A 237886-nucleotide genomic window follows, 5' to 3' on the forward strand; every position below is an offset into this window, starting at 1 on the left:
TCCATCAAGTTAGCTCCTGGGGGTTGGTACTGTGCTCCCTGTGCAGCAAGGAGGCTAAGAGGACAGGTGGGGTCCCAGCCTCCCTGGTGTGTCCCCACCCCACCCACCTACGCTTACCACAGACTGAGGTCTACGGTGACTCCCTGAACATCCCAGAGGCTCCACTATCTCAGACGCTGAGAACAGCCATCTACTAACAGGATCTAGGTGGGGATTAACATAATCAGTGAGTGCCTGTCATGTGACAAGTGCTGGGGTCACACCAGTATAAAGACATCCAAGTCCCTGCCCCCCACAGTGTCTAATGGAGGGAGGCAGACACCAATGCCATCAATATTTAATATAACAGATGGCAGAAAGTGTGATGAAGCAGATAAGGTGTGGAAGGCAGATAGAGTGTCAGTGTAGGGAGTTGTTTGCCGTAAAGATGGGCAAGGAAGGCCTCCCTGATAAAATGGTTGAAAGAACAGGGGGGATGGGTAGCATTGAGAGGCTGAGACAGGAGGATTGCCATGTGTTCAAGTTCAACTTGAGCTACATAGTTTTTCTTTTCTTTTCTCTTCATTTGGGGGTGGGGAAGGTTTGAGACAGGGTCTCTCTGTGTCACCCTGGCTGTCCTAGACTCACTTTGTAGACCAGACTGGCCTCGAACTCACAGAGATCCACCTGTCTCTGCCTCCCGAGTGCTGGGATTAAAGGTGTGCACCACCACACCCAAGTCATACTTAGTTTCAAATCATCCTGGCTGCACTGGGGGTTCCAAGTCAGCCTGAACTACAGAATGAGACCTTTTCTAAAAAAACAACAGCAGCAACAACAAACTAACAAACAAAAAAACACAACTCAAACAGAGCCAAACCAAAAATATCCTGAAACAACAGGTGTCAGTGATACCGTCTCTCAAAAGCCGATGAGGTGACAAGCCATAGAGAGAGAGCTCACCCTCTGATCTCCATTCACGCATCGCCCCCCAAAATCTGAGCTTAATAGGGAGCAATGAAAACAACATCTGGGAGTGAGCTCTGGCAGAGAACTAAGCGTATACAAAAGTCCTTAGGCCAGGGTGCACCTGGAGGCTCTGAGGAAACATAAAAGGTCTAGTGTAGCTATAGAGAAGCGATCAATTCTGTGCATACCTGAAGGAAGAGCTGGCTGGACTGACCCACTGGTGGATTGCACAGTAGAGGTGTGTGTGTGTGTGTGTGTGTGTGTGTGTGTGTGTGTGTGTACAGGGCTGACATCCTGAGTTCAATCCACAAACCCCACAAGGTGGCAGATTTAACACACATATACACCACATAAACACACACACATACACACACACACATACACACACTATACACACACATACTACACACACACCACAGACACTGCACACACACAAATAAATAAGATTTTAACTATCTGTGTAGTGATGATGGAATATTAGTGAGATCTAAGGATTACAGCAAATATGATAGGAATAAGGTGGCCATTTCCTGAGTCGGGGAAAGCAATTTATGTAAGATGTACAATGGGCTAGGATGCGACTCAGTTGGTAAGAGCTTCCCTACCAGACACATGACTCTTGGTTTGATTCTCAGCATGGAATAAATCTGGGATGGCACAACAGGGTAGGAGGAGCAAGAACATCCAATTCCCAAGTTGCCTCCATAGTGAATTTGAGGATGGCCTGGGATACTTGAGACCCTGCCTAAAACAAAATAAAAATATTAAATGCTTGGGGCTGGAGAGATGGCTCAGAGGTTAAGAGCACTGCCTGCTCCTCCAGAGGACCTGAGTTCAATTCCCAGCAACCACCTGGTGGCTCATAACCATCTATAGTGAGATCTGGTGCCCTCTTCTGGCTTTCAGGCATACATTCAGGCAGAACACTGTTATACATAAATAAATAAATCTTTAAGAAAAATTTAAATGCTTAACATAGGTTTAAGCACAAGATGAATGCTCAAAATATTACACATTCAATAACTGTGATAAATTATGCTTGTAATCCCAGCACTCAGGAGGCAGAGGCAGTTGGATTTCTGTGAGTCCAAGGCCAGCCTGGTCTATATAGTGAGTTCCAGGGCAGCCAGGGCTATACAGAGAAACTCTGTCTCAAAAACAAGACAAAACATTAAAAAAAAAAAACCCTCAAATTATTCCACATTCTTTGTACTGACAATCTTATTTTTCTTGGCTGTCTAAATTCAGTCATCCAACGCTTCGCACGTGAGGAGAGTATCTGACAGTCCCTGAACTCAAGAATTCCTGCTTAGCTTCGGACTTCCTGGCTTACAAATGAGTTGCCACATCCAGCTTTGCAGAAGGTCTTAGTCTGAGGCTCTCGGACTAGAGAGGTCTCCAGACATACTTTACAGTCACCCTCCCCCGGCATTGCCTATTAAGCCATGAACGCATTTTCAGATTTTTGTTTTGCTTTGTTTTGTTTTAAGACCAAGTCTTATTATGTTGCCTTCCCTGGCTGGCCTGGAACTTGCTTTATAGACCAAGCTGGCCTTGAACTCACAGAGATTGCCCTGCCTCTGCCTTCTGAGTGCTGGGATTAAAGAATGTGTCACCACACCCCGCAAAGTTTTTGTTTGTTTGTTTCTTCGGGGTTTGTTGTTGTTGTTGTTGGTTTTCTGAGACGGGATTTCTCTGGCTGCCCTGGAGCTTGCTCTGAAGACCAGGTTGACCTCGAACTCACAGAGATCAGCCTGCCTCTGCCTCCCTGAGTGGGATTGAAGGTGTGGGCCGCACTGCCCGGCTCTCTGCAAGTATTTTATTTTATTTTGTACACATGAGCGTTTTGCCCGAGTGTAGGTCTGCACACTATGCGTGTACAATGCTGTCGGGAGGGCAGAAGATTGCCCTGGAGCTGGGTAGGTGTAAGCTACCAAGTGGGTGCTGGGAGGGACCGAAACCTAGGACCCCTGGAAGAGCAGCCAGTGCTCTTAACCACTGAGCCATCTCTCCACCCCTGCCATGAATGTTTCTGTGTAGGTAAGGACAGTTTTTGGTTTTGCATTTTATGTTTATGGCAGTTCTAAGGCTGGAGATGGTTAAGTGGTTAAGAGCACTTACTGCTCTTGAAAAGAACTGGAATTTGGTTCCCAGCACCCACAAGGCAGCTCACAACTGGTTTAATCAGTTCCAGGGATTCCACTGCCCTCTTCTGGCCTCTATGGGTACTGCACACACATGGTGCACAAACACGCATGCGCACTGACAAACGGTTATAAACATAAAATAAACATTAAAAAAGACTGTATTCTTAAAAGGTGCCATAATTTTAAAAAGATGTTTACTAGGGCCTGGGGAGATGGCCCAGTGGTTAAGAGCCCTTGCTGCTTTTACAGAGGACCAGTTTGGTTCTCAGTACCCACATGTGGCAACTCAAATCCCTTTGTAACATCAGCTTTAGGGGATCTGGCACCTTCTGCCTCTGAGAGCCTGCACGCACGCACGCGCACATGCACATGTGTATACACACACACACACACACACACACACACACACACACACACACTCTATTTAAACAATATTTATTTTGTTGGTTTGGTTTGGTTTTCAAGACAGAGTTTCTCTACATAGCCCTGGCTGCCTTGGACCTCGTTTTGTAGACTAGGCTGGACTTCAACTCAAGAGATCTGCTTGTCTCTCCATGCCAAGTGCTGGGATTAAAGGCGTGCGCCACTACGCCTGCCATCCCAGGCTTTTAACTTTCAAAAGACTTTTAGACAAAAAAAAGGAAAAAAGAAGAAGTTAAAAAATTGTACATGAGGGGAGTAAGGGGAAAATGGGAGGGAGGGAGGAATGGGAGGATACAAGGGATGGGATAACAATTGAGATGCAATATGAATAAATTAATAATATATATATTAAAAGTTGTACTGATAAAATTTAAGATGTTTGTGGAATCTGACGGAGAGAATGGCAGCATGACCACACGATAGAAAGCCAATATCAGAGTCCAGATTTTCTGGCACCAATTCCTGGGTTCTTCCTGGTTCTAGAAGCTATTCATCGACTCATTCGTGGATTCGTATATTCATTCATTAAATTGTATTTAATGAATTTAATGTATTTAATGTAGCACCTGCTACTTGCCCGTCACGGTTCCGGGTAACTCGCAGAAAGGAGCGCTGGCATCACGGACTTTCCAGAACACAGGGATAACTGTCTTTAAGCGTGATATCGACAGTTGACAGTGACAACACTGTCTGGTGCCTTGGAAATCGCGGAATTAGAAGGCAGCGAGGAAAGAGAATGGCGTTTCCGACAACGTGGTTTGCTCTCGGCACTTCAGATCCTGGCCAGGGACTCCAAAGAAGGCATTCCCCCCCCCCTCGCCCCCCCACGGGAGGAAAAAAAACCTCACGAGTTCTGCAGAAACCCGATGCATGGGGTCACCCTCACCTCGGAGCAGGCAGGAGGGAGGCGGAGCACAGGTGCAGAGCGCATGCGCCCTCTCGCTCGGGCGCCGGGAGGGGTTGGGCCAGGAGGGACGCTGTGCGCATGCGCCGCAGTCCCCGCTAGCGTTGAGAAGGCATAGGAAACTTCGTTTGGCGTCTCTGCCCCGCCCCCTTCGCCCTTGCCCTATTTCCGCTTCCGGCGCGCCGGTGCAGTTGCAAGATGGTGGCGGCGGCGGTGTGTGCGTCTCGGATGTCTCGGCTGCTGGGCCGGGCCCCCCTCCCACGGGTGGGGCGGCCCATGTCGAGTGGCGCCCACGGCGAGGAGGGCTCAGGTATTGGGGCTCCGGTGGGAGCGGGTCCTCAGCGGCCCGCGCGGGGCGTGGCCGGGCCGTGACCTTGGCGGGGAGGCCGTGCGGGAGGGAGAGGCCGCGGGGCTGACGTTGTGGCCCCCGCCGCAGCTCGCATGTGGAGGGCCCTCACCTTCTTCGTGGCGCTGCCCGGGGTGGGAGTGAGCATGCTCAACGTTTTCCTGAAGTCGCGACACGGAGAGCACGAGAGACCCGAGTTCGTCGCCTACCCTCACCTCCGCATCAGGACCAAGGTACGCCCTGCCCCGTTGCTGCCCTCCAAGCGCCCGTTATTTCATTATGCAGTCCCCAGGCCAAACCCCTGGTGATCTAGGATCTTGCCTGCCAGTCTGCCCGCGCAAACAGAGCATTTCATTTTTATTTTTCTACAATTTTAAAAATTTCTGCCATTAGTAATAACAAGTCTGGCCATATTTCTGTCTTACAACATCAATTGTACAAACAGAACATTTTATTTTTATCTCTTTTTTCCTTAAGGGAAGCCAACTTGTGGGTCACGTGTCAATTTTCTTAAAGGTCACACAACAAATGCCTCTAGCTTTTTCATTTCCCGGTTTATGTCACCTCTTGTCTTAATGGTGCACTTCAGAAGCAGCCGATTCTTGTATGAATGAAAGCTTGGAGGTTTCCTTTTATAGCGGCAAGCTCCGAGGGTGATTTGCGATTTGGGCATTTGGCATACTAGATGATGGTGGGTGCTTAAGGACCAGACGGCGGGTTGTTCTCACAGTGTCTGTTTCTGCTGCTTTATTCCTTGACTGTTCATGTAGACAGTTACAATGATCTGTTCTCTGTCACTTTGATGTATTCTAACAAGAGTGTCTTCTTGTTCCTTACAAATGGTATCACCTAATCCACAAAAGATTGGCCTCGCAGAAACTTATTCTAGACTTGAATTGTAGAACCCCTGAAACTCCATCCCGCCCCTGACCCTAACACTCACCACTTGGGAGACAGAAGCAGGCAGATCCCTGAGTTTGAGGCCAATCTGGTCCACGTTGTGAGCTCCAGGACAGCCAAGGCTATTTAGTTTTTTTTGTTTTGTTTTGTTTTAAGATTTTTAAAAATTCATTATTTATACAGTACTCTGGCCCCATGTGTGCCTGCAGGCCAGAAGAGGGCACCAGATCTCATTATAGATGGTTGTGAGCCACATTTGGTTGCTGGGAACTGAACTCAGGACCTTTGGAAGAGCAGACAGGGCTCTTAACCTCTGAGCCATCTCTCTAGCTGCCGCCCCCCCTCCCCCATTTAGTTTTTGTTTTGTTTTGTTTTTTGAGACAGGGTTTCTTTGTGTAGCCCTGGCTGTCCTGGACTCACTTTGTAGACCAGGCTGGACTCAAACTCACAGCGACCCACCCGCCTCTGCCTCCCCGAGTGCTGGGATTAAAGATGTGCACCACCACGCCCTCTAGCCAGAGCTATTTAGTGAGACCCTGTCTCAGAAAAAGAAAAGGGGTTGGACAGCATCCTTGCCTTGGCCTTTGCACACTAGGGAGCAGTAGTACCCCCTCCTAAATGTTTCTGGGTAATGTTCCAGTATTCCCAACCCTGGGAGCCAGATGGTACTTCAGGTCTGTAACCCAGCACTTGGAATGTGAAGGCAAGAGGATCAGTAGCTCACGGTCATTCTCTGCTTGTTATAAAATCGAGGTTAACTTGGGCTAAGTGCAACTGTCTCAAAAAACTAGAAATGGTTGTGAGCCATTAACCTAAAGCAGTGTTTTCCAACACACTGAGAAGGGACTGCAGAGGTGGGTCAGCAGCCTAGCATGCTGTTCTGACTTAGTGTCCAGCTCAAAACTGCCTTAATTCCAGCTGCAGCCTCATTGTACAGCCCCACTTCTGTGCATATACCCCCACACAGAGACAAACATAATAATTTAAAAAAGAAAACTGGATGTGGTGGCGCAAGCCTTTAATCTGGCACTTGGGAGGCAGAGGCAGAGAGATCTCTGGTCTACATAGCATGTTCCAGACAGCCAGGGCCACATAGAAAGACCCTGTCTCAAAACTAAAACAAAACACATGTGATTGGCAGAGTCATTCACCCTGCAATTGCAGCACTCAGGAGGCAGAGACAGGAGGATCACTATAGTTTTTTGGCCAGCCTGTTCTATGTAGTGTTCCAGTTAGCAATATAAGGAAACTCTGTTTCAAAAAACAAATCAGGGTTCTGAAGATGCTCAGCAGGTAAAGGAACATGCTACCAAGCCGGAGGACATGAGTTCAGTCCCTGGACCCACTCTGAAGGAGAGAACCTACACATGGAAGTTGTCTTCTGACAGTGGACGCACGCACGCGCACATGCCACACACACACTGCAGTTTTCTAGCCCTTCTGCAGTAAATAAGCATCTCCATCCATCTCTCCCATTACCACTCTGATACAAGAAGGGCCACACCTTGGTAAACACAGAACTGCTTTTATCAGTCACTGGGGGGAAGCTAGGCACTCCTTTTTTAATTTTTAATTTTTAATGTACATTGGTGTTTTGCCTGCATGCATGTCTGTGAGGCTGTCATAACTCCTGAAACTGGAATAATTTGTGAGCTGCCATGTGGGTGCCAGGTCCTCTCAAGAGCAGTCAGTGCGCTTAACCTCTGAGCCGTCTCTCCAGCCCCTAGGAACTCTTTATTTCATTTGTTTGCCAGGCGTGGTGGTGCACGCCTTTAATTCCAGCACTCGGGAGGCAGAGGCAGGCGGACTGCTGTGAGTTTGAGGCCAGTTTGGTCTACATAAGCGAGTCTAGGACAGCCAAGGTTACACAGAGAAACCCTGTCTCGAAAAACCAAAACAAAAAGATTTAGATTTATTATATATATAATGTTCTGCCTGCATGTATGCCTGTACACCAGAAGAGGGCACCAGATCTTGTTATAGATGGTTATGAGCCACTATGTGGTTGCTGGAAATTGAACTCAGGACCTTTGGAAGAGTAAACAGGGCTCTTAACCGCTGAGCCATCTCTCCAGCCTGGAACTCCTTTTTTATTGTTTAAAAATATTATTGTTGCTGGGCACAGTGGTGCACAACTGTAATCTCGGCACTCTGGGAGGCAGAGGCAGGCGGATCACTGAGTTCAAGGCCAGTTTGGTTTACAAAGCAAGTCCAGGACAGCCAGGGCTACACAGAGAAGCCTTGCCTTGGAAAACCAAAATATATTATCATTAATTGTGAATAGGTATATATGTGAGCATGTGCTTATGTACATGTGAGTGCAGGCATCATTGGGGCCAAGAGGGTAAGATCCCCTGGAGGAGTTAGGAGCCATCTGACATGAACTCTGGGAACTGAACTTAGATCTTTTGGAAGAGCAGCTCTTATCCACTGAGCCATCTTTCCAACATCTTGTGTTTCTTAAGGTTTATTTTAAATTATGTGTGTGCCCATGCGGACACCCAAGGAAGCCAGAGAGGGCTTCAGAGCCCCTGGGTCTGAAATAAAGCAGTTATGAGCTGCCAGGCTGGGTACTGCAACCAAACGTGGGCACTGTTCAAGCATGTGTACGCGTTCTTAACTGCTGAGCCATCTTCCTCAAGGAGCTGCCTTGAGCTGGCTTTTCTGACCATCTACTTCAAAGGCCTCTCTGCTAGTTGATTGTTTGAGCACACTTAAGTTATGGGAAAATTGGGGGCTGGAGAGATGGCTCAACAGTTAAAAATACTGGCTTTTTTGTAAAAAATAGATTTTATTAATTTATTCATATTACATTTAAATTGTTATCCTATCCCTTGTATCCTCCCATTCCTCCCTCCCTCCCATTTTCCCCTTACTCCCTTCCCCTATGACTGTGACTGAGGGGGACCTCCTCCTCCTGTATATGCTCATAGGGTATCAAGTCTTTTCTTGGTGAGCACTGGCTTTTTTCCCAGAGGCCTTGAGTTCAATTCCTAGCACCCACATGGCAGCTCACAACCATCTATAATGGGATCTGATGCCCTCTTCTTTGTGCCTGAAGACAGTGTTGATATGTAAAATACATAAATAAATCTGGGGGCTGGGGGAAAGCTTTGGGAAAGTTGAGATTGTGCCAGAAAAGGGCGGACTTGCATTTTGATTTTACACATTATGTGTTTCAATCAGTTCCCAGCCAAGTTCTAATTGACATCTTCACTCCACAGCCCTTCCCCTGGGGAGACGGTAACCACACGCTCTTCCACAACCCTCATGTGAACCCACTTCCGACTGGCTATGAAGATGAGTAAAGAAAACTTGGACCTTCCCCTGGGGAACAAGGGACCACAGCGCTGGTTTGGACCATTACTCTACGTGTGGACCATGAAAGCATTGGATGCTAAGCTCATCTTTCCTTGTATCAAATGGTGACTACTACACCAATCTTCCATCCCTTTGCTCGTGAGAGGAGATGGCTTAAATAAATAATTTAAACTTAGATTGTTCATGAGCTGGATGGTGACATTATTTGCTATTTAAGTGTTTCAGATCTGGTGTATCCCACTGAATTCTGTTTATAACTGGCTCGCTGTTGGTTTCCTGAGCTTACGGTGGGTAGGGCTAGGTGACTAAGAGCACAGAGCTCTCCCTGACAGACACTGAATGATCAGTAAAATGGCTGTTCTTTACCATCCGTAACACAGCCTGTGGCAACTTCAAAGGCTGGGCCAAACAGCAAGTTCCAGGTCAGCCCAGGGTGCACAGACGTGCCCGCGCTCTAGGTCCCAGTGCTCTCCTGTTGCAGTATACCAAAGGAGTTGCAGTCTTACCTTTAGGGAAAGAATCATTTCTCAGTCAGGCACAGTGGCAGACATCTTTAATCCCAGCATTCGGGCGGCAGAGGCAAGCAGATTTTTGAGTTTGAGGCCAGCCAGGGCTACCCATAGAAGCCCTGCCTAGGAAAAACAAACACAGAAAACAACACAGCAGTGGTGGTAGTTACAAAACAACGCTGACATCGCCATTAATTGTCAAAACTGAAGATCGTAACATAGCTGCAGCGTTGTCTGGAGAGAATGAGGTCAGGTAGGATGGGTGGTGAATCACTTTCTTAGCAGTTCTGTTGTCAGATGTGGTATGAAGCAAGGAAACCATTAGTGGCTGCTTTTTTTTTTTTTTTAATATTTATTGTATATGAGTCTTTATCTGCAGAAGAGTGTATCAGATCACATTATAGATGGTTGTGAGCCACCAGGTGGTTGCTGGGAATTGAACTCAGGACCTCTGGAAGAGCAGGTGGTGCTCTTAACCACTGAGCCATCTCTCCAGCCTGTGGCTGCCCTTTTAAGCATCTTGAATGTCTAGGTTCCTAGCCTCACCATTGTGGGTAACTGGGTTAAGGTGTGCACCGTGCCATTATTTCAAGGGTCCTTACATCTATTCTGAAAGTTAAGGAACTCTGTCTTTCCCACCTAAGCTGAAAATGATCACCACCACCTCCCCACAAAGAAGAAAGACTCAAGAAGGCCCTGGAGTTGCATGCTTACAATCTCTAGGACTTTGGGAAGAGTAGTCTGAGGCCAAAGGTAGCCTGAGCTACAGTCTAAGAGAGAAAAACAAAAACTGCTGCCAAGCCAGTGACCTGAGTTTCCTACCCAGAACCTACATGTTAGGCGGGAGCTGGACTGGGGATGGTGGCGCACGCCTTTAATCCCACGTCCAGGACAGCCAAGGCTACACAGAAGCCCTGTGGGGCGGGGAGGAGGACCTAGTACCACATGCAAGTCATGATGTGTGTGCCCGTGAATTAATTATAAAATCTACTAGCCCAGCGTAGTGCTGTGACTGAGAATGGCCTCACTGGCAGATGTTTAGATCCTTGGCTCCTACTTGGAACTGTGTGGGAAGGATTAGGTCCTGTTACAGGGGCTGCGTCACTGCGGCAGGCAGCCCAGCTCTGCCTTGTCCTGTGATCTCAGCTGCGGCTCGTCTTCATGCTGCCATCCTCCCTGACAGGATGATCATGGACTTAAACCCTCTGGGACTGTGAGTCTCAAACTCCTATGAGTCACCTGTCACGGTGTCTCTTGATGGCAGAGAAAAGGAACTAAGAGACCAGTGTGGTGCGACATGCCATAATCCCGACACGTGGGAGGACCAAGAACTCGTCATCTCCTGGGCAAGTTTGAGGCCAGCCTGGACTAATGAAACCCCACATTAAAAATGGTCTGGAGCCGGGCGTGGTGGCGCACGCCTTTAATCCCAGCACTCGGGAGGCAGAGGCAGGCGGATCGCTGTGAGTTCGAGGCCAGCCTGGTCTACAAAGCGAGTCCAGGACAGCCAATGCTACACAGAGAGACCCTGTCTCGAAAAACCAAAAAAAAAAAAAAAAAAAATGGTCTGGAGATGTAGCTCAGTTGATAAACGCTTGACTTGTGAAATCCTGGGTTTGACCTCAGTAGTACATAGATCAGATGTGGTCTCATCTAAATCCCAGATAGTGAGTTCAGGGTCACTCACTGAAATCAAGGTCAGCCTGGACTGCATGAAAGTATATCTTAAAGGGATGGGGCTGGAGAGACGGCTCAAAGGTTAAGAGCACTGGCTGTTCTTCCAAAAGTCTTGAGTTCAATTCCCAGCAACCACATGGTGGCTCACAACCATCTATAATGGGATCTGGTGCCCTCTTCTGGAGTGCAGGCGCACATATGGGCAGAATACTGCACAAATAATAAATCTTAAATAACAAAGGGATGGAGAGGTGGCTCAGTGGTCAAGAGCAGTGGCTGCTTGTCCAGGAGACCCAAGTTCAGTTCCCAGCACCCACATGGCAGCTCACAGCTGTCTGTAACTCCTGTTCCAGAGGATCTGGCACTCTTGCACAGATACATTCAGGCAAAACATGGATGCAATTAAAATCTTTTAAAAAAAGAAGTCAGCTGTGGTGGCACACACCTGTAATCTCAGTGTTTGGGAGGCAGAGGCAGACAGATCTCTGAGTTTGCGTTCAAGGCCAGCCCGGTCTACAAAGTGAGTCCAGGACAGCCAAGGCTACACATAGAAACCCTGTCAGAAAAACCAAAAAAAGGACAAATAAAAAGGCTCAGCTAGCTAAAGCACTAAGACAGATGGCCTAAGTTAGGTTCCCAGGACTCATACAGGCCTGGAAAAATCTCTTGTGACCTTTGGACAGTGACCCATAACCCTAACCCTTGTACATGGTGGACAAGCTCCCTTGAACTAGCCTCCTAGAACCCTGCTTTATTTACTCAAAATTGCCGGGTGTGGTGGTACACGCAGAGGCAGGCAGATCGCTGTGAGTTCGAGGTCAGCCTGGTCTACAGAGCTAACTCTAGGACAGCCAGGGCCACACAGAAACCCTGTCTTTTATATCTCTCTGTGTGTGTGATTTTTTTTTTGTGGGGGAGGGTTTTGGTTTGGTTTGGTTTTTTTGAGACAGGGTTTCTCTGTGTAGCATTGGCTGTCCTGGAAATCTTTTGTAGACCAGGCTGGCTTCAAACTCAGAGATCAGCCTGTCTGTGCTTCTCAAGTGCTGGGATTAAAGGCGTGTGCCACCATGCCCAGTGGGGGAGGGTTTTTTGAGACAGGGTTTCCCTGTTATCTTGGCAGTCTTAGACTCACTTTGTAGACCAGGCTGGCCTCAGATCAACAGTGATCCACGCAAGTGCTGGGACTAAAGGCATGCGCCACCACGCCCAGCTATGTATGGATGAATTTCTTTTACATCCACAGTTTTCTAAAAATGTAAAATGCTTTGCAGTGGTATTAGGGTTGGTCCAACTAAAATGAATAATTAGTAACAGGAAACAGAATTAAGCCTTCTGCACACCAGCTTTCTTCTGTCTTCAGGGAGGCAGGCGTGAGGACTAGGTGGCATTGCTTTGGATCTACAATACATAATGTTTAAAGAAGCTCTTTATATCAGCTGGGCTGACGTGTATTCCAGCACGTTAAAGGCAGAGGCAGGATGCCAGCCTGAAAGCCAGATTTCTCACCCAGCTTAAATCAAGTTACGAAGCAAAGCTGGCTCTTAGCAACATAATGAGCTACAGGGAACAACAGGTAGTAACGCTGCACTGAGTTTGAGGAGCGAAGAGTAAAATCGGAACTTTAAGATTTATTCCATTTCATGATTACAGACTTAGGGCATGGTCGCAAACAACAATAAGGAAGCACCTTTCCCCACTTAGCCAGATACAGTTCCCCTTTTATATGATATGCACATTGACCTTAATTTCTGGAGTTGAAAGTTGGCAACAGCAAAGCTGTAATGTAGGTGACTCTTGCACAGCCACTCCAGGGGCTGGAGCTGAGAGCATGGCGATGAGCAGCTGTGAGCTCCACAGTGGTGTCATTGCTGAAGCTTTTGAAGGCCGATCCGAAGGCACCTTGTTAAGGCAGGAGCTGAGTAAAGCTGCCTTCTGTTTGGACAACCCAGGCCACCAGCAGTGACTGCTACTATAAAAATGCAATCATGTCCCCACGCACTGATTGAAATTAGTGTGTCCTGATCCCTGAGAGGAAAAAGGTCCTGACCGACTGGCACAAAGGATGACTCCCAGGCAGTGTCCCTAATCAAAAGCCGCCAGGCAGCTTATCATTATTCACATCCAAGGGCCTGTTAAAGCCGATTCCAGACCATGGTTTGCAACCAGAACCCCAAGAAGCTGTTCCGATTGTAGCTTGCAGAGCTCCTGAAAGATGCCAGCGGAAGTGAAATTGCCTCAAAGCAAGAGTGACAGCTGTTCTTTCAGAAGTGAGGAGAACACAGAGCAGGAAAACTTCTCTTAAATTCATCGAGCCCCATGGCTAGCTTCACAGCCTTAGCTGATAAAAATCCAGAGGCCCCTCAATTTACTGACTTCTTCCAAGTGGCAGGCAGGTCAGGAGGAGTTTTCAGGCTTTTCTTTGCCATGGCCCATGAATTCCAGTCCTTCAATGGGAATCTCTTTCTCCTTTATTGCTTTCTGAAGGAAGAATAAAATGTTATAAAAGTCCAGGTTAGCGTCAAGTCCATGTTTTGTAACTGCATTGTATTGACACAAAAGTGAACCAGAGTGAACTGGAAAGCCTTGAAACCCACAATTCAAGGGACACCCTTTTGTGTAGCCCTGCCTAGCCTGGAACTCAAACATTTCTGCCTGCCTTTGACTCTGGGATTAAAAGTGTGTACCTCAAGCCAGGTGTGATGGTACACACCTTTAATCCCAGCACTTGGGAGGTAGAGGCAGGCGGATCTCTGTGAGTTCAAGGCCAGCCTGGCCTACAAAGAGAGTCTAGGACAGCTAGGGCTATTACAGAGTGAAACCCTGTATCAAAAAAAACCTAGAAAAAAGCCAGGTGGTGGTGGCACACACCTTTAATCCCAGCACTTGGGAGGCAGAGGCAGGCGGATCTCCTTGAGTTTGAGGCCAGCCTGGTCTATAGAGCCAGTTCCAGGACAGCCAGAGCTGTTACACAGAGAAACCCTGTCTGTCTCGAAATACAAAACAAAACAACAAAACAAAAACAAAAAGTGTGTATCTCCGGGCTGGAGAGATGGCTCAGCTGTTAAAAGCACCATGTGCTCTTCCAGAGGTCCTGAGTTCAATTTCCAGAAACCACATGGTGGCTCACAACCATCTATAATGAGATCTGGTGCCCTCTTCTGGACTGTAGGTATATGTGCAGGCACAGCACTGCATACATATATATATATATATATATATTAAAGTGTGTACCTCTATGACCAGCATTGTTTTTAAAAAGTAGTACTGTACAGGCCGGGCATGGTGGTGTGTGCCTTTAATCCTAGCACTCGGGAGGCAGAGGCAGGCACTGTAAATTCAAGGTCAGCATGGTCCACAAAGTTAGTCCAGGACAGCCAAGGCTACACAAGAAACTGTGTCCAAAAAAAAAAAAAAAAAAAAAAGTACTACTATAAAGGTGTAGTGCCTCTTGGGAGGTGAGGCAGGAGGATCAGGTCAGGTGTCCCTACTTAGTGAGTGTTCAATCTAAATTCCAGTCTAATTGGCTATGTGACCTTGAGTCACCTTCACTGTCTGAGAATTGGCTAAAAGTAGATCCTTGAGCTGAGGGTGTCGTAGGTTAAGTTAGTGGAAGTGCATCCACTGACTGAAATCAAGCTTTCCTGGCTGCAGCTGGGAAATGGTGGAGAAAAACAGGGCAACGAAGATTTCATAACAAAACAACAGGGACCTCTGCACTGTCACAACTACCTAGAGAACAGTAAACACAACCCACTTCTAATAACAATGAAATGCCGTGCAACCAAAACACCAAGGCCACCAGACTCCAGTGCCTTTGAATCAACCACTTCCTATTTCCGAGTGGTAGTCCAAGTGTAAGATACAGATAATAGAACATCTTGTCGCCAAGCCTAGTGATATGAACTTGATCCCCCAAACCCACATAAATATGAAAGGAGAAAACTGATTCCGGGAAGTTGTCCAGTTGTCCCCACCCTCAACCACACACACACACACACAATTTGGTTTTTTTGAAACAGGGTTTCTCTGTGTAGCCTTGGCTGTCCTGGAACTCACTCTGTAGACCAGGCTGGCCTCGAACTCACAGCGATCCGCCTGCCCAGGATTAAAGTGCTGGGATTAAAGGCGTGGGCCACCACCGCCCGGCTACGCCTATTTTTTAAGACATGGAGAACTAGCCGGGCAGTGGTGGCGGGCGCCTTTAATCCCAGCACTCGGGAGGCAGAGGCAGGTGGATTGCTGTGAGTTCCAGGCCAGCCTGGTCTACAAAGTGAGTCCAGGACAGTCAAGGCTACACAGAGAGACCCTGTCTCGGAAAAAAAAAAAAAAGACATGAAGAACTATGGCTACTTACAAGTTTAGAATGAGTACCAAATAAGTCAACAACAACAACAAAACCCCAGGGGGCCGGAGAGTTGACCCAGTGGTTAAGGGCACTGACTGCTCTTCCAGAGGACCCGGGTTCAAATCCCAGCTCCCACACCGCAGCTCACACCTGTCTGTAACTCCAAGATCTGTCACTCTGACATAGACATACATGCAGGCAAAACACCAACGCAATAAAATAAGGGCAAATAAATGTAAAAAAAAAAAAAACAAACAAACCCATGTACCCCGTTAAAAGCAAAGCACCAGTGGCTGCTGCAGCCTCTGCGGCCGCCCGGGGCGAGGCTCACCTGGACACACTGTTGGTAGCGTTTGAAGAGGTCGGTGCACGGGTCCCCGGAGCCGTCCCCTTTGAGGAACTTCTCAGCAAACCAGCGGTTGAAGCATTGGTCGTACTCGCGCTTCATGTCAGTGCAAGCCTCCCCGACGCTGTTCATGGCTGTGGCAGCTGCTGTGACGGCGACGCACTCTAATGTCGTCATTCGCGCGCGCGTCGCCCCAGCCTTCGTCATTGCGGAGGCCGAGAAGCAAAACAATGTGGGCACGAGCGGCGAGGACGAGTTTTCGGGCTGTGCTGGACAGGGGCCGTGGCCTTGCTTCCAAAGCGGGTCCACGGGGACAGGTCCAGGCGGCGGGGCAGGGGACCCACGCTCCACGCCTCACCCCGCAGGGCGGCGGTCGCGTGTCCGCGGCGGTAGTCGAGCATCTGGAGCGTCTGGCGTTGGTGAACTTCGGCAGCCGCGAGGCGGTGGCCCGGCTGGAGAAAGCGGTCGCCTTCGCTGATCAGCTGCACGCGGTGGACACGGACGGGGTGGAGCCCCTGGAGTCGGTACTGGAGGACAGGTAGGCTCCCGGGTGCGGCCTCGAAGACTTGACCCTGACACCTTCCAGGCTGTTTCTAGTCCTTTCATAACTGGAAATTTGCCATCACCGCAAGTCCTGTCGCTCCCGTTTAGAATCCTCTAGCCTTCCCAGTCCCGATGTAAATAGAACAAAATCTGAGATGTTTGTTAGTCGTCGCCTTCTAATCCCCTTTTGAGAGGGCCCGTACCCGCCCCTGTTCCCTGTGTACCACCCTCCAGCCTGTACTGGCTTCTAAGCCACGCTCATTTCCTCTAAGGTGTTAGCTTGCCTACCTGAGCATCAGATTATCTGAAGGAATCAAATACTATTAAATGTATTTTGGAAACCTTCTCAAGTCAGTTCCTATGCTAATGTGGTATATAGCCAAATAACATTTTGAAACAGAATCTGGCTATATAGTGTGGACGAGCTTTGAGCCCAAGGTTTTCTTGCTGCTTCCTTAGTGCTGTTTAAAGGCCTGTGTCAACACACCCAGCATCGGTTTCATTATTTATTCACCCTGAGCCGGGGCCTCAAAAGCAAAGGTTGATCTTGAATTCCTGATCCTTATGCCTCCACCTCCAAATCCTGGGATTACAGGACTTCTGTAGCCCAGGCTGGCCTCAAATTTAGAGCAGTCCTTGCCCAGTTTCTCAAAAGCTGGGATTATATGAATGAGCCACCATTTTGTTTTGAGCATAATTTTTAAAGAATTAACTTATGTGTCTGGGTGTTTGGGCTAGATGTATGTCTGTTTATCACAAGTCTGGTTCCTTGGGACCCACTGCAACAGGAGTTACAGGCGATTGTAAACCACCATGTGGGTATTGGGAATCAAACCTGGGTCCTCTGAAGAGTGACCCGCACTAACCATCTTTCTAGTCCCATTAGTGACAACAGAGAACTGAATCTATAACCATAGCCTTTATGTGAAGTGCTTTGCAAAGTTTCTAACTTGTTAGTCTCCTGTCTTACCACTTTCCAGTCTCTGATTCCTTTGGGTCTTTGGTCCTATGCTCAAGTCCAGAGAGGTTAACACTATTTGCCTAAGATTACTCAGCATGTCCCAACAAATACCTGTGCTGCTGCTCCTGAAGCCAAAAAAAGTTTCCTCATGGCCTGCAAAGCATCATCTGTCATAGCCTCTGCCCATTTCTCCAAGCCAGCACTGTCATGTACTTTCAACTTCTTGAGTTTTCTCTCCTTGTTTCTTTTTTCTTATAATTCTCACAGTTCAAGACCAGCAGCATGGTGGCTCACGCCTTTAATTCCAGCACTTGGGAGGCAGAGACAGATTACTGTGAGTTTGAGGCCAGCCTGGTCTACAAAGTGAGTCTAGGACAGCCAAGGCTACATAGAGAAACCCTGTCTTGAAACACTGCCCCCCCCACCCCCAAAAAAAAGACCCAGCAGCACACATGAAGCCTTTCCTCTCCCTGCTGCCAAGCACTTCCTGTTTCTGGGGTAAATTACTTGTCTGCATTCTCACTGGTGGAGACAGATAGTCCACAGCCCTCCCCATTTCAACCAGGAGTCTTCATCCGAACTAGGACCCAGAAAGAATTAGTTTTCATTTCTCACAGAAAAGTACATAGTTTATGTTAGCCTGGATGCTAAGGAAAGGTGCTGGTTACGGAAATAGATGCCTTGGAGCATTAATACTCATCTTGTAGAATCCTTGTGTTGAATGGCAGGTAAGGCAGATACTTAGTCAATAATTGCCCTGAAACCAGCCATGGTGGCTCACACCCATAATTGTAGTGCTTGGCATACTAGGGCGGGACTGACACAAGTCTGAGTTCAGCCTAGGCTACTGAAGAGACCCTCTTTCAAAAAAAGCAGATTAATAGGGGCTGGAGAGATGGCTCAGCAGCTAGGAATATATGCTGCTGCTCTTGCAAAGGATCCCCCAAACTGAGTCCCAACATACATGTTAGTTGGCTCACAACCACCCTCAAGTGCAGCTCCAGGGCCTCTGGAGGCACTGGCCTTCACATACACAGACCCCACTTACATATACCTAATTAAAAATAATCTAAGGCTGGAGAGATGGCTATCTGTCCTTCCAGAGGACCCAGGTTCAATTCCCAGCAACCACATGGTGGCTAACAGCCATCTATAACTCTTAATTCCAAAGGTATCCAATGCCCTCTTCTGGCCTCTGTGGGCACACACAAACAGGCAAACACCTATACACATAAAATAAAATCTGTTGGAGAAGTTTCCTCCACTATTTCCAGATGCTGTTCTCAGTGTGCTGAGATCTGGTTGCCGCCCTGCCACAAGGCACTGTTGGGAATGTTGAGCCATCTCCCGTACCATGTGATGTAAGGAACTTTCCCCAATTATCCCTGATTGGTTAATAAAGATGCTGAAGCCTATGACAGGGGCGAAGAGAGGTAGGTGGAGTTTTAGGTCCCCAGGCTTGGGGTCACAAGGGCGAGAGGGAGCAGAAGAGGTAGCAGGAGGAGAGAAAGCCAGAGAAAAAGGAGAATGGAGCATGAGCACGTGGCCATGAGGACAGACTGATGGCGCAGAAGCTGCCAGGAGCCATCAGATTGGCAAGGGATTGGCTTTTATGTGGCTTTTAAGGGTAGTAAGATTAGAATAGCTTAGAACCTGCCCAGTATAGTATAACAGCTTAGTAATACATCCTAGCAGGGTTAAAGAAACTGTTACCTTATTATTTTCAGTATAAACCTTTTTTTTTTTTTTAATCTTCTAAACAAATAGATAATGCACCATAAGGCCAGTAAACATGAAGTCCCTGGGTAATTTCTCAGCACTACCAAAGTCAAACAAAACCAAACCATCCTCAACCTCATCTAGGCCTGTTTAATGTTTAGATTTTGGAGTTGCTGCAAGAATGCTGGCTCAGCATTGATGTCGGGCTTTGTTTCTCTTTGTGTTTTCAAGACATGGTTTCTCTGTATAGCCCTGGTTACCCTGGACTTTTTTTTTTTTTTTTAAATTTAAAGATTTATTTATTTATGTTTCCAGTGTTGTGCCTGCATGCCAGAAAAGGGCACCAGGTCTTATTATAGATGGTTATGAGCCACCATGTGGTTGCTGGGAATTGAATGCAGGACATTTAGAAGAACAGCCAGTGCTCTTAACTTCTGAGCCATCTCTCCAGCCCTATTTTACTTTAAAAGAGGATCTTGCTGCATACTTTTTGTAGAATACTGTCTTGCAGTGTGACAGAGCAGTTGCCCTCTTGAACTGTCAGCAGGTGAAATTATCTGGAGACTTGCCCACGTTGAGCTCCCCAACTTTATCTTATGGAGGGAAGAAGGAGTTCATGAGGTCCTACCGTCCCTAAGATTTACCACCAGTTAACAATTGCTGGGAGCTGGGCACAGTGGCACACACCCGTAATCCCAGCACTTGGGAACCAGAGGCAGGCAGATCTCTGTGAGTTCGAGGCCAGCCTGGTCTACAAAGCGAGTCCAGGACTCTGTCTGGAAAGCCAAAAAATAAAAAATAAGGGCCGGTCGTGGTGGCGCACACCTTTAATCCCAGCTCTTGGGAGGCAGAGGCGGGCGGATCGCTGTGAGTTTGAGGCCAGCCTGGTCTACAAAGTGAGTCCAGGACAGCCAAGGCTACACAGAGAGACCCTGTCTCGAAAAACCAAAAAAATAAAAAATAAAAAAAAAATTTTTTTTAAATTTACATTTTGAGGCCAGAGAGATGGCTCAGTGTTTAAGAGTAGGACGTGTTCATGCAGAGGACCTGACTTTAGTTCCCAGCACCCAAGCTAGGCAGCTCACAACTGCCTCTAACTACAGCTCCAGACAATCATCTGATACCTCTGGCTTCTGTGGGCACCTGTACTCAGGTGAACAGACACACACATACATAAATAATACTAAATTTTTAAATTATACTTGATGTCCCAAGCGATATTATAAAGCCCTTTAGAAGGAAGCAGGAACAGAAACAGTAGGACGTGAGATCAGCTGACTTTGGGTCTACCCTCTCAGCCATTCTCCAACATTCTCCAACCCCAAGTCCCAGGAAGACTAGTGTCCACCTTTGCATGCTACAATTGCAGGGGTTTGGGGTTGTTGGGTTTTTTTTTCTCCCTTCTGTGCTAGAAATTATTCAGGGCCTCACGCATATGAACCGATCATTGTACAACTGACCTGTAGCCCTGGCTGACCCCAAACTTTTTTTTTCTCTTCCTTTTGGTTAAAAAACAGAGGAAAGAAGCCGGGCGTGGTGGCGCACGCCTTTAATCCCAGCACTTGGGAGGCAGAGGCAGGCGGATCTCTGTGAGTTCGAGGCCAGCCTGGTCTACAAAGTGAGTCCGGGACAGCCAAGGCTACACAGAGAAACCCTGTCTCAAAAAAAAAAAAAAAAAAAAAAAAACAGAGGAAAGGCCAGGCAGTGGTGGCGCACGCCTTTAATCCCAGCACTCGGGAGGCAGAGACAGGTGGATTACTGTGAGTTTGAGGCCAGCCTGGTCTACAGAGTCCAGAATAGCCAAGGCTACACAGAGAAACCCTGTCTCAAAAAGACAAAAGAAAAACAAAAAAACAAAGGAAAGGCCAGGCATGGTGGCGCACACCATTAATCCCAGCACTCAAAAGACAGAGTCAGGCAGAGCTGTGTGAGTTGGAGGCCAGCCTGGTCTACGTCGTGCCAGGCCAGCCAAGACTATACGATGAAACCCTGTCTCAAACAATCCAACCAGCCATGAAGTGCAACCTTCATTCTTTAAAAAGAAACTTAAGGTCTAGAGAGGTTTTTCCATTTCAAGACCAGCTGACATAATCCTTTCTGCGTGCGTGTGCTGCAAGGGTACTATACTGGCATTCACCCAGGCAGCTGAGGCAGGACGAGGAAGAGTTTTGAGGTCAGCTTCCCCTACATAGGGAGAAGAATTAAAAAGCCAACCAAACAAGTGTGTATCTTGGAACCAGCTACAACCCTCATCTTACCATGAATGAGAATGTTAACTTTGTGTCGGGTGCTTTTGTTCAAGTCAGATTCCTTTTTGTTGTTGAGACAGTCCTGAATTTGGCTGTGTAGACCAGGATGACCTTGAACTCTCATTTGCCAGCCTCTGCCTCCCTGATGCACTACCATGCTCAGCTAGACTCTTACAGAGTCTTACTCTGTAGCCTTGCGTGGCCCGGAACTCACCTGCCTCTGCCTACTGAGTGCTGGAATTAGTGCAGTACACCATCACTTGACTGCTCTAAGTATGGGGGGGCGGTTTATGGAGAACACCAGAGTGTAAGTGGAGGGCAGAGGACAATGTGTGGGACACCATTCTCTTTCCATGTGGGTACCAGGGTTTTAACTCAGGCTAAGCAAGGTGGAAGCGCCTTGACCCACTAAGCACTCTCACCAGAGGCCACTATGTCTAGAGAACAGTAGGAGATTTATGGTGTTTATATCGTTTTGAGACAAAGCTTGTGTAGCTCACTGCATACACCGAGGCAGCCTACCTCAGTGTGGGTTTGCTGGCATGCACTGTTCATAGTGTATCTTGCTGAATGGCAGGCATCGTAGGGGTTCTGCTAAACCTACCTACCCCCTACAGTCATTTCCTGGCCATCCTTTGGCAGTGACATCACTGATTCTTGGGTACCTGCTTCTCACTGAAGCAGGGTTAGGGACATGTATTCATTAGTCCTGACATACTTTGCTTACTTACTTTAACATAATGTGTGTGCACACACACACACACACCAGTGAATGTGCACCACAGGTGTGCAGCGCCCTTTATAAAGAACATGTGACTCCCTGAGACTGGAGTATAGGTGGTTGTGGGGACTGAACCTGGGTCCTCCAGAAGAGCAGCCAGTATCATAATTGCCCCTTCTCCTGAGTTCACCAGAATTAACCCACTCCTGTTATCCAAAAAGCCTTGCTAGTCAAACTGGAGAAATAAGCACGGCTTACCTCAGTGGCCCAGAGAACCTACACACTGCAGAAGGTCTTTGGTCTACTTTGACCACAGCAGACCTGGGGACAGTGACCACAGCAGACTGTTCTGCTCCCCGCTAGCCTGGCATCAGGCCTGTGCGTCTGTGCTCTGGAAGCCTCTAGTCTCTCAAGCTCTAACTCTGACCTTTGGGTTCTGCAGATGTCTCTACTTGAGATCTGACAATGTAGCAGAAGGCAGCTGTGCTGAAGAACTACTACGGAATTCTCATCACGTTGTGGAGGAGTATTTTGTGGCCCCCCCAGGTATACGTTACCCAGAGTGCTTCAACAGAGTAGTTCAAACATTCTCAGGGAAAACAGATGCTGTCTGAATGCAAAAGTACAAACTGTACACAAGTGGTGTTACAATGACAATAGTCTGGGGGTGTACTAACCTTGAGGGGCTAGTTGTGATGAAAGCGCAGCACAGGACCAAGGGTGTGCGGGTACCGGGGAACACATCTCTGGGCCTGGAAGCCAGTCTATAGGAGCAGCTGGCGTTCCCTGGTGCTCTTCTGGAGCCAGAGAAACCTAAGCCTATGTGCTTGGAGACCTTTTTTTTCTTTCTGTCTCTTTCCTTTCCTTCCTTCCTTTTTTTGTTTTTTGTTTTTTCAAGACAGGGTTTCTTGTGTAGCCTTGACTGTCATAGACTTGCTTTGTAGACCAGGCTGGCCTCATCTGCCTCTGCTGGGATTAAAGGTGTGCACCACCATGCCCGGCTTGCTTGGAGACCTTAAATGTGTAATATTGTCTGATATTTCCTCAACTTGTATTGGCAACCAATTCAAATGAGGCATGTTAACACGTCACACAGGACAGCTGCACCATACCTCTAAGCCATGTATGTATCTTAGCCATTGATGTGATCCTGACATAGCGACTTGCATTTTCATCCTCACTGTTCACACTCTTGTGCGTGAGTCCTCAGAGCTGCCAGACCACTGGGCATCTGTAGTGAGACTATCTAGAGCACTCGTTCTCCACCAAGACCAGAGAGTTAGCAGTAAGTTCCTATGAAAGGCAGGATGGAAGTCTAAGCTGAAAAACCTATGGGCTGAAGCCTTCACTACACCACATTTGCCTCAGCTGGCTAAAGACATGAGCCAATGTCTCAGGACCCAGCAGCTGCTGCTATTTCATCAGATGTGTCTGCTGACTACACCACACACACAACCTGGCTCCTGACTTGTTCCTGGCGCAGAGGTTCAGCCTTAGTCTTCCCTCCTACCTGTGCGTGTCTGCCTGGCTGTGTACAGCTTGCCTCTATGCATTCAACTGCCAACTGTTCCGGATACTTGTGAGGTGGAGAACGGTGGCATCCAATGCTCACTTCCATGGACACCGGTGACCACTCAATTTAGGAGCAGCAGCTGGGGAGCAGGCTCAGGTTCACCTATATATTCGTTCTTATTTTCAAACAGGTAACATTTCTTTGCCAGACATGGTAAACAAGATTCCGGCTCCCACAACAGAGTAGCTATTCTGGGAAAGGCGCACCCTGTCAACATGGCGGACTCACAAGGGTGGTCATTGGCTACCCTCAAATCTAGTGTAAACCCAACATTTACGATGTCTCGGTAACTGATCTGAGGACAGACCTGGAGAGCACCCAGCTGACAGACCACCACATGCCTGCTTCCAAGGAACTAGATCAAGTACTCTGGCCTGTTGTGTATGGAAAACGCCCTCCTTGACCTGCCCCTAATAAGCACTACCTATCACAATTACCTATGTGAATCTTTCTGTTTATAGCTTGAGTTATTTTTATGTGCTTTCCCACTGACTGAGAGCCAACTCATCTTCCTTTGTTTCTAGGTACTGACTTCATCCTGCCTCAGGGTTCATTTCATTGAAAGGTCTGACTAGTGTCAAAGGAGACTATAACCTGGGAACTCCTAATTTAGCAAGTTATCCAACCCCCTCCTCACACAGCATACAGGAACACCAGGCCCCACCCCCCACCTCCCCCCCAGTACGACCTGTACAAACACCAACCTAACAGTTCCTTTCTGAAAAGAGAACTTGTTATAAATAGCCCTCGACTTGTTTTCATTCTTCCTCCTCCCTTTATCTGCAGTGTTCCCTCACACAGGCACAAGCACACACACCCTTTTCTTTGTTCAGATAGGGCCTCTGACTTCAGGCTGGCCTTGAGTGCACAGCTATCTTCCTGCCACAGCCTCCCAAGTACAGGGACTGGAGGCATGGACCATCTTCTTCAGGCAGTTTAATTTACAAGGGCTGACTCTGGGTTAGAGATGGCTCAGTGGTTAAGGGAACGTCTTAAAGAGAGTGGTGGTGCATGTCTGTAGTCCCTGCACTCAGGAGGCTGAGGCGGACAGTTCCCTGAGTTGAGGACAGGCTGGTCTACAGAGCCAGAGAAATCCCATCTCAGAATGAAACCAAGTACAGTACTTCCTGTTCTTCAGTCTTACCTACGCCAGATCCTGTGATTCCAGCTCCAGAGCACCTCATGCTCCTTCCTAACTTCTGGGTTTTGTTTTTGTTTTTCGAGACAGGGTTTCTCTGTGTAGCCTTGGCTGTCCTGGACTCCCTTTGTAGACCAGGCTGGCCTTGAACTCACAGCGATCCACCAGCCTCTGCCTCCTGAGTGCTGGGATTAAAGACATGCGCCACCATGCCCGGCTCCTTCCTGACTTCTGTGGGCACTAACACATGTAAATAAAAACCAATTTTAAAGATAAAGATAAAGAAAAAATAAAATAAAATAAAGAATCTGCCCTTGGTAGTGAAATGTTGAAGTCATCATTACTGCCCCGGTAATGTTTCTGCTCCTTACAAACTGGTGTGATGCTTCTTTTTGGTCAGAAACTGTCAGGTAAAGCCTATCTACATAATCAGAGACGACCATCCACACCAGTTACTAAACATTTAAAATATATTTCTAAACAAAACGGGTGTCTCAGTTGTTGTAACTGCTGCACTGATTTTTGTCCCATAATCAGGGGTGAAAAATATACAACTTGTTTCTGAGCCAAAGCCACAACTTCTATTTCTGCAGTCTAAAACATGTCACTGCTAGTATGGTGGCCCTAGCTGAACATACGGAGTTCCTTAAAAAAGAAAAAAAGAAGAAATTACAAAATTTCCTAAGACACTAGATTATCAATCTGGAATGTATATTCTGAGCACAAAGCAGCTCAGTGCATCTAAAAAAATAAAGAGAAACTTCCCACTGCCTTGCTCAGTAAGGCCTGAAAGTAGAGAAGTAGTGTGGCGAGCCCCTGCTTTGGTAAGGAGAGTCGCGGCCCCTGGACCCAGACCTCGACCGTGAGTAGCCGTAGCTGGTGCTCCTCTCAGGGTAGACTCGAATGTATGACGTTTCACCCTGAAATTCAAACAAACAGAAAAGGAGAGAGTATGAGTAACAAGCAAAGGCAACCTCCTGACCTGGCCGCCCAGCAGCCGAGTACTTCCTGCTGCCTGGCTCTGTGACGTTAAGCTTTGTGTGCCGTGGAAGCAGGTACCCTCACTCTCCCATTCCAAAAAGGAAGACAATCCCGATAAAGGAACGTGGTGTGCTTCTCTGTGCTCTGACCTTGCAGGACTTAGGCAAAGCAAACCCTTGGCTCTGTTCACTGCAGATAGAGCTTTTCCTCTCCCCCCACCCCAAGACAGGGTTCCTCTGTGTAGCCTTGGCTGCTCTGGACTCACTCTGTAGACCAGGCTGGCCTTGAACTCAGAGCGATCCGCCTGCCTCTGCCTCCCAAGTGCTGGGATTAAAGGCATGCGCCACCACGCCCAGCTTGTAGATAGGGCTTTAATGGTACTGTGAAGTCACCGAAGGGAAAAGGCAACGGTTGCTGCTCCCGCTGAATTAGACTTCCTAGAAGAGTAAGCGCCCACCTCATGAGAGCGGAACTTGGTGTCGTCCAGTTTCCTCAGCGCGTACTCCATGTCTTCTTTCCTCAGGTACTCAACCATGCCCATCCCGTCCTTTTGTACATCTGCGTAGCAGACGTCCCCAGCCTCACGCATGTGATCTTTCAGGTCCTGCCAGCTGCCTGACGGAGGGAGCCCTAGGCAGAGAATGGAAAGAGCCACCTCCTCAGCCACGGCCGCGGCCCTGTCAGGAGCCAGCAGTAGCTACGTGGGCAGTTCTCTGTGATCACTTAATTCTCAAGGGTTCCCAAGTCACACAACCTTATAAGGGGCACAAAGCCAGAGAAATAAATATACTTAAGTATATATGGTAAACCACTGTGAGAAGCTGGTCCAGGTTAACTGTCCAGACACCAATGTTTCCCAACAAAGTGTCCTGTCCTGACAGAGGCTCACTACCTCTGAGCATTTACCACTCTGTCCTTCACAATGTGGCCCTCTTAAAACTGAGTTCCAAGCTTTTTCCATTATGAAATTTATTAGTACCAAGTATTTCTTGCTGAACTTATTTTTCCAAGACATGGGAATTTTGAAATAAGCCAAGTGTAGCTGAGGGGACAGCACAACAACAAAAACCAGTTTGCTGACAGACCACAAAGTACCTCGAAAGAGATCACCAACATTCCTCACTATAGTTGGGGAAAGGTAACACTCAACGCTAGAACTAGTTGGGAGTCATACAACCCTACCTGAGTCATGAAAGGGAAATGTGCTCCTGCTCTCAAAGGCTGTGTTTACCGCTCACAGCTCAGGACTGCAGCCATTTCCTAATAGTTTTCTAAGCAGGATTTCAGAGCAGCATGGAGAGAAAAAAAGATAATGTATGACATCTTGAAGGAGGGAACAGAGTCCTAGGGTTAAAAAGTTACAAAGGGATACAAGATAGACAGATAGCATTACTCTTATGCACTGTGACTGCGGGGCAGTCATACGCTAAAAGGTGCCAGGCGCAATACATTTCACTCCACTATGGCTCCCAAACTCCCCGGCAATGTGCAGAAGGCGCCGAGTCTTAACACTGCATTGATGCTTTAAAGACACATAAACTTCTGAGCTTGTTGTTTCATCCCTCACTCATCGACAGCAGGAAGTGCTCTGTGCTTTCCAATATAATCCCCAAGGCCCTAGGCTGTTTGACTCTGGCTCCTGCGGTGTATCTAATTCCCAAAGAACACATTTCCAGAGTTCTAGATCAAAGGCTTTCCCATCATCCTGTCCTCATCAGTGAGAAACCACTTTATAAGAAACATTAGGCCTCGGTGGCACACGCCTTTAATCCCAGCACTCGGGAGGCAAAGGTGGGTGGGTCTCTTGAGTATGACACCAGCCTGGTCTACAGAGCGAAGACTACAGCCCTGCCTACATAGAGACCCTGCCTCAAAACAAAAAAGACACAGGATTCTGCCCCGCAAGGCTGATTACTTGTGCAACTTAGTGTTGCCTCCCTGAAGAATTACAGCAGAGCTTTAGGCTATCCGTGTGCACTGGCAATTGAGAAGCCAACATGCCCCGCATGCCCAGAAATAAGCTAACAGTTCCTTACAGGCCAGACTCTTTGAAGTAGTGTCCATGCACAGTCCTTCAACAGGGCAGGAACATACCTGAGACAAGAACTCGGAAATCAGATCGTCGCGTCGGGGGCCCGTTCCTTGCACCACGGGGCCACCCACCCCGACCTCCGTAAGTCCTGGGGAATTCCACACGAAGTCGACACTGGCCATAATCATAACCATTTCTTCCATAAATCGCATCCTCAGCATCTCTACAAAGGAAAGCTTGAGATTAGCGCTGGCTGATAGGCTGATGACTCCCGCAAAGAATGTAACTAACAGAGAGCCTCGGAGGATCAACACCAACACAGAACCTTGGCTTGCTCGTGAGGCCCTTTCACGTCCCAGGTGGGCCAGCCAGATGGCTCAGCCACAGCATGCACACCCTTCTCAAGGGCAAAATATGTACTCAGAAACTGAAAACATTTAAAAACTAGTTAATGAAGGGGTTTGAATATGAGCACAAGATGTGATACGTATGTATGAAGGCATCATAACAAAACCATTATAATATAAAAATTAAAGAAGAACTATAGGGCTGGAGAGATGGCTCAGAGGTTAAGAGCACTGTCTGTTCTTCCAGAGGTCCTGAGTTCAATTCCCAGCAACCACATGGTGGCTCGCAACCATCTATAATGAGATCTGGTGCCCTCTTCTGGCCTGCAAGTATACATGCAGGCAAAGCACTGTATACATAATAATAAATAAATTTTAAAAAAATCTCTCCCAAAAGGCCAAATGGCAAAAGCCTGGGGGTGGTACATTAAAAAGTTTCAAAAGAGCCGGGCGTGGTGGCGCACGCCTTTAATCCCAGCACTCGGGAGGCAGAGGCAGGCGGATCGCTGTGAGTCCAGGACAGTCAAGGCTACACAGAGAAACCATGTCTCAAAAAACCAAAAACAAGTTTCAAAAGGCCAGGTGAGGTGGTACACACCTATAATCCCAACACTGGGAAGGCTGAGGCAGTAAATTTTGAGACCATCCTAGTCTACAAAGAAAGACTGTCTCAAAAAGCCAATACAAATTTAAATTACAGATAAACAAGGGCCTGAGGATGGCTCAGCAGTTAAGAGCACTTGTTGGTCACAGCACCCACCCGGTGGCTCGCAACCATCATTAGTTCCAGCTCCAGGGGAACCAACAACCTTGTCTGACTTCCCTAGGCAACAGGCATGCATGCAGAGCAAAAGCATACAGGTAAAGCACGCACAAAATCAAATCTTTTTTAACAAGGGCTGGGTAGGCGACTCACGTCTTTAATACCAGCAATGGGAGCGGGAGGCAAGCAGAGCTCTGTGAGTTCGAGGCCAGCATGGTCTATCATAGCAATTTCTAGCCAGTCACAGCTGTAGTATAAAACCCTGTCTAAAATAAAAGAGATATCAAGGGACACATCCAGGACAGTGTTGGCTGTCACGATGCACTTCTAAGGGTTAAAAGCAGGACTTGTACACAAGAGGATTTGAGTTACCTGTTTTAAGTTTTTTATATCTCTAATTGAGGAAAAATATGCCTATCTCACAAAGATGCTAACATTTTAAGTGCTTTGTTTGAAACTTCCAAGCAGAATATAATTCCTCTGTTAAAGACTAAAGGAAAAGATGTAATCTGAATAAATTAATAAAATAAAATTTAGGGGGCTGGAGAGATGGCTCAGCAGCTAAGAGCACTGTCTGCGCTTCCCGAAGTCCTGAGTTCAATTCCCAGCAACCACATGGTGGCTCACACTATCCATAATGTGATCTGATGCCCTCTTCTGGCATGCAGATGTACATGCCAATAGAGCACTCATTTACATGAAATAAATAAATCTTTTTTTAAAAATTAACACCCCCCCAAAAAAAATGACTAAAGGAAAAGCTGGGCGTGGTGGGACAGGCCTCTGATCCCAGCACTCAGGGAGGCAGGCTTTGTGAGTTCCAAGCCAGCCTGGTCTACAAAGTGAATCCAGAACAACCAGGGTTGCACAGAGAAACCTCGTCTTGGAAAAAAAAAACAAACAAAAAACTAAAATAAAAAAGTAACGGGGTTTATATCATATCTAGACCCTCTAGGAAACACCTATCAAGTGAAATACGGTTAACAAAGCTGCAGCACGGGCTGTTGTTGAAAATGCAACGGCACTTGACGGAACCGAGTGTTCAAAATACACAATGGCACTGCTAACTAACTAGAGCCACGACTTTCTCATGTCCACACGTAAAGAATGCTTCGGTCTACTTTTGAAGCAAACTGCGAGACACTTAGGCATTAGCTCTCTTAGTCTTCAACCATCGGGGTCCGCGGTACTGCTTCTGTCAATCCGTATCTCCAACCCAGGCCGGCGGGACACCGGGTAGGGGAGCAGGGATGAAGAAGCCTTCGCCCACGGATGCTGAGGAGACAGGAACAGGTCCTTACTGACACCCCCCCCCCCCCGCCCAGTGCAGCGACTTATAAAAAGCACACTTCTCGGCCTTTTCCGGTCCGAGGGCTAACAACGTTTGCAAAGTCACAGAGACCCCTTTTGCGCGGGGTTTGGGGACCAGGCTGTTCCAAGCCCCTGGGACCTGTTAACTTCTGGCGGGGCCGCCCCATCAGAGGGGAATGAAACCATAGCCGCCGCCGCCCCCTCCCTCGCCCGCTGCCTCAACCCGGTTCTTTTCACTAGCATTAGGCTCCATGGGGCGCCCAAGCGGCGATCGGTTCCAGACACCCCCTTTACGGCCGCCAAAGGCACCCCGTTCCCTCCCCACACAGGGCGAGGGCCGGGACTCGGGGTGGGCGGCTGCCCCCTTGTGCCTCCCGCCGAGTCCCCTACAGGGCCGGCGGCTTCCAAGCCCCGGGCCGCTCCCTTTAGGGGTGCTTCCCGTTAGGGTGTCTCCCCAGCCTCGCGGGCAAGAGGCGAGTCAGGCGGGGTCAGGCCCCCCCAGAGCCCATTCGGGGCTTCTGCGTGAAACACTAACCAAGGAAGTGACCACAGGCAAACGCCGAGGAAAAGAAGCCGCCGTCGCCGCCTCCAGTGAGGGGCGCCGCGAGGGGTCGGCGGGGAGGGGGAGCGAGGGAGGGCGCCGGGGAGGGGAGGCTCCGGGGGAGGGGACGGAGGGGAGGGCAGGCCCGGCGCCAGCCCGCGGGAGGGCGAGCCGCGGGCTCCTCACCGCGGGTCCTCGAAGCGCACGAAGGCGAAGGGCACGAGGCCGTGCCGGTTCTTGAGCTCGATCTCGCGGATGCGGCCGTACTTGTAGAACAGATCCTCCAGGTCCTTCTCACGCACGTCGGTCGGAAGGTTGCCCACGTAGATGCGCCCGTCGCCCTCGCCGCCGCGCTCCTCCGCCCAGCCCGACATCCGCACCGCCCGACGCCGCGGGCCCGCCGCAGCCCGCTCCCCGCCGCCGCCGCCGCCGCCTCGGCCCGGATCCCCCGCCGCAGCTCCCCCGCGAGCTCCGAGGCGCTCACCCGCGCTGCATTGTGGGAACGCGGCGCGGAAGCCCATTGGGGGGGGCGTTGTCGGAGGATATGAAGTCTTAAAGGGGACGCGGCCGCGAGCTGCGCGTGCGCGGGGCCGGGGGGGGGGGGGGCTGTGCCCCTAGAGGTGCCAGCGGGAAGGTCCCGGCGCTGAGCGTCGCTCCGGAGCGCCGCCTAGGCTCGCAGGTCCCGGAGCACACCCACTGAGCCTGGCATGGCGTGGGGCTGTCAATCTGCGAGGAGAGCTTGAGGAGAGGCCCTCCTCAGCACCCCCACAGCTGTTACCATAGTAACATTTTGGCTCGCATCCTAAAAAGAGTATCTCCATTGACGGAAGGGATGGCTCAGCGGTTTAAGAGCTCTGGCTGCTCTTCTGGAGAACCGGGGTTCAATTCCCAGCACCTACAACCGCCTGTAACTCCAGTCCCAGGGGATCCGACTCTCTCAAACAGATATACATACAGGCAAAACACCGATGCACATAAAATAAGTAAATCCTTAAAAACAAAACAAAATTAAAAACAAAAACAGAAGAAACAACAACAGAACACCCTCAAATCGTGTATGTTTATCCTTGTATTCTGTGCAATTAAAAAACGTTCTGGATGCTGGGCAGTGAGTAGTGCATGCCCTCAATCCCAGGCAGAGGCAGGCGGGTCTGAGTTCGAAGTCGGCCCCGAGCTACAGAGGGAGCTCCAAGACAGTCAAGGATGCACAGAGAATCCCTGTCTCAAAAAACCATAAAACAAATAATAAAAAGTTCTGGGATGGAGACTTGGTTAAACAGTAAGTGCACTTACTACTCTTGCAGAAGACCTGATTTCTGCTCAGGGCCATCCTAACTCCAGGGAACCCAACACCTCCCTTTGACTGACCGACCTGGACACCAGCCAGCAGCGTGGTGTATACATTCCTACACTCAGCAAAGCACTCATACATATAAAAATAAATCCAAAAACTCTTTTTCATTAGACTCCTTGTAACAAAGAAGTGAATCAGCACAATATCATTGAATATTAGTTATTAATTCATGTTTGATGGTATTAATGCCACAATTTAGTTATAATTGAAGTATTTTTGTGTGTGCTAGGATTAAAGGTGTGTGCAAGCACCACCTAGTTAACTGAAGTAAATTTAAATGGTGTTTGGTAGACATTGTTTCACATCTTCTCTGAAGGGAATCTAGTTAAATCTCTTTTATTAATCTGTTAAAGGAATCTGTTAACTAATTACCTATAAAAATACAGCTTGGGAGCCAGGTGTGGTGGCGCACGCCTTTAATCCCAGCACTCGGGAGGCAGAGGCAGGTGGATCTCTGTGAGTTGATGCCAGCCTGGTCTACACAGTGAGTCCAGGGCAGCTAGAACTACACAGAGAAACCCTGTCTTGAGAAACCAAGCAAACAAACAACCTTGGAAACTTCATTTTTTAAAAAAGGTTTATTTATTATTACGTATACAGCTCTCTGTGTGTACTCCTGCAGGCCAAAAGAGGGCAGTAGATCTCATTATAGATGGTTGTGAGCCACTATGTGGTTGCTGGGAATTGAACTCAGGACCTCCGGAAGAGCAAGCAGTGCTCTTAGCGGCTGAGCCATCTCTCTAACCCCGGAAACTTCATTTCAAATATCCTTCATTTCTGTAGGATTAGGGCTGAGGCTTAGGATAGAGATAGAGTGCTTGCCCATCATGCCTGAGGCCCAAGGTTCACTTGCCAGTACTGTCAGAACAAACAAAAACTAAAGTCTGTACTTGATAAAATCATTTCTGTAGAATTCAAGATTATTAGCTGGGTGTGGTGGTGCACATTTTTAATCCCAACACTTCGGAGGCAGAGGCAGCTGGATATCTGTGAGTTTGAAGCCAGCCTGGTCGTAAGAGGGAGTTTCAGGACAGCCAAAGCTACATAGAGAGACCATGTCTCAGAAAAAAAAAGTTCAAAATTATAACCAATATTTTGTTTCATATACTGAATAAATAAAAATGTGTATATTTTTCCACTTCTGTGCATATGCACGGCCCGGCGTGGTGGCGCATGCCTTTAATCCCAGCACTCGGGAGGCAGAGGCAGGCGGATCGCTGTTTGTTCCAGCCCAGCCTGGTCTACAAAGTGAGTCCGGGACAGCCAAGGGCTACACAGAGGAACCCTGTCTCAAAAGACAAATAAATAAATAAATAAATAAATAAATAGAAGAATGGGATGGTAATTGTCCACCTGTGTTGCTATCACTGGGGATGTGGGTGGCAATATATTGAATTGGAGGCCAACCTAGGCTACATCAGAACCCTGACTCAAAAAACAAAACAAAACAAAACCTGACTGAATACTAAAACGTGAGAGTAAAAAAGAAAACCTTCCAAATGTATGCGGAGCTACCTTTTTGCATTTTCTTTTCCTATATTTGGACAAGGCATCTGTTGATGGCAATGATTTCTCTATTTTTATACTTTTCTATGTTTACCAAATTGTAATTAGCCTGTACTAGTTTTATAAGTAGAACGAAACGGAATAAACCATTTCTCAAATAAAACTGTGTGTTGCCTCTGGAATATATAATGCTTCTTGGTGCTCTTGTCAGGCCCAGAAGGCAAGCAGGAAAGGTCCCAGGTCAGATAGGATCTTGAATCTAAGTGTATGGGTTCTTTAGCTTTTGTTTCTTTCTTTGGTTTCTTTGTTTTGTTTTGTTTTGTTTTGTTTTGTTTTTGAGACAAGGTTTCTCTGTGTAGCCCTGGCTGTCCCTGAACTCACTATGTAGACCATGCTGTGCTCTGACCTCAGAGACCCACCTGTTCTGTCTCCTGAGTGCTGGGATTAAAGGTGTGAGCCACTGGGCCTGGCTCTAAGTGTATGTTTTAAGGCTTTCCCTGGAGGGCATGGTGACACACACCATAAATCCCAGCACCTTCGAAGTAGAGGCAGGTTGGACTGTGTGAGTTCAAGTCCAGACTGGTCTACATAGTGAGTTCAAAGCCAGCCAAGACAGAGTGAGACACTGTCACAAAACAGAAACAAAAGATTAAAATTAAAGTTAAAAAATGAAGATAAAGCATCCAAAAGCCTAGATGGCTCCTTATTTTCAGGGTGTGCATCTCAATTTTATCATTGCTATGTAGTTATTGCATGCAAAGCTATTCATTTGTTTTTGCAATTGGAGAAAACAGGACAGTATCCTAGGGCGAGAGACAAGTTGGCTAAGAGGACTCCAGATGGAAAAACTACTTAGGACTAGTTAAATTGTTAGGAGACAGTTATGACCAACAGTGGAACTTAATGGTGCAATTTATTCCTATAAAGCCAGATGCTGACCTCTGCAGATTCCTACACAAATGAGACCAAATCCCAGCTTTGTGTTCACGCTACCAAGGCACAGACTATGGTCACGGACCACATATCTCTCTAGTTGTTCAGCATCTTTTTATTCATACCATAATTTTGGGGGCTGGAGAGATGGCTCAGTGGTTAAAATCACCACCTGCTCTTTCAGAGGTCCTGAGTTCAATTCCCAGCAACCACCTGGTGGCTCACAACCAGCTATAATGTGATCTAATGCCCTCTTCTGGCATGCAAGTGTACATGCAGATAGAGCACTGTATACATAATAAATCTTTTTGTTTGGTTGGTTGGTTTTTGGTTTTTTGTTTTGTTTTTCGAGACAGGATTTCCTTGTGTACCCTTGGCTGTACTAGACTTGCTTTGTAGACCAGGCTGGCCTTAAACTCACAGTGATCCACCTGCCTCTGCCTCCCAAGTGCTGGGACTAAAGGCCTGCACCACCACACCCAGCTAAAAAATAGATCTTAAGGCCACTGAGATGGCTTAGCTGGTAGAGCTCTTGCTGTCAAGACTGACCTGTCTGATCCCCATGACCCACATGGTGGGAGGAAGGAGTCAACTCTCACCTGTCTCCTGACCTACAGATGTACACTGTGGCAAGCACACATCCACACACTAAAAAAAGAACTTAAAAGTAAGCGAAGAGCCGGGCGTGGTGGCGCACGCCTTTAATCCCAGCACTCGGGAGGCAGAGGCAGGCGGATCGCTGTGAGTTCAAGGCCAGCCTGGTCTACAAAGTGAGTCCAGGACAGCCAAGACTACACAGAGAGACCCTGTCTCGAAAAACCAAAAAAAAAAAAAGTAAGCGAAGAGGCCGGGAGGTGGTGGCACACGCCTTTAATCCCAGCACCCGGGAGGCAGAGGCAGGTGGATCACTGTGAGTTCAAGACAAGCCTGGTAACAAAATGAATCCAGGACAGCCAAGGATACACAGAGAAACTCTGTCTTGAAAAACCAAAAAATAAAAATAAATTTTAAAAAAAATTCAAAAAACAAGTAAGCTAAGAGAAAGATCCCGAAGATGTTTCCAGGAAGAGAGTCCAGCTGGAGGCCCGGAGGCCCAGTAGGAATTAACTAGGAAGTTCGGCAGGTGTGGAGGAAGGGGCAGCTGTGGCAGACTTCATAGACCAATCACAGAATGTGAGATTTGGGTTCTGGCAAGGACACTGTCATTAAAAGAGTTCATGCATGTGTGCATGTGTGTGTATGTATGCATGCATGCATGTTTGTGTGTTCAAGAGTGTGCACATGACTGCGTGTGCAGGAACATGTATATGTGTGTGCGTGTGGAGAGCAGAGGTTGGAGCCAGTCTTCAGTAGCATCCACCTTGTGTCTTCAGTAGGACCCACCTTGCGATTTCAGACAGTGTCTCACTGCACCTGGGGCTCATTGATTGGGTTGGACTAGCCAGCCAGTGACTCTAGGGCTTGGTTTCTCTGCACCCTCATCTCTCAGGGCTGGGAATCAAATCCAGGTCCTCTGTAACAGCAGCCAGTGCTCTTAAGTACTGCACCATCTCGCCAGTGCCCAAGGTTTTTATTTTGGTTTTGGTTTTGGTTTTTCAAGACAGGGTTTCTCTGTGTAGTCCTGGCTGTCCTAGCCTCACTTTGTAGACCAGGCTGGCCTTAAACTCACAGCAATCTGCCTGCCTCTGCCTCCCAAGTGCTGGGATTAAAGGTGTGCGCCACCATGCCCCGCTTGCTTTTTATTTTGAGACACTGTCTCATTAAGTTGCTCAGACTAGCCTTGAACCCTGGATCCTCCCATGTCAGTCTCCCAAGAAGCTGGAAGATGACCTGGGCCACCATGGCTGGATAAGAAATCTTAAGAACAATAAATCCTATGACTTAGAAGTGGACCAGGGGCTGGTCGTGGTGGCACACACCAGTAATCCCAGCACTGGAGGAGGCAGAGGCAGGCAGATATCTGTGAACTCAAGGCCAGCCTGGCCTACTGAGTGAGTCCAAGACGGTCAAGGCTACACAGAGAAACCCTGTCTTGAAAAACAAAACAAAAAACACAACAACAACAACAACAAAAATGGACCAGGGATGAAGGATGATGAAGTCTGGGTTGACAATCGGGTTCCTGGCTTGGAGAGTTTGTTAGACAGTGATGTTTAGCACTGCAAGATAGATACGAAAATAGAACTGGCCGGGCCGTGGTGGTGCATGCCTTTAATCCCAGCACTCGGGAGGCAGAGGCAGGCGGATCGCTGTGAGTTCGAGGCCAGCCTGGTCTACAAAGCGAGTCCAGGACAGCCAAGGCTACACAGAGAAACCCTGTCTCGAAAAATCAAAGAAAAGAAAACAGAAAATAGAACCGATATGCAGAAAATGGAGCTTGCCTGCGAGGTGTGGGTCATGTTGAATTCAGAAACATATGGAGGACATAAGAAATGAAGGATAAAAAGCAGTGCTATAGGTGACACGTGCCCTCTAGCTCAAAACAGGATTCTACGTACATGACCTAATGACAGTGAACAGGCATTCCTCAGACACTTGAGACAGACTGCCCTTCATGCAAGGAACTTATGGAAGCATCAGGTGTGATGCCACGTGCCTGTAATCCCAGCGCTCGGGAGGATCAGGGAGTCCCAGCAACTCTCAGTTATGTGTGAGTCGAGGGTAGCTTGGTTTATGTGAGAGCCTGTCTCATAAACATCAAACACAGCTGGGCGGTGGTGGCGCACACCTTTAATCCCAGCACTCAGGAGGCAGAGGCAGGTGGATCGCTGTGAGTTCGAGGCCAGCCTGGTCTACAAAGTGAGTCTAGGACAGCCAAGGCTAACACAGAGAAACCCTGTCTTGAAAAACAACAACAACAACAAAAAAAACCCACTAAACAAACATATACATGTAGGTATGTACGATTGATAAATGCTCACCCTTCCAATATTATAATGACAATAAGAGAGACAGTATGAGCCAAGGCACAAGCCTATAATCCCTGCACTCCAGATGCTGAGGCAAGAAGATCTCTAGTTTGAGGCCAACTTGGACCTAGTCTGAAAAAAAAAAACCAAATGGGTAGTGATGTAGCCACATTGGTCAAGCCCTGGCCCAGCATGCAGGAAGCCAGGTTCAGTCCTTCGTGCTGCATGAACTAGTTGTAGCAGCACACCCCTGCAATCCCAGTATGCGGCAGGATGAGCTCAGCTAAGCCTCTAGTGGGAGCCCAGCTTGGACTCCGTGAGATCCTGTCTCCAAACAAACAGGGCTGGGGAGATGACTCAAGTCAGCAATAGTGCTTGTTATCCAAAGCCCGGATGACCCGAGGTTAGCTCTCCAGCACCCGTGTGCAGGCCAGGTGTGAGCTACCTCTCCTGACCCCCAGCTGGTGGCGATGAATATCAGAGAATCCCGGAGCTGAGCTTGCTGACTTGCCAGTCCTAACCAACTGGGGGGCTCTCGTCCCAATAACTAAGGTGGAGGAGCTGGCTGAGATGGTATCGTGTATATGCAGCATATACAAGGTCCTGAGTTTAAGCCCCAGCACCACGGAAACCGGGTGTGGTGGCTAACACTGGTAATCTCTAAAGATGGGGACAGGAAGATCACGTGGGGAGCTCCAGGCGAGGCTGGCCTACGTGATACCCAGGAGAGAGGTGCACAGGTGCGCAACAGATGAACCGCGTTAGATACCAACAGCCTCAGAATCAGAGACTGCTAGGAGTTATGTACTAAGCAGGGCGTGATGCAGAATGCCCATAATCCCAGCATTTAGGAAGCTTGCGTTTGAAGCCAGCCTTACTGTAGACCCTACCTTAGTGAATGAATGAACGCCCTCCCCATAGCAAACCATTTTCTATCGGAGAGTAGGGCAGTGTCCAGTTCAAAACAAAACAAAACAAAAAAACCAAAAAGACAGATCTTCAAACCTGTTCATCTGGTTCCCCCCCCCCCCCACTTCTGTGACATCAGTCCCTGCTGGCATCTCCGTGAAATGTTTCCTTCTGTGTGAAGCTCAGTCATGCACTTCTCCCAGCAGGCAGGAGGGGGAGTGATAAGGAGGAGACAGGAGGTAGGAAAATGAGTCATCTTGGAGAAATGGCCCAGAGTCGTGGGCTGGGTCACTGGAATGTGTTGGTCATCGCAGCAGGGGCGCTTGCTGTCTGTCATGTTCTAGTCTGCTTGGGAGGCAGGTCTGTGACTGTCGCTCGGGGCTGGGGCGCCTGCCTAGTGTGCATGAAGTCCAGGGTGTGACTAAGGAGGGAGGAGGGAGAGGTGGAAGTGTTGATTTCTGGAGAGCTACATACGGATGAGCCATGAACCATGCAAGGGGAGCTGGAAAGAACGGGCGGCTAAATTAGGAGACGTAGAGAGAGTTAGGGATGGGGGAGCAGAGAGTTTGAGGAACCCAAGTGCCAAGTGTGGGAGGATGAAGACAGAAGGGAAAGAAAATTCAAGAAGGTTTTCAGTCTGTTGTGAACATAATTCTCCTCTAGTGTTTTCTAAAGAGACAGCAGGGGGAAAAATTAACATAGTTTGCGATTATTACGGGATAACGGAGGGACGGCTGTTGCTTTGGATGGTGGCCGGACAGGTGCGAAGAGGAGAGCCTGGTTTTGTATGAGGTTGTTTAACGCAAGGAGCATATGGAATTCGTGGCAGCTGTGCGCCTCGTTTAGGCTAATTCGTTACAAGTATATTTATTGTTGGGCCAGCAGTGGTGGCGCACACCTTTAATCCCAGCACTTGGGAGACAGAGGCAGGCGGGATCTCTGTGAGTTCTAGGCCAGCCTGGTCTACAAAGTGAATCCATGACAGCCAAGGCTACATCTCAAAAAACAAATATATATATATATATAGTTTTTTTTTTTTCATTTGAGATAGGGTCTCACCATGTAGCTAGCCCTGGCTGTCCTGAAATTATATATGCACTCACAAACATACAACATGGGAACACACACACACACACACACAGGTTAAGGTGGGGAGTTAATACTGGGACTGATTGGCTCTCTTCTGAAAGCAGGACATGTGTGTCCAGGGCTCCTGTGAACATCAACCTGACAAGCATTCCTTGGAGTCCGGCAACTAGGGACCTTAGGGTTTTTTTGTTTTGTTTTGTTTTTTATTCTTTTATTCTGTCTTCCGCGGTTTTAAAGTTTCTCCTGCTATGGCAACATTGTGTGAAGGTGTATCAGATGCAGGCTTTTCTCCGCCCCGCAGCGCGTATGATTATGGCGTCTGGGACCTGAGGGGCTTCCCCGTCGGCTGCCATTCAACACTTGTTCATTCACACAACATGTATTGTGCCAAGGCATCACCTGCCTGGCTGACGGGGGCTGGGGACACAGCAGTGACTAAGCCCTGATGTCTGTCCTCACCCTCTTCACGGACAACTACAACAATCAGAGCAAACAGTCATTACAAGAAACACAGGTATGTAGATCTTCAGCCTGGCTCCAGGGGAAGTGTCCGGGAAGACTTCTTCTTGAAGGGCGTGGCTTCTCGGTGGGCGTGGCTTCTCAGTGGAGACCAGAACAACCAGATGGTGTCAGGCGGGAAAGGAGGGGGAAGGGGAAAGCTTTCCAGGCAGAAAGAAAAATGCACAAAGAAAGCTGAGACGTGGAAGACAGCCTGATGCTGTCCAGTTTGTCGGGTGGAGGTCGGGAAATGGACCTTTCGTAGAGAGACGTACTTTATGGTGAAATGCCCTGGTGTAAAGAGACCCCAGAGGGGCTAGAATATATGTAAGTCCTAAGTATTTCAGCTACTCAGTAGAAGTCAGCCTGAGTTGCCTTTACCACACAAATGTTTATTGTGTGTCTCTGAATAGGATGATTGTAAAGGGGACTTGATCCCCAGGCTGGAGGTGTGGGGGTGGGAGGAGCCTGAATGCAGTCTGGTCTCAGCGTCTGCAAAGGGAGCAGTGGGGAGCAAAGGGGCACTTGTTTGGAAGCCAGAGGAGAGCCAAGTCAGACTGGCCAAGAGGGCAGCACGAGCTCATCAGAGATGCACCCTGGTCCCTGTGACCCACTCCAAGCTGGAAGAAGCCTTAGGATCCATCTAGAGAGGGCTTGGTAAAAGGGCAGTGTGCGGTCCTCAGGAAGACCAAGGCCACAGCATGCACAGCTGGGAAGACGTCCCATATCTTTATGGATGTTTCTTGTGCCCTGTGCTGGCTGCTAGGGACCCAGCAGAGGAGAGGGAGAGCCCCATCTATCCCCACACCCTTGCCTTGGCATCCAGGAGTTGCCTCCAGCAGTTGCTTCCCCACTGCCTGCCCCTCCCTGGCTGTGCCTTTCTTCCCAGCCTCTGCACCAGCCGCTTTCTCACTCTGCACTCTGTCTCCCTCACACTGGCCTGACCAAGCTCTCCTTGGTCCTAGTGAGATTAGAGGTGACCAGCCCTGTATGGTCCACTCAGACATTTTCCTCCAAGCTTGTTCCTGGGTATTTTTGCCTATTGATTTTTCTAATAGTATTCTATCTATCCTAACAGGGTCTTTTTAAAAATCCAGCTCCTTGTGCCATTTTGTTGATATTAAATTGTGTTAGACATGCAAATTGGGAGCTGGGCACAGAGTGGTAGAGGGGAGTAATTCTGCCACTTTGGAGGCTATGGCAGGAGGATGGTGAATTCAAGGCACAACCCTGTCTCTAAAACGAGAACCGAAGTCGCCGGGTGCAGTGGCACACACCTGTAATCCCAGCACTTGTGAGGCAGAGGCAGGCGGATCTCTGTGATTTCAAGGCCAACCAGGTCTACAGAGCAAGTCTAGGACAACCAGGACTACACAGAGAAATCCTGCCTTGAAAACCAAGAAAGAAAAAAAAAATAACTTTAGCAACTTTTCTTTGCAATATTTGGCCTTCCAACCCAGAAACTTGGAATTGTGTATCGTTGTGTTCTCAAAAGAAAAAAAAGTGGCTAGGTGGTGGTGGCACAAGCCTTTGACTCCAGCACTTGGAAGAACCCTGTCTCAATACCCACCCACCCCCAATTTTAACAATTTAACAGACTTTTAAACAATCCCTGTTTTAGTTGATTTTTGTGTGTATGAGTGTTTTGCCTGCATTTTTGTCTATACTTTTGTCTGTGTGTGTACTTAGTGCCACAGAGGGCATCAAATTCCCCAGAACTACAGTTAGGAATGGTTTTGAGGCACATGTGGGTGCTGGGCACTGATCCCCAATCATCTGCAAGAGCAGCTCCGCGCTTAGCTGCTGAGACGGGCCTCCAGCCCTCGGTTTAACAGTCTTAACCAACAGTAGGTTGGTTCTGTCAAACTGCTTCCCTTCTTAAAGGTCTAGGGCTTCGGGAGGGTGGCTGGGTCAGTCGAGTACCTGCTTAGCATGCGTGGAACCCTGCACTGTGTAAGAAAGGAGGTTTCACCCCCAGCACTGTGCACACCCAGAGTCCTAGTCAACACCAGCTTTCAGCTTAACACAGCCTAGAACCATAGGAAAAAGTCTTGAGTAATCATCTTCATCGGGTTGGTCTGTAGACATGTCTCTAAGGGATTGTGCTCTTTTAAGAAACTATTTGTTGGACTGCAAACGTGGCTCGGCAGTTAAAAGCACTGACTGCTCTTGCAGAAGATCCGGGTTCAATTCCCAGCACCCGCATGGCAGCTCACACAGACATATGTGCAGGCAAAACACCAATGCACAATACAAAAGCAAAGTAAAAAGGGAATTTTTGTTAATTTGATATTACATGTGCCTGCATTCACACGTATGCATTATGAGAGTGCAAGGGCCTGCAGAGGCCAGAAGACATCAGATGTCCTGGAACTGAACTTGGAGCCTCTTGTGGGCTACAGAATCAAGCCCAAGACCATGCTCTTAACCATGGGACCTTCCTGTTAGCCCCAGGCATGTCATCTGCCCACTGGTGGTGGCACCATCTCCTGGGCAGGTGGTCCCGGGTCATATATGAACGTTAGCTAAGCAGTTTTCTTCCACGGTGTCTACTCCACTTTCCTAACTAAAGGTTCTTGCCTTGAGATCCTGGCCTTCCTTGCCTCCATGATAGCCCTGACCTGTAAGATGAAACGAACTCCTTTCCTCTTGAGTCACTTTGGGCAGGGTGTCTCAGCACTGCCACAGAAAGGAGACCACAGTGCCAGAACCAGTGGAACACGCCTGTAGGCAGCCCTCATCCTCAACCACAGAGAGATGTAGGGGCCAGCCTAGGCTACCTGAGAGCATGTCATCCATGGCAAGCTAATGGATCAAATAAAAATTGTATCAAAATAAAAAATTACAAAATGGCTGCAGCTACAGCTCAGAGAGAGGGTGTCTGCCTCAGTACTACTACTAACAAGGGAAGACTTATTTTTTAAGGCTTTGTGTGTGTGACTGCCTTTGCCTGAATGCATGTCACTGCACCATGTACCCGATGGTGCCAGAGGAGAAGGAAACAGGGCATCAGGTCTCTTGGAACTGGTCTTACACTTGGGAGCTACTGGGAATCACACCCAGGTCCTCAGCAGGAGCTTCTGGTGCTTTTAACTGCTGAGTGGTCTCTCCAGACTTTAGTAATCTTTACATGTCAGGAAAGAAAACTGGTTTAAAACCCAATAAATGGGGCTGGAGAGATGGCTCAGAGGGTAAGAGCACTGACTGCTCTTTCAAAGGTCCTGAGTTCAATTCCCAGCAACCACAAGTTGGCTCACAACCATCTATAATGAAATCTGTATACATAATAAATCTTTTTTAAAAACCAATAAATATTACATATATAGAATGACCATTGACATTGAATCTGAGGATAACTCCAGCTGGCTGCACTAATTACATTATTTTACTTTATAGCCTGGTGGTGGAAGGCCCATAAATCCTGGGAGGCTGATTTATATAAACTCAGAGCATGGCCGCAGAGCTCTGCCTCAAACAGCCTGGTACCTGCTGATGATAACACTGCATCTTGGCCTATTCAGAGGGGCAGGCAGTTGCCAGAAATGTGAGATTGCTCTGGCTTTTTGTTTTGTTTTGTTTTGTTTTTCAGGACAAGGTTTCTCTGTGTAGCCCTGGCTGTCCTGGACTTACTTGTAGACCAGGCTGGCCTTGAACTCAGGGATCCACCTGCTTCTGCCTCCCAAGTGCTGGGATTACAGGCGTGCGCCACTGAGCCCGGCAAGGAGGTCCACTCTTGTTTAAACGGACAAACTAACTGGATGTGGCAGCAGGAATTTGTAATGCCAGCACTGGGGGGGCTGCAGCAGAAGGCTCTCAGGTTAGAGGTGATGTGTGTCACTCCTGCCGAGGACATGTGAGCAAACCTCAGCTGGCCTCAGAGGGAATCAAACACAGAAGTGAGAACGCCACCAGAATCCAACTTGGTGACTCAATGAGCTTCTTTTCCCCTGAGACAGGGTCTCTCTGTGTAACCTTGGCTGACCTGGAACTCTCTCTGTAGACCAGGCTGGCTTCGAACTCAGAGGTCCATCTGGCGTACACCACCACAGCCCAGTAACCCAGTGAGTTTTATTGTTGTTACTTACAGGAATATGGGTGAGGGGCTACTTACAGGAGCAGAAACGACTCACAGACAGCTGCATCACCAAGGCCCCTCCCAGCAGGGCTGAGGTCCTGGCTTGCACACACAGCCTGCAGGCAGCTTAGCAATTGAAAAGTGTCCTTTTTCCAGGTAGCCCAGTTGGTCTCTGCCTGTTTGTTATACCCAGCTGAGCTCAACTGTGTGGAGAGTATCTCTCAGTGGTCCTTATAGGTTTTTATTTTGTTTTTTTGAGACTAGCTTTCTCTGTGTAGCCTTAGCTGTTCTAGAATTCACTCTGTAGACCAGTCTGGCCTCAAACTCAGAGATCTGTCTGCTTCTGCCACCCAGAGTGCTGAGATTACAGGTGTCCACCACCACACCCAGTAACATCCTTATTTTTTTTTTCTGAGACAGCGTTTCTCTGTGTAGCCCTGGCTGTCCTGGACTTGCTTTATAGAGCAGGCTGGCCTTGAGCTCACAGTAATCTGCCTGCCTCTGCCTCTTAAGTGCTGAGACTAAAGGCATGTGCCACCACACCTGGTTTAACATACTGTTTTTTGGTTTTTTGGGTGGGTTTTTTTTTTGGTGTTTTTTGTTTTGTTTTGTTTTTTGTTTTTTTCGAGACAGGGTTTCTCTGTGTATCCTTGGCTGTCCTAGACTCATGTTGTAGACCAGACTGGCCTCGAATTCATAGCAATCCATCTGCCTCTGCCTCCCAAGTGCTGGGATTAAAGGCCTGCTCCACCACACCTGGCCATACTGTCTTAAAGGGTAGCCCAGGCCAGATAGCAAGGCTGTTTCAGAATAAAATTCTTTAAGTAAAAAGAAACACAATGAAGGAAGTGAATGAGACAAGAACCTTCCCGGCAGAGTGGCTGCCCTCTTGGACTCTGATAGCCCACTCTCCTCTTCCGAGCTGCTCACAGGAGCGGCCTTTTAGGATGGTTGGTAGTTTGGGATGGAGGTCACATACCTAACTGAGGCTCACAAGACCCCCGGAGTCTCAGTGATACCCACCGCTCTGCCCCTCCTTTCCCCTTCAGGCCTTTCTGTAGGTTGCTCCATCCAGAAGGTGCCCTGCGCTCCCCCTCAGCCTGCTTCCCTGCTCTGATTAATTCTCCAGAGTGGCTTCCTGGAACAATGTTCCTTACCTCCCAGGGTGGAGCCCTCACTCTAGCCTGTCCTCTCCTTCCTGCCTCCCTCAATAACAACCACTTCCTGTGCACACCCGGGTTCAGTGGCTGCTCCCTCCCTAAGGAAGAAACTGTCCTGTCTTGTCCTTTCACGTTCTGGACGCCTAGGTGGGAAGCTTATACCAAATAGGTGCTTAAGAGATGCTGAAGAGAATGCAGCTGGGTGTGGTGTCCCATGCGTGTAATTGCAGCAGGTAGGAGGTGGTGGAGGCAGGAAGATGGAGTCGGCCAGGGGCTGGTGAGATGCCTCCTCAGCTGTCAGGGTGCTCGCTGCTAGGCCTGAGGACTTGGGTTTCATCCCCAGGTCCCACATGGTGGAAAGAGAGAATCAGATCACCAAAGTCATCTACCCGTGTTGCACGCTGTGTGTGTTGCGCACACCGCCTGCATGAAGGGCTGCGAGGAGAGACAGTGGTTCAACACTAGTCTACCATGCATGAAGCCCTGCGTGCAATTTCCAGAACCGCTGCCGGGAAGGAAAGGAGTGGATGGACTAGGTGGAGGGCAGCCTCTGGAGGCCCGTGGAGGCCTGTTGTCTGAGTACCACCCACACTCAGACAGGGAGGGAAAAAATCAGAAAGGAATGGAGCTCCCTTCGGATGGCTGCCAAATGCCGTTCGGCTGTGCCTTGTCTGAGATACCAGGGATGCTGTGAGCTGTTGAGTCAGCATAACGTCCTCAGTCTACACTTAGCCCTCCCTTGGTGGTGACCTCATCCAAGCCCATGGCTTTAAATGTCGCCTATAAGCTGGTGACTCCCCAGATGATAGCCCAGGCCTGGACTTCTTCCCAGGACATCCGACTGCACACTTGACACTAACTGTGGAACTCCAAGAGGCATCTCAGACTAATCATGGCAAAACTGAACTTGCCTCCTCTGCTAGCCTTCCTCATCGAGGTGCCTTCTTTTTGTTCAGGCCACGTAGCTGAAGCCCTCTTTTCTATTTATTTATTTTGAGGTCGGATTTTACTGTTACCCAGGCTAGTCTCAGACTCATCCTTGGCACAAGTGATCCTGCTGCCCTCTGGTTAGCAGCTGGGATTACAGGTTTGAACCACCATGCCCACCTAGAATGGGCTATCTCTGTTTCCCTTATGTTCTGCACACAGTACAGCTTGTCAGCAACCAGAGCGAATATAACCAACCACCTCTCATCCCACTGTTACTGCTGCCCTGGTCCAAGCCACCATCACCTCTTGTTTTGTTAGCTCAGGCTAGCCCAAGAGCTGTGCTGCTGACCTTGAGCTCCTGTCTCCATCTCTTGTGTACTAGAATTACAAGCATGCCCTCACAGGGAGTGTTCAGTTTTTCTACTTTATTTTTCTTCTTCGGGTTTTTGAGACAGGGTCTCTCTGTGTAGTCCTGGCTGTCCTGGACTCACATTGTAGACCAGGTTGGCCTCGAACTCACATGGATCCACCTGCCTCCTGAGTGCTGGGATTAAAGGCGTGCGCCACCACGCCCAGCTCTACTTCATTTGTATTGGTTATATTTACTCAAGTCTGTTTATTATTTAAGTTTTTTTCTTTTCTTTTTTTGAGATAATGTTTCTCTGTGTAGCCTTGGCTGACCTAGACTTACTTTATAGACCAGGCTGACCTTGAACTCACAGTGATCCACCTGCCTCTGCCTCCCGAGTGCTGTGCTGGGATTAAAGGCGTGTGCCACCACCGCCCAGCTTATTTAAGTTTTTGAAATTATATACACAGCTGTTTGGGTGGGGTGTGCACATGTACAGGTGCCTGGGGGCCACAAGAGAGCATCAGAGCTCCTGAAGCTGGCGAGCTGGGTGGTTGAGAGCTGCCTAGCAGTGCTGGGAGGAGAGCTCAGATCCTCCGCAAGACAGCTGTGTGCTTTTAACCACTGAGCCATCTCTCCAGCTCTGCATCTGTATATATATATATATATATATATTTTTTTTTTTTGGTTTTTCGAGACAGGGTTTCTCTGTGTAGCCTTGGCCATCCTGGACTCACTTTGTAGACCAGGCTGGCCTCGAACTCACAGCGATCCACCTGCCTCTGCCTCCCGAGTGCTGGGATCAAAGGCGTGCGCCACCACCGCCCGGCTTGCATCTGTATATTTTTATTATCTACTATTTTCTGCTAGAGTACAAGTTGGAGGAAAGAATTTTGCTTCCTACAGCTCACACATGTGCGCTACAATGGTAATGCCCTAGCCTTAGATTTATTTCCCTTTTGTTGTTTTAAGGCTCTACTCAGTAGCCAAAGCTTACCTCAAATTTATGGATACTCTTCCTGCCTCAGCTTTCCAGCCACCATGTCCAGCAGCCCTTTTGCATTCTGTAGCACAGAGAATAGATAGTGTCTGGTACCAAGTCCTCTGGACACCTCCCAGTCATCCTAATAGAAGGTGTTAGGAACTATTACCTTCTAGAATCAGATTTTCTCTCAGTGAATCAGAATAGAGATGCCAGAATCAGACTCCAAGTCTATCCCTTTGTTTAGAGTCCTAGAATAATTAGGTTTACTGAGGACCACTTTCATGTAATTACAGAGTGATAGTGAGGTCACCTATTAAGTCATCCGGCCCCGGGCTCCTAGGGCTGACTACAGGTCCTTCCCATAGTCAGTCCTGGCGTTAATGTGATGCGTGGGTGGGCATTGTCTTAGCCATGACGTGAGAAGGCCCAGCCTACTCTGGGCAACACCATCCCCTATACAGCCGGCAGGTCCTGAGCTGAGAGTGGAGGGGTGGAACTGAAACAGTCAAGCAAACCAGCGTGCACACACATTTCTCTGCTCTTGGCTGCAGATGTGATGTGGCCACTTCAATTCTGCCTTGAGTTCCCTGGAATTGGATGATCGACCCTTTTTCTGATAACTTGTTACTTTATCACAGTGACTGAAAGGAAAGTAGAGCAGCTAAGACCTTTTTCCTAGCAGGGCAAAGTGGTGCACACCTGTAATCTCAGCACTAGGGCAGCAGAGGCAGGTGGATCTCTGTGAGTTCAAGGCCAGCCTGGTCTACACAGTGAGACCCAGGACGGCCAGGGCTACATAGTGAGACCCTTTTTTCTATTTGTGTGTGCATGTATTTGTGGAAGTCAGAGGGCAGTTTGCAGGAGTTGACTTTGTCACTCCATTTTTTTTTTTTCTTAAAGCTGAGGATCAAATGCAGGGCCTTGCACTTGCTAGGCGAGTGCTCTACCATTGAGCCAAAGCCTGTCTCCACTGAACTTGGCTCCAAAGCTCAGTTCCGTGCCAGCCTCCACAGGTAGGAAGCCTCTGCCTCCACCCCAGACCTTGCAGTCTCCGCACCCCCCCCCCCGCCCCCCATGTAGGGCCTGTCCTTTCTGGGAAGTGTCTCTGGATCAACCCTGGAACCACAAGGTCACTTTATACTTTATCGGGTTAGGGAGGGTTGAGCTTTTTAGGTTGGTCAAGGAAATCACGGCTCCAGCCTCATAAAGCCTGTAGAGTACTGCCTGCCTAGGACTGCGAATTCTATGCCTAGGACTACATCGTAGAAGAAGAAAACTGACTCCTGAAAGCTGTCCTCTGTCCTCCCTGCATGTTATAGCAACCATGCACAAACAACAAATGTAATTACTAAATAGAGGTAAGTAACCAACGTGGGATGGGCATGTAGCTGACTTGGTAGAGCGCTTGTCCAGCATGAAGCCTCAGTGCAGTTCCCACCACCACACAGACTGACTATAGTGACAGCACCGTGGAGAGGGTGAAGGCAAGAGAATCAGACCTTTATAAGTCATCCTCAGCTACACTCAAGTGTTTGGCCAGCCTGGGCTACATGAAACCCTGACTCAAAAGAAAATTGAAATAATTTAAATATACTTACTTAAAATATAAAGAAAGCTTAAAAGAAAATAGTCATTATTAAATTACTACCCAAGGCTTCATAGAGAGACCGGCTTAGTGAGATAAATTTTAAAAATAAAATTGAAGCACAGGCCTTTAATTCCAGCACTTGGGAGGCAGAGGCGGGTGGATCATTGTGAGTTCAAAGCCAGCCTGGTCTACAATGTGAGTCCAGAACAACCAAGGACACACAGAGAGACCCTGTCTCGAAAAAAAAATTTTTTTATTGGGGGGGGCACGTGTTACATAGATCATATAAAGATGTCTGAGAACAGCCTGGAGTCGGCTTCTACCGTTTAGGTTCAGGGATCAAGTTTAGGTTATCAACCTTGGTGGCAGATTCCTTTCGCCTGCTAAGCGCGTGCTCTCTCTCCCTCTCTCCCTCCCTCTCTCTCTCTCTCTCTCTCTCTCTCTCTCTCTCTCTCTCTCTCTCTCTCTCCCCCTGTTTTTTTTCAAGACAGGGTTTCTCTGTGTAACACCCTGGCTGGACTCACTTTGTAGACCAGCCTGGCCTCGAACTCACAGCGATCCACCTGCCTCTGCCTTCCGGCTGCTGGGATTAAAGGCGTGCGCCTGCTAAGCTCTCACGTCACCCCACCCACCTTTTTAAGACACAAGGTCCTACTATGTGGCTCTGGCTAGATCCAAACTTTAGGGTCTCCTCCTCCTCCAGCCTTGGCCTCCCTGGTGCTGGATGACAGCTGTGCAGCCCAAGCCTGGTTGGAGAGATCTTTGACTCATGATTTCAGATCAGCTCACGGTGGCCAGGAAAGCTTGTCAGGGCAGGGCTGTTCACATCACAGTGCCCAGGCACAGAGAGCAGAAATGTCCCTGATGTCTGTCTTTTTGTTTTCTTTCTCTTTTTCTGTGAACTGGGTTTGAAGCCAAGCCTTTCACATGACAGGCAAGAGTTCCACCCACATGAAGGAACATCCCCAACCCCTGCCTTCCCCTCCCAAATTCCACTGAAACCTGACATCTGTGCCTGGTGCCTACACAGACACACTGAGGTGTCCTTTACTAATGTCCTATGCTTTTCTCTGCCCAGTCAGCTGCTTTAAGGTTAAGGATCACAAACAGGACTGGAGAGGTTGCCCAGCAACTAGAGCGCCCAGGGCTCCTGCAGAGGACCTGGGTTCAGTACCCAACACCTATATCAGACAGCTCACAATGTCCTGTAACTCCAGCTACAGGGGTTATGGCTCCCTCTTCTGGATTATTTGAGCACTGCATGCATGTGGTGCACATACAAACACACATACATACATATATATAAGAATAAAAAACGGAGGCTGGACATGGTGGCGCACACCTTTAATCCCAGCACTGCGGAGGCAGAGGCAGGCAGATCGCTGTAAGTTTAAGGCCATCCTGGTCTACAAAGCAACAGCCAAGACTACACAAAGAAGCCCTGTGTTGAAAAACCAAAATAAATTAATTAATTAAAAATAAAAACTGAGCCAGGTGTGATGGCACATAGCTTTAATCTCAGCACTCAGAAGGCAGAGGCAGATGGATCGATGTCAGTTCGAGGACAGCCTGGTCTACAAAGCAAGTCTAGGACAGCCAAGGCTACACAGAGAAACCCTGTCTTAAAAAATAAAAGATAAATAAATAAAAAGAATAAGAATGCTGGCATTAAATTGTGTGCCACCATGCTTGGCTCCTGGTCCCTTTAAAATCTCCTGATCTTGGCAGAGGTGGGTATATGTGTCATAAGACTTAGTAGTTTTAAATTCCCAGGCTTATTTACTGAATGGCACAGAGGAAAACCCCAGACCTTACTTATGCTCGCCATGGCTCTACCACTGAGCTACACCCCTAGCCCTAGACAGTGAATTGGATGCTGAGGATGGAACATGACACATAAGAGGCAGGAGTATGTGGGTGTTGACCAAGGAGGGCAATATATGAGCTAACCCTTCTGGAGGAGTACCTGAGGCAAACGTCACGGAGGAAAGCTAAGTGTGACAGGGCTTGCCAGCATGGTAAATATCAGGAGTTCAGGGAAGGGCTCGCTTGACCTGAGAGCTAATGAGGTAGGGCTGGGAAAATGGCTCCATTGGTAGTTTTTGCCTCGTGTGCACAAGGCACTGGGTTCAATTCCTTGTACCCCACAAACTGGGTTTGGTAGCACAGGCCTAAAATCCCAGCACTTGAGATATGGGAGCAGGAAGATCAGGACTTCAAGGTAATCCTCAGCGTTGTAACCAAGAAGATAAATAATAAAGAGAGTCACCTTGGGTGGTGGAAAGAGCTCCGCGTCAAGAGCCCTGGCTGTCCTTCTGAGGACCCAGGCTCAGTTCCCATCTCCTGCATGGCAGTTTACAATTGTCTGAAATTCCAAACGCAGGGGATCCAATGCCCTCTTCTAGCCTCTGCGGGTACCAGGCACCAATGCAGCGCGCAGACATACAACCCATAAACATTTTTTAAAAGGTGAGAGAAAGAAAAGAGAATCTCAACCCCAGCTGCTGTGAGGGATGTTGGAGACAGTGAGTGCATGCTGAGCCCAGTAGTCAGCCCTCGCTCACTGCTGCTGCTGATCCTACTGCCTCTTATTTATTTATTCACGGTACTTTATTGGGGGTGGGTGAAGACAGGACCTCACGTAGCCCAGGCTGGCCTTGGAGCCATCTATTCAAAGATGGACTTGAGTTTCTGATCCTCCTGCTCCCGTCTCCCAAGAACTCAGGCTACATGTGCCTGAGCCCCTCCCCTTAGTCTGCCGGGATCAGATACATGGCCTCTGGCCTCACGCACACTAGGAAAATGGACTGCGTAGCAGCCTGGGTCTCTGTTATTTTATTTACTTTGCAGTGCTCAGGACAGAAGATAAGGACTCACGTGCACTGGGCAAACACTACACTGAGCTTTACCCTGTCCTATTCTGTCCGCTTTGGACACTCAGCTCTTTAATGAGAGAAACACACGTATCAGCAGAGGCAACCGTAACGCCGTAGTTCTGAGTGGAAGGCCAAGGCTGGTAAATACTGACCAATCTCATTGGTCAAACCCACTTCTTTCCTAATATTAATTCCTTTCATCTCCAGCCTGGCCATTAGGGATGGAGCTGGAATGGCTTCATGGCCTTTTAGCTGAGGGAGGCGGAAAAGCCTCTGGCTGATAAGCACACAGTTTAAGTGAGGAAGTCCTCATCACGCTCATCTTTTTTCCTTTGGAGTGGTATGCCTCTGGCAATTTAATGTAAAAGGGTCCTGGGGCCCGCACCCCTCACCCTCCCCTCTCCCCCCAACCTGCGCCGAGAGATGGCTCAGCAAAGGACCCAAGTTCAATTCCCAGCACCCACATGGCAGCTCACAACTGTGTGTAACTCCAGTTCCAGGGGATCTGACACCCTGTCACACACATGTACAAGCCACACAACCAACGTACATAAGAAAAATAAAGCATTAAAAAAAGGGGGGCTGGTTCTAGCTGGGCATGGTGGTGCATGCCTTTAATCCCAGCACTCGGGAGGCACTCGGGAGGCAGAGGCAGGTGGATCACTGTGAGTTTGAGGCCAGCCTGGCCTACAAAGCGAGTCCAGTATAGCTAAGGCTACACAGAGCAACCCTGTCTTGAAAAAACAAAAAACAAAACAACAAAAAAAAGGGTTCTAAATTGCCAGGTGTGATGGCACACGCCTTTAATCCCTGGACTCTGGAGGCAGAGACAGGTGGATCTCTGGGGTTTGAGGCCCAGAGCTACATAATAAAAGAGACCCTGTCTCAACAAAACAAATGTTTCAGGTTAGCATGAAGGTGCTGAGAACAATGCAGAAAAGTAGGCAGAAAACTTGGAGTTATGCAACCTTAGAATTATTTAAGGAGTTTCAAAAATATATCGCAGGCATTTAAGGTTTGATGGCTCAACACTAGTAATCGCTGAAATTCAGTGAGACCATAAGCCACGCATTACTGTGCTGGGAATCTGCGAGCATTGTTCAGTTACTGCTCCCACACACCTGCAGCGGTTTGCCTTTACACTTACTCCCCCATTACAAATAAAAACAAAACAAGACAGGTTTCATTGTTTACAGCGCTGGGATGACTCCACTCCCTAAGACCTTGCTTTTGACTACCTTTTTTTTTTTTTTTTGTTTCTGAAGTACTGGGTTTCGAGTCGGGACACAGGGCACGCGATGTACGAGAGCTCTACCATTAGCCCTTCATTTATTTCCTAAGGTACCATTAGTCATAAACGTACCTGTGCCAGAGAAGACCTCTGAGGGTCACTTTCTTGTCCATTAAGACATGTCTAGAAATAAATCCTCAACCAAGAAGCTTTTCAAAAATAGACAAGGTATCTAAAGCCTCACCTGCACACACTCCACACGCACCCGCGTTCCAGCCTCTCAGGTCTGCAGTGCCGGGCAGACAGACCCTCCCTCCTGAAGAGGATTCCCTTCCCCGAGTCTCACCTTCAATTCTTACGCTATTCCATGTATACAGTGATTTCTAACCCACGTGGTATCTACATGGGGGCTACACATAGTGCCATGTTATAAAATTAGGAATTGAACCTGATGTGATGGTGCCTGGGGAGGACAAGAACGGAGAACTGCTTATTTTAGGTCAGCCTAGGCTACCTAGGGAGACCATGCTAGGGTAGGGTAGGATGGAGAGGACACGGAACAGAAAAGCGAAAAAAAAAAAAAACAAAACAAAACAATAAAACAAAAAACAAGGTTCAGTGGTGGAACGCAGAGCCCAAGGCCTCCTCAGACACACACGCACAAACTTAAGGAATGAGACAGCAGAGCTTTAAATCAAGCCCTCCGACCCTTAGCGCAAGTGAAATCGGTGGCTTGCCCCCGCTTGGGAGAACCTTTCCACCTGTCAAAAGCTGTAAATCGCGTTAACCGCGGGTGTGTGTGTGTGGGGGGGGTAGAGATGGGCGGCACCTGGGATGGCGGCTCCCAGTCTTCTAGAAACTTCGGTTCGAGAACACACCCTGGGCTACCCTCAGTGGGCCCAGGCAGAAGCCGCCCGCCCTCACGCCCTTCCAGACAGCTGGGTGGTCCGGGAGCCAGCCACTCGGCCGGGGCTCCGCCTTCAGGGTGTGTGGGCCCTCACGCGTGCCGCGCATTGCCTGGGCAACCGACGCCGTGCGCGGTGCATTGTGGTCTGCAACAAAATGCAGGCGAAAGACCCTGAGGGAACCATTGAACGCACGGACCAATAGGGAGAGGGTGGTGGCTGCGCACAGCCAATAGCGACGCGCGTCGGGGGCGGGGCCGCGGGCGCAGGGCGGGGCCTAGGGTTTAGGCGGCGGCGCCTGGCGTGGGGCTGCTTAGATGCGCCACGGCTTCGGTAGCGACCGGCTCTCCACAGCTGCTTGAGCGGCGCCAGCACCTTCTCCAGGAGCTCGCAGCAGCCGGCTGGCCCCTGCTCCACGGTGAGACGGGGCTCGGGTCCTCCCGCCCCACCCTGGGCCTGCGGTGCGGGCCCCGGGGGGCGGGGGTGGGGTGGGGGGGCTGGGCCTCGGGAGCGGGTGGGGGCGTCGTCCTCAGGGGCCGGCGGGGAGGGCAGCGCGGCCCGCACCCCGACCCCTTACCTCTTGCCGCGCCTGGTCCGCAGGTAACCATGTGCGACCGGAAGGCGGTGATCAAAAACGCAGACATGTCGGAAGAGATGCAACAGGACTCGGTGGAGTGCGCTACTCAGGCGTTGGAGAAGTACAACATTGAGAAGGATATTGCGGCCCATATCAAGAAGGTGAGGAGCGGAGCCGGCGCCGCGTAGTTCCTTTCCCCCCTTCCCGGTTCTGCGTTCGCCGGGGGCCCGGCAGAGTTTTCCTGTGGAGCTGAGGGCGGCTCCGGGTAGACAGTTCTAGAAAGGACGCAAGTGGGTTTGGCGTTCCTCTGGGGAAGACCAGACCCTCAACGCCAGAAGTTTTTTTTTTTTTTTTTTTTTTTTTTAAACCCCCAGCTCCTTGGGGGGAAAGCGCCACCTAGCAACGGTTTCCAAGATCAGGGAGCAGCGAGCAGTTCCCCCTGCTGTAGGATTCCTGCGCCGAGCGGGGATCCATCTGGGTGTTCCGGGGTGGGGGGAGAGCTGCGTGGGTGTCTCCAGCCGGGCTAGGAGGAGATCTTGCCAGCCACCCAGCCGGGAGTTAGCCGACAGTTCAGGGAAAGTGGGTGGCAGTGGTGGTTGGGGGGCTTGGGTGGAGGCTTGGTAAATGGCAGTTTGTAGAGAGCTGGCAAGACTGCCAACTTGTCAAGCGATGTTTGTTGGGAGGAAACTGGAAGCCGGAGCCGTGGGAGGGTTCCAGTGGAGAACGGGAAGATGAAAGACTCACACGGAACAGAAATGAAGACCTTTTTTGACAAACGCAGCAGTATGTGCATCTGGATTGTAAGAAAGACATTCTGCTTAATAGAGGAGGTCTTTTAAACCACATGCAGGATGAGATATGAAGAACCCTAATGAATTTCATATCGTTTTTCACCCTGGCTCAATCCAACTAGTGAAGAAAGGGACAAATTTGCAGCCCGTTGGGATAGGGGAAGCAGATGCTCTCCAACTTGTTAATCTCCAAGACCGGGTAGTAGATGCAGAGAGAACGATTTTAAAGAATAAAGTACGGCTAGTTAGTTGGCCAGCATCTTTTTTTTTTTTTAACCCAGTTTGGTATATATGAAAATTGAGGCTTTGTCCTTTAGTCTTTGTGAGGAGGAATTCTGTCTTCCTGGAATTGGGGTGCACGGCAAACACAGTGGTAAGTGTAAGTGCTGATGTCATCTAGCTCTATCGAATTGCTGAAGTCAGAGGTGCACTGGGAGTGATGGCGCATGCCTCTTCCTCAGCAGTTGGAAGGCAGAGAGAGAGGTGGATCTCTGACTTTGAGACCACACTAGTCTACATACGAGTTACCAAGACAATCAGAACTACATAGACCCACATCTAAAAGCTCAAGACAGAAAAAACCCCAAAGTCAGCACTGAAACAGCTGTCTGAAAATGCCCCCCCCTCAGCCCCCACTCCCATCTTACCTCAGACCGCAGCATACTGCACTCTACTGTTCTAGGCAGCTGATTTAGAGCCGGGAGCATTGTTTTATTCTAAGAATGTGCTGGGGTTGTTAGTACAGCTCAGTGGTGGAGTGCTTGCCTAGCTATGCCTTGGATTCAGTCCTCAGGATGGGAATGGTTTCAGATGCCAGTGGGTCCTTTGTGGTCCTGCAGACTCGGGCTTTTCTACAAAGCAAACTCTCCAGGTGAGCCACTAAAATTCTGTTCTATTCTTTCCCAGGAGTTTGACAAGAAGTACAACCCCACCTGGCACTGCATTGTGGGGCGGAACTTCGGTAGTTACGTGACACATGAAACCAAACACTTCATCTACTTCTACCTGGGTCAGGTGGCCATTCTTCTGTTCAAATCCGGTTAAAAGCATGGACTGTGCCAAACACCCAGTGATCCATCCAAAAACAAGGACTGCATCCTAACTTCCAGTACCAGAGACTGAATCTTCAGCCTTGCTAAGGGAACACCTCGTTTGAATCTGTTGTTTGTACAGGGCATCATCTCTGTACAAGTTTGTGGTTATAAAATAATTAGTAAAACAGCTTACATTTGTATTTATTTTCTAGTCCATACTTCTGTAACCCCCGTTGTTTTCTCCCTTAGGCCATTCCTTTAAAAATAAATCTGTTGGAGATGTATATGTGTGTGTTAGTTTGTTAAGGATAGGGTTGAAGCAGCTTACAGTTAGTAAGGGACCAGGATTGAGGATGGGACATTTTAGTGTTCCGGATGGGGCGCTTGGCTGGCCACACCTGTTTTTCCAGGTTGTTTGGGCTATTAGCCACAGGTCAGGCCCAATCCCTGTCTCTAGGCTAAGGCAGGAACTGTAGGTTCTAGGACTGGATTAGAGTGAGAGTGTCTTAGCTTGCTGGGCTTGTGCTTTCACTGGTTCAAAAGTCAGTAGCTGACTCAAGGACTTCATTTAAGGACCAGGTGGATCTCTAGCTACCAAGTTTCCCCATTGTCAATTCCAGACCCGCTTTAGCCTGAGGCTGAGACAACCAACCCACACTTAGCTTTGGGAATTATCAGTGCCCTAACAGGGTTTCCTGTTCGCACTTCACCGAGATGAAGCCTCGTATGCTTTAGATATAATGGAGACTATAAGCAGCCAAAAAGCTGCTACAGGATAGTGGTAGATTTGAACTGACAAATATGCTTCTTACAGGCTAGTCAGCTTTTGAGTATCCACCTGAACTTTTGTTTTGTGAGGACCAGTTTAGGGAAGGGGTATGAAACTGCTGGTGATGTGTGCGTGCATGTGGACGTCAGAGGACAGCTTCTGGGCAGTTGGTTCTCTACTATGTGGGTAGAGGCTTGTCAGCAAGTCTGTCCTTAAGCCATCTCGCAGGCCTGTTGGTTTTTTGAGAATATCTTATGACTTCCAGGCTGGCCTCAAATTCAACATGTAACAGCTGAGGATAACCAGCTGCCAAGAACTGGGGTTGCAGATGTGCCACCCCACCCCTGCCCAGTTGTTTAACTGTTTTGTGACAGCTGATGTTTGCCTTCTACTGTACAGAAAAGATGGGGTGCTTTGCAGCAGGAGACCACAGTTAGGGTAATTCAGTTCATCATCTCTTTGAAGAGGTAGAAATGAGTTTCTTTCCCTCCTCATTACCTGACTTTGGTTTTGTTTTTGTTTTTCGAGACAGGGTTTCTCTGTGTAGCCTTGGCTGTCCTGGACTCACTTTGTAGACCAGGCTGGCCTCGAACTCACAGCGATCCACCTGCCTCTGCCTCCCGAGTGCTGGGACTAAAGGTGTGCGCCACCACGCCAGGCTCTGATTTGTTTTTTGAGATAGGGTCTCTCTGTGTAGCCCTAGCTGTCCTGGACTTGCTTTGTAGATTAGGCTGGCTTTGAACTCACTAAGATCCTGCCTCTGCCTCCCGAGTGCTGGGACTAAAGGCGTGCACCACCATGCCTGGCTGACGTATTTTTGTTTGACAAGGATTTGGCCATCAAAGCTATAGTTAGTCCAACCAGATGGTCTCCAGCAGGTCCCTAGAACTGATGCACTACATGATTGGACATTGATGTAACTTGGTTAGGTCCATGTTTACTGTCAGGACATTGGTGGCTTTTAACTTTCATTTTCAGGTTCAAATGTGAGAAGACATGTTGCTATAGAAATAAAATTGGGGGGCTGGAGGGATGGCTCAGAGGTTAAGAGTACCACTTGCTCTTCCAGAGGTCCTGTGTTCAACTCCCAGCAACCACATGGTGGCTCACATCCATCTATAACGTGATCTAATGCTCTCTTCTGTCCTGCAGGTAGAGAACTGTCTATGTATTAATAAATAGGGGTGCCCAAGGTTAAAGCCTGCCAAGACTGCTTTTACCTGTGACAAAGCTTACAGTCTTTCCCACATATTAATAAATAAATCTTTAAGAAAAAAAGAAAGAAAATTGGGGGGTTGGGGATTTAAGCTCAGTGGTAGAGTGCTTGCTAGGCAAGTGCAAGGCCCTGGGTTCAGTCCACAGCTCTGAAAAAAAGAAAAAAGGACAAAATAAAAATGATAGTAGTAGCCCGGTGTGGTGGCGCATGCCTTTAATCCCAGCACTCCGGAGGCAGAGGCAGGTAGATCGCTGTGAGTTCGAGGCCAGCCTGGTCTATAAAGGGAGTCCAGGACAGCCAAGGCAAGGTTACACAGAGAGACTAAAATTGGTTTGGCAGTTTACAGAGTTTTTTCCCAGTGCCTGCTCCTTCCTGTTCATTTAAAAGCCAGTTGGCTTCAGCTGGCTGAAAAACAAAATGTAAAGTTTCCTAAGGTGTAGCACCTTCCCAGATGCTCTTTCCTGCCTGGAAGCTGCTCTGTGACAGGCCAGATCTCATGAGATCTGTAAGCTACCCTTAGTGTGCTGGCCAAAATGCAACGGCTGACGCTCCTAGATAACCTTGACTTTTTTTTATTTTTTTAAACAGGTCTTTGTATACAGCCTACTGGCCTCAGCCTCCTGAGTGGTGGGATTACAAGTGTGCACTGCCACACCAGACTGGGTTCTGCAATTTCTTAGCAAGGCTTAATACTAAATACCATGTTCAGAATACATATAAAACCTCTTTGCAACTCTACCGAGGACAATCTCTGCCCAGACCCATTCTTGAATACTGGAGGGGGTAGGCTATATGCAAGGTAATTGTTTTATGTTTTTTGGGGTAAGTATGAGCTCAGCACACAGCCCTAGCTGGCCTGGAACCTGCTCTGTGGACTTGGCTTGTGGCCTCCCTCCTTAGTGCTGAGACTGCAGTTTTGTGTCATCATTCAGGACTCCTAAATAAATATCTTTGATACTTATTTTACTTTTTTTTTCTTTTCTTCTCTCTCTCTCTCTCTCTCTCTCTTTTTTTAGGTTTTTCAAGACAAGGTCTCTCTATGTATCCTTGGCTGTCCTGGACTCGGTTTGTAGACCAGGCTGGCCTTGAACTCACAGCGATCCGCCTGCCTCTGCCTCCAGAGTGCTGGGATTAAAGGTGTGTGCCACTACACCTGGCTTTTATTTTACTTTCTATGTGTGCGCACAGTGCCCAGAGTCAAAAGGGGGCACTAGATCCCCTAGTACAAGTTACAGACAGTTGTAAACCGTGTATGTGCTGGGAGGTGAGCTCAGCTTGCATATGCAGCAAATGCTCTTATCCACTGAGCCATCTCCTAACCCCGCTATAAATAATTTCCTTCCCCACCCTCTTCCTTTCCTTTCTTCCTTTCTCTTTTTCTTTCTTTCCTTTCTTTCTTTCTTTCTTTTTTTTTTTTCTGAATCATATATTCTGACAAGAAGCTCCGTTAGCCAAGCCTCATGGTGTTGGACACCGAGGATGGTTTCTTGGTGCCAAGGACTGGTGAAAGGACGCAGACAAGCATTTGTGTCACCTCCTCCAATAAAGAGTAACAAAAATCACCCAAATTGTAAACTTTACTGCTTCACAAAATCTTACTTTTGTTTGCTTGCTTCTGGTGATCAGCATCAAGCCCAGGGCCTCAACAGGCCCTCCCATGTGCTCTCCCATGAGCTGCCCCTCAGCCCTGTTCTCCTGCATGCTCACCACCGAGCACCTCACCAGCCCGAGGTTCCAATATTGCCAGCATCACACTTAGACCTCGCTTCTGGCCCTAGATTCGATTCTGAAGGGTTGGTTCAAATCATCCTTGCGTTCCAATGATCCGTTACCCCCTCTGGAAAACATCTGTGATGGAGAAGCTACAGAAAAGCTTCAAAACAGATTAGTGTTGGTTTTACCTGACTCCCACACTGCACAGCTAAGTGTGAGCAGGAGTTCAGTAAAAACTAGGCCAGGCATTTCTGGGAGAAGGCCTGGGCAGCCTGGGCAGCTACTAATGAGAGCTGCAAAAACCGGCAGGAATTTGTCTCCTCCTTTTTTGAGACTAGTCAATGCAGAACACGAACCCAAGGTTTCACAACCTAAAGAGGAGACGGATGCTCAGCTACTGTCTCATCAGGGAGATAACTTCCAGTTCCAGGCTTCAGCAGAAACGACTGGCCCATGCTCCGCAACAGAACAGGAGCTAAAGTTTGAAGCCAGAGTGGATGGCTACGATTCCTGTAGTCAGGTTTTCGTAGGTCACCTTCTGGAAGCCCGCATCTTCAATCATCTCCTTGAACTCTTCCTAAAACACAAGAAAAGACTCATAGGATGCTTAGGTTTCAGCTTTGGGGGCCGTTGTTGTAAGTCACAAAAGCTTTGTACCTGATTTGGGAACTTCCGGATACTCTCTACAAGGTACTGGTAAGACTTCCAGTCTCCCGCAATGACCTCACCAATAACAGGAATGACCTGGAAGCTGTACAAGTCATAAAGCCTGAAAAAAAAAAAAACCAAAAAACCAAAAAAGTTACAGCAGGTTTATTCCCTGGCCTCTCCACCAGTAACAAAGAGAAGTGTGTGTGTGTGGGGGGTGGGCTGAAGAGATGGCTCAGTAGTTAAGAGTGCTTGCTGTAGCTAGATATGGTGGCAGAGGCAGGCAGATCTGTGTGTTCAAGGCAGCCTGGTCTATAGAGTCATTCTGGGACAGGCAGGGATACACAGAGAAACTGTCTTGAAAAACTAAAACAAAACAACAACAAAAAAAACCCACTAAGAGGCAGTTGGCATGTCTTTAATTCCAGCACTCGGGAGGCAGAGATAGGCAGATCTCTATGTTCGAGGCCAGCTTGGTCTACAAAATGAGCTCCAGGACGGCCAGGGCTTCACAGAGAAAACTTTTTGTGAAAAAACAAAAAAGAAAGATGTGGGCTGGAGAGATGGCTCAGTTGTTAAGAGGGCCGCCTGCGCTTCCAAAGGTCCTGAGTTCAATTCCCAGCAACCACATGGTGGCTCACAACTATCTCTGATGTGATCTGATGTGGTCTTCTGGACTGTAGGTGTACATGCAGGCAGAACACTATATACATAATAATAAATAAATAAATCTTAAAAAAAAAAGAAAGAAAGAAAGAAAGAAAAGAAAGATATGCTTGATCCCATCCCTTAATAGTAATCGGGAAGGTGTAAGCCAGGGGTCACAGGCTCAGATGTCTACAGGGGTCAAGTAAGTACCTGAAACAAGGCAAGTAGGCCAAGAGTAAGGCCAAGAGGCCGCAGTGCATGACAAAGCATCAGACTACGGGAGCAGGCGCTAGCTCCACCTTTGACGCCTACGTGAGGAAGTCTGCTCTATCAAGTTTGTGAGACCTCTGGGCTGGAGAGATGGCTCAGAGGTTGAGAGCACTGTCTGCTCTTCCAGAGGTCCTGAGTTCAATTCCCGGCAACCTCATGGTGGCTCACAACCATCTGTAATGAGATCTGGTGCCCTCGTCTGGCCTGCAGCTGTGCATGCGGGCAGAGCATGGGTTTGAGGTAGTCTCATTCTGTAGGCTAGCCTGGCCTGGAACTCATATATAGACCAGGGAAGTGCTGAACTTGAGGCGCTCCTCTTGCCTCAGCCATCTGAGTGTTGGGATTACAGGTGTGCACCACTACCCTAGGCTATTAAATTTAAAAGACAAAAACAACAACAAAAACAAAATACAAAACAAAACAAACTATAAGTCAAACAAAAAACATGTGGATCAACTGGGCCTCTGGGTGCTAGCAGGGACTTTTCTGGCTTAAGCATTTTCCCTTTCTTTTTTTTTTTTTTTTTTTTTTTGGTTTTGTTTTTTTGTTGTAGTCCTGGTTGTCCTAGACTCATTTTGTAGACCAGGCTGGCCTCACACTCACAGTGATCCGCCTGCCTCTGCCTCCTGAGGATTATTATTAAAAGAGTGTGCCACCACGCATGACATTTTCACTTAGGACTCACTGACTTCTTCAGGTGCTTTGGGGCCTCTGAACTTACAAAATCAGGTGCTTTGAGCTTACTGGCTCTTTTCTATCCATTTTGGGGTGGGGAACCTTTTGAGGGGCAAGCTGATAAAGCCCTAGTATCAATGCTAACCTGGATATGAGGGGGTCATTCACTTGGCTAAACTCCAGACAGAGAAACCGTCCTCCTGGCTTTAGGACCCGATGGGCTTCCTGGAGAGCCTGGGAGAGAGGGAGAAGAAAAGCCTGAGCAGAGAGCTCCTGAGGTCCCAGAGGTGGAGGCTGGTTTTGGTCCTATGTACATTGTAAACATCCCCTGTTAACTCCCTTTCACATCCTTAGGAGTCACAAAGTAGTGGGGTAACCACATTCCGAAGAAAGCTGCTGATACAGGCAGATGGGTGCTGATGTGGGCCAGATGGGCACTGATATAGGCTGATGGGTGCTGATGCGGGCCAGATGGGCACTGATATAGGCTGATGGGTGCTGATAAGGGCAGATGGGCACAGCCCTGTGAAGATAGTTTTGCGTTTTGGCTCAGAGTCACTTTAATGACTGTGACTCCTCCATTAAGTGATTTTTGTTTACAAACTTCTTACATGTGTGGGTGTTGCGCCTGCAGGTATGTCTGTGTACCACATGTGTGCCCAATGCCCGTAGAGGCCAGAGAGGGCATCGTATCCCCTGGAACTGGAGTTAGAGACAGGTGTGAGCTACCATGTGGGTTGGGAATAGAGCCTGGGTCCTCTGAAAGATCAGCCATTGAGCCAGCTCTCCAGACTCCAACACAACAATTTCAACTGAAGGAAACTATGAGAGAAAATGACATGTATGTTGATAATTCATTTTATTTTATTTTTTTTTTGTTGTTTTTTGAGACAGGGTTTCTCTGTGTAGCCCTGGCTGTCCTGGACTTACTTTGTAGACCAGGCTGGCCTCGAACTCACAGTGATCCACCTGCCTCCAAGGTGGTGAGACTAAAGGTGGCACCACTATGGCTATGAGGTTTTTGTGGATTTTTTTTTTCTTTTTTGACAACATAGAGAAAAATCACCATAAGAGCCTGACCAATGGCCCAGGCCTGTAACCCCAGCTGCTTGGGAGACTGAGCACAGAGGGTTGTAAGGCTCTACCCTTAGCTGCAACCCCAGCGCACATCTGGCCCTTTCCTAAGTATGTATTTATTTGAGACAAGGTCTCATTATGTAGCCCCAGCTGGGCTGGAACTCGCTGTGTAGACCAACTTAGCATCAACCTCACAGAGATCTGCCTACCCTTGCGTCCTGACTTTAAAGTCAAAATTGCAATGTACTGGATGTGAGGAACCACCACAGTCGCAGCACTCTGTGAAGAGCAGGCGTGCAAGGCCAGCACCAACTACTTACTGGATTTAGGATGCTCTGGGTCCTGTCTCAGAAAAGCCACGGCAGTGTAACGAGGGAATGTTAGCATGCTAATACTTAGATTAAAAAGAAAGGAAATTAGGACCAAGAGATGGTTCAGTAGGTAATGTGCTTGCCGCACAAACCTTGTAGTCCTGATCTTCCTGCATGGAAAGCAAGCACTCTCCTGGGGGCATCTCCCCACCTCTCTGAAGCACGGGGCTACAGGCATAGGTCACCATGCCTGACTGTAACAGACACACTAAAGACCCATGAAGCATCTTTACAAAGATGCATGAGGACCTGGGGATTGTGTGGGAGAGGAAGCACAGCGGCCAGCAGTCGGCGGGGAGGGGAGCGCTCACTGACACAGTCTTGAACCTCGATCCCATTCACAAGGTATGTCATTTTGTTTTTGACAGATAGACTTGCCCTGCCCCTGGCTGTGAGCCGAGAGCTAACTCAGAACGTGGCCTCCTGTGGCCTTGAACGTGCAATGCCCCTTCTGCTTCTGCCTCCTGAGTGCTGGGTCACAGGCGTGAGCACAGCAACTGGCAAAAACAGGTTTCATACGAACAATTACAAACTGTGCACAGGCGCAGGAGGGCCCTAAGAAGCAAGCTACGCAGTGCGCTGCTGGCTGCCCAGCAGTCGGTGGCTGGGGACCATCTGAAGCAGCCCCATATCCCACACTTGGGACTAGAATAAAAACATGTTCCCATAATATTTCTGAGTTTCTCAAAGAAACCAAAGTTCTCACGATGTAGAGCAGTTGGTTTTTTCCTTCCGCCTTGTTGTCCTGGGGGTTGAACTCAGCTTGTTTGGTTTAATAGCAAGTGTATCTATCAACCCTGTCCTTTCTCTTTCTCTTTTTGTTGTTTTACAAGGGTTTCTCTGTGTATCCCTGGTTGTCCTGGAGCTCACACTGTAGACCAGGCTGGCTTCAAACTCATGTAGATCCCTCTGCCTCTGCCTCCCGAGTGCTGGGATTAAAGGTGTGTGCCAACACTGCCCAGCTAACCTGTACTTTCCATCTTGGTTTCCAAGTAATAGAGGGAAAGAGGTGACAGAGAGAGGGGAAAGTCAGGGAGAGGAAAAAAAAAATAGGGAGGGAGAGAAGGAGGAAAAAAGGAGAGAAGGCTTAGGGAAACACTAGACAGGTTCCCACAGGCCCCACCTAAAGGTCCATAGGCCCTCTCAACAGTGTCACCGTTGGGTCTTTTGGAGAATACTATCTATATTCAAAACAGAGCACCAGAGCACTCAAAGGATGTTGCACCAAAAAGTAGAGTAGTCTGACAGTGGCAGCCCACCCACAGAGTCCGACAGTGGCAGCCCACCCACAGAGAAGACATCGGTCTCCGGCAGGCAGCCTCCCAGTGCTTCAGACAGCCTCTGGTGGGTAAGGAGCTGAAGTCCTATCAAAAAGAGCGCCCTTTGCTGGGCGCGGTGGCGTGCACCCCTTTAATCCCAGCACTCGGGAGGCAGAAGCAGTGGAATCGCTGTGAGTTCAAGGCTAGCTTGGTCTACAAAGAGAGTCCAGACCAGCCAAGGCTATACAGAGAGACCCTGTCTCGAAAAACTGAAAAAGAAACACTTAAGAAGAACACCCTTCGCCGGGCGTGGTGGCGCACGCCTTTAATCCCAGCACTCGGGAGGCAGAGGCAGGCGGATCGCTGTGAGTTCGAGGCCAGCCCGGTCTACAAAGAGAGTCCAGGACAGCCAAAGCTACACAGAGAAACCCTGTCTCGAAAAACAAACAAACAAACAAAAAGAAAAAAAAAAAGAAGAGCACCCTTCTTGGGGGCTGGAGAGATGGCTCAGCAGTTAAGAGCACTGACTGCTCTTCCAGCGGTCCTGAGTTCAATTCCCAGCAACCACATGGTGGCTCACAATCATCTATCATGTGATCTGATGCATATTGTATACATAATAAATAAATCTTAAAAAAAAAAAAAAAGGAAGAAGAAGAATTGGACTGGAGAGATGGCTCAGAGGTTCAGAGCACCATCTGTTCTTCCCAAGGTCCCGAGTTCGATTCCCAGCAACCACAAGGTGGCTCACAACCTCCTGTAATGAGATCTGGTGCCTTCTTGTGATGGACAGGCACATGTGTGGGCAGAATACTGTATAAATAATAAATAAATCTTAAAAAAAAAAAAAGAAGAAGAAGAGCACCCTTCTCACAGCCAGGCGTGGTAGCACACACATTTAATCCCAGCACATGGGAGGCTGAGGCAGATGGATCACTGTGAGTTTTGAGTTGAGGGCAGCCTGGTCTACAGAGTGAGTGCAGGACAGCCAAGGCTACACAGAGAAACCCTGTCTCTCTGCAGAGGAGCTATAGTGCTCCCTTCTGCCCACAGAGCACCTGTGTGCCATTTTCTGTCTGATCGTGCCTTTGGCCTGCAAATTCACACAGCTTCCCACGAGGCAACAGGAAGTGCCTTGGCAGGTCCAACCACATAGAGCAATGCAGTGCTGACCTCAGCAACCGAGATCTGTGCTGGGAATCTGCCTGGGGGGTGAGGGGGGAGAAGAAAGAAGGAAGGAAGAAGAAACCCCCTGGGATGGGAGAGATGGCTCAGTGCTGAAAACACTGCTCATACAGAGGACCCAGGTTCAAGTCCCTAGCACCCACATGAGATGGTTTCTAACTGCCTATAACTCCAGCTCCAGAGGATCCAATACCCTCTGGCCTCCAGGGCACCTGCATACACATGATGCACACAGACTCACACAGGCACACACACATATACATCAATATATGTAAAGGAGAAGAGGGCTGTGGGGATAGCTCAGTGGGGAAGAAAGAGCACTTGCTGTGGAAGTAAGATCTAAATTCAAATCCTTAGCACCTATGTAGAAGCCATGCTGCATAGGGCCAGCATACCAGCATGTGCATGCACACGCACACACACACACACACATACACACACACACACACACAAATACACTGAGGAGGATAAGGAGAAGGAAACCTCTATGCTTAAAGTAGTCACTCCTCTTAAGTACTGGGCCCAAAAGAGAATCATCTTGCCTCAGTCGGGCAGGTCCGCTCCAGGGGAACCTTTACCCTCAGGTCCCTGAAGCTGACCACACAGCTATGCATACCCGGTCAATGTGTGTGACGTTCCGGATGCCAAACGCAATGGTGTAAACATCGAATCTGTCGTCATCAAAGGGCAGCTCTTCAGCGTCTCCCAGTACCCACGCCAGTCCTGGAAGACAGAAGCGGCTCTGGGTGTAAGTCTAGCCGGCTATTCCTGTGCACCAGAGCAGTGAATCTGAGGATTCTGTGGGAGGCCAAATAAAAGTGCGTGGCTTGTGGTGGGGAGGGTCCAATGACAGAGCCCAGGATGCCAAGTCTCAGGAATGTCAGAATTGAAGTGAGAGAGAGCGCAAGGCCCGTTTGGTGTTGTGGAGGCCATGGGCTTGGGAGTTACCGCCTTCTCCACTGCAGGCCTCCAATTTTGAGGGCCTGAGTTACCTGGGGACAGGCTGCCTGGCAGCACGTTCTCTCTCTCGGTGCTGGAGAACAAACTCTGGCACTCTGGGCTCTGGGCTCTGGGCTAGCATCTAGGCCTACCCAAACAGGTGCAGCATAGGTGGCCCTGTGGCGGAGCCCAGGCCCTAAGGTGTGAAGACCTCAACCCAGAGCCTCACATAGATTGTGTATGCATTCTGCCGCGGAGGACACTCCCAGCCCTGGGACACATTCTTGAATATTCCTGGTTTCAGGTGTTTGTTTGTTTCTTTGTTTTGGTTTGGTTTTTTGGTTTTTCAAGACAGGGCTTCTCTGTGTAGTCTTTGCTGTCCTCCTGGACTCACTTTGTAGACCAGACTGGCCTCGAACTCACAATGATCCACCTGCCTCTGCCTCTCGAGTGCTGGGATTAAAGGCGTGCGCCACCACACCCGGCTGCTTTGTTTTTTTGAGACAGGGTTTCTCTGTGTACCCCTGGCTGTCCTGGATTTGATTTGTAGACCAGGCTGGCCTCGAACTCACAGTTATCCTGTCTGCCTCTGCCTCCCGAGTGCTGGGATTACAGGTGTGAGCCACCATGCCTAGCTTTGGTTTCAGTTTTTTATTTACTTATGTGTTTGGACACCAGGCATGTACTTAGAGACGATACATATACGCAAGCAAATCATAAATATAAAATAAAAAAGAAAATATGGTGGGGTGGTGGTGGCGCACTCCTGTAATCCCAGCACTAGGGCAGGCAGAGGCACAGACAGACACAAAATGGGCAAATTAACTTAAAGGACCCCAATACTGTCACATACATGTTACAAGAGGCTACTGTTTGGACTCTTGCAACAGGTCCCAGGAGACTAGACTGGAAGCCACAGTGGAGTTCTCACACTCAGTTCCTACACCCAAGTGGAAGGCAACCTGTGAAGCCAGACACCTGAGGCCTCCAGCGCTTCCTCCGACATCGCCAGAAACACGGCTGCTAACCAGGCTCGCCCGTCTGAGCTCACCTGCAAGGACAGCAACTCACAAAAGCTCATCAGCCTTCTGTCTCCTCTAATCTTTATCTTGCCCGCCCCCCCACCACCACCTGTGGGCGCTGGAGAGATGGCTCAGTGGTTAAGAGCACAGGTGGCTCTTCCAGAGGACCCAGGTTCAGTTCCCAGCCCCCACATGGCCGCTCACAACTGTCTGTAACTTCTGTCCCAGGAGATATAGCACCTCCACAGATATACATGAAGACAAAACACCAATGTATGTAAGATAAAAATAAATAAATAGAGCCGGGTGATGGCGCACACCTTAATCCCAGCACTCGAGAGGCAGAGGCAGGTGGGCCTCTGTGAGTTTGAAGCCAGCCTGGTCTACAAAGTGAGTCCAGAATAGCCAAGGCTACACAGAGGAACCCTATCTCGAAAAGAAAAGAAGAAATCAACTAATCAATCAAAGCTCCTTTGTTTGGTCACTGAAGCTTTTTCTCCCCCCGCCCCCCCTTTTTTTTTTTTTGAGTCTTGGCTAGTCTGGAACTTGCTTTGTAGTCCAGGCTGGCTTTGAACTCACAGAGGCCCACCTGCGTCTGTCTCCTGAGTGCTCTGATCACAACAGCACACCACCACACTTTATCAGGAGCCATACTAGAGTCTGACTAGCTGTCTAGATGTTGGATAATATTAGCAAAAGACAGATCCAACCATGTAGTTCAAAGGTTTGGTTTTGTTTACTTTTTTTTTTTTTTTTTTTTTTTTGGTTTTTTGAGACAGGGTTTCTCTGTGTAGCCTTGGCTGTCCTGGACTCGCTTTGTAGACCAGGCTGGCCTCGAACTCATAGCAATCCACCTGCCTCTGCCTTCCGAGTGCTAGGATTAAAAGCATGCGCCACCACGGCAGGCTTGTCTGTTTGTTCTTTAGTGTGTACATTGTGTGCCTGAGTGGATGTAAGTGCACCACACATGAGGAGCCCACAGAGGTCGGAGCAGGTGCTGGAGGTCCTGGAGCTGCAGCTTGAGGGGGTGATACGCTGCCATTTGGGTGCTGGGAAGCCACCGCAGGAGCAGTGCCCTCTCAGCCGCTGAGCCATCTCCAGACCCAGCTTAAAGACCGCAAGTGGCTTTAGTTTTCCTTCCATAATCAGCAAGTAGAGGTAGGACTGATTACCAGGCACGCAGGCCAGCCTCACCAGCCAGCCTGGGGAATGTGACGTCCTGTCTCAAATAACAACAGATTCCTAAGCAGGTCCATAGCTACACTATGGAAGAGACGGTTCCAGAAATGGAACTTCACCTATCATTTCATTGTCTGTCTTCCATTCCTGGTGGTTGAGCAGCTGAGAAGGGAAATACACTCGGCAGTGGGAGTGAGACACAGTGCCTTTGTCTAGTGATGCCTTCTGACCAGTGTGGAGGGCTGACAAAGAGTTCTTCATCATGAAGGCCAAGTGGGCTGCACTTCGTCTAGGCAGCTCCTTCTTGGTGTATGAGGAGGAGGAAGAGAAAAGAACTGGCCTAAAATAGCCAGTGGGGGAGGGGGAGCGAGCAATGCTGTCGTTGCCCAGGGACACTGAGCTGTGTCCCTGTCTCTCTGCTGGCCCCTGTCTCTCTCTGTTGTGCCCCTGTCTCTCTCTGCTGTGTCCCTGTCTCTCTGCTGTGCCCCTGTCTCTCTCTGCTGTGTCCCTGTCTCTCTGCTGTGCCCCTGTCTCTCTCTGCTGTGCCCCTGTCTCTCTGCTGGCCCCTGTCTCTCTGCTGTGCCCCTGTCTCTCTGCTGTGCCTCTGTCTCTCTCTGCTGTGCCCCTGTCTCTCTCTGCTGTGCCCCTGTCTCTCTGCTGTGCCCCTGTCTCTCTGCTGTGCCTCTGTCTCTCTCTGCTGTGCCCCTGTCTCTCTCTCTCTCTCTGCTGTGCCCCTGTCTCTCTGGCTGCCTGCACCACCTTGCTGGTATGGAAGAGTCAGCCAGCAGTGGGAAAGCGGCGTCAAGAGGGCAAGACATCCAGCACCATTAATGAACTTGCAAATATCAAAGGGAAGCTTTTGTTGTAGCTTGTTTAAGATGGTCTCACTACATAGCCTGCGCTAGCTTAGAACTCACGACGTAGACAAGGCTGGCCTCAAACTCACAGAGATCTACCTGCTTTTACCTCTCAAGTTCTGGGATTAAATGTATGTACCAACACGCCTGGCTAGGGCAAGTAGTTTCGTTTTGTTTTGTTTTTAAAGATTTATTTATTTTATTTATTGCATATGAGTGCTTTATCTGCAGAAGAGGGTATCAGATTACATTATAGGTGGTTGTGAGCCACCATGTGGTTGCTGGGAATTGAACTCAGGACCTCTGGAAGAGCAGGTGGCACTCTTAACCACTGAGCCATCTCTCCAGCCCTAGGGCAAGTATTTTGAAATATTCAATGGCCAGATGTAAAATCAGTGGTAGCACAGCCAGCATGTGCAAGAAGCTGGGTTCAACTCCCAGTGCTGGAAAAATATTTAAAAAGAAAGTAAAAGAGCCAGATGTGGCCGGGCGTGGTGGCGTACACCTTTAATCCCAGCACTTGGGAGGCAGAGGCTGGTGGATCGCTGTGAGTTCGAGGCCAACCTGGTCTACAAAGTGAGTCCAGGACAGCCAAGGCTACACAGAGAGACCCTGTCTCGGGAAAAACAAAACAAAAAGAGCCAGATGTGGTGGCACATGCCTTTAATCCCAGTACTCGGGAGGCAGAGGCAGGTGGATTGCTGTGAGTTCAAGGCCAGCCTGGTCTACAAAGTGAGTCTAGGACAGCCAAGGCTACACAGAGAAACCTACACACACGTGCGCACGCACACACACAATCATGTCTCAAAACACAACAAAAAAAAAACTTAAAAAAGAATATTCTTAGGGTCAGTGAGATGGTTCGATGGGTAAAAGTGGTCACTGCCAACCCTAATGACACTGAGTCCAGTGCCCAGGATCAACATAATGGAAGGAGAGAACCAATTCCCACAAGTTGTTCTCTGACCTCCACAGGACTACTGTGGTACCAGCATAATTCCCTTAACACCCCATATAAATAAAAACCACAATTAAACCAGGTATGCTGGCACACGCCTTTAATCCCAGCACTCAGATCTCTGTGAGTTGGAAGCCTGCATGGTCTTCAGAGTGAGTCCAGGTCAGACAAGGCTACATAGAGAAACCCTGTCTTGAAGAAAAAAAAACAAACAAACAAAAAACAAAAACAAAAGCCAACAACAAACAAACCACAATTAAATATGGCTGGAGAGATAGCTCAGCAGTTAAGAGCACTGGCGGCTCTTGCAGAGGTCCTGAGTTTGAGTCCCAGCACCCAGTAGGCTCACAACCACCTACAACTCCAGTTCTAGGAGAACTGATGCCCTCTTCTGGACTCTGAAGGGACCAGGGACCCTCATGCTGTAGAGACACATGTACAACTAAACACCTATTTACATTAAAGAACAATTACAACTAAAAAAGGTCCTTAAGCTCTGTGGGCCACACAAGGCTGTCTCTCAAGCTTAGCATGTTGCTCAGATTCTGGAGCAGACTAAGGAGCTGTGCTCAGCTCCCGTAGTGAGAGTTCTGGTTTCTTTGAAAACCCAGTTATGGCCGGGTGGTGGCGGTGATGGCGGTGGCGGCGATGGCGCACGCCTTTAATCCCAGCACTTGGGAGGCAGAGGCTGGTGGATCGCTGTGAGTTCGAGGCCAGCCTGGTGTACAAAGTGAGTCCAGGACAGCCAAGGATACACAGAAAGACCTTGTCCCGAAAAACAGAAACAAAAAGAAAAGAAAACCCAGTTGTTATGAGAACGTGCTTTAGTTTTAATCCCAGGTGCGGGGTGTGGAGCAGTTTCACACTGTCCACAGCCGCTGACTAGGACTGTCCTGCTCATGGAGGGGTGTGCCTTCTGCCAGCTGCAGGAAGTTTATGTTTGCAAGTCTGGGGGCTCTGGAGGGGGATGAATAGGAGAGCCCTAAGCGGCTTGTGATGGCTGCAGTTCCCCTGATGCTGCTGGTTCCTGTGGCTGTGGTTTGCCAAGTGGTCTACAAAGGGGGTCCAGGACAGCCAAAAAAAAAAAAAAAGTTGAAAGGGAGGTAGAGGTATAAAAACTCAATAAAGGGCTGGGCGCGGTGGTGCACGCCTTTAATCCCAGCACTCGGGAGGTAGAGGCAGGTGGATCGCTGTGAGTTCGAGGCCAGCTGGACTACAAAGTGAGTCCAGGACAGTCAAGGCTACACAGAGAAACCCTGTCTTGAAAAAAACAAAACAAAACAAACAAACAAACAAACAAAAACAACAACTCAATAAAGGCCTTTAATCCCAGCACTCGGAGGCAGAGGCAGGTGGATCATTGTGAGTTCAGGGCTAGCCTGGTGTACAAAGCGAGTCCAGGACAGCCAAGGCTACACAGAGAGACCCTATTTCAAAACAAACAAACAGACAAACAAACAAACACTCAATAAAGTAAACCACATCCCACCCCACCTCCCCACAAAACAAAACAAAAGTGCCTCCAAGCCTCTGCTGACTGGTCACACTTCCAGAAGCTGTACCCCTAAACAGTTCAGCATTTGATGTGCATCACCTTACTTTATACACATGAGAACACTGCCTGTGTCTGCTGAGGGACTCACCAGCTGTGTATCCTTGGTCCAAGGCTTTCTGCTTTCCGACCTTGAGCATCTCCCTGTTGATGTCACAGACAGTGACAAGTGAACCACCCAAGGGATCCTCTTCACTCTGGTACTTTTGGGCAATTTCTTCCCAGGATAAATTTTGCTGAGCCCTTAACTGTCTCCTCTGTTTCCGCTGATGCTGCGCCTGAACATAACTGAGGAACCGGAATGCAATGTCGCCTGCAGGAAGCCAACAGAAGGAAAGATCAGCAAACAAAGCCAAGCAAACAGCATCCCAAGGCCCAGAGACGAGCTGTGTGTGAGAACACATGTTCCTACTTCTTTCAACAGAAAGTGGGTCCCTACTCCCACCCCCCAAGAAGGTGTGTCCATGTTGTCTAGGCTGGCCTCAACTCCTGACCCCGCTGCTACAGTCTCCTGAGCCTGGGGCTACAGATGCGTGCTCTCATTCCTGTTAAAGCAAGCTCAGTTGGGAGGGTGCTTGCCTAGCATACTCATGGCTCGAGTTCCGTGCCAGCATGGCATACACCAGGCATGGTACACACCAAGCACAGCATACACCAGGCATGGCAGTGCGTGCCTGTGAATCCCAGCTCCTGGGCTGGAGGAAAGAAGACTGGGTCACTCACAGCTACATAATGAGTTTGAAGGCAGCACAAGATCCCTCTGGAGGGGAAAAAAAGAAAAAAGCACAAGCCTATAACCCACAGCTTGGGGAGCAGGTGGATCTTTGTGTTAAAGGCCTGCCTGATCTACATAGCAACTTAGGAAGTTCTCTGGACACCAAGAGGGAAATACACTTTTACACAGGCAGTGTAAGATGGCTGTGTATGTGCCGGCTTTGACTCTGCAGGATGAACTATGTATGTATCACTGTGCAGCGAGGCCTGTCACACCCACGGGCTGTCATCATGTCCTAACCAACCCAGTGTAGCTGGCGTCTCGCTTGGCATCTGTGGCTGCTGTACTTTGCTGCTGTGTGGTGCTTGACATCAACCTACGATTTGTAGCATGAGCCCAGGCGAGTGCTCCTCCACCTCCGCCAAGCATGCATCCTATTACTGTCGGTGTTGTGTCGTTGTGTGTTTGAGATGGGAGCTCATGCAGCCTAGGCTGTGCTCAAGGTTGCTATGTGACAAAGGATGACAATTTCTGTCCCTTTGGCCTCCACCTTCTGAAGGCTAGGACTGTAAGTGTGTACCTCAGGCGGCGGTGACACCTTTAATCCCAGCACTTGGAAGCAGAGGCAGGTGGATCTCTGTGAGTCTGAGGCCAGCCTGTTCAGAGTGAGTTCCAGGGCAGCCAGGGCTACACAGAAGATGTACTGTCTTGAATATACACTCTCAACCACTGAGCCATCTCTCCACTTTCTAGTTTTTTGGTTTCTGAGACAGGGTCTTGATCTGTAGCCTATACTGGCTTCACATTCACTATGGAATCCAGGCTGGCTTTGAGTTTACTTGGATCCTCCTGCCTCAGCCTCCCAAATGCCAGGATTAAAGGCTTCCTTGACACTCACTTTCTTAATACTTCTCTTCCGGGGTACTCAGTGTGCAACAGGAAACAAAGGTCTACAATATGCTTTCATGCCTGACGTGGGGGTGGATTAGGCAGGAAGGTGGCCTAAATAGCTTATGTAATATAAGAAAAGGCTTCTCTGCAAACAGAAGGAAAGAAGATTAAAGGCTGGACAGAAGACAGACAGGCTGAGGCAAAGCTCCGTGACACAGCACGGATCCGCAGTGTATGTGAAGGCCTGGGTTTATTCTCCAGCATTGAGGAGGAAACAAACAAACAAACAAACAAACAAGTTTGGCACGGTGCCCTAGGCTGTAAATCCAGCTGTTGGAGGCAGAGGCAGGAGTTTCAAGAGCAGCTTAGATTGTTACACGGTGAGTTTAAGACCAGCCAAGGCCACACAGTCTCAAACACCAAAAAAACAACAATGAAAACAGATAAAACAGTCATTCAGAAGATGAAATGTCACAAAAACATGGACCTTTTATTCTGTAAAATGCTGTTGGAAAAGGGCCAGGCACACCAGGCATGCTGGCACCCGCCTTTGATCCCAGCAGTTGGGAGGCAGAGGCAGGTGGATCTCTGTGAGTTCAAGGCCAGCCTGGTCTACAGAGTGAGTGCAGGACAGCCAGGGATACACAGAGACACCCTGTCCCGAAAACAAAAACCAAAAAAGAAAAAGAAAAGTCCCAGGTGCAAAGCTGCTCTGGACTAACGTGCTTACCTCTCCAGAAGTTAGGTGCGCACCTGTCTTCTCCTCCCCACCTTCAGCCTAAGGGTGGGCGAGGACCCCAAGCAAGGCATTCTTACCTGTGCCTCCAGCCACGTCGAGCAGCTGGGTACCGGTCAGCGGGTGCATTTTCCTGATGAGCAAATCCTTCCACGCTCGATGGATGCCAAGACTCATCATGTCGTTCATCACATCATACTTCTTGGCCACGCTCTCAAAAACCTGGTAGACTGTAGGGCAGCACACTGTGATCAGCAGGATTCATCTGGGGGAAATGCAAATAAAAGGACAAAAGGACGCCTTCCCTCTTCAAAGCGCCTGTCTTTGCAAGGTGATGCTAAGCCATATCGCCCGAGGCCCAAGATACATCCTAACGTTACGTTTTCCGGTCTCATGGTGCTGGAGACTTGTACGTTCTACGCAAGAACCCTACCACAGAGGGACTTCCTCAGCCCTCAACACGACCCTGTATCAAAAGGCTAAAAAGTCAGGCTGGGCTGGATGAGGTGGCACACATCTTTAATCTCAGCATTTGGGAGGCAGAGGCAGGCAGATTGATGTGAGTTCAAGGCCAGCCTGGTCGACAGAGTGAGTTTCAGGGCAGCCAAGGCTACACAGAGAAACCCTGTCTCAGAAAAACCACACACACACAGAAAGTCAGGCTGGGCATGGTGGCACATGCCTGTAATCCCAGCACTTGGGAGGCAGAGTGAGTTTCAGCACAGCCAAGGCTACATAGAGAAATCCTGTCTTAAAAAAAAAAAAAAAAGAAAAGAAAAAAAGAAGAGGTATGTGTTATAATCGGTGACCAGTTATGCCATCGACTTTATAGACTTATGTGTGTCGTCACAGATCAGGTCACACTCAGGTCAGCGCACGATGCTTCTACTGTTTACTTGTCTCTTGGTTCCACGTGTGAGTCCAGGAGGCTTCACTGGAGCCTGTGGTTCTCAGCTTCCTAATGCCTTGACCCTTTGGTAGTTCTTCATGCTGTGGTGACCCCAAGCATAAAATTGCTTTTACTGCTACTTCATAACTAATTTTGCTACTGTAGTGAATCATAATGTAAACATCTGTGTTTTTCTGATGCTCTTAGGTGAGCCCTCTGGAAGGTTGACTCGACCCTCAATTGTGAACAATCATGTGAGTGCTGGGAACTAAACTGGGTCCTTAAGTGCTTTTAACTGCAAAGCCATCTCTGCAGCCTTTGTTTTTTGTTTTGTTTTTGTTGGTGAGGAAGGGTTTTGATATGTAGCCCAGCACATCTAGAACTAGTGATGCTGGGATTACATCTAGCTGATGGTTTTTTAAATATATATATGTATAAAATTTCATTTTTTTTTCTTCCAAGACAGGGTTTCTCTGTATAGCCCTGGCTGTCCTGGAACTCCCTTTGTAGACCAGAGATCCGCCTGCCTCTGCCTCTGCCTCCCTGGGATTAAAAGTGTACAACATTATGCCTGGCTTATATATATATTTGTTGTTGTTGCTTTTCAAGACAAAGTTTCTCTGTGTAGCCTTGACTGTCCTACACTCACTTTGTAGACCAGGCTGGCCTCGAACTCACAGCAATCCACCTACCTCTGCCTCCCAAGTGCTGAGATTAAAGGCATAAAGGTGCAAGCTACCACCACCGGGCTCATATATATTTCCCCCCCTCCCCAAGACAGGGTCTCATTATGCAACTCTCTCTGGCTGTCCTGGAACTCACTATGTAGACCAGGCTGTCTTGAAACTCACAGCGATCTGCCTGCTTCTGCCTCCCCAAGTGCTGGGATTGAAAGTGTGTGCCGGCACCACCACTGGCTGGCTGCACTTCTGTATTGATCTCTGTAGAGGCAGTATCTCTCAATATCTGAGGCTGGCTTCAAATTCAGGGCATCACAGAGAACCACCTTGAGCTTCTAATCCTCCTGCATCTACCTCTTAACTGCTGGGATCACAAGTTTACACCACACACACAATTTACGTGGTGCTGGGGATTGAACTGGGCCACAGTAGTGAGACGCAAGCACCCTACAGACAGAAATACACTCCCAGCCCCTGGCTACCATTTTAAATTGTGCAAATTCTTGATGACCCTTAACTATTTCCTAAGAAAAGGATTAACAGTAATCACTAGTGGGAAACTGAAGGGAGAAATGGGGGGAGGGGAGGGAAAGCTGGGCGCAGTGGCGGACACCTTAAACCCCAGCACTCAAGAGGCAGAGGCAGTTGAATTTCTGTGAGTTAGAGCACAGCTTGGCCAACACATCAAGCTCCAGGACAGTCAAGGTTACACAGCGAGTCTGACTGACACACACACAGACACACAGACACACACACACACACACACACACACACACACACACACACACCCGGCCGCGTAGCCGGGTATAGCATCTCAAAATGCTTACACACACACACATACACGTCTCACAATGCTTACACACACACACACACACACACACACACACACACAAACACACACACTGCGTAGCCGGGTATAGCATCTCAAAATGCTTACACACACACACATACACGTCTCACAATGCTTACACACACACACACACACACACACACACACACTGAGTAGCCGGGTATAGCGTCTCAAAATGCTTACAATGTGAGTTACAAAAAAATGAGATTGGAAAGGGAAGCTGGGTCTGGGAAGGGGGTGCTCCTCGGAAGTCAGGACTGTGGGACTATAGGGATCACAGCTCCAGGGCGAACAGGACATTAAATGACCCCTTAGATGGGTAAAGGAAAGCAAACCGATGACCGACAGGTGCCTGCACCCGCCCTCTCGCCCCGTCACCTTTGCCTCCTTTCTCCTCCTCCGACACACTCTCAAACCCGAAGTGCGTTTCCGTGGCTCGCTTCTCTTGGGACAAGGACCGTGCACTCAGTGTGGCTCCGGGCCAGGATCTGAGAAGCCCAGGGAACCTGCAGTCTCCCGTTGCCCGCGACCACCCTCGGTTGCAGTAGCGCCAGAGAACATAGCTCCTGGGGGCCGCCATCTTGATATCCCGGCGACCGAGGGCGGGGGAGAACGTCGGGTTGCGTCACCGGCCGGGAGACGGCTGCTGGCAAGGGACAACATTAATGGAACGTACCGGGAAACGCCTGTTGTTGGACTCACGCCTGGTTTAGGATTTGAAAACCTGAAAGCCCTTCCTGTGTTCCCTCACTGAATTTAGAGTTCATCAGGAATCAGCAGAGCTCGGAGTGAGGCCATATGTCCATCCTGCCAGCCCTTGGTATTAGCCAGCACTACGATACAGAGATCCACTCAGGTGCAGGAGTGCTCCACCGCGCCCTGCAACTTTTGTTTTTCTGGTGCAGAACCTGGGTGAAATTGAAGCATGTTGTAGTTAAAAGACCACGATTACGTGATTTTTGAAAAAAATAGTTTTAATTTGCACATATAAAATTGTGTGTTTTGTGGGGGTAGGTATGTGTGAGTGCAAGTGCCTGTGGAGTACAGAGGTGTCAGATATTTTAAAGCTGTAGTTGTGTGCAGGTTGAGCCTAGTGATGTAGGTGCTGGTGATAAATGCACTATAATGATCCAACAGTGCCTCATGTGATTTCCTTTTTTTTTTTTTTTTTAAGATATGGTTTCTCGCCGTGCGTGGTGGCGCACGCCTTTAATCCCAGCACTCGGGAGGCAGAGGCAGGCGGATCGCTGTGAGTTCGAGGACAGCCAAGGATACACAGAGAAACCCTGTCTCAAAAGACCAAAAAAAAAAAAAAAAAAAAGATATGGTTTCTCTGCCATAGCCTTGGCTGACCTGGCTCGCTTTTGTAGACCACGCTGGCCTCGAACTCACAGCGATCCACCTGCCTCTACCTCCCGAGTGCTGGGATTAAAGGTGTGCGCCACCACCGCCCGGCTTGTGATTTACTTTTTAAACTCTGGAACTAATTTACATCATCCAGAATTGACTTGAACTCATAATATTCCTGGTTCAGTTCCTTCCTGAGGACACAAACCTGTATTACTCCCACTCATTTTTATGTGGCTTTTGGAATTGGATGCAGGTCTTTACATATGCTTGAACATGTGGTGCCACTGAACTCTATCCTAGTGCTTTTAAAAATGTATTTAAATAGCTGGGCTGTGAGTTCAAGGCTAGCCTGGTCTACAAAGTGAGTCCAGGACAGCCAAGGCCACACAGAGAAACCCTGTCTCGAAAAACCAAAAAAAAAAAAAAATTATTTAATTCTTGTTTGTCTGTTTGTTTTTCTAGACAGGGCTTCTCTGTGTGTAGCCCTGGCTGTCTTGGAACTAGCTTTGTAGCCAGGCTGACCTTGAACTCACAGAGATCTGCCTGCTCCGCCTCTTGAGTGCTAGAATAAATATGTACTGTGGCATATTTACTTTTTAAATTTTCATTATTTGTGTCTTTTTTTTTTTCCAAGACAGGGTTTCCCTGTGTAGCTTTGGCTGTCCTAGACTCGCTGGTGTCTTTTTGATGTGTGTGTGCCACTTATTTGTGTCTTTTGATGTGTGTGTGTGCGTGTGTGCACACTTGTTTGCACATGTAGGTATACACATGCCAAGGTCCTTTTGTGGAGCTCAGCAGATGACTTTCAGGGGTCAGCTCTCCACAGCCCTGGGAATTGAACTCACATTCTCAGACTTGAAAGGCAAGCACTTTGGCCTACTGAGCTATCTTGCTAGCCCTTATCTTTTATTTTGAGATAGAGTTTCACTAAGTTGCCGAAGCCTTGAACTCACTTTGTCACCTAGAACGGCTTTGAACTTTTGATCTTTCACCATGCGGTGGTGGCGCACCCCTTTAATCCCAGCACTCGGGAGGCAGAGGCAGACAGAGCTCTGTGAGTTCAAGGCCAGCCTGGTCTACAAAGCGAATTCAGGACAGCCAAGGCTACAAAGAGCCTTGAAAAACCAAAAAACAAAATAAAACAAACAAACCCTTTTGATCTTCCATCTTAATTTTTGTGTGTGGAAAGGACAATGTATTACGAACCATCTTGTGCAAAAGCAAAGATAGAAGTGGCTGAGTTTTGCTTGAATTTCTATTTCTGTTTTAATTCCTTTTTAAAAATGTATATTTTCTGTAAATATTTCACAAGCAGAAAGCGTGAAGGATCCTAAGAAAGTGATTTGAAATGAAAAGTCTCTTTCTGGTTTTATATAGCCTGACAGATGGACACTACTGCACTGAGACTCTCTTCCTCTTCCATTTTTATGAATGACAGAAGGAAGATTTTATGTTTAAAAATAAGATATAAGGGCTGGAGAGATGGCTCAGCAGTTGCGAGCATTGACTGTTCTTCTGGAGGACCCAGCATCAATTCCCAGCACCCACATGGCAGCTCACAACTGTCTGTAACTCCAAAAATCTGACACCCACAGACATACAATACACATAACATAAAAATAAAGTATTTAAAAAAAAGATATAAAATGATAAGATAATAAGATACCAGGCAACAGATATTGGATTATATGAGGTTTTTGTTTGTTTGTTTGTTTGTTTTTTTGTTTTTCGAGACAGGGTCTCTCTGTGTAGCCTTGGCTGTCCTAGACTCGCTTTGTAGGCCAGGCTGGCCTCGAGCTCACAGCAATCCTCCTGCCTCTGCCTCCCGAGTGGGATTAAAGGCATGCGCCACCACGCCCGGCTATATGAGGTTTTTTATTAAGTGAGTATGGGGAGAGAAGGAAAGGGGGCAGGGAGGAGTACCCCAGAGAGAGAGAGAGAGAGAGAGAGAGAGAGAGAGAGAGAGAGAGGGAGGCGGGGAGAAAGGGAGTCAGGGAGTAAGACAGGGAGGGCGAGTTAGGTCTGTCCTTTTATACTGGGCAGAGCCACACCCTGTGGCATGTAGGCAGTGACATCACAGATAATCAGACTGAAGCAGAATCCTCACACTCCTCCCTTTTCTTTTAATTAAAATTGAGGAAGTCAGCTGGGTGTGGTGGCGCACGCCTTTAATCCCAGCACTCGGGAGGCAGAGGCAGGTGGATCGCTGTGAGTTCGAGTTCGAGGCCAGCCTGGTCTACAAAGTGAGTCCAGGATGGCCAAGGCTACACAGAGAAACCCTGTCTCGAAAAACCAAAAAAAAAAAAAAAAAAATTGAGGAAGTCCCAGCACTCAGGAGGCAGAGACAGGCGGATCACTGTGAGTTCAAGGCCAGCCTGGTCTATAAAGAGAGTCCAGGAGAGCCAGGACTACAAGAGAAACCCTGTCTCAAAAAACCAAAAAAAAAATAAAAAATAAAAAATAAAAAAAATAAAATTGAGGAACGATGGATTATTTTTATGTGAGGTAACTTAAAGTATATAAATGTAGGTTCATTGGGAGCAGCTTTTGCCTGCCATGTAAGGGGGAAGAGAGAAAAAAGCAAAAGCAACAAAATGTCCAGATTATACAGTGAAGGGGAAGGAAAAGCTCTTTCCTGGAAGGTCAGGGTGGAGGGCAGGCTATGTCAGCCACGTCCTGCAGCAGGTAGGGAGCGAGGAGTGCTGGGGGCACCTGGAGCTGTGTGTCCCGGGCCTGGAGCACAGCATTTCAGCAAATGGATAAGGGATAAAGGGCGAAGTTAAGGTCTTAACTACTTCCTGCTGACAGTAGGGCGGCGATAGGGGGTTTAAAGGCTGAAATGTTGGCCAGCTTCCAGAAGACCAGGCTGTTGATTTGCTGTCCAGGGTCTGAGAACATCTGCAGCTGGGGAGGGCAGTGCAGGTCCAGCTGACACCATCTGTGAGGTTGGACGGGAGCACCTGTGGGCAGCTGCTTTGACGATGTCCTGGATGTAGGAAGTCTGGCAGGATACTGGAACATATATGTGGGCAGAAAGCAAAGTTATTTAGGTTAGGGAGAAAATTCTCTTTACGTGTACATTTGAAACTCTTGGGAGAGCAAAAAGAAAAAAACTTGAAAATAAGGAAAGAGACAATGTTTGAAAATTTGGTGAGAACACAAATTTTATGTTTAATAATAAAAAATAAGGCAATAAGAGAATAAGATGTCAGGCAAAAGATATTAAATTACATGAGGTTTATTAAATGATCATGGGGAGAGAAGGAAAGGGGCGAGGGGTACCCCAGAGAGAGACAGAGGCAGTGGAGTTGGGAGGGGAGAGAGAGAGAGAGAGAGAGAGAGAGAGAGAGAGAGAAAGGGGTTAAGGAAGAGTGGTGAGGTGGAGGTGGGTTTGTCCTTATGGCAGGTAGGCAGTGCTGTCACAGGCAGGCAGACTGAAGTAGAATCTTAACAGAAATTATTTATCCACACACTTAGAATATGACAATAAAGGGCTGGAGAGATGGCTCAGAGGTTAAGAGCACTGACTGCTCTTCCAAAGATCATGAGTTCAATTCCCAGCAACCACATGTTGGCTCACAACCACCTATAATGAGATCTGTATACATAATAAATAAATAAATCTTTAAAAGAAAAGAATATGATAATAAAGAACCAGAGAGTTTTCAAATAAGAGACTGATTCCTGATTTTTGTTTTTTTGGGGTTTTTTTTTTTGAGGGGGTGGAGGGGTTGTCTCACTATGTATCACCAGCTGACCTCAAATTTAGGAAAATCTGACTGCCTCAATATGTATTTTTACTTTTGTTTTGTTTTGTTTTTCGAGACAGGGTTTCTCTGTGTAGCCTTGGCTGCCCTGGACTCACTTTGTAGACCAGGCTGGCCTCGAACTCACACAGGTCTGCCTGCCTCTTCCTCCCCAGTGCTGAGATTAAAGGTGTGCGCCACCACACCCAGCTCTGTATTTTCACTATTTATAACTTATTTGGGTGTGTGTGTCCCTGTGTGTGGGTCTGTGCACGTGAAGCAGGTACCTCTACAGACTAAGAAGCCATTGTTTGGCCCGGAGCTGGAGTCCAGGTGGTTGTGAGCTGTCTAACTCAGGGTCCTCTGGAAGAACAGCGAAGCCTCTTAAACCCGGCCTCTGACCCAAACGTGCTTGTTCTTTCCCCCCTATGATACTGGGGATCAAATCTGCTTTGCCCTTGAAGGACTATCCCACTAAGCTATATTGTCTGCTTTTATTTGCTTTCTCTTATACTAGACACGGTCTCACTCTGTGGCACAGGCTAGCCTTACACTTTGTATTTCCAGTCTCTGTTTCTTGAATATTAGGACTACAGGCACGTGCCACTCTGGCTCTCATGCGTTCACAATTGCTAAAATCTCACTCATAAGCTCAGAGGTAGAAAATCAGATTTTGAACATGGAGCCCTAGATGCTCAAAACCCAAAAAAGCCGGGCGTAGCGGCGCACTCCTGTAATCCCAGCACTCGGGAGGCTAAGGCAGGTGGATCATTGTGAGTTCAAGGCCAGCCTGGTCTACAAAGTGAGTCCAGGACAACCAAGGCTACACAGAGAAACCCTGTCTCAAAAAACAAAAAAACAAAAACAAAAACAAAACCCTCTGGTCCTTCTGTGTGTCACGTGGCAGCATCCTAAGAAGTCCTCCATACCCTCACAACCATTTGTGCTTTTCTATTGAAAGCCTCTGCTTGACCAGCATCTCCTTACTTAACTGTATTTTGTTTCTTCTTATTGATTTTTGCAAATGAACGTGCATGCATACATGTAGGAATGTTTTCAGACGTATGCACGTGTGTGTGTGTGTGTGTGTGTGTGTGTTTGTGTGTAGTTCTGAGGCTGACGTTGGGTGCTCATGTTCTTTTAACGGAACCAGGGTCTCTAGGTGGAGTCACCCTTTTCCTCATCTCTTTCTCCTGTGCACGAGAATTGCAGCGGGCCATCGCTTTCTTCTGGGCTTTCTAAGAACTTTTGTGTAGTGTATGGGTGTTTTGCCTGTGCGTATGCCTGTGCACCATGTGTTTGCTTGGTACCTTGGGAGGCCAGACATCCATCCTAGGGAGGGAAAATGCCAGCACTTGGGAGGCAGAGACAGGAAGATCTGTGAATTTGAAGCCTGCCTGGTCCGCATACTGAGTTGTGGTCCAATTAGGGCTACACATAGTAAAACATTGTCTCAAAAAAGAAGGAAGGGAGGAGGGAGAAGGAAGGAAGGAAAGGGGAAGAGAAAAAAAAAAACAAAAAAACGTTGGTAGGAACAGTCTTACAGCGGGGCCTCCTCTAGGACCCGGATGTAGGTGAAAACTACACTTCCCAGAGAGCATCACTCCCGCTCGGCGACTCTATAAATAGTCCATCCGGGTTCTTCGAGATGCTGTTTGGCGACTCGTCGCCATTCCCGGAGCAGCTCGGCCTCGGCCCAGAGGCGAGTGTCGGTCGCTGTGTCGGAGACCCCGGTCCCCGGCACCGAGACAGCCAGCTCTCTCTCCTGCCCCGCGGCGGGAGAGCGCGTCCGGCCGGCCGGCGGGGCTCGCGACCCTCCCGCGCCTCCCCTTCCCCCCGTAGCCTCCGCCCCGCCAGGCCCGGCCCGGACCTCCGAGCCCCGGCCTCCTCCTCCTCCTCTCCGGTCACCGCCGCCGCTGGGCCCCACAGCCCCACCTGTCGCTTCTCCTTCCATTTTGAGAAGCCGAGGAAGGAAACAAGGAAAAATGTCGCCATGAAGGCCGAGAACCGCTGCCGCCGCCGACCCCCGCCGGCCCTGAACGCCATGAGCCTGGGTCCCCGCCGCGCCCGCTCCGCTCCGACCGCCGCCGCCGCCGAGGCCCCCTTTGATGCCGCAGAGCTCCCCCAGCGCCGCCGCCACCGCCTCCGACATGGACAAGAACAGCGGCTCCAACAGCTCCTCCGCCTCCTCGGGCAGCGGCAAAGGGCAACAGCCGCCCCGCTCCGCCTCGGCGGGGCCGGCCGGCGAGTCTAAACCCAAGAGCGGTAAGGGCAGGCGCCGGTCGGGGTCTGCTGGGGTCACCTGGCGGGCGTGGGGTGGGGGTGACGGGGACAGGCGACCCTGCCTCCCCTTGTTGTCGTCTGACATCCAGTATTTACGATTGCGCTGAAGCGCGCTGCGTGGCTAATTTAGGCCCTTGCATTCATATTCAAAACAGCTGGCTGTAATAGGCGCCATTCCTAGCCCCGTTCCGAGATTTGGAAAGGGTTGTTGTTTTTTTTTTTAATATGGTCGTCCAGGTGACAGGTACCTCACAGCAGACCTGGTTTGTGTGACTCATCAGTCTGCGCTCTAAAACCATTGTATTTGTTTATTTATCATTTCATGTTGGATTAGCCTTGGGCAGCATTGAAGTTTAAATCAGAGAGGGTGGGTGAGGCCCGAGGATTTCACTTTGTTTTTTCAGCACAGAGAAAAACCTTCAAAATTTACTTGGTTTCTAGAGACTGAACCAGGTCCCACTCTGCCTTGAACTCCCAATGCCTGGCCCCCACCTTCCGTGCGCTGGCTTCTCAGTGTGCATCACCACCACTGTTCATTTCCTTTATTGTCTCTCCCTGCCCCGTATAGAAGGGCTTGGTGTCTGTACGTGTAAGTTGTAGGCAGTCGCTTGCTTTCTAACTACATGAACTGAGTGTACTTGATGTTTTCCTGTGGCTAGCAGACATGTGCTCGTCATAGGTGCCCGTCACTGCTATGCTACAGTAGGGAGTGACTGCAGGAGTCCTTGAGGCCTTGGCTAGCTGCGTCATATACTTACAGAACATCCCTTTTCTGGCTGTGTTTCTACAGCTGTCCCAACAATACAGCCAGAGGAGAGAGGATGTTTAGGGGCCAGGGGATGCCATATCGAAAGAACAGAGCTGGTGGTGTTGCTGCACACCTTTAATCCCGGCACCCAGGAGGCAGAGGCAGGCCAGGGTCTATAGAGTAAGTTCCAGGGCAGCCAGGGGTAAAACAGAGAAACCCTGTCCCTAAAACAAAACAAAACAAAAACAGAAAGAAAGAGAGGAGAAAGTAAACATGTAGAGACGAGAGGTCAGGGATGTGTAGACAAGCTGTGGGCCTGTCCGGGAACCCTGCTCTTGTTCCTCCCTCCTAAGCTGAAGGTTCTGCCATGGAGGTTACAGGAAGGTCAGGTATTATGAAGCAGTTATTTTGAGGTTGGTGGTGTGAAACACTGTGCTGACATTGTTCCTGTCATCCGGGATCAGAAGCTGGGGTTACTGGGTAATCTGACTTGAATGGCTCTGCCCCCTCACAGCTGGGGCTAAAGGTGTGTGCCAGCCACTCAGCCTGGTGTGGTGCTGGCCCTCAACACCACTACTCAACCCCAGAGCCGTCTCTTCAGTCTCCCGTGGCACAGCTGATATGTAGTAGGCTTTTCTACATAGCAGCTACTATAGAAATTTACATTTTCTTTTATTTTTTTTCCTCAACTCTTTCTTGTTTGCTTTGTTTTTGTTTTTCGAGGCAGTGTTTCTCTGTGTAGCCTTGGCTGTTTGGGACCTTGCTCTGTACACCAGGCTGGCCTTGAACTTCTTCTCAATTCTTAGGATTTTCTGAGAAGGTACAGTTGTTAGCTCTGTTCGATGTACGTGAATAAGTGAAGAGCTGATGTGGTGACAGGTAACTCACTGGCCCATGCTGAGTCCTCTCCTGCCCTCTCCTTCGTTACTCATGTCGGTAGCATCTGACGTGCTGCCAGGTGAGGTGTAACTAAGGCTGTATGTTGCTGCTCTGGTGATTTTGACTACTGTGGATGATGGGTAAGCACTGACGTTAATTACAGCTCGAACCAGCAGCAGAGATTTCCTGGCTGCTGGTCTGTCTAGGCTGTGGCAGCTGTTAGACCTAGACCTCGACACGCCGGTGATTTGGAGCATCTGTGAAAAGCTGTGACCTAATGTGAAGAGGGAGCAGGGTGGAGATGGAGGCAGGTCTGCTGTTACTTGGCAGAGACTTCTCCATCCGGGAAATAGGAAACAACTAAGGCACTGGATTAAATAAAGATTTAGGCCTCATGTTTGTGGATTTTGAAGTCTTCAGTTCCTGGTTTGGACCATGTGATTAGTAGTGTTCTGTCAGTTAGGGTTCTGTCTTGGCAGTTAGCTCTGGCTGGATGTCAGCCTCTCCTGAGGACCTTTACACAGGTAAGGATGTGGGGCCTTTTCTCTCCAGTTCCTTCAGCTCACTCCGTCGCCTCCACCCTCCCCAAGAGTCTTGCTTTTTAGTCCTGCTGGTCTCAGTACACAGAAGTTCTGCGACCTCTGGAAGGCCAGGAGTAAAGGTGTGAACTACCTTGCCTGACCTTTTCTTATTCTCTTAAGTCTACTGGGGCGCCTGGTCCTGGGCATTCCTTGTTTGTTTATTTTTATTTTATTTACTTTTTATTATTTTGGCTTTTGAGGCAGTATCTCTCTGTATAGCCTAGGACAACCTGAAACTCACTATGCAGACCAGGCTGGTCTTGAACTCACTCACAGAGATCCCCCTGCCTCTGCCTTTCAAGCTAGGATTAAAGTCATTTGCCTCTACACCTGGCTCCTCGTTTATTTAATTTTAAAGATTTAGGGAGAGGGGAGAGGTGAGCTCAGTGCCCTCAGAAGCCAGAAGAGGACATTATATTGCCTGGAGCTGGAGTTACAGATGATGGTGAGCTACCCAGTGTGGTTGCTTAGAAACAGAACTTGGGTCTTTTGGAAAAAGAGCATCAGGGACTCTTAACTGCTGAGCCATCTCTAGCCTCTTATATCATTGGTTTTGTAAAAATTTTCTTTTATTACAATGTATTCACATTACATCCAGATTGTAATCCCTTTGCTCTTACCCTCCTGTTCCCACCCTCCCTCCCTCTTCCGCTTTAATCCCCTCCCCTAGACCTCTGACAAGTGAGGTCCTCCTCCCCCACCATCTTAGCACAGCCAATCTGGATAGTCTGCATCCCCTCCCTCTGTGTGCCCACAGGGCCTCTCCCACCAAGGGGCAGTGACCAAATCGCGGGCACCAGAGTCCGTGTCAGAGACAGTGCCTGCTCCCCGCCCTGCTTCCCCGTGTGAAGAGTGAGCAGTCCATCTGAACAGGGGCTCTAGGTTCTCTGCTTGCAGTGCCCGTGGTGCATCAGTGTGTGCAGACCCCCCGGGTCCCGATCCACCAGCCCTGATAGTCTCTTTGTGGAGCCCCCATCAACCCCTGCCTGTCCTTCCATTCCCCAACTCTTTCATACAACCCAAGAAGCGCTTCTCAGAGCCCAGCTGCCAGTCCCAGTATCCTAAGCTAGGCAGGGACTTGACCACTGAGTTGTGTCTTCAGCTCCTGTTGAAGTTGTCTTTTGAGAGTTAACCAGGGTTAGTTTACACTTAGTTTGTAGCCACCCACTCAGGCCTTGAACTTGAGACCTCCTGTAGTCTCCTGAGTAGCTGAGATCACAGGCCTGTGCTGCCAGACCCAGCTTGCTTGCTTGGCCTCCCTTTCCCACCTTTCTTTCTTTTCTTTTCTTAATTTCTTAGACTTGGCTTTGCTGCATAGTTCAGGCTGGTGTGAACTTGCTGTGTGGCCCAGGCTGGCCTTGAACACTCATCTGTATCCTCTTGTCATTAACCTCCTGAGAACTCACTCTAATGCCAGACAGCATTCATAATTTTAAAACTCTGGAAGTGACCCTGATGTACAGCTGGAATTGGGGACCACCATTCTGAGGTTTAAAATTTGACCAGAAAGCAAAATAACAAATGAAAAAAATCATAAATTATATTTCTTCTAGGAACTTGATTGTTTTCCAAAATCTGGAGTTGGGTCCTCATGCCCTTCTGAGAGAGGAGGGTGGCTTCTCCCTGAGCTGGTCACCAGCATGTCCTGGCAAGTTGTCTACAGAGTAGCTCAGAAAAAGTGAATTTTATCTTTGGGCCCCAGGTAGGACAGTCCTCAGCTCTGCTGCCTGGGCCTTGAGATAAGAGGCAGCTCTCACTGCGATGCCCTTCAGACGTGAGGTATTTGGAAGAGAAGGGCCTGAAACCATAAATCCTTATGTGGTCAGTTGTTGTAATCCGATTTAGAAACAAGCAGGGCACTGTCCACCACAGCAGGTTTCTGTGTATTAGGAAACCATTTTCCTGGCAATGTGGTAATAAAAGTGAAGAAATAAAGTCTTGCTGAGCGCTACTTTATCTTAAATCTCTCAGTGTAGACTTTGGCTTCATCCAAGTCTATGCAAACCCTGAGGTGTGTCTTAAGTAGGACCCTCACGCCCTTTTTATGTGCTGGCGATGAAGCCTAGCGCCTTGTCTGTGCTACGCAAACACTGCCACCAAACTACACTTGATGGGGACGAGTGTCTCTTGGAAGTGGCAGTTAAGAGTCATGCTCTGTCAGCCTCAGATAGTGAGGTTTGGGGGTTATGGCTTTTTTCCTCTCCCTTTGTTTTTTTCTTTTTCCTTTTGCTGAGGGTGGAGAGAGGGCTCTGAGTTGAGCGCTGACTGCTCTTTTCGAGGACCCAGGTTCAGTGCCCAGCACCTCACATGTTAGTAACTCCAGTTCCAGGGCACCCATCACCCTCCTCAGGCCTCCACGGGCACCAGCGTCCGTGTGGTCTGCAGACAGGCTGGCTTTTGAGACAGTCTCGTGTAGCTCAGGTTGGTTTTGTTTCAGAGCTTTGTCCTCAAGTGCTGGGGTGACGGGTGCCACTACAGGTTGCTACCTGCTACCACTGGTGCTGTGCTTAAACCAGCTGTGCTAACTGAAGAGGGAGAAGAAGGCCATATGAGTGCTAGACTAGTGCCATCTGAAAACAGCGAACACAAAACAGAGTAGTGTGGACCGTGACATGTAAATTCATGAAGCACTCCATATTTATTTATTATTAAAAACAAACAAAGTTCTAGGCAGACTAAGTAGAGATGCTTGCAGAAAAGGCTCATTATCAATAGCTGAATTTTTTTTTGATAGCTGAATATTTTAAGTGTGTATGCTTGTGTGTATTTTGAGACAGTGTCATGCTCTAGCCCAGGCTGGCCTTGAACTTGTGATTCTGTTTCCCAAGTGTTGGAATTATAGGTTAGTGCTAGGATTAAGTGTGTGGCTACCATTCAGTTTTATGGTGTCCTGGGTATCAAACCCAACCTTTTTTTTTTTTTTTAAGATTATGTGTTTTTTTTGTGTTAGTTTTTTTGCGGGCATATGCTTATATGCAGCACATGTGTGTCTGGTGCCTGTGAAGTCAGAAGTAGTCTGCCCTGGAACTGGCTAGAGATGATTGTGATCTACTTGAAAGTACAAGGGCAGGAAGTACTTCAACTGCTGAGCCGTCCCACATATATGAGTGTTTTGTCTGTGCATATATGCACCATATGTGTACAGGTGCCTTCAGAGGCCAGAAGAGAGTATTGATTCCTTCGAACTAAGAATGTGGTGTGAGCCGGGCGTGGTGGTGCACGCTTTTAATCCCAGCACTCGGGAGGCAGAAGCAGGCGGATCGCTGTGAGTTCGAGGCCAGCCTGGTCTACAGAGTGAGTCCAGGACAGTCAAGGCTCCACAGAGAAACCCTGTCTTGAAGAACCAAAAAAAAAAAAAAAAAAACCCCAACAACAACAACAAAAAGAATGTGGTGTGAGCCACCGCATGTGGGCTAGGAAACTAACTTGAGTCCTCTGGAAGAACAGCAAGTGTTTTTAATTACTGAGCCACCTCTTCAGCCCTAAACCCAGGATTTTGTTCATGTAGATATGCCCTCAACCAACTGAGCCACGCCCCCAGCTCAATACCTATATATATTGTTTGTTTGCTTTTTGAAATGGGGTTTCTGTGTGTGGTCCTGCCTGTCCTAGAACTCATTCTGTAGACCAGGCTGGCCTCAAACTCACATGAATCTGCCTGCCTCTGCCTCCCGAGTGCAGTGCTGGGATTAAAGGCATGCACCATTACGCCCGGCTACCAGTTTGTATTTTAATAAAAACAATGAAGTTATATTTGGAGAGAGAAATCCAAGTAATGCTGGAATTTCTTTGTTGTTGTTGTTGTTGTTTGTTATGTTTTTCGAGAAACAGTGTCCCTCTGTGTAACCCTAGCTCTCCTGTACTGTCTTTGTAGACCAGACTGGTCTTGAACTCACAGAGATCCGCTTGCCTTTGCCTCCCGGGTGCTGCATCTAGTGCTTAATGTGGGTCTCATGCTTGCAGACCAAGCACTTTACACTCAACTGCGCTTCCCTGTGCTCCTTTTAAATATTTATATATACCCAAAACACTCATACACAGAAAATGAAAAAGTGATAGATCATTTAAAAAATACGGTTGAGCATATGTAGTATGCCAACCCAGGTTCTTTGTTAAATGTCATTAGTAATGCCAGATGGTGGTGGTCCACGCCTTTAATCGCAGCACTCGGGAGGCAGAGGCAGGATCTCTGTGAGCTCTAAGATTGCCAGGGCAACACCAAGAAACCTTGTCTGGAAAACAAAGAAAAACAAAAAATATTAGTAATTTGTGGATCCTAGCAACAAAGTTCCTGAAGCTTATCTTAGTATGAAAAGAATAACGGAGCCTGGCACAGCGCGCACACCTGTGATCCCAGCGCTTGGGAGGCAGAGGCAGGCGGATCATCGCTGTGAGTTCGAGGCCAGCCTGGTCTACAAAGAGTTCCAGAACAGCCAGAGCTATTACACAGAGAAACCCTGCCTCAAAAACTAAATAAGATAACCAAAAATCCAAATAAAACAAAGTAAAATCAGAAACCATTTGTTCTTGCATTGACCACAGTTTATTCCAGTTGCTGCTGTATTAGCAGGGATGTGGTGAACTTGATGTTCTCTTATATAATGCTCTAGGATACAAATAAGTCGTCATTCATTTCTACAAAGCAACTTCAAGATGTGTAAAGGGCTTTTTATGACGGTACTTCATAATCTAATTGTACTTTTAATAGTTGACCTGGCATAGACCCACTTATAAAAAAAAAATCTCCAGTACTATTATAGTAAGTTGGAAAAAAGATACTACTAAGTGTATTGGTTGTATTATCCTGTTAGCTCGTGGTAGGCAATTGTGTAGCCATTGTGTCTTTAATGACTTAGTAACATTTTTTAAAAAATTATTTTATGTGTGTGGGTGTTTGCCTGCGTTTATATGTGTGCATCACTTTTGAGCCTGGTGCCCACAGAGGTCAGAAGAGCACACGTACCCCTTGGGCCTGATGTTGCAGTCTAGCTAGCCAGCCTCTCCGCGCCCCCTGGTTCTAGGATCACAGGCAGTTGTCACACATGCCTAGCTTTTGCATGGGCTCTGGGGATCTAAGCCCCAGCTGTGCTTTGATTGGCAGCACTGACTATCAACTGAGTCATCCATCTCCTCAGTCCCTGGAGAGATGGTAAGACAATCTGGTACCAAGCCCGATGACTGAGCTTACTTTTTTCCAGAACTTGCCCAGTGGCAGGAGAGAACCAAACCACAGGTTGTCCCTCTACACGCGTGCCATGGCTCCTGCACGTAAACACTTAAACGCATGCAAAATAAATAGCATGTCATAATTTAACACAGGATCTAACTCTTAACTGAAGCTGGTCTAGAATTCAATATCTAGCCCAGGCTGGCCTTGAACTTTTAGATGTTCCTTTTGCCTGAGCCTCTCAAGTGCTGGGTCTATAGGTATGAGCCACCTGCTTTGCTAAAGACTAGAGATAAATGAATCTGCTCATATAGGAAGAAAGTGATATTTTGTAACTTGAGCTGATCTGATATTCTCCTAGGCCTCAGCTTTTGTTCTGTCAATTTTGTAGTTTCCATTATAGCATGCTGATACTGAATTTTTTTTTTTTTGACAGTGTCTCCTGCCTTGGCTGTCCTGTAATTTACTGTAGACCATGTCTGACTCAAGATTTCACCTTACCTCTGCCTCCTGAGTGCTAGGATTAAAGGCGTGTGACCCCATGCCTGAGCTTGTTTGTGTGGCTGTGGAATATGTCTGTTAAAGCCTGGGCCATCCCTCTGTGGTGTCCTGTACAGGCTGTACACTAGAGTAAGCTCAAGGCCGGGCCTCTTCTTCCTGGCTGGCTTCCAGATCATACACATCCCTTTAGCACAGAGTGGCTGTTCTGAAACCAGACAAAGCCATACTTTACTATGGTTGGTTTTCCTCAAAGCACTAGTGCTCTGGACTAAGCTTAGCTTTTTTTTTTAGAGGTTGCGGAAAGGCCCATGTCCCCTTTAGTAAGTGCAACTGTGCTGGGAGATAGGAATTGGCCATGTGTGTGGAAAAACGTAAAACTTACGCCTTTTATTTCTTTTGCTTTCAGATGGAAAGAACTCAAATGGGTCCAAGCGTTACAGTCGCAAGCGTGAACCTTCCTACCCCAAAAATGACAACTTTAGCAACCAGTCCCGGCGCTCCAATTCACAGAAAAGCAAAACTTTTAACAAGATGCCTCCTCAGAGGGGCGGTGGCAGCAGCAAACCCTTTAGCTCTTCTTCTAATGGTGGAAGACGAGATGAGGTATGGGGCCTGAGGACGCCTTTGCAGAGGGAAGGAGCGGGGCGAGCAGGACCCAGGCTGATCTGAGCAGCTGGGGTGAACCAGACCCAGAACCTTGCCCCTTCCCTCCCCTAGGGGCCGTGGGAGCCCTTGGGACGAGACTGCACTGTCTTGTTCACCTTGCAGAGTGAAGTGCTGGGGTCTTAGCCTCCGATGCTGTCCTTACGACTCCTCAGGTGTGTGTTTGAGTAAAGAGTCTTGAGGTGCTTGCTGGATTTAGGAAGAAGCAGCGCAGGTTCTCACCAAGAAAAGACTAGTCCAGTATCCTGTTGTTGGACTGTCCGTGCTGGGCAGCCATTGCAGAACAAGGCAGGTGCAGTACATGGCCTCATGAAAGGATCACTCATTCTCCTGTGGCACCAGGAATGCTCTAAGTGCAGCATTCCACAGAAAACTCACTGCCTTTGTCTCTTGGACTGCTTCTCTAGTCTGGTGTGTGAGTGACCAGTGTGTTACACACCTGGGGGTAGGTAAGTGCTTGTTGGATTAAACAGTGTAGATGGGGAGAGAAGGGAAAACCCCAGGTTGAGCCACTGTGTTAGCCTTCTGAGTGCTGAGAACAGTGCTTTGTGCCATGCGCCAAGCCGCAGAGGTAGATTTTGTGAGAGAGAGAGTGAAGCAAGGGAAGGCACATAGCGTAGGCGACACCAGATCCGTAGGTGATCGCTGTGGAGAGTTGTGAAGAGGTCAGAGTCAAGGACTGATTTCTGAATGGGGAAGAGGCGCCAGTGGAGAGGGACAAAGAGCTGGGAGCCCATGAGAGACTGTTGTCACTTTGCTCAACTGCTGCTGCTGGGTTGAGTAAGAGGACAAGAAAATATGAAGGCTGGCCAAAGGTCATTAGCCTTGAGTCATTTTGGTGGAATGGTGACAAAAATGTGGTTGGTGGCAAGGGAGGATGGGAAGACAGCACGTCTGTAATCCCAGCATTCGGGAGGCAGAGGCAGGCGGATCGCTGTGAGTTCGAGGCCAGCCTGGTCTACAAAATGAGTCCAGGACAGCCAAGGCTACACAGAGAAACCCTGTCTCAAAACAACAACCAAAAAAAACCGTTTAAAAAGTTACAAAAAAGGTTTGAGGTTAGGGACAGGGAAACTACAGTATATCTCTCTCCTAATAAGGTGGTTAATAAGAGGGAGAAAATGATTGAAAGGGAGTGGTGAGCACGGTGCCCTTGACTGATCTGTGGAAGAAGCAACAGGGGTGGCAGGTACAAGCTTCGCTGACTGAGCACAGTGACCAGAGGGCTTGGCGGCAGGCGCTGTCCTCCCCTCGTGGTGCTTATTTTCTCAGAAGGTGGCCTGCGGCAGTGGGTGTGGGAGCTTGAAGGATGACGGTTGTCTGGGAGGCTAGGATGAGTGCAGTGACGCGTGACTGCTAGAGTGTGGGGGGTGCTTGATTGAGACTTCTCTGTGGGATTCTGTGCTTTACATTACTGCTCTGGAGCTTCTAGGGATGGTGGGTGGGGAAGTTTTGTTGTTTAAATTTAGTAGATGACCCATAGGAACTCAGCCAGATAAGAAATTTGGGAGATTGGACCATTCATTGGAGGGGTGACGTGGGGTAGAGGTAAAGGATAGTTGCAATTAAGTAGGTGCGGAAGCACATGCCTCTAATTCTACAGCGTCCAGAGACAGAGACAGTGGAGACAGTGGAGCTCTGTGAGTTAGAGCTCTACAGTGTGAGTTCCAAGCCAGTCAGGCTACACAGTGAGAGCCTGCCTCAAACACAGCTAGCCAACCCCACAAACAAGAATTGTGGTGAAGGGCTGGAGAGCTGGCTCAGAGGTTAAGAGCACTGGCTGCTCTTCCAAAGGTCCTGGGTTCAATTCCCAGCAACCACATGGTGGCTCACAACCATCTAGAATGTGATCTGGTGCCCTCTTCTGGTGTGCAGGTGAACATGCAGGCAGAACAAGTAACAAATAAATCTTAAACAAAAACCCCAAGAATTGTGGTGAACACAGAGATTTCCTGGCTAGAGTGATGCCCAGGTGTGACAGTGAAGGAGATGTTTGCCAACAATGTGGTCTAAGCTGGCTCAAGGCCATCATCCCCTATACAGTAAGGCAATGTCTCAGACCCAACTCCCCTGTACCCCCCAAAAAAACCCTCAGCCATGTGGTTTATTTATATTTTATTATTGTCATCTTCTTTCACATTTTAAAAAAAAATTTCTGTGTGTGAGTGTTTTGCCTGTATGGACATCTGTGCACTATTTGAGCCAACTGCCAGAAAAGTCCAGAAGAAGGTGGAAGGTGTCAGATCCTCTGGAACTGCTGGAAGGTGCTATGTTACAGCTAGAAATTGAACCCTGATCTCTCTGCAAGAGAGCATCTAATTCTGTGGCCTTGACTAGCTTAGAAACTTTGTAGAGCCGGAGGCTGGCTTTGAACTTGAGTCTGCCTGCCTCGGCCTACACAGTACTGGGATGCAAGGCAGGTGCTAGTCACCTGGCAGTTATTTTCTTTAGCATTTCTAGGGATCAAACCCAGGGTCTTGTTCATGCTAGTCAGTGTTCCACCACAAGCTGTGTTGTGCCCCCAGCTTCAGCAGCATGATCTTGATATTTCCGGTTGTCACATTAGAAAAACAAGCTGATGGGTACAGTAACATATGCCTGTGGTCCAGCTACTCAGGAGGCCGAGGCAGAGAGACCACCTGACCCCGGCCAGTGTGGGTCTTTGAGAACCTGTCTAAACACAGTAAAGATTAATGATGGTATGCTTAGCCCAATATATCTACATTTTAACTTGAAATGTATCTGCTGTCACATTTCACATGGTCATAGCCGTGTGATCTCAGGTGACACAGTGGGTGTCTGAAACAAGTGGGAACATGCTAACAGGAAGAGCAGGCATCTCCAAGGAGAGCTGAGAGAGGCCGGTGCACAGGCACTGCGAAGATATTAGGAATTGAGAGTGTCTCCAAGTGGGCCAGCTAGATTACGACATAAATACGGAATTTAAGAGATTTCGTTTATCTGTATGTGAGGGCTTTCTACATGTTTCTGTGTGTATCAGAAGGTGTCAGACCCCCAGGAACTGAGTGTTGTGAACCACCATGTGGGTGCTGGGAACCAGGGTCCTCTGGAAGAGTAACGGGTCCTCTTGACCACTGAGCCTTTTCTCCAGCCCCTGGGGATTTTTCTTTGTTTTTAAAATAGTTTTTGGTTTATATCTGAGTGTTTTTGTTTTGTTTTGGGTTTTTTGTTTGTTTGTTTGTTTTTCGAGACAGGGTCTCTCTGTGTAGTCTTGACTGTCCTGGACTGGCTTTGTAGACCAGGCTGGCCTCGAACTCAGAAATCCGCCTGCCTCTGCCTCCTGAGTGTTGGGATTAAAGGTGTGCACCATCACACCTGGCTCCTGAGTCTTTCAATTTTTCTTTCTTTCCTTTTTTCCTGAGTGTGTTTCTTACATGTCTATATGTGTTACCACATTTGTGCCTGAAGCTCAGTGAGGTGAGAAGAGGAGGGTGTTGGATCCCCTGGAACTGGATCCAGTGGGTGGTTGTTAACCACTGTGTGGGTGCTGGGAGCCAACCGACGTCTATTGCAGAAGCCCTCGGTGCCCCTCGTGCTGTGCTGTCTGCTCTCCAGCCCCTGGAGACGGGGTCTGAAGACTTCAGATTCCTAGATGTAGGTTTGGTACTTGGGAGAAAGATCATTGTCTAGTCATGTGCCAAAGCTGGCTTGTCTGTTTCCTGGAAGTCACTGGAACTCAGGCTTCACCTCCTAAATGTTGTGATCACAGGTGTGAGCCACCACAGCTGGCAGCTGTATTTGTTTTGAAAGAATTTCTCAGGCTGCATATTTATATTTAACAAAAAGTCCTTCCACTTTTGGGGGTTTTCTTTGTGTGTGTGTGTGTGTGTGTGTGTGTGTGTGTGTGTGTGTGTGTGTGTATGTATGTGGTTTTTTGTTTGTTCGTTTGTTTGTTTTGTTGGTTGGTTGGGTTTTTTTTTTTTTTTTTTTTTTTTTTTTTTTTTTTTTTTCGAGACAGAATCTCTGTGTTGCCTTGGATGTCCTGGACTCACTTTGTAGACCTGGCTGACTTTGAACTCACATCGATCCACCTGCCTCTGCCTCCCAAGTGCTGGGATTAAAGGTGTGCGCCACCAGGCCCGGCCTTGGTTGGGTTTTTTTGAGACAAGGTTTCACTGTGTAATAGCCCTGGCTGTCTTGGAACTCTGCAGACCAGGCTAACTTCAAACTCAGAGATCCTCCTGCCTCTGCCTCCCAAGTGCCACAGCCACCACCTCCACCCTGTCACTGTTATTTTTTGTATTCCTTGAATTGGGTTTTGTTTTTTGTTTCTCAAGTGCTAACATTGCAGGAATAAGCCAGTCTTGAAATCCTTCAGCTTATATATGGATGTGCAGCTTATTAAAAAACCTATAAATTTGACTGTACAGTAAAAGTGTTATATTGGCCTTTATTAGAGCTACTTTTTTTTTCTAAAAGAAATAATGAGCTTTTTTTGTTTTTTTTATAAAGACTTATTTATGTGTGAGTGCTCTATCTGCATATACACCTGCAGGCCAGAAGAGGGCACCAGATCACATTATAGATGGTTGTGAACCACCATGTGGTTGCTGGGAATTGAACTCAGGACCTCTAGAAGAGCAGTCAGTGCTCTTAACCTCTGAGCCATCTCTCCAGCCCAATAATAAGGTTTTTAAAAAGCTTAAACAAGACCTTTCATCCCAGCACTTGGGAAACAGAGTCAAGCATGTCTCTTGAGTTGGAAGGACAGCCTGGTCTACAGAGGGAGGTCTAAGGACAGCCAGGCCTGCACAGAGAGACCCTGTCTCCAGACACACAGAGAATGGGGTGCTGAGAGGTACAGCTCAGTTAGGTAACATAGCTAAGTAGCCAGAGTGTGACGGGGAGCTGGAGAGAGGGTGAGCATAAGGACTTGTCTGTGGAGCGCTCTCCACAGATGTGCTTAGCAGATTGTTATTTCAGGCCGTGAGCAGCCCAGTGAGCGGTGAGGGGACGGGAGCTGCAGGTAGGCCTTGCACCCGCCTGCTGTGTGCACGTTATTTGTACCATTTCAGTGCAGGGTTGTTGAGACTCAAGCAATCTGGACGTGGTTTCCTGCCCCCCTTCTCAGCTGTGAATACATGGATTAGGGTTATTTTTTGTTCAGCGGTTTCCTTCATGTTCTAAGTCTTTCAGTTGTTATTAACTGTGAATAATCAAGTCTTAGACGGGGTCTTGTGGCAGGATCCAGTTAGCAGCTGCCGCCTGGTACTTCTGAACGGCTACTCTTCTCACTGTGCTGCCAGGACGAACCCCAGTTACAGCATGAGGCTGTGTGAGGTGGAGAGACGGTTCAGCAGCGGGGACACGTGTCCTTACAGACACCATCACCTACACAGGGCAGCCCACATCCCCTGCTCAGTAGGACTTGTACTCATCTGTGTGCCATGGACACCCCCGCTCATTGCTGTGTGTGCTACATGGGTGCGCGCGCGCGCACACACACACACACACACACACACACACACACTCACACACACACACTCACACACTCACACAGGTCTCTCTGCCTTCCAGTGTTGGGATTAAGAGTGTGTGCCATCACTACCAGCAAAATTTTCTTTAAGTCTTAAGAGAAGGGGTGGGGTTGGAAATTGTGGGGCTGTGGGTGTGGGTTTGATGTGCCTCAGTCATGAGACGAGGCATGGTCCTAAACACCAATGCGGGAAGGTGGCACCATGGCAAGGCTGAGTCAGCAAGTTCCTCCTGGTGCTTCTGGGTGACTAGAGAAGGTGTGGGGCTTGGGAAGCTGTTGCCACGCAGCAGAGCAGAATGGACAGTGTATGGGGGGCCAGAGGCATTTTCTTTCCTCTCTTCACGTCCTTATACATCTTAGCATGTGAGCAGTGTTTCAGGGTTTCCAGCCGTGTGGAAGGCAGGCTTGTGCTGATTTCTGCTCTGAATTGGTAAATATTTTGATCTGAAGTGTTGTCATTGTAGGTAGCAGAGGCTCAGCGGGCAGAGTTCAGCCCTGCCCAGTTCTCTGGCCCTAAGAAGATCAACCTCAACCACTTGTTAAATTTCACCTTTGAACCGCGTGGCCAGACGGGTCACTTTGAGGGCAGTGGACACGGCAGCTGGGGAAAGAGAAACAAGTGGGGACATAAGCCTTTTAATAAGGAACTGTTTCTACAGGCCAAGTGAGTATTTCCACTCCTAGGGCAAAAATGAAATGAAACTTGTTTGCATAGTTAAAATGCTGGAAGAACACTTCCTCTAAACTATTATGGGGGAGAAACACAAAGGAGTTGACATTGTTTCTTTTCCCTGTCATCTTTTCTGAGTGAATATTCTCAGTACAAGAGAACATCGTGCTTGGTGTGGGCTGGGAATGCTGTGTGAGTCCTCAGGTGTAAGGTCGGACCTTGGTATAGAGCAAAGCACCACTGTATACTTTAATGGGGACTACTCTCAAGTGATGACAACAGCGGTCTCCTGCTTTGACGATGAGCCGGGTTCATAGGGTTCAAGAGTTGAGGGAGGAAGTCTCGGTCTGGGTTAATTTTAGTTCAAGGGAGAACATACAGGGAACTTGGCTGAGCTTGGAAACAGAAGAAATAGTTCATGGATTTGGGCGTCTGCCCAATGCGACTGGACTCCTTGCAGAGCCTGGGCGCAGAGCTGCCCAATCCTGGCTGCCATGGCTGCTCCTGGCCGCCGTCTGAACTCTGAGGCAGGGGTTCCTGCTGAGGTGCTAGTGATTCTGACGTCTGCTCTCCCTGTCTCCTGTGCTGCTAGCTGCCAATTTGTGGTGTCTGAAGACCAAGACTACACAGCTCATTTTGCTGATCCTGACACCTTAGTCAACTGGGACTTTGTGGAACAAGTGGTGAGTAGCTCGGCCAGACTTTAGAAGTCATTAGCAGGAGGGAGCGTAAGAAAGGCTGCTGTGGGGCTGGAGAGATGGCTCAGTGGATAATAGCACTGGCTGCTCTTCCAGAGGTCCTGAGTTCAAGTCCCAGCAACCACATGGTGGCTCACAACCATCTGTAATGTGATCTGATCATACTGTATACATAATGAACAAATCTGTTGAAAAAAAAGAAAGGCTGCTGTGACATGGCAGCTGTCGGCTCGGTAAACTCTGGCTATGCTTTTTGTCTGGCCTTGTGGCACACATTCTCCCTTTTCTACAATAAGGACCTAGAGGTTGTAACCAGGCCTCTGTTAGAGGGACCATGGCTGCCCTACCACCAGGCTCAGCTCAGTTACATGGACATTTCTTGATTGGCAGCTGCTTGTCCTACACAATTAGTATCAAATTATCAGGTGGGTGCATTTTGTGCAAAGCCACTGCTGCATTTGTTCCTGCTGAGGTTAGGAATTTAGTGTCTTCTGCTGGTCCTGATAGGGTGTGTGATGTCGTTACTTTCAAAATAACAAGCACTCTCTCTATGTTACTTTATTTTGACAAATTTGGGCTCCTGTTAACCTTAAAAATTTATACAGTCATCTGGGTATGGCATAGAATACCTTATCAGAAAAACAAAAACAAAAAACCCCACAGTAGTTAAAAAATAGGCAAACAGAGCAGGGAGTGGTGTCACATACCTTTAATCCCAGCACTTGGGAAACAGAAGCAGGTGGATTTCTGTGAGTTCAAGGCCAGCCTGGTCTACAAAGAAAGTTTCAGAACGGCCAGGACTACGCAGAGAAACCCTAATGTCTTGAGTATTCTGTTAGAAGTTATCAGTAAATTAAATCTGCACCTCTATGCCTTCTGATGTGTATATACATATATATTATAATTGTGTACATGGAATCATGTGATTGAAGTAATTTTTCCCTGTATTGTAGAGCCTCCAGGTGTCTGGTAACTGTCCTGTGGATTGCCCATGATTGTGGCTTTATTTTTCTTTTCTTTTCTTTTTCTTTTTTTTTTTTTTAAAGATTTATTTATTTATTTATTATGTATACAGTGCTCTGCCTGCATATATACCTGCAGGCCAGAAGAGGGCATCAGATCACATTATATAGATGGTTGTGAGCCACCATGTGGTTGTTGGGAATTGAACTCAGGACCTCTGGAAGAGCAGTCAATGCTCTTAACCTCTGAGCCATCTCTCCAGCCCGGCTTTATTTTTCTTTTGTGGGTTTTGTGGTTTTTTTTGTTTTCTAGACAGGGTTTCTCTGTGTAACTCTGGCTGTCCTTGGCTCGCTTTGTAGACCAAGCTGGCCTCGAACTCACAGAGATCTACCTGCCTCTGCCTCCCCAGTGCTGGGATTAAAGGCTTGTACCACCACACCCGGCTGGTTATTGTGACTTTCTTAATTAAGCTTAATGTGTGTTCATCCTTACATCTGTATTTTTGTTGTTGTTGTTATTTTTTGGTTTTTCGAGAGAGGGTTTCTCTGTGTAGCCCTGGCTGTCTGGAACTCCCTCTGTAGACAAGGCTGGCCTTGAACTCACAGAGTTCTGACTGTCTCTACCTTCCGAGTGCTGGGATTAAAGGCGTGTGCCACCATGCTCTGCTTGTTAGACAGTTTTATATAAAGAAATGATGGGATGAAGAGAGGCATTTCACTTTCTCAGCTCTACCTGGTCAATTCTGAAAGCAGTGATGTATGGTTTCCTTGTGTTTCAGCGCATCTGTAGCCATGAAGTGCCATCTTGCCCAATATGCCTCTACCCGCCTACTGCAGCCAAGATAACCCGCTGTGGGCACATTTTCTGCTGGGCATGCATCTTACACTATCTTTCACTCAGTGAGAAAACCTGGAGCAAATGTCCCATCTGCTACAGCTCAGTGCATAAGAAGGATCTCAAGAGTGTTGTTGCCACAGAGTCACGCCAGTATGTGGTGGGTGACACCATCACCATGCAACTGATGAAGAGAGAGAAAGGAGTGTTGGTGGCCTTGCCTAAGTCCAAGTGGATGAATGTCGACCATCCTATCCATCTAGGAGGTGAGCATGAGTATTCTGGAGGGTGCACAGCTCTTAAAGAACAGTGCGTGCATCTTGGTAATACAGCACAGGGCACCTAAGTCTGTAGGTTCAACTCCAGCACTGGTGACAAAGCAGAAATACAAGGGAGTTGCTGACCATGGCACTACATGTAATCCCAGCATCTGGGAGGCTGGGGCAAGAGGATCAGAAGGTCACCATGGCTACATAACAAGTTGGAGTCAACCTGAGTTTCATGGGACCTTGTCTCACAAAACCAAAGTATTGGGGAAAGAAGTAAACGCCCTGCCCCGCCCCCCACCCCATAGCGCTGCTTCTTCAGTTCACTTTGGGATTGGATATGCTAGATTGACATCCGTTGTTAGGGTTTCTGTTTTGTTTTGAGACAGGGTTGCCCTGTGTAGACCTGACTGTCCTGGAAGCCGTTTTGTAGACCAGGCTGGCCTCAAACTCACAGAGATCTGTCTACCTTTCCTCCCAAGTGCTGGGATTAAAGACATGTGCCACCATGCCGAGCTACCCCTCTCCCCACTTTTTTTTTTTAATAAGAATATAAAATGGATGTACAATACAATGCTTGCTCCTGTTGCCACTTCCTCATTCTTAGAAAACCATTTTCCTAAGCATTTCTTTATGGTTAGACCTACAAACTGGTTAACATTATGTGATGGAGTGTTGTAATTAGTAAATGGTAGACTGTGACTTCTTTTTTCTGCTTTCTTAGGCTTCTTGAGTTAACCTAGTTTAAGGTAATTATTATGTTTCTAGAAGGTTATACTGTTGCTTCACCACATTTGCTTGGGCAGAAAAAGTATGTGTGAGACAATATGTGTGTACTCCTCTGAGTAAGCTGACTATGGCCCCTGCCTTCCCGTAGATGAGCAGCACAGCCAGTACTCCAAGCTGCTGCTGGCCTCTAAGGAGCAGGTGCTGCACCGAGTAGTTCTGGAAGAGAGAGGAGCGCTGGAGCAGCAGCTGGCTGAGGAGAAGCACACTCCTGAGTCCTGCTTCATTGAGGCCGCCATCCAGGAGGTCAAGGTAAGGACCCTAGGGCCAGGGCGTGGCTGGAGGGCCACCCAGGTGGTAATAGGAGAGAGGGGTGGATGGCTTAGAGAGCTAACAGTCACGCTCAGAATGAGTGTCTGACTTGCTGAGCTGTATTCTCCATTGGTAAGCAAGGCCGTTTTTCGTTTGTTTAATTTTTATTTTTATTTTTTAATTTTTTTGGTTTTTCCAGACAGGGTTTTGCTGTGTAGCCTTGGCTGTCCTGGGCTCTCTTTGTAGACCAGGCTGGCCTTGAACTCCCAGCGATCTGCCTGCCTCTGTGTCCTCAGTGCTGGGATTAAAGACATGCGCCACCCAGCTGTTTGTTTTTGTTTTTGTTTTGCTTGTGTAGAAAAAATACTAAGTCTAGTTTTTGAGGTGTTCTGAGAGACATTGTAGGGAGAATATCATTTTTTCCACCAGGCTTCAGCAATACTTGAAGATTTTGAAGTAGAATTTGCCACGGAAGGAACTGAGTCGCTCCTGCTGTGTCCTCTGCAGCAGGGCTCTGAAGCTTAAGCTATGAGAAGCACTGCTGTCCTTCACAATGCCTTTGTCTCTGCTCTTTTCCTTGGTGGCCTTAGATCCGGGAAGAGGCTCTGTCCGGAGTAGCTGGAGGCGGAGCGGAGGTTCCTGGTGTGGTGGCAGCTCTGGAACAACTGGTGCTGATGGCTCCTTTGCCCAAGGAGGCTGTCTGCACACCCCGGAAGGTGAGTGCGCCCGAGCCCGCTGTGAGCACTGCTGTGAGGAAGACATGGTGACATGGCTGTCCTCCTGTGACTGGATGCGCCAGCCTTTCCAGGGGTGGGCTGTGCTCCTGTGACTGGATGCGCCAGCCTTTCCAGGGGTGGTGGTGAACAGGAGCATCACTTCACAAGACATCAGTGCTGTCTGTTGACCCTGGCTTTGTTCCAGCAGGGTGTGCTCGAGTATCTGTCTGCTTTTGATGAAGAAACGGCACAAGTCTGTTCTCTGGACTCCCCTCGTCCTCTCGCTCTCCCTTTGGTAGAAGAAGAGGAAGCAGTGTCTGAGCCAGAGCCTGAGGGGTTGCCAGGAGCTTGTGAGGACTCAGAGGTAGCAGACGACAGCCTTGGGGAGGGGCCTGTTGGTACTGGGTTGAGCCAGCAGGACCCCACCACTAAGGCGGGCTTCACGCAGCTGAGCAGCTCTCCTTGTTACTACTTCTACCAAGGTGAGGCCCTGGGGGAGGGGGGCTGGGGTGCCTCAGAGGTGTGTGAAGGGGATGGGTGGCCCACAGTTTGAACAGGGCGGGGCAGCTCACTGCTCTCCAGCAGTGAGCCGGAGTGGCAGGCCTGGTTGGGAGAGAGAGGTCCATGCTGAAGGGTGATAGAGCTCTTGTCTTTAGCGGAGGACGGACAGCACATGTTCCTGCACCCCGTCAATGTGCGCTGCCTTGTGCGGGAGTATGGCAGCCTGGAGCAGAGCCCAGAGAAGATCTCAGCAACCGTGGTAGAGATTGCTGGGTACTCCATGTCTGAGGTGAGGCTTTCACGGAGGAGAAGAGCAGGCTCTCCCTGATTGAGGCCTCAGTAAGGCCAAAGCCTTCGGCTCCCTAGTGTGCTTCTTGTGGTTCTTCTGTTTCTTGGTTGGGCTTGGAGGCGGCGTCTCTCTTATGCAGCCCTGGCTGGCCTGGAACTTGCTGTGGAGACCAGGCTGAGCCCTCAAGCACAGACCTACCTATCTCTGCCTCCCAAGTGCTGGGGTTAAAGGTGTGCAACCGCCACACTTGACTGGCTTTTTGGTTTTGTTTTTTGTTTTTTTTTAGATACTCTCTCATGCAACCTAGGAGATTGTGTGTGTGTGTGTGTAGCCAAGGATGCCTGAATCCTGCCTCCACCTTAAAAGTGCTCTGATTTGTTTTTTAGTTTAATTTTTGTAGATCTTGGTTAATACCCCCACTGAAGGCTTTGATCATGCTAGGCACACATTCTGCCACTGAGCTACACCTCCACCCTTATTTTCATTTTTCACTTTATTCTTTATTTTATTTATGTGCATAGGTGTGAGGGTGTCAGATCCCCTGGAACTGGAGTTACAGACAGTTGTGAGCTGCCATGTGGGTGCTGGGAATTGAACCTGGGTCTTCTGGAAGAACAGCCAGTGCTCTTAACCGCTGAGCCATCTCCAACACATCTACCCTTATATTTAAATCTGGTTTTGTTGGTAATAGTGCATTGGTTTTTGAAATTTTTTTGTTTTTGATTTTTTTTACATGTTAAAATATGAACTTTAATTGTAATTTTTTTGTAGATACAGTTACTATCAACCTCTGCACAGAACTTGGTTCAGTTATATACAGACATATATACAAGTGTTGCTTGTACCACAGAATCAATTCAAGAAACATTTACATTAGCCCCAGGGTTAAGCCCAGTTTTCTCAGTCCTGTAAATAATATACCATTGATGACAGAGAGAGAGGATATGTGCCTCTCTGATTGTGCTGGGGCTCAACACCAGTTAATACTGTTCTGCTTCTCACAGCCATTTGTTGCTGTTTCAGTTTGCCATATTGAGGTCTTCTTTTTCTTCTCTCTCTCTCTCTTTTTTAAGATTTATTTATTCTGCCTTCATGTACAACTGCACACCAGAAGAGAGCATCATATCACATTATAGATGGTTGTGAGCCACCATGTGGTTGCTGGGAATTGAACTCAGGGCCTTTGGATGAGCAGCCAATGCTCTTAACCTCTGAGCCATCTCTCCAGCCCATCTTCTTTTTCATTCCAAATAAAATTTGTTCTTGTCCTACCCCCACCCTCCCTTTTAAACTTACTTTTATTTATTTTCATTTTCAAGGGTCTCAGTGTATACCTGGCCGTCTAGAACTAACTTCGTGGATTAGGCTGGCCCAGCTCTAGGATTAATGGTGTGAGCTACCACACCCTACTTTTTCTCCTCTTCTTACTGCTTGACAGAAATGTTCAAGCTGGGCAGTGATGGCGCATGCCTGTAATCCCAGCACTCTGGGAGGCAAAGGCAGGTGGATCTATAGAGTGAGTCCAGGACAGCCAAGGCTACATAGAGAAATCCTGGTTCAAAAAAACCAAACACCAAACCAAATCAAAACAAAAATGTTTAAAACCCTATAGTCCTTGTACTTTCAGCTAGGTTACACAGGCATGAAATATGACTTTAGTTTGGAAATACCTTTGACTTATGGTCTGATGTTTTACATATGCAAATTTTGGCCATTCAGTAAATATTTCTGTATTGATTTTTAAAAATATTTTATTAATTTATTCATATTACATCTCAATTGTTATCAGCCTGTATTGATTACAAAACTGCAGACATAAAATTAAAGACCCTTGGGTGCCATCAACTTTGCATGAAATAAATACAGAAAAATAGAAACTTAGCAGGTTTTGGTTTCCAGTGTTCGAGGCCGCAGTTCATTCAGTAGGGCTGCCACCCACTTACTTAGTCCTGCGCCTCCCTTCCGAGGAGTGTTAGTGGTTCCAGGTCCAGGCTGTTGAGCACTCTTGCCTTTTCCCTCTTCTCTCTGTTCTTGTCACTGCTAGAAATAGTGGTCGGCTGTAGCTCATTTTGTTACGAGGCTCAGTGTGCTCACTTGTAGCTCTGTCCAAGGAACCCTGGGTTGGATGGAGGTGCTCACTGTAGGCTACCCACAGTGTCTGGCCTTCGGGGGAGCAGTGACAGTGGCACTGATCTTACAGTCCCAGTGCTTGAGTGTGTGTGCTGCTGGAGTTCTGTTTGGAATCTCTTCCTCTCCAGAGGAGGTAAGCATCGCTCTGTTTCCAATGTAGGATGTTCGACAGCGTCACAGGTACCTCTCTCACTTGCCACTCACCTGTGAGTTCAGCATCTGTGAACTGGCTCTGCAGCCTCCTGTGGTCTCTAAGGAAACCCTAGAGATGTTCTCAGGTGAGACGGCCTGCTCTGCTTCCCTCTGTCCTGGGACCCAGTGTGGGAGGAGGGGCTTGAGCTGTCCCTGGGCTAGCTGCTAGTCCTCTACGAGGAATCACTGGCACATGATCTGTCTGTCTCACAACCTGACCAATCAACAGATGACATCGAGAAAAGGAAGCGTCAGCGCCAAAAGAAAGCTCGAGAAGAGCGTCGCCGAGAGCGCAGAATTGAAATGGAGGAGAACAAGAGACAGGGCAGGTGTAAGTTCAGAGGTCTAGTGTTTACTTGGTTTTGGTTTTGCTGTTTGTGCCTAGGTGGCTCCTTGTCCAGAAGCCAGGCTGCTTGCTTATTTTCTGCCATTTGTTTTCTTTACTTCTTTGCTGTGAAGGTGGTGCTAAAATGCATGACGGCATGGTGGGTGACAGACCTCCATGCTAGGGAGTTGGAGTGCTGGGGCAGCCGCCCACCTTAGCCACGGCCCAAGACTGCTGAAAGGCAGTGTGGGAAACACGGCAGGATTTGGGCATGAGAGCTCTGTAGAGCAGAGTAGTCAGAATAAGTCACTAAGTCCAGGGATTAGTGTGACTTGAGCCTGGTCATCCACTAACACCATGACTGGAGCTGGGTCTCGTGACTCAGACGTAAATTTAGAATCAAAGGATCTTGAATTCAATGCCATTCTGGTGTGAGCTTTACAGTGAGCTCCTACCCACTGTGGGCTGCATGAGGAGACCAATGGGGGAACAGGGGGAGTAAAAAGAAAGCAGCTGGGCGTGGTGGCACACACCTGTAATCCCAGCACTTGGAGGCAGAGGCAGGCAGATCTCCGTGAGTTTGAGGTCAGCCTGGTCTACAAAGCGAGTACAGGACAGCCAAGGTTACACAGAGAAACCGTCTAAAAAGAAAAAGAAGACAGACAAGGACTTGAGTGCTCAAGGGGAAAGGGCTTTAGCTCTCTGTTCCATTTAGTGTGGCAACTATAACTTGATAACTTGGGCTTCTAGAACTTTGTGACGGACATACACCCTAAACTTTGAGAAAACAAATGTCTCAAGAATGTTTCTGAGAGAATAGCTCACTGTTTCACCTAGAACTTAGTGTAGACCTGGCTGACGTTGATCTAGGTCTGCCTCCCGGGTGCTGAAGGGATGCTGGCTCGGGCTGCACCCAGGGCTCCTGGCGTATCTAGTCTCGGGCGGCCTACGTCTGTCCTCCTGCTTCATGCTGGGCTTCCCGTGGCCTGGGTTATTTATTGCATAGTGAGCAGTGGCCGAGGAGCACGAGCAGCTGTGTAGTGGACCTGTCGTTGCCCTTGCTTTGCAGATCCTGAAGTCCACATTCCCCTAGAGAACCTGCAGCAGTTTCCTGCCTTCAGCTCCTACGCCTGCTCCTCTGAATCTGCTCTGGGTTCCACCAGCACTGAGGGCCACGGGGCCCTCTCCCTCTCTCCTCTTAGCAGAAGTCCAGGTTCCCATGCAGGTAAACTGTTGATATTTAATGAATCCTGCTACTGGCTAGAGCTCTAATTTGATTTAATTTTAAAAATTTCTGTGTATGAGTGTTTGCCTGTATGTATATATGTGTGCCATGTGCCCCAACGTCTCAGAGGAGGGCATACAGTCTCCTGGACTTGGAGTTATGGATGGTTGTCAGCCACCATGTGGATGCTGGGAACCAAACCCAAGTCCTCCGTAAGAGAAACAAGTGAGCGTAACCACTGAGCCAACTCTGCAGGCCCTGTACCTTATGCGGACTCCTAGTGCCTGAATTTATGACTCTGACCAATTGGCATAATGCGGTATTTAAGTGAAAAAACCTTACAGCTAGTCCTAAGCCACATTAAGGTCTTACTGTTTGGTTATCCTTTCCTATTGCTTGTGCTGACTTCTTAGACCTCACAGCTTTTCAGTACCTCAGAGCAGTTCACCAAGTAGTAAACTCAATCCCACATTGCTTTTCTGACCCATCTGTTCTGTACTGTTAGGGGTGTGTATGTGTGTGTTTGCTTTTTTTCGAGACAGGGCTTTATTTTTTGTGTAGCCTTGGCTGTCCTGAAACTCTTTGTAGACCAGGCCGGCCTTGAACTTACAGAGCTCTGCATGCCTCTGCCTCCTAAGTGCTGCAATTAAAGGTGTGTACCACCACACCTGGCTGCTGTTCTAGGTTATTTATTTCCATGTTTGAGTGTGTTTGTTAATGTCTTTGTTGTAATATTGATTGTAATTTGTAGGCTAAAAAAGTCAGCCTAGTGAATACACAGTAGGGAAATGGCTCAGTTAAAACTTAGAGGCCCAGCATGGACCACTTGTTGAGGTATGCTGGGCTTTTCCACATCAGTCATCAATGAAGAATGTGCCTTGCAGACTTGCTTATGAAGGCATTTATTAAGATTCCTTCTTCCTAGATGACCTTATTTTGTATAAAGTTGGCATAAAAACTAGCTAGCACAGATGCTGAGACTAATAACATGCAGGTACTTTAGTGGCAGGAACTGGATTCTTAGGGACTGTCTAACCATGATGCTTTTCCAGTTAACTGGGGAGGAAGCAGCTGCATGCAAGAATGCTGCGGATTGCTGGCTATATTGATTGTCTGTGTGGTACAGGTGTTTTCATCTGCTAGGTCTGGTTTTGTTGTTTTGCAAGTTTCTAAGGAAGGCGTCAGGAAGAATAGTTGGTGGTCCTCAGAGTGACAGTGTCAGGTAGCGTTGGGTGGGTGTGGAAGGGCTGCTACGAGGAAATCGACAAGGTGCCTGCTGCCTGCCAGTGCCCAGGACCATGGAGAGACGGGTGTGTGGGCTGCATTCAGCTGTAGGTGAGGAAGAAAAGAATACTGTCAGGGAGAGAGAGAGAGAGAGAGAGAGAGAGAGAGAGAGAGAGAGAGAGAGAGAGAGAGAGAGAGAGAGAGAGAGAGAAGAGGGGGGCAGGACTAACTGGTACGTTAGTGTCCTCAACCATAACTGAACATCTCCAGGTCATAGTGGCCAGAAGCAGTGATCTGGGTGGCTTTTTTTCTTGGAGTTGTCCATCCACATAAAACAAGTCCATGGCAAGCACCTAATCTCTGAGAGCCTAGCTACCTTTTTTTTTTTTTTAATCTATTTATTTGAAGTCATGATGCACCTGCCTCAGCTTTCCAAGTGCTAGGTTTACAGTCATGAGCCACCTTATCTTGAGAGGCAGCCTTTGTGGGGAGGCAGAACATTTCCTATGGAGAGGGCTGTCCTGCTGTGGTGCGTTCCAGGGTTACAGTAGCTGAGAAGCCGCCTCTGGGGTGTAGGTAACGCATGGTGTTCTTGTCTGAGAATGTGGCAGAATTAACACCTGACTCAAGGGTTATTTTTTGTTTTATGGCAAAGTTATGACGGTTACACAGACCTGGCTCAGTTCATCTCTCCCTCTCTGAGAGAAGGTCTGAAGCCAGGCTGGTCTGGAGCTGACATTACACACCTCCTGCCTTGGTCTGCTGAGCTGTGCTCACAGGCCTGGGCCTGACTTTGTGGTACCTCTCATGATGAGGATGCTTGTTCTTTGGGACCCGACTCATGTAATCAGGCCTCTGATTCCCTTTCAGACTTTCTGCTGACCCCTTTGTCACCTACTGCCAGTCAGGGCAGTCCCTCCTTCTGCGTTGGGAGTCTGGAAGAAGACTCTCCCTTCCTTTCCTTTGCCCAGGTAAATCTTTTGCTTGTGAAGCAGCTCGCAGGAACTCCGCTGCTTGCCTGGGAACCTCTTCCCGGGATCTGGGCTCCTCCACCTAGTATAGCTGGACAGGCACCTGCTGCCTGAGAACTTGCTGCCTAGTGGAGCTTTAGCCAGCAAGGAGTGGCTGAGGGCAGGTGGGTGACAGCCTGCCTGTCAGCGAGGGCAGCCAACAGCTGCCTGCCTTGCACCTCAGGAGCACCATGCTGGAGACTGTTCAGGGAAGTAGTTGAGAATCCAAGTTCACTTAAGGCCACTCCATCTTAGAAAGTGGACAGTATTCTAGGTAGGGCTGCAGCAGTCCAGGACCCTGGATGTAGGTAGTATTTGTAAATGTGGAGGGAACTGTTCTTACATCTTGTAACTAGCCAAAGCCACATTCCTGGTAGGCAGGGAAGACAACAAGCAAACACTTTGTGCACCTGCACTTAGGGAACTGACACAGGTGATAGTCAGCTTCCAGGCCCAGACAGGGCACCAGTAACAGTTCCTAGTCTAGAGCAGGGGGGTGCAACTTGTGGGGCGCAACCCCTTTGGAGGTTGAATGGCAGTCACCTGAGCCCATCTCAAAGCAGATATATTTACATTAGGATTCCTAGCAGCAGCAAAGTTAGAGCTATGAAGTAGCAATGAAACAACTTTATGGCTCCGTCACCACAGCATGAACTGGTATTAAGGGTCGCAGCGCCAGGAAGGCTGAGGCTGCTCTAGATGCCTTTCTGTAGTGAGGTCCCATAGAAGCCCTGATGGAAACACTGCAAAGTAAGGAATCAGTGCATCTGATGTGCATGCCTCGGGTCAGTGACCACTGTGTGAAGAGGAGAATGGCTCTGACTGCACTTGACGTCTTCTCGCCTACAGACACAAGGCTGTGCTGCAGCATAAACAGGAGTAAGCACCAGTGTGCAGGCGACCACACTGGTCTTGAACTTGTTTTCCTGTCGTACGCTCTTTGGTGCTGGGGTTATTGGCCTATACTTTATGCTGTGTGCTGACTTTAGACAGGCTCTTACTCACTCTCTAGCTGCCTCAGGTCTGTGCGGCTAAGCTGCTGGAGCCTTTGACGGCCATTGTTGCTTCTCCTTCTAGTTGTAGTTTTGAAAAGCTGAAAGGATCAGATCATGAACATTTTACCTGGATTCACAAATTACTGTTTTTGCTTTTCTTCTCCCCTCTCCCTCCTGCTGTGGTTGTAGGGTTTTGTGTTTGGAAGGTCTTGCACAAGAGTGCAGGCTGGCCTGACAACAGTGTGGCTCAGGCTGCCCCTCAGTCCCATGCAATCCTGCTTCACCCTGTGCTGGAGTTAGAGACATGAGCCAGGATGCTTTCGTAGACATCATGGTCACAGCACTCCATACCTAGAAGAGGCAGCTCCTCAGAACCACCAGTAGATGCAGGTGCTTCCATGTCTAAATATGAGGCTGTTGTGCTCTCCCGAGTTGTTTCAGCGTCCTTCAGGATACTCTAAAAAATATCTTATGCTATCTACTTGTTAAGGGCCTTCAGCTTCTTGTGGGCTGTAACAGTTCTTGTTCCCCTTGAATGGTTTTGCCATGTAGCTCAGGGTGGCTTTGAACTCAGGACCCTTGAACCTCAGCCTTCTGAGTGCTGGCATTGTTGGTGTGCATCACTGCTCCTGGCCTTTAGTTTGGATTTGTCTGGTTGTTCCCTCATAACTAGTTTTAGACTAAACTCCTGAAATATTTCTTGGAGAATAAATTTGAGTTGTCTTAGTTGAACCCCAGCACCAAATCAGTAGTGTTGAGACTTGAAAATCCTAAACTCTAGGAATCATCACCACAATGGAACATGCTAATAGGTGGCTAACAGGTCATTTATCCCAGCCCAAGTCAGGGCCACCCCAGCTATAAACCTGGTAGGAGTTGCATGGCTTATCTGGCAGGTGAGACGTACTGTGGACCAGTTAGCTGGCACCGCCCATGTGTAATGGAGACAGTCCCTTAAGGGCAGAGGGAGGGACTGTTGATTTGCTGGATATAAAAGAAATAACTCTTCTATGGCAGCACCTAAAAGGTGATCATTGAGGAGTGGGTATTGGAAAAGTAGACCAAAAGGGTAAAAACACTGGTGGGCTGTGTAAAGCCTCAGTATCCACATGACCTTTTAAAATTGGAGGTAGGCTGGGTAGCAAATACCTTTAATCCCAGCACTCAGGAGGCAGAGAGATGCAGATTTGAGGCCAGCCTGATCTACAGAGTGAGTTCCAGGACAGGTAGGGAAATCTGCCCCTTTACCCCACTTCCCAGGGAAGGAAGAAGAAAAAAAAAGAAAGAAAAACCTGGGGGCTGGAGAGATGGCTCAGTGGGTAAGAGCACTGCCTGCTCTTCCAGATGTCCTGAGTTCAATTCCCAGTAACCACATGGTGGCTCACAACCATCTATAATGGAGATCTGATGCCCTCTTCTGCAGAGAAAGCACTCATATACAAAAAAAAAAAAGGGGGGGGGGTACTGTATATTCTACTTACTCTATTTTTATTAAGATAGGGTTTCCTTGCCCCAAAGTAGCCTGAAACTCATGTAGTCCTGTCTGGCTTTGAATTGTAGGTAATCCTCCTGCCTCAGACTCCCAAGTATACTGTGGTTGTAGGTGTGAAGCGCCGCACACCCAGTTCAGGTTAATATATTTAGGTGCCTCAAGAAGGGCAGGAAAGTCATCAGAGAAAGTACCCGACTCAGGGTGGAGCCAGTACCTCCTGTGGTTTCCTCAGGCCTTAGGGTCACACTCCTCCCTCAGTCAGGGCAGAGAGGGGCTGGTGGTCTTGTGAAGATGGCAAGGACATGTGGTCATAAGTCTAATTCTTTTTCCTTCTGTCCCCACTTGGCAGATGCTGAGGGTTGGGAAAGCAAAAGCAGACGTGTGGCCCAAACCTGCTCCAAAGAAAGGTGAGAGCCGGGCAGGAAAGGGCAAAGTTGGACTGGCCCCTTTCAGTAAAAGCTGTAGAATTTTAACACTTATGTTTTTCAGATGAGAACAGCTTGGTTCCTCCTGCCCCTGTGGACAGCGATGGGGAGAGTGATAATTCTGACCGTGTTCCTGTGCCCAGTTTCCAAAATTCCTTCAGCCAAGCTATCGAAGCAGCCTTCATGAAATTGGACACACCAGCTACTTCAGACCCCCTCTCTGGTAAAGGCAGGAAGTTGACCACAGAGCTCAGGGTTATCCACATGCTGCTGTTCTACCTGTATTTGAGGCAGGCACTAAATGGCTGGTCACTCTCTGTTGAGTCTCTGGTCTCTTGTCCTCAACATTTTAAGTGTGGACACATAGGCCGATGGGACTTACTCCCAGCCCAGGTTCATTCTTGAGGTCCAAAATGCGGTTCTAAGGAACTCTTTGATGTAGATGCATGTGTGTTGATGTACCATGTGCATGCCTAGTGCCTGTGGAGGTCAAAGGGATCAAATCTGGAAGAAGAGTTACATACAGATGGTGAGCCGTGGTCTGGGTGCTGGGAATCAATCCTGGGTTGTCTATAAGAGCAACAGTTGCTCTTAACCACTGGACCATCTCTCCAGCCTTTGTGCACTTCAGAGCCCTGAGCTGGTCAGAGTGGTTGTAGACAAAAGCCTCAGAGCCCACTGGACATGCGCTTGTTCGTGGCAGGGATGTGGGTGGCAGTGTAAGCTAAGTGCACTCTTGCTGTTTCCCCTAGAAGACAAGGGAGGAAAGAAAAGGAAGAAGCAGAAGCAGAAGCTCCTGTTCAGCACCTCGGTCGTCCATACCAAGTGACACTACTTGCCCAGGCACCGTGTCTCCATCTGGTTTCTTTTCTGTGCTTTTGTTTTGCTGCTGTAATTTTTAAGTATTTGAGTTTGAACAGATTGATTAGCTTGGGGCAGGGGGGAGGGGGTTTCCACAATGTGAGGGGGAACCAAGAAAATTTTAAATACAGTGTATTTTCCAGCTTCCGTCTTTACACCAAAATAAAGTATTGACACTCACAAGAGACGCCTTCCTGACAGGCTTAGCTCACCTGTAGTCTTTTTTATTCAACCCAAAGTGAGCTTGAGTCATCCCTCTCAAGTTTGGAGGAGCCCAAATGGTACAGCGGTGTTGTGTAGCATTATATATTTGGGCTTCCTGGCTTGTGGTTTCAGTTGAAACTGACCAGCTCAGGCCTATACCCCAACACCTGTGAGCTCAAGGTCAGCCTGGTGGCTACAGAAGAAAAATGGCAACGTGGCCAGCTTTCAGCTAGCCCAGGGTCACTTACATTCGGCACTCACATGTGAGGGTTTTACCTGTTGACTATTTGTTAAAAGAAACTTAAAACCTTTCCCACGAAAGTTCTGTGCCCTGTCACACCATGTACTGTGTGTTGGAGCCCCTATATCTGGAGTTACATTTGCTGTGAGCGTCCACGTGCGTCCTAGGAATTGAATGCAAGTCCTCTGGAAGAGCATCAGTGCTCTTAACCTCTGAGCCACCTCTCCAGCTCCTGACCCCAAGCTTCTCCCTTCCCAACCACCACCCACCCCGACAGGGGTTCTCTGTGTAGCCTTGGGTGTCCTGAACTCACTTTATAGACCAGGCTGACCTGGAACTCAAAGAGATCCTCCCGCCTCTGCCTCGCAAAGAGTGCTGTGTTTAAAAGGTGTGCGCCTTTTAAGTGACAGTGGTTTAATGGAGGCATAAAGTGACTCCATAGCCATGGCAGGGAGCACGCCATAGGCCGGCATGCATGGTGCTGGAGGAGTCTGATCCACAAGCAGGAGGCGGAGACAGCTAACAGAACAGTGTGGGCTTTCAAAACCTCAAACCTCCCCCCACCAAAGTGTTTAAGTATTCGGCAGCCGTTCTCATCCAGAGCAGCTACCTCCCAAGTACTAAGGTTACATTCACGCCTCACAGGGCCACCCAGAAGCCTCCTTCCTAGTCAAGTCATATCTGTAGTGCTAAGTTGGGTACCCTGGGATTTGCAGTCCTGGGATGCCATATGGAACTGACCCTAGATTATGCAAGGGTAGCTACTAGTTACTCAGTATTTCTACTTTACCTGAGTTCGCCCCACGTGGAATGCTTCCTCTATGCAGCCTTGGGTGTCCCAGAACTCACCCTGCAGACCAGGCTGGCCTCTGCCTCCCTGGATTCAGCGGGTACCGCACAGGGAGCACAGTCAGGGCGACAGAGGACAGAGGCCTGGCCCAGCAGCTGGGCTGTGGTTTAGGGATGGTGCTCAGGACACCAGGAACGTTTATTCACCCGAGCAGTAGTGGCTACATAGAAAATGTCGCCAGAGCCCTTGCCACCGTGGACGGGAGATAAGGCAGCAAGCTCTCCACTTGAATGAAGCTAGTCACCTGTGCTCTGGCTGACAGTCACTCAGAGGTGGACTCAGCTCCCACAGTGGGCCTGGAAACAGAGTCACTCCATTGCTTCCAAAGCCTCTTCACCCGCACTGTCTGAAAGCTCTTCAACAGACTCTTTCTCCAGCAGGCAGCTTCTTGTGACAGACTTCTTGATGGCTTCCCGCTCTCCTAAAGGGAAGAAAGACGTCCGCGGGCACCACCTTCCCCACCCAGGCTCAGGCGCTGCTTGCACTGCCTAGTGTTGCTTACCTTCATCAGTGCAATTCTGCAACAAGACCAACAGCTGTCTGCGGTTGTACTGAATCAGGAACTTCTGACAGGTTCTTATCGTACCTGGCACATGAAAGAGCTCTTGTGGACAACAGTGAAACAGTTCCTATCTTCTGAGGGTTGGGGGACGTCTTGCTGTTGTTGGATAGCGCGAAGGACCCCCCCCCTTCCGCCCGCCAACACCTCTGAGCCTGTTCCCTTCAAGGAAACGGTAACCACGGACAAACTACCTCATACCTCCCACGTGTAACGTGTTGAAAAAACAGGGATAGCGGTGTCCTTTGTTCTCCAAGCAAGTGATGAAAGGAAGAGCTGACCACACAAGCTGGTAGAAATCCTTCCGGCAGCGAAGTAGTGCTACTCCGGTGTAGGCATTCAGATAGCGGACTACAGCAGGGAGGGACACTGGGTAACTTGCCACTGACAGGGGTATTTTTTGTTTTTTTTGGGAGACAGGGTTTCTCTGTGTAGCCTTGGCTGTCCTGGGCTCTCTCTGTAGACCAGGCTGGCCTCGAACTCCCAGAGATCCGCCTGGACTTTAAGGGATAAACTTGACGTTTTAAAACATGCTGTGGTGACCTGTCAAATCATAGCTCCTAAGAGGAATTCCACGTGGCTATTTTCCCGTAGCCTAGTAAGTTCAGCACCCATCCCCCACTAATACGGCCAGGAAAAGGAACCCTCCGGACACACACCGGGGCTGGATGCTGAAGCTTCTGCCCCGCTGTGCCGGACCAGTGCTCTCCCACGGCGTGAACGCTCAGCTTCTGAGCACTCTGGCTCCGGGGCTCACGGGCCGGGCCTCCCGTGCAAGCCGCGCCCCGCCCGCCCGCCCGCCGCGCCCTCCTACCTGCGAAGCCCACCGAGCAGGCGGCGGCGCCGAAGGCCCCGTGCACCCGGGCGATGGTGTCGCGGACCAGCCCGCCCAGCACGCGGTCGTCCAGGCTCAGGCGGCAGCGCGCGTCCTCCGACACCAGCTCGCACAGAAGGTACCTGCGGCGGACGGCAGCCCTGAGCGCGGCCCACGCACGCCGCGAGCGCGCGGGGACTACAGCGCTGCTTACCTGTGCTTGAAGCGCACCATGGCGTCCGCGCCGGATGCCGGGGCGAGGCGGGACTGGGCCCGACTGGCCGAGCGCCCTGTCAATCTCCACGCTCCGCCTCTCGCAGCGAGCGTCAGAGCGCATGCGTCCGCCTCCTGCCGGCGCTGGTGCTACTGTGAAAACTCTGGGAACCCCGTGCTTTGCGTACACTTGTGAATAATATTCCCGAAGGAAACTTTTGAGCACAGCCTTGCGCTTAAAGCCTGAGAGTGTCTCAGGAATTGGGATTTAAAGAAGTCAGAGCAGAGGTTTTCCCATACAGCCAAATATGCTAAGTCCTTTAGGGGAGTTCGGCAGTTTTGTGGAGGTAAGTTTTGTCAACTGGTTTGCAAAAACAATCTCGCACTCTCCGCTACTCCCTCCCGTTATTGTCTCTTTTTCACAGACTAACCTCAGACTGAGTGTGTAGCCAAAGATCTGATCCCCCTGGCTTTTTCCACCAAGCACTGGAATTCCCAACCCACGCCTTTTTATTTTTTGTCAAGAATAGAGAGCTTGTTTTCCCAACCCATTCACTTGACTTTGTTTTGTGGTTTGTTGTTGTGGTTTCGAGACAGGGTTTCTGTGTAGCCTTGGCTGTCCTGGAACGAGCTCAGCTTCAGTACTCCCCCTGGTCCCAGCCCTTGCCAACTCCTTAGTGAGGGGTCATTGCTGCCATTTCTGTACGGATAAGTTTTGCCAGTCCTTGGCCTGGACATACATATTTCACAGCATGCCTGTGCCATGCTACGTGGCCGCTTGACTCTATTTTCATGTCACCTGCACTGCTATAAACATCATATACTCACTATTGCAGTGTTTAGTTTTGTTGGGTTTTTTTGTTTTGTGTTGTTTGTTTTTTGGTTTTTTTGAGACAGGGTTTCTCTGTGTTATCTTGGCTGTCCTGGACTCCCTTTGTAGACCAGGCTGGCCTCGAACTCACAGCGATCCACCTGCCTCTGCCTCCCGAATGCTGGGATTAAAGGTGTGCACCACCACGCCCGGCTTATTGCAGTGTTTAAATGCATAACTCCGTCGGTCAGCATTCCGTTGATGGGCCACATACACATTGTTCACAGAGTTTCTTGTTGTCTTGGGTCATTGGTGCCCCGCCTTTTTTATTTTTTATTTTTAAAGATTTATTTATTATGTATAGTGTTCTGCCCACTTGCCAGAAGAGGACACCAGATCTCGTTATAGATAGTTGTGAGCCACCATGTGGTTTCTGGAAATTGAACTCAGGACCTTTGGAAGAACAGACAGTGCTCTTAACCTCTGAGCCATCTCCCCAGCCCAGGCCTCTTTTAAAAATTAGATTTATAGCCTGGCATGGTGGCGCCTTTAATCCCAGCACTCGGGAGGCAGAGGCAAGCGGGTCTCTGTAAGTTCGAGGCCAGCCTGGTCTACAAAAGTGAGTCCAGGACAGCCAAGGCTAAATAGGGAAACCCTGTCTTGGGGAGGAGGGAATGTATTTATTTGTTGTGTAAATGTGTAGGCGTGTGCTTGCCACGGCTGTTAGGTGGAGGTCAGAGGACAGCTTTTGGCAGTTGATTCTCTTCTACCACGTGGATTCTTGGGGGCCAAACTTAAGCGGTCAAACTCGTCAGCCAACGCCTTCACCTCTTTATGACCTTTGTTATTTGTACAGCTGTCATGGCCTCGCCTGGCCAGGTGTGTTAACATAAAGCAAGGCATCTTTCCCAGCTGACCGTTTACGGGTTAAATTCACAGTCTTCCCACTGCGCACAGGCTTGGGAGACCACAGATCTCCATGCACGCCGGGATCCACAACCGCCATCGCCAGGGTTCTCCTCCGCCCGCAGGGGGCGCTAGAGGCCCACAGTGTGCCGGAGGCTCGCCACGCTCCTGCCTCCCTAAAAATAGCATCCGTCTCTCAAGCCTAACCCTGCGCCCATTTTATAGATGCGGCTCCAGCACGGGCCGGAATCCCGTACAGGCCCAGAATTCAGCCTTTGAAGCATTGGTCTCCAAAGCCCTTGTTCCAGTCCGCTCCCTGTGCTCACTGCACACTTGGTGTAGCTTAACCGCAGGCGCGGGTTCGGATCCCCTGTCAGAGAGGACATCACCCCGTCTCTAGAACTCAGCTTCCCCCTTTAGTTCGGGTGGAGGAGGAGGTGGGATTGCACCGCCTAGGAAACGGCGACGGTGACGAATGGTTGACAACAGGAGGAAACACCCCATCCCGGCCAGCCGGGTGGTGCGGGGCCCGGACGCCCCCCGGTGGGCCGGTGGCGGCGGCGGCGCACCCTCTCCCAGTGGTAATTAGCCCTCGCTCCCGGCATCCGCCAGCCGCTAATTACACGTCTCCTAATGAGGCCGGCGGCTGTTTGCAATCACCCGGGTCCCCGCCGCGCGGGGGCGGGAGTCACGGGCCAGCGTCAGGCGGAGGAAGGGGCTGAGGCTCCGGGAGGCAGGCGGAGGCGCGCAGGTATGACTCACGCGGGGATAAACCCTAATCCCCGCCGAGCCCATTCATCACCCTCCGCGTGCATCCGTGGGGCGGTGGCGCTTACTATGATTACGGTGGTTCTGGAGAGACCTGCGCCAAACCAGGTCAGATGGTGCGTGGTGGGTCGGATCAGGGTGACTGGAACCTGGGGCCCCTCCCTTTTGGGTCTGTCAGCCCCCACTCCCAAGCTGGCCCTTTGGATCCACCACAGAACCAAAGGCTAGCTCCAGCAATTCTAGAGACCCACTTTGAAACAGTTCATGTAGCCCGTTATCAGACTAGAAGTTTGGGCAATTCCCTACGAGGAAGTCTGAGTATTTGATAGAAGCGATCTTGCTGTCAAGCCTGAAAGCTGAGATGGGTCTCGGGGACTGGCAACGTGGAAGTCCTGGAAAGTTGCCCTTTAACCTCCATATGTGTACACGCGCCTCCCCCTAAATAAATTTAGTTAGATGGAGGCAGGAGGCAGCTACAAAGGTGTGCGTGTCTGCCTGCCCTGAGCCATTGCTCACTCTTTCATGTGTCGCTGGCTGGCCTGGAAGGCACCACGAAGATCATGTGAGCCTCAGACTCAGAGGTCCACGGGTCTCTGCCGCCTCTGCTAGCATTAAAGGCATGAACTACTATGCCCAGCTTTAGGGTGCTTGTATTTTGAGGTGCTGGGGGATGTGTTGTGGGTGTTAGGCAAGTGTTCCGTTGCCAGGGAACAGCCGCAGCCCCATGCTTTCTCGGGTGCTTTGGCATCGCGGGAGTCCCTCTCAGTGTCTAGATGGAGCCATACGGCCACCAAAGATGCTGACGGAGACTTGAACCTGCGTGGCAGTTTCTATAGCAGCCAGTGTTCGGTGCCTCTAAGACCGTCAACGGATTTCCCGTTTGTTTTTGTTTTGTTGTGTTTTTTTTTTAAAGATTTATTTATTTATTATGTATACAGTGCACATCAGATCACATTATAGATGGTTGTGAGCCACCATGTGGTTGCTGGGAATTGAACTCATGACCTCTGGAAGAGCAGTCAGTGCTCTTAACCACTGAGCCATCTCTCCAGCCCCCTTGTTTTTGTTTTTAAAGAAAAAAACTGGCCAGCATTCGGGAAGCAGAGGCAGGTGGGTCTCTGGGAGTTCAAGTCCAGCCTGGTCTGGAAAGCGAAAAACTGGTGTGGGGAGAATTTAGGTAAAATTGAAGTTTCCTTTTGCCTGGCCAGGGGCTGGGGACAGCTGTATGCAGGAGCCTGGAGCAGATCTGCACTCTGAGATCGGTGTCCTGTTGCCTAGGCATTCTCAGCCTCTGGCTTCGGGGACAAGTGCCAAGCTCAGTACTCTGCGAGTTAGCTCCTTCTCCACCAGGACTTTTTTGTTTTGTTTTCTTCTTGGTTCCCCCACCCGACAAGGTTTCTCTGTGTAACCCTGGCTGTCCTGGACTCACTGTATAGACCACGCTGGCCTCGAACTCACCGAGATCCACCTGCCTCTGCCTCCCAGGTGCTGGCATTACAGGCGGGCTCCACCACGCCCGGCTTCCACCAGGACTTTATACCACAGTGTTTTTCAGTGTTTTGCCCTCACGCGCATCTATGCAACTCACGCGTGCAGTATTTGGGGGAGCCAGTTTCCCCTGGAACTGGAGTTCCAGATGGTTGTGAGCCACCATGTGGGTGCTGAGAACAGAACCAGGGTCCTCTGGAAGAGCAGCCAGCGCTCTTGACCACTGAGCGTCTCTCCAGCCCCCACACAGTTATCACACTCCTTTCTCAAAGGCCAAGGTGAACAAGGATGCCCATTATTTGACCTATCTATTCAGAGGAGTGTGCGTGCCTGCCTGCGTGCGTGCGTGCGTGCGTGCGTGCGTGCGATGGGACAGCTATGGGCCAGGGATATTCTAAATACTTCGCACAGGTTAATTCATTTAACCATCCCAGCCACCGTATAAGGTATGTACTTGATGTTGTTAATCCTGTTTCACACAGGAGACTGAAGCTGGGGGCGGGGGTGAGGGGTGGGAATAGTAACTTGCCGCACACAGGCAAGGGCTCTGGAGCCGCATTTGAGTCAGCTAGTCTGGTGGGTTTTTTGTTTGTTTGTTTTGTTTTAAGGGAGCAGTTGGGACAAGGTCCTGGGTGGCCTGGAATTCAAGGTCAGGCTGGCCTCAACTTCACAGAGACCTGCCTGCTTCCACCTCCCCAGTCCCGGGATTAAAGGCCTGTGCTGACACACCCAAGTCCAAATAGTGTATTTAACTATATAATCCACATAGCATTCCTGTCTTAATTTGCATGGGAAATTTCCACAAGGTGACACAAGAAAGCTGTTGATGGTGGCTGCCTCTGGGGAGAGAAATTAGAAGTGTTAAGTAGGAAGAGAGATTCACTTTTTATCCTGTGACTTTTTTTTCTTTTTTTTTCTTTTTTTAAGACAGTCTCCTATAGCCCAGGCTGTCCTTGACTTTGCTGTGTAGCCAGGATGGCATGAAACCCTGATGCTCCTGCCTTCGCCCCAATGGAGAGAGCACAGGCGTGTGGTGCCGCACTTGGTTTTATGCGGAGCCGGCGATTGGACGCCGGCTTCCTGCACACTAGTGGAGCACTCTGTTGAGCTGTGTCCCTGTCCTCCACCCCCAACTCCCCCTTAGTTTGAAACCAGCTCTCACAGGGAGTACAGCCTACCAACTTCTGGTTTGTTTTTGTTTTTGTTTTTGTTTTTTTTTTTTTTGGTTTTTTGAGACAGGGTTTCTCTGTGTAGCTTGACTGTCCTGGACTCACTTTGTAGTCCAGGCTGGCCTCGAACTCACAGCAATCCACCTGCCCCTGCCTCCTGAGTGCTGGGATTAAAGGCGTGCACCACCACGCCCAGCCCAACTTCTGTTTTAAATCAGTGACTCATGACACAGCCCTGGCTGGCCTGGGGCCCCTCACACTTGCAGTGACCCCTCTGCTTCTCCCTAGAATTACAGTTAGGAGCCGTTGCACATAGCTCCCATGTGTGTACTGTTTTCTCTTGCTGTTGGTCACTGCACAGTCGTGTGTGTGTGTGTGTGTGTGTGTGTGTGTGTGTGTGTGTGTGTGTGTGTTCCTATGTTAAAATCCTGACCTCACCATGATGCGAGGGAGGGGAGGGGGAGGGGAAGCTTTGAAGGTGACTAGGAAATAACTGGGTTGTGGGGCTGGACTCCTCATGAATGGAAACAGTGCCCCTACCAGAGACCCCAGAAAGCTGTCTCACCCTTTCTGCCTTGTGGGGGACACCCCCCAAAAATAGCTGTGTATGAACCAGGAAGTGGGCCCTAACCAGACACCAAGTGTGGACTTTGCTAGATTATGGGAGGGAAACACCTCGTTGTTTAAATCACATGGTGGTGTCTCGTTACACCGCTCTGAACAGATGACTAGACACGCATATAATACGGGTTAGTTTCATAAGTTAAAGAAGTTACTGGACCCAGCCCCCCAAAGAATATTATTACTAATGTTCACCTCAGCTGAGGAAATAAAGGCACGACTCATGAGGTGATCTAGCTGTTTTGGCAAAGGGAATGCTGGGATTGTAGCAGAGCCACGGCACGCTGCTGGCCCCTTCACCCACCCCCCACCTCACCCCCGGTTTCAGCTTCTTTTTATCATGACTAGGTTTCTTCTGTCAGTCCTGAGAGGGTTCCTGCCTCAGCTTTGCGTCTTCCCTGAGGCCTGCGGGTCCAGCCTTGGCTACTGCCGTTCTTACTCCAGAGGGCCATTGGCCGAACACACTGTGCTCGGAACTCCAGCAGAAGTTCCTTGGAATCTGTCCTTCCTGGCCATCCCGGCGTGAGGTCCGTGTCCAGAGCTGCTCCATCCCCTCAGCTGGAAAAAGTGGCAGAGTCACAGAAGCCTGGGGCGAGCACCATCCAGGGCAGGGCTGTGACGGACAGCCTCACGGTTCAGGATGCTCCCGGCACATTCCCACCGCTCACGCTTGGAGGGAGAAGGGTCTCAAAATAGCTGTTGCTTCCCCAGCCCGGCACTAGGCCAGAGACAGGAATAGACATCTGGGGGTGGCTGTCTCAGCCTCCCTCAGGGCCTTTGGGGGCTGGGAATAGGCAGAGGCTAGCCCCCTCCCCCAGTGTGGTATGTGGTAGGGATGGTTCAGTGGTCTACATGGGGTCTACAGTCCAGGCATCTGAAGTGTCCCTCTCTCTGCTCAGTCCCCAGCACCGCCAGGCAGTGGCCCCAAGTGCCCTTTACCTCCTGCAGTCCTCCCACAGCCGATGGAGTGGCCGTGACTCAGAGAGTCACATGATTGAGGTCACATGGTCAGGCAGAGGCCAGAATGACAGGTGAGGGAGACTCAGGGCTTTAGAGTGGTGGAATTTAGGGTGGTGGGTAGAAGACTGAGAACCCCCCCTGCCTGGTCTGCAGCCAGCCTCACTTCCTGTGTCCTGCATGCCTTGGGCCTCAGTTTCCTGGCCTATAAAATGGGTACAATAAACTGGACGTGGTAACACATGCCTATAATCCCAGCACATAGGAGGCTAAGGCAGGAAGATTGTAGAGTTTAAGGGTAGCCTGGGCTATATATATCAAGATCCTAAGGCCGAGCATGGTGGCTCATGCTTTTATTCCTAGCACTCAGGAAGCAGAGGCAGGGGGATTGCTGTGAGTTCAAGGCCAGCCTGGTCAACAAGGTGAGTCTAGGACAGCCAAGGCTACACAGAGAAACCCTGTCTCTCAAAAAAAAAAAAAAAAATAAAGAAGAAGAAGAAGAAAGAAAGATCCTATCCCCTCATACCAAATAATAATTAAAATACTGAGCACAGTAAACACCTATCTCCTATAGTGGTTATAATAAACAAGCTGAAGCCGGGCGTGGTGGTGCACACCTTTAATCTCAGCACTCGGGAGGCAGAGGCAGGTGGATTGCTGTGAGTTCGAGGCCAGCCTGGCCTACAAAGCGAGTCCAGGACAGCAAGGCTACACAGAGAAACCCTGTCTCAAAAAACAAAAAAAATAAATAAATAAATAAACAAGCTGACACTTTTTTAATAATTAAGAAAATAAGATAATAAGATATCAAGCAACAGATATTAAATTATATGAGGTTTATTAAGTGAGCATAGGGAGAGAAGGAAATGGGGGGAGGGGTACCCCCAGAGAGAGACAGAGACAGGGGAAGAAAGAAAGGAGGCGGGTAAGAGAGCCAGGAGGAGGATTTGTCCTTGTATCATCTTGGGCAGGGCCACGCCCCATGCCAGGTAGGCAGTGACGTCACAGGCAGACTGAAGCAGAATCCTAACGATGTCCGCTGAATGGCATTTGGTCCATCTGGGGAATTATAAAGCCACCTTCCTAGTTTCCAGCATTTTTGTCATCCCGTGTACGTGAAGCACTCATGGCTTCTACTTGGCTCGGTCTCTGTGGCTTTTCTTATGTGACCTTCTCTGTCTGGCTTCTCATTTATCTTCAAGGTTCATCCAAGTTGTATGACATGTTTTTTTTTTTTCCCCAAGACAGGGTTTCTCTGTGTAGCCTTGGCTGTCCTGGACTTCCTCTGTAGACCAGGCTGGCCTGGAACTCACAGTGATCCGCCTGCCTCTGCCTCCCAAGTGCTGGGAATTAAAGGCGTGTGCCACCACGCCTGGCTGGATATCTTTCTGTGTTTCTTTTTCTTTTCTTACTTATTTATTGGCTGACTAATGCTCCACTATTTATCTGTATGTACACTGCAATGTTTTTATTTTTTCTGAGACAAGGTGTCTCTATTATGTAGCCCTGTCTGCCCTGGAAGTTGCTATGTAGACTAGGCTAGCTTCGAACTCCCAAAGTTTTGTCTGCCTCTGCCTCCTCAGTGCTGGGACTGAAGGCTTGCGCCACTGCTGCAGTTTAATCACTATGGTTTCTTTCTTCATTCACCTGTAAATGATCGGCCGTGTGGCTAGCCTAGGAACATTGGTGAACAGTGTCTGAGTCCGTTTTCAATGCTTTCAGGAATGGAATTATTGTTTTTTTGTTTTTGTTTTTTTGAGACAGGGTTTCTGTGTAGTCTTGGCTGTCCTAGACTTGCTTTGTAGACCAGGTTGGCCTCGAACTCACAGCGATCCACCTGCCTCTGCCTCCCAAGTGCTGGGATTAAAGGCGTGTGCCACCATGCCCGGCCTGGAATTATTGTTTTATTGTAATTCTATGTTTAACTTTTTGAGGCGACAACAAACTTTTCCACAACGGTTGCACCATTTTTGCACTCCCACTGGCCATGTTGGCATGGAGTGGACTGAAGTCACATACTGAGATCTGAACACCTGTGTTGATCCTGCGAGGAGATGGTCTGAGAATAATTAGAAATAATTTTAAAAAGAAAGAAAGAAAAGCCCCTTACTGGCTGGCAGGTGATGACACACACCATTACCCTGGTCAGTTCTCATAAGGTGTAGAAGACTAATAAAACAAGTTTTCTTTAACCCCGATAGCTTCCAGAATAACAGACATGGACACCTGATAGATTTTAATAAGCCTATCTCCCCTGGGGCTGGGCACATGCTAACCCCCTCAGCTACCTCGCTACCTCCCAGCCCCGCATCCCAAGCCAGTTTCTCTAATGATTCCCAGCTGCGTGTTTCTCATCCGCACTGTTCCTCTCCCTCACGGATCCTCAGAGCGAGCCCTCACAGCCATGTGTTTCTCTCCACGCCAACCCAAGGAGGTGGTCTCCCCCTTCTTCTCTGTCTCCTCCCTCCATCTTTCTTTACCCTTCTCCAAGAGCACAACGCTTGGCCACACCCACCTCACTTCTGCCCTGCCCAGGTTAGCTCACAACCGTCCAGAGAGAATCTGTCGTCTTTTCCAGCCTCCATGGGTATCAGACATGCGTGCGGGCAAAACACCCGTACACATGAAATAAAATTTACAGGAAGACTTGAAGGGCTGGTGAGGTGGCTCAGCGTGAAGGGGTTTGTTATGTAACCTGGCAGCCTGAGTTTGATCCTCAGAACCCACTTCAAGAGGGAGGGAGAGAACTAATTCCACAAAATTGTCCCCTGCCTCACATGCTGCACACATGCGCGTGTGCGTGCGCACATACACACACACCATTACTAGTAATAACTTTTTAATAAAAAGAGTGCCTGAGCTGGCACAAACTATACACATCTGGGAAGAGGGAACCTTACTTGAGAAAATGTCCCCTGGTGATTGATGGGGGAGGGCCCCGCCCATTGTGTGTGGAGCTATCCCTGGTGGTCCTGGGGTCTATAAGGAAGCAGGCTGAGCAAGCCATAGGGAGCAAGCCAGTGAGCAGCACCCCTCCATGGCCTCTGCATCAGCTCCTGCCTCCAGGTTCCTGACTTCTGTTCCTGCCCCAACTTCCCTGCATCTCCTGCTCAGAACTGTAAGATGAAACAAACCCTTTTCCTGTCAGATTGCTTTCCATCGTGGTGCTATAGAAACCCTGACTGAATCAGGGCCCTGGAGAGCTCGCTTGCTGTCCTTAGCATGGGAGGCCGCGAGGAGATCTGTCTCAGGAGCCTGTACTCATCAGAGTGGCCTGCGCCTTCACCTTCACCTCAGACTTTGTGCTTCCAGAACGAGCAGTCATCCTGTTTGACTGGGATAACAGGGATCCCCATGCCCCCCACCCACCCCACTCCTAATGAGCAATAACATTGAACTATTTTTTGACGTGTGTGTGTGTGTGTGTGTGTGTGTGTGTGTGTGTGTGTGTCTGTTTCAGGGAGGGGGGCTTGCATGACACTGCATGCGTGTGGAGGTCAGGACATGACACTGCATGTGTGTGGAGGTCAGGACATGACACTGCATGTGTGTGGAGGTCAGAGGACATGACCCTGCATGTGTGTGGAGGTCAGAGGACATGACACTGCATGCGTGTGGAGGTCAGAGGACATGACACTGCATGCGTGTGGAGGTCAGGACATGACCCTGCATGTGTGTGGAGGTCAGAGGACATGACACTGCATGTGTGTGGAGGTCAGAGGACATGACACTGCATGTGTGTGGAGGTCAGAGGACATGACACTGCATGCGTGTGGAGGTCAGGACATGACACTGCATGTGTGTGGAGGTCAGGACATGACACTGCATGTGTGTGGAGGTCAGAGGACATGACACTGCATGTGTGTGGAGGTCAGAGGACATGACACTGCATGTGTGTGGAGGTCAGAGGACATGACACTGCATGTGTGTGGAGGTCAGAGGACATGACACTGCATGCGTGTGGAGGTCAGGACATGACACTGCATGTGTGTGGAGGTCAGGACATGACACTGCATGTGTGTGGAGGTCAGAGGACATGACACTGCATGTGTGTGGAGGTCAGAGGACATGACACTGCATGCGTGTGGAGGTCAGAGGACAATTTGCAGTTCTCTCTCCACCATAAAAGACCCAAGGATGACCCACAAGGATGACAATGGCCTGCAGCTCGCGTCACGAGGGCTTTTACTTACTGAGCCATCTTGTCAGCCCCCTTTTGTGTGTGTGTGTGTGTGTGTGTGTGTGTGTGTGTGTGTGTGTGTGTGTGTGTGTGTGTGTGTAGGGGAGGAGCAGGGGCACCCTTAGAAATCAGAAGAGGGTATCCTGACCACTGAATCATTTTCCCAGCCCCATCTTTAATTTTTAAAAAGAGTTGGGACCAGGAGTGGTGGCGCCTGCCCTTCCTCCCAGAAACAGCGGCAGTAGGATCTCCTCGGCCACTAAGGGCTGGAATTGGTTTCTGTTTTTGTTTTTTGAGACAGGGCCTCACTTTGTAGGGCCAGCTGTCGAGCTTGGCCAGCCTGGAATTCACTTTATAAGCCAGACTGGCTCACATAGACCCACCTTCCCCTGAACCCTTTCTCGGCAGAAGGCATGGACAGCCAGGGAAGCCTGGAGGAGGGGAGCCTTTAAGAGCGAGTCCTGTGGATGAAGTAAGTGATAAATGCTGTGTGGAAAGGTCCTGGGACTTAACAAACATTTACGGAACATTTCATACTAATGCTAGCTAATGTTATGTGGTATTAGCCAAAGGCTGGGGGCTTTGCATGCTGGAAAAAAATTGAGCCATAATATATAATACACGGCTGTAAAGTACACAGCTCATCGCATCTTATACAGCACTGCTCGAATAAGATCTAGAACATTCCCAGCCCCCAGAATGTGCTTTTCCACATATGTTGTTTAATTTCTACAACATGGAAAGTATGTGGTATGGGGTTAGAGTCCCTAAAACCTAGAAGGGAAGCCACATTGCAGAACACACAGAGTCGATCGGTCTCTAGCATGAAGCAGCCCGTTCCAGTGTGCCTGGCACCCGCCCCAAGGCCAGCCTTGGGATGCTGTGCCCCCAACATGGGGCTAGGCCTAGACTCTGGCCTTTGACCAACAAGGGCAGGAGCAAGGCATTCCTCCCTGTTTCTGTGTGTGAGGGAAGATAGAGCCGCCTCCCACCCTGTCAGGTACCAAGGCAATTTCTGCAAGAGGGGAAACGGTGGGTGGGTGACCCAGCGAAGGCTGTTTCCTAACAATATGCTGCAGAGGATCAGCTGTTCCTGAGCCTAATTGATCCCTGCTCCTATCAAAAACGTTTTAGGGCACACTTCTGAGCGTCCCTCCGAACAGCAAGGAAGATCCAGAAAGTCCTAGCGGGAGTGATGAAGTGCCACATCACCCCGTGTGTCTGTGCTGGCACCCTTCTGACCTCATCTGTCCTCTGCCCCAGCTAAAGCTAGCCGCCTTGCATTTCAGCCTCGGGGCCTTTCACTCAGTGTTCTCACCATCTGGAGCTTTCTGCCTCCTGGATGTCCCTTGTCTCATTGCATCTCAGCTCAGATGGCAACCCTCTTCCCAGGACTCCTCACCCTGGACAAAGTGCCCTACTTCATGCTGCCCGAGCCAGCCAGCACAGTGGAGCACGCACGGGTGCAAATGTCAGCTCTGCCTCTTAAAGGCTGTGGGACATCAGGACAATTACTTAACCTCTCTCTGCTATTTCTCCCGGGTATAAACTGAGGGTGGCGATACCGCCTTGAGTCACATAAGGCTGTCATAAGAACTTACACTAGTTAACGTGTTAGCAATGCCCGGCCCACAGAACATGCTTTATAAAGACTTGGCTCTTTTGAGCAGAGCATTGTGACTTATGACTGTATTCCCAGCACTTAAAAGGTGGCAGCAGGAGGCTGGAGAGATGCCTCAGAGGTTAACAGCGCTGGCTGCTCTTGCAGACGACCTGAGTCCTATTCCGATCTACCACATGGTGCCTCATAACCATCGATAATGAGATCTGATGCCCTCTTCTGTCCTGCAGGCACAACACTAAACATAAATAAAGCCTTTTTTAAGTTTTAAGGAGGATCAGGAGGCAAAGGTCCCTCTCAACAAGATACAGAGTTTGAAGCTAGCCTGGCCTACATGAGACCCAGTAACAGCAGCAACAACATTTAATTTTGTTTACCAAGCATTTCTCTCTCCCTCTCTCTCTCTCTCTCTCTCTCTCTCTCTCTCTCTCTCTCTCTCTCTCACACACACACACACACACACACACACACTATATGAGACAGTGCCTGGCACCCAAGAGCAGGCCAGGCTGTGGGTGACTCTGCTTGAAAGGCAATTCCTCTTTGTAAAAAGGGTGTGCCACAGCCCAAGCAGGGCTATGGAGCACACATGGCCAAGGTGACTGCAAGGAGTGACTGTGTCTCGTCCCATTGGCTGGAGCTCAAGTTCATGATCCAACCCAATTGGCTAATCGGTACAAAGGGCACGGGGAGGTGAAGACGTCATGGGTCCTGTTGTTCTTCTCTGAGGCTCAGAGAAGTGAGTCCAAAGCAATGTGTGCTGAGCCTCGAATGTCATAGTGTTTCCTGTGGGAGCCTGGAGAGAGGTGGGGGCGGGGCTACAAACCGCTTGCAACCACTGCCCTTTTCTTTACCCAGGTAGTGAGGGGCCAGGGCAGCCAACCCATATCAAAACCTAAATTTTGGGCTGGAGACATGGCTCAGCATTTAAGAGCACTGACTGCTATTCCAGAGGTCCTGAGTTCAATTCCCAGCAACCACATGGTGGCTCACAACCATCTATAATGTGATCTGATGCCCTCTTCTGGCCTACAGAGGTACAAGCAGGCAGAGCACTGTATAAATAATAATAAACACATCTTTTAAAAAAAAAAAAAGGTGTGCGCCACTACCAACAGGCTGGTGGTGACATCCCAGCATATGCGGGCTGGAGAGATGGCTCAGCCGTTAAAGGCTAGGCTCACAACCAAAAATCCCAACACTTGGGAGGCAGAGGCAGGCAGATCTCTGAGTTCAAGGCCAGCCTGGTCTACAAAGTGAGTCCAGGACAGCCAAGGCTACACAAAGAAACCCTGTCTCAGAAAAAAAAAAAACAAAACCTTAAATTTCTATAGTTTTTTTCCCCCTTATGTCTACCTGTATTGCTGCCATGAGTTCCATATGTGAGCAGGTGCCTTTGAGGCCAGCAGAGGGTGTCACATCTCCCAGAACTGGAGTTAGAGACAGTTCCTAGCGTGTGTGCTAAGAACCAAATATGGGTCCTTTACAAGAGCAGCAAGTGCTCTTAACCGCTGAGCCAACTCTCCAGTCGCTGGGCTACCTTCCCCCGTGCCATTCTAACTGGGATGTGTTGTTCACCACAGCCTGCACATGGAGGTCAGAGGACAACTTTTGGTTCTCTCCTTCCACTGCAGGCTCTGGGCATCAAATGCAGGTTTACACAGAAACACCACACCACTGAGCTGTCTGAGGCAGAAATGTGGGACTTCCATCATGTGTCTGGCCTCAGGCTGTGCAAGCCTCGGCCCTCTTCTCCTGAGAGAGGAGGAAACAGAAAGTTAACTCTTCTTACCCCAGAACTACTGAGTAGATTCATATTAAAAATCGCCATACACTGACTGCTGGTTCTTAACTACCCTTTGGTAGCAGTACAGATTGCACGCCCATTTTCCAGGTGAGGAAACAGAGGCTTGGAGCGGGAAAGCAGCCTGACCAGGGATGCACAGCCAGTCATACACCTTTAGTCTCAGGATGCAGAGGCAGGAGGATCTCTGTGAGTTGGAGGCCAGCCTGGTCTACAAAGTTGAGTCCTGGACAGCCAGGGCTACACAGAGAAACCCTGTCTTGGAGAGAGAAAGAGAGATTGAGAGAGAGAGATTAAATCCCAGCAGCCTTCCTTTCAGAGCCTGCAGGCCTAGCCATATGCTACAGCGCCGCTAACACAGTAGGGATACACGCCAGCCACTGAAGCCCTTCTGGCGCACGCCCTGGGAAGACCAACTTGATTAAGCTGGCACCGTTTTCTGGGACAACCACCCCTCGTGGGGGCAAATACATGTTCCGCTTATTGTCCTCAGCCTGCGATGCTCCCGGCAGTCTCTCTGCTGGATTTTTGGATTATTCCCACCTTGATTGGTCCCAGCTTCTCCTGCGGGAGCGGGAGGTTATTTTGGGGATTTGATGGCTCCCTCTGGCTGCCCACGACCTCCCCCTTCCCTCCTCAACCCCCCCCCCCCCCCCCGCGCAGTTGCAAGCACTTCTCTCCCTTACAGGACATGCTCTGCTGCTCTCTGCCCCATGTGGCCGGCTGTCAATTCCCAGCCGGAGCACCTGCTTTCCTGCTCCCTCCTCGCCCCTCCCCTCCCCAGGCAGTTTCCCTCCGTGACACAGAAGATGTCAGCTCTTCCCTGATCCCTGGCCCCAGCTTGCCCCCGAGCAATGACCTGCCCTCCAATTTCAGAATTCTTCCCAAAACTTCCCCGCACCATTTGGCGAACCAATACTTTTGGCTGGCATCCACATGCCCTCATCCAGCAAGAACTTGCTCCCCAATGTCACTCAGTCCCAGGAGGGAGTTGTTAAAAATTCACAAGGAAGAATTTTAGGTTATGAATATCTTTACCACAATTTATAAAAGTGCACCCCAGGATGCCTGCCCCCCATCCCCTGCCGCCACCGCCACTGCCTTACGTCACAATGCGTGGGGCTGACGTCATAGGCACAGGGCGTGGGCTCTGCCGTAGCTGTTTCCCTCTGCTCCTGGCTCGCCCAGCTTCCAGCTTCTAGCTCTGCCAGGGCCGCCTGCAGGCCTCGCTTGCTTTTCAAAAATAACTCAAGTCTCTCACCGCGCCTGCTTCCTGGGTGTCCCGGGGCTGTGTTAACCCTGCAGCAGGGAACTTCGCCAGCTTTGACCCTGGCAGCTAGGGAACACCAGTGTCTGTTGGAGGAGGTCTGGGGTTAAACCTCTCTGTTGTAGCCACTGTTACCGGCAAGGAGGCTTTCTCACTAGTGCCCGGGGCCCACGCAGCACAGGAGCTTGCCTTGGTGTCCCGTCTGCTTCTGTTTTCTTATTTCTTTTAAATATCTACTTCCATCTAAAATAGGAGCTCCACCCCCCGCCGTCCCCCTCCCATTCTGTCTTCTTCCATTTCCTCTCCAGGGTCTTTAGATCTTGCTTTGTAACCCTGGCTGACCTAGAACTCACTACATAACCCAGGCTGAGACATAGCCGAGGATGATGTCCTTGAATTCACTGTAAGATTTAACTGTTGCTCAGACCTATTTATTTTGAAACGAGGTCTCCCTATGCAGCCCAGGCTGGCCTAGAACTCACTATATAGCCCAGGCTGGACTCAGCCTTGTTACATAGTTGAGGATGATGTCCTTGAATTCACTGTAAGATTTTTTCTTTTAAGATTTATTCAGTATTTATACAGTGGTTCTACCCGCATGTGCACCTTCCTGCACAAGAAGGCACCAGATCACATTACAGATGGTGGGGAGCCACCACATGGTGGCTGGGAGTTGAACTCTGGACCTTTGGAAGAGCAGACAGTGCTCTTAACCTCTGAGCCATCTCACCAGCCCTCTAAGATTTATTTATTGTTGGCCAGACCTATTTATTTTGAAACAAGGTGTCTCAATGTAGCCCTGACTGGCCCAGGCCTTGGTGTGAGTGTGCACATGGTACAGTGCTCAGGTCGAGCTCTGAGGACACCTCTCAGGAGTGAGGTCTCTCCTTCCAGTCCCAGGAATTCCTTAAGTCCCAGGAATTAAACTCTAGTGGTTAGGCTTGGTGTCCTGCCTCTTTACCCACTGAGCCATCCTGCCAGCCTATCGGGTGTGCGCATGAGAGCAGTGCCTGGGAGGCCATGGATCCCAGAGCCTGGAGTTACAGGTGCTTGCGAGCCATCTGACATAGGAGCCGGAAACGGAACTCAGGTCCCGTAGAAGAGCAATGCATTCTCGTAGCATTGAGCCATCTCTCAGCGCTCACTGCGTGTCCCTGGCTGGCCGGGAACCCTCAGAGATCCACCTGTCTCTAGCATCTGGGTGCTGAGTGCAGGTGTGCACCACCGCACCTGGAGAAAGCGGTTTGCGACAGGCAGGCAGGCAGTCGGCATGCAGCAATCATGTGGTGAGTTCTCTGTGAAGGTAACTTATGTCACTACTGCTGCAGACCAGTGACTCCAAATGCAGTGGCTTCTAACAGCAGCTTCCACTCATTTGCTGTGAGTCAGGATCCTGCTATGCTGCCACTGCAGGCCTTGAACTCCTCAGCACGATTGATCCTCCTGCCTCAGCCTCCCTAGCAGCTGGGACTAACCCTGGAACTGTGCCACCCTGAACAATAACATTGATCACCTTACATAGTTTCTATTGACTGGTTTTTCTTTTTCCTTTCTTTCTTTCTTTCTTCTTTTCTTTTTCTTTTCTTTGAGACAAGGTTTCTCTGTGTTAGTCTTGGCTGTTCACTCTGTGGACTAGGTTGGCCTCGAACTCACAGCGATCCACCTGCCTCTGCCTCCCGAGTGCTGGGATTAAAGGCGTGCGCCACCACCACCACCACCACCACCACCACGCTACACCTTGCATGCTCTCCGTGTGTCAGGAGTGGCATGGCTGGGTGTTGTGCTTACACGAGGTCATGAGTGGTCACACTGCAGCTTGTGTTCTAGAAAAGGCTTGGCTGCGTGACCCTGGCTGTCACGGAGGCTAGTGGCTTTCCCCAAGGCGGTGCATGTGTCCTCAGGACCTGGTGCCGGCTTCTCCTGGTGGGCTTACCTCATCCTACAGACTGTCGTTTCCACAATGACCTACTAGTCACACAGCAAGAAAAGTATGACACCGGGGGATGAACGCCAGGAGGCGGGACCTGCCTAAGACCTACTTAGAAAAACCGAGAACCTTGGTGCAGCCAGCTTCTCCCGCTGTCCTGGCTAGCCAGGAGGCTGCCCAGGAGGATGACTTGAGCCCTAGAGGTTAATGAGAGCCCTTCTCAAAAGCTGGGCGTGATGGCATACGCCTTTAATCCCAGCACTCGGGAGGCAGAGGCAGGCGGATTGATGTGAGTTCGAGGCCAGCCTGGTCTACACAGTGAGTCTAGGACAGCCAAGGCTACACAGAGAAACCCTGTCTCGAAAAAACAAAAACAAACAAAACAGAACAACAAAAAAAAAGAGAGCCCTTCTCAAAAGCTGGGCATGGTGGCACACACCTTTAATCCCAGCACTCCGGGGGCGCAGAGGCAGGAGGATCACTGTGAGTTCCAGGCCAACCAGAGCTACATAGTAAGGCCTTCTTTTAGACAAAAACAAACAAGCAAAACAAGTCAGACAAGGCAGTGTATTCTTGTAACTCCACCACTCAGCAGGTGAGGGCAGGAGGGCCCCACCCACAGGGAGTACAAGACCATCCTCATCAATGTTCAATTAAGGGAATGTTTTACAAGTTGGGTGTGATGGCTCGTGTTCTTTTTTTTTTTTTTTTTTTTTTTTAAGATTTATTTATTTATTATTATGTATACAGTGCTCTGCCTGCAAGTACATCTGCACTCCAGAAGAGGGCACCAGATCTCATTATAGATGGTTGTGAGCCACCATGTGGTTACTGGGAATTGAACTCAGGACCTCCAGAAGAACAGTCAGTGCTCTTAACCTCTGAGCCATCTCTCCAGCCCAGATGGCTCGTGTTCTTAATCCAGCACTCGGGAGGCAGAGGCTAGGAGATCTCTGGGTTCGAAGTCAGCCTGGTCTACAGAGTGAGTTCCAGAACAGTCAGGGCTACACAGAGAAACCCTGTCTCCATAAGCAAGCAATGTTCTTAACAGACTTGGTCACTGGGCTGATCTGATGGTAATTTTTCAGTTTTTCCTAGATTGTGTCAAGTTGATGATAAAACTAACCAGAGGGGCTAGAGAGGTGGTACAGGGGTTAGAGCATGTCGGTGATGCAGAGGACCCGGTTCAGTTCCCAGCACCCACACGGTGCCTTACAAACACCTGCACTCCAGTTCCAAGGGACCTGGTGCCCTCTGCTGGCGCCCTGGGGCTCCTGCACATATGCACACTCAGGCTCGTGCATACACATAAAATTAAGGGTTTTTTTGTTTTTTGTTTTTCAAGACAGGGTTTCTCTGTGCAGTCCTGGCTGTCCTGGACTTGCTTTGTAGACCAGGCTGGCCTTGAACTGACAGTGATCCGCCTGCCTCTGCCTCCTGAGTGCTGGGATTAAAGGTGTGCACCACCACACCCAGCAAAATTAAATATATTTTTTAAAAAGGATAAAGTTATGAAATTCACATATAGGGCTTTTGTATGAATACACGTTTCGGTTCTCTCAGGTTAGTGACTAGGAGAAGAATTTTGAGCCCATTGACGGGTGTGTGTATTCACTTTATAAAAGATCGTCAGTCTTCCCCGGCAGGACTGCTGTTTTTCATTCCATGCCCTCGCCAATACAGTGTATTTAGAAGGTTTGCTCGTCTGAGAAAGTCGTTCTAACGTGTATGCAGGGGTTTTTTGGTTTGGTTTAATTTGTACTTCCCTGCCTGGTAGAGACATTGAGATCTTTTCTTGGGCTCATTGGCCGTTTTCATGTTTTCTTTTGTGAAAGCATTTGCTCAGACATTTCGCCTACTTAAAAAAGAGAGCTTGGCCAGGCGGTGGTGGTGGTGCACGCCTTTAATCACAGCACTTGGGAGGCAGAGGCAGGCGGATCGCTGTGAGTTCAAGGCCAGCCTGGTCTACAAAGTGAGTCTAGGACAGCCAAGGCTACACAGAGAGACCCTGTCTCGGGGGGAAAAAAAAGAGAGAGAGAGAAAAAGAGGTTGGGGCTGGAGAGATGGCTTAGCAGTTAAGAGCACTGCCTGCTCTTCCAAAGGACCCGGGTTCAATTCCCAGCACCCACATGGCAGCTCACAACTGTCTGTAACTCCAAGATCTGACACTCTCACACCAACACACAAAATAAAAATTAAATAAAAAATATTAAAGAGAGAGAGAGAGAGAGAACGCTTGATGGGGCTGGAGAGGTGGCTCAGTGGTTAAGAGCACCGGCTGCTCTTCCAGAGGTCCTGAGTTCAATCCCCAGCAACCGCGTGGTGCCTCAGTGGTTAAGAGCACTGGCTGCTCTGCTCTTACAGAGGTCCCAGCACCTACATGTTCGCTCACTGTCTGTAACTCCAGTTCTGGGTGCACTGACCCCTCTTCTGGTATTGGGCTCATGTGGCAGTGCCTTTCCCCTCAGAGCCATCTCGAAGGCCCTGCCTGCTGTGGATGCTTTTGTTTTCTTTGTCTCAGTAATAAGGGGTTTTGTTTTTTGTTTGTTTGTTTTTTGAGACAGGGTTTCTCTGTGTAGCCTTGGCTGTCCTAGACTCAATTTGTAGACCAGGCTGGCCTCGAACTCAGCGATCCACCTGCCTCTGCCTCCTGAGTGCTGGGATTAAAGACGTGCGTAACCACCGCCTGGCTTTTTGGTTTTGTTTTTTTGTTTTTGTTATTTGCTTTTTAAAAAGACTTATTTTTATTTTTAATATGATTATGTGTGTGTGTGTGTGTGTACCTGTGTTTGTGTATGAACACGTGAATGCAGGTGCCTGTGGAGCCCAGAGGTGTTGGGTCCCCCTGGGGCTGGGGTCACATGTAGTAACTGGTGGCGGGTGCTGGGAACTGAGCTCAGGTCCCCTGCAAGAACAGCATGTGCTCTTAACTACTGAACTGTCTCTCCAGCCCTAATCTTTTTCCTTTTCCTTTTTCCTTTTTCTTTTTTTTTCCTCCCTTGAGACAGGTCTTACTATATAATAAGATTGGCTTTGAATTCCTGATCCTCCTGCCTCAGTCTATGAAGTGCTGGGATTACAGGCCTGTGTCACCACATCTGTTAAGAATATATGTTCGGGGTCCACCCGCATTTTACCATATATTGGCATTCGCTTTCTCTTCATAGCTGAATACTACCTGATCACTGTATGGATAGACCATAAAGTATCTACCCATCTGTTGAGCCATTCTAACTTGTAGTATCTTGTGATTTTAATTTGTACTTCATCGTCTAGCCATTTGAGCATCTTTGCCTGTTGTTATTGGCTGTTAGCATATCTTCTCTAGTAAAGTTTTATTTAAAGACTTTTATTATTTTATTTTATTTTAATTTTTGATTTTTTTTTTTTTGGTTTTTTTTTTTTTGGTTTTTCGAGACAGGGTTTCTCTGTGTAGCCTTGGCCATCCTGGACTCGCTTTGTAGACCAGGCTGGCCTCGAACTCACAGCGATCCGCCTGCCTCTGCCTCCCAAGTGCTGGGATTAAAGGCGTGCGCCACCACGCCCGGCCCCTATTTTTTGACTTTTATTAAGCACTTTGACTATTTTGACAACTTCATTATATATATATATATATATTCTGTCCACTCGCTGCTGCCCACCTCTCACTACTTCCGAGCCCCCAACACATCCTCTTCCCAGTTTACGTCTGCCTGCCTGCCTTCTTCCTTTTTTATAACCACCGAGGCCAATTTATTTGCCCCCTTCCATTTTGTACTAATGGTGGAACCAGGGCCTTGCAAGTGGCTCTGAGCTAACCTCTGACCCCCAGATACAGCCATAAGACTGTTCTGTGTGGGGCCCTTATGTACCACGTGCATATTTGGCTCCGGTGGGAGAGCCAGCCTTGTGTATCTGTGAAGACACTTGCAGCTTAGCACGATCCTTATTTCTGTTCACGTTGCCATCCTGCGAGGCCCTGGCTCATTATCTCGAGGACCTGTGTGAGTTGGTGGGCGCTGTTAACTGAATAGATGGTGCTTAGTCCAGGAGGGCTTCTGGGAAGAAGCAGCTTGTGTGGACCGGTTCCTCGGGCTCGCTTCCATCCGTAGGATAGCCCTGATTTGCCACCTCAAGGGTCATAAGCATGTTGACACCCTCTAACCTCTCCTCGGCATCTGGATCGGGAGGGATGAGGAGTTTGGACTCGAACTCAGACCCACACACAAATACACAACCTTCTGCCTCTCAGGGCCTGGCTCCTGACTGGCCTTTGCTCCTCCTGCCCCCTGCCGGGTCTCTCTTCCATGAGGACATCTGTGTGTACACAGTGACAGGATGACGGAAAAGGCTGCCAAGCCTGCTCTTGGGATCCCTAGATAACGCGGCAAGGACGCTCTCCCGCCCAGAGGGCCCGAGGGGACCGACACCCACAAGCCCCCTTCTCCCAGCCACGGCCCCCTTCCTCCCCCCGCCCCACCCCCCCCCCCCGCAGCCCCTGTAGTCGGGGATGAGCCGGAATCTGTGGGGAAAGGAGCAGGATTTCGGCTAAATATAAATCAGGCTGTTCCAGAATCCAAATAGAACAAAGGAGCAGGGTGTTAAGTTGATTTTTATAAATAAAGAGAGAGGGAGTGAGAGAATATTTTTTCGAGATGTTTAATAAAATCGCCCTGTGAAGAGGCAGGAAAATGACTGGGCTGCGGTGGGAGGGTTGGCGGGGGAGGGGGGACCGGGGGGGGGGAGAGGGGAGGGGAAAGGAGTGGGGGGTGTGGCTTCCTGACTGCTGGGACCCATCCCATTCCTGCCATCAGGGAGGGAAGGTGCTGCAGACTGGGGCCCGAGAGCTAAGACGAGGGCCCCCGTAGGAGGACGACAGCAGCGAGGATTGCCCGTCCTGACCGTTACTGTGTGCTGAGCGCCCTCTGGATGCTCTCCGCCTGGTCGGTCCCCTGCGGCATCAGGCTGTGTGATGTACCGGGCCATGCTCTGGCTGCACTTCATGACTTTCTCTCTTGCTCTCTGTCCCCTGCCCTCCTAGCTCCAGGCACTAAAACTCACCCAGGGTTTATCACCCAGGACTCAGAACAAATGGCACTTTCTCTCTCTCTCTCTCTCTCTCTCTCTCTCTCTCTCTCTCTCTCTCTCTCTTTCTTTTTTGTTTTGTTTTTGAGAAAGGATTTCTCTGTGTAGCTCTGGTTGTCCTAGAACTCATGGTGTAGACCAGACTGGCCTCGAACCCACCTCTGCCTCTGCTTGCTGGGACTGAAGGTGTGCATCACCACCGTGCCTGGGCTCAAATGTCACTTTTTTTTTTCTTCTTTTTTTTTTTTTTCAAGATAAGGTCTCTCTGTGTAGCATTGGCTATCCTGGACTGGCTTTGTAGACCAGGCTGGCCTCGAACTCACAGCAATCTGCCTACCTATGCCTCCCGAGTACTGGGATTAAAGGTGTGTGCCACCACGTCCAGCTCAGATGTCACTTTCATCCTGATCACCCTGTTAAAAAAGAAGCCCCTCTGTCCTCTGGCAGTGTGGATCACAGTTCCTTGTTCATGGTCTTCACAAATATCGCATTCTGAAATTATTTGCTTGCTTATTATTTGTCCCCTCACCAAGATAAATGTTCCCAAAAGTCAGAGGCTGTGGTCACCTACTGCCTAGTGCCACGTCCTGTGCCATATAATAGGCATTACTTAGTGTGTACTTTCACAGATCCCGGAGAGAGGAAGAGTCTAGTCCAAGGTCACACAGCCAGGAGGTGACAGGGCCAGATGAGAGCCCAACTTCATCTGATACCCCAAATGCATATCCTATGTCAGGCCTCTAATGCAGCGGAAGGAGTTTAAGGGGCTCCGTTAGGAACTTGGAGACTAGAAAGGGCAGTGAGCAGACATGACCCTGGAACACAAAGGATGCGGGGATCAGTGAAGCCAGATCCTTACCAAAACATCTCTCCTTAGTTAAGGCGTGGTGGCGCACGCCTTTAATCCCAGCACTCAGGAGGCAGAGGCAGGCAGGATCGCTGTGAGTTCGAGGCCAGCCTGGTCTACAAAATGAATCCAGGACAGCCAAGGCTACACAGAAAAACCCTGTCTTGAAACACCCCCCCCCAAAAAAAAATAATGGTCAAGAGAGATGGCTCAGCAGGCAAGGACACCTGCTGCCAAGTCTCGGGCCTGAGGCAGACCCCTGGGACGCACACAGTGGAAGGAGAGAACTTGTTCCTGCAAAGGTGTCCTTCTTGCTCTTGTCCTGACTTCTACGTGTGCACTGGGACACACAGATGCCCGACTTTATGAATAAATAATAGACGTAATTTAAAAAGAGAAAGGCAGCAGTGTGCCAGAAACAGAGAGACGGGGGCCGGTGAGATGACTCGGCAGAAGAGAGCTTATGTGGGTCTTGCAGAAGCTGAGGGTTCGGTTCCTAGCACCCACATCAGGTAGCTCACAACTGCCAGTAACTCCAGTTACAGGGGCTCTGCCTGCACTCTCATAGACACACACACACACACACACACACACAAATAAAATGAGTATAAGTCTAAAAATATAAAGAAATGATAAGCTTTTTTTTTTTTTTAACTTTGAGACAAAGTCTCACCATGTGCCTCAAACTGTCAGATCTCCCCGGCTTCTGCCTTTTAAGCACTGGGATTACAGGCTGAATTGTGCCTAAATTAGTCATCTTTATGGGAAGGCTGGGGGTGTAGCTCAGTTGGTAGAGCGTTTGCCTGGCGTGCTTCTATCCCCGTTACCACAGAAGCCAGACAAGGTTGCACACGCTCTTCATCCCCGTTCCCTGCAGGCGGAGGCAGGAGGATCAGAGGTTGTCAGTCACCCTCACCGGCATCGTGAGTTCAAGGCCAGCCTGGGCTCCACGAGACCCTATCTAAAAACAAAACAAAACCCATCTTTGGGTGGAGGCTGTAAGGCATAAGCGGGGACCGGGGAGCGCCTCACCTCACAAGCTGGATGCAATAACCAGAGAAGCTGAACATACACGCTCCTTGTGCGTGCGCTCTGCTGGTTTGCTTCCACACGCAGCATCTGTCTGTGTCCTTGGGCCCCTGGCAAAGTGACTGTGTCTTTCTGCCGACTACAGATTCTGCCATATGGGGTACACTGTGGCCTTGGACAAGCCACATGGTCCTTTCCCAGACATGGTTTCCAGGTTCCTGTATATGACGGATGGCAAAACTCAGTTTTAAAGACACTAGAGGTCGGGGTTTCTTGCCTCAAGGTCACGGCAGGTGTGAGAGGATGGACGGAAGCTGTTGTCCTTCTTGTCCCTTACCCCTGGCTTATGACCCAGTTGAGGGCAGGGGCTGTTGCTTCGTTCATTGAGCTGCTGCAGCCTGCCACAGTCGGGGATGCACCCGGGATCTGACTCTATACGATTCCTCAGAGCAGGTAAGGTCGTCGTCATCTTCATCATCGTCACTGTCATCGTCATCGCTATCTCCATTTTATGAATGAGGCTCTCATGAGAGAAGTGAAGGTCTCAGGGTTGTGTGAACTGGCAGAGCTGGGCTTCTGGGATGGCGCGGTGACTAAAAGTCCTTGCCGCCAAGCCTGAGGAACTGGGTTTGGTCCATGGTGGAAGGCTAGAACTGACTCCTGAAAATTCTCCCCTGCCCACCCTCTACATGTGCTCTGTAGACGTGAGACTATGTGCATGTGTGTGCGCGTGCATGTGTCCGTGTGTGTGTGTGTGTGTGTGTGTGTGTGTGTGTGTGTGCGCACGCACACTGGGCCTGAAATCCAGGTAGACGCTATCTAGAACCTGAGCTGGAATACTATACAACCCTGTGCCTCAGAGCTAAGGAGACAGCGTGCTTCCTGAGGCGCCAGGAGGTAGGACTGAGACAAGGAAGGCGTGGAGGGGGATAGAAAGGGTCATAGTTAGGCAGCAAGGAGGGGATGCCTCAGGTGGGGTGTCTGAGAGCAACAGCACTGTAGCCAGGGGGCGGGCTGAGAGAGCTGAGGTGGGGGTGATGTGCGGTTCTGCGCGTGCACTGACTCACAGAGGATCTCGGTTCCCTTCCCGCCACAGGGATGCTATTATAACCTGCAGGTCCTCCAGGCCTTCGGGAGTGCAGAGCCCCCGCAGCTACCTGGGGCCGTCCTCCCAGCTTCAGGGAGCTGTGGGCAAGAAGAAAGTCAATGCTGAGACGCCTTCCTTCCTCTTGTGCCATCAGCACAAAACCCACACTCGCCTGCCCAGGGTCGCTCTGGGGTGTCCGGCGCACCAGGGCAGGTGGCTGGCTCCACAGTGGCAGGAATAGACTGCTGGATGGATGGACGGGTAAATGCGTGGGTGGAAATAGCATCTGCCTTTTTTTACTTGATTAAGTTATATCCCTCTCCCCTCCTTGCCTTCCCAGCGGGTTTTCTATCTTATATGGAGCCAAAGACTTTGTTTCCTGTTTTTGAAAAGGCCTCACTGTGTAGCCCAGGCTAGCCTTGAACTCACAGAGATCCTCCTGCCTCTGCCTCCACAGCCATGGAGCCAAAGTCCTTATGGTGTTGACAAGGTGCCCACTTGGCCTCCTCTGCCTTCTGACCTTCTACCCTCCTCGTCACCCTCTGCTGCAGTCACCTCATTACTTCTCCTAAGGGACACATCATGGGGCCGGAGAGATGGCTCAGCGGTTAAAAGTATTGTCTGCTCTTCCAAAGGACCCAGGTTCCATTCCCAGCATCCACATGGTAACTCCCAATTCCAGGTGCTCTGACACCCTCACACCAATGCACATAAGATAAAAGATAAAAATAAAAAATAAAAGAAATAAAAAATAGTTATTTTTAAAAATTTATTATTTTGGTTTTTCAAGATAGGGTTTCTCTGTGTAACCTTGGCTGTCCTTGAACTCACAACAGTCTGCCTGACTCTGCCTCTTGAACGCTGAGATTAAAGGCGTGTGCCACCACGCCCGACTTAAATAAATTATTTTTTTAAAAAAAAGCACATCATGGCCTCGTGCTCAGATCTGTTTGCTGATTCAAGGACAGTCTCCCTCCAGAGACTGGGGTGTTTCCCTCCCTGACTTTCTTCGGGTCTTCAGTTTGTTGACAGCTTCTGCATGAGGTCCTTTATGGTCCTTCTACACCTCACCCCACATCCGGTTCCCTCAGCCTCTCCTCACTACTGCAGTCTACATCCTGTGCATGGGTATCACCTGGGTGCAGTTCCGCCAGTGGCCAGAAGAGGGCACCACGTTGGTGCTGGGAATTGAATAGGGGGTCCTCGGAAAGAGCAGCCAGTGTTCTTAAACACAGAGCAATCACTCCAGCCCCTAATTTATCATCCTTTAAAAGTTTTATGTGTGAGCCAGTTGTGATGATTCACGCCTGTAATCTCAGCACTCAGGGGGGCCGAGGCAGGCTGATTGCTGTGAGTTTGAGGCCAGTCTGGTCTTACAAAGCGAGTCCAGTATAGCCAAGGCTACACAGAGAAACCCTATCTCCAAAACAAAACAAAAATTATGTGTTATGTAAGTATATGTGGTGTGTGTACATGTTTATGCATGTATCATGAAAGTCAACATCTGGTGTCTTGATAGAATTCCACATTATTATTATTATTATTATTATTATTATTATTACTACTACTACTACTACTACTACTACTACTACTACTACTACTACTACTACTACTACTACTACAGTTTTTTCTGTGTTGCCCTGGCTGTCCTGGAACTTGCTCTGTAGACTAGGATAGCCTTGAACTCAAAGAAATCCACCTGCCTCTGCCTCCTGAGTGCTGGGATTAAAGGCATTGCCCACCACCACCACCCAGCTTTATTATTTTTTGAGTTAATGTTTGGAACTCACTAGTCTGTGTGGTTAATTAGTTCCAGCGAGCCTCCTGTCATCATCCATGCCATTGCATACAGAAATATGGAGCCTCAGTTGAGAAAATGCCTTTATAAGATCAGGTCGTAGGCAAGCCTGTAGGACATTTTCTTAACAGGTGATCAATGGGGCGGGGCAGCCCATCGTGTGTGGCGCCATCCCTGAGCTAGTGGCCCCGGGTTCCATAAGAAAGCAGGCTGAGCAAGCCAGGGAGCAGCACCCCTCCACGGCCTCTGCACCAGCTCCTGCCCTCAGGGTCCTGCCCTGCTTGGGTTCCTGTCCTGACTTCCTTTGACGATGAACAGTGATATGGAAGTGTAAGCCGAATAAACCCTTTCCTCCCCAGGTTGCCATCACAAAACTCTGTCCCAGGATAGTGGGGTACAGCTGTGACAGACCTGACCGTGACGTTCCGGAGGGAAGTCTGTGGGTTACTTAATACCGGGCCCTTTGCATATTTGTTTTTTGGTTGTTTTGGTTTGTTTTTGATCCTGGTCTCGCTTTGTAGACCAGGCTGGCCTCGAACTCACAAATATCCGCCTGCCTCTGCCTCCCAAGTGCTGGGATTAAAGGCGGGCGCCACCACCACACAGCTGCATATTTGTTATTTTGAATTAAGGGTCAGCTGTGATTAACAAGAGACCCGCCGGCACCACCGAGGTGAAACCTTCGCGTTACTGGGACACTTGATGCTGGTCAGCTGGAGCTGAGGAATCAGCGAGGCTTAGAGACCAGCATCACTGAGGTGACATCTTCCTGGAAATGTTTCCTCAGGGTCTGCACCCAGCTGCTGCGCTCCAGAGGCAGCCAAGGTCGCACCTCTCGCTGGCCGCCAAACTTGGTAGTGTAAGGGGTCACCCAGCTGGTGCTGGTTTTGAAGGCATGGGGGGGGGGGTCATGGAGAGCAGCTGAGGCTTGGCACTGTGAGAAGCCAGGAGAGGCTGTTGGTGGAGGTGCAGCCTCTGTAGCAGTGAAAGGGCCAGGATTGACGGGGTCATGCAGAGAAGTTGAGGCATGGCACCATGAAGGGAGCCCAGGAGAGGCTGTTGGTGAAAGTGCAGCACAGTTGCAGCAGAGACCCCAGTATGTTTGGAGCTGCCAGTACCAAGGGAAGGCGTCGAATTCCTCAGGGAGTTTGGTATTTATTGTCAGTTCAGCTCCAGCCAACAGCAACCAACAGCAGCAGCAGGGGCAGCAGTAGCTGGCCCTCTTGGGCTCTGGCATTTATTTGCTCTCTGGAAGAGTCCCCAAAATTCCAAATATAAACTATCCTCAGCTGGCAAGATCACATGCCCCTCCCAGAGCTGGAGACAATCATAGTTAATGGCTGAGGACAGTCTGAAGCAGCCTCAGATCCCACACCTGGGACTAAAACAAAAACATGGTCCCGTGACATTTCTGTGAGGTTTACTTTGTTTTTTTGTTGTTTGTTTGTTTTGTTTTTGTTTTCAAGACAAGGTTTCTCTGTGTAGCCTTGGCTGTCCTGGATTCACTTTGTAGACCAGGCTGGCCTCGAACTCACAGAGATCCTCCTGCCTCTGCCTCCTCTGAGTTCTGAGATTACAGGAGTGTGCCACCATGCCTGGCTGTCAATGATGTTTTCTTTCTTTCTTTCTTGTTTTGTTTTTAAAGAGTGAATGCACGTGTTTGCGTGTGTACAGGTGTTGCAGCTTGTGTATGCACAGGTGTGCTCATGGAAGCCAGTGGTCCTGTTCCCGGGTGTCACCCCTCAGGTAGCATCCTCCTTGTGTGCTCAGCTCAGCCCACACGATTTGGCTGGCTTGACTGGCCAGTGAGCCCCTGGGTTCTGCCTGGCTGCACCTCCCAGTTTGGGGTTACAAGGATGCACAATGCCCAGGTTTTAAGAGTTTTTTTGTTTGTTGTTTTTAATGTGGATTCTGGGGGAATCAGCTTGGGAGTTCTTGTGCTTTTGTGGTGAACACTTTTACCACCTGCAACATCGCCCCACCAGAACTTTCCTTTATGAAGTATAAAGATGGGCCGGAGAGTGCATAGACATTTGAAAAGCAGAGAAATTGAGTTGCTATTCCAATACTGTGACGGGACCCCCCCCCCCCCCCCGCCCGCAAAGCCATCATAGTCAATGACAAGGTGCTCCAGGAATCTGCAGGTGAGAGGCCTCAGGGACCCTCCCCCCCCCACCCGCCCCTGACTGTCCTTGGAGTCTCAGGAGGAACTCCCCATGTTAGGGCCAAGAAATGTGGGAGAAAGAGTCAGTGAACTCCAGGAAAGCGCTGTGAACCTCCCCATGTTTTATTTTATTTATTAAAAAAAAGTTTTTATTTTTTGAGACAGGCTTTCAGGTAGCCCAGGTTGGCCTTAAACTCATTATTGTAGCCAAGGGTGACCTTGACCTCTGATGCCCCTTTCTTCTCCTATGGAATGCTGGGATTGCAGGTGCATACCACCATGCCTACTTTAGACTGTGTTTATGCAGAAAAGAGGCATTGTAGGGTGCCCTTCTGGGGCCAGAGGAAACTGGACCAAAGAGGGAAAAGGTGGCAAGTGGCCAGCTCTGGGCACAGCAGCAAGCCTTTCTCCGGTGTTTGGCATTGAGGAGACAGTGCTGTGGGCCCAGCTTGGGAGACAGACATTTCCTGGGAAGTGTAAACTCTGTGGAGATGGCAGGGATGGCTTTGAGATGATCCCAAGGAGAGCGGAGAGCGTGCGGCAGGACCAGGGACCACTAAGGCCTTCAAGGCAGAAGCAGCAAGGAGGGTTGAGGGTGAAAATGGGAACTGGGGGTCAGGCTGTGTAAAGAAAGCTGGACTTGATCGCAAGAGCAGTGGGAAGCCGCCGCAGCTGGGATGTTAGCTTTAGAACCCAATGCCGAAGAGTGCTTTCAGCCTTGAAAAAAGTGGGTTTTGATTTCTGTACTTGCCACGCTGATTTTTCTATGTAGATTTGTTCCCCCTCAGATGTGGAAAATAAGAAAGCATTCGAATATGTGTTTATTTTCAGGGTTAAATGTGCCTAACAGATGCAAATTGCCTCGAGTTTTCTGTGTGCTCTATAAATGGCAATTCCCTTATCTTCCCTCTAAATTCCAATCCATAATTTCCGCTATTTCAGGAGCATGGAAGGGGAATGGTCCTCCCAGCAGACGGAAGATCACTTCTCCTGGAAGGACGCGGAGTGATGTGCCTTCCAATCTGATTGGTTCAGAGCATCAATAGGTGCCTATTTCACTAACGCATTATGCAAATAGCAAGTCCCTCGTGAATGTGAAACACACTGTTTGATTTATGGAAATGAAATTTGCATCCAACTTTTCAAAATATTATTTTTGAGTTGTGTGTGTTGGCGAGGTCCATGCTTGTGAGGGCAGGTGCTGGAGGTCGGGGTTGCTGGAGCAGGAGTTGTAGGTGGTCGGGAGCCGGCCAGCGTAGGGAGCTGAACCGGGATCTTCCCTAACCGTCTTCACTACTGAGCCCCAGTTGTTTCTGTTTTTATTTTTTGAAAGACGAGGTCTCACTGTGTTGCCCACCCAGGCCTCGATGCTGGTTTCTTTGTGATTCAGCCTCCCGAATTTGGGAGTATACCTGTTACACAGCCTGCTTCAGTTCCCTTGTTTGTTTGTTTGTTTGTTTTGTAGACAGAGTTTCTCTTTGTAGCCTTGGCTATCCTGGACTCTCTTTGTAGACCAGGCTGGCCTCGAACTCACAGCTATCTACCTGCCTCTGCCTCCCAAGTGCTGGGATTAAAGGAATGTGCCACCACCACCACCCGGTGACATTTGCCTTTTTGAGTTGTTGCTTTACATTATTTATTTGTGTGTGTGGGCACGGGGGGAGGCGGGGCTGGGGGTTGCCACTACACACCTGTCAGGGTCAAAGAACAGCTTGAGGAGTGAGTTCTCTCCTTCCGCCATGTTCTGAACTCAGGTGGTCAGCAAATTCCCTAAGCCACTGACCCACCCACCTCACCAACCCAAATTCACCTTATGTGAATCCCAGCACTCCGGATAAAAAAAGGAAGACCCAGTCCCACTCAGGCCATGTCTGTTGCTTCTCCTTACCCACCCCATCCCCGGGCTTGCTGGCCACAAAGACCCTCAAATACTTGATGGGTTGATTTAAATGCTGAAATACATCTTCTGTTGAATCTTGACTCGGGCGTCAGTCCTAGATAGTTGTCAACATGAGTTTTGACGGCATGAAAAAGCTCGTTCTCCGAATTATATTTAGCGCACACAAACGCCACTGCACAATTATGCTGTAAAGAAGAATTAGAATTTCTCTTTCTGCTGTTGTTACAGCTTTGGGAAAAGGTGAACGCACAGACTAGCTACCCAGAGCTATAGCGTGCCGCATTATTAGTGCTTTTTCTCTTTTTTACGTTTAGCATGGTGTAGGGCCTAGGACGGGCTGATGGGGTGTGGAATGTGTATCTGATAGAGTCTATATAGAAAACAGATGGCATGTTCAAATAGATGGATGATTTAGAGGACTTAATAAAGGGACTATTTACAAGGTTTGGGCAGGGGACAAGGGAATCTTAATATGAGGACAGTGTCCAAGGAGCTAGAAATAGCCTTCACCACTCTTAGATGTGACAGCTGAGGAAGACATTTCAGAGCCCAGAAAGAGAGGGTTCTGGAAGCCAGGCTCCTAAGAGGAGGGTGAACCTTCTATCCAAAGACACCACCAACCTGAGACGCACTGACAGGATAGGGGAGCTGGAGGCATTAAGTCTCCATCTTTACCCTCTTCCTGCTCTCAGTCTCCCCAAGAGCTGGAGGGTGAGGGAGTGAAAACCCAGGGCAGAAAACCCCATGGAGAAGAGAGGGCTGGAGGGGTGGAAGGGTGCAGGGCTGCAGGGGTGCATGGGAAAGATGCCATATTACAGGAGTAATTTCTGGGTGCAGTAAAGACTGTGGGGGTGGGACACTAAGATGGCTTCATAGGGGGAAGTGGTTGTTGCCAGGCCTGGTGACCAGGGTTTGATTGCCCTGACCGTGTGGTGGAAGGAAAGAGCCACCTCAGCAATCTGTCGTCCTTTGACACCCCCAGTCCCCACACACAGACACAGATGCACAGACGCGCAGACACAGACCCACAACACACACACACAGAGACACATACACACACACATACACGCGCACACTCACACATGCTCGCACTATGACAACTGCCTATATGCCTCTGGGCTCCTTGGGCTCTTACAACAGAGAGAATTAGACATAAAATAAATCCTCCCATCTCCTGAGGCAGGGTTTCTCTGTGTAGCCCTGGTTGTCATGGAACTCACTTTGTAGATCAGGCTGGCCTCGAACTCACAGAGATCCACCTGCCTCTGCCTCCCTAGTGCTGGGATTAAAGGCGTGCGCCACCACACCCGGCTAAAATAAATATTTTACAAAGGGAGCTTCCTTACTCTCAGAAGCACTTGTTTAGAGTTCTGAGGCTCCCAGAGCAGATGATGCGCCCCTGAAAGCAAGAGAGGTCAGGCAAAGTAGGCGAGTCCCCAGGCCGGTGGGTGGGGTGGCACCGTGTTCCCTGCTATGGCTGTGCCCGTTAGGTACCTACAGAAGAAGCCATGTTTCAAGCAGAGAAACCAGAAAAGGGTTTGCCAGTAGAACTCAGAAATGGACTTGCTTTAGGACCTGAGTGAATTATGGTCTTGCGTGCCCGTGTGGAGGTCAGGACAATTCGCTTTTACCATCTGGGTCCCAAGGGTCCAGCTCAGGTCATCAGGGTCCAGGGCAGCCACTGTTACCCTCGTAGCTGACTCTCCCTGGTCTGGCCTGGGATTTTCTGAGTGTGTGAAATCACTCGGCTCTTCAGGAAGAGGAGGGGACTGACTGGTCAGCTGTAACGACATGACTTTGACAAACAAATCAATTCGTTCCGTTTGTTTCCTTTTTGGAAACAAGCGATCCTCCAGCGTTACATAATCGAATCTTCATGGCTCGCTGGTTTGTTCTGTCCCTCCTAAGGAATCGGCAGATGGTGCCAATGCAAAGACCCGCGCACACGCCTCGCCAGCCTTGCGAGAGTGGCTCACAGTGTCTGTCTCAGCTGCGGGGTCCCTCGCTGGGATTTTGTTTCTCTGGAGCAGTTTGCACTTTCGCCATTCCCTAGGCACGGCCTCCGGCAACCACCCCAAGATTAACTGAGAATGCTGCCGAAAGCCGATTTAAAAAAGAAAGAAAGAAAGAAAAGAATACAAGGTAAAGTTGAAGGGCAGAGATAACGCTGGCCTCTCCTCTCCCCACCCCCGAAGTCCTCCCCAGTTTCAGCTAGAGACCCCTGCATTCAGCGTGGTCCCTGTGTAGTCTGGACTGCTAAAAGGAAGGTAGGAACGGGGTTCCCTGAGCTCAGACGGGAGAGCTAGCTACCCAGTGACAGAAGGTCTCCAAAGTGCCTCACAAAGCATATCACAGTAGAAGTGATGGGGTCCCCGACGCGGCAGTTCCCTTAGACCACTGATGTCACCTTCGCTTGGAGACTCCCAGCTAGGCCCTCGGATCCTGTACTAACTTTGTAGACCAGGTTGGACTCGAACTCACATTAACCCACCTGCCTCTGCCTCCCGAGTGCTGAGTGCTGGGATTAAAGGCGTGCGCCACCACCGCCCAACTGGAGCCACAGTATTTAGATGCTCTCGCAGAGGCACCTGCAGTATATGCGGGCTCTCAGAAGCAAAGGTGCCCCGCTTTGCGCGTGTTTGAGTAGGGAATATTCCCCGCCCAGAAGCAAACACACCTTTGAGTTTCCAGGTGCCTAGGCTAGCACTTGACTCTGTTGAGAGGCTCCAGTTCTGGGAAATTTCAAGCCGCTCTGCTGCTCCGTGCAGCACTGTGGGCTTCATTGTCACCAAACCCACTTCGTTTCCAGCCATGCAGAACCAGCAAGTAGGACGGCTTGCCTTGCTGCAGGCCCTGCTCCAAGAGCCACAGATGTAACCGCCCCGTTCACAGACCGCACTGTTGGCTGACTCTGGATACCGATGGAACCTACAGGCAATTAAGACATAGACAGAGCCCTCCTGCCTGTGGCAAAAACATGGCTGGTCCTTGAAGGTCATCTGATCCTCCCTCGATACTCACAGGCCACGCTTGGCCCTGGTTCTGTATTCAAAGGAAATGGCCTCTCTGAGGGAGAGAAGTAGCTATGTAGGGCTGTCTTTGAATTATCCTCTACTGAATGAATTTAAGCCTAGAGGGCGAATCCTTCTTTTTTCCTTCTTTTCTCTCTTTTCCTTTCAAGACAGGCTCTCAGGTATCCTGGGATAACTTGTCATATAGTCATATAGAACTTGTCGTAGAGTCATGGATGACCTCGAACTCCCGATCCTGCTGCCTCTACCTGAGGGATGTCCAAGTTCACATGCGTGTGCCATACCACGCACGGCTTTACATATGCTGCAGCTGACCCCGGGGCCTCGTGCAAGTACTTACTGAGCAACGTCTTCAGCGCTCAGACTAATTAGAATTTTCTATAATGTTTTTCTTTCTTTCTTTCTTTCTTTCTTTCTTTTTTTTTTTTTTTTTTTTTGAGACAGGGCTTGTGTAGCCCAGGCTGGCTTTGAACTTGTTACATGGCCAGAGATGACGTTGGACTCCAGACCTCCCTTCTTCCACCCCCAAATGCTGGCAGTACAGGTGTGCTCTACCACCCCCACAGTCATTTTTATTCTTTTCTTTAGTTATTCTCTCGCCGTGAGAGTCCAGTGTCCAGCCAAGAAGTTGAACAGCCTGTTTGATTCCCAGGATTATAGAAAGAATCAGCCCTTGAAAGTTGGCCTCTGACCTCTTGATGCACTCTGACCTCTGTTTATCTCATCTATACATGCCATGGCATGTGCTCATGTGTACCCATACACACTTAATAAATAAACATATTTAAAAAGCAATATTAGGGGCCGGGCATGGTGGCACACACCTTTAATCCCAGCACTCGGGAGGCAGAGGCAGGCGGATCTCTGTGAGTTTGAGGGCAGTCTGGTCTACAAAGTGAATCCAGGACAGCCAGGACTACACAGAGAAACCCTGTCTCAAAAAACCAAAAAACAAAGCCAGAATGGGACAGGATGGCCGTGGTCTTTCCTGCCGGCTGGAGATCAAGTGTGTGGTGCTGAGGACTGGCCCGGTCCTTGTGCATGCTAGGCAGTCTTTCTTCCGTTGGGCTACACCCACAGCCCGCATAAAAAGAGCAACTGGGGCCAGCAAGATGCTCATCAATTGATGCCAAGCCTGAGTTGGATCCCCAGAGCCCACAGGTACAAAGACAGAACTGACTCCAGCACATTGACCTCTGACCTCTGTGTGCACGAGTGGTGTGTTGTAGGTGGCACTGGTTCAAATTTTGGGAGTCTGACCCCGAGTTGTTTATTTATTTATTTATTTATTTTTAAAGTGCTTGATTTATTTATTTTATTTATTGCATATGAGTGCTTTATCTGCAGAAGAGGGTATCAGATTACATTGTAGAGATGGTTGTGAGCCACCATGTGATTGCTGGGAATTGAACTCAGGACCTCTGGAAGAACAGGCGGCGCTCTTAACCACTGTGCCATCTCTCCAGCCCCTCGAGTTGTTTATTTTAGTCATATTTAAACACAGCACAGTCTGGTGGAGGCTCTTCTTGTGACGATTAATTCAGTCCTGGGCACGCAACAAAGCACACCTAAATCTCTTCGAGGACCAAAGTAGGCTAAACACAGATCAGACATGACTACATCAGAACTCCCTGTAATGTCGCACCCTCCATAAAAATGGACTCTCTAGCCAGATGTGGTGGTGCACGCCTTTAACCCAGCCCTGGGAAGGCAGAGGCAGGTGAGTCACTGTGAGTTCGAGGCCAGCCTGATCTACAAAGCAGGTTCAGGACAGCCAAGGCTACACACTGAAAACATTGTCTGGGGGGAAAAATGTACTTTATAGATTGACTGAGAAAAACAAGTTTATGAGAGTGGGCTGGAAAGTCTTCAGCCACACAGATTGCACAAACGTCACCAGGCTAGAAAGCATGTCCACTCCAGCTGCCTTGGCAGAACGCAGGCTTGTTATGCTTCCCTCGAAGGAGGCGCATTGTGTGCTCCACTTTCTGAATTTCCCGGTGCATGTGTGTGAGCCCAAAGACCTCTGTGCTCCCTACAATAAATAAACAGAATAGAAGCAACCAATACTCTGTATGGGATCGAATTTCCCTCACTTTTTTTAAAGATTTGTTTATCTTTCTTTTGTGCTCTTTGGTGCGTTGCCTGCATGTATGTCTGTGAAGGTACCAGGTTCCCTGGAGTTGGAGTTACAGACAGTTTTGAGCTCCAGGTGGGTGCTGGGAATTGAACCCGGCTCCTCTGGAAGAACAGCCAGTGCTCCTAACCACTGAGCTATCTCTCTAGACCCAAGAAAATTTCCTCATTTGATAATTTTTCCAAAACAGGCTTTTCTCTCCTTTATCCACATAACAAATGAGTTCTGATGCCACCATCTTGAAAAAGTTCTTGCGGCTATTATTATTTTTTATAATATTTAAGGTTACTCTAATTTTTAAATTTTTATTTATTTATTATTTATACAGTGCTTTGCCTGCATGACAGAAGAGAGCACCAGATCTCATTATAGATGGTTGTGAGCCACCATATGGTTGCTGGGAATTGAACTCAGGACCAGTGCTTTTAACCTCTGAGCCATTTCTCCAGCCCTGTTAATTATTTTTGCTCATTCTCTCCTGCTTAGTGTGTGTGTGTGTTTTCAAATTGAATTATTCACATACAATGAGGTGCTTTCCCTTAAATGTGACATTTGGTTTTGACCCAAATACGCATTCTTATAGCCCACGCTCTTTTTCATTTTACTTGAAAGATCTTGAAATCCTCTTAAGTGATGAACATTTATGGCCAAAGGCAGATTTTTGGAAGGAATCCTCTATTTAGCATTCCGACCGTCCCCTCCGCCTCCCAGGAGAAAATTCTCCTGTGTTCACCAATGGCCTCAGAGGACTTAGAGTCCTCAGAGCAGTTTGTAATCCCAGATTTCTGAAACCTAACAGAGATTTGTGTGATCTGAAAACAAGGGGAGATTAAGTGCAGAATTTGATTCTGACAACAGAAAGAAACAAGCAGAGATGAGGTTTGTCCCAGAGAATTAATCCATGCACCGGTGTGTAAACGCTGGGCAGCCATGCAGGACTCCAGCAGCCTTGAGCAGTGTCTGAGACCCCCCCCCCCCAGCTAACTGCACACTAGTAAGCACTGGTGTTCCGAGAGAGGTGGACTATGAACATGTGTGCATTTCCCCTAAATTGGAACTAAATTCTTCATTACGTCCACATTATTTCCCTGTCATACTTTTAAAGTCCCACGCAGAAAGCCGGGCGTGGGGGCACACGCCTTTAATCCCAGCACTCGGGAGGCAGAGGCAGAGGCAGAGGCAGGCGGATCTCTGTGAGTTCAAGGCCAGCCTGGTCTATAGAGTGAGTCCAGGACAGCCAAGGCTACACAGAGAAACCCTGTCTCGAAAAACAAAAACGAAAATAGAAATCCCACAAAGAAGATAACTGAAGTTTGTTTTATGACTGTAATCAGGAGGCTGAGGCAGGGGGGTTGCTACAAGTTTGAGACCAGGCTGAGCTGTAATTTGGGGAATTTCAGGCCAACTTGCCTACTATGAGACACTGTCTCAAAACAAATGAAACAGCGGGTGAGATGGCCAGGCAGATAAAGGCTCTTGCCTCCGAGCCTGAAAGATGACTCAGCCATGAAGAACACTTGCTGTTCTTGCGGAGGGAACCAGATTTGATTCCCAGCAGCCACATGGTGTCCCACAACCATCTATAACTCCAGGTCTAGGGGACCCAATGCCACCCCTGACCTCTACAGCCTCCTGCATGCATGTGGTGCAGACACATACACTCAGGCACACATACATGCACACAGTAAATACATTGTTTTATTTTATTTATTTATTTTTGCTGCCAGGATGTATGTCTGTCTGACTGTCTGCCTGCACCAGAGCTGCTGAGTCAGAGTTCCTGCTGTGTTCTCCTTTTCACCCCATGGGCCCTGATGCAGCCCCCCCCCATCTCCCCCCCCCCATTACCTTCTGTTAGATGAGCTGATCTCATTGATCTGGTCCCTCTTGTCCTTCTAGTTCGCATTCCCAAAATAGCTGCACTTAAAAACCAAACCAAACCAAACAAAAATGCAGTCCCACCAGCGTTATACCCCCCACGTCAGCTGCTTCAAGATCTCTGCACTGCTTGTGAGATAAAGAGCCAATGCCCAGAGTCACAGTCCCGATCTCTCACAGTCTGGATCCAGCCACCTTTCCTGGCCCGGGTCACAACCTCCTCCCCTCCTCTTCCTCCCCCTCCTCCTCCTCCTCCTCCTCTTCCTCCTCCTCAGCTGCCAGGCACTTTCCCTAGTGCGCTCAGCCATCCATGTACATTTTCCCTCTGTGTGGAATAACCTTCCTGTGACCCTCTTTATTCAGTTGACAGAATTCACTTGCCCTTCAAAAGAGCAACTCAAATGTCACCTCCCTCTGCAGCCTTCTCTGGCTCCCTGAAGGTTCTGTTTTGAGCTTCCATAGAACTCAGCCTGTAATTCCCTAACTGCCTGATTCCCTTTATATTACACTTGGCCTTCTCCTCTTTTTGTTTCCTGTGTGTGTGTGTGTGTGTGTGTGTGTGTGTGTTTAACGTTCCTGGAGAACAGAGAACAGGGGCTAGATGTTACATTTTGTTTGTTTCGTTCTGAGTCAGGGTTTCTTGTAACTCAGGCTGGTCTTGAACTCTCTATGTGGCCAAGAGTGATCTTGGACTCCTGGTCCTCCAGTGTCAGCCTCTAGAGTGCTGGGATTGCGGGCACATGCCACCCTGCTTTGCTGTATTTTACCATTCTTTAAAATATCACAGATCCCACCTCTTCGTGGATCCCACCTCTTCCTCATGGATCCCACCTTTGCATGGATCCCACTTCTTCATGGATCCCACCTTTTCTTCATGGATCCCACCTCTTCTTCATGGATCCCACCTCTTCTTCATGGATCCCACCTCTTCTTCATGGATCCCACCTCTTCTTCATGGATCCCACCTCTTCTTCATGGATCCCACCTCTTCTTCATGGATCCCACCTCTTCTTCATGGATCCCACCTCTTCTTCATGGATCCCACCTCTTCTTCATGGATCCCACTTCTTCATGGATCCCACCTCTTCTTCATGGATCCCACCTCTTCCTCATGGATCCCACCTCTTCTTCATGGATCCCACCTCTTCTTCATGGATCCCACTTCTTCATGGATCCCACCTCTTTTTCATGGATCCCACCTCTTCTTCATGGATCCCACCTCTTCTTCATGGATCCCACCTCTTCTTCATGGATCCCACCTCTTCTTCATGGATCCCACCTCTTCTTCATGGATCCCACCTCTTCTTCATGGATCCCACCTCTTCCTCATGGATCCTACCTCTTCTTCATGGATCCCACCTCTTCTTCATGGATCCCACCTCTTCTTCATGGATCCCACCTCTTCATGGATCCCACCTCTTCTTCATGGATCCCACCTCTTCTTCATGGATCCCACCTCTTCTTCGTGGATCCCACCTCTTCATGGATCCCACCTCTTCTTCATGGATCCCACCTCTTCATGGATCCCACCTCTTCTTCATGGATCCCACCTCTTCATGGATCCCACCTATTCTTCATGGATCCCACCTCTTCTTCATGGATCCCACCTCTTCTTCATGGATCCCACCTCTTCATGGATCCCACCTCTTCTTCATGGATCCCACCTCTTCTTCATGGATCCCACCTCTTCATGGATCCCACCTCTTCTTCATGGATCCCACCTCTTCATGGATCCCACCTCTTCTTCATGGATCCCACCTCTTCATGGATCCCACCTATTCTTCATGGATCCCACCTCTTCTTCATGGATCCCACCTCTTCTTCATGGATCCCACCTCTTCATGGATCCCACCTCTTCTTCATGGATCCCACCTCTTCATGGATCCCACCTATTCTTCATGGATCCCACCTCTTCTTCATGGATCCCACCTCTTCTTCATGGATCCCACCTCTTCATGGATCCCACCCCTTCTTTGTGGATCCCACCTCTTCTTCGTGGATCCCACCTCCTCATGGATCCCACCTCTTCTTTGTGGATCCCACCCCTTCTTCATAGATCCCACCTCCTCATGGATCCCACCTCCTTGTGGATCCCACCTCCTCATGGATCCCACCTCCTCGTGGATCCCACCTCCTCGTGGATCCCACCTCCTCATGGATCCCACCTCTTCTTTGTGTATCCCACCCCTTCTTCATAGATCCCACCTCCTCATGGATCCCACCTCCTTGTGGATCCCACCTCCTCATGGATCCCACCTCCTCGTGGATCCCACCTCCTCGTGGATCCCACCTCTTCTTTGTGGATCCCACCCCTTCTTCATAGATCCCACCTCCTCATGGATCCCACCTCCTTGTGGATCCCACTTCCTCATGGATCCCACCTCCTCGTGGATCCCACCTCCTCGTGGATCCCACCTCTTCTTTGTGGATCCCACCCCTTCTTCATAGATCCCACCTCCTCATGGATCCCACCTCCTTGTGGATCCCACCTCCTCATGGATCCCACCTCCTCATGGATCCCACCTCCTCGTGGATCCCACCTCTTCTTCATAGATCCCACCTCCTCATGGATCCCACCTCTTCATGGATCCCACCTCTTCCTATCACTTTCACCATTTGTTGCCTCCTCCTTCCCCTCCTCCTCCCTCTTCCCCTCCTCTTCCCTCCTTCCTCTTCCTCATGTGTATTGATGTTTTGCCTACAGGTATGTCTGTGTGAGGTGTCAGATCTCCCGGAACAGGAGTTATGGACAGGTGTGAGCTGCCATGTGGATGCTGGGGATTAAACTCTGGACCTCTGAAAGAGCAGTGGTGCCCTTAACCACTGAGCCATCTCTCCAGTTCTGCCTCATGGCTTCTTAAACACAGGGTACTGTGTTCTCCTCCAGATATTGAATCTCTCCTCTCTTTTCTCAGATGGACATGTAACTATCTTTTACTTCATTTTGTTTTCTAATAATAATAATAATAATAATAATAATAATAATAATAATAATAATAAAATCCCAATGCAGATGCCTTCTCTAATGGCTGTCTAAACTGGCACCATCTGGTCTGGGGCACAGGGCATTGGCAGAGTGTTTACCAAGCCTATGCTAGGCCCAAGTTCTAACCCTTGCACGGCTTAACAAACGGACAAATATTTGTTGAATGAATGGCTGCATCTTTGTACAGCAGATGCGTAGCACAACACCTGGTTGCATGCATATGTATTGGATACTGAGCACATTCACAGATTTTACAAATGAAATGGGATCCCAACCCACATGCAGAATTATCTGGGATTCAAATGCAGATGTCTCATCCACTTATTCTATGAGCATAATTCTGATTTATTTCATTTGTACTAATAGCCGTAAATGAGATACCCAGCTTCTTCAGGTTTCCAAAATGAGTGGCTGGCAGGTCTTTCTCAGGAGTGTTGAGGCTTGGGAAAGGCCAGTGAGTGTCCGGCAGGGATTTACAGCCGGCCTTTGCCGCTTATCGGCTCCTGAGGGATTCCCTCAGTTCCTCATCTCCTGAGGTTTATGTTGTGTGTGCGTTACCTTTAATCCTCCAAATGCTGGTTATTCTGAGATCTGGAACAGGTTAGGTGCTGGCCAGGGGTGGGCCCATTACACCCTGCATTTCCCAGCAGCTCTTCTGAGAGTCTTTAATGTTACAGTCACCTCTCACCCCCTGTCCCCTGCCTCCGTATTGGTGGCTAAGAACTTGAGCCACTTTGATGAGGCAGTTCTGTTCCTCATATTAAATAAACTGGGAATAAACTGTAAATTTTTCCTTGTTCATTTTGGTTTTGGTTTTGGTTTTCCAAGACAGGGTTACTCTGTGTAGCCTTGGCTGGGTCTATTCATTTGTAGACCAGGCTGGCCTTGAACTCAGAGATCCCCCTGCATCTGCCTCCCTGAGTGCTGGGACTACAAGTGTGGGCCACCTCTCCCATTTTGGTTCTATGCAATTGCTTTTCCTGGCCATCCTGGTTTGTTGGTTTGTTTTAAAATTTGTTTTTGTGTGTGTGTTTATTTGCTTGCCTGCTTGCTTTGAGACAAGTCTCACTATGTAGCTCTGACTGGCCTGTAACTCACTCTGTAGACTATCACGGCCTGGCAGAAATCTGCCTGCCTCTGTCTTCTGAGTGCTGGGATTAAGGTGTGCACCACCTTGCCTGGTTTGTTTGTTTGTTTTTATCCTAATTCTCTGGTTTGCAACTCTCAAGGGATTGCAGACATGTGCCACCACACCCAGCTCCGTCTTGTCTTTCCTTCTTGCACATGCGTTAAGCAGAAGTACCTTCCATGCAGAAAGGAGGGTCCTGCTCGAAGCCCATGTGTTCTAGGGAGGCTGCCCGGCTACCCTAAGGAGGCTAAGTAGTGGGCAGGTTGTAGGGACAGAGCAGGGACAGGGAACACGGAGAGGTCCCCAGCCCCAAACCTCAACCCTCCTACCACTAAACACCAGTGGTACGAGGGCCTCAGGAGGTGCAGAGTAAAGACAGCCCGCTAACCGCATGCGTGCCTGCCCTGCCCAAGCTTCCTGCCCGGGTCTTCTGCATGTACCATGCATTCTGATGTCACCAAGGAATTAGTTCGGAAGAGCCGTTTGCATTTCACAGAGGAGGGAAAGCAGGCTCAGGGAAGTGGATGATGACACTTGCTCAAAGCTACCCAGATGGCAAGCTGCAGAGCTGGGATTTGAGATTGAAACCAGCCCAGTGTGACTTCCTGGCCGCCTACCAAGGGCAGGACGCTGTTGGGTTCAGAAAGGAGCGCGCAGCCAATGGGTCTTACCCAAAACTTGATCACCACCAGGCGCTCCCGGGACGCGTAAAGCAGCCAGATGCCACCTGGGTCTTCGGTTGTGACAACTGTAAAATCTGTGGCTGACTTGGCCGGGGCAATTCAAGTCTCACTGCGCTCTGTGGAAGGTGGATCAAATGATGCACAGATACAGTCCTTCCAGGTCATCTGGCTCCTGCGTTTGGGTGGTGCCAAGCATCCTGGCTGCGTCCCTAGCGCCCTGCACTTCTTTGATCCTATTGCCAAAGTTGTTCTCTCTGGGAAGTGCACCTTTGCTTGAATCTGGGGGCGACTGGCCGATCCCGGGCAACAAGGGATCCTCTGGGCATGATGATAAAAAGCAGATAAGGGGTTCCGTCAGTCTCCTTGGGGGATGTTGGCCAGCTCAGTTAGTCTCCCTGGGGGAAGATGCCCAGCCCCTTCCCTCCTGCTCGTGTTCAGTGCCGCAGCGCCCCCTTGGCCACCAGAGGCGCCCGGAAGCGGGACTCCCTGTGCGCGGGGCGGGGCGAGGGGCGGGGCGCAGCGGCACCTGGGCCGCGGGAGAGCCGGGGGTGGGCTCTTGGGGGACAGCAGGCTGCCCCCCCAGATCCGCAGCGCCGGCCGCCGGGAGCTCGGGGCTCCGGGCGCAGAAGCTGCGCTGTCACATGGGCGGCGGCGACGGGGCCGCATTTAAGCGGCCAGGGGACGGCGCCCGCCTGCAGCGCGTCCTCGGGCTCGGCTCCCGCCGGGCACCCCGCTCCCTGCTCTCCGGGGGCCCCGCACCACCCCCGCCGGGCCATGCGAGCGCGGGCCCCGCCGCGATGAGCTCGCACATCGCCAAGAGCGAGTCCAAGACGTCGCTGCTCAAGGCGGCGGCGGCGAGCGGGGGCAGCCGGGCTCCCCGCCACAGCTCTGCGCGGGACCCCGGGCTGCGTGGCCGCCGGCTGCCTGGACCCTGCCCCGGCTCGCCGCCACCGTGCGGGGATCCCAGCTCGCGGAGGCCCCTGTGCCGGCCCGTGCCGCGCGACGAGGGCGCGCGCGGGAGCCGGCGTGGGTTGCCCCAGGCGCACTGCAGGCCCCGGGAGACGCTACCGCCGGCCCGCGGGCGCGACGGGGAGGAACGGGGGCTGGCGCCGGCGCTCAGTCTACGGGGCTCCCTGCGATCGCGAGGTCGCGGGGACCCGGCTCCCGCTGGCGCCCCCGAGGCGGACCCGTTCCTCCACCGGCTGCGCCCCATACTCAGCTCCGCCTTCGGCCAGGTAAGGGCCGCGCCCCTAGCCCGCGCTCAGGGCACCGGCGCTCGGGACCCTACGGCGGCGGCGTGTCCCTGGCCCTGCTTGTTTTGCCCGGACCTCTGCCCCGGGTCCGGGCGTACCTCAGCCCATCCTGTCCTCCCGCGGCCCTGGCGCTCCGCCTCCCCCGTGTCTGATTCAGCACCCTGTGCGCTGTCCACGTTCCGGGCCTCTTCCTAGGCAGCGCGGAGGCTGCCTCGCACCTGCAGGAGCGACCTCCGCTATCCTCAGGGAGATTTCCCGGGGTCGTGAGTGGCGCCTACCCGCTCCTCTGGCCTCTGGCAACCCAAAAGAGTAAAGGGCTTGGGGTCTGGGCAGCAAAGGGGAGGGCCGGAGAGTACGCTGACTTGCTTGCAGACGTGTTACACCAGCCGTTATCTAGAGTATGCTCAAAGATCTGGGAAAAGTTAAGGGATTAGAAAAATGGGGAGGAGAAGAGATGTCTGGGCAGGCATGGGGGGGGGGGTCTGTCCAGAGCCGCAGCTCCCTCTGGAACTTTGGAGTGTTTTAAGGAAGATGGTACTCCAGACATGCCATCTGGGTGGCAGGTGGGCAATTCTGGAATAAGACCAGGATACGCAAGCCTGAGTTGGTGTGTGTTCTAGGGTCAGGAAGGCCACTCAGAGGTCAAGAGTGACTCCTTTTGTTTCCGCACGCCTTTGCCGGCAAGGATTGCAGTCAGCCAGGCGTTTACAAACAGCTTCGTCAGCTTCATTTCAGGGCTACAATGTGGGATTGTGTCGCTGGGGAGACAGGAAACCTGTGAACTTCCGAACAAAGCCAAGATTTCCTCTAGTTCCGAGTCGGTAATCGAATCGAACTCACGGAGTCAGTTCTGCAGAGGCGCAGTCAGAACGCTAGCATGGTTTCGGAAGCGGGGGGCAGGGGGGGTGTCTAAGCGTTTCTGTGGTAGGGTCTAGCGCAAAGATACCAGTCACCTCAAGCTCCCGGCTGGCTGTGCGGGATCAGCACTACGAGGAGGCCGAGTGTGTTTAGCTTCAGATCTGCGCGTTCCTTTTCAAAATACTACTCTGCAGTGGCTCGTGCAGGTGGGGCTGTTTGATGAAGGCAGCTGCACGTGGATTCGGGTTGCACGGGACTGCTGTGATGGTGTGACAGGGCCAGCGGGCTCATGACTTTATTCCCGCAGGGAGCCTTCGTTAGCCTTTCGCTGAGAGAACCGGAAACAGTGCGCAGGAGTAGAGGTTTGGATGCAGAGCCCTGCGAGAGAGAGAGCCTGGCTGCGTGCCGAGGGAGATGTTCACTGCAGTGGTGTGTGCTCCAAGGACTGGGTTGTGATCCAGGCGCTGTGTTGTGATTGGGGTGGGGGTGCGGTTTGCGATTCGCTCAGTTACCAAGCATTTCTTGAACACCTACTTTCCCCAGGCATCGGTGGTACACTAGGAAGAGAGCCGCAGAGAAAGCAGCCAAGATTTGGGCTGTTTTGGAGTCCATGACCTAGCAGTTTGGAAGGTGCCGAGTCACGGGTTGATTTGCCAGTTATTTGGGAAAAGAACCTGGCTCCCTACTCCTGCAGTATCTGCCTGCACGGGCCTAGGCGGTCAGGAACAAGCTCCTCGGTCCTTCCGACTTCCCAGGCAGTCATTAAGTGGAGACTCTTCTCCAGCCCCGTGTTCTGAAATGTCACAGGGTCACCTGAGTCATGGAGGAGCTGGAAGGACCTATGAAATATTTACTACCTCCCACTGGGAGCACCTGCCTCTGAGAGCTGCAGACCTTCTCCCTCCCCGCCCCACCCCCACAAGCACAGGTCTGAGTTTCCTGGTGACACCTCCAAGGGATCCGTGTGGATAGCAAACAAACAGCATCAACCTAGGACAACAAAGCCAGTCTGGGGATTTTTTTTTTTTTGTGTGTGTGTGTCAGAGCCTCCAGTCTCCCATGACACCACTTTTCTGCCTCGAATGTTCTGTCCTTCGAGACAGGGTGGGGACTAAGAGAAGGCAAAATGGGGTCCTGAATACAGAAATTTTCAGATGGATCCACTTAGGGCAAGATGTATTTTATTTACCTATCTGCTTATTCCTTTTTTTTTTTTCCTTATGTGAATTGCTTAATTTCATCAAGGCTTTTATTCACTTGAAAAAAGATCAATTATAATATCTCAAAGAGAATTTGGGAGATGAAATGATTTGTGCAGGCGTATGTATAGAACTCTGTCCATCCATTGTGTGCCACCGAGATAGGGCTGTAACTGTGTTGGTGCTGGTGGCGATTAACTCACAAGGCTGCGTTCTTTCTGTTGTAATAGATTGGGCACCCTAGAGGTATCAAGATAGGCTGCACATTGGGGGGCGAGTGGGGATTAAGATTCCTCCGGGGGACAGCCTGCAGGGAGACAGTGTGGCTGTCAGGTGGAGGTGTGCCCCGGTGACTGGCATGGTAGTAGGGATCCCTAGCTTCCAACTTTGTCACTTTGTGTCTCTGTGACCTTGGCAGAGATGTCTCTCCTTGGCCTTGGCTTCTTCATCCGGAAATAAGACTGAGGGAAAACTACCTCGCAGAGCTGTGGCGGGGCCTCACCCTAGATGTAGGATGTCAGAGGCCTGGCTCATAGCAGAGCAGCAGCCTGTGTCAGTGTGACTCTCTCATTAATCGTCGTTAAAGGAGCCTAGTCTGGATAAGATAAGCGCTGTGTAAGGGAAGGTGCCTTCATGCTGGCTGAAGAAGGCTTTTAACCTCAACGTCAGTGAGCATTCCCTCGCTCTCCCAGCTAAGTGCACGTCACCCAGCGGCTCAGGCAGACTATGTGGTGAGAGAGGTGACCTTGAGTAAGCGGGACACAGCCATCTGGGTCTTGGGAAACTATAATATGAACACACCTTCTGCTCCTACCCTAAAATTTGCTTATTTTTATCTGATGCACATTGGTGTTTAACTACGTGTATGTCTGTGTGAGCGTGTCGGATCCCCTGGAACAGGAGTCACAGACAGTTGTGAGCTGCCATGTGCTTGCTGGGAATTGAACCCAGGTCCTCTGGAAGAGCAGTCAGTGCTCTTAACCACTGAGCCATCTCTCCAGCCCTTTTGCTCTTACTCTAAAGCTTGACAAGACAAATGCAAACAAGACACACACATACCCAGTTCTGGTCCCACCGTGGGGAAACATCTCTCTTAGTCTTGAGGGATCATCCCAGTGTACACACAGCACATAAAAGGAGCGCAGTATCTGTGAGTGACTGAGTGACTGATGTTACCCGACTCTGGCTACCTGGCTTTCCTATCTTATGGTATGGATGCAGAGACAGCCGTCAGTGTTTGGGCCTGTGGGCTCAATTGCATCAAACCTGCGTTTTTGGTTTGGTTTGGTTTGGTTTGGTTGGTTTTCGAGACAGGGTTTCTCTGTGTGGCCCTGGCTGTTCTGGAATTTGGAACTCACTCTGTAGACCAAGCTGGCCTCGAACTCACAGCAGTCTGCCGGCCTTTGCTTCCCGAGTGCTGGGATCAAAGGCGTGCGCCACCTGTGTTTTGAAGACGAGGCCTCTGAATGTCCACTCTTGCCCCCACTGGCTCTTTTCTGTTGCCTTTCCTGTGAGGTCTGGGATGAGGGGCGTGGGGGTCGGCCTGCGGCGGCTTGCATCAGTCTTGGATGGTGGAAGTGGCTGAGTCAGTTGGATCCTCTGGGATTGTCTGGATGTCTGTGTTTGTCTCCAGCTGTTGCCGGTGATCAGCGTGGGTACCCGAGACGTCAGCCCAGAGCCCACTGTCAGAGTCTGTGTTCCTTATCTCCACAGCAACCTGGGATGCTGGCGTCATCAGCCTCCCATTTTTGAAATGAGGACACGGGCTCTGGAGAGGGCAGTGCTTGCCAGAGGTCACATAGTAAATAAACGGTAACACCTGCCACCGGAGTGTCCACAGAGAGCCAGGCATGGTGGCGCACACCTTTAATCCCAGCACTCGGGAAGCAGAGGCATGTGGATCGCTGTGAGTTCGAGGCCAGCCTGGTCTACAAAGTGAGTCCTGGACCAGAAACCCTGTTTCGAAAAAAAAAAAGTATCCACAGAGCACCCCTCATGCTGTACCCAAGCTTTCACCCTGAGCATCTGGGGGTTACCCCAGTTCATATGCTGCTGGTAGATGATCTGACCAGGACCTAAGGCCCGCCCTCTCCTAATCAGGGCTAAGCAGCAACAGGCTCGTCCCTTTCACCTTCTGATGCTATTATTCCATTAGAGTGTGGCTCTACAATGTGTGCATGAGGAGGGGAGGTGCCAAGGTGCTCTTCCATTCTTAAAGGAAACACTAACCACTGCCCAGCCCAGCCCAGCGGCAGGAGACTCTAAAACCCCATTACCCCATAACCGGGCCCCCTGGACCCCTAGCTGACCTTAAGCCTCAATACTGTCAACCCTACTCTTAGCCCAAAGCAGAATGGACTTTGAATTTTTAAACATTCATTCACTTAAATCATGTATATGACAGGTGTGGTGGCCACACCTTTAATCCCAGCCCTTGAGAGGCGGCGGCAGGTGGATATAGAAGTTCGAGGCCAGCCTGGTCTACACAGTGTGTTCCAGGACAGCCAGGGCTACATAGTGAGACCCTGAACCATCAAACAAAAATGAACCAGTAAAATGTTCCTGTGTGTTCACTCTAGTGTGCATGCATTTGTATGTGTGTGTGCGAGCGCGTGCTTGTATGCATGCCTGTGTGTGCATATGTGAGTGTGCATGCATATGTGTGCACACCTGTGTGCATGTGTGTGCATATGGGTCAGAAGACAACTTTCAGGAGTTGGTTCTCTCCTTCCTGCCTGTGGGTCTCAGGGATCCAGTTCAGCTTCTAAGGCTCAGCAGTAAGCACTTTGACCCACTGGGCAATCCTAAGCGCCCTCGGAATGGGCTTTCTTAAAGCCTGTGGTTGGTTTTGCTGTCTTCTGTCTCCTGTTTCCAAGGACAGAGGCACACGTAGCCAAGGTCGATAAAGCACCTGTTATGGCGGGGACTGGCCTGCAGGGGGCAGGAGTCACCAGCGCTAAGTAAGTGGCTAATGAACCGATGCCGCGGCTGGCCCTTTAAGATCAGTGCTAGGCAGAGAAAGGGGACAGGTTTAAGGTGCCAGACACTAGGTGGAGCCTTGTGTGAGTTCTGTTTCATTAGCTATCCATAAAAGCTTAAGGGCGGGGGGGGGGGGGGGGGTTGTTCTCGGAGAGTCTGAGAAACAAGCTCCAAAAGTCCGGTGTAAATCAAGTCCTGGGCATGCCCTTTCGACAGCGTTCCAAGCTCTGAACCACGTCCTCAGTGAGTCCTTTGTCTTTTCTTTCTTTTTTAAAGATTCGTTTATTTTAACTTTATGTGTATGAGTGTTTTTCCTGCCTGCAAGTATGCATACCACACATGTGCCTGGTGCCTTCAGAGCTCAGAAAAAAGGACATTGACTCCCCTGGAACTGGAGTTACAGTGGTTGTGAGCAGCCATGTGGGTGCTGGGAGCCAAACGCTGGTCCTCTCTGCAAGAGCAGCCGCAGGTGCACCTGACCACTGAGCCATCTCCCAGCCCTTCTCAGCGGGTCTTAATGCAAACTACAGGTCTACAGGACCCTGTTACCTAGTGACTAGGCAGCCCAGGTAACTCAGAGACCTACCTACATCCACTGAGGCTCCAACAGTGTCTGGTCTCCCTTAGCTTTTATCTGTGATAGTTAAACAGCCGGCCCTTCCCTGCCTCGCGACCTCCTGCTTGGATGTAAACTCCCGCCGCTGCCGCTTCTCCTCAGTGAGGTCCCCAGAGCCAAGGCCAGCACCCGGCACATAAACACTGGGCAAAAGATACTTCCCTCTTCCACTTCAATAATTACTTATCAGCGCGTATTATGTACCACAGGCTTTCCTGTGTGCACTTTATTAGCCAGCCAGGGAAAGTCCCATTTTCTAACGGAGGAAACTGAAGCTCAGGAAAGGAAGGTGATTACAGATAGAGCCAGGGCTCAACCTCAGACACCCCCCCACACACGACCCTTCCCTGCTTATCAGAGGCCACTGGCCCTGCCCCCTGGACCAGCAGAGTGCTTCCTTTATGCTGTTGTGCATTTGTAAACTGCCCGTTCTTCCCTTCCCAGCTCCCTGGCATCTGTTTTGTTTTCCAAGACAGGGTCTCTCTGTGTAGCCTTGGCTGTCCCTCTGTAGACCAAACTGGCCTCGAACTCAGAGATCCGCCTGCCTCTGCCTCCTGACACTGAGATTAACGGCGTGTGCCACCACTCCCCCGCCTGGCGCTCCCTGGCATCTTTACCCTCCTTCCTGCCACTCAGGCTCGTCCTTTGTCCTCAGGGAGGGGCCTCTCCCCACCCCCCTCCTCCAGGCATATGGTCCAAACAAGGCATCAACAGCCTTAGGCAGAGCGTGGTGGCACACACCTTTAATCCCAGCACTCAGAGTAAGAAGCGAGTCCAGGACAGCCAAGGCTACACAGAGAAACCCTGTCTCAAAAAACAAACAAAAAACACAAAGAAACAGCCTGGGCTAAACCATTCCCAAGGCGCAGCGGCACACAGCACCACAGCCATAGTGAATCAGCCAGCAGTCTCCTTTTTAGCCTTCTAGGAGGAAGCTTGTGCCACCCACTGGGCTACGCACCCAGCCAACTTCCCTCATGAGAGTTCTGACTGGACAACCAAACAGGACAAAAGTTTCTGGGAGAGGAGGCAGTCTGGGCCGAAGTCTGTGATTGCATCAAGGCCTGGGCGTGGGTCAACCTCCTGATCGCTCTCTCTGGTGCCCCCTGCTGGGGGAAAAGCTGGATGCAAGAAAACAGGACCGCTCCGGTGGGTATCCGCCTACAACTGCAGCTCTCAAACCGGGACATCCGGAGGCGTGAGGATTCTCTCGCCAAAGCAAGAAGTTGTTGGGACAAGAATATCCAGTCATTTGTAAAGTTCCAGCTGTGGGACTTGGAGGACCATTTTTTTTTAAAGGGCAGCCTCCCTGTTCTGGACTCGAACGAAGCCAGTGAAAGACTCTTGGTCAGGATTAGGCAGAAGATGAAAAAGACCAGAGACCTTGGCTGTCCCCTGTGTGCCAGCGCCGCCTTCATCCCGCTCCCCTCAGAGCCATCTCTTGCTTTCCCGAGGGTCAGGGAGCTTTTACAGAGCAGAGGGAGCATAAGGGAGAAGCCGAGTGCAGCTGTGCCGCCAGCCCTGGAGCCTCGTTCCGTGTCAACGATGAGGCAAGTGTGGAAAACGGAGCGTAATAGAGACGTCACAAGATCTCCCAGGCCCTCAACTGAGAACCACCTTGCTGTCCATCCAGCCGGAATTGCCAGTGGCTGATGAGGCATGCTTGTCCGGCTCGGTGCTCTTCAGGCGAGACGTACATCTCCCTGGGGCCCTGTATGTGCATGCATGTGTATGGGGTGAGTGTGTGTGTGTGTGTGTGTGTGTGTGTGTGTGTGTGTGTGTGTGTGTGTGTGCACGCACGCGCTGTGAGGCACCCTGGCTTTGGGGGCCCAAACTAGCCAGCTTTCCCCCTTCTGGGTCTGCTGGCCTAATCCCCAGCTACAGCTGGCACCTTAGGTCCCCCTCCCCAGGGCAATTTCCCTGCATATTTGGCAGCGTGGAAAGGAGGGGCTGAGGGAAAGGGAGAGAAGCAGAGAGGGGACTCGGCTCTAATGCTCTAATCTGATGTTGATGATCGGGAAGGCTTCCCAGCGGCCAATCTACTCTCCGGGGGATTTTTTCAGTGCCATGCACTTTCCCCTTCCGCCTTTGTCTCCTTAAGAAAGTGACCAGAAAGTTAAACCTAGACACACAAACACACATCCAAACCACCAGAAGAAGAAGAAAAAAATAAAAAATAAAAATATCATCAGAAGCAGCCAGGCAGACAGACGAGCACGCGCGCGCTGGGGCTCAGCTCTGTCCTGGAGGAAGAGCGGCTGCCGGCAGAGAGTGGCTGGGGTTGACGGTGACCCAGAACCGAGGTCTTCTGGTCCCCCAGGAGCCTCCTTCATGGACCCAGAGACTGCCCAAGGGGCTGCGTCAGTGTAGGATGGGCAACTGTGTCAAATCACCGTTAAGAAACCTCTCGAGAAAGGTATGTTTCGGGGGCCCCCAAATCCTGGGGCTGAGGTTGGAGGCGGCATCTTGCTGCCTCCCTCAGAGGGCATGGAACGGGTGGGCAGCTGGTGGTCTCCGTCCTCCCCAGGGTGTCTGTCCAAAACCATAACCCCATTCCAACTTCCAGACAGCCCCCCGCCCCCCGCCCCCCATCAGCGCGCAGATTCTTACGTTCTAGGCGGGCTCAGAGCTAAAGTCAGGCCTTAAGGCTGCCCCGGGTCTGGGAAGGCCAATATTTGGGATTCACACACGAGCTAAGAAAGAGTTCATGCGACTCTGGGGCTTCTGTGGTGTAGCGTGTAAAGGCTGGAGTCTCAGGATATCAGTACGTAGCCACCCTAGACCCTAAAGAGTCAGACCGTTCAGGAGCAGGTCCCAGGCTCAGAGGGTCTGCGCTCTCTAAGCCAGCGGTCCGCAACCTTCCTGACGCTAACGCTATGGCCCTTTAACACAGCTCTTCATGTTGTGGTGATGACACACACACCCCCAGCCTAAAATAATTTCCATTGCTACTTCATAACTCTATTTTTGCTACTGTTATGAATCGTAATGTAAATATTTTCTGGAGATAAAAGTTTGCTGGAGGGGTCAAGACCCAGCAGTTGAGAACCACTAATCTAAGACTTGAACCCTGTGGGGTTGAAGGAACCGCATTGGACCAGGTCGTCTGAGGGCCCAGGATGGCTTCTTTTGAGAAACAGGGTGCCCAAGAGATATGTGGGTCAGGAGTCTATGTGAGTGCCTCTTTTCTGAGTGGGTTTATTGCTTATACTCCAAGATAGTATTCGTTTGCAAGGATTCCTTTGGGAAAAGCGAGGGTTTCTCTCCCTCGAACGTCTTTAGAAAGGTCTGGGTAGCATCCACAGTGTGTTTGTTTCAGGGGCCTCTGCCCCCGTTGCTAGCCCGTAGTCAAGTCATAGACTGATAAAGATATTTTGCCTCTAGTGTTTTCATTTTCCAAATAAGAAATGCGGTTGCCCATTGAGGGGGCGGGGATTGGAGGGTCAGGTGACTTACGTACGGTCTTGGATTGGCTGTTGGGGCCTTCACTCAGGTCCCCTCCCATCTTCCCCTGTTAGGTTTCTGGCCTCTCAATTTAGGGCACTTGGGGCTTTTTACCCTGTCGTCTTCCTCGTTTGGCTAAGCTGCTCACGTCAAATTCCATTTAATCTTCGCTATTCCTTGCATTGCTCCGAGGCCTGGCGCTTCCATTGTGTCTCACAGCCTGTGGTTCTCTTAGGGGAGGCTTCTGCCTCCGAAGTGATTTCGGGGAGCTGATCCGAATGAGAGGATCACAGGCGAAGGCCAACGCAGCGGGTCCTAAGCCCGAGGGCCCCCTGCCTCCTGACATCTTCTCTCCCTCTGCTGAGTGCTTATGTCAGACCACACAGTCTCCTCTTTCTGGCCATGTGATCTGGGACAAATTACTTACCTTTCCGAGACTTAGTTCCTTTGCCCACCAATTGCTGACAGCTACCTACCTCTCCCAAAGGGTGTGTATCAACCGGGATCCATCCCCCAGAGCCTTATACATCACCCTCGCCTGATGTGTTGCTCTTTTGTGTTAGTTTTGTTCTGCCTTTTAGATACAGGGGCTTACTCTGACACCTAGGCCCCAGCATCTTGAGAATTGGGAGTACAGGTGTGAGCCAGTGTGGTTGGTTTATAATATTGAATCTTTCTTTCTTTCTTTTTTAAATGTTTTTATTTTTATTTAAAGATTTATTTATTTATTATCTTGTATACAGTGCTCTGCTTGCATGTACTCCTGCAAGCCAGAAGAGGGCGCCATATCACACTACAGATGGTTATGAGCCACCATGTGGTTGCTGGGAATTGAACTCAGGACCTTTGGAAGAGCAGGTGGCACTCTTAACCATTGAGCCATCTCTCCAGCCCCTTTTTTCTTTTTTCAAGACAGGGTTTCTCTGTGTAGCCTTGGTTGTGCTGGACTTGCTTTGTAGGCCAGGTTGGCTTCGAACTCACAGAGAGGCACCTGCCTCAGTCTCCCGAGTGCTGGGATTAAAGGCAAGCTCAGCTTGAACCTTTTTCTTTTTTCTTCTCTGTCTCTCTGTCTGTCTGCCTGCCTGCCTGTCTCTCCCTCTCCCTCTCCCTCTCCCTCTCTGGTTTGGTTTTAGTTTTCTTTTGTTTGAGACAAAGTTTCACCATGTAGCCATGACTGGCCAGGAGTTCACTGTGTAGACCAGGCTGGCCTCAAATTCACACATCTCCTGCCTCTGCCTCCAAAGTACTAGGATTAAAGGTGTGCATCACCAGGCCCAGCCCCTAATATTTAACGCTCAAAATGATTGTGCGTTCTGCCCAGGGCCAGGTGTATAGTCCGAGACACGTGTTAAGGATTATCGCTGTCCTTAGCAATGTCATCTGAGCGGAAGGATAGAACAGAAACGTGGCTTTGTTTTTGTTTTTTGAGATGAGGCTTCTGTTTGTAGCCCAGGCTGGCCCCAAAACTTGCTCTGTAGCCCAGGCTAGGCTGGAACTCAAGATGCTCCTGCTTTAGCTGATACCTGTTAGAAAGACAGCAGAGACATGAGCGCCCACACCCAGCTAGGATTCATTACCCAGAGCCTCCTGCATGCTAAGCCTGTGCCTCTACCACTGAGCCGCAGTGCATCGGGCAAGGCTCGGAGTCCACTGGATGAGTCATCGTAAATCTTAAACACCATTTCTCTTTCTGGGTTATTTAACAACATAGGAGACAGCTGCCATCTCACTTGCTCTTTTCTACTGAATATCCTCTCGGCCAGTTTGCAGAGCAGGGAGCTGGGCACAGAGATAAGAGTGTCCGAGGTCACTCTTGTCACTAGCAAGCAGAGCTGGGATTTGGAGCCTGCACTGTGTGAAGTCAGACCTGCTATATCTCGAGCACGTTTTTTTCTCTCTCCCACGGCCAGAAATGTTATTCATAAATTCCAAAATATGACCTTCGAGGCCGTCTGGTCGGATTTCCTACTCTGTGCAGCAAAATGCCGCCTCTACCTCATTAGGCACACATCCTTCAAGCTCTCCTTGACCATGAACAGACGGGGGAAGTTTTGATCTGTGTGCTCCCCCTCCTGTCCCACTCCGCCCGCCCCCCCCCCCCCCCCGCCAGCTTGTATTGTTAGCAAGCCAGAGGTCACGATGTTTCTCTAATACGTTGGCCTCTCCTGTTTCCGGGCCAGATATTATTGGCCCCTGGTTCTGCTTCTTGAGTGCAAGCTAGACATGGGACTAGGTAGCCTGCTTCCGGCCCCAAGCTGAGCAGGACCAGCCTGTCAGGTGCCATCATCGCCGGCTAGAGAAGAACGGCCGCCTCCTGGGGCAACTTGGTGCCAGGCAGAGTTATAATCAAGAGAAGCAGTGGAAATTCCCCAGCCACCACTGGTTTATTCTTGGTGGGAGCGCGTTCCTCTCTGTCCTTCTCGTTTCTTTGCTGATTGGCAGATGTTCCCCCACTTCCTCAGGAGCCGGAAGGAAAATGCCTTCTGCCTCCCGACATCTCTTAACTTGCTCTACCAGTGTCATCACTGGCGGCGGCATCCTTGCCGTAACTACGGCAACTTCATTTATTTGGCTCTTACTGTGTTCCGAACACCGTGCAAAGCACTGTATAGGCAGTAGCTCACTCACTAGATGCTCACAAGACACAGATGGCTACGCCTAAGTATACAAGGAGGATGCTGGGGCCCAGGGAGATGAGGAGCTGCTTCAGGTCACACAGCCAGCAGCAAGTGGCAGAGCCAGAGCTTTCCCTAAGATGGTGCATAGAACCAATGCACTAAACCCTGTTAGGATTCTGTGCCAGTGGCTGCTGCTGCTGCTCCTCTTCCTCCTCCTCTTTCTCCTCCTTCTCCTTCCTCCTCCTCCTCCTCCTCCTCCTCCTTGGGCTGTGCTTCTCCTGAGACAGCATGTGTGAGATTCAGGCAGAAACAGAAAGTCTGCTTTTCCACAGACATCTCCAACAAGATTACGTCCTGAAGCCGGTTCCACCCGTCCAGTCCCGGACTTGCCATGAACTGCTTCTTCTCAGAGGGGAGGGCTCTCTGGTCCTTATTAGCTCCAACACAGGTCCAGAAGTGTGAGCCAGTGGAGCAGAGATTCGAGCTAGAATGGGCCTTGGTTCTGTTGACTTCCGTTGTGCTGAGAGATTTCCTACAACTGACTGACCCCTGAGCCTTGGTCTGAGTCACTGCGTCCCCTTTGAGGACCTGAAATACTGTTTTTCCCTCTCCAGGTCTAGAAGGGGTTTAGGGTGTTGGAAGGACTGAGAAGCACGTCTCCATCAACAGCCCCCCCCCCCCCATGAGGGCTTAGGGGAGAAGCACAGCATGAGAGGACAGGCAGATGAGGGAAGACCCAACAGAACAAGCTGCCCCCGTCCACATGTGACCTTTGCTTAGCTAGAGGCAGCTTAGTTGGAAGAGGGTGGACGGGATGGTGAGCATACAGCTGGGTCTCAGGCAGAGAGATCTCCCAGCGACCCTGCCTGTCCTCGGGAAGATTCTGCGACAGACTCCCACACTGAAGAGAGGCTGTGTCCCTTGCAAGGCACAGTGCTGGGAGGCCCAGGTCGAGCCACGTGTTGTGTCTGGACACTGCTTCTGTCCTAAGGGGCAATGCTGACTTTTTATAACTGTGTGGGAATCGGCAGGGAGGACGAAAGGCCAGCCAGGGCCCAAGAGCACAGCTATATTCGGTCAGCCGGCAAGGCCCCTGACTCAGCCTCCTGAGGTCTAGGAGGCCAAGCCAGCCTGGGCATGGAGCCAGGGAAAGAGGGAGGAAAGGAAAATTGCTGGAAGACAGCCCAGTCATGCCGTCACAAGCAGGTGGAATCTGGGTACCAGTGGGTCTTGTCTGAGTGCAGTAAGTAGGGCCACCCATTTAGAGCCAGCACACAGCATCCATTTTGCGCTCATCCCCACCTCTCACCACTTACCTGTCTCCTTTGTCAGCGATGGCATCTGCTTGTGACCTCCTTTTTTATTTTTTTATTTATTTATTTATTTTTGGTTTTTCGAGACAGGGTCTCTCTGTGTAGCCTTGGCTGTCCTGGACCCACTTTGTAGACCAGGCTGGCCTCAAAGTCACAGCGATCTGCCTGCCTCTGCCTCCCGAGTGCTGGGATTAAAGGCGTGCGCCACCACGCCCGGCTGCTTGTGACCTCCTTACAGAGGCTGTTTGTTAACCAGCTTTGCTCACTCTCCTGACTGGGAGGCAGGGCAGGGGGCAGTTCCAGCTAGGGCAGGGTCTGATTCTGTCGGGGCTGGGAGACAGGATGTAGGTCCTGGGGGTGGGGGTGGGGTTGGGCTGGGACCCTGGGAACACTTGGGGAAAGGGACATGGTTCTATGTGACACTCTTGAGTTAGGGTAGCTGCCTCCCTCTGAACTGCATGCACACAGTGTACGAATCTCTGTATATAAATGTGTGTGTGTGTGTGTGTGTGTGTGTGTGTGTGTGTGTGTGTGCACGCATCCTACTTCAAGCATCACGTCTAGCTCTTCACGGGACCAACTATTTCAGCCAAGGATTGGATTCTACACCCGCTGGACAGTTAGATCCCTGCCCTTGTACGCGTTAACGCCCTCAAAACTTCACCACGTGACTCTCAAGAAGCTTCTAGACTCAGCAGCCAGGCCGGTGCTGGGAGGGCCCCGGGGAGCAGGGAGGTGACTCCTCCTCGCCTCTCTTTTTGGTTTGTTTGGTGCTGGCTGAAGATGCGGCGGGAGGAGAAGAGCAGCTACATGGTGGTGCAGACGAGTGAGGACGGGCTGGCGGATGGCGGTGAGCTTCCTGGACCCCTCGCGATGCTGGCCCAGAACTGTGCCGTCATGCACAACCTGCTGGGTCCTGCCTGCATTTTCCTCCGGAAGGGTTTCGCTGAGAACAGACAACCTGTACGTAAGTCGGCCCAGTGCAGCCAGCAGAACCGGGCTTCATAGGGCGTGCGGAGGTGCTGGGAAGGAAAGCGGCCCTGTGCTCAAACCCCGGACTTGACGGTCTGATCCTGGAAGTCTCCCGCTCATGGCTCCAAAGCGAGTCTGTATCAACCAGCGGGAAATAACTAAAGCAGGGGGGGGGGGGGGGCTGGAGAGATGGCTTGATGGTTAAGAGCACTGGTTGTTCTTCTAAAGGACCTGGGTTCGGTTCCTGGCACACACTTGGTGGCTAACAGCCATCTGTGACGCCAGTCTCAGGGGACCCGATGTCCTCTTCTACCCCCATGCCCACCAGGCATGCACATCATACACATATATTCGTGCAGACAAAACACGCATACACATACAAAATAAAACAAATATTTACAAAAATGTTTTAAAAACAAAATAATACCAAGGCTACACAGAGAAACCTTCTCTTGAAAAACCAAAAATAAATAAATAAATAAATAAAAATAAAAGCAGAGGCTGAGAGATAGTAAAGGGTCTGTGTTTAGTCCCCACACCCACTAAAAAGCTGTGTATTGTGATGGGTGCTTGTAATTCCCAGCCAAATGCTGGGGGTCAGACACAGGAAGATCCCTGAGGTTCCCAGGCCTAAAACCGGTGAACCTCAGGTCTCAGTGAGCGACCTTGTCTCAAACCGTAAGGTGGATGGGGCTGGGGACAGGCTGGCAAGATGGCTCAGTGGTGCTGCTCTTTCAGGAGACCTGAATTCAGTTCCCAGCTCACAACTGGCTCTAACTGCAGCTCCATGGAGATCTACTGCCACCTTCTGGCCACCAAGGGCACCTGCACTCATGTACGTGTGCATAAATAACCCATAACTTAAAAAATTATAAGGTGGCTGGGAGGTGGTGACGGCGCACGCCTTTAATCCCAGCACTTGAGAGGCAGAGGCAGGAGGATCGCTGTGAGTTCGAGGCCACCCTGGTCTACAGAGTGAGTGCCAGGACAGCCAAGGCTACACAGAGAAACCCTGTCTCGAAAAAACAAAACAACAACAACAAATACACACACACACACACAGAGTTATATATGGTGAAAGGACAGCATCTAAGGTTGACTCCTGTCTTCCACTTGTGCATTCCTACGTATGCAACCGTACACACCTGCACGAGCTCTCACACCTTCACACACACCTGTGCACACACACCTACCTGTGTCTACACACACCTTCACACATGTCTGCACACACACACACCTGCACATGCATAGATAAATAAATAAGCATATATCTTTACAATGCACCCACAGTATGGTGAGGAAAGCAACGCTATGCCAAGTGTCTCGGTGCATTGCCTCACGAAAGCCCCAGTTCCCAAGGCAGGTACCTTCTGTCACCCCCATTTCACATGTGGGGAAACTGAGTCTGGTGCATTTGAGGTCACACCAGCAAGTGTCAGAGACCGGGTTCAAACTCGGCCTAATTCTGCAGTTCCTGTGTTCTTACCATCAACGCTGTGTGCTCAGCTGGTGTCCTGGTGTGCTACACTGTGATAGCCAAGGAAGCAGCCGCCGACCACATGTGGCTGTTGACCTCTAGGAATGTGGCTAGTGAGCAGGATTATTAATTTTATTTTGTTTTAATTAAAAACTCTTGTTTTTGCTGAGGATTGAGCTTAGGGTCTTGAATAGGCTACGGATTTTCTGAACTACACCCGAGCCCTCCAATTCAGATATAAGTAGCCATGTGTGGTTGGTGGCTACAGTGCTGAACATCCCCCTACAGGCATCCTGGGTTGTCACAGAGAAGCGGGTGGTGGGGCTGTTATGGATGCAAACATTTGTAGATTGCATTGATTGCATTTCACATACTTAAGTGTGTGACCCTCGACTAGGAGGTAGCAGCTACAAGCTTTGCACCTGGCTCTGTCTGACTTTGGGTTCTCCTAACTGCACAAACTTGGAAGGGAGGAGATATGTTCCCAAGGCTGCCTGCCCTCCCCCGGCCCCGGGATTGGTGCCTGTACCAGTGTGTAACCCTGACTACTCCAGAACACAACACAGGTCCCTCTACTGCCCTTACGGTGGGCTGGGGGCCGGAGTGTGAGCCTGGGAGCGGCCACCAGGAGTGCTGTTGCAGGCTCACTGGGAAGGAGTGCCTTGCTTGGGATCTGGGAACACAAAAAGAGTGAAGAGCCTGTGCTGAGGGTCTGCGGTGTGAATTTCCTCCCCAGACCTGCAGAAGACCTCAGCCCAGGAAGAGCAGCAAGTTGCCTGGGGGGTGGGGCTTGGGGGGGGTTGGGGTTGGGGTGAGGGGGTGGGGAAGACTGATTCTAGCTCAGTAGCTGATCCCACTGAGTGTAGTTTGCATACTTGTGTACACATGTATATAAGGTCAGCTCCCCTTTTCCTTGGATCCCCACATTTGGGGATTCAAGCAACAGAGGATCAAAAATAATATTTTTGTTTTGTTTTGCTTTTTTTTTTTTTCCCTTGAGACAGACTCTCTCTGTATAACCTTGGCTGTCCTGGACTCACTTTGTAGACCAGGCTGGCCTCGAACTCACAGCGATCCGCCCGCCTCTGCCTCCCGAGTGCTGGGATTAAAGGCGTGCGCCACCACGCCCGGCCCTTGTTTTGTTTTTTGAGACAGGGTTTCTCTGTGTAGCCTTGGCTGTCCTGGACTCACTTTGTAGACCAGGCTGGCCTCGAACTCTCAGCGATGTGCCTGCCTCTGCCTCCCGAGTGCTGGGATTAAAGGCGTGCGCCACCGCGCCCAGCTCAAAAAAAAAAATTTTTTTTTTTAAACTGGCATCTGAGGCTGGCAAGATGGCTTAGCAGATAAAAGTGCTTGGTAACAAATCCGATGACCTGAGTTCGATCCCCAGGACTCACACGCTGGAAGGCAAGAACTCACTCTTTTTTGTTTTGTTTTGTTTTGAGACAGGATTTCTCTGTGTAGCCTTGGCTGTCCTGGACTCGCTTTGTAGACCAGGCTGGCCTCGAACTCACAGCGATCCGCCTGCCTCTGCCTCCCAAGTGCTGGAAGAACTGACTCTTATAAGTTGTCTTCTGACACACACACACACACACACACACACACACACACACACAATCCAAAATAAACATTTCAAAACGTTTCATCTGGAGTTCGAGCCCCAGATGTTAAGAGCACTTGCTGTCCTCAGAGATGACCTGAGTTTACTCCCCCAAACTTACCTGAAGCTCACAACTGTCTGTAACTCCAGTTCCAAGCGATCCTGCGTCCTTTTCTGGCCTGTGTGAGCACCAGGCATGCAGGTGGTGCACATGGAAAAACACTCATATGCATCAAATAAAAACAAATCTTTAAAAAAGATTTTAAGTAGAAAATAAAACCTTGTATCTGCCCTGAAAACACACAGATTATTTTTTTTTGTTCACCTTTTCCTAAACAATACAACAGTACAGCAACTATTTGCACCGCACTTGCATTGTATAAATAGAATAAGCCATCTCCAGCCGAGGAGGAGGTATGCAAATTATATGCAAATCAGCATGCCATTTTATGTAAAGGACTTGAGCATCTTTGGATTTTTGGCGTGCCTGGGGTTTCTGGAATCAGTCCCCCACTGATAGTGAGGGATGACTGTACTCAATTATTTTCACTTACTGTTAATATCGTACATGGAAACACATCTTTTTGGCTACCCAAGAATGTCCCGGGAACATATATTTCTGTCTGAGAGCAGGAGTGACCCTTGTGCCACATACACTCTGCCAGCCTTTTAAGGGAAAATCCCTGCAGCAGTGTCACATCCATTTGAGCAACTTTTTCCCATCGCCTCCCATGTCCCCTGGGAGGGACCTGAGGAGTCTGTGGCCTGCTCATTCCAAACTCGCATACACTTTGGACATCAACGCAACCTTTTCCTTTGGACACAACCCTCTGACAGGGTGCCTGTATCCGGGTGCCATTGTTTCTGGGCACCATTGTCTCTGAGGCGCCACTGACTGAGACAACTTTTGTGGGCAGCTGAGATGCCGCACATTCACTATAGCGCCCCTTCTGTCTGTATTATTAATGACGTGGGGAGCCATTACCTGCTGTGAGCCTCCTTAGGGTAGCCAGACCTGCCTCATACGCCCCCACCTGAGGCAGAGAGCTGAAACATGCCTCTCATATCCTGTCTTTTTCCTGGGCGGGCCTGGGTTAACGGCTGTCACCATTAGGAACCTTCCCCGCGGAGGCTTCTCTGGCAGCAGTTTTAGTACCTGGATGCAGGGCGGGGGGGGGGGGGGGGTTGGTTCCTTATAGGGACAGGGGCCCTGTAAAAGGATGCAGATACGTGTTTTAGAAACTGGCAGCCTCCAGGTCCTGTGCTGTGTCCTATAATGGGACAGGGTACAGGCATGGGGTCACATTGGGGGAAGGTGGGGGCAGTGCCCAGGCTCCACCTCTTCCTCACATACCCTGAACCCTCCCTTTCTTCTCTTGGGGTTGCCTGCATGGCCTCTACGTGCTCTCCTCCTGTAGCCCCACCCCTCTCCCATCATCCTCAGGCTTCTGCAGCTAGGCTCCTCCTGGTACCGTGGGGTGGTCTCTTTGCTCTCTGATGTCTTCCCCCGGCCCTATTTGATTTACAGGTTTTTGCCTCTGGACTGGCTTTGTTCCCAACTCATTCTTGAGTCTGGAGAAGGATGCAGCGCTTCGGTGGCCCAGTCTATGCGGGGACTGTTGGGTGTGGGACACCTCTGTTAATGTCCTCTGATTTGGGGGCTGCATATTTTCCCCTCAAGGTCCAGACAGACCTCTGCTCGGTTCCCATCACCTCCCACCTTGTGCCCGCTGCCACTTGGATGCCCCATTGGGTGGGCATATTGTAAGTCCAAGGTCTCTTGCTGCAGCTAATGTGACGTGTTCTCTTGTTTTCAGGACAGATCATTACGACCAGAAGAGATCGAAGGTAAAGTCAAGCCCTCGGGAAAGGGCAGCTCAACCCCAAAGGAAAATGTGGGTGGGTTTTGGGTTTGGGCTTTTTGTTTTTGGCTTATTTTTGTTTTTTTGAGACAGGGTTTCTCTGTATAGCCGTGACTGTCCTGGAGTCACTTTATAGACCAGGCTGGCCTCGAACTCACAGCAATCTGCCTGCCTCTGCCTCCCGAGCGCTGGGATTAAAGGCGTGCGCCATCACGCCCGGCCCTGATTTAGTTTTTTAAGACAGGATTTCTCTACCTGCAATTCACTACGTAGAGTAGTCTGGCCTTGAACTCATAGAGATCCACCTGCCTCTAAGTGTTGGTGAGAGGAGAAAGGAGAGGCAGATTCATCTTAATAGTCTGGCCCACCCCCCGACACACACACACACACACAGCAGGGACACATTTTGCAGAGAGCCCTGGGCAGGCGAGAGGCCTAGAGGACACCAGGGTCTACCTGTCTGAGCTGGCCCTGGACTGCCATTACCTTAGACAGTCTTTTTTTTTTTTTTTTTTTTTTTGAGACAGGGTTTCTCTGTGTAGCCTTGGCTGTCGTGGATTCGCTTTGTAGACCAGCTTGGCCTCGAACTCACAGAGCTCTGCCTGCCTCTGCCTCCCAAGTGCCATGGAGATTCACCTGTCTCTTCCTCCCAAATGCTGGGATTAAAGGCGTGTGCCACCACGCCCGGTTTACCTTGGACGGTCTTTGGGTCCTATCTCTGACCGCATCTGCCCCCCACCCCCACCCCCAGAGCTCCGAGAGGCCTTTCGAGAATTTGACAAGGACAGGGACGGCTACATCAACTGCCGGGACCTGGGGAACTGCATGCGCACCATGGGCTACATGCCCACCGAGATGGAGCTCATAGAGCTCTCCCAGCAGATCAACATGAACCGTGAGTCCCTCGCCCTCCGGGTCACGCAGGCCTGGGCTCAGCTCCTGTATCCAGTTCCATGGTCCAGTTACAAACAGATAAAAAAGCTTAGGGCGTGGGTCAGCCTAAAACCTGGCTCACAATAAGAAGTCAGGGGACGCTGTTAGTGTTCCGAGAGCCTGTTTGCTCATCTGGCTTCTACGGAGACAGGGACCTGGGTTCGAGGCATTTGTTAGATAAAGGAGGGAGCAGGAGAGTGGGGAGGGGAAGGGCCCACGCAAGGGGCAGTGGAGTGTACGCCTCCTCAAGGAGCTCAGATAGACTGGGGACACTGGGGACAGGATGTAGAAAAGTTGATAGTGCGCTTGCCTAGCAGGTTCAAAGCCCTGGGTTCGGTCCTCAGGAATGCATAAACCAGGCTTGGAGCTCGAGGACATGGGGGAGGGGTTGGCCAGCAAGCCCCAGGGATCCTCCTGTCTCTTCCCCCCACTGCTGCGAGCATACATCCCAGACTGCCAGTCAGCAGTGGGGAGATGGAGATTGTCTTGTTATAAGTGAAAATCCCAAATGTTCGATTTTTACCCATAAAGACTCAGAAGCCAGATGCTGGGGTGAAAGCCTGCTAGCTCAGAGAGGCAGAGAAAGCACCCAGCTGACCTTCCTACTCAGCTCAGGTCTCAGAGGAAAAAAGCCCCAAAAGCTCACTAGTTCAGCTGACAGGCCAGGAGGCAAAAGCCAAGAGCTAAAAGCCAAAGAGCTTGCTAGCTCACAGCTCAAATGCCCCCAACGGGGCTGGAGAGATGGCTCGGAGGCTAAGAGCACAGGCTACTCTTCCAAAGATGCTGAGTTCAATTCGCAGCAACCGCATGGTAGCTCACGACCATCTGTAATGAGATCTGGCGCCCTCTTCTGGTGTGCAGGTGTACAAGCAGGTGCAACACTGTATACATAATAAATATTTTTTTAAAAAAGCTCAAAAGCCCCTTCTTATCCACGCTGTCTTAAATACCCTTCAACTCAAAGTCCCTCCTATTAACTAATCCCTGTCAGCTGGTTTCTTGCTCCACCTCTTGAGATGAAAGAGACCAAGGAGTCTGCTTAGTGAGAGTCGGGCAATGGGTGGGTTGAGACTAACTTGGTCCCTTCTTTTTTGCCCCAGTGGGTGGCCATGTGGATTTTGATGACTTTGTGGAACTAATGGGACCTAAACTCCTGGCAGAGACAGCAGATATGATCGGTGTAAAGGAACTGAGAGACGCCTTCCGGGAGGTGAGCGGCAGGTGGTGGTGCGTGGGGTGGGGCATGCTGAGTCCCGGGTCCTGGTCCTAGCCCCTTGGCCCTGGGGACACCGCCCAGCCTTGAGGCCTGCTGCCCATCCACTCACGCAGCCCTCTGACCCTCTTCCCCACTCTCTAGTTTGACACCAACGGCGATGGGGAGATAAGCACTAGCGAGCTGCGGGAGGCCATGAGAAAGCTTCTGGGTCATCAGGTGGGACATCGAGACATAGAGGAAATTATCCGCGACGTGGACCTCAACGGGGATGGTCGAGTGGACTTTGAAGGTAGGCGGGGCTTGGGAACAGGGGTGTGGACTTTGAAGGTGGGCGGGGCTTGGGAACGGGGGTGTGGACTTTGAAGGTGGGCGGGGCTTGGGAACGGGGGTGTGTCCAACTTGAGTCCTTGTGCCTTGCTCTTCTTCCTTGTCTTCCTCCCCATCTTACCTGTGCATCCTCTGGTCCCACCCCGTCTCCGTCTGTGTATCCATCTCTTTGCCCATCACCCATATTTTTCACCCGTTCATTTCTTTGTCTGTGCAGATGTCCATTCAGGTTTTTTTTTTATCGTCTCTGAAAGCCATCCATCCTTCCCGCAGCACACCCCCACTCACGCGTTCACCTCAGTAGCCGTGTTCCCGCCCACATCTCCACGTCCACCCGTGCCTCTGTGTTTTTTGTTTTATAGTCACACGCTTCCGTATTTCCGCTGATCTCCCTGTCTGTTCGGTCATTTCCGCATCGATCCTGTACCCATCAATCATTCGTCTATCCTTGTGCCCGTCTGCCCAACCGTCCCTATCTGTCTTTTTGCCCACTATTTTCTGAGCGCCACACTCCTCGGCCTGACCTTTGACCCCACGGCTCACGTTCCCAGTCACAGCGTCCACTATTGCTTCACTCTGAAATGCTCAAGCTATGGGAGCCCGCAAGGCCTTCCCGTGACTAGGCCGTTCTTTGTGCCGGGTGCCTTTCATTTTATCATCCACTTGGGAGAAATTGTTTTAATTGTACTAATTGGTTGACGAGTGTGTGTGTGTGTGTGTTCACACACACATCCCATGGCACGAGTTAGGACCAGCCTCCAGGAGTTAGGTTCTTTTCTTCCTTCCAGCGGGCCCTGGGGCTCGAGCTCGGGTGTTTACTCTTGGCAGTGCCTTTACCTCCTGAGCCACCTCGCTCGCCCTTGAGTGAAATTCTATTCATTTTCCAAGACGCAGTAGTAGGACTGCTCCCCAGAGCACCCCGTCTGTCTGCTGCACACTGAGCCTCCTCTTTTCTGGCTGCTGTATCATTTCAAGCCCATCCCTCATGCCTGTTCCTCACCCTGTACCCAGTGGCTGCCCTGCTCCGCTCTGAGAGAAGAGGAACCCAGGGTTCTTTTGTTGGTTTGTTTGTTTTTCGAGACAGGGTTCCTCGGTGTAACTCACTTTGTAGAACTCACAGCGATCCGCCTGCCTCTGCCTCCCGAGTGCTGGGATTAAAGGCGTGCGCCACCTCCACCCGGCTTACCCAGTGTTCTTTTGTTTGTTTGTTTGTAGACAGAGTTTATTTTTTTTATTTTATTAACTTATTCAGATTACAACTCAATTGTTTTTTTTTAATAGTTTTTTAAAAGATTTATTTATTTATTATTATATACACAGTGTTCTGACTGCACATACATCTGCAGGCCAGAAGAGGACACCAGATCACATTTTAGATGGCTGTGGGCCACCATGTGGTTGCTGGGAATTGAACTCATGACCTCTGGAAGAGCAGTCAGTGCCCTTAACCTTTGAGCCATCTCTCCAGCCCTACAACTCAATTGTTATCCCATCACTTGAGACAGGGTTTAACCCAGTGTTCTGTATCTCAACGTTTCCTGCACAATAACCGCCTCACATATAGCTAATACTCACTAGGCAGCTATTCTTCTGTCTTTTTGAGACAGGGTTTCACTCTGTAGCCCTAGATGGCCTGACATTTGAGCCGGGCGTGGTGGCGCATGACTTTAATCCCAGCACTCGGGGGCAGAGGCAGGCGCATGGCTGTGAGTTCGAGGCCAGCCTGGTCTACAAAGTGGGTCCAGGACAGCCAAGGCTACATAAAGAAACCCTGTCTCGAAAAACCAAATAAATATAATAATAATAATAATAATAATAATAATAATAATAATAATAATAATAATAATAATTTTATGGTTGGGGGCTTACCACAACATGAGGAACTATATTTAAGGGCCTCAGCATTAGGAAGATTGAGAACCACTGGTCTAGACCAGGCTGCTTTTAAAATCACAGCAATCCACCTGCCTCTGCCTCCTGAGGCTGGGATTAAACGTGTCAGCCGACAAGACACACCTGACATAATCGGCAGGCATTTTTAAAGGGATTGATAAAATTCACACAACCCTCTATTACATACACACCATGGGTTTGTCACGGGTCACTTTATATCATTACCTCTTTATTCTCATGATGCTATGGCCCTCACCGTTATTACCTCAGGGTAAACCTGAGAACACGGATCGCTGTGAGTTCAAGGCCAGCCTGGTCGCCAAAGTGAGTCCAGGAGAGCCAAGGCTAACACACAGAGAGACCCTGTCTCGAAAACACACACACACACACACACACACACACACACACACACACACACACGAAAAGAAAAAGCCAGGCACAGTGGCAACATAGAGAGACCCTGCCTCAAAACAAACAAGCAAACCAACTTGCTTGTCGGGGTACAGAGGCAGGTTGGCGTTTCAGCCGCTGCTCATCCCGGTGGGTGCCCCCATTCTTGGCACTGTGGGAGATGGAAGAAAGAAGTAACATGTTCCACTCATGCTCCGGGAACCTGCCTTCTGCGTAGAAAGCCAAGATGGATGTGCGCTGACACGTGCCCAGAGCACAGGGCTCAGGAGGTCTCCTTTGGGAACAGCCTGCCATCAAGGGAAGACAGAGTGGGTAGAAGCCACCACAGTTGGATCTGGAATCTAAGGGCTGGAGAGGTGGCTCAGGTATTAAGAGCACCTGACTCTGACTGTTGCCGACAGCTCACATTCCTCAGCCCACAACAGCCAGGGCACCTAACGGCCTCGGCCTCTTCTGCACTCACAGCATGCGCATACCACAGCACACGCACAATTGAAAACGAAGAGCCAGCAGGGCGGGCGCAGTGGCTCAGCACGCCCATAATCCCAGCAGAGGCAGGTGGAGGTGGGCGGATCTCTGTGAGTTTGAGGCCAACCTGGTCTCAAAGCCAGTTCAGGCCAGCTAAGGCTACACAGAGAAACCTAGAAAAAAGAAACGCAGGGGGAGAGAGAGAGAGAGAGAGAGAGAGAGAGAGAGAGAGAGAGAGAAGAAAGATAGCCTGGTGGTGGCAGCGGTGGATGCCTTTAATCTCACTTCTCCTGAGGCAGAGGTAGGTGAATCTCTGTGAGTTTCAGGGGCAGCTGGGTCTACAGAGTGAGTCCAGTTCCAGGACAGCCATGGCTGCACAGAGAGACCCTGGCTCAAAAAACCAGACACACACACACACACACACACACACACACACACACACACACACACACATATTTTAAATAAACAAGAGACTATTTATCCCAACGAGTTGAAAGTGTCTGTCAATGTAGACCCCTGAATATGGATGCTTATTGCTGCTTTACTAACAATTGCCAAAACTTAGGCACAGCTAAGATGTCCCTGAGTCAATGAATTAAAAAACTAAACAAAAAACCAAACCCAACAGACCAAACAAACAAACAAAACCCCACAAAACAGTGATAATCCTAAATACTGACTGCGCTGGAAGTATCCGGCTGCATCAGACTGGGCGCGCAGTGAGGCCTCCCCATCGCGGGGGGGCGAGCTCTGGGGATGTCTGCAGGGGCCAGGCTTGCCAGCCACTCACAGCTGCTTTGCAAAGATGCAGTGTGGGGGTGGCAGACAGCACAGCCTCCGAACAGGGGCGACGAGGAGAGGCCTGGCGACTCGGTGGCCTGTACTGGCTCCTGACCGCCACTGTCTGTCCCCCTCACAGAGTTTGTCCGGATGATGTCTCGCTGAGGCCGCCCAGGGGCTCCTCCAGGACTGCCAACTCCCACAGGCGGGGAGCAGAGCCGAGCCGAGCTCGCCTCACCCCGCAGTAGCTGCCGAGAGAGCCCAGGATGTACTGGCGGATGGGGCCTGCCTGCACCCCGGGGGAGGTGCCCACCCCGGACCCCCACCCCTCCGCACTGTGAAAGACTCACCACTCCTGCAACTGGAAAAGGGGGCGCCCGCCGGCGAGGAGGCCACAGTGCCGGTAGAGGACATGCAGGGCGCCGCGTGCCATGTGCCCAGCCGCTGCTGCTGGCTGGGTGGGCCAGGGAGCCAGCCAGCAGACCCCACACAGCATGTCTGCCCCAGGGCAGAGCCTTTCAGCGCCCTCCTGAGCTCTATGCCGGTCCCAGCTCGCCTAGCCCTTTGATCTCAGAACCAATAAAACAAAAACAAAACAAACGGATGATGAGGGTCTCTCTGCTTTGGGCCTGGTTAGAGGACGGTCACCTTTTCCCAAGATCTGTGTGCCCAGAACTGGATGGATTTTCTTTTTTTTTTTTTGGTTTTTCGAGACAGGGTTTCTCTGTGTAGCCTTGGCTGTCCTGGACTCGCTTTGTAGACCAGGCTGGCCTCGAACTCGCAGCGATCTGCCCGCCTCTGCCTCCCGAGTGCTGGGATTAAAGGCGTGCGCCACCACGCCCAGTTTACCTAGCAACTTTCGTTCTCATATATTACATAAGTCAAAAATTTGGTGATTTGTTTTATTTTGAGACAGGGTTTCTCTGTTTAGCCCCGGCGACTGCCTCTGTACACCAAGCTGGCCTAGAACTCAGAGACCTCTGCCTATGCCTCTTGAGTACTGGGAATTAGGGGAAATGTGGTGTATTTTAAGAGGGAGACTGCTGTGGTTATTTAGCTGGTCAGCTGCCCCCCAAAAAGATTCAGTTCTTGCTGGGCGTGGTGGCGCACACCTTTAATCCCAGCACTCAGGAGGCAGAGGCAGGCGGATCACTGTGAGTTCGAGGACAGCCTGGTCTACAAAGTGAGTCCAGGACAGCCAGGACTACACAGAGAAAACCCTGTCTCGAAAAACAACAAAACAAAACAAAACCGCCTCAAGGATTCTTTTTGAAAATTACATGTGTTTGTGTGGGGGCATGTGGGTGAAGGTCCGAGGGCAGCTCTCGGGAGTCAGTTCCCTCCTTCTGCCTTGTGGTTCCTGGCCCTCAGGCTCATGTTGGTCAGATTGGCCGCAAGACCCTTCACCCACTGAGCCGGCTCACCGGCCTACCTCAAGGATTCTCTAAGTCCCGGATCTGTACCCACCTCTGATTCTGATGCCAGTGTTTGGGATAAGGGCCATAATTTTCCATCCTGGACATGATCTCAGAAGACTCCGGATGCTGACCGTCTGTGGACCACAGAACTCCACGGTAACGTTCTAGCTACACAAGGCCCCCCGAGGCAGGCTTAGGGGGGTGCGGGCGCGGGCAGGGGGGAGCAAAGGTGAGAGTAGCGAGGAGCGTTCTGTGCCTGCAGGTGGTCGCGGAGGAGGGAGGACCAGTTACTTAGACGTGCCAGGAGATGTGGGAAGGCCTGTGGGCCCCAGCCAGATGCCTGGGTAATCCCCGTGTCCCGGAGGCCAGCCGAGCCGGGAGCTCCAAATTCTAATAATCCAATTCTGAGACTAAGCCCTTGGCTCTGTGCCCTTCTCGGCAGGCCCGCAGCCCTGCTTCTTTCCCAATGGCTTAGCTCTGCCCAGGGACTGCAGATCGGTGGTTTTCAGAAATGTAATGGCTTGTAGGGCAATTTGAAGAGAAAGGGCCTCTTGTAGACAGCTCTGTCGGCTGGCTGGGGAGCCCTCCAGAAACCTGCCAAGGAGAGAGGGAGCAGAGACTGTAAGCTGGGTCATCTCCACAGTTAGTGTGTGGCCTCATAACACCATAAACACAGCAGCCATGATAAAGGGACTTGCGGAAACAGTCAGGCCCCGCTGAAAGGACTGTGAACATTCAGGCAGGAAGTCAGGGGCAGGCGTTCTGTCTCGTCTGATGCCTGGGGCCTCCCTTGCTCTTGCATCTTAGCTCCGCCCCTGCAATCTCGCTCCTCCCACCCACCAGGCTCTATGGGTTCCTTCTTGAGGCAGAGCAGTCCTTTAATACCTCTCTGCTGGGGGAGCTCCAAGGGTTACCTTAGCAGAGGTGGGCATCAGTGGCACATGCCTGTAATCCCAGCACTCAGGAGATGGAGACAGGGAGCGTTGTGAAGTGGAAAGCAGCCTGATGTGTGTGTGTGTGTGTGTGTGTGTGTGTGTGTGTGTGTGTATGACAAAATAATCACATACACTCACACCCACACCACACCCACCACCCACATACACCATCACCACTATCACAACTACGTCACTCTCTGTCTGTCTGTCTGTCTCTCTCATAAATAAAATGTAATTTAAAAGTTAAAAGAAAACTGAAAATTGCTAGGGTGTGGCTTAGTGGTTAGAGCACTTCCTTATCATCCACAGAGGCCACAGGCTGGTGAGTTGCCCTCCACCCCCAGCTCATCAAAAACAGCAAGAGGGCCAGTGAGAGGGCTCAACTTACAAAGAACCTGCCACAGAGTCTAAGGACCAGGGCTCAGTTGCTGGGAGGGAACTGACTCCTGGAGGTTGTTCTCTGACTCGCCAACCCCCATGTGTGAGATGGCACGCCCCCCCCCCAAATAAATAAATGCTTGAACCAAAAAACAAAACAAAACTTTCTAAAAACAAAACGAAAAACTGTAAAATAAAATAAAGTGCATAGACTGAAAATACAATAAAAAACAAAGATGGAGGGGCTGGGGAAGCGGCTTAGCAATTAAGAGTTCAGACACTGGGGCTGGAGAGATGGCTCAGTAGTTAAGAGCACCGCCTGCTCTTCCAAAGGTCCTGAGTTCAATTCCCAGCAACCACATGGTGGCTCAGAACCATCTGTAATGTGATATGGCGCCCTCTTCTGGCTTGCATGAGTACATGCAAGCAGAGCACTGTAGACATTAAAAAAAAAAAAAAGAGTTCAGACACTGAACCCATGAGCAGAAACCAACATACAGACACATACAAAAATAGAGAAATAAAGAAGATGTACAGCTCTTAGGAAAGTTCCTGGGTTATGTGGGAAGCCAGTGTAGTTTTTTATTTGTATTTTTAAAAATTATTTTGTTTTGTGTTTCAAGACAGGGTTTCTCTGTGTAGCCTTGGCTGTCCTGGACTCACTTTGCAGACCAGGCTGGCCTCGAACTCACAGAGATCCACCTGCCTCTGCCTCCCAGGTGCTGGGATTAAAGGAGAGCGCCACCATGCCCAGCCTGCCAGTGTAGTTTTACACAGGAATTTGAGCTTCCCTAGATTCTAGGCTCTGAAGCTCATCCTCTGTGGAGCCTCAGGGACGGTGTATGCTTGAAGGCCGTGGAATTGTGGAAGATGGTCATGAAATTCACTTTTAGGGCTGGAGAGATGGTGAAGCAGGTTAGAGCACTGGCTGCTCTTCCAGGGGTCCTGAGTTCAATTCCAGCAACCACATAGTGACTCACAACCATCTACAATGTGATCTAGTGCCCTCTTCTGGTGTGCAGACACACATGCAGGTAGAGCACTGTATACAAAATAAATAAATAAATCTTTATTTTAAAAAAAGAAATTCACTTTTAAAGATTCATTATTTGTAAAAGATTTTGGGTTTTTTGGATTTGTTTTTTATTTTTGGTTTTTTGTTTGTTTCCAAGTAGGGTTTCTCTGTGTAGCCTTGGCCATCCTGGACTCATTTTTGTAGACCAGGCTGGCCTCGAACTCACAATGATCCACCTGCCTCTGCCTCCCGAGTGCTTGGATTAAAGGCGTGCACCACCAGGCCCAGCTATTTTTAAAAGATTGTATTTCATGCATATGAGTGTTGGCTTGCATGTATGCATGTGTGTACAGCACATGCAGAAGCCAGAAGAGCATGTTGGGTCCTCTGGGACTAAAGTTACAGAGGGTTGGATGCTGGAAAGGAAACCCAGATACTCTTCAAGAGCAGTAAGTGCTCTTAGCCACTTTCTCCAACTCCAATAAAAAAAATTAAATTATGTGTCTGTCTGTCTGTATGTATGTATGTATGTATGTGTATGAGCATGCGCATGCCTGCATGTGTGAGGTGGTAAAGTGGGCGTGGGTTGTCTGCTCATGGGTGAGTGCTGTGCCCACAGGGTCCAGAAGAGGGCATCAGATTCCCCTGGAGCTGGAGTTAACTAGCTGCCTGACCTGGGTGCCAAGGACCAAAACTCAGGTCCTCTGCAAGAGCAGCAATCACTCGCCACTGTGCACCCATCTCTCCAGCCTCAGTGGGATTAACATCCGTACGGGAAGCTCCCATGGACCGTGATGCTAATCTCCGCTCAAATCTGGGCTCTGGCTCCAATCCCTCGTGGCCCGAAAGGCGGCTCTGGTCCAGTTGTGCCTGGCGAGCTCAGACCGCAGACCCAGACTGTCCCCTGCTCCCTGAGGTGTCACCTGCTCCTGCCTTCAGCCGGCTGTCACTTCAAGACTGACGATGGAGTTCTGAGTATTGGTTAAAACTTAAAATGTTCCCCCAAAGGATACAGCGCCTGTTTCTGCCTGGCAGCTTTTCTTTTGGAAGTGCTGGGAATTTGGGGGGCAAGAGGAAGTAGTTCGATGGGGGTTGTAACCTGTTGTGTCTTCTCTCACCCAGTCCCTGCTTGCTTCCACCACAGTTCTGTACTCTATGATAGTTTTTCAAAATTTGTGGGGCTAAGCAACCTTGGGATGACCCGCCTGAAAGCCCGAGTCAGCCCAAGCCTTTCCTGCTTGGAGGTTCTATGGCTGACATTTTGGTCACAACTATGGCAAAGAAACTAATACGCCTCCTCTGGCCTCATTCTCTGTTGTTAGCCGTACCTAGTGGTCGGTGGTTACAAAGACAGGGCTCCTCTAGGGGCTGGAGAGGCGACTCCACACGTAAGAGCACTTACTGCTCTGGTAGAGGGTACAGGTTGCCTGTCCAGCACCCACATATGGGCTCACAGCTGCTGTAACTCCAGTTCCAGGGGACCCTACACCCTCTTCTGAGGTCTGAAGGCACCAGGCATGCATGATAGACCTACGCTTCTACACATGGAAGGAAGGGGGAAGAAAGGAAGGAGGAAGGAAGGAAGGAAGGAGGAAGGAAGGGGGAAGGAAGGAAGGAAGGTGGGGGGAAGGAAGGAGGAAGGTGGGGGGGAAGGAAGGAACGGGGAACCCCTTTAATCCCAATACTAGGGAAGCAGAGGCAGGCAGATTTCTGTGAGTTCAAGCAAGCCAGGGCTACACAGTGAGACCCTATCTCAAAAAAGAAAAAGAAAAACACAACAAAACAAAAACAAAAACACCCATGAAGGGTGCTTAGAGGGTGTGGCTCAAATCCTTTACCCATACAGTTCTCTCTGCCTGGATTTTTTTTTTAAAGCTAGATTTAAGGTCTTCCTCTTGACTTGGAAGGAAGCCCACATCACAGCTTTAACCTGTCCTAGTGAGGGTGCCACGTGGCACCTAGGAAGGGAAGTGGGATTTCAGACTCCTGTAATGCCAGCTCTCAGGAGGCCTTGAGACATGAGGTCACAGGTTCCATGCCAGCCTGGCAGAAGGCAAGACCCTGCCCTCAAATGCAAACCAAACCAAACAAGGCTGCCCTGGCGGCTGAGTACATAGCTCAGGACAGCGCTTGCTCAGTGTTCATGAAGCCCTGGGGCCGATCCCCAGCACTCTGGAAAGCGAGCATGGTCGAGTATGTTTGCAGCTCCAGCACACCAGAGGTGGAAGTGGGAGTTCAAGGTCATCCTCAGCTACGGAGCAAGTTGCACTCAGCCCGGCGGCATACATGGGATTCTATCTTAAGCAAAACACAAAAGCCCTGGCATTCCCATCTCAACTCACATTGTCACTTAACACTTAAACCCAGTTGTCTGAAGTTTGCGGTCAGCACTAAGGATGACTGACTTCTCAGGCGAGGAAAACCAAGCACAGTAGAAAGTGACTTGCCTAAGGCTATAGATGGGTCCTTTCTCTGTCCCCACCCCTGCTCATCCTGGCCCTGTCAGTTTCTTTGGTGAGTCATATCCTCCTCTGGGAAGCAAAGGCCTGTGGGTCCAGCCTCCTTTCCCTTGAAGGTGGAGACCTGGGTAGGGTTTCTCTGTCCCAGTTTCCCCGCCTAACTGGAGGCTAAGGGGTGCTGTGGGCAGGTTCTCTGACTCTCTGGGTGGCTCTGATGCCTCTGTGATCTGTCTTCCCAGGGGCCCAAGGTGAAAAAACTTGGCTTCTGGACCAAACCACCCACCTCACAAGGGAGAACTGCATGGTTGACCAAGTAGGAGGCTAAGTGGTCCCCACCCACCTGTTTTCCTTTGTAGCTTTTATTGTTAGCTTATCCTAAGGGGGGAAATATCCCACTTACTTAAAATAGACTAGACTTAATTAGTAGCATGCTTTGTTCTCAGGATTCTTATCTCTACCGGAAGACACACCTCTTTTTGGTTTTGTGGGTCAAGGTGAAGTTGCCTCCAGGGCCTCATAAACAGCTGCTCCGTTTTCCACTTTTGAACTCTGGTTCCAGTCGGCTTTTCCCTCCCTTGGGTAGAAGGGTTTTTCCCAACTCCTTAGCCTGGGCTGTTCACCAGGCCTTTCCTACTATTACAGTGCCAGCACTGCATGTTACAGTGATTTCTTCTTGTATGATTAATAGCTACTGTGTACTAAACATCATCTATGAGCCAGGCCTTCGCCTAAGGGTTTCTCAAAGTCCTGAGTGTGGATATTCTAACTACATCAGATGAGGAAGCTGGGCTCTGAGGGGAGAAAGACCCCCCCCAAGTTCCACATAGGTCTAAAAAGCATAAAGCAGGCTTTGAATCCAGGTCTGTGTGCCCCCAAATACTTAAAGCTTATTTACTGACACTTAGCTATGTACCCATGGTTACACAGTGCTCTTGGGCTGGCACCCTCAACTGTGTATTGAGTTTGAGGCTGGCCTGGCTTCAGTTAGGGTTCTTCTAAAAATAAACAGGCGGGTGGTAAGATCACTTAGGGTGTAAAGGTGCTTTCTGCCTGACAACCAGATTCGATCCCTGAGATCCACATGATGAGAGAACTGACTCCTGAAAGCTGTCCTCTGACCTCCACACCCGAGCCCCTATGTGCCCCACCCCCCACTAACAAATTATTTTTTTAAAGCTCCTTTTAATCTCTTCACTTAAAATATATCTCTTTTATGTCTCACAGTCTTACAACATATGTACAATTATTCTGTATCACAGAGGGGGAAACTGAGGCTCAAAGAGGTGAATTCCTTTACCCAAGTAACACAGGCATACCTGGCAGAGCTGTAATTTGCATCAGATATGACCTCATAGGTAGCCAGGATCACAACATGATTAGATTAAACACTCAACAGCGTTGCATGGTTTTACACAAATTACTTAACCTTCCTCAACTCTTTTAGTTTTCTCATCCATAAAACGGGGGACATTTCCTGTTTTTCAGCTTGTTGGGGTGGCTATGAAAGTCAAGTGCGTGGGAACGGACAGCTGTTGAGAAGCTGCTGTCAGGGCCTGTCTTGGCTCTAGTCCTGACCTTGGGTGTGTGACCGTTTTTTAAAGTTCCTTTTCGTGTTGCCTGCATTTTTCCATGGGAAGCATATTTTGTAGCTGGGCAAGGTAGCACAGACCCGGCTTGTCATTTTAGCAACTCAGAAGGCTGAGGCAGGAGGATCACAGATTTGAGGGCCAGCCTAGACAACTTAGCAAAAGATAAGACTCAAAGAAAACGGGAGGGTGGCCATGCACCTCAGGGGTAGAATGAAAACTTGCTTAGCACACGCACAGTGCTCAACACGGCCCTAGGTTCCCAAAGGAGAGAGGTGCAGTGTTGGAGGAAGAATTCTGAGTGGACGGTGTCGGTTCTGTGTGGGGTCAGCAAAGGCTCAAAGATCTAAAGGATGGCGGCACTGGGAAGCCACCAAGAAAGGAACTGACCCCTGCTCAGTCTCAGCCCCAAACTAGTTCCTGCTGGGGGCCTTGGCAAGCTCAGGCAGGGCCTTTAATACATCTGGTCTATGCACCGTGCGCATACAGTAAAAGTGAAGGTTAGAACAACACAACCCATCTCTTGGTTAGCAGCCATGTGGGTGCTGGGAGCTCTCAACCGCTGAGCCATCTCTCTAGCCTCCTCTGTTTTTGAGACAGGATCACACTCTCGTAGGCCAAGCTGGCCGTTAAACTCATGGTAATCCTCTTGATTCAGTATAGGAATGTGTCATCCGGTGTCACCGTGCCCACAACTGTTTAATATTTTTTTTTCTTTTTTGTAAACCTCAAAATCAAATGTAACCGGGCTTCCTATATTTAGTCGGCACAATCTGACAACCCGTGTAGCAGGGTCAGGATAAGTATGGAACAAATGAGTAACTTCTCCCACTCGGCTGTGTCAGAAGCTTGCGGTGAGACGCAAAGACTCTGTCAGCCCGGTTTCCCAGGGCAAAAAATAAAATAAAATAAAATAAAAAATGGAAGTTTGTGCAGATACAAGGACAGGGATGCTAGCGTAGAAGAGCGCCACGTGAAATGTCACACCAGGGAGCCCGGGTCGTGCCTGTGCCAGGTAGCCGAGGCCACCAGCCATCACCAACCCACGACCACTCGCACCAGGGGGAGGAGGAAGCCCTAGCTCCATTCCTCAGGTCCTCGGGCCGGCCAGAGACCGTCGCCATGGAGACGCAGGCAGCCTGGAGCCCCTCCCCCCCAGAGGCCACGCGTTTCCGCTGCGTTGGAGCTTTCTGATTGGACGGCCTCCTGGACGCTACCACACACCTCGCGCCCGCTAAGGGGTGAGGGCGGGACCTTATCCTCGTGGGACTCGCGTCCTGCCACCTGTGCATGTGGCATCTCAGGGAGAGGCCGGCTCTTCTGCCTCCCGGGGGCAAGAGAACCATTGCTCCGCCTGTGGAACCCGCGCTCTTGTCTTTCTGAGGGGAAAAAAGAAAAGGAGGGGATGGAAAAGATGGCAACGCCCCCTTCAGAGCCGATTCGGTCCCAAGATCTGGAGCACCGGAAGTGTTGGCGACGTGTCAGTGCGCCCTTCTCTAAACCTTCCCCGCCCCAGGCCACCTCTCCTATTCTGATGTGGGATTCCGGGGCGGCCTGGGCGCTGCACCCGCCACTTCCGCACGGAACCGCCGCTTCAACCGAACTCCCTCCCTCCGCGCGCGCTCCTTCTCGTGCCCGGTGGTTGGGCCGGAGCCTGGGTGCGGCCACGCCCCTTTACAAGCACACCAGCCAATAGGAGGGCCGCTCCCGGCGGGGTGGTGGGTAATTAATTAGGGCCGCGCTCTGATTGGCTGGAGCGTCCAGGCTGAGGGCTGGGCGGCGGGGTAGGTTGTTCCCGAGGTGGGAGGCGGCACCCGAGGCTGAGGAGGAGGAGGAGGAGGCCCGAGAGCGACATGTCCCGGGTTGCTGAGGCAGAACGGTCCGCGGCGCTGTTTTACTGAGGTCGGGGTCGGCCTGGCGGCCGGCCGAGGACCAGGGTCGGCAGGGGCTGCCCCCGCAGTGGTGGCCGCCATGCTGAGGCCCCGGGCAGCCGAAGCAGCCGCGGTGGCGCTTCTCCGATTGCTGCTGCTGCCGCTGCTGCTGTTGCCCGAGCTCCGGGATCCGGGGCTCGGCGTGGTCGGCGCCGCTGGGGCCGGTCTGCCCGAGAGCGTCATTTGGGCAGTCAACGCGGGCGGCGAGGCGCATGTGGACGTGCACGGGATCCACTTCCGCAAGGACCCTCTGGAAGGCCGGGTGGGCCGAGGTGAGAGCCCCTCGGCCGAGCCGTGGGATCCGGGGCCTGCGAGCGGGGCGCAGCCGGGGGGCCCTCCCCCACCCCCCGAGCCCCTTCCTCTCGACCGTGGCACTACATCCTTGGAGCGAAGTTTCTCTCTGCAGTACCCCCCAGGGACCTGGCCAGAGCCCAAGGCCCAGATCTGGCTCGAAGCTACCGAGAGCCATCGAGGCATAGAGTTGGCGAGAAGTTATATTTAGATCTCTCTCGTCCCCTCATGCCACCCAAGCAGGAAAAGTAAAGACGAGGGGTGGCCTTTTGCCTGGCACCTGGAGGCCTCGCAGGTTGTAGGTCATCGATTGCACTGCTCTACAGTACGACGGTTCCCGATAGACTCTTGCCCACCCCATAAATCGGCCGCTTTCCGTGCCCTGTCTCTCGGGAGTGGGGCTTGATTCCTAGCCAGAATAGCAGAGAATCTTCGAAGGGGATGGTCCGGGAAAGTTTGACCGTGGCATCCTCCCCTACCTTCCTTTGGAATTTGTATGCTTAAAAGTAAAAAGCCGCCCGTCCTGCCTGTGCGGTCAACCTTTGTAAGGTTTGAGTGACGCCCTCTCCTCCCCTGGCTAACCCTGAGAAGCATGATTCTAGTTGAGGGGGGAAAGTGCTTGAGACTTAACCGATGAAGCAACAGTTCACAGTGTCAGTATGGGCGTTGCTAGGGCAGTTGGTTAAAAATACAGGTTCCTGGGCCTTGCTGGAAGTCCTGTAGACTAGCTGGGACTCAGGGTTCTGCAGCAGGCGCTTCGGCTATAGGTTACCCCCAATCCAGCCTTTGGGAAAAACAGCTTTAGATTCTTCTACTAAGTAGGATTGAAAAACAGGTTGCAGAAGCAAATTCTGGGGGCTAGAGAGATGGCGCAACGGTTAAAAGCATTGATTGCCCTTCCAGAGGACCCGGGTTTGATTCCCAGCACCCGGATGGTAGCTCACAACTGTCTGCAGCTCCAGTTCCAGGGTGTCCAGTGCTGCCTTGTGACCTCCGTGGTCGCCAGACATACATGTGCACAGACACGTGCAAGCATAATACCATACACATAAAGCTTCTTAAAAAGGTATTTTTTTGTTTCATGTTCTGGGAGACTGATGCTGTTTACTGGATGTAGAAGCCACCAAGTTGGTGATAGGCCTTTCTAAACAACTAGGAGGCAGCATCTTTATCCAGTGTCTGTATGTGGCGCTTGACTTTGCTGAAGGGTTCTACTTAGTTTCTCCCAATTTCTGTGTCCTGATAGTTGTGTGTGTTACCTGGGTGTGGCGACACCCACCTGTAATCTCAGCACTTGGAAGGCAGTGGCAGGCGGATCCCTGAGAGTTGAACAAAGCCAGCCTGGTCTACATAGGGAGTTCCAGGTCAGCCAGAAATCCAGGGCTACATTGAGAAAGTGTGTCTAACAAAACAGACAAAAGTTTACTGCTTTCATACATGTGAGGGTCTTGGCACAGGGGGCTGTTTCTGAAGTTCTGTGTCCTGGAATTTGTTTCGGCCTGGCATGTAGGTCCCAGGAACCTGGTTTCCGCTGAGTCAGGGCTCTAGGTTGTGGCAGCCAAGGCCAGACTTTGTAGCAGCAGGTCGTTGCTGCCTCCTTTGTGGACTGTTCCTCTTTCTTCATGGTTGTGGGTAGAGGAAGGAGCCCCTGAGGAAACCAGACAGTTGGTGGACTTTGCCTCTTGAGATAACAGTGGTGAGGGCAGTGTGCAGATGGTTTCTTGCGTTTAGACACCAGCTTTACCCGGGCTCCATTGTCCCACTAGCTCCCCAGTACAGACCATGAGAGTGGCTGGGACGCCCAGGCTTAGTCCTTAGCGGCTGCTCTTGCTCAGAGACTCTTGAGTTTTACGTGGCCGGTGCAGGTGGCTTAGTTGTTTTGGCCTAGTCAGCAACCAGCCAAGCTCTCCTGTCCTTAGCTTGTAGTTCCTTAGGGGCAGGCGCATGAGAGAGCAAGTGAATGAGAGTGAGAGCGTCTGTGTCTGTGTGTGTCTGTCTGTCGAGGTTGGAGTGGGAAATTGGAGCAAATACAATGACATGAGGCCTACAGACTTCACAGTGGAGTCCCATTTTGGACACTAGCATGTGGAGCGATGTAGAAATGAAGGTCTTCTGCCCCAGGCCGCAGGCTCTTCTGGATGTGAGCGGCACTCAGGCAGGGGTAGGAAGCATGGGTGGTTGGGTTAGCAGCTGTGGGCTGGGCCAGCGGGTCCCTGAGGGTCGTGTTTCCTGGCCTTAGGTCTGGGCCTCAGATAAGTTAGGCTTGCACTGAGCAGCCTGCTTTCTGTACCTTCTGTGCCAAGGGGAGCGCAGCTGTTCACACTGCCTGCCTTCTCAGTGACCAGGGTGCCCCTTAGTTGGAGACCCTTGTCTGTGCAGCTATTTATGGTGGTTACAGGAGGCACTGGCATGTTTCCTTTCTTTTTCCTCGTGGTTGTAATGCTGTTCGCAGCATGCTGAGGAAAGTTCATTTTCTACTAAGTGAATTCAGGTATTTGTTGCCAAAATAGTCCAGATAAGAGTTTGTCCTGATCTTGAACTTGCTGTTTCTCTCATTTTCTTTGTGGTTCAACATTCTTGCAACTGAGTGGCCTAGGGCACGCAATGGCTTGTGATTCCAAAGGCACTTCATAATGTTTATTGAATTTCATTTCTGCCTTGGGATAGCTAGTGTTCACAGTCTGGACAAGGCATGTTATAGCTGTGTGCCTCAGGTCAACAGTTGAGTGCACTACTATAGAAAATTTGGCATATTAGACATTCTGGGGTGTGTGTGGCTTTTTTGTTGTTGGTTTTGAGACAAGGGACATTACCCAGGTTAGCCCCAGACTTACCATGTAGCCTAGGTTAAATTCCTGCCTACCCTGCCTTTACCTCCCCGGTGCTGGGCTTGCAGGGTTGTGCCACGAGGCCTGGCTTTCCAGGCTTTTGGTTTGGTCACCTGTTGTGACTAGACCTTACCTTTTAGCTAAGGGCACAGAGAGCTTGGCTTGGCTTAGGGGGAACTTCCTTTCATAGAGATTCCTGCTAGAACTCAGGGCTGGAGGGCCTTGTCTGCTGCCCTGAGCCTGTCTTCCCTCTGCGGGCACTGCTGTCCTGAGGGGGGCAAAGTGCCGTTCTCTCCTTTTACATGCACTACAAGTGGTCAGCTCCTGTGTCCAGAGGGCTGAGCCTGTCAGGTGACTTACTGCTTAACCCTTTCTTGGGGAGCCTTTTGGCTAAGGAAGGATTTGGCCTTGAGGAGGTGGTAAGAGCATGGGAGAGAGTAAGGGAGATGGGAGGGAGAGGGAGGGCAGTGGGGAGCCCATCGGCCGTTGCTGCCTGCTCTGCCTGTGGCCCTAAGGCTTGTTCCTACTAAAAGGAGTGCTTCTGTGGGCCTCCCAAAGACTGGGGGTTTACAGGGGGATTTAGGGCCTAAATCCCCCTCTGTCATGGGGTTATTCACTAGAAACTAACCTTAGTTAAAAAAAATGATTGAGAAAAGAATCTAGTGGTCAGGGGCCTAGAAGAAGCAATTCATTTGTTTGTTTTGAAGCAGGGTCTCACTCTGGTCCAGACCTTGGTCTTGTGGCAGTCCTCCAGTGCTGGCATTGGGTGTGAGCCGCGGTGCTTGGCGCTCTGTGGGGGGTCTTACCTGCCATACAAAGTTCATGCTCACCTCTGCTGCAGGTCTCTAACTCATTTCATTGCCTCCTTTTTCTTTTGGCCGTTTCCTTATTTATTATTTATTTTGTTTTTTGTTTTTTGTTTTTTTCGAGACAAAGTCTCTCTATGTTAGCCTTGGCTGTCCTGGACTCACTTTGTAGACCAGGCTGGCCTCAAACTCACAGTGATCCACCTGCCTCTGCCTCCGAGTGCTGGGATTACAGGCGTGTGCCACTGCCATCTGTCTTATTTCCTTATTTATTAGGACAGGGGCTCATTGTGGAACCCTGCTTGCCTGAAACTAGCTGTGTAGAGCAGGCTGGGCCCCAGCTCCCAGCGCCTGTCCATGCCGCCTCCCAGATGCAGATGTGTACCTACAGTTTGCTGCTGTTCTCTAAACTCCCAGAGCAGAGGTATTTTATCTAGTGCTTACTGTGTGTGTCTGCCCTATGAGCATTCCTATGTGTTTTTCCTTGGTCTCCATGTAGGACACTCTATCTCACGCTCACACAGTCCTATGTAGTGAGTGATAGCCCCATTCCGTAGTTGAGGAAATGGACCTAAAACAAAAACAGCTAGTTCAGCATCACTTAGTAGGTGACAGGGCCAGGATTCAAATCCAGGCCTGTTTTACTCTAAAGCTGGGTTGAATTTTCCGATAGGCCCGGCTACCCTGTTGTCTAGAGCTAAGCAGTACCAGATACATCAGCTATACTTTGGCCTCCTTCCTTTCTGGTTTACTGAGCTGTATTGCATCATCTTTAGCAATGTGCTGACTGTCCCACTCCCCCGGACACACAGGGTTTCTCTGTGTAGTTCTGGCTGTCTTGGATTCACTTTGTAGACCAGGCTGGCCTGGAACTCACAGAGATCCGCCTGTCTGTGCCTCGTGAGTGCTGGGATTAAAGGTGTGCGCCTCCATGCCTGGCCCCTTTGTCTTAAAGAAACCTGTTTAGCTGTCAGTGTATAAAGGCTAATGAGGAAGAAATGCCTTTTTTTTTTCCCCTATTCTGTCTCTTAGAACTTTGTGGCAAATCTCTTAGGAGAGCTACTTGGGGCTTAAAGAGAGAACAGTTGAAAGTAATCCCAGAGTGTTTAGCTCTGGTTCCCATGGCTGTCTTCTTAGCTGTGGAACCACGACTGCTGCAGGCAATTCAGAGGCTTCAGTTCAGTGAGGGGGAAGAAAAAGGTCCACACATGCACAGCATTTTCTGTGGATCTATAAATGAAATCTAGCTAATGCTCCAAGTTTGCACGAGTCCAGCCCTCCTGGGAAAAGGAAATTCTTAGCACTCAGTTGAAAGAGGAATAGGCTTTTAGGCTGCATAGGTGTGTGTTCTGGAGCTTTTGAGCTTGGGAGGGATTGAGGGTGTGTTAGCCCCACATCCTTTGTGAGCTGGGCTTTGATTTCCTGAGGACATACAGGGAGAAGAGTCTAAAGACAAAACTACAGTGAGTTTCCTGTCCCATTGTCTCATGCGTGCATCTGATCACAAGGCTAATGTCACTTACAGGAACTGTTAACAGTTATGTTTATTTTTTGAGGGCTTGACCTTAGCCACTGGGCCTTGTAGTTCATCTTTCACCTTTCACCGGGCTCTCTGCTTTGAAATGATGATCTGGAGGATAGAGCTCTGCGGAGTGAGTCAGAGGCGCTCAGACACGTTCAGGGTGGATGGCTATGTCTGATCTGCCATTGTCAAAGATCAGGTGCCAGGTGTCTTCAGAGTCACATGTTCAAGTGGAAGGTGGTCTTAAAGTCTTCAGTTCATGCTGAGAAAAGGCATGTTCCTGTCTAGTTTGGGAAGGGATTTTAAGGAACGCTGAGGATCCTCATTGTGTGCGTAGGCTGAAAGAACCAATTGTTCTCGTCAGGATGCATGAGTGTTCATCCCTTGGGACTGGAGGACGGCATGTCATCTATGGAAAGACCCTAGTCTAGTGTGCTTGTGGAGAAAGGCACAACTTGTCACCAGGAGGGCTGAGGGCTGCAGAGGCTCTCCTTCACCTTTGTCATCATCTGAGAAGTGGGAAGTTGGCTTCTTGAGCCTTGAGCATCTTAAGGCAGCCACTGTTGTAGCAGAGCGCTGTGGTCCTCAGTGCGGCTGGCCCTGCTGCTGTGCAGGTACTTTAGTCTAGTTTCTTCAGGCCTGCACCAAGTGCTGCCAATGTAGAGCCTGGCTAGGACTTTTCTCCTGTTGGTTTAGGAGCAGGGAGGTGGAGTTTTGCGTCTGTAAGAAGGTAGACCATTGCATCAGAGGAAGCTGCAGAGCACCTTCCCCTCTTTTTACAAGTCTGTTCTTCTTTTTTAGCTTAGGAAAAGTTTTTGAATGAAAGTTTTGAAAAAACGAAAAGCACAGCTAGTATACTATTTGTAGTAAAGACAAATAAAAAAATGACTTTCCTGACCAGATAATCCTGTTTGGTTGAGACTGAGAAAACCTCATTTGACTGATGATGGTTGCGGCTGTCCCTGTATTCAGGCGGCTCTCTCTGAAGTTCCTCCTCCTCCTCCTCTTCCTCTTCTTCTTCCTCCTCTTCTTTTTTCTTCTTTCTTCTTCTTTGCAGTATTTCACTCCCTTTACATCAAGAACCAGATTCATTTATTTCCATCCTTTTCCAGCATGCCTGGGAAGCAATTGTAATGATCCGTTGAAGTAATGACTGTTTGGTTTCGTTGATGTTTCCCTTTCCTGTCGGTAGCTGTCTGATTGTCTTTGTGTGTGCTTTCTTTGGACAGGTGCATACCGGGTGCTCCTTCTAATGGAAGAGTGAGTTAGTATTGTCCTGGAAATACCCCTGGGGGCTCTAAGGATCTCTGCTCCCTATGTCTTGCCTCTGATGTGCTTTCGCTTGCTGTTTGCCCTCAGCCTCAGACTATGGCATGAAACTGCCAATCCTACGCTCCAACCCTGAGGACCAGATCCTGTATCAGACAGAGCGGTACAACGAGGAGACCTTCGGCTATGAAGTGCCCGTCAAGGAGGAGGGGGACTACGTGCTGGTGTTGAAATTTGCTGAGGTTTACTTCGCACAGTCTCAGCAGAAGGTGAGGCGTGCTCAGGACCCTCTATGGCTAGTGGCACATGGCTGCTTTTGAACAGTTGGGTACTCTGAGGCCAAAGCAGAGACCTGGGACCCTCCTACCGGAGAGGAGCTGTGTCCCCTTGCCCATTGGTTGTACCTGTCTTGGGGCTGGTAACAAGCTTGGTCCTTTGGGGAGCCTCCTTGATCCCTATGCCCTGTGTCCTTTGCTGTGAGTGGCTCCTCTTTTCCCTGGAAGGCCAGTGTGGAACCTCCTTGGCAGGAAAGGACAGTGGTTTTGATTTGGCTTGGGTGAAAGACTTCAGCCACCCTGGAGTCTATCCAGAGCCGTAAGTTATGAAGCCCAAGCAGGCACATAGAGTCTGATTTCCTGAAGGGATGTGAAGCTGCTGGTGTTAACATTTTCTTTCTTTCTTTCTTAACCCTGGAAGGTGTTTGATGTCCGGTTAAATGGCCATGTTGTGGTGAAGGACTTGGACATCTTTGAGCGTGTCGGGCACAGCACAGCTCACGATGAAATCATCCCCATGAGCATCAGAAAGGGGAAGCTGAGCGTGCAAGGGGAGGTGTCGACCTTCACGGGGAAGCTCTACATTGAGTTTGTCAAGGTAACCATCCCAGCGCCTCGTCGGAGGGAGGCGGGAAGGGGCTGCTGCCGTGTGGCTGACTGTGCTTTCCCATTTCCTAGGGGTACTACGACAACCCCAAAGTGTGTGCACTTTACATCATGGCTGGGACAGTGGACGGTAAGTCAGGGTGTTTGCTTTTTGCTTCTTGACTAGTGCTGAAGGAAATGGCTGAGGAACGCTTGAGATAATTTAGCTGGCCTTCATTTTGGAAATACTAAAAGCCAAATTATGTGGAATTCAGTCAGACAGATAATGACAAAGTGTTATGTGGTTATGGCCACAAAGGGTTAAAGTTAGACCTGTGTTCATACCATTTAACCAACAGTTTGTCTTTGCCAAAAAATAAATAAAAAATTTTCCTTAAGCTGGGCATGGTGGCTAGCCTAGCCTCTTTGACAATGCATTTTCTTTTTTTTTTTTTTTAAGATTTATTGGGGGGGGCGGTTATTGGCCGAGCGGTGGTGGTGCACACCTTTAATCCCAGCATTTGGGAGGCAGAGGCAGGTGGGTCGCTGTGAGTTTGAGGCCAGCCTGGTCTACAAAAGCGAGCCCAGGACAGTCAAAGCTACACAGAGAAACCCTGTCTTGAAGGAAAAAATAAAAATAAAAACATTTATTTATTTATTATGTACATAGTGTTCTGTCTGCATGTGTGCCTGTACTCCAGAAAAGGGTACCAAATGTCATTATAGATGGTTATGAGCCACCATGTGGTGCTGTGACTTGGACTCAGGACCTCTGGAAGAGCAGATAGTGCTCTTAACCTTTGTACCATCTCTCCAGCCCATTTGACAAGTTCTTTTTTTTTTGGTTTCTCAAGACATGGTTTCTCTGTGTGGCCTTGGCTGTCCTAGATTCACTTTGTATACCAGGCTGGCCTCACACTTACAGAGATCCGCCTGCCTCTGCCTCCCTGAGTGCTGGGATTAAAGGCTTGCGCCACCATGCTGGGTCCATTTGAGAAATTCTCAACTGGCCTATGAATTGGGACTAATAATGGTTCCTCTTGTGGAACTTGACCATTTTTCACTCATTCACAATTACCTGGAGGCAGGCAAGGTCGCTAATTAGGTAAGCACACCTGCTGCTAAGTTTGATCCCCAGGACCCACATGGCAGAAGGATAGAACCGAGTCCCACAAGTTGTCCTCTGACCTCTACCACGGTGGGGCTCAAGCTCATGTGCGCGCACACAATGTGCTAGAATTACCTGAAATATGTCTAAGTTCCATTTGAGGGGTAGCCTCTAGTCCTTTGGAGAAAGAGGCAAAAGTAGGAGTCCCTGTGGGGTTGGTGCACTGCCTAGAGATAAAGTTCATTTGGTAATATCTCCTTGACTTCGGAATTCTGCCTTATATATTTCTTGCTCAGGGTCCTGGTTACCCTGGACCACCAGCTTCCCAACTGATTTTTGCAAAGAAAACTTGTATCTTACTCATTCTCCTCCATCTTTTCTTTGTGCTGTTTCTTGTCTTGAGTAAATGGATAGATAGTCTTTTAATTTTTTTAGACATATTTTATGTGTATAAGGTGTGTGTGTGTGTGTGTGTGTGTGTGTGTGTGTGTGTGTGTTATATGCACCACGTGTGCAATGCTCTCAGAGCTCAGAAGAGAAACTAGACTTGCAGCTATGCATGGCTGTTAGCCACCATGCGGGTGCAAGGAACTGAAGTTAGGTCTACTGCAAGAGCAGCCGGGTCTCTTAACCATGGAGCTGTTCCTTTAGCCCTGACCTCGTGTTCTATCTTCCCTTCCTGCTCAGTGCGCATATGTGACTTTTAGGCAGGTAATATTTTACACCGAGCTCTGCTTGAGCTCCTTAGGAGTCAGGACAGAGGTGCAGCGAGGCTGGGAGCCAGAGCCTAATGGATTAGCCCTTCAGTATCTGAATCAAAAGGAATATGGACTTAGAGAAGGAAGAAGAGGCTTTGAAATAAGTTTTAATGTCCTTGCCTAATGTGGGCCTCTTGGAGCTTTGAAGACGTGAGGCAGGAAGGGGTGATAACCTCCCTGTGGGGAAGGTGCTGCACTACTTTTTTAGTAGAATCTGAACGTGACTGTGTTCCCTGCCCTACTGTTAGGTTAGGGCCAGTTTACTCCTCCCTGTGTGGACCCTGAATACATCACAGGGTTCTGGGTCTCTGCTGTGGCTCATCTACTGCTCTGAATACTCTCACGTAAATGCTGTGGGTCCTAGTGTACTCAAAAGGCATTTTCTTTCTTCTGTTAGATGTACCAAAGCTGCAGCCTCATCCAGGATTGGAGAAGAAGGAAGAGGAGGAGGAGGAGGAAGAATATGATGAGGGGTCTAATCTCAAAAGACAGACGAACAAGAACAGGGTGCAGTCAGGCCCCCGAACACCCAGCCCCTACGCCTCGGACAACAGCAGCCTCATGTTTCCTATCTTGGTGGCCTTCGGGGTGTTCATTCCAACCCTGTTCTGCCTCTGCCGGCTGTGAGAGCAAATGGCCATCCTCAGCAGGGCGGGGCGGGGAGGAGACCAGACCTGCTGACTTCTGTGTTATCACAGTGTTAGGCAAAACAGAGAGCAAACACACACACACACACACACACACACACACACACACACACACACACACACACCACCATACCACACACACATACAACGTACACGCATACATGCAAGAAGAAGCAGAATGAGTTGGGCAGCCAGCCCCGCCCCCCACTGATCCCAGAGCTGCTCAGTCCCACCCTGCTCCTTGTGGCTGGCCCCAGCTCCATCTCTGGGGTACTTAGGTGAGTGGGCCCTTCCTCTCCAAGGACCCTCATTAAAGACCTAGGACAGAGGACTCTGAACTCCGAGCAGTCACAGTTCCTATTTTTTTAGGTTAGACATTAACAAACAGCAGGGAGATGTCACATAACCTGGAAAGACCACACTGGGAGTTTGGGTGTGTTCTGAGTTTATGTCCAGATGTGATTTCAGAAGTTATGGTGTTCAAAATATGTGTGTGGAGGCAAATAAGTTGGATGGTCCAGACAAAGGGAAAAAGAAGAAAGCCAGCACTTCCTTACTTAGAAGCCTTTCTGGTTGTGGTATTGATGGCTCCACCTCAAGTGTCTCCATTGTCACCTCTCATCTCCTTGATGTGTGCCAGTTAGAGGACTGTCTGCTCTCCAAGACGACCAGTGTGTGTCAGGTCCTCAGATCACCTAGCTTATTACTATAACAAATCATTTTGATTTCAGTGCCTGTTGAGGATCTTGATTTTTCTCTTAATCTGGTTCATTTGAAATTGCTTCTTACTTCTCACTCTCAACCATAGAGCTAAGTTATTGTCAAACATGGGCAGGAGGCAGGGGGTTAGAGTGCTCTCTCTTGAGTGTCTTACCCTCCACCACCTCACCTTGTTGGTACCTCCCTCCCTGAGTCCCTGACCCAGCAGCTCCCACTGGCTCCTCCATAGGGTCTCGCTGCCAGGGGACAGGGATGCTTTCCAGCCTGCAGCAACAGAACACTTGACCTTAAAAGTCTCTTCTGGTCTTTGGATTAGAAAAGGCTTATGTTAGCAACCTCAGAGACTTGAGCCCTGCTAAGTGACTGATCACTGTTTAGAATGTCCAGAATCTGATGTTCGTTTATCCCGTGTCTTCTGTCCTCCTTCAGCTGGTTTGGGTTTATGCCTAGAGTTGCCCCAAAGAACTAAGACTGGATGCAGCAGCCCAGCTGTTTTTCTTACCCGTTGATCATAATAGTACGCTCTGCTGCCCTCTCATCCCGTACCCACGTAGCAGTCACATCCCTTCACTATGGGACTGACAGGACTCCTAGTCAGCTGTGGTTCTGCAGGCTCTGGATGTCTAACTTTAGCATCAAAGTGTCTGTCTCAAATTCCCAGTAAACACCTTTGTAGGGGGTGAAGTTTCCGTGTCCTCCATCTTTCTTTTGGTCACCTTCATCTGTTTGTCAGTTAAGACGCAGTGAGGGACAACCCGGCTGAGGTAAAAGGGATTTTCTAGGTCAGAGGCAGCAGGATTTGCCTCAGCCTGAGTTGGAGTGGCATAGAGTCTCAGGCCAGGCCCATGTTTCGGAAGGTGTTTAACTTTTGAGTTTGCCTTATCAGATATTTGAGCTATGTGACAAAGTAAGAGGCTTAAGGGCCATATCTTGACTTTGGCTCCTAATGATGACTCCAGGCCAGCACTTAGTCATTTGAGAACTGTCCTCTTATTTTCTCTGTGACTTCTGCTGACCCTAGGGTACTGAGTTGGCAACTGGAGGGCTGTGGCCTGAGGTTGCTGTCAGGAGCACTTCCTGGAGTGCTTGCAAAGTTCCTGCTTCTACAGGATGAGGTACTGGTATGGTCTGGGGACCACCTGCCTAGGGCAACAGATGTGCTGACTGGTGGGGCTGCTGACAGTGGTTTGCTTCCTGGTCCATTGCTGTTTACAGACCTGTGGGGCACTGTCAGCAGATTAAACAAGATGGAGAAGAGCTGTCTCCATGTTGCCTTGTTTGCCTGGGTCTCTGAGGAAGGAGGGGTCCTGCCTCCTCACCCCAACTCATCCCTTTGGTGACTCAGAGTCTCAGAAGGAAACCCTGGCTCCTGGGGCCGTTTCCTAATGGTACTGTAAGCCAAGCAGCCCGGCTCCTGCCTCTGTTTCCAAGCCCACCCCTTCCCGTAGGGATAGGGATGGGTGCTTTCCTCTCTAGTTGTGTCCAAACGGGAAGGAACATCTTTCTGTAGCTAACAAAAACTAAAAGGAAGTGAGGAAACAGAAGGAAAGGAGTCTGGTGGGGGCTGGGGTACACCCCCTAAGCCAAGCCTGCCCAGCTAGTGAGAGCTGCTGAGAGCTGGCCACAGCTAGCTCATAATGCTGAACTTGAAAGCTTTTTTTTTTTCCCTCCTCCAAGATGATGTAGTAGGTACATGAGGTTTAGGTTAAAGGGGCTGGGTGGGGCACGCTTATTTTTATTTTTGTATTGTGTGTGTCAAGAGTTACTCCATTGTTCATTTTGCTTTTTGCACTGTTTGTTCCCCTCTCTGTGTTTTGAGCTAGTGCAAGGAGTTTGCCTGGGATTGGAAGCTGTGAGTGGTGCCGGTTAGGGAGTTAGTTGGGCAGGAGAGGCTCAGGTTTTCTGTTTGAGTTTTACTCTGCCCCAGGATTTTAGAGCCCACTGATCCAGCCTGCAGAGAAAAAGATTGGAGCAGAGAGCTCCTTTTTGCCAGAGGTGTGGTCCTTTTACCGTTTCTGGGAGTCACAAGCGAGGACAACTAGGTTGAGTCTGCAGGTCTGGCGTGGCTTCGGTCGGGGCCAGCGGCCTCCGACTGAGTTGTTTTAGTCTTATTCAGCCTGTCTTAAACATTGTGCCAAGAAGTGATTTGTGGGAGTCGTGTCTCCTAAACCTAGTCTGTCCTTCCGGAAAGTCTCCAGTCCTGAGGAGGAGCTGCTCCGGGGACGCCCACGGTCCTAACGGTTTCAAAGGTAGCCTTCAAGTGCCCGGTGTTGGAGGGGCCGCCTCTTAAAGTTGAGACCTTGTTTTCTTGTTCCCATTGAGTAGACCTCAGGCTCACATGCGCCTGCCTTGATGGGCCTGGTAAGGTTTGAGTTGTGTTTGGTGCCCGCCTGCATTCTGTGCCAGGGAGCAGTGTTAGAACTGTGGTTTGACCTCTTTCATTTTGTTGAGAAGCTTCTGTTTTAAGGAATTTCTCCTGGTCTAGAGTCTTAGCTGAGAATCTGAGAAAACAGCAGCAGTACTCCTTTTAGCTCTCAGACCCCTCTCCTTAGAAACTGGCTCACCTTGAGGAGTCCAGGGAGGGATCATGGGTTTCACTCTCCTCCCTGGGGACTGGGGAAGGACCCACCCGGGTCAGCACAGTGCCTTTTCCTCTCCTGCCCTGAGTCAGGCGGGCGTTCCCTCTAGACTCAGGTCTGGGCAGGGGTCCTTCAGTCCCTGTCATGGGGCTGCTTCCTTCTCACTCTCTCTCCTTGCTGGCCTCCTCTGATATAATTCAAGTGTCTTCTTGCCTTGAGGAACCTTAATGGAATTGTGGCCGCTACGTATGACACTTCCCTGTGACTCTATAAGGACCTAGGAGAGCAAGTGAGCTTTCTCAAGTGAGAGTCTAACAGACGCTCCTGCTATTAAAAGGCAGAGCTGGGGAGCTTACTTAGGGCCTCCTGCTGTGGCCTCTGAGGAAAGGGGCTCTCAGGTTAAGAGTGACTGAGAATACACAAGCAAAATTGCAGACACCCAGGATCTGCTCAGAGATTGCAGAAGAACTCTCTTCTAGGGAAGATGTAATTAGAGATCAAAGAGCACTAAGAACATTTCAAAGAAGCCTATTGCTCATGCCGGAAAGCTCAGGGTCGCTTTCTCTTCACGTGGGGATAAAACTATCTGTGCTGGACTTCACCACAGGGGAAAGGCAAGGGCTAGAGTCCATGATGGTAGATGGCTAGTGTGGCCGGTGGTCAGCTCCCAGGAGGGCCTGTCCCTTGTAGTATATGGCTTGATAAAGAGCAGATTTGGGGACTGACTGGATAGGCAGGAAAAGAACAGACTGGATCTCTTGGGACGGGCGCATCTCAGGAGTGTAAAAACAAGGGGCCAGGATTGTGCCGGCAGCCAGGGAAACAGTAGTGCCTGTTGAAGTTGGCAGAGAGAGCCTTGGCACGCTTGCATCCAGGCAGTCTTGTGCGATAGGAGCACTTAGCATTGGGAAAAGCAAGCTCCATCCTCACCTCTATTTTGAGCTTAGTGCTTTATTTCAGTATGAGAAAAAAAACAACAACAAACTGAAGTGTGCTTTCCGTCCTTTCAAAGGACAACTGTCAGGAAAGAGTTGAGGTGCCAGGTGGGAGGGAGACTTGGCAAGGAGAGATGACGTGGCAACACCAGGAAAAGAGATGTTCTTGACTCTTTTCTTCCCTGGTGTGCCATGATCCGGGGAATGAAAAGAAATTTGACCCTGGATTAGTTCCTTCTTTGGAGGCAAGGAACATTACCTTTTCACAAAGTTCCCCTGCGGTAGGATGGCTGTCCATTGTAAGCTCAAGGCAACCTCTTCAACCACTTTTGGTCCAGCCCGGCTTTTGAGAAAATCAACCCTTTCCTGCGTTGTGTGGAACCAAATATTGGAGAGAAGGCATCAGGTCCTTAGCCCCCACGGCTCCTACTCCTTCCCATCCTTCCCTTTGAGGCCAGACGGACTGGCCTCACCATCATTTACAGCAGCGTGGCGAGGTGTATTCGAGAGGCTTTGAACCTGGCTGGCCAGGGAAGCAGTAGGGGTGGACAGAGCTGTCGTTCCTTCTGGGCTGTCTCCCCTCGGGCTCTACCCCTTCCATGCCCCGCCCTACTCCCACCAAAAAGTAAAAAATCAGGATGTTTTTCACTGTCCATTGCTTTGTGTTTTAATAAACAATTTGCAGTGATACTCTGTGTTGAGATTGAACTGAAGATCGCATCAGTTAAACAGCGAGTGGCTCAGTTGTTAGCAAAACTGATAACCTGAGTTTGATCCTCAGTGTGGAAGGAGAGAACTGATCTCTGCACTGTGGTAACTCCCCACTAGATAAATAAGTGTACCCCCAAAGTAATAGTAGACAGTAATGTGGGAAAGGGGACAGGAGACCACAGAGGATTAGGCAATGATATTCTTAGCCTGGGGCTAACAAGATGGCTCAGCAAGATGGTCCTTGCTACCAAGCCTAATGTTTTATCTTAGATCCTGGAGCCCACACAGAGGAGAGAACCAGCATTCCCACAGGCTGGTGTCTGACCTCCAAACATGAACTGGCACACACTTCCCCATTGACCACCTCAACCAGCAGTGCACTCCAGGACAAGTCAAGTTCACGTGTTTTGTTTGAATCTGACTGGAATACCCAGCCCTGACTCTTCTGTTCAAAGACTTACAAAGGCTCCAGCTGTCTTCCTGTCCTGTTCCTCTACTGAGAGACAACCTACAAGCAAAGCCATAGGAGATTTCTTTTGCTTTCCCATTTCCTGGCAAGTGGAAGGCCAGAATGCAGGAAGTTTTGTTTTGTTTTGTTTTTTTCTTTCCCCTAAAATTTATCAGTCATGTTTTACAGCTGTTGGTACAAGAAGCTCAAAATGGCTTCTTCCTCAGGAAAACACCAAATGGCAGATGACACCAGTACAGCAGGAGGACCTGGGAGCCCCAGGATGAGGAGGCCGCAGAGGCTTCCTCAGAGGATTCGCAGTCTTAGGAGCTGCGGTTGTGGTGGAGGTAAAGCCGAGGACAAGGAGTGGATCCCTGTCACTAAGCCGGGCCGCCTGGTTAAGGACATGAAGATCAAGTCCTTGGAGATCTACCTGTTCTCCCTGCCCATTAAGAAATCCGAAGTTATTGACTTTTTCCTGAGCGCATCCCTAAAAGTTGAGATTCTCAAGGTCATGCCAGTGCAGAAACAAGACACAGCCTGGCCAGCTGAGCAGGTTCAAGGCTTCTGTCGCTATTGGGGACTTCAATGGTCATGTTGGTCTTGGTGTTAAGTGCTCCAAGGAGGTAGCCACTGCTATCCGAGGGGCCATCATCTAGGACAAATTTTCCATCGTCCCTGTGCGGAGAGGCTACTGGGGGAACAAGATTGACAAGCCACACACTGTTTTGTGCAAGGTGACAGGCTGCTGTGGCTCTGTATTGGTGCATCTCACTCATCCCTGCCCCCAGAAGCACTGGCATTGTCTCTGCTCCTGTGCCCAAGAAGCTACTGATGATGGCTGGTATTGATGACTACTACACATCGGCCAGGGGCTGCCACGCCGGTCACCTTCGCCAAGGCCACTTTTGATGCCATCTCCAAGACCTACAGCCACCTAACACCCAACCTCTAAAGAGACAGTGTTCACCAAGTCTCCTTATCAGGCATTCACTGCTCATCTTGTGAAAACCCACACCAGAGTCTGTTCAGAGGACCCAGGCTCTGGCTGGCTACCACATAGGGGTTTTATACAAGAAAAATAAAGTGAGTAAAGTGAGCCAGTAGTGGTGGCACACTCCTTTAATCCCAGCACTTGGGAGACAGAGGCAGACAGATCTCTGTGAGTTCGAGGCCAGCCTACTCTACAAAGCAAGTCCAGGACAGCCAAAGCTACACAGAGAAACCCTGTCTCAAACAAAACAAAACAAAACAGAAGGAAAAGTGCATTAAATCTGTTAAAAATAAATAAAAAGCTCAACATGTCAATAATTTGCTTCAGGCTGGTTAGTAAAGGGTCAAGCCATGGCTAGAGTCTGCCTTATCTACCATCAGTGCCCATATTTCTCCAGCTTTTCTAATTATAGCTCTCCTCGGGCGAGCCTTTAAAATGAGCTGGACGCTATGGCAAGCACTTTACAGATGTTACTCTGATTTCAGTTAGTGTTTCCGCTTTGAGAGTGACTGGCCCAAGGCCACACAGCAAGAAAAAACAAAAACAGGACTATTTGTTTACTTTTGTATGGGAGTGTACCCTGCATGGCTTGGGACTCACTATGTAGACCAGGCTGGCCTCCAATTCATAGAGTTCTGTCTGTTTCTTCCTCCTGAATGCTGGGATTAAAAGTATGGCCACCCAGTCAGATTGATGTGAGTTCAAGACCAGCTTGGTCTGGACAGCCAAGACTCTACAGAGAAACCCTACCTCAAAAAACCCTAAAAAATAAAAAGTGTGGCCACCATGTCTAGTCTTGGACTCGTTGTTGTTGTTGTTTTTCAAGACAAGGTTTTCTGTGTAGCCTTGGCTGTCTTGGACTTGTTTTGTAGAGCAGGCTGGCCTCCCACTCACAGTGAGCCTCCTGCCTCTGCCTCCCGAGGAGTGCTGGGATTAAAGGCGTGCGCCACCACACCCAGCCCAGAATGTTGTAATATGTCTCCAGAGCATACCCGCTATTCCTTCAAACAGGGATGGAAGTTTCTGGCTGTGTGTGATGAAGGGGGAGTTTGTCCTGCCTGCTGGGTTATCCTTTCAATGGCAGAATTCAGTACTCAGCTCTAAGAATAAAGCCGGCGTTGATGGAGTCTGTTCCCAGAGCCCACTCAAAGGTAGAGTTCTTTACTAGCAGAGGTAGATGTTACTATTTAAGTCCCATCACAGCAGGGGCCTGCCAAAGGGGGAAGGGACCTGAAAAAGCACTACTCCAGGGACTGAGAGGAGGGAAACTGGCTGGCTGAGTGTGCCGCTCTTGGGTTGGACCTCTCTGTGGGTGTAGATATTAATCTTACTTAGGAAATCAGGCTCCCAGTTGGCTGGAGCCTGTGTGTCAGAGCTTCCTCCATACTTAACACCCTCGCCCCTCCCCAGCCTCCATAAAGGGAAAGAGGCAGTGGTCTAACACTAGAAAGCTTGTCGTAGCAAAGGTGAGGGGTCAAGGCAGAAGGGGTGGAGCATGGAGGCTCGGGAGTGGGCAATCCCGAGAGTCTCAGCTTTTAGCCACCTATAGTAATACAAAGTAAACCCTCCTCCTCTTTGGTTCAGGCCTTCTCCAAAAAATGTTTGAGGACATGTGGTGGGTCAAGACTTTAATCCCAGCACTTGGGAAGCAGAGGCAAGAGGGTGGGTGGATCACTGCAAGGCTGAAGTTTGAGGCCAGTCTACATGGCAAGTTCCAGGCCAGCTAGAGCTGTATAATGAGACCACACTAAGCAACAAGTAAAATTAAGAATTAAAAAAAAAAAAAATCCCAGCACTCGGGAGGCAGAGGCAGGTGGATCAATGTGAGTTTAAGGCCAGCCTGGTCTACAAAGCGAGTCCAGGACAGCCAGGGCTACACAGAGAAACCTGTCTTGAAAAGCAAAAAAAGAAAGAAAGAAAGAAAGAATTGCTGCTGTCCTCCGTGAACTTCCTTACTGCTTCTGCTTGAACCTGTTTGTCCTCAAGCCTGGCCCCAGCTGTCTCTGCCTACCTCCGACTCTGGTGGAGACACCTGTGTCCCCCATCCAGCTCTGTGTCTTCCCTCCGGCTTTGGAGAGCTCCCTGGGAAAGGACCGTCCCCTGGTTCCATCCTCCTCGGCATCCACACAGCACTGTGTGTTGCTGTTTTACATTTCATCGTCACAACAACTTTGGGGCTATGGTGACTATCTGACAGAACCGAGGACTCAGATCCAAGGGAGGAATGGCCTACCCAAAAGTCCTGCAGCTGCTGCCTCCCTCTACCTGACCCTAGAACCTGAACTTTCACATTTTTTGAAACAAAAATCTAACTGTGTCACCCAAGCTGGCTTTGAACTTGGGATACTCCTGTCCTTCACCCCTCAAGTGCTAAGTTATATAGGTGTATAATACCCGTCCGGCCAAAACCTGTGCTGTTAATGCCATGATAAAAGTGCCTGCCTCAAAATCTGAAAACCGCCAGGCAGTGGTGGCGCACGCCTTTAATCCCAGCACTTGGAAGGCAGAGGCAGGTGGATCTCTGTGAGTTCAAGGCCAGCCTGGTCTACACAGCGAGTTGCAGGACAGCTAGAGCTGTTACACAGAGAAACCCTGTCTCAAACAAAACAAAACAAAACAAAGTCTGAAAACCTTCCCTGGGATTTATATGATAGGAGATAACCAATTTTCCCTAGGTGCGTTTTGATCTGTGAGATGTACACACAGGCGTGTACACATGTACATACAGGCGTGTACACACACACAAACAATTTTTAAAAAATATTTTAATTTTAATTTATGTGCATTGGTGTGAGGGTGTCAGATCTTGGAGTTACAGACAGTTGTGAGCTGCCATGTGGGTGCTTGGAATTGAACCCGGGACCTTTGGAAGAGCAGACAGTGCTCTTAACCACTGAGCCACCTCTCCAGCCCACAAACGATTTTTATGACATAAAAACTATGGTTATGTGTGTGTGTTGCTTTGTTGAGAGTTGCAGTCTGTAGGATAGCATGGAACTCACTGTATATCCATGGCTAGCCTCAAATGCTCAGCAACCCTGCCTCAGCCTTCTAAGTACCTAGAAATACAGTCTTTCTCACTAGAAGAACTAACCGGGGCTGGGGGGGATGTCTCAGATGTTAAGAGTGCCTGCCGCTCTTTCAGAGGACACAGGCTTGGTTCCCGGCACCCGTGTGGCAGCTCCCAGCTATGCTCCCGTTCCATGAGATGCAGTTCCTCCCTCTGGTCTCTGTTGGACCACACGTGCACATACATGGTGCATAGACATAGATGCAGGCAAACACCCACAAACACAAGACAAAAAATTTAACCTTTTTTTTTTGGATTTTTGAGACAGGGTTTCTCTGTGTAGCCTTGGCTGTCCTGGACTCGCTCTGTAGACCAGGCTGGCCTCAAACTCACAGCGATCCACCTGCCTCTGCCTCCCGAGTGCTGGGATTAAAGGCGTGCGCCACCACGCCCGGCAAAAAAATTTTTTTTTTTTTTTTTTTTTTTTGGTTTTTGAGACAGGGTCTCTCTGTGTTAGCCTTGGCTGTCCTGGACTCACTTTGTAGACCAGGCTGGCCTCGAACTCACAGCGATCCGCCCGCCTCTGCCTCCCGAGTGCTGGGATTAAAGGCATGCGCCACCACGCCCGGCTGACGCCCGGCAAAATTTAACCTTTTAAGACATGGTGCTATAAGAACAGTAATACAGAGGCTGGGGATATGGTTCAGTGGGTAAAATGTTTGCTGTGAAAAAGCATAGTGACCTGAGTTTGGTTCCCCGGGACCTGTGAGAAGCCAGGAGTGAGGGTGTGCACCTGTAATCCCAGTGCACGGGGTACAGGCAGGGGGTTCCCCAGGGGCCTGCCTAGCAAATCTAGCTGGAACGGCGAGTGCTGGGTTCAGTGGAAGGCCCAGGGGAGGAAATAAGATGAAGCAGGTTGAGGGAGACACCTGACGTCAACCTCTGGCCTCCACAGACAGAAATACACACATAAACATCTTTTAAAAATTACCAGGAGGTGGAGGCACTTGGATTTCTGTAAATTTGAGGCCAGCTTGGTCTACAAAGAGAGTTCCAGGATAGCTAGTGCTGTTACACAGAGAAGCCCTGTCTGAAAAAACAAACAACCACAAAACAACAACAACAACAAAAAAAACAAAAAACAAAACAAAAACTTTAAAAATTACATTGGGAACAAAATATGAAAATGGCTTTTTTGTTTTAGTTCTTTACTGTACTTGTGATTAGACCCAGGGCCTCACACATACTAGGCAAGGAATTTACAGATGTACTGTATCTCCAACACCTGACTGCCCGGCAAGTCATGCTTGCCTCTGTCCCTCATAGTTTCTACAGGATAACACAGATGACAGTTTGATCTGTATCTTTTATTTGATATGTGTCTGCTAATGTGTTCACATAGTGTTTTTGTTTGTTTGTTTTTGTTTTTTGAAGACAGGGTCTCTCTGTGTAGCCTTGGCTGTCCTGGACTCACTTTGTAGACCAGGCTGGCCTCGAACTCACAGCGATCCGCCTGCCTCTGCCTCCTGAGTGCTGGGATTAAAGGCGTGCGCCACCACGCCCGGCTTTTTGTTTTGTTTTTGAAGACAGGGTCTCTCTGTGTAGCCTTGGCTGTCCTCACTTTGTAGACCAGGCTGGCCTGGAACTCACAGAGATCCATCTGCCTCTGCCTCCTGAGTGCTGGGATTAAAGGCGTGCGCCACCACGCCCAGCCTGTTTTCTTGAGTACTCTTTTCTGTGTTTCTTGAGGACTCTCTTAGTTACTTTTCTATTTCTGTGACAAGATGCCATGACCAAGGTAAATCATAGAAGGGAGAGTTAATGTGTGGCTTGCAGTTTTAGCGGGTTAGATTTGGTGGCCGTCATGACAGGGAACATGGCAATAAGCTGGCAGGCAAGCAATGGCCCTGGAGCAGTAGCTGAGAGCTCATATCTTGACACACAACCAGATGCAGAGAGAGTTAGCAGGGCCTGGTGTGGGCTTTTAAACCTCAAAACCTACCAAACGCAGTGGTTTACGCCTGTAATCCCAGCACTCAGAGAAGCAGAGGCAGGCGGATCACCGTGAGTTCAAGGCCAGCCTGGTCTATGAAGCGAATCCAGGACAGCCAAGGCTACACGGAGAAACCCTGTCTTCAAAAACAAAACAAAAGCAAGCAAACAAACAGAAAAAGCCTCAAAACCTACCCCCAGTGACACAGAGCCTCCAAGGCCACACCTCCAAACCCTTCCCCAACAGTTCTGTCCACTGGGAACCAAGTATTCAGATATAGGATATTATGAGGGTTATTATCGTTCAAAGCATCACACACTCCTTTCAGGAATTACTGGGTCAAACCATACATGCTACCCCTATGCAGAGCTATGAAAGCTGTACTCACCAATCATGTACCATGTGGCTTTGGAATATGCTAGAAATAATTTTTAGGGGGAACAAGTAGCATATAAATAATGAATTGATGCCTTAAAAAAAAAGCCAGTCCTCAGCCTCAGGGTGAAGTAACTTGGATACTGGGAAAATTACTAGTCTTTGGTCCCAGACCACAAGGTGTGCCTGCCGTCCAGCCCCAGCTTGCTGAGTTGAGGCAAGCCATCTTTAGAGAAACAGCGGAACTGCCCTCCCTTGTCTGTGGAGAAAGCCCTGTGATGTCAAGCTTACCTTGGCTCCACCAGCTCAGGGCCCCATCTGCCTGGCCTAATTTGAGGCTGACTGCCTGGCTACTGTTGGGACTGCCTTGGAAGACAGCCACACTCACACCTCTCACGGGGGCTGGAGAGACTCAGAGCTGGGGGTCAGAGGGAGGCCAGTTACTGTTTAAGACAGTAATTCTCTACTTTCTGCCAGCCATGGTGGCGCACGCCTTTAATCCCAGCACTTGGGAGGCAGGGGCAGGTGGATCACTGTGAGTTCGAGGCCAGCCTGGTCTCCAAAGATAGTCCAGGATGGCCGAGATAACATAAAGAAACCCTGTCTTGAAAAAAAAAATGTACACAAGGACTGGGAAGATGGCATCTTTTCTTTTTCTCCCCAAAAGCCAAAAGACAGGGTTTCTCTGTGTAGCCCTGGCTGTCCTGCACTCACTCTGTAGACCAGGCTATCCTCAAACTTAGAGATCTGCCTGCCTCTGTCTCTGAATGCTGGGATTAAAGGTGTGCACCACCACTCTTTTTTTTTTTTTAAGATGTATTTATTTAGTGTATATGAGTGCTTTATCTGCAGAAGAGGGCATCAGATCACATTACGGATGGTTGTGAGCCACCATGTGGTTGCTGGGAATTGAACTCAGGAGCTTTGGAAGAGCAGTCAGCCCTCTTAACCATTGAGCCATCTCTCCAGCCCCTGTGCACCACCATCTTAATGAGGTTTTTTTGGTTTGGTGTTTTGCTTTCTTCAAGACAGGGTTTCTCTGTGTAGCCTTGGCTGTTCTGGACTCGCTTTGTAGCCCAGCTAATCCTAATGAGTTTTTAAGAGTTAAGAGTTGTTTCAGAATCAGGCGAGGTGCCACATACCATTAATCCCAGCACTGGGGAGGCAGAGGCAGGTGGATCTCTGTGAGTTCAAGGCCAGCTTTGTCTACAGAGCGAGTTCTAGGACTGCCAGGGCTACACAGAAAAACCCTGTCTCAAAAAACCAAAAACAAACAAACAAAAAAAGACTTTGAATTCTCTCTCTCTTTTTATTGTAGACCAGGCTGGCCTGAACTCACAGTGATCCGCCTGCCTCTTTGAATTCTCTTTCCACATTAAATGGTCTAGTAATCAGCGCCGGAAGGCAAGATGACATTTACAGATTGGAACTTGGCAGCTGGGCAGGATCGGGTCGGGCTTTTTGTCTAGGAACAAAGAAGGCCTAACAGCCATTCCCAGATCTTTGTGTAAGGTGAGGTGGTTCCTGTAAGGCCTGGTGTAAGCCTATGTCTGGGTTGACAGTCGGCAAGACGCTTGGATTTCACACTAGCCTAACGTGGGATCTTTCATAACAGCCAGCCGAGAAGACCAGACCCATGTAAAGGTGGGTGGAGAGACATGAGTGCACAGAGTTCACACACACACACACACACACACACACACACACACACACACACACACACACACCACACACACACACGTACAGAACCCAGAGAGGAGTCATTTGTGGTAGAAAGAGTACAACTTTTCCCCAACCTGTTCGGTTTCACCTCTGTGAAACCTTCCTTGATTTTCTCTATTGCCCTTGCTACACCTCTTAGCAGGAGTGAGCACAGCTGCTTCCCACTTACCCACCTTGAGAAAGGCCACAGAGGGCTGGAGAGATGGCTCAGAGGTTAAGAGCACTGGCTGTTCCTCCAAAGGTCTTGAGTTCGATTCCCAGCAACCACATGGTGGCTCACAACCATTTATAATGAGATCTGGTGCCCTCTTCTGGCCTGCTGGCTCACATGCAGCCAGGACACTGTACTTAATAAATAAAGAATTAAAAATAAATAAATAAAAGTCACAGAATAGGCTGTGGACTTGTCTTCCCTGGCAAAGTGGGGGCTCCACCATGGAAGGGTCTGCAGAACTACGTGAGCTTTCTTCTCAGTTGAGACTATGTGGCCAATGTCTTAGTCCAGTGGCTGACATAGCTGGAACCTAGTACTAGCAATCTATTTTGTTTTTTTTTAGTTTTATTTTATGGGTATGAGTATTTTGTCTGCACGATCAGTAATCACTTGTGTAAGAGGATGTCAGAGCCTCTGGAACGGAAATTACAGATGTCTCTGTTGTGAGCTGACACCTGGGTATTGGGAACGGAACCCGAGTCCTCTGAAAGATCAGCCAGTGCTCTTAACTCCTGAGCCAGTCCAAAGATAGCAGTGTAAGTGAAAATTTTTATCTTGAAGTTTGTCTTCCTACAGTAAGCAGGTTAAACAGTCTATGACAATGGCTATTAACATATTCTAAAAATGCCCACGCTTTATACTACAGAAGTTCATTTGACTACGAATATATTTCACTTTCTTTCTATTTATTTGCTTTTTAAGGATATGTTTTAAATATCAAGGGTAACCGTGTCCAGCGGTATCTCACCTAAAAGGACTAAAGTTGGCACCCCGTAAAACGGCTCCCCGTAGGCCCCGCCCCCAGGCGACAGGGCCCCGCCCCGCCCCGCCCCCGCCCCCATGCACTCGGGCCCCGCCCCCAGGCGCTCAGGCCCCGCCCCCGCTCTCCATAGTTACGGCGCCGTGAGGTGGCGGCCATCTTGGCGGCGGAGCGATGAGCGCGTCGAACCCGAAGGCAGCGACCGCGGGGTCGGCGGCCGGACCCGGCGGGCTGGTGGCTGGCAAGGAGGAGAAGAAGAAGGCGGGCGGCGGCGTCCTGAACCGGCTCAAGGCGCGGCGGCAGGCGCCCGCACACACCGACGACGGCACCGGGGCCGCGGTCACGGAGCAGGAGCTGCTGGCGCTGGACACGATCCGCCCTGAGCACGTCCTGCGCCTCAACCGGGTCACAGAGAGTGAGTGGCGGGCGGGCCGCGCCCTCCCCGGGCACCGGGCACCGGGAGCCCTCGGCGGGCGGACGGGCGGGCGGGCCGGGCCGTGCGGTGGCGCCGGGGATCGCTCCTGGCCGCCCCTTTCCCAGCGCCGGTGGGCAAGGGCGTCCATCGAGTCCGGCCGATTCTGGGCCTGGCCGGACCCTGCCCGCCGGGGACCCCAACCCTTAGCCGGGTTCCTGCTGGTCTGCCCCGGCTTCCGCAGCCCTTTGGGCCCGAGCCCCTACCTGCTGACTCCACCTTGCCCTCGGCTCAGGCTCCTGACAGCCCTTCCCCCACTCGGCCTTGCTTTGCTCTCCCACCCCTACCCCCCCCCACCTCCCCACCCCCGCCCCCTCTTGCCCCTTTGTGTACAGGTAGCCTTTGCTTCCGTCAGACACAAGGCTGGGGCATCTCTTGCAGACTTAAGCTGTGCCGCCAAAAAAAAAAAAGTTTATAAAGTTTCAGTGTATACTTTTTTTCCCCCTCTCTAGTGAATTTACAATCGTCTCAGGGTTTCAGAGGTGTGGGTTTTGCATAAGAAGTCGCCTTCTTGTCTTTTTTTTTTTTTAAGCGTGTAAGGAATCCCTTTTGGAAACTTCAGTCCAAGCCCTGACCTGACACCCTTTCCCTAGCAATTACCTTTCCCCAGGCGTTTGCAGTCGCCTGGTTAGCCTTGGCCTGACCTCCTCACCTCCCCTGCCCTAGCGACTTCTAACCCCGCTTCCCTAAAGGATGCCAGAGCGTCATCCGCAGGATTGCTTCAGTCAGCCCAGGGCTGTGAGGTGTGTTTAGTGGCGGCTCCAGCCACTTGGAAACAGGAGTTAGGGAAAGTGGTTGTTAACTGGTTCAGCCTGTGCAGAAGGAAGAAGCCTCCGTCTCCTAAAATAGTTTTTTAGTTTGATTTTGGATGTTTTGGTGGCCCAGTTTCCCAACACTGTTTGGCTTGGGCCTCTCTTTTGCCTGCCTGAGTACAACTTTAGATAGTCTGAGTCTCTGAGGTCAGTCGGAGCAGTAAAGAGCCGCTTCACTTCTCAGTTTTCATTTGGGGAGCATCTGGCCCCTGACATCCTGTGTGCCACCATGGTGGGTTAGGACCCTCAAATGCCTGGCCCTGTGGACCATGCTAATAGCTCTCAGGTCTGCCCATCCTGCAAGAGCTTAGTGACCTTTGGATTTTGTCACTCAAGTTCTGTTCTGCAAGTTATTCGTTGAGCACTTTCTAAAGACTTACAGAACCCAAGCCACACAGTTTTTGAGTTATAGTAGTTCTCAAGTGTGTCACCTCATTGGGGAGACCACCCGCTTATAAACCACGAAACAGCTGACACACGTATGCTAAGATAGCTAGGAGGAGCTAGAAAAAAATGCTGTGTGTGTGGGGGCGGCAGCAGACAAGGCCACAGCATTTCTGTGCTGTGGTGTGACTGGTAGGCACTGTGTTGGCCTGATCTGACTGGCCTCTTTTCTTCTGCTGTCTCCCTGATACCGAGCTTTTATGTAGCCCTCAAACTAAGAATGGTTTTAACCTTTCAAGTGGTTGAAGTAAATGTTAAGCTCTTGTTACACGTGGTTATTAAGCTCGGCTTCCGTGTGCACCAGCAGTTTTATTGCATAGACCTGCTCATTCGCTTATTTCCGGCTCATAGACTTTGGGTTAGAGTGAGAGTTGAGCAGTCATGTCATATACTATCTGGCTGCAGAAATAGATCATCAGGAATAAAGAATCCAGGTTTTTTGTAACTTGGCCTTTCCAGAACAGTTTGATCTGGGGTTTTTTGTTTTGTTTTGTTTTGTTTTGATAGTTGGCAAACAACCCCTATATTATTTCTCCCTCAGTATACTTTAAATAGTTTTGTTTTTTGTTTTTCAAGACAGGGTTTCTCTGTAGCCTTGGCTGTCCTTTGTAGAACAGGTTGGCCTCAAACTCATAGCCATCCGCCCGCCTCTGCCTCCTGAGTGACATTAAATAGTTTTAAAATATCAGGCTGGAGGGGGCTGGAGAAATGGTTCAGAGGTTAAGAGCACTGCCTGCTCTTCTAGAGGTCCTGAGTTCAATTCCCAGCAACCACATGGTGGCTCACAATCACCTATACCCTCTAACGGCCTCTTCTGACCTGCAGGTGTACATGCAGATAGAGCACTCATATACATAACTAAAGTTAAAAAAGATATATCAGGCTGGAGAGATGGCCTCTTTCCAGAGGACCCAGGTTCAATTCCCACTACCTGCATGGTAGCTCACAACCGTCTGTAACTCCAGGCACAGGGAATCGGACACCTTCAGACAGACAGACATGTAAGCAGAGCACACTGCACACAAAATAAAAATGAACACATTTAAGGAAAAAAAAACCTCAAGGTGATGGAGAGATGGCTCAGAGGTTAAGAGCACTGACTGCTCTTTTAGAGGTCTTGAGTTCAATTTCCAGCACCTACATGGTGGCTCACAACCATCTATAGTGGGATCTGATGCCCTCGTCTGGCATGCAGTTGTACATGCAAATCAAAGACTCACATAGAATAAATCAATCTATAAACAAAACAAAACCCTCAAATATAAAATACTGTGCTGAGCAGTGGTAGCGCACACCTTTAATCCCAGCTCTCAGGAGGCAGAGGCTGCCAGGTGGATCTCTGTGAGTTCCAGGCCGGCCTGTTCTCCACACTGAGTTGCAGGACAGCCAAGACTGTTAAAAAGAGAAAACCTGTCTTGAACAATCACAACAACAAAAAGAAAGAAAAAAATCTATTTTATTCTTTTTATGTATATTTTATTCTTACATATATTTTATTCTCTGACAATTTCATACATGTATATAATGTATCTCTGTGCCATCTCTTTCTGCCTCTCCCCTTTTCTTTCTTGACTTCCTAATTTTGACAATACAAGAGGGTGTTGGGGCTGGGGAGATGGCCTGATGATGAGGAGCACTCATTGCTCTCCCCGAGGACCTGGGTTTGAGTCCTCGCACCTATGTGGTGGCTCACGGGTGTCTGTAACTCTGGTGCTGCAGGATGTGGGAGCCTCTTTTGGCCTCCTTGCAAATATTGTACAGGCAAAACACCCAAACACATTGTACTGGCTTGAATAAGAATGGCCCACATAGGGCCTGGAGAGATGGCTCAGTGCTTAAAAATAAAAATAAAAGGAAACTTTTTTTTTCCTAGACAGGGTTTGTCTGTGCAGCCCAGGCTGTCCTGGACTCACTCTGTAGACCAGGCTGGCCTGGAACTCACAGAGATCCTCCTGTCTTCCCCTCCTGAGTGTTGGGATTATAGGTGTGGGCCACCACATGACAAAAGTTAAAATAGATGTTCAAGAGGATGTTCGGGCCTTCAGAAATGGCTTAGCATTGGCATTAGTGGCTGCTCTTTCAGGGGCTAAGCAAAGGCTTAGTTTCCAGACCCACAAGGTATCTTACAACCAACTGCCAAAGGGTCTGACTCCTCTTCTGACACTACATGGATGCAGTGATTCCATGTAGGCAAAAAGACCTGACAGACTAAATAAAAATAATCTTTCTTACACTCAGGAGGCAGAGGCAGGTGGATCTATGTGAGTTCGAGGTCAGCCTGGTCTACAGAGTGAGTCCAGGATAGCCAGGGCCTGTAGAGAAACCCTGTCTCAACAAAACAAAATCAATCTTTCTTTCTTTTGGTTTTTGTTGTTGTTTTTGAGACAAGGTTTCTCTGTGTATCATTGGCTGTTCTGGACTCGCTTTGTAGACCAGGCTGGCTTCAGATTCACAGAGATCCACCTGCTTCTGCCTCTTCCTACCGGGTGCTGGGATTATAGGCATGCACCACCTCGTCTGGTTTAAAAATAATTTGAAAAAATATTTTTAGCTTTTTTTTTTTTTTTTTGGTTTTTCGAGACAGGGTTTCTCTATGTAGCCTTGGCTGTCCTGGACTCGCTTTGTAGACCAGGCTGGCCTTGAACTAACAGCGATCCGCCTGCCTCTGCCTCCTGAGTGCTGGGATTAAAGGCGTGCGCCACCACGCCCGGCTTAGTTTTTTGTTTTTTTTTTTTTAATCTTTGTGCATTGGTGTCAAAGTGTCAGATCTTGGAGTTACAGACAGTTGTGAGCTGCCATGTGGGTGCTGGGAATTGAACCTGGGTCCTTTGGAAGAGCAGGCAGTGCTCTTAACCACTGAGCCATCTCTCCAGCCCCTAAAAATAATTTTTTAAAGATTTATTTTTCTAAAGATTTTATTTATATATTTTATGTACAGGTGTTCTATCTGCATGTATGCCTGCATGCTAGAAGGCATCAGAGTCCAGTACAGAGGTTTTTGAGCCACTATGTGGTTGCTGGGAATTAACTCAGGACCTCTGAAGAGCATTGAGTGCTCTTTCTTACCCATTGAGCCATTTCTCCAGCCCTAAAAATAAATCTTAAAAAAAAAAAAAGGATGTTTGGGGGAGCATTTTCAGGACTTGCATAGGAGAAGAACACATTTGCTTCAAAACTGGGGTATGAAATAGATGGTAATTTTGGAAGATTACTGAATAACATTGGTCTCTTCTTTTTAGATTATTTATGTAAGCCTGAAGACAATGTCTACAGTATTGATTTTACCCGCTTCAAAATTCGAGATCTGGAGACGGGGACAGTGCTCTTTGAGATCGCCAAGCCTTGCATCTCAGGTATGCCTGTGTATCCTAGCTCACAGCCGGGGAAGGGAAGGTTTTAGGAAGCCCACAGTTTGTGTGCCAGAATCACTGTGGCCCACTTCCGAGACTGTTTCTGCCATTGCTTCCTGTGGCCTCACCTGGGGGTTGCACTCGTTTAACCTTTGTTAAAAGGCTGGCTTTTTATTTTGTTTTACTGTGTGGGCCAGCAGGTGCAGGTGGGGTCAGAGGACGCTTTGTGGAGCTAGCTTCTGTCTCCGGGGAGTCAGGGTTGTGTAGCAGGCCCCTTGTGCACTGAGCTGTCACTGCCTGGGTTTTTTTTTTGAAAGCGGGTTCTTATGCAGTCCATGTTGGCCCAGAACTTGCTGTAAGCTGAGGGTGCCCTTGAGCTGCTGACTTGCACCCTTCCTCCACCTGCTGGGGTCACAGGCAGGCGTCAGCACCAGCAGCATGGAAGGCAGCCACTGATTGCACAGTGGCATGTGCAGGGTCTTCATGTTCCTGATTGCATGGTGGCATGTGCAGGGTCTTCATGTCCCTGATTGCACGGTGGCATGTGCAGGGTCTTCATGTCCCTGATTGCACGGTGGCATGTGCAGGGTCTTCATGTTCCTGATTGCATGGTGGCATGTGCAGGGTCTTCATGTCCCTGATTGCACGGTGGCATGTGCAGGGTCTTCATGTTCCTGATTGCATGGTGGCATGTGCAGGGTCTTCATGTCCCTGATTGGCACAGCTCTTTGCTTGTTGCTTGGTTCGGTTTGGTTTTTGAAACAGGGTTTCTGTGTAGCCTTGCCTGTCCCAGAACTCACTCTGTAGACCAGCCTGTTCTAGGACTCGCAGTGACCCGCCTGCCTCTGCCTCCTGAGTGCTGGGATTAAAGATGGGTGCCACCGCCAGGCAAGGCTCAGCCAGTTTTGACTGAGAGGGAGCTGAGACCCCAAATTTCCACATGACACTCCCTAAGATGCTGTAACTGGTCAACTATTCACATTGTCTACAGTGGCCCCTCGCCCTCTGCTGTGGCCAGAGGATAACCGAGGAAAGCCTGTCCCAAGCCCTAGGCAGGTGTCTCCTTAAAGAAGTAGGGCCTCAGGCTGCCTATCAAGTGCTGCTTTAGTGGTTTTCTTTGTTAAAGATAAAATTGTGTGTGTGCCCTTGTGTGTGGGGGGGGCGGGGCAGGGGGTGTGCACATGAATACAGTTGCCTCTGGAGACCAGAAGAGGACATTGGGTCCCCTGAGTGCAGTTGCAGGCAGCTGTGAATTGCCTGACAGGGATTCTGGGAACTCAACTTGAGCCACCTGCCTGCCTGCCTACCTGCCTGCCTTCCAAATAAAAGATTATTCTTGGGTCTGGAGAGATGGCTCAGTGGTTAAGAGCACTGACTGCTCTTCCAGAGGACCCAGGTTCAATTCCCAGCACCCACATGGCAGCTCACACCTGTCTTTAACTCCAAGATCTGACCCTCAGACAGACATACATGAGGCAAAACGCCAATGCACATTAAAAAAAAGATTATTCTTAGCCAGGCGTGGTGGCACATGCCTTTAATCCCAGCACTCAGGAGGCAGAGGCAGGTGGGTCTCTGATTTTGAGGCCATCCTGGTCTACAGAGCAAGTTCTAAAACAGCCATGGCTATATAGAGAAGCCCTCTCCAACTAAACATTACAAAAACATCAACAACAACAAAAAGACCATTTAAGTTTACATAGTCTCTGGCTATGGGTAACAAAAGATAGTTTGAGAATCTAGTCACCGTCCTCTCAGGTGGAAGGACAGCTTATTCTTCTACTCTGTTTTAATTTTTTGGTTTGGGTTGATACGGAGCTAGAGCTAACCTCTAATTCAGTGCTTAAATAAAGATGACCGTGAACTGGCCTCCTGTATGCTCACTTAGTCTGGGTTTGCGCTGGAGGCTGTTGTTCTGGCTTGAATTATTTTTTATAATGTATTTAATTTTATTCTATGTGCATTGGTATGGAGGTATCAGAATCTCTGGAACCAGAGTTACAGACAGGTGTGAGCTGCCGTGTGGGTGCTGGGAGCTGAGCCCGGGATCTTTGGAAGAGCAGATGGTGCTCCTAACCACTGAACCATCTCCAGCTCCTTCTAGTTTTAATTATTATTATTCCTGTGTTTATGAGTATGGAATGTATGGGTGCGTGCTTGAGTGGAGGGGTGCAGAAACAAGATGTGAAGACAGCTTGGGAGTTGGTTCTGTCCTCACACCGTGTGGGTCATGGGGATGAAGCGCAGGCGAATCTCTGTGAGTTCGAGGCCAGCCTGGTCTACCAAGAGTCCAGGACAGCCAGGGCTCTGTATAACAGAGAAACCCTGTCTCTAAAAACAAAAAAGAAAAAAGAAGAGAACAGACCTTAGTCAGCTGGTTCCTGCATCAGAAGTTTGCTTAGTTCATTAGCTGTTGAGAAACTTGAGGCATGACATAGTGAGTGCTTCTGAGCTGGCTTCCTCTGCTGTGAGATAGCACGTAGCTCCTCCTAGAGGGCTGCTGTGGAGCCTGCCTCGCACAGCCTGGGGCAGCCTGGGACTGCCTGGGGCAGCCTGGGACTGCCTGGAACTGCCTGGGACTGCCTGGGACTGCAAGTGTGCAGCAAATGGGGCTGTGTCACAATTAGAGTGAGTCTGTCAGTGGGCAGTTGTGCTGTGGATGGCGGTGTGCTCAAGGCAAGGCTCTGTGTCTTTTCAGACCAAGACCAGGATGCAGAGGAGGAAAGTGTCGATGTGGATATCAGTGTGGGCCGTTTTGTTCGCTATCAGTTCACACCAGCATTTCTCCGCCTCCGGACAGTTGGTGCCACGTGAGTACTGTTATTTTTATGAGGGCAGAGGAGCATTCTGCTTGTTTGCCAGGAAGAATGTCACAGTGAGGTTGAGGTTGGCATCAGAGGAAGGAAGATGTACAGTAAGGCTCACTCAGATTCATCTTACAGGGTGGAGTTCACAGTGGGGGACAGACCTGTGTCAAACTTCCGCATGATTGAGCGGCACTACTTCCGGGAGCGGTTGCTGAAAAACTTTGACTTTGATTTCGGCTTCTGCATCCCCAGCAGCAGAAACACGTGTGAGCACATCTATGAGTTCCCGCAGCTCTCTGAAGACGTCAGTATGTACCTCTCACTCGTCCTTTTATTTATTTATTTTATTATCTTTTTTTTTTTCTTCAAGACAGGGTTTCTCTGTGTAGCCTTGGCTGTCCTAGACTCACTTTGTAGACCAGGCTGGCCTTGAACTCATAACTCAGAGATCCACCTGCCTCTGCCTCCCAAGTGCTGGGATTACAGGCTGGGCCACCACACCCGGCCCCTCACTCGTTCTTCAGTGCTGTAGATTCTGAGGTCTGTGAGGAACCACCCTTAAAACCCATCTGGTCCAGTGGCCTCCTTTTTGCAGAGGAGGGAAATGATGATTTGATGTGCACCAGGCCATCTGACCTCAGGCTCCTTCTGTGGATAGTGACACAGGCACCTTAGGCTCTGAGTAGAGAAGGCGCCCCTCACTGTTACAGCTCACAGTGTCCTGTCTTCACTTTTCAGATGCATTATGACTTGTTTTCTCAAAACCTCAGGTCCTTAAAGATTGCACACTCTGGCGTGGGTGTTCCCTCTCATGCCAGCACTACCCAGGTGAAAAGCCTGCTGAGACGTGGGGCGGGGCTGTGTGACAGTACCTGCAAGAATTGATTCACCGGGGCTGGAGAGACAGCTCAGAGGTTAAGAGCACTGTCCACTCTTCCAGAGGTCCTGAGTTCAGTTCACAGCAACCACATGGTGGCTCACAACCATCTATAATGAGATCTCATGCCCTCTTCTGGCCTGTGGGTGTACATGGAAGCAGAGCACTTTATACATAATAAATAAATCTTTAAAAAAAAAAAAAGATTAACTCGGGAAGCCAAACAGGTCAAAAGAATGGAAGTCAGTCTGAGTGTAAATCAAATTGCTGTGGCCTTGCATGAGCCCAGAAAATTTAAAATCTGACACTTTTTAAGACCTACTGTGCTTTCTCCATGCAGAGTTATCAGGAGGTGACTTTAATTGCGTTTACCTTTTTCCAGTGTGGAAAGGGGTCAAGGCGAGGGTTCAAACGGACAGACACAAGTTCCCTAGGCCCTTTATCTGGAAGTTGCAGTTAAATGCCAGAGCCCTCTAGAGATTGGCTTCCTCGTGCCCTCTGGATGCACACTGAGGGCTCCCGGGCCCTCTGGATGCACACCTGGGGCTCCCGTGCCCCTTGGGTGCACACCTAGAGCTCCCACGCCCTCTGGATGCACACCGAGGCCTCCTGCGCCCTCTGGATGCATGCCGAGGGCTACCGAGGCCTCCCGTGCCCCTTGGGTGCATACCTAGGGCTCCTTTGTCTTTGATGCTGGAGGAGAGCACGTGTAAGACGTAGGAGGGTTGGAGAGTTAACAGCACAAAGGACCTGCACTGTGCTAACTCACAAGTCTCTGCTCCAGTTCCAGGATCTGATGCCGTCTTGTAGGCCCGGAGTGTGCAGCACACATGTGGGGCACAAATATACATGCTGGCAAAAAACACCCATGCACATAAAATAAGTAATTTAAAAATTAACAAAACAGTGACGCACGCCTTTAATCCCAGCACTCGGGAGGCAGAGGCAGGCGGATCACTGTGAGTTCGAGGCCAGCCTCATCTACAAAGTGAGTCCAGGATGGCCAAGGCTACACAGAGAAACCCTGTCTCGAAAAACCAAAAAAAAAAAAAAAAAAAAAAAAATTAACAAAACAAAACCCAAAGAAGTTGGCATAATGGTACCCCCAGCACTTGGGAGGCAGAGGCAGGCAAGTCTCTGAGTCCAAGGCCCCTAGATATTGGTAGAATGAGGTCCTCTCTCCACAAACACGACAGCCCCAGGAAGTAGGTACAGAGAGGCATGCTGCTCTGGATTCCACTGCACTGTCTAGAGGTGGGCAGGAGGCCAGATGCCGGCCTTGGCGGCCCGGCCAAGATCGCAGGGGAAGTAAGTGGCCAGGACTGAGAGAGAAGTGTTTCCTGGGATACTGGCAAGAGGAGGAGTCAGGCTGGGAATGCCTGCGGAGCGATTGCATCCTAGTTCAATCCAGGGTGGAAGTGGGCGTCCTGCGCCCTGTTTCTGTTGTTCGGCCCTCATGATGCTGGCAGAACAGTCAAACTTTCCAAAGCTCTGGCTTATCAATTTGGAGGGGCGCTGGGGCTTTTCAAACCCAGCTGTGGGACAGCTTCTCACACTTCTTTCACACCTTCCTGTTTTGCAGTTCGCCTGATGATTGAGAACCCGTATGAGACCCGCTCAGACAGCTTCTACTTTGTTGACAACAAGCTGGTAATGCACAACAAGGCTGACTATGCCTACAATGGAGGCCAGTAGCTGCTGCAGGAGCCACAGGGAAGGTCCTTTGCTGCCACCATGAGACACACAGAGGGATTGCAGTGGCTGCTTGTCAACACTCACCTTGAGCCTGGTGCGGGAAGCTGCAGCTGGGGTGGCGGTATTCTGAGTGCCAAGGAGGTGCTGGCCAGCAGCTTCTTTTCCAGTATTTTTCCCCTGCCCCCTAGTTCACAGAGGTATTATAGTGAAGTAAAAGATTAGGGTAAGGTTCCTGGGGTCCAGATAAAAAAGCTTACTTCTGTGTAGTCTTAGCTGTGCGTTGGTTACCCTGGCAAGCCCAGCTGTCCAGGCGCAGCTGCGTCAGCCGGAAGGCTCAGGGTGGCCAGCCTGCACCTTGTCAGCCATTCTGCAGGTTCCTGGGTGCTGTGGGCAGCTGAAGGCAGCTCGCTTCCTCCTCATCCCAGGGCCACTGGCGCTGCTGCCCTCCTCTGCCTGGAAGAAACTTGAAAAGAGAGGAAGGGAGGGCTGAGGAGCCCAGGCTGAGCCCAGGCTGGGATAGGGCGCCAGACTGGAAGACAAGTCTTTAAGGGTGCTGCTTATGAGCCTTCAGGATCCACAGGCAGTCCTGGGGAGACCATGGTCTCAGCTTCGCAGTCTCTTCCTGTTGTTGCTCCAGAGGCCACACGAGCTTGCTCTGTCCCCCTGGTGGGTTTTCAGCATCTCTTGCAATGGCCTTGTCAGTCTTGTGCAGAGAACTTGGTGTCTCTGGGGGTCAGTGCAGGATGGTTGTGCTTTGCATTCTTTATTTTGACTTCTTTCAGGGGTGTCACTCTGTGTCAGTGTTGTAGTGCCTGCTGTGTGGCTCTGTCTCTAGTAGGATTGGTTGGCTCCCAGGCTAACATGGCTCAGGTGGCAGGGGTGTAGTTGCAGCCTGGCTGCTGCTGTAGCAAGCTGACTACCCAGCAAGCCTGGAAGAGGGGCTCCGTGTGCAGCTCTGAGTCTCTTGCTTAGGAATGTTTTCCTAAGCAATGTTGCCTTTATGCTGAAGTCAGCCTGGAACCATCTGCCAGGTGGCCCTGAGCAATGCATATTCTTCCCCTTCCTTCTAACTGATGGATTATTTGAGTTTTTAGAAAGGGCCACATTGGCTGAGGTTGCCTGTCAGAGCGCTGTCCTCAGACAGCGTCCTGTCTGGGCGTCAGGTCCTTAGATCCCCACTGACCGACTCCCACCTCTCTGGCTCCCTGGGTTGTCTGTGGACAGCTCGAGGACTGCCGTGGCTGGGGTCCATTTGGCATTGATGGACATGTCAGTAGTGAGGGCAGATGTGCAGAAAGTGTTTCTGAGGTATCACATCACCTGTGGTGAGAGCAGGGCCCCAAAGTGCTTGGGAGAATGGACACACTTTGGCCAGTCGCTCTGCACTTGGTTTTCTAGAGCATCAGTGGCCTTGGATTTGGACCCCTGCTCTAGCTGGCCAGCACCTGACAGTGCCATGTGCTGGAAGCCCTAGATTACCCTTCGTGCTGCACTGGATTCACCCACTGAGATGGGAGAGCCTGGGTGCCCTGTGGCGGGTGCCTCCTGACCAGTCCAGTGAATCTCAGAACTGGAGTCCACTCCAGATCTAGGTGCCTTAAGTGTGGCTCCGCCCCCACCTGCTGCCCTTGTTCCCTCCCCACCTGCACGCAGACACGAGCACTCTACCCTCCACCTTTCCTCTCATGGGATTTGTGTGTTCTTGACAAGTCTGAGGGTGCATCTTGCTCTGTTACAGAGTCTGCTAACCCAGTGTCTTAGTCAATACTACCTAGCATGGCCTTCCTGGAGCTGTGTGCTCTTTGCTCAGTGGAGCCCAGCGTACTGGCCTTTGCTTGGAGAGGCCCAGAGGATGGAGGAGCGGGCACACTGGCTTGAGAAGGCCTTCACCCTTTCCAGTCAGCATGGTCTCATTGAAGACTGCTCTGAGGCCCGGTGCACCGTCATGTCTGTGCTGCTGAAGGGTCAGTGGCCCGTGTCTTCTGCTTAGGGAAGTGTCTTGCTGCTTGCTGTAAGGAGCTTGCATTTCCAGCCTCGTATCTGGCCTGAGTAAACTGGAAGTTATGCTTTGAAAGTAACTGAAGAAGCAGAAGCCGAGTTGGAAGTCAAACTGCCCAGGAACACCGACTGCTCAGCGGTCTCTGTGAGGCAGCGGAAGAGGAAGTCAGTGCTCCAGGGTGGGGAGCCATACCCCAAGCCAAGAGCAGGAGTCTGAGCAGATGGCAGCTCCAGGGGGACCTCATGCCAGCAGCTGGGCAGAACCCTTCCCTGTGTGAGACCGGGTTCTGCCTGGGGCCAGGCTGCACTTCTACACATAAACACAGGAGGAAAGATGGCCAGTACCTGGGCTGAGATCGGCTGCTGCCTCAGGCTAGCTCAGTACTGTCTCCACAGACCTTCTGAAGCGTTGTCACAGGGTCTGGGCATCTGATTTCCAGCTGCTAGGGACAGCACCTTGTGGTGTCTGGGACGGACCACAGGCTCCGACTCTGGAAATGCCCACATTCCATGTCCAGAGTGTCATAGCCACAGCGGCTCTGAAGGAGGTGGGCTCACCCCTTGTTTCATAAAGGATCATGTGATGTCATTGAAGTTGTGAAAGTCTATTTTCGCTGTAAATCTATTTTTCACAGAGTATAAGAAGCACCTCTGTCCTTCCCACTTCCCAAGATCCTCATTCCAAGACAAACCAGGTGATTTATTTGTATGAGATGCTATTTTATCACAAGACAGTAATAAAAAGACTTTCACAATATGGCCACTCTGTCTTGCCTCGTGATTGGGCGGGTGGGGGTGGGTGCACAGCTTCTTTGCTTGGCTGTTGCATTTCTGTTGACTTGGGTATTGCTGGTTTATAGTTGGGGAACAGAATTGAACTTTACTAGTTTTTTCTTCTCCAAGTCTTTCTGCTCTGTTTTACACAGGGACTTCCAGTTAAACGTTTACGGGATGGAGGGGCTGGGGAGAGGGAGGGACGGCTCAGCAGGTAAGACACTGATTGCTTTTCCAGACGCCTGGGTTCTGTTCCCAGCACCACACTCACCACTGCCCTTAACTTCAGTTCCAGGGACTTGAACACTGCTTCTGGCCTCCACAGCCCCAGGCACACATGTGATACACAGACAGACACACAGAGAAGACACCCATTATGTGTATTAAAAGAAAAAGTTTTAAGTTCTCGTAGTTTTTATTGGGGTTTTAGTGGTGTTGGGGACAAAGTCTGGTGTTTATGTGTACTACAGGAATGCTCTTCCACTGAGCTGTGTCCCAGCCCTAACAGTAGGCCGAATAAAACTGACCTCATTTATTGGTGCATTTCTGATGTGAGCATGGTGTCAGTACACCTTTAAGCCACCGTTTGGGAGGCAGAGGCCAATCTCTGAGGCCAGCCTGGTTTATAGTTCAGGACAGCCAAGGCCACATAAAAAGATCTTGTCTCAAAACAAGCTGGACGGTCAAGGTGCACGCCTTTATTTATTTATTTATAATATTTATTTATTATGTATACAGTGCTCTGCCTCCATGTACACCTGCAGGTCAGAAAAGGGTATCAGATCACATTATAGATGTTTGTAAGCCACCATGTGGTTGCTGGGAATTGAATTCATGACCTCTGGAAGAGTAGTCGGTGCTTTTAAGCACTGAGCCATCCCTCCAGTCCTGGTCCACGCCTTTAATCTCAGCACTCTGGAGGCAGAGACAGGTAGATCTCTTGAGTTCGAGGCCAGCCTTGGTCTACAGAGGAAGGAAGTTTCAGAACAGCCAAGGCTACACAGAGAAACTGCCTGTGGGATGGGTGGGTGGAGTACAGTTTGAGGCTGGAGAGATGGCTCATCACTTAAGAGTGCTTACTGTTCTTGCCAAGGACCTGAGTTTGGTTCCAGGTGCCTTACAGCAGTATTTGTAAAGAAATTTTATAATTTGGGGGCCTTTTCTAATCATCTACTCTAGCTCCCAAATGAGACAGACCTATTTATCCATGAAGGTGGGATGTTTTGTGTTTTTTTGTTTGTTTTTTCTTTTGGTTTTTTAGACAGGGTCTCTCTGTGTAGCCTTGGCTGTCCTGGACTCTCTTTGTAGACCAGGCTGGCCTCGAACTCACAGAGATCTACCTGCCTCTGTCTCCCGAGTGCTGGGATTCAAGCCGTGCGCCAACACACACGGCTCCTATTTGTACTTTCTAATTGTGACTGAACTTGGAACTCTGGACATTTAATGAAAAATCAAACATATAGTCTGTACTTCTTCGATAATCATTTGTCTTTGTTCTATGAAACCTGTATAGCTAAAGAGGCACCGAGGCACCCTGGCTGCCAGTCAGTCAGAGCCACAAGATGCCCCCGGCCACAGCACCTGACCCACTCCTTCCTCCCTGACGCCTTATCTCCTCTTGGACTGAACTCAGGTCACAAAACTTGGCAGCAAGTGTCCTTACTCACTGAGCTGTCTTGCGGGCCCATGATAAATTTGATTCCTCCCTTTTATTTTGAAATATTTAAAAAATTTGGGGCTGGGGGTGTGTAGTGTCACAAGCCTTTAATCCCGGGTCTCAGGAGACAGAAGCAGGTGGGTCTCTTGAGTTCGAGGCCAGCCTGGTCTACGAAGTGAGCCCAGGACAGCCAAGGCTACACAGAGAAACCCTGTCTTGAAAAAAAAAACCAAACAAACAAAAGAGGAGGAATAGGAGGAAGATTCATTCTCCATGCCCTCTCAAACAAAACAAAACAAAACAATAGCCTCATACTGAATGGCCCTTCTACTTCGCGTGGGTCTCTCTATCCATCTTCCTGACTTCCTCGGACTCGCTATGGTTTTTTTCTATGTTCGCTCCCCGTCACCTGGTTGCTCTGCCTTTTGATCTGTGGTTGACTTTATTTAATACTGTTTACAATACTTGAGCAGAAAGCTTTTGGGCCAAAGGTGTGTGCTAGGGCTGAGCCACACAACTAGAAACAGGTTTTTTCAGTTAACAACACAATGGTAGGGTTTATAGTTTGATCAAATATCCTGCAACATGGTTGCTTTCTAGGAAAAGGCCCAGTCCCCCAGCAGGATGTGAGACTTTTGGTGTGCAGGACACTGCACAGTAAGTGCTAAGTACAGGTAACTGGTTGCAGGGAAAAAGATTTAACAGGTGCATGGAAACCAGGTGGGTGTGGAGGTCAGAGTCAAATTTGTCAAAGGTGGACCCGGGGCCACTGACATGGACATAGTTTCTGGGACAGAGTATTCTGGGTACTCTGAGGGAGCTAGGACTCAACCCTTGGGGTTAATGGGCAGTACCCCATTCCCTGCAGATCTCTGCTCCTGTCCTATCCAACGGGGTCACAAGACAGTAGTTCTTTTCACTTTCATATCATAGAGGGCTCTTCCTGCCTGGCAAACCCTTGCAATGGACCTAAATACTGAGCGCTCCAGCCCTCCTTGCAATCCCCAGGACTGGTGGGAGAGAGCAACAGTAAACGTTTCCCAGGAGCAGCCAGGGGTGGTGGCGCACGCCTTTAATTCCAGCACTCCACAGGCAGGTGGATCGCTGTGAGTTCGAGGCCAGCCTGGTCTACAAAGCAAGCCCAGGACAGCCAAGGCTGCACAGAGAAACCCTGTCTCGAAAAAGAAAAAACAAACAAAAATTTAAGTTCCCAGAAACAAAATGTAAATAAAGGGATAGATGAAAAGTCCGAGGACTAGGACAGCCTTGGTGAGACGCCAGGGAGCCAGGGAATCTGCTGCCATGGTGCAGAAGTGCGTGGGCAGGGGTAGGCACGCTCTCTTTTCTTCTCTCCCTAATACTGACCCCAGTGCCTTGCCTGCTACATAAGGGCGCTACCACCGAGCTGCAGTCCCCACGCGCTCTTTATACTTTTATTTTGAAGATACCACAAAGTTGCCCAAGCTGGCCTTGAATTTACTTTGTAATACAGGGAGACCTTGAATTCACAATCCTCCTGCCTCAGGCTCAGGGGTCGCTAGAATTACAGGCTTGACCTGCGTA

At 49.7% G+C, this 237886-nt stretch overlaps 11 protein-coding genes and 3 long non-coding RNA genes across 20 annotated transcripts; 8 read left to right on the forward strand and 6 right to left on the reverse strand.

Annotated features, from left to right (window-relative positions):
* Positions 1-3516: 3516 nt before the first annotated feature.
* LOC311586914 lies at positions 3517-4451 on the reverse strand. Its single transcript, XR_014775689.1, has 2 exons — positions 4085-4451; positions 3517-3718 (listed from the first exon to the last, which is right to left on the reverse strand). It is a non-coding gene; the product is annotated as an uncharacterized lncRNA (long non-coding RNA).
* A 125-nt stretch (positions 4452-4576) lies between these two features.
* Positions 4577-9164, forward strand: COX6A1 (cytochrome c oxidase subunit 6A1). Its single transcript, XM_084763226.1, has 3 exons — positions 4577-4732; positions 4859-5001; positions 8893-9164. The coding sequence occupies exons 1-3, from the start codon at positions 4621-4623 to the stop codon at positions 8974-8976; spliced, it is 339 nt and encodes a 112-aa protein (XP_084619352.1). The 5' UTR covers positions 4577-4620; the 3' UTR covers positions 8977-9164.
* Positions 9165-12783: 3619 nt separating this feature from the next.
* TRIAP1 (TP53 regulated inhibitor of apoptosis 1) lies at positions 12784-16079 on the reverse strand. Its single transcript, XM_084763227.1, has 2 exons — positions 15852-16079; positions 12784-13653 (listed from the first exon to the last, which is right to left on the reverse strand). Exons 1-2 carry the CDS (start codon positions 16071-16073, stop codon positions 13570-13572), a joined length of 306 nt encoding a protein of 101 aa, XP_084619353.1. The 5' UTR covers positions 16074-16079; the 3' UTR covers positions 12784-13569.
* A 17-nt stretch (positions 16080-16096) lies between these two features.
* GATC (glutamyl-tRNA amidotransferase subunit C) lies at positions 16097-24066 on the forward strand (the record flags this gene model as incomplete). Its single annotated transcript, XM_084763225.1, has 3 exons — positions 16097-16404; positions 22502-22605; positions 23763-24066. The coding sequence occupies 3 exons, from the start codon at positions 16097-16099 to the stop codon at positions 23816-23818; spliced, it is 468 nt and encodes a 155-aa protein (XP_084619351.1). The 3' UTR covers positions 23819-24066.
* Positions 16528-17783, forward strand: LOC311586913. The gene is made up of 2 exons (XR_014775688.1): positions 16528-17024; positions 17749-17783. It is a non-coding gene; the product is annotated as an uncharacterized lncRNA (long non-coding RNA).
* A 1156-nt stretch (positions 24067-25222) lies between the features above and the next one.
* SRSF9 (serine and arginine rich splicing factor 9) lies at positions 25223-31267 on the reverse strand. The gene is made up of 4 exons (XM_084763224.1): positions 30932-31267; positions 27846-28006; positions 26209-26381; positions 25223-25690 (listed from the first exon to the last, which is right to left on the reverse strand). Exons 1-4 carry the CDS (start codon positions 31264-31266, stop codon positions 25547-25549), a joined length of 813 nt encoding a protein of 270 aa, XP_084619350.1. The 5' UTR covers position 31267; the 3' UTR covers positions 25223-25546.
* Positions 31268-54315: 23048 nt separating this feature from the next.
* On the forward strand, positions 54316-56728 carry DYNLL1 (dynein light chain LC8-type 1). The gene is made up of 3 exons (XM_084762237.1): positions 54316-54460; positions 54643-54780; positions 56317-56728. Exons 2-3 carry the CDS (start codon positions 54649-54651, stop codon positions 56452-56454), a joined length of 270 nt encoding a protein of 89 aa, XP_084618363.1. The 5' UTR covers positions 54316-54460; positions 54643-54648; the 3' UTR covers positions 56455-56728.
* Positions 56729-59987: 3259 nt separating this feature from the next.
* On the reverse strand, positions 59988-78157 carry COQ5 (coenzyme Q5, methyltransferase). Its single transcript, XM_084762219.1, has 7 exons — positions 77922-78157; positions 75205-75354; positions 72874-73095; positions 66892-66998; positions 62529-62617; positions 60800-60911; positions 59988-60719 (listed from the first exon to the last, which is right to left on the reverse strand). The coding sequence occupies exons 1-7, from the start codon at positions 78121-78123 to the stop codon at positions 60618-60620; spliced, it is 984 nt and encodes a 327-aa protein (XP_084618345.1). The 5' UTR covers positions 78124-78157; the 3' UTR covers positions 59988-60617.
* Positions 78158-80754: 2597 nt separating this feature from the next.
* Positions 80755-84305, reverse strand: LOC311586241. The gene is made up of 2 exons (XR_014775490.1): positions 84184-84305; positions 80755-81905 (listed from the first exon to the last, which is right to left on the reverse strand). It is a non-coding gene; the product is annotated as an uncharacterized lncRNA (long non-coding RNA).
* Positions 84306-84603: 298 nt separating this feature from the next.
* RNF10 (ring finger protein 10) lies at positions 84604-115010 on the forward strand. Of its 4 annotated transcripts, none has more exons than XM_084762175.1 (16): positions 84604-84904; positions 93205-93401; positions 99423-99622; positions 100221-100311; positions 102068-102389; positions 103267-103427; positions 104018-104143; positions 104349-104625; positions 104800-104933; positions 107224-107341; positions 107485-107586; positions 108650-108805; positions 110900-111000; positions 113876-113933; positions 114016-114174; positions 114704-115010. In XM_084762175.1, the coding sequence occupies exons 1-16, from the start codon at positions 84748-84750 to the stop codon at positions 114778-114780; spliced, it is 2436 nt and encodes an 811-aa protein (XP_084618301.1). In that variant the 5' UTR covers positions 84604-84747; the 3' UTR covers positions 114781-115010. The 4 variants fall into 4 exon arrangements, with proteins under 4 accessions (XP_084618301.1, XP_084618303.1, XP_084618302.1 ...); XM_084762177.1 differs by having other exon boundaries at positions 114707-115010; XM_084762176.1 differs by having other exon boundaries at positions 104352-104625.
* A 1203-nt stretch (positions 115011-116213) lies between these two features.
* On the reverse strand, positions 116214-117797 carry POP5 (POP5 homolog, ribonuclease P/MRP subunit). Its single transcript, XM_084762234.1, has 5 exons — positions 117695-117797; positions 117481-117623; positions 116868-117017; positions 116610-116693; positions 116214-116528 (listed from the first exon to the last, which is right to left on the reverse strand). Exons 1-5 carry the CDS (start codon positions 117712-117714, stop codon positions 116416-116418), a joined length of 510 nt encoding a protein of 169 aa, XP_084618360.1. The 5' UTR covers positions 117715-117797; the 3' UTR covers positions 116214-116415.
* Positions 117798-161488: 43691 nt separating this feature from the next.
* Positions 161489-187765, forward strand: CABP1 (calcium binding protein 1). 3 transcript variants are annotated; one of them, XM_084762197.1, is made up of 7 exons: positions 161489-162181; positions 176010-176189; positions 181093-181123; positions 181889-182032; positions 183171-183280; positions 183428-183575; positions 187305-187765. In XM_084762197.1, exons 1-7 carry the CDS (start codon positions 161588-161590, stop codon positions 187328-187330), a joined length of 1233 nt encoding a protein of 410 aa, XP_084618323.1. In that variant the 5' UTR covers positions 161489-161587; the 3' UTR covers positions 187331-187765. The 3 variants fall into 3 exon arrangements, with proteins under 3 accessions (XP_084618323.1, XP_084618321.1, XP_084618322.1); XM_084762196.1 differs by lacking the exon at positions 161489-162181 and adding an exon at positions 170208-170267; XM_084762195.1 differs by lacking the exon at positions 176010-176189 and having other exon boundaries at positions 161495-162181.
* Positions 187766-196716: 8951 nt separating this feature from the next.
* MLEC (malectin) lies at positions 196717-211900 on the forward strand. Of its 2 annotated transcripts, XM_084763647.1 has the most exons (5): positions 196731-197159; positions 203694-203872; positions 204300-204476; positions 204557-204614; positions 206727-207138. In XM_084763647.1, the coding sequence occupies exons 1-5, from the start codon at positions 196928-196930 to the stop codon at positions 206954-206956; spliced, it is 876 nt and encodes a 291-aa protein (XP_084619773.1). In that variant the 5' UTR covers positions 196731-196927; the 3' UTR covers positions 206957-207138. The 2 variants fall into 2 exon arrangements, with proteins under 2 accessions (XP_084619774.1, XP_084619773.1); XM_084763648.1 differs by lacking the exons at positions 204300-204476; positions 204557-204614 and having other exon boundaries at positions 196717-197159; positions 206727-211900.
* Positions 211901-221559: 9659 nt separating this feature from the next.
* UNC119B (unc-119 lipid binding chaperone B) lies at positions 221560-234651 on the forward strand. Its single transcript, XM_084762227.1, has 5 exons — positions 221560-221852; positions 226405-226518; positions 229214-229325; positions 229458-229630; positions 231782-234651. Exons 1-5 carry the CDS (start codon positions 221612-221614, stop codon positions 231892-231894), a joined length of 753 nt encoding a protein of 250 aa, XP_084618353.1. The 5' UTR covers positions 221560-221611; the 3' UTR covers positions 231895-234651.
* The last annotated feature ends 3235 nt before the right edge of the window (positions 234652-237886 follow it).

This window comes from Acomys minous (assembly GCF_964271855.1).
Source record: "Acomys minous genome assembly, chromosome: 16".
NCBI classification, from domain to species: Eukaryota; Metazoa; Chordata; class Mammalia; order Rodentia; family Muridae; genus Acomys; species Acomys minous.

Coding starts and splice junctions, on each gene's coding strand:
- COX6A1 (XM_084763226.1), top strand. CDS start 4,621: ATGGTGGCGGCGGCGGTGTGTGCGTCTCGGATGTCTCGGCTGCTGGGC. Junction 4,733..4,858: donor CCACGGCGAGGAGGGCTCAG/GTATTGGGGCTC, acceptor CCCCCGCCGCAG/CTCGCATGTGGAGGGCCCTC. Junction 5,002..8,892: donor ACCTCCGCATCAGGACCAAG/GTACGCCCTGCC, acceptor TTCACTCCACAG/CCCTTCCCCTGGGGAGACGG.
- COQ5 (XM_084762219.1), bottom strand. CDS start 78,123: ATGGCGGCCCCCAGGAGCTATGTTCTCTGGCGCTACTGCAACCGAGGG. Junction 75,355..77,921: donor GGAGGAGAAAGGAGGCAAAG/GTGACGGGGCGA, acceptor GCTGCCCTACAG/TCTACCAGGTTTTTGAGAGC. Junction 66,999..72,873: donor GGACCAAGGATACACAGCTG/GTGAGTCCCTCA, acceptor TCTGTCTTCCAG/GACTGGCGTGGGTACTGGGA.
- POP5 (XM_084762234.1), bottom strand. CDS start 117,714: ATGGTGCGCTTCAAGCACAG. Junction 117,624..117,694: donor ATGGTGCGCTTCAAGCACAG/GTAAGCAGCGCT, acceptor CGTCCGCCGCAG/GTACCTTCTGTGCGAGCTGG. Junction 116,529..116,609: donor GCAGAATTGCACTGATGAAG/GTAAGCAACACT, acceptor TCTTCCCTTTAG/GAGAGCGGGAAGCCATCAAG.
- DYNLL1 (XM_084762237.1), top strand. CDS start 54,649: ATGTGCGACCGGAAGGCGGTGATCAAAAACGCAGACATGTCGGAAGAG. Junction 54,781..56,316: donor TTGCGGCCCATATCAAGAAG/GTGAGGAGCGGA, acceptor ATTCTTTCCCAG/GAGTTTGACAAGAAGTACAA.
- SRSF9 (XM_084763224.1), bottom strand. CDS start 31,266: ATGGGCTTCCGCGCCGCGTTCCCACAATGCAGCGCGGGTGAGCGCCTC. Junction 26,382..27,845: donor TTTCCGAGTTCTTGTCTCAG/GTATGTTCCTGC, acceptor TTCTCTGCCTAG/GGCTCCCTCCGTCAGGCAGC. Junction 25,691..26,208: donor CCAAGTTCCGCTCTCATGAG/GTGGGCGCTTAC, acceptor TTTGAATTTCAG/GGTGAAACGTCATACATTCG.
- MLEC (XM_084763647.1), top strand. CDS start 196,928: ATGCTGAGGCCCCGGGCAGCCGAAGCAGCCGCGGTGGCGCTTCTCCGA. Junction 197,160..203,693: donor GGAAGGCCGGGTGGGCCGAG/GTGAGAGCCCCT, acceptor GTTTGCCCTCAG/CCTCAGACTATGGCATGAAA. Junction 203,873..204,299: donor TCGCACAGTCTCAGCAGAAG/GTGAGGCGTGCT, acceptor TAACCCTGGAAG/GTGTTTGATGTCCGGTTAAA.
- RNF10 (XM_084762175.1), top strand. CDS start 84,748: ATGCCGCAGAGCTCCCCCAGCGCCGCCGCCACCGCCTCCGACATGGAC. Junction 99,623..100,220: donor GAACTGTTTCTACAGGCCAA/GTGAGTATTTCC, acceptor CTGTGCTGCTAG/CTGCCAATTTGTGGTGTCTG. Junction 102,390..103,266: donor CCATCCTATCCATCTAGGAG/GTGAGCATGAGT, acceptor GCCTTCCCGTAG/ATGAGCAGCACAGCCAGTAC.
- UNC119B (XM_084762227.1), top strand. CDS start 221,612: ATGAGCGCGTCGAACCCGAAGGCAGCGACCGCGGGGTCGGCGGCCGGA. Junction 221,853..226,404: donor CCTCAACCGGGTCACAGAGA/GTGAGTGGCGGG, acceptor TCTTCTTTTTAG/ATTATTTATGTAAGCCTGAA. Junction 229,326..229,457: donor CTCCGGACAGTTGGTGCCAC/GTGAGTACTGTT, acceptor TTCATCTTACAG/GGTGGAGTTCACAGTGGGGG.
- TRIAP1 (XM_084763227.1), bottom strand. CDS start 16,073: ATGACGAAGGCTGGGGCGACGCGCGCGCGAATGACGACATTAGAGTGC. Junction 13,654..15,851: donor GCTACCAACAGTGTGTCCAG/GTGAGCCTCGCC, acceptor TTCTTCCTTCAG/AAAGCAATAAAGGAGAAAGA.
- CABP1 (XM_084762197.1), top strand. CDS start 161,588: ATGGGCGGCGGCGACGGGGCCGCATTTAAGCGGCCAGGGGACGGCGCC. Junction 162,182..176,009: donor TCAGCTCCGCCTTCGGCCAG/GTAAGGGCCGCG, acceptor TGCTGGCTGAAG/ATGCGGCGGGAGGAGAAGAG. Junction 183,281..183,427: donor TGAGAGACGCCTTCCGGGAG/GTGAGCGGCAGG, acceptor CCCACTCTCTAG/TTTGACACCAACGGCGATGG.